The following is a 288,358-nucleotide window of genomic DNA, read 5'->3' as shown; positions in this document are numbered from 1 at the left end:
AGGACAGGCAGGGAGCCGGCAGTTGGAACTGTGGCTGCAGCTCAGAGGCTCCTGAGAGCTGGTGTGATAGCAGGACAGCTTGTCCCAGCCCTCACCCTGCCCTTCTCCAAGCTGTGGGCAGCAGTGGAGAGTTCCTGCAGAACTGTGTCTGGTGATTGCTGCCCAACTGGTGTCCTTGCCCATCCAGGTGACATCATCCCTTATGGTGCCACCCCTCCTTGGACAAACTTGGGAAAAGTGAGCATAGCTCAGCCTTTCTTTCCAAAACTCACCTAGTGAACCAGCAAAGTCATCTCCATTGCCAGCTGAAGCATCTTTGCCTGGGGTCAGCCTGCAGGAACCAGGCTGTGCTTGCAGAGCAGCCCTGCAGCAGAAAGCTGCCACCCACCACCAACACTCTGAGCATGGCAGAGCTTGGAGCCTCTGCTCTGTGCAACGTCATTCCTCCCAGTGTCACCAGCGAGAATCCTAGTAGATCCCCAATCCCTCTGCCCAGCAAGTGGCACCATGGATCCTTCCTCTCTCTTGCACGAGTTCACTCCAATAGCCACACATCCCTGACAGACCAGTACAGCCAGAAATGGGTGAAAGGTAGCCATTCTCACCTTTGCTAGGTCCTCAATCAGCTCTCCAGATTCCTGGTGTTGAATGTCCTTCACTGGGCAAGAAAAGAGGAGTGGGAGAAAGTGAGCAGTGATGCGTCTGCTGCTTGGGTGAGGGAGCAGTACATATGGACAGAGACCAGAGCAGAGGGACACTCATGACATGGCAGCAGCTCAACTTCTTCTCCAGGGTTTTGATGGATGGCCAAAAATGTTGTGGGTTTGCTTCGGGCTAATTTTCTCTCACCCCTACACAATTGCTATAAGTTGAGAGAAGGTTTACGCAGACAAAAGAGATCTGATTAGGGAGACTATATGAGGGCTTATTGCTAGTAAGATAAAAACTAAAGAACTATATGTACAAAAATTCTAATTAGGCAGAAATGCTGTGTATTTACAAAAATAGCCTCTCCCCTTGTATCAGTTCAGGAGGTGAAGTAGTCTCTTTTCCATTTCTGGAGCTACAGATTTTTTAAATAATTTTGCAGCACTCAAAAGTTCTTCTTCTATTATCTTTAGGGCGACAGCTACGGTTTGTCGCAGCTGGAACTGTTTCTCTTTTTCTCTATCTCTCTTTTATTGTCTCAGTTTAAATGAGACACAGGTGTTTTGCTGAGGATGAGTTATGAGGAAGACCCAAACTCATCCCTCTAAGCAATTGTAAATCCAAAATCAGGAGGCTCCAATTGAGGGGGGGAAAAAATGTGGAAAAAGGAAAAATAACAGCCCTTTATTAAAAGGTATATGTGTATTGGCAGAAACAACGAAAGAAAACAAGTAAAACAACCAAACAATATTCCTATACCCATAAATAATCCCCTTCAAAACAAACCAATAAACAAAGAAAAAAAAGGTAAACAGTTCAGTTTGTGCCCTTGGGTGCAATTCTAACCACAGTCAAGAGGGGGCGCTGTTGGATGACTGGAAATGCAGAGCCCGCAGTGTTCTGTGCTGGTCAGCAGGGAGCGCTGTGGGATCACTGGTCGTTGCCACATGAGGGAACACCCTTCAGGGTGTGCTGGAGAAACTGAAAATGGGCTTCCCTCCCCCCCCACACTGGGAAAGGAGAGAGAGAGGAGGCAGAGAAACAATTAAAAAAAAAGTCCCCAATGGGAACTCACTCTGTCCTGCTGGCTGAATCGTGCGGCACAGTCCTTCCCTCTCCCTTTGATGTGCACAAGAGCCGCCGCTAAGAAAGAAACAAATGGGAACAGGGGAAAGGGGAAACCTCCTGAAGAAGTTCCTCTCCGATGAAAATCCAAGCAGAATCTACAGCTGACAGCCAGGCTGAGAACAAAACCCACTCAGAACTCGCTCCCACTCTGACCCTGTTCCAGCTCTAGCAGCCACCTGAACTCCTCCCCATTTCCCAGGAGACAAGAGGAAAAAAGAGAAAGTAAAAAGGAGCTCCTCACTCTCCTGCAAAAGTAAGATTCTGAGGGCCATTAAATAGGAATGTGGCCTTACCAGCAGCTTCTTTTGTGTTTCTTAACTGCCCATTTAAACATCCCCTCCATGCAGTGGGCAGGGGGAAGGGATTAATTCCTGGTTAGTTTCTAAGAACCAGCAAAACCATGACATCAGTGTCAACCTCAGGGCTGGGCCTGCCCCCTCCTGGGCCAAGACCAGAGGCTGGGCGTTACCCAGGTCCTGTGGGCTCTTCCATGGACTGCAAGGGGACACTTATCTTACCATGGATCTTCACCACAGAGTCACAGGGTTTTGAGTCCATCTCTGTTTCTTGTGGGGTCCCTCCTCATGAGAGACAGTCCTTGATGGACATCTCTAATGTGAGTCTAACTTCAGGCAACAGTTCTTCCATTCTCTGCTGTCCCTTAAGGTCACAAATTCAGCTGCACCAGCACGGATCCCTCACTGGGATCACACAAATCCTACCCGAGCCAACTTGTTCCAGCATAGGTCTCTCCCTCCATGGGCCACAGGTCTCCAGCAGAATTCTGTTTCATCTAGGCCTGCCATGGAGTCACATCTACTTCATGCACTCTGCTTCGGTGTGGGCTCCTTCATGAGCTACAGAGAGGGGTTTTCTGCTCCCCAACAGTCTTCCACAAGTGGCAGTGGGTTTTAGTTTTCAGTCTCTTCCTCGCTGAAGGGAGAAAGAGAGAGAGGGGGGAGAAGTAGCCACTCCCTTCGAGCTTCTCTTCTCTCTCCTCCGGCTACCGACTTTGACCTTGGAGGCTCCATTATCTCTACATGGAATTCCTTCTACAGTATTTCTTGTTCAGGTAGTCTTCCTTTAGAGTTTTTTTCTCCACGCTGCTACATGTCTCAATCAGAGGGCCTTCCGTGCCACACCTGTTCCTGGGCCAGGGCCGTGGGAGGAGGGAGGCCTGGTCCCACTTGGGGCCTGTCTCTCTCCCTGCATGGCTCCTAATTTCATCTGCACAACAACCTTCTCTTCCATTTTCTTAAATATGTAATTGGCAGAGGCGTTACTAAAAGTTTTGATTGGCTTTGCTCCAGAAATCCACCTGGAAAAAACTATTTTCAGCCCCAGGGGGAGCTAGTCAGTAAACCCACGACACCACGCATCCTGGGGCTTATGCTAGGGTGTCTCTGGCCTGGCCCCAGGGCCAGGAGGCAAAGGTATCTGGGCTCTGAGGGATGTCCTGTAGCTTGGCAACCACCAGTTCCTCCTGGAGGAGGGAAAGGCTGCAAAAAGACAGCTTAAACATCATTGACCAGTACTGAAATTCAATGAAGGTTTTTTTCAGGTGTACATAGGTGAACATAGTGTAACTCCTTTATTAGAAACTCATGTCAATAGGCACCACCTGAAAGATCCTGGCTCCAGCTTCTTTGTTGTCTCTCTTCATGCCTTTTTATACATTGATCAGATCCCCTCTGAGCCTTCTTGTCTCCAGGCTAAACAGTAACAGCTTGCTAAGCCTTTCCTCAGGGGAGAGATGCTCCAGTCTCTTCTTCATCTTCATGGCCCTTTGCTGGACTCTCTCCAGAATGTGCATCTCTCCATTTGTACTGTGGAGTCCAGAACTAGATGCAATGTTCAAGGTGTGGCATCACCAGACAAACAGAGAGGAAGGATCAGCTTCCTCAACCAGCTGGCAAAACTCCTGGAGTAGTCCCAGACAGCACTCCCGGCAAGGGCACATGTTAGCTCATGATCAACTCAGTACCCACGGGGACCTCCAGGACTTTTTCTGCAAAGCTGTTCCCAAGCTGGGCAGCCACCTCATGAATTGATGCCTGAGATTGTCCCTTTTCATGAGCAGGACTTCGTGTTTCCCCTTGTAGAAATTCTTGGGGCTTGTGCCTTTGCAGGGCACAACCCTGGGGTGATACAGAGAACAACACCAAGTCGTGATTCAGGGCAGAAAGAGGGATTTGGGCTCCACTGTAGTAAGGCTGCACCAGGCAGTACAGGCTGGTAGGAGAGCAGAGCCCTGGGACATGGGGCAGAGGAGGCAGTGAGGAGAAGGCCAGATCTTGGGTGATGAGCAGTGGGGCACAGGCTGGCCCTGGAGACTCCCAACTGGAAACACCTGTCCTGGGACCATCTGCAGAGATGCAGGCCTGGAGCTGGGCAGCACGTCTTTGGGGTACAGCGAAATAGTACCTCGTACAAATAGCAGGACCTGTCAGCATTAACATCCCACCCCAACCAGCCAGGGGCTACATCACCACACCCCTTCTCCCACCACACTGACCCCATTGGGGCCAGCAGATGTGAGGAAACAGATGCTAGCCCCAGGAAAATGGGGACAAAGAATGGGTGGGGACTGCAATGCCAATGGCACTGTTAGTAACAGCAAGACTCTTTGCAGCTTTCATGCATTTTTCTTTGATAGCTATAGACTACTGAGAGCCTTCTGATTGTCTTGTAGGCCAGCTCATACCCCAGCTGATGGCCTGACCAGGATTTCAGCGTTGCCTGAGTTGTTCTTCTAGGGCTGTCAGCAACGTTGTATCTTGTTGGGCTGGGAAGATGCCTGGGAGCTGCCAGCCTTCCTCTTCAGGGCTCGCCATGGTCTCTTAGGTGAGTGGTCTCTGTCCCAGCTGGGAGCAGAGTCATCTGCCACAGCCTCCCCCAAATCCTCATGCAGCTCTTCCTGCTCCCCATTTCTAGGAATAGGGGCACTGCGGGTGCTGCTGGGACCCCTACAATGAGCAGCAGTTGAGGTGCTGGGGCGGGGGTGCTCCTCTTCGTCAGCTCCAGCAGAGCTGCCGGAGGGGCCTCGGCCACGTGTGGGAGACCCTCCTTGAGAGCTAGAGGGGCTGGGGGCAGCTCTTGGGCTGCCCTCCTGCTCCTCAGCAGTGTGGTCGTCCGCCAGGCCCAGCAGACGTTGAGCTTCCCTACTGCACTGTTGCACAGCAACATCAATAAGCTGTTGCACAAATGTGCCTTCATGGGTTTGGAGGAAGGGCTCCAGCAGTTGGACCAGGAATTCTCCATTCAGCCCAAAGAGGCCCAGGATGGACATAACAATGTCCTCCAATATGGATGCCTGTGCATGCTCGTTCCCAAAGATCAGCTGCAGCTCCTGACGCACCCAGGGCTGCAAGGACTGGAGGAGAGGTGGGTGGTCCCTGAAAACAATTGCCCAAGTGCGTGGTTCGAGGCCACCTGGAAGAGCCCTGGGCAGCTGGTTCTCTACAGGCTGTTGTGCTGGTGCTGCAGGTCTCTGAGCAGCTGGATATCCAGGAGCACCTCCTGCCTGGTAGCCAACAACTGATGGTGCTGCAGGTGGTGGGAGGACAAGTTCTTCAAAGTCGTCATCCGCCTGCACCGAGTGCATGATGGAGAGGATCCTCCTCTTGCAGAGGGGGCACTCAGGCTTTCTCTCAGCCCACCGCTGGATGCAGGGGTAGCAGAACTGGTGAAGGCACGGTAGCATGTAGCTGGGTTCCTCAGAGCTCTCCAGGCAGATGGGGCAGCGATTTTCCAGCTCCGTGGCCATGCTCTCCACTCGCTGCGCTGGGCTGGGTGAAGCTGGGGGTGTCCAGCCCTCTCACTGCCACTGCCACAGCTGACCCAAGGAATGGTGGAAGAAATGCCCAGGTTCCTCAAGGAAGAAACCCTCCCAGAGCCCCAGGGTGAGCTGTACCCACCCAGCTCAGCTCTGTGGCTGTGAGCCTGCCTCCTGGGTGCCCTGCCTGCCTGGCCAGGGCCAGGGAAAAATCTGTGTTGGGTCTGGTACTGAGAGCTGTAAGGAGCAATTCCCTGAGTACAGTGCCAGCACCAAAGGCATCGCTCACCACTCCAAACCTCACAAACTCACTCAGATGGGGTCCCAGGATGAGCTGGCTGGGTGAGGCTCAGTGCATGGTTATAAGCAGCATGGGATGCTGAGTCACAATCCATTGCTTGGAAATGTCACAGCCAATATCACAGGTGATATCATAGTGGGCCATCCTTACCTGCTGTGCTCTCCCTGGCAGTACTGTGGTCCCAGCACACATCTGAGGTTACCACAGAACACTGCCCCCTCCCCCATCTCTTCTCCTGTATTTCATAACTGAGGCCTCGTCCATGTGTTGCCAGGGCTCCATGAGGTGGCCTTTAACTAGGGGAGATGTTTCCAGGCACATGTGGCAAGAGGGTTCATTGGATAACACCTCGTGCCTCCCTGGCAGGCTGCAGCAAAGTCCCCTTTGGGCTCTCCCCTTGCCCCAGTACTGCTGGCTGACCCTTTGGGCTCCCCTGATTCCTCGTACTGGTAGTCACTTGTTTTGCTCTTTCTCCCAGAGACAGAAGGCTCAAGGGTGATACTCTCTGCTCACCATCCATTAGACCTCATCCAGGCACTGCATCCTCTTTGGGATGCCAGAGACTGGTTGACAAACCAGAGGAGCTCAGGAGAGAAAAGCAGGGATTTGAGGGCTGGGGCTGGTTTAGTATGGAGCACAAAAAATATGAGGGCACCTCAGAGCACACACTGGTGCCTCTGGGGAAGGCATCAAGGGGATGGCAACAGGAGCTTCTCAGCACTTCCTGGTGAGAGGGTGAGACAGTGGTATCTCCTGAAACTACAGAGGTTTAGGAATCAAAACACCTGTGAGATCATGAAGCACTGGAGTGGGGTGCTCAGAGAGGTTGTGAGAACCCTCATCCTGGAGATCTTCAGGATCTGAGTGCCCTAATCCAAAGCACAACTGCCACAAGGCCATGATGGGATGCTGGCTGAAGTCCTGGAAGAGAAAACATTGCCACTGGGAAATGTGGTAAAGATTTCCAGAGGTGCCACAGCTTTCAGAATGACATACACCTATATTCACCCACATCAGTGATTAATGTGTGCAAGTGGGTGTCTCAGCCTTGAGACTGTGGGCCTGATAAGAAAGTACATCTTGGCCAGACCACATGGCTGGAACGCATTCAAGGAGAAGAAACTGTTTTTAGGAGCCTTGTGACCATAAAAGGATAATTTGAGGGACGGGATGTTCCCCAAATGACCACCAGAGACTCTTAAGAGACCTCTACTCTAATGTAACTAAGTTCTGAGAAGTAATTTAAATATATAAAACAATTTGTGAGAATGCTCAGCATATATGCATGAATTTCAGAAAATATAGTCAATATGTATAAGTGACATAGGTATAAACTAGTGTTTTAGATGCCTGGGTGTACATGTGTTGGGAGGAGTGATCCCCCATACCTAATGCCGAAATAAAGTAATGCCTGCTTTCTAATTACAATTAGAATTACAATCTAATTGCAATGTGAGAGAGGTTTTTTTTCCTGAAGTTTTCAGTGACTGAGGAGTGAGCAGAAGTGCTGTTTGGGACTGCTGCGCCTGTGCAGCCCAGCCAAATGCCCCATGCCTTACACCACTTGGGAGCCAGAGCTCTCTGCTGAAGGTGGCTTGAGTGTGGACATAAATGCTGCCCCACAAAACCCCTTTGTGTTCCCACAAGGTGTCATTCCTTGTTAAAAAGTACCATACAGCTCTGGTAGGAGAAAGAGCCCGCAGCACAGGGGGTTCCATCCCCTGCCCAGCCACAGCTTTCTGGCAGAGCAGCAGCACCACCAGCCCCTTTCAACCCACTCTTCCTTGGTTTCACCTGAGAAGCCGTAAGTCTCTGTACATGAGCACAGAGAGCCACATTCCCAGGCTGGATCAACTTCTGCTGGCTGGCAGAGCCTGGCAATTTGGCTGCTTCCAAAAAGTAGTAAAGGCAGAGGTACAGACACACAAACAGAGGTCCTCTAGGACTATCCAGTAAATGTGCAAATATATGAGGGATGTTTGAAATCATTACAGTTCTTATGTCAGTAGTGCCTTCTCTGCTGGTTCTGTGAAATTCATTGGGCCATTTGCTGACCCCCAGCAGTCACACCCAGCTGCAGTCCCTGGTTGCTGTTCATTCCATCTCAAAGCACTGTTGCATGGGCTCCTGAGTTCCAGCTTTCAGGTTGGAGCATCAAGCCATGTTTTTCCTCCCAAACAGATGTTCTGTCTCTGTTTCAGTGTGCCTTGGAGCAACCACATATGCTAAGAAGTACAACTTAGAAAGCAGGAAATAAAAGGGTTGGAACTCTTCTGTGTAAGTAGGCTGCTCAAGTTTTCTGTTCTTTTAGTTTGAAGAAACAGTTGCATTTTCTCAGTGGAGGGTGATGTGTGGTTAGCTGAGCTTTGGGAGTGTTTTTTCTAAACTATGTGTGTTTGCAACCATTTCCAGATCCCCAACCTAGAAGAAAATTTGGTCACCCACTGAAATTTTTAAGACCCAAGGTTATGATATTAATAAGTGGGAAAAGTGGTGGTTGTAGATCCAAAGAAACTGCACACTGAATGCATCTCATCAAGCATTTCTTATGGATTCTCCCAACTTTCAGCCTGACATACACTGAGCATTTGCACTGGGACAATACCCAACCTCCCAGAAGTCGCAGTCTGAGTTTGGCCAGCTGCTCTCTCCACTGCATTTTGTAGGCTCATAAACTGACCAGTGGTGGTCCTGGGGCTAGGGAACTCCCAAAGCTTGGAAAGAACTTGTGTAGAGCTATACAAAAGTGCTAACATGGCTTCAAAACTAGACAGTTGGCAAAAGCCCAGATCTCTATTATTTTTATTTTTATTTGAGAAAGGAAATCACAGGTGATTTTTCCAGCCACCTGCTGTTAACCTCAGGAGAGAGAAGAAAACTGGTTTCAAAGAGAGAGGAGGGGGAAGGATGCTACCAAATTTGGCTTTCCTGTTTTTCTGAGGCCTGCCAGTCACCTGATCTCTTCGGCCTCTGCCTCATAGTGCCCATCTTTCATGGAACTTACCCATTTTGGCCCACTAGTTTCCTCCTACCACCACCTTCCAAGTTATCCCGCATTCTGTTTCAAATTTCTTGTTTCCTTTCCTTCTGACCATTGCAGTCCCATCCCTGTGGCTCACAGGTGAGCCCAGGGAAGCTCCCAGAGGTGACTCACAGGCCCCAGATGCTTCTTTGAGATGCCATAGCGAGGCAGCAACAGGTTGATGCGTGTGCAATAGGTTGGCACAGGGTACAAGTGCTTGGTGCATTGTTTGAGTTAGTCTTGAAACCTTTGAGCAACAGGTTTTGGAATACAAGGGGATATTGTGCTGCTTTGTGACAGAAGAACTCTCCGGGCTATTTTTGTGTTTACTGTCATCCTGTTGCTCTGCATAAATTCACAAAGCAACCTAGAGAGCTTGCTATTGTGATGTCAAGGGATTGTTGCTATGTCTTCACAGCGTCAGTGGTGCCTGGTGCACAGAAGGCGCAAGTGATCAGACCAACTCTTTGCTTGCACGTTGCAGGAGTATCCTCCTGCTCAAGGTGTTCTCAGTGAACAGGCGTGTCATTTATACTCTTGTTAGAGCACAGCACTTGCACAGCACTGCTAAAATGGCTGAGGAAATCGCTGCTGCAGTTTGCACTGTTTATTCTATGGGTTATTCTGGCTATTATTTGACCCATCTGGCACGTAAGTAGAGGTTTTTCGTGGGTGTAGCATAATCTGGCTTTTGTATTGCTGTGTTCTTTATGCTCTTCCTTAAGTGACTGAATTGACTGCAAAACAAAAACACCACTGAGATGCCACTAGTTTGGTAAAGTTCCTGTCAACAGCTTCAGCTGAAAAAGGGAGTATCTCAAGACAGCAGGGTGTGGATGGCATTTGAAATGTAACCGGCAGGGGTTCTGTTCCCTCCATGGGATAGTGTGTGGCAGTGGAGTCTGTCACTTCCTCAGTTTGCTGGTTTGATCAACACCTTGCAAAATGCAGACTGACACAGCTTCCCGAAGTCTTTCTAAAAATTGTACTCCTCTCTCCAGAATTGTGGGAAAGCTTCTTTTTTTTTAAGTTCCATCATTAAAGGATTTGACTCTCTCACTTGACACTTTACGGTGTGCTAAAATAGTGATTCCCTTGGCGATGAAGTGCGAACTCCAAAACAGTTTGTGTATGCTCCTGAACCCAGGACCTGTTTCTGTGCTGTTTCAGAGTACAACTGTCACAGCTAAGGTGGATTTGGGGGAAGATTTTCTGAACAAGTGTTTTCAGCAAGCTAATGGGAATTAGTGCAGCTGCTTTAGCCGTTGGGTGGAGCAGAAGCATTGACTGCTAAAGAAAAATCTGTATTTTCTTGACAAAGTTTCTATTGATTACCTGACCAAACATGGCAAAACTAGACACGGCCTAATACACTGTCCTGTTCTCTTGTTTGCTATGTGAAAGAACTTTTGCTCCTGGAGGGATGTTGTGAAAGGAAAATGCTCTCCTTTTGGCCTGACTTGTTCCATGGGATTCCCCACCTCAGGCAGTTTTCTAACATCTGGTTCATTTTCTCTTGCCCATTGCAGGTCACCTCACCTACGGATGGAGACAAGCCAATCCTTCGGTGAGTGAGAAAAAGAGCCTTTGACGTTCCTTGCATTTAAAAGAATTATGGTGCAAGCTATGAGCTTGGCCTGTAACAGTAGAGTATAGAGTGCCAGCTGAGCAGGCTGAAAGAAAGTCCACTGCAGTGTCTACAGCAGCAGCAGCTGGCTGTTTCTTATTTTCCATTTAGGGGCTTTTAAAAGAAAAAAGCCCAGTTCTGCAGACAGAAGGTTGCTTCCTGATTCTAGCCAGGGTGGAATATCTAATGCAGAACAATATGCAGTACCATCTAATTAGCCCATTTTAATTTAGTTTTAATGACTTAGAATCCAATTTCTATCAAATTTTATGTTTTCTCCTGAGTACAGCTGAGCATACAGTTGAATAGAAATCAGTTTATTAGTGAGAGGTAACTCCCTGTCTCTCTGGCTACTCTCTGTCCATAGAGCACAAACCAAACATCAGCACCTCGTCAGTCTCCTTCTGTTCCTGGAGAAGAGGCCAAAGAGGAGAAAGATCACAACAGCCCTACAGCTGTTGTTGCACCACAGCATGGACAACCTGAATCAGTAAGCAACAGATTTGGCTGGCACTGTCTTTGGTGCAAGGCACAGCTTCAAGTTTCTGAACAGACAGCACTTTCCATTCGTGGCTGAAGATGCTGAGAGCTGGAGTCCTGCAGTGACACAGCCATTCACTCCAGCCCCTGACAGCTGGAGAAAGGGCTTTGGACTTTCATGTCCAGGCATCAGTTTCCTGGGTTTCTGAAAGGGGCCATAAATCTCTCTTGGGATCAGAGAAGAGGTAGTATCTTGTCTTTAGGTGCTACGAGTTAGTAAGAGTGAGAGACATTGTGCCTTGTGTGCAGGCCCCCTGTCCCCAGAGGAGAGAGTGTTTTGAAGAAACAGCTCTCAGCCTTGCAGGATATGTAGGGGTCACTGCACCCTGGAGGGACCTGCCCCTCTGCACAGACCATCTAAGTAGCTAAATGAACAGCTCAGATAGATCAGGGTATAGAACTGGATATAAATAAGGTTATAAATGAAGAGTTAGTCCTGATCTCTCGAGTTCTTTTATGTCTGCAGAGCGCAAAACCAGCATTAGAACTTGTTCTGCCTCCCTCTGTTCCTGGAGAAGAGGCCAAAGAGGAGGAAGATGACAACGACCCTATAGCTGTTGTTGCACCACAGCCTGGACAACCTGAATCAGTAAGCACCAGTTTTGGTTGGCACTGTCTTTGGTTCTGCCTGTTTCTGACCAGACAGCACTTGCCGTTCGTGACACATAGGTGTCACTGTGCCGTGGAGGGCCTGCCCCTCTCCATAGGCTAAGTAGTTACAGGCACAATTAGACTACATGCTTAACTTTACCATGACCTGGGTTTGGTGAGAAGAATCCTACACTGCTCTGCAATGTAGAGAGAAGTTCTGTCTCTGAAGGGCTGCAACGTAGCTCCAAATGGTCACTCCCTAAGGCTTGAAATACTGAGGTGAACTCAGCTGAACAGATCCGAAAAGGGAAATGCTCCCTCATTCTATTCAGTCTTCCCTTCAGGAGAGGAGGAGAGAGACAGTTCATTGACTGATCTGGAGCAAATAGAGATGTTTCCCCCTCCAGAGATGGCAGTTTTTCTCCCCCAGAGGTGTTTTCCTCCTCTAGCCTTTTCCACCCCCAGAGCCCCCCTTTTACACCCTGAATTTTGGGCCATTCTGAGGGCTGGAACAATCCCATGCTGTACGTGGTGTTGAGTGACTTTGCTTATACATGTATTCCATAACTTGCTTTCCTTCATTTGCATCCTGAGGATGTGTAAGCTAATAAGTTAATGGGGCTCAGTGAGGGTGGGCAATTGAGAAATGCCCCACATTTCCTGTTAGCTGCCTAAGAGTTTGTGGGAGGTTCAGTTCCAGATGGACCATGTTTGTACTGCCCATCTCACTTAGGAATCTGTGCCTCCCCATGGGCAGATAAGGACCTAGGAGAGCAGCAGCACAGTGCCCATCAGACTTTGCCATACATTTGCCATAGAAATGTTGTATGGGAAGTTTAAACCTGCTTCTCTTCATTTCTGTGCAGGTCCTGCTAGAAGACCGTGGGAAGGTTGCTTTGTTAGAGATGCAGACTCAGGGAGAGCTGTTTCAAACCCAGCAGCAGCTGGAGCAGCAGGAGGAAGAGCAGAGAGAGAATGGGCAGGTAAACCTGACTAGATAGGCAACAGTGAATGGCAATAAGAGGATCATAAAACATAGGTCTTGGGCCTGCCTGAGGAAGTAAGAACTACCATGGGCACTGAAAGCACAGAGCCTTGTAATCTCCAGGGATCAACACCAGGAATGGAGGGTTACAATGGAAGCAGAGCTGCATGGAGAAGCAGAGAAAAGTGGCCGAAGGACTGGGATTTCGAGACCGAAAGAGGAAAAACCTGAGCCTGATGGCAGGTCCCAGTAACTTTCTCTCCATTTTTGTTTACAGAACATCAAGGCAAAACCACAAGCACAGCTGCCCGAAGCTTCGAGGAAGACTAAGGCAACTGAGAAGAGACATGAGGATGAAACAAAAAGCATCCAAGATGAAATGAATCTATTTCAGCAGGGGGAGGATCTGCAAAACGAGGTAAGGGAAACAGTGGCAGGAACTCCCGTACAGAGACTTTCTCTCCCCCTCTGCTTACAGAACAGCAGGGAAAAGCTGCAAGCGCAACTGCAGAGAGCTTGGAGTGATATCAAGGCCATGGAGGAACGGCACGAGGAGGAACTGAAAAATATCCAACAGGATGTGAGTCTCCTACAGCAGCAGCAGAAGACTCTACGAAAGCTGGTGAGTGAAATGGTGGTAGCCACTCCAGTCACCAAAGAGGTGTTCTCCTACCTTCTTGCCTTTCCATTGCAGAGCAGCAGCTGATGGGGGTAGTCACTCTGACTGCCTTCATGCTGTGGTCCCTCTTACAGCTGGTCCAAAGGAGACTTACTAGTCCACTGATTCTCAGCTGTCACCCTGGACAGCTGGGTTTATCCTTTGACCTCTTGCCCAGCAAGAATCCCAACTGATCTCTACTGGCCTGTTCCTGCTAACCTTATTTTTTGAGGTGTTTTTTCAGGTGAAGATGGCGATCCACATTTGGAAGAAGTCGTCTGTATCAGTTGGGAATCTGGTCATCTCATGTGCTTTCCCTTTCCTCACAGTCTATGATACAGCTGACAGTGAGAAACTGTAGTCTCTGACTGTTTGGTTCTGTTTGACTTGAGGTGGAAGAGTTGACATCTCATCTGGCAGAACCCAAATTGTCCCAGCAAGTGATTGGCAACAAAGGTCAGCAAGATCAGAGCAAGGTTTGGGAACGGCCAAGGCAGGAGGTGCTGGAGGTTGAGTACTTCCAGAAGATGGTGGAGGAAAAGAAGACTCAAGATGAGGAGGTAGAACATTAGAACAAGGAACTGCAAGTGTGTCTGCAGCACTTGGAGGGGGAAAAGAATTCTTGGGAGGAAGTGGAGCAGTCAGTGTTGCAGTCGTCTTTTAGAAAAACTGCAAAAATGGAATATGAAACTGTCCATTAACTCATATAGAACCAGCCTTTTATTTTTACCAATTCAGTTTGAGAAGTGGACATCATAAAAAATCCTGTTTAAGAGTCCTGGATGTGACCCACAGCATCTTCCTAAGGGCTATCATTTGAAATGTGATCTCAGGGCAATCTCTGCCAGCCACCTTTCTGACACAAACTTATCTCTTGTCCCAGATCTACACAGGCTCTGTCATTGAACCCACTGCTGCAGTAGCATGGTCTGAAGAAGCCTCCACTCCTGAGCCTGAAAGCTTGACAGCGAGCAATTCGCTCAGCTCAAGCCAGCTGGAAGCTTTTCTGCAAGATGTGGTAGAGAAGGCGTCCCTGAACATACTGAGTACGTCCTGTGTACCTCTTGTCTGATGGAGCAGTGTGTTGTGTGTGGGTCTCAGCATGAGCTGGGCCAAATGTTCCTCCTCGGTTTAGTGTCACAGGGGCATTTAGGACTCCCTATAGAAACTCTTCTTGTGCTTTGAGTCAGTGAGAGCACTGTGGGTGTTCCTGCTGCCTCTGAGGGCAGGTTGGACTGGTTTGCCTTTGGCCGAGCTTCTCTCTCTGCTAAAGGCAAAAGCAGGGAAATGTTCCCAGATGAACAGGCGAGTGACCTAGTGGAGTCCTGTGCGCTAGTGCCCAAACTGATCAGAATATTTGGCTTCCTAGATTCAAAGAAACGGATTGGATTCAGGTTTTGTGGGGTTTTTTTGGTTGGTTTGCTGGCTGAGCTTTTTTAGATTGGTTTGGATTTGGATTTTTTCATGGAGTTGGGTTTTCATTGTTCTCCATCCCAAAGGAGCTCTCCTACCCCAAGTATCTTATTGATGTGGGGTTTATGACTGTTATTACTATCACTGTTACTTCTACAGTTTGTTTTTATAAGAATGATACATTTTTGTCAGTGAGAACTCCTTTGAAAGAACATCAGATGACAACACGAATAAAGAGGAAAGATGCCCCCAAAGGAAAAAAACCCCGACTTTTATGATCCCTATTTTATTTATTACTTTTCTGCTTATAAGGATGTATCAAAGAGACACATCTGCGTGGTGTGAAAACTGCACTGCAGGCATTTCCCAGGAGCAAAATCCCTACAGCCCAGCTCCCTACAGCCCAGCTGCTGTGTATTCCTCAGATACATGGCACTCTGCCATGACTGGTTCCCAGACAGTTAAAACTATTAGAATCCTCATCATTGGCCCCAACTCCTGCACAGATCAGGCTTTAGGAAATACAGCAAGCCCTTTTTGATTCTGCAGTACAACCAATTCAATCTGCTTCTTGCATGTAATACTACCAGTGCTGTGTTCTTAGATAATCACTGGTTGGGTTCAGAGCAGAGCCCAGCTTACTCTGTGTCTACCATCACTTGCTGACACAAAAAGTGGATTGATCTGCACCTCCTTGGGTCTGATCTCAAAGCCAATAATGTTCTGTCTTGAATGGGGGCAACAGCTTGTAACAGGGCTCAGTCTGGTTGTGGCTTCTTCACAGTAGTTGACAGGGCTCATTCTTGGGCTTTACTGACCTGTTGTCACACCTGCCCTGCCACTGATGGCTGGTGTGACTGCAGGGGCTGGAGCTTTCCTCACAGAATGTTTATTACCTAGAAAAGAAAGGCTCTATTGTTCCAGCTCTCCTTAATGTTTATAGATGACAAACTTACTTGTCTTGGCACCTGTTCTCTTCTGATCTCTGCCTGCTCTGAATGTATCTCGATGTGCTTAGTTTCCTGTCAAGGTAACCCTTCAAAGGACTGTATAAAAATCAGTCTTTGTGCAGACCCTCTGTGCTGCGGAGCTGCCTGTCTTGTTGTTATTGTTGTCACCCAGCTGCCCACAAAGGGCTCAGAGCTCCAGACAGTGGGGCTGCATTTTGGACCTCCTGGAAGGCAGGATCTCCATTTTAAAATGAGCATCTTGCATTTTGTTTCTTTCAGGGAGAATGGTGAGCATGGGAGATCCTTTGCAGAAATACATTGAATTGGAAAATATTGGTAGTGGGTGAGTCCAACCACAGTTTCTTCTACAAAACCATGGGCCGGGTATTTTGCTAGTGCAACATCTATCAAGCGTGAAGTCAGGCAAGCTGCAAGCGTGTTCAGATTGTCCCCTCTGTCAGTATTGGTCAGAATTTAAACCTGTGATCATGAGGCACTGTCAAAGTCATCATGATGCTGCCAGTGTCTTGCCTGCAACAAGGAGCAGGATCTGGAAGATCTCCTGTCTCTCAAGTGTGTGGCATCTGTTGGCTTATTTTCTTAGCAGTAATCATTTTTGTATAATACGGCAATGCTTATGAAAGAAGAAGAAACTTTATGGCCTAAAAGAGCAATTTACCACCTGATAGCTGTCAGGTAACAGTTCTCAGTAACATTTCTTTCCAGTATTTTGCTGAAGGAAATATTTGGTGCTCAGGATTATAATCACAATAGAAACTGAAACCAGAAGAAGCTCTCTTATTTAGCCAAGGCAGTAAAACCCAAAGCTTCATGAATAGACCCAGTGTCGATGCACTTGAGAGGAAAATGCATCATCTACCTGATGACAGACCACTTGTGGATCCTGCAACTTTTAAGCATTTACAGTAGAGCTTTCCTCTATGGGCTGGCTTTCACTGCAAGGCCTAAACTGCTGCTCCTTTCTTCTAGGGCTTTTGGAGCTGTTTGTAAAGCACTTGACACTGCCACCGGAGGACAGGTAAGTGTCAACAAGCCCCACAGCTTCTGCAGCTCTCGAATGCTTTCTTCTCTGGTGTGAGCTGTGGCTGGAACTTTGGGTCACCGGTAGATCTTTGCTGCAAAGGCAAGAGAAGTGCAGATTAGTGACAGCCTGCAAAAAGCATTTGGGACAGACCTTGTCCTTCTCAACTGCCAGAAAGAACGGTATCTTTCAAAGAAGGATGCCCCAGCTTGGTCTTGATGCCTGAATATGCACCAATGAGGTGATGGCAACTGCTGTCATCCAGGCCCAATTTCTCTGAATCACAGGTTCAGACACAGATAGGATTTAGCTTTTTTTTCTTTCCTCATGTCTTTCATCTCTAAAGCACAATGCAAGACCTGATGAAGAAGAGCTCATGCTTGGGACACAGTTTTGTATTTCAGTCCTAGAGAAGCTGGTTGGCACACACAGACACACACACACAGATGACCAAGAAGAGGTTTATTGGGAGCAACAGCCTCTCCTAAGCAGTATCGCCCTGTTTAGGTCAATTGTCAGTGACACCCCATTACAGGGATCCTCGTAATAAGAATCAGACAAGGTGTTGTCTTAGACAATCTCACTGCTCTTTGGGACTTCAGATTCCTGAATTCTTGTTTCTGGCTGTCAGCAAATACATCTGAATCTTACTGGTAGTTCCTTATCCACCTGCAGTGCTGCACTTGGGAACTGCACTTAGAGAGAGGTCTGCAAGGGTTACCTTAAAAACCCTAAGCCCTGCTTATAGCCCGGGGCTTATCCATGGAGTACCATTGCACCTACCATCCTTCTTTTTAAACCCAGACAACAATTGCAAATGTAAACTGTGTTAAGGAATTTTCTTTAGAGTAGCAAAATCAACATTCATGAAGTTTGGCAGTGCTGGAATTGTATTTCTGGGGGTAATATTAATGGCCTGTTTTGGACGGCATTTTACCCACAGTGTACATGTTTACTTTGTTGTGCAATCCAGAATAGCAGCAACTGCTGAAATAATGATCAAACTGCACAGGACTGCCACAGGATTTCCAGCTTCCTTGATATATTTTCACAGGAACAAATTCACTTCCTGCTCGCAAAACATGTGTGAATGAGAATAGTGGTGACAAGCTAAGTCCATTTGAGAAGAATGTGTGTGCAGAGAGTGTGGTTGGAGCTTTGTGGCTGATAGCTGAGAGACTGTTTTTACCAAGTTGACAAGGCAGAACGTCCATGGCCACATGTCCTTAACTGGCACCCAAGCAGGTGGAGAAATAGCCGTTGTAATGTCAGTTCCCAATTACTCTGATGTCGAATCACAAGGCAGTTTGACAGAGCTGGGCTGTGGCATTCTAAAATCACTCGCTGCATGTTGGTGCCACTGACTTCTCAAGTTAATGATTTTCAATGTCATTTTAGGTGGCTATAAAGAAAATCAGTCTTCAAGAAACCAGCAAGGAACTAACTCTTAATGAAGTTGAGGTCATGAGGACAAATAGAAATTCCAACATTGTGAACTATTTAGACAGGTGAGTGGTTCTGTATGTTTGTTGACATACTGAGAGCATGCAAGGTGAAAAAAAAACATTTTGGTCACTGGCAGGAAATTGAGCTGTTAATTATTAATTAATTATTATTTATCTACTTATTTCTAACAGATGATGGGAGGGGATTGCGTTTTATCTGCATTAATCATTCTTGGCACACATAGTTCAAAAAGCTGGATCAGCCCTTTCTTACTAAATCAATAGCCCGTAAGCTCACTCTCTCCAACAGTTTTGCAGTTTTGGGGGTTGATTGTTTCCGAGGGTCCTAAGTGCTGATAAACCGTCATAGAAATTATTTCCCTTGGGCTTTTTCCACTCTTTCCCTTGCTGTGGGTGCCAGGAAGACGAGGTGCTTGTCTCCAGAAACACATAGTGTGGCAGTTCTTTCATCTGATTTGTTACTAAACTGCCTTTTTCCCTTGCTGACCATCTGAGACATCTCCTTTTTCACAGATGTGCTTTTCTCATTTAGACTGCACTGCTCACAAGCACTGTACACCCTAGAGAGAATTTTTACTCTGTCTTCATTTAAAAGGGGCCTGGAAACAAAAAACAACTGTCACCTTTTCCATAAAGCAGTTTAGCTGTGCACAGTCATTTCCATGGCCTTGTTGTGTTCTTTCAGCTACATTGTGGAGGAGGAACTCTGGCTGGTCATGGAGTATGTGGATGGAGGCACTTTATATGATGTTATCAGTGAGACATGCATGTCTGAAGGACAGATGGCAGCTGTCAGTCGGGAGGTAAGGGATCCTCATTGGGCTTCCAACAGATTGGACAGAACTGTCCTGCTAAACAGGTGGTAAGAACAGGAGTGATTTTCATGTTCGGAGCTGTGTTTCTGTGTTGCTGTTATGATGTGGAGAAGAAAGAGCAATTGAAGTGAACTGCCTGCCAGTGCCCTGCCCTCACTGTACTCTGTTCTTATACTCTTTCCAGTTGTTGTTGTGTTCTATCTCTTTTTTATTCTTATTTACTGCTCTCCACTTTGCCTCTGCAACATTTGCACAAAGCCTATCTGCACTGCATTTCTTGCCTGTAAAATCAAACATGCTGGTGGCAGAGTTTAAGGGCAAAGAGAAACAGAGACGAATTTCTCACAGTCCTCAGCTTAAAAATGTAGTATTGCACCCAAAGTGGTGTTTACTTCTGAAAAGTGACTAATGGGCTATTTCCAAGTCTGCTTGGAGGCCAGCAATAAAATCTTTGTCGTGCAGCCTCCCACCCAAAAGCGATCCACTTCATAGCAGAGGGAGGGGCTCAAACCCGTGTTTATCTGGATGGGAGAGCACATCCACTGCAGCAGCAGTCATTCTGTCTGGGTTTGCCTTGAACAACAGTTGCCATTTCTCTTTCAAAAGCTGATATGCCTTCATATTAAAAGAAATTAGAAAGCTCCTGCTCTACTGGTGTTGGATCAACAAACTCTTCCTCTTGTCAGAATCGTGTTCTGCCATTACTCACCCTTCCCCTGGAAAGGAAATCTTTTAAAGTGGTTTCCTTTCTAGTGTGATGAAACCAGATCACCGATTTTTACCCTCCTGTTTCTTTTTTCTCTCTCAGTGCCTGCAAGGACTGTATTTCCTTCACTCAAATGGGGTGATCCACAGAGACATAAAAAGTTCCAACATTCTCATCGGAACGGACGGATCTGTCAAGTTGGGTGGGTATCCTTGATCAGCTGAAGTGTTCCAGGGATGTGGGGCATGGGGCTGCTTTTGAGTGAGCACCAGTTCCCCAAAAGTGGTGCTTGTGGGAGAGCATGGACCCCTGCTGCAGCCTGAGAGCACAGCTGCACCTTGCAAGGTGCCAAGAGTGATGTTGGCTTGTGTGTGCCCCTTCCAGAGGGAGGGAGTTACAACCTAAAGCTTCTGGTGAATAAAAGAGACTACTGGGGGCAGTTTAAAAAATGTGTCAGTTTTTTTGAAGTGGCCAATTCCATATTTCCTTGGCTACAACCCTGAGGAAACACAACACGGTTGGTTTTCTGGATAGATTCAACAGGGCATTTTCACACTTAGAGTGGGGAATTCTTTTGTTTGTTTTCCTTATTTGAGCTGGCTTTCACAGTATTTGTTTTTCTCCTCAGCTGATTTTGGCCTCTCTGCTCAGCTCAGCCTTGAGCAGAGTTACCGGAACTCAGTGATTGGGACTTCTTGGTGGATGGCACCAGAAGTTGTGATAAGCAAACCGTATGGTCCCAAAGTGGATATATGGTCATTTGGCATCGTGGGACTGGAAATGGTGGAAGGAGAAGTTCCTTACCAGAACGAAACGTCTGTTCTGGTAAGGTGCAAATATTCACGGATACCAGTGTCTTTCTGATCTGTTCCATGTTCTGTCTGCCATAAGACAAAGTCTCATTTCCATCAACTTGAACTTGTTCCACCAAGACCCACTTCTAAAAATGTCCCTGGAGCACATCAGCATCTGCTGTAGTTTGGGTTACATCAGTGGGGAAACCTCAGAAGAAAAGTGGCATATAGCCATTTTGGTCTTCAGTGATGCTTGACATTTCTCATATGTTATTGAACTCACTTTGAGCTCTGTCTCTTAATGACAAGAAGTTTTCAGGGAAGAGTTTAGGAGTGTGGTCATTATCCTTTGAAATGCACATTGAACCTCCCCAGTTTCAGTTTTAAAAGAAAAAGAAACAACCAGCAAAGCAAACAACCAAGCATTTCTGCTTGCTTTGTCCTTTATTAACCACAGCACATCAATTTTCCTCAAAACTGGAGCATCTTTTCCAACTCATGTGGATGGTTGAAAGTTTCCAGCTTCTAAACCACATCTGTATTGTTGTGTCATGCGTCTGGTTGGCCTGGATAAGTTTAGGATCTCGTTTTCACAGATTGCAGCTAGAATTGTATGCCTTGGCGGTTTCTTGGTATGTTAAACAAATTGATGAGCTTATTGCCCCTTTGCAGCTTCTGTAAACACTGATTTCAAGCCTTACCACAGGCAAAGACTCCCCATTCTCAGGCAACACTTTGCTTTGGGTCTTAAGTTGTTCCAGCTCTTCTGTCTGAGAAGATGACCCTTAAAACATGACACAAGCATATGTGTCAACTAGTGTTGTCTTTCCAGAAAAGACGAAGAGAACCCCCAACCCAACGAGGTTTCTGAAACCGTGGTTTTGAGAGATGAACTGCATTCCCTTTCTTATCACTGGGAAGCTTACCCAAAAGTGGAAGATGATGGTGTAAAGGCAATAAAATCTGTTTTGCTTCTTGTCCAGTTTTGCTGCAACACTTGGTGGCCACATTTCTTTCATAGTCCAAGCCTGCCAAAACCTCCTGTTTGTTGCCTGTCAGTTTCTGGGATGGGCACATCATTAATTTAGTATCCAAATGAGTAGGGGGTTACCATAGGAATGGAATGACTCATTTTTCTGATTAGACCATGGAAAGGTTTTCTATTACTGCATAAGTGAAGCTCATCTGGAGTTCGGAGACTGCTGAGAAATACAGTTGTATGTGGCTCCTGTCTGCCCAAATAGGCCTTTCCATCACAATACCTCTGTGCAGGCAGATGTTGAACATCAGGTTCCAAATATTTGTTTATTTACCCAAGGAATAACTGATTGATTTCCTTGTTTTTCCTCCAGTTATTTTTTTTTTCTCAAGAAGAGAACCAAAAAATGATGGGTTTTGTTTTATGGTAGCTTAAGGGACCAGGGAGCAGGGCAGAGGTGTGTTTTAAGTTTAATCCCTGGAAATGGTATAGTTCGACAAAGTCCCTCTTTCAAATAGCTTGTGTCCATCCTCAGAGAAGCAAAACGTGCTTTTGCTGATGTAGTTCCTCCTAACCAGGTCAGCCAACGGGATTAGCTGTTGAGGCAAGACCCTTTGGATGTTGGAAAAGCTGTGGCTACATCACAGTTTGACTTTTTTGTTAGTATAGGAAATTCATCTCTAAGTCTCTGACAGGGAAGAAACTGCCACTGGAGACTAGAGCATAAACAGTGGGGTCTGGGAGAGCAGTTGAGGATATGAAAGAAACAGGTAGAATCTGGTGTTTCCTTTTCCTCTAGGCTCAGTACCTGATAGCCACCGGAGGGGCACCCAAGCTGAAGAAGCCCAAGCAAGTCTCCATTTGGCTGCGCGACTTTCTGACCTGCTGCTTGGAGACAGACCAGGACAGGCGCTGGTCTGCTGAGGAACTCCTGCAGGTACAGTGCGGAGCAACTGCAGGTGGAACGGCTGCCCCAGGGATGGATCCCTCATCCACTAAACTCCAAGGCATCAGATGGGTCCCTCTCATATTGATCTCCCAACTTAGTGCTTTTCAAATGAGAACTGTGAGGAATCCTGGACTGGTTTAGGTTGGAAGGGACCTGTAAAGGCCATATAGTCCAAGTGCCCTGCAGTGAGCAGAGACATCCTCAAGTGGATCAGGTTGCTCAGAGCCCTGTCTGACCTGACCTTCTACATTTCCAGGGATGGGGCACCTCCCAGCTCTCTGGGCAACCTGTGCTGATGTTTTGCCACACTTGCAGTAAACCATCTCTTATTTAGACCTAATCTGAACTGACACTCTTTTAATTTCAAAATATTACCCCATGTCCTATTGCAACTGTCCAGCTAAAAAATGGGTCCCCAACTTGAACTATTGAAAGGTGGCAATAGAGTCTCCCCAGGGCCTTCTATTCTCCAGGCTGAACCAGACCAATTCTCTCAGCCTTTCCTCAGAGGAGAGATTTTCTACCCTCTGATCACTTCTATGGCCCAGTTTTTGTACTCTTGGGAGTACATTGAGTTTTACCTGGTGGCAAAAGGGCTGAAGTAGAATGATGCTGGGTCCAGTGGCTTGAAATGGTGGTGGAGGAAACAGTCAGTCAGGTGGGGTTTGTTGATTTGGCCGAGGGAAGGAACAGGGTATGGGGGGCTCACTCTGAGCCTCCGAGGTACCCTGGCTTGTCCCTCCTGGCACACACTTAGAGGTTTTGGCCACCCAAACAGGGACAGCTGAGCAGGACTTGTCCCAGCCCCAGCTGCTACCTGGCATGGTCAAGCAGACGAGAACCTCTGCAGGGCTACTGCCAGGTCTTGCGGCAGATTGGGAGCTGCAGGACATGACAATGGGCTGTCCCTGCTGGGAAAGAAGGTGCCAGGCAGCACAGGAGGGGCAGGAGATGGAAAGAGAGACACTGCTCTCTCTGTGAAAATTAGAACAGCTCGTGTCTTTAAAAAAGAGGAACGTATATGAGCCCTTGGAGTTTCCTGAAAAAAACAAACCCTTAGGACAGAAAGTAGCATTCCTAGAGTGCCAGCAGGGATAAAAATCCCAGCAAGCTGAAGACGGTTGGATAAATTCATGAGGGAGCCTGTGATGGCAAGTCCTACCTCACCATGAAGATGAAGGTGCAAATGGGTCCCTCAGTTGTATTTCTGGGAACCAGAGGAGTCCTGCTGGAGTCTGTGAGTTTTCAGAGTCATGATTCACTGCCTTTTTTGTCTTTTTTTTTTTCCTTTCGGCAGCATCCATTTGTAGAATCAGCCAAGCCTGCCTCCAGCCTGGTGCCCCTTATCACTGCGGTGAAGAAGTGGAAGGAAGAGACAAGCCTTCAGTGACCAGTCCAGGACCATTTTCTTCAGTGGCAGCTCTGAGCAGGACTCAGAATAAAAACTCCATGAAAACTCAACTCATTTGGAATTTTCCCTTCCTTCTCACGTTGTGAATAATCTCGACATTTACTTGTCATTTCTAAAAGGTGTCAAGAGTGAAAGTCATATTTATTAGTTCTTTTGTGTTGTATGGGATTGGGAAAGGGTCTCCTTCCTTTATCAGCTCCACATTGCACTGCCTTTGGAATAAATAATAATGGCCAGTCTTCACGAGCGAAGATCCGGGGAAGGTCTTTACACCTTCCAGCCTGGGCATTGGATTTTTTAGGTGAGACACAGTGTGCGCGGAACTGAGCCCACCCTTTAATCCTAAGGTTCATCTGCCGGGGCCAAGCGAGCTTGGACGGTGGCAGTGAGGTCCTTAGGACGTAGGTGGGTTGCCTTTAAGGGCTAACGAGCTCCACCTGCCCGGGAGTGGCCCTGACCGGGAATCGAACCCGGGCCTCGGCAGTGACAGCACCGCACCCTTAACCACTAGACCACCAGGGGCTCCACCTTTGGAATACAACCCTTAAAAATCTGCCTGCTGTTCTGTTCCCTTGTCCTTGAGGGTAGTTTCCCAGCGGGTCCTGGGGAAGGACAGAGCTCCAGAGTAAATCCTTGAAGAGCTGAAATTTTGCTTTCCTGAAGTTCAGGGTCATGACTTTACTCTGCCTGACCCGTACCCCTCAGGACCGTGAACTGATCCAATGTGGGATCACTGCAGCCCAGGCTGCCTCCAGCCTTGGCATCCCTGACTAGCTCACTGTGTTGGTGACCAACAGATCCAGTATTGCATCTCCTCTGGCTGGGTTATTGCCTGGCCTGAGAAGTTATCCCCCATGCATTCCAGGAGTCTCCGGGATTTCCTACAATTTGCTGTGCTACTTTCCCAGCAGATACTGGGGCGGTTGAAGCCCCACAACAAGCCTGCAAGCCAGCTGGAGCAGCAAGGTGTTGTCAAAAGGCTCCCTTGGTCAGGTAGCCTGGAACAGACACCAACCACAAGGTTCCCTTTGTTGTCTCAGTCTCTGACTCTTACCCACAGGCCTTGACCTGCTTGTGGCTTTTCTTCAGAGACAGCTCTTCACGCTGTATCCAATTCTAATCATCTCTGCTTTGTCTGTGACCACTTGTGAGGTGACCAACCTCATCAAGCAATGGATCAATGTTATCTCTGATCCTCCTCCTGCTGCTTTTTGCTATGGGTGTATTTCAAAAAGCTCTTTTTATTGTCCTCTGCAAGTACTACCCAGCTTCAGCTCCATCTGAGTTTTGGCCACACGAATTTTCTCCCTACAGTGGAAAACACAGTCTCTGTAGTCTTCTAATGTTGCCTGGCCTTGCTTCCAACAACAATACATGTTATTTTTCCATCCAAGTTACGCAAGTCCAGTCAGCCTTCCATTCGGCACCTGGCACACTGGAATTACCAGCTCCTGTGCTCTTAAGAAATGGCTCTTAAGTTTACAGCTGAAACAGTGCAGAACTAAGTTGGTCTAGAAAAATACTGCACCTACCATCTAGGGAAACAGGAACACCAAGGAGCAAAGGTCCTTATCAGAGAAGCCTGCTGATGTCTGCACTTCAACCGAGCAAGCACATTTTCCATGTGCTGAGAGACCAAGAGCTAAGAAGCAAACCTTAAACTATTTTGAACACAGTATTTCAGTAAGAGGCACTTCACAAGCATTCTCTAGAAAGCTCCTGACAAGCAATGCAGAAAAACACCTCACTTAAGAGGCTGGAAAGTGAGAAGCAAGTTAAACACTTTAGCAAGTTAAAAAAGATCATGGACATAAGCCACCCCAGGGCTGGGAGCTGGATCCTAAGCCCAGTCCTGAGCTCACCTTTTTACTTAGAAAACCCGTTTTCATATCCCTCATTTCTTGCAGGTAAATAGTGTTCCATAAGACTAATGCCTACATAAAATTTTATTATTTAAAGCCTTTAATAGCTAGCATATCCTGGTTGCCTGGTCTGATACTGTCTGCTTTCCATTGCAAATAAAAGGTATGTTGGATATAGAGCAGTAGCCTAGTACAGGAATTGCTTACCATAATTCCCTACTTTTCATAGGGATAGGCCACTTCATTTGCAACTACTAATACAACTAGTTTGGTTTAGATCAGTCTTAAGTGGACAAGAGCTCATGTGCTAGCCAACTGCATCACCTAGCTTCACTCCGAAGAATCTTCAGAGCCCTGTTTTTCCTGACATCAGTACTTATATTCCTTCAAGGTGAATGCTTCTATCACTCCTACTCACCTGGTGGCTCACCAATGATACTATAAATAATTCAAACACTTTTGATATATTCAGAGTTAAAGAAATTTCTCACCTTAAAAAACAGTATCAGTGTTCACAAGTGTGTAACAGAACTTACTTTGCCCTTCCATTACTCTACCTAACACAGACTAGTGTGACCTTTTAGCCCATGGATACTTCCTGTAACTCTTGGGTGACATTAACCGGGCATAACCTGTTGTTTTGATTCATTATGGTGTGGAGCAACATTAATTAAAACAAACCTCAGGAGATACGAGCACCACCACTTACTGTTACTGTGCCTGAGAAGTTAAAAGTTCCCTTTTCCAACCATATTTCCCATTCTAAGGGTGTTTTAAAACAGGCTGCCTGTGATCTCTGACTTCAACCAAAATTGCACTGACTTTGAAATGAGAACTGGCACATTCCCACTAAGTTTCAAGTCTGACAAAAGCATGCTTTCTGCAGTTTTTAAACTCAAGTACTGGAAAGGGAAGCAACACAGCAGACTCTGTAAACACCTGCATAAAGGCATTGTGGTGTGGTTTTTAATCATTTTCTGACCCCATCTAGCTTCACTGTTCTGAAGAGGAGTGAGAGCAGAATCAAGAAGCCTTACCTAAGCCTCAGACTAAAGAGTAATATGAATGTGGCTACTGCAACCCTCTGATGAGCAATCTGGGCCATAGTCCTTTGCAACAAATTTGCCCAGTGCCCCTGAAGACAGAAAGCTCAGTGAAATTCACACATGAAATCTAAGCACATGACCAGTTCCAGCCAACCTATGTAGGCAGCCAGAAAAATAAGCTAGGAAAAAACAAAGGGCCTCCTGGGAACTTCACAGCCTGTTTTGTAAGGTGTCCTACGTCCCTTCTTCTCTGTGTCTCCTAGACTGGTACTTCTGACCCAGTCTTTGCCCTAGAATAAAAGGTACATCCCTCTTTTATAGAAAAGCTGTGGACAGAGCACCATATTTCTCTTACAGCAATGACACCTCATTTTGTATGGTTCTAGGGCACGTTAGAACTCAGCAGTGGCCAAGCCACTGAAACGCTGCCCTTGCTAAGTCACATGACAGAGTCCTTCATTACTAACTGCACTTAAACTAATACAGAAACCATGAATAGGAAAAGAGTTCCTTAGTCTGAAAGGAGCTATGAAAACAATCAAAAAGGGAAGGTTTGTGCCCTTATTTTGACAGGATACACTATGAAAGTCAAAGCAAGCTTACTGGTCCAAAGAATTTGTACCCTTTTCTGCATCGCTTGCTTTTAAGATTTATCAAAATGTGTTCCAAGAGCAGAAGATATTAAATTTCTTTTTCATGTGTCACACAATCTCACTCTTAGTTTCTGTCCAGTGTCCACAACATTCTCATACAGGAGCAATTTTGGCAATTGTGTTTTGTTCCCTATTCCTTGATCTTATTTGATTGCTGCCAGGCTTCATCAGACATCCCCTACGGATAAAGCAAAGTAGTGCATTATATAAGAGGCTTGGGCTACAACCTTTGCTCACACCCCAGCAGCACCAAATGCAGTATGACCACTGCCAAGAACTGGTGACCAAATCTGTACCAGCCTTGCACTACAGTATATTAACAAGTAAGGAGAAGCAAAATAAACCAAGACAACAGTGGTATGGAAGAAAAATAAACAACTTGGAAGAAAGCATGAAGACTACAACAAACGATCAAGAAAGTTGTACTGGAAATTATTTTTTTATTGTTTTTTTAAAGAAATACAAATCTTCTAACAGTGCTAAGTTAGTGAACAATTAGAGTACCACTTGGCTGCAGGCCTCTGAAATGTTTCAGCTGGTGAAAGTATGAGTCACCTCTTTAAGAAGAAAAATAATTGAAACTGGAAACATCACTGGACCTATCCAATCTCAAAAGTCTTGTGCTCCTTTCTCTTCTCTATTTAAATTTAAATTAATTAAATTAAAATAATTTATATTAATTGTAAAAAATAATTAAATAAAAATAAATTAAAACTTAACATTTTCCTGCTGCCTAGTTGTTTGTATGAATATATCCTGCTCTCACTCACTGGGTGTATAGAAGTTCAACAAACACTTACAGAACTTTGCAATGTATTTGGAGATATCCTCACAGTATGGTTGTTTTAAACAAACTGCAAAATTGATTAACATTACACTTACATTTTACTGGGTTGAGAAAATTTTACTGTAACCTCCATATTTAAACTGTCTCCTGTGCTATTTTAAACCCATAAACAACCTTAATGGGGTCCATTGTTTCAAACTTTGTTTTGAACTTAAACATGTTTTTAACTATCACCTGCACACTACTGCAAAAAAAAAAATTTTAGTCAAAAACAGGCTGGTGAATAGCATTACATTTTTTAAGACAAGGAAACACTGAAACCAACCAATTCTCTCTTATTTTTCCACTTCTAGCTTCAGGAGCTTGTTGTGCCACTTTCTTCCTCACATTTGTACTGCAGACACACTGCTGGTTCTAATGGTTAGGGCTGATGTTTCAACAACCTAAACCAGCTGAAAAAAATCAAAAGGAACAGAATATTTAGTACTAAGTGCACCTGTTTTTCTATAAGCTACAAAGGTACAGTACTGTAAAGAAACACTGTAAATTGACAGCTTTTCCTCTACCACAAAACTAGCAAGCAACACATGAAATAACCACCTCCATCACATTTCTTGACATGATCAATTCAGTTTTTTTCCTGTCAAAGGAATACGGTCCCAAAGCTGCAACAACTGCTCCCCAACTTGTGGTTCGAGTTCCTGGAAATGAACAGGAAATTAGAGAAGTTACTCGCACTGCTACTACTGAACACACAGAAACTATTTACTACGAAATTATTATACAAGGTTGCTGGCAATTGCTTTCAAACTTCCTAAAGGAGCTTGTTCTTTTTGCTATCAAGACATACACCAGGAACTCCCAGCACCGCAGGGTTTTTTACTGGGGCTCAGCAGAGACAGAAACTTTCATTCACACTGTCTTACATGCTGTTTGCGGTGTTTTATTCACAGTAAGATGTCCATATACAAGAACAGATGCACCCTACACTTTGTACCTTCCACAGGTCACTCACTAACTAACTAAAGATCTTTATTTCCCATGTCATTTCAGTTTAATTCCATCAAGTGTGGTAGAGAATGTCAAAAGGCAGGTCACAGGAAATACAGTGGTTCTTGGTGGAATTATAGACATTAATATAATATTTTAACACTGCTGAGACTCTTTAGGTCTTAAGAGCCACTTAGAAGAGAAGCACTGTCAATTCCAACATGTGCTACATTCCTTTCCTTGTTTACTTATAGCATTCTCCCTTTACAACTGGAAAGGTTTTGAAAAAGTAGTGGGAAGATGATACAAAGAGTTTAGCTCTTGAATCATCAAGGAGGTGTTTGGGAAGAGACAGCGAGAACACAGAAACTGCCACAGAGAACTCTTGTGCCAGTTCTTTGGCTTTTTGTAATTGCATTTAGATTTAACAAATTGCAGAACTGTCCTGAGCTTTATTCTGCCTCAGAACTCTAGACTCTCTTCAAGCTTTACAGAAAACTCCAAGTCATAACTTATGAACACTTATTTGGGTGTGACAGACTATCTTGGGGAATGCATCTGCATCGAAGTAGGCACATATCTCCAGAACCAAAATGACCAACTAAAAAAAACAGCTTCTTTTTGGAAGTATCCACCTTTAAATCTTTTCTTTTTAAACATGTATGAAGAAAGAAACTTTTCATTTTATCAGACCATCTCCACTGCCTCAACAATAGTTCTGCATTAGCAGAAGGTAAAATGCACGCCAATGAAATGATTCAGATTAACACAAAGTGAGCACAGTTGAGATAAATGTCAAGGCTGAATAAGCTAAAAAACAATACACAGTTCTACCAAGTACAGATTTTAGAAGAGAGTAACATTACCTGACCATCTCTGCTTATTTGTACTTTCTTACTGTCATTCCAAGGGTTGAGCAAATGGTGTGCAAACTGAAAAGGAATGCTTTCTTTTCTGATCCACTCCACCTTAAAAACACCTCCGAAACCAGCAGATCCCCAGTCCTGACTTTTCTCACACCCAATCGCCGAACCCATTCTAGCAAAACCCTGCAACAAAAAATTGAAGTATGAAAGAACAGACATAATGAATTCAATAAATGACTGAAATTCACATGGAACTTTCAAATTAGTTTCATAGTGATTCACATGCTCTCCCTCCATGAAGCTGGGTCTTCTAAAATGTTTACATACAGAAGGTTAGAAGTATCTGTCTCCCAGTCAGTTTCTCACCATTACTTTTAAAGGTTTTTTAAGCTTCGTAACAGAGATTGAAGAGGTCTCGTAAAATCATTTGAAGCACAAGGAACCAAGATGAATGTTCCACTACAGAACAGTCCATTAGCTATTCCTTGCTGGTTGTAGATATTTTTTGCAGAAATCCATTTGCTCCTTCCCATGTTCCCTCTACATTAACAAACATTCACACAGAATTGAGTGAGTGTTGCTGTTCTTCAAAGAAGGAAGTCAAAGCTGTTTTGATTTCCTTCTTCAATGGAGCAGAACAAAATTCCAAGACAAGTAATTGAAAGAAAATGAAAGAAATCCCAATCCAAGATTGCACCTAACTTATTTAAGGACACTTTTAAGTAACTTTTAAGAATAGTTTATATATAAGGAAGTAAGTTGAACTGAGTTTGGCTGAGTTTGGCTGCCTCTACAACACAGCTAACCTGCAACTTTGCATTACCAGGCCAAGCCTTTGACTTCAAACTGGCCACAAATTTGACAAGAAGTTATTGACAAATAACTCGCTAAACCTGAAGTCAAGATACAGCTCTGGAACAATCATGGCCAGCTTCCTAACATTTACAAATGACACTTCAGGCAAAAATAAATTTTAAAATTTGAAATAAAGGCATTTCTTGGCTTTAGAAAGCTACGACCTGACTGTAACTGCTTGTTCATTCACAATATTTATTTTGGTATGCAAAGAGTAGCAATTCCCTGCTTTGTTACAGGTTTTTTTTTGGGGGGGGGGATTGTTTGTTTTAAAGGATTAGTGGGTATAAACATTATTCTGACTCATGATGCTTGGAGGCAATTCAGTCAGCCTTTGAGGGACAAACTGAATTAATTAAAAAGGTATATTTCAGAGAAGAAAGAAGTACTCTTTCTTCAGCAACCAGAGAGATTTAAACACTGCTCTACTTATCAGAAGGTCAGAGGTCATAAGCAAAAATCCTCCACACTACACACAGTAATTTGCTGCACTCTCCCAAACCATCAACCACAGCTAATATTTAGTATTAGCTTAGGACTCACCTGAAAGCATCCAGACCCTTGAACAGAAAATATTAAGTAAACCACGTTGCTCTCCCAAAAGGCTCCGTTCAGTTTTCGTTCATTACTTGGTGTAGTGGACCATATACCCTTCTGCTGAGAAATATCAATGTTTTGCAAGTTGCTACTTTTCATTATAAAGTAGCGAACTGGCATGTTTTGTCTTGGCGAAGGAGATTTGGAACCCTGGAAAAATTAAACTAAATTAATACAATAAAATAAACCAGGCTTTAGTTCTAAAGTTTTACACATATGAAGACAGAATCCCTTGACTGCACTCCTCCCCTAGATTCTACAAGAGACATAGGATCTATTAAGTGGTCCTGTCTGAATTGGCTTCAAAATGTATTTCACATCTCTTTGTCATTTTTTTAAGCACTTTTCAAAATAGTAATTCAGCCGTGAGGGGCAACAAACAAGTAGGGTAGTACAGGCCTAAACAGTCTAGTGATTAATTACAATTCATAGAGTCAGACACACTTTCAGATGACACGAAATTACCCATCCTAGACTGCAGCCTACAGCACACTACTTGAATTTCCAACTTCAAGAAACATGCTTTCAGCCCTTCACACTGGTTGCATTTCAAAGCTGAAAGACTTAAGAGGAATTACTAAATCCTCCAAGAGTCCATGGAGTTTCCTCTCAATGATCTGTTTAATATTACTGCAGTTTACTATTCAAGTATACAGGGAGAATTATGCCAATAACCTTACTAAAAATATGTGCTTTGTTAAAATAAGGATCATTAAAAAAACCCACACAATCCTAATAAGGCAGATAACACAAAGCTTAAAAAGAATCAGTATCAAGTTATTACATAATTACATTTTTTTATCAGTATTATGCTATTACATAAACAGAGGAAGGTAGAATCCAAAAACTTCAGAAACGCATGTAAAATATACTAACTCAGATGGAAAAACAATAATAAACCTTCACTGTTTATTAGAACAACTTTTTAAAAAATAATTTGATTTTTTCTATTTTATCTAAGCAGTCTGCAAAGAGTAATATTTTTCTGTATTCAACTAGTGTAACAAGGATATTTAGTCTAGTTTTTATGTTCCAGCAGGAAGTATTATGCAGCTGTCATAAATGAAAAGCTAAGTTAGGTTCTTAATTAATCAATAAAATACCTGATAGTTGGAGAAAGATATCAGAAAGAAATTCTATTAGTTTTGAAGAGCAGGGTAACATGTTCATGAGAACTCTACCTTTCCAGATATTGGAGAAGAAGGACTAGCACAAGGGCTGGGATAGCTGCTGCTGTCTGCAGGCTTCACTGACGACTGAGCTGACCTGTCGTCTGAAGATCGTTTGGAGTGCAAAATGTCTTTCTCTTTGTACTTCTTTGGCTGGTGAAGTGTGGGAGGTGTAGGTTTCACTGAAACTCTAAAAAGTAAAGGTAGATACAGGGCATACCACGAGATTCACAAGTGGTCCTAGAACAATTTGCATCTACATATCAGCCTACTACATGACCACACATACTACAGTAATTCCAAAACCCACTAAACAGTAACTAAAAAACCCATACTGTTCATGTATTGCTTTTGAATGCTACGGTTAAACCTCTTCTGCTACTTCTCAAAGATCACAATTCATGAATGCTGTTCCTGAGTGCTCTCTCAAACAGCAGGCACATATATGTGAAATAATTTTCAGTGAAAAATCACAACTACAACACAGCACAGGACAGTATCAAACCTTTCAACTCTATTTCTACTGTTTCTACCTTCCTATTACTAACAGAAATTCAAGTGATGCTTTTATAGATAAATACATTGCAACCTACAGTCTATAGAAGACCATCTTACTTTTCAGCATTAGAGGAGTCAGAGAATTCAGTTTCTGCTGAGCCTTTTTTGCTGTTGGTTGACCTCCATGCAGATGCCAGAGGAAGCTCTTCACAAGTCACAGGCCTTGGTCTCTGACCAATTCCTGAAGGCTGCTGCAAACCTGAAGACTGTTCCTCAGCACTCAAAACAGCTGTAATTGCTCTTACAGTTGTTTCATCAACTTGAGACCATGGTTTAGAAGGAGCTCGCATGCGACGCAGGAATAAACTGTGCCACTTCTGTCTGAGCTGCAAGAGCATTCCAGCGGCCTGCAAAGAACGTCAATTCTGTTAAGAGACTAATAAAAGTTAGACCAGACAGGTAATGAAACTCTAAGTCTCTCCTATCAGGCAGCATCTGGTATTCTAATGGGAACAAACTGAAAGGCAAGACTAAGGTCTTGGGGAGAGGGAGTAATCTCACATTTAAACTAAGCTGTTAAGCTACTTTTCTTTCCTGGGATGCAAGGTAAGTTTTGAAACATTTCATTTAGCTCTGTACTAAACTTAACACTGTAAGTGCAAAACCCACAAAATTTTTTTTCTCACTCTAAAATTTTATCTTTTTAAAATAACCCTAATCTTTTCATGCTTTATGCCCTTCCTCTCAATTCAGGCTGTATTCATGCACACCTCATTCATACCTGAGGGAAAAGAGCTCTGTGTGATGTATTTTTCTTACAGAGACTTCTGCTCAAATGAGATTACTAAATCTAGAAGACTCAAGTCTAATTCCCATTTCATCATAAATGCTTCCATCATAATAGAATTTTAAAAATCACGCTTCTGGACACGTCTACAAGAGACAGTATTGTTATTAGTCCTGCAAAGTCCAAGTGTTTCATAACCCATAAACTACTCTACCTCCTGCCACAGCTCCTGAATGACCTAGAGACTTCTGTTTCAAAGAGCTAGGCAACTATTTCAGCTATGTAATTAATTCTTATTTTTCTCTTGGCTTATAGGTGCAAGAATTGGGAGTTATGGGTGGTAGGTTATGAAACCTCACAACTTAGATGGTGAATACGTGAACTCATGCAATAGACTACTCTGGGCAAACGGGGATTGAGCCCCAATTTATTTCTTGACAAGCTCATGAAGTAAAGGTTAAATCACAGAGCACCTTGTTCAAGACACCCAAATGGACAGCCACTCTTACAGGAAATTCTTGGTTAATCAAATGTCACAAAAATCTTCTTAGGTTGGTATGACATAAATATCCTTCTACATGAAATGAGCACAGCAGTGATACAATACTTACTTCAGGGTCCAGTTTGAGATGGAGCCATTCATCCAGCTTCAGTAGTGCCAAGTTAGCAATTGTTTTGTCCTCCATCTCACTATCACTGCTGTCATTAGATACCCCACCCCCTGAATTAAATATAAAAGTGCATTAACATTTCTATACTATTTCCACTTACTTACTTACAAAAAACTGAGCACTACTGTATTACCAGCAATAAACTATTTTTCCTTCTAAAATTTACTTTAAAATGTAAACATGTGTAGAACCATTTTTTATTTTCTGCAAATACACCCCAGTGAAAAGTCTCTTCTCCAGTCAGCAGAACTCAAGCAGCCAGACCTGCTGAGGGCTCTACTTTGTAAACACCTGTACTGATGGGATCTGTCTCCACTCATGTACCTTCATCAGTGAAACTGTTTGTAAAAACACACATGGCTCTCTTTCCTAGTAAAACAGTAGATTTAAAGACCAATTAAGAAAAAATAAATTACATATATATATGGCTATTTACTAGGAACTCTTATTTTCTTGAAAGTGTAATTCAATCAGCATGAACACTATTTTAAGATTAACAGAAGTAACTTGGACTCTGATACAAACTATGAGAACTGGCAGCAGGATAGATAATTTTTGCTTCTATTCCTATAGCACTCGATTTAAATACAAAAAAAAAAGAAATTTCTAGATATTCTTTATTCCTTATAGTTAACACTATAGCTAATTGACATTAAAAGTTATCAATAGAAAATTATCTTGAAAATGCATGTGTCAGCTGGAAGCAATATGACTATTTACCACATTGATTGGTTCTAAATTACTCTGGTTTAAAGTCTCAAATAAACTAGTCTGCAGAAAAAAAACATATATACTACACTTTTCAGTACTAGTATTATCATTAGACATTTTGGTTGTATTCTTTATTTCCCTACAAATTCTACTTTAACTTCTGAGACTCCAGAACTGTGTCAGTGTAATTTATGGATATGAACCTATACGGATTCCCAAAAGTGAGACATTTGTTACAAAGCCTATAAACTATTCTTGAACAGCTGCAAGAACTGTAACTCTGTTTTTTTCAGAATTAACCAATATATATAATAAATACTCTAGAAAAATAAGCTTTCTGCATCATATACCAATGGAAACATTCCAACTCCAGATTCCAGTGTACCTCGGAAGGATGATGATGCCTGCAAGGCATTACTTGGCAACCTAGCTGGTCCACAGAAGAGTGACACAGTGACAGGTGTTACAACAGAGCAGCATCTGATGTTTGCTATCTTGTGAGCTCTCGTCACTTCATCATATATAAGCCAGTCTGTCGGGAGTGCCTGAATGGCTGCAGCTTGTCCATTGGCTAGGGGAATCTATGCAAGAACAGATAACAATAGCCTATTTTACCCTCTATGTCTAATTTAAATTAACGTATTTGGTTTTTTATCCAGAGAAGCTGTGGATGTCTCAACCCTGGAAGTGTCAAGGCCAGGTTGTATGGGGCTTGGAGCATCCTGGTCTAGTGGAAGGTGTCTCTGCCCATGGCAAGGGGTTTCGAATTAGACGATCTTTGAGGTCCCTTCTAACTCAAACCATTCTATGATTCTATATCTGTGTAGAAATAATATTTTATATAAACACACACAAATAAAAAAGCATGAGAGAATTCAAGCAGACTCACAAATTTTCCTACCACCATGAAATGAAATATTTTGCTTTAAAAAAGGATCTTTATAAAAGAAATGTTTAAGAGCAGAACTTCTTCCTGCTATTACAAGCAGGGATCATTACATCTTGAAACTAGTTTTATAACTAGGGGGTTTTATTTTACCATTTTGTCTTGTTCCATCAAGAGGAAGGACTAATTGAAACAATGGAAAAATAAACAAACTTCCCTTTATCCTAACTACTGGCAGAAAAAATATTTTCTAAAAGTGCAGTTGTAATGCACATGCTGCACATGCACTGACAACTATGACGAGACATTTCTAAAGCATTTGATAATAGTGCTCTTTTTCGTGAACTATAAATTCAAAGTGATTGTACCTTTTTATACTGAGGCTGACTAAGAACAGAAGTAGGATGAAATCGCACTTTCTTCTCCTTTGGTTCAGTCAAAACCAGGCTTTCTCTGTCTACATGAACAAGATTGGGATACATCCCGGCCACCAAGGCAGCTTTAATTACAGCCCAGTTCTCAGAGTTAGTATTAACATCTCTAATATCAGCTCCTCCTCTGGCTCTAACAAAACCTGAAGAAAGAAAAGGACAAAAGTGTGCCATGTTTGCTTGTATTTAATATTTACCATTTCGCCTCTCACAAGGAATTTGAAAATAAATTGAAAGGAACTGCAAACTGATGCATTTTTCACCACTGCCAACCTTAACAGCACCCAGGAGAAACCACGGGGGATTTTATACTAACATAGAATACAATTAACTTTGTACAATACAAAGACACTTCCCATGGAAATAATTTTCTAAAATGTAAAAATCCAAGGAAATGAATCTCACACTGAAAGCCACTGGCATGTGGAACAACTATCGTTCTTTCAGTTATATCAGCTGTTCCCCAGCCACACTTTCTCACATTCACCACACCCTGCATGAAGGTGTACTGGTCTGTTTCAAATTAAGTAAGGAAAACTACATCAGTGAGCACCATTCGCGTTACAATTTCTTTACTCTTGACTTCAAAACTATGTCAAAATTTTTTCCAAGCTATTTACCTGAGGCTCTGAGTTGGCCAAGCAACTGTGTTCTCATTCCTACGATGATTTCCATCGTGGCTTGAGACAGGAAGTTCTTTTCACAAAAGGCTCTCTCCCAGCCATCACTGCGTGCCTTCTGCCATGCCTGAAAAGAATATTTTTTTATATTTGCATACTAATTAGATTAGTTAAAATTTTAAAATGCATTTTTTAAAAAATTACATTTATGTCAATAAAATGAAGGCAAAAGCCATTCTGAAAGTATACGTATCAAACCAGATTTTTTCTGTTTACGTATTACATTCTCTTTACCCATTCCCTACACTAATATATAGTCAGCATTATCTGAAGTTATATTTTAAGACCATTATGTTAGTTTAAAGATCACTTAGTAGTTAGTATTAAGATCACTATTTTAAGTCATCAGCGTAGCGGGATATAAAGAGACACATTGTTGGAACATTCAGAATTAAACAAGATTTGAAAATATCAACAAAAGATATGACAAAAGGTGTTCTTTCACAAATTTATGAGTACAGTATACAGGAGTTTATTCTCAAAGGACTTAATCATAGTCCATCATACATCCAACTTGACTGGGACATCCTCTGCTTGCATGGGTGATCTATTGTGATTATTACTCTTTCTGAAATGAAGTAATACCTGGAAAGCCCTGAGAAGGGCCATGTGGTCGCTGAAGGTCCCTGCAGCAAAGCGTTTCCTGCAGAGCATGGCTGCACGCTTCTGAGAGGCCAGAGTGGGCAGCACAAAAGGGTCCTGACAGGCCAGAGCACAGGCAATGGTAAGAACAGGGTCCAGGCACTTCAAAACAACTGCATACAACACCATTTTACCAAGGTGTGGCTCTACTGGTAATTCAGTGAGATGATAACCAAGTTCAGTGAGATCTTCCCAAGGGTCCATGGCATCTATTGTCTGTTTAAAAGACAAAAAAACATAAAAAAGGAGAAGGGGACAAAATTAATTTACAATGAAAGCAGAAAGGATGTGAATACTGGACATTAACTAGAACTGCTCCCAAGCAATAAAAAAGCAAGTCAAACTTGAAAGTTTGAGGCCAGATTTTAAAACATTCTCTTCTGTTAACATGGAAAAACACATTCCCACACACAAAATAAAAACACACAATAAACAAAATTTCAAAACATTCTTCAGTAACTAAGCAACAGTTGCAGTACAAACCTAAGTCAGTAAAATATGTTGCCAAATCACAAACAGGGAATCAAATACAATTCCTATCTAAATCTATTCCTTTTCTCTGACCTTAAGCATGTGCACAGCACTTCTCACAACTACAGCAGGTGGAGGATCAGGAGCTTTCATAAGGAAGTCTACAATTGGACAATTAAGTGGAGCCAGCAGTTTTGTGTATAAACAAATCTCCTGAAAGTTAAAAAGCAGAATAAAAAAAGGTCATTAAGATTTGGAGGAAAACAAACCAAGCACACACTTTTAAAAAATGAATAGTATGGTTTGATGAAAATACATTTTTTTTAAGTTATAATTTCTAACTCAACATGCACCTGAAGTGGCATTCTTAGAAGCTCTGGAGTCTGAAATTCCAACATCTTCTGAAATCGGAGCCTGCTGAAGAGACGAAAACAGACTCCAGGTTGACAGCGCCCAGCCCTTCAAAGTAAAATAAGAGAAGTTGTAAAAATTAGCATTTTGTTTTAAAAATAAAACCAACCAGCCAAAAACCAACACACACACATAAATATAGGTTGGAAAAGTAGTAAGCAGTTCTATGAAAAAGATGATGTTAAGTGGAGTCCCACACAAGGTGAGAGTTTTCCAATACGTGGATTGTTTTTTGATAGTATGGAAACTTATTGTAATTTTAACCCAACAAAAACAAGGCCTATCTAAGTAAAGTGAGGTAGGTTTTTTCTGCTAACCTAAGACCAATCCAAATCTAAACTCTCCTTTGCTATAAGGAACATTGTAAACTTTATGTCTTACTCTTCACATCCCCTAAACAGTTAGAAGATTGAACAGCTGGTGAGTGAAGGGACAGAGACAGCAAATGCTCACATTCACGCTATAATTACCTACAGCTTAATGCCAATACCATGTCACTAAACAGGCATTTGTTTCTACTTTATAAATAAACTTCTCAGCCCTCACCCACAGTGTTGGGAAGAACATGATCATGACCAATAGTTTGGAGAAGGGGAATAAGAAATCACTGCTTCATGTCTCTTCTAATAAAGGAATGATGGGGCATCAATTACAAACTAGCAGAGGGCAGTTCTCTGCCCACAGACAAGTTGTGAAACACTATTGTACACTGTGGCTGCTGGTGCTACACGGGAGAAATAGGAAGTAGATAAAGTTCATGGAATGAAAACAACTTAGACGTAATCTAAGTTTTGGGAAATTCCTGAGCATCACTTCTCTACAGCTTGGGAAATGACTCCAAGAAAATAATTTTTCTGTAGAGAATGAGTGTTGGCCATTGTCCAACACAATACTGAACCAGGTTATAAACGTTACCCAGTGTGGCTACTATTATATTGTGTACTTTATTTTCAACATACAGGACAGTGGATATCTGTAAGATAAAAACTGGTATGAAGCATTTATTACCTGCCTTTTCTCTGGATAGCACTGGCTTTCGAAATCCATGCTGTTTTTAGCATTGCAACATGACTCAGTGCATCAAAAGACCTCTATAAAAGCAAAGTAAGGAACGTAAAACCAAGACTGAATAGGGTACATGTAATAAAAGTTACTAGTGATTTACATTATCAACAGAAGCTTTCTAGAAAATATAAAATTATAATAATAAGCATCATCAGCTTCTGGCATAAAGGTATGTTCTGAAGTTCTTAGTTTCAAGTAAACTTCTGATTCTATTTACTTCACAGTATCTTTATATGACACAGTTTTCTAAATTAAAGTTTTCTAGTCAATAGATAATTCTCAGATACAGATTGTGGTTTGAGTTATCACAAACCAAGCAAAAACATATTATTACACTCAAAAAAGTTTTCTTCTTTGTCTCACTTGGAAATTACATCTTTATTTTTCTACATTCGATGCAAAATTATAGAAAAAGTTATATGCAGAACTTCAGAAATTTGGTGTATAGGTATATCCTATGAAATCCAATTTTCAAAGCCATATACAAGGTCTTAAACTGCCTCATTATTTTCTCTCACTCTTCTTGAACAAGTAATTTGGAAACGGGCATTCAACACATCAAAACCAATGCTTAAAATCCTCATGGATTAAACCTGGGCTTCATACAACAGCAGGACAAAGGGAATTCCCAGTGTTCTCTAAGCCTCAGGAAGATGGAGATGTGAAGTGATGGACTTGTTTTAAAATTCAAACAGAAATACTAAATTAAAAAAAAAAAAAAAAAAAGGCAATATAGCAATTTACAGTCACTTTTACAGGGTTTTAAACAGCTATTGACAGTATTTGTCATAAAACAAATGGATGTCAAAACTTCTCAGTGAGCTTTGTTTCTTGACCTGCACTAGCTCTCAGCCTACTGTAAAAAATCAGTTCTTCAATATGTACCTATTATGTATTTTAGAACAACACTAGGAAGTTTACTTCCCAAAGAAAGTTTAAGGCAATCATACCTCTTTCACCTTGCCTGAGTCAATAACAAATACAACATCATTGACTGTTATGCTGGTTTCTGCAATATTAGTAGAAAGAATCTGCAATAAAATGAAAAAAATTCAGAAGTATAGTAGCTGTAAAACCAAAGACAAAACAGATCACTCTCAACATCTGACAAAGTCCTCTGATACTTGCTATTTTGCGGATGCCAGAAGGTGGACTTTCAAGCACTTTCTTCTGATCCAAAGTCTGCACACTTGAATGAAGCATGAAAACTTGGTATCTAATGCAAGACAAAGACCACATTTTAAGGAACTTTAAAAGAAGCAATAAAAACCTCAACACAGCCACATAAAGTAAAGGTTCTACCTGTGAGCATTATCAGCAAACCTCCTGTCATCAAAAACAATACGATCCCTCAGACTCACTATCTCATCATATCCAGGAAGAAATATTAAAATTGCTCCTAAAAAAGAAATGGGTTTGCAGAGTTAAACAGAAAATTCACTTCAGATATATGTCAGTGCCATGTAGATTAGCACCTCAAAGGTTTTAATTATTTGGGATTTCTTTCATTAGAAGCTGAATGCACAGTAGTTCTTTGGGAGTGAGTGTATATACCTACCTGCATCACAACCATGGCAGATGTTATAAAGTAAGTGCATAATCAGATCCAGATCCACTTTTTCATCATCAAAACTGTGATGATAAGCTGACAACAGCTCTCTGTCCTCTGCACTAAGGTCATTACCACTCATTTGGACCAGGGAACTTTCATCCAGATTTCCAAACCCAAATGAAGCACTAAAAGAGAAAAACATACAGACTGGAGTCAAGGTTGTTTCCTTTGGGTTTGCATTCAGGCATCAGCTCTAACTTAGGTCAAGACCAACATGACCACTCATCTCAAATTTTAATATTAAAGTGCAGCAGAACAGCATATGTACAATACTATTATTGTTCACTAATTGAAGTGTACTCCAACAAAACATGCAACTTCAATTTTTAGCGTTAACTTGAATCTTCTTATACTTCACTGAAACATAGCCACAAGCAAATGTGACAGAACTCGAAGTACTTGTTTATCTGCTAAAGGAAAAATATATAAAAGACATGCATTTTCCAAAGATTTCCCTCTATCAGAAACTACACTGAGAGAAATTGTAATAATATGGATCTCTACAAAACAATAACAAAACTGTGATAACTTTAAGTTAAACAAAAAACAATTTTTAAATGACCTAGTGTACACGTTACTCCTATAAAGTTTCTTTAATATGGCTACTGCGTATCAACAATATACATGTAAAAATACAAAACAGATTTGTTTCCAAAACAAGTATATGAAATTAAAATGGTACCTGGTATAGAATCAACATCTCTGCGTATTAATTAAGTTACTATGATCACATCCTGCCCACCATGATAGGAATGTCCATATCAAGGCGATAAAAGCTAGTACTCCTATGGCACTATAACTGTATTTATCTTAGGAGTTGTGCAAACATAATCACTATGATTCTGAGTACAAACAAACATCTTTTTTTTTCTTTTTTAATAATTGTGTTTTTTAAATATTCCTATTCTTAAAAAAAAAAACTTGCTATTTAGGCTAGATTTTAAGGAAGACAAAACATGAATTTCTCTTCAACACATTATACAACTCTTTCAGCAAAGCAGTTATAGCTTACCTGTAGGATTCCAACAGGTCAACAACCTCTGTCTGTCCAAAGCGCCTAGCCCAGTCAACAGCCATCCTAAAAGAGTTGCAGAAAAACCCTTGCTGGATTTCTCACTTCAAAAGATGCACATGAATAGCATATTATATTAGGAGACAACTGATACCATATTTTTGTATCAATTTCTGTATTGTAATCAATGCTGTTATTGCTGGATCCACAACTTCCTGTTTTGAAGTGCATATATAGGTGTAACAGCCTTTCCAATTTTAAATAACTGCAGTTCTTTACCACAAAACAATGCCAGTTTTAAACAGAAGTACATGCAAACATGCTCAATGAAATGAGGAGAAAGAATGTGCCATTCCTTCAAAAAGCACACATCAGTGCACACAGATCAGCCATGCCTTTCTGCAGTGCCTTTAAGTTATCCCAGGCATTTTTCAACAAAATGTGGGAAAATATTGGGCTATTTCATGTTTTACAGAAGGTTCCCTCCTCACAATGCAGTTCACTGTTTCACTTTTTAAACTGCATTCCTTCTCCAGCCTTGCAAGTGATAGTGCCAAATATGAGACCACTGGAATCCTAATTCTTATCTTTCCACAGTACAGTTCTTTACTAATACTTCCCCATTTATATGAAGACACAATCCATGGCCACAAAACTAGCGTATTTATGGGTTCACAAATATTTTTACATGATCAATCCAACATATATACAGACATAACACAAAGATCTTCTGATTTAGATAACTTTCTGAAAATAAGAATCACCAAATATTTGGGGTCCAATTCAATCAACACAGTGAAAAAGATCACAGTTTTTCTTCTAAACCATGTCTTAAATCAGACACATAAAAACCAAGTGTATAGCCCATAATGGAGACCATGTAATTAAGAATTCAATTTAGAATTTACAGAAAACAATGCAACGAACAGAAGTCAGAAGCTCACTAATAGGCTGTCAAAACCTATTCATGCTTTTGGTAAATTAGAAAATTCTACGACATCTAAACTAATTTTTTTTCTCGCGTCTGTATTGACAAATAAATCTATCTTTTGGTTTATCTGTTTGTTATTACCAGCCATTGGATGATTTGCAGTGGATACTTGCTCCCATACTGATCAGCTGTTCCACTTGACTCAAAAAGCCTCTCCCTGAAGCAATCATTAGAGCAGTCGCACTGGTTTCACTATGCCTGTAATCAACTGAGAAGTAAAAAAAAAACCAATCAGCAAACCCAACAGAAATGTTATTTTTTCATCTAAATGTAGTACAAATACTATCTTTAACATTCAGCCCAAAGAGAATTTATTTCCTCGCTTCATCCCTGCAGTGTGTGTGTATTAAACACTATTTTAGAAACGTAACTTTTATCAATCCTTCAAAACAAGTACAGCAACAAATCACTAAATGATTCATTAATTCTGCCAGCCCTATTCATTTTTTTCAATAGGCATCAGAATGCAAAGGTGTCAACATTTGAACTTGCAGACAAAAGCAGGCACAGAAATTGAAATAAATTCGTGGTTGCTTTTTTCTGATGTAATTAAGGTGAGAAACCTACCGCTGACGTTTTCAGTTAAAATGAGATGAAACACCTGAGCAAAGGAGTCAATATCTTTGTGCAACCAGATGTCAGAAAGACAAGAATCCATTTCTTTTACTAGCCACGGTTCAAGGCAATTCACATCTTTTTCAGTCTGAAGATAAGAAACAGCATTGAAAGATTAATCTCTTCCAAAAGCTGTCTTTATTCCCCTGTATCACCCACAAAGAATTTGAATGGTTAGTTTTCCAAGTAACAATCAGGAATTCAGCACTCAGACATCAATGAAAGCATTTATTTTATCCCATGCAAGTACTTCAGGTTAAGTGTCAGCTGAGCCACTTGAGTTGAGGAAAAGTTATGTACTACCATTATAACTGAAAAGCAAACTTCAGCTAGAGTAGTTAATTCTAATAAAATACTCTTTAAAATATGTTAATATCCTCTGTAATATCTCTACAAATAAAATTAATATCTTTAATAGTAGTATCTTTAAAAACCAGATTATAAATGGTTAGTAATGTAACACAGATGCAAAAACTACTTCAATAAAAGGAAAAACTTACCAGTTGATTAAAAACTGTGTCACCACCATCATCCAACACATGATACTCTTCAGTTGCCCTTGGGACAGATTTTTGTCTCTGAGGTTTCAGTTTGCCAGTATTTTCCTGAGCAGAACACCACTCGGTGAGAGTGTTTTTCTGTTTCTCTTCTAGAATACATAAAGTATTTAGGAAAAAATGTGAATGTCCTTGTAATTACCCCTTTTTTTTCTGTTAAATAAACAGTTCTATCAGGTAACAGCTTTACCTATCCTACCTCTTTGAGAAAGCTGCTACCAATTCCACGAGTAATGGTACACACAGAGCACCACTGCAAGCATACAGTGTAAGCCTAACACTCTAAGCCTCCAGTATTCCAATATACTGCATTCAAATAAGCTTCCTAAGTTACTATCTTCTACACAATCTCAGCCCAGATTTTTCTTCAGAAGTGAAATACCAAGGAGAAGTTATACAACTCCTCCATGCAACAATTGATTTTTTTGGGGGTGGAATTTTTTTTTTAATAGGAATTTTAACAGAAAACCATCCTATTACCTGTTCAATCAATGAGACTCATTTCCAACCCTTATAAGTCTCCTTACCTTGCTGCTTCTCTTTTTTGTACTTGACCATCTCTTTATTTGTATACCCAGTGCTTCGTAAAATGTCCTCCAGAAACATCTCTTTAACTTCAAAAGGTCTTTCTTGGACTGAAAGTATAATTAGATTAATTTAATTAATATGATTAAATTTCATTTATTTAATATAATTAAATAAAATATTAGAAATTTCTTAGATTCATTTACAATACTAATTTTAAAAAATCCTTTTCATAGACACAAAATGTGGATTAAACATTATTAGGGCCTCATTTAAGGAAAAATCTTATAAGAGTATCCTCACTGAAGCTTATTTTCTTAAAATTATTGGGCCACAAACATTTCAAAAGGGAAATGTCAGCTGAATACCTTGTTTCTCATTAACCTCTCCAATTCCACTAGGTCTTATAGCAAGAGATGCTCATTAGATTGATAGTTATTACCTGTAATTTTATCAAAATCAGTAAAAGAAAATAACCATTTTTATCTAAGGTTTCAGAATATTCACTACTAAAGCCTGCCACCTGGATTACAAAACACAAGAGCAATTAATAGGCTTTAGTGCAAAATTCCACAGACTGTTATCTTTGTATTGAACTACTTTCATAAGAGGTATATGAGGAGATGGAGTTCTCTCAATTTCCTCAACTAATTCAGTCAAATTTGGTTTTCTTTACAGAATATTTCCTGACAAATGAGACATCCCAATGGCCTTTAGCTCTTAATAATTTATCCTGATTTCTTTTTCATCATGACTGTTTTCTAGACCTTATTTGTGGACATTAAAGAATGCTTTTCATGTGAAGAATTAAAATCTCTAGATTTTAATTTCTTGTCCCTTAGCAGACATGCCACAGTTGAATTTAGACTCAGGACTCTACTTCACAAAGAACAAGCCACAATTCACATACTTTTAAAAGCTGTCATGGAGGAATTCTTCCAACACTGATCACACAACTCAGTGTCCTACACGAATCCACAACTAAAAAATGGTGGTTTCTGTGGTCAGGATTTTTTCAGTTACATTGCTGAAGAAGAACCAAACCTTTTTCATTATATTAACAGCCAAATTATTCTAAACACTCTTCTTTTAATTTTTATATTCTCAAAAAATGGAAAAATAATCAATTGTAATTAGCGCATTAAGTTTAGTATAACAGTGTAACTACTGGAGAGACTGCCATCAGAATTTCCAAAACAAACACACTGGTCTAAAAGAATAGGAAGCGGCAAAAAGAGTAAACTGAAAGCCACACAACAATTACAACTGAGGCTTCCCCTTGCAAAACAAAAATTTGGAAAACACTGAAATCATGCGTAATTTCCAGATTCCTGCCTCCAAAAAGCTTCAAGCCTTATTTTACTGGGCAGAAACTTAGAACTGGGAACTAAACACTTCTATCTACAAAAAGAAGAAATATTTCTTTCTCACATTCACTAAAATAATGATTTGTAGACAAGACTCCAAAAAAGTGATCCCACCCATCTCCTAAAACTTAATATTCTTTAAAAATGGCTGACATGAGTCAGTCTATTTGATTGACAAATAAAGGACTTCTCCTAAAGTTTCTTTTCAAAACACATTATATTTGGACATCATTGTTGAAAAAGGAAGAGGACTGCAAGGTGCTAAGGAGGTGACCCACGCAGAAAACCTGCAAGTCAGGAGAGTGGGAAAGTGAAAACAAACCCACAAAAAAACCCACATCTCCCACACACTCTACCTATACTAACGATCAGTTAAATGAAATTAAAACAGCAATAATGATAATTTTTCTTTGCATCTGAATGTAACCTAACTGCAGGTTTCTGACTCTGAACATAAATTAACAGAAATTGCACATCTTTCCTGAATATTTATCTAGATGAACTGCTAGGACTTTCCTTTAAAATCAAGAACCATGTCATTAAAAATGGAACCCCAATTTGCCTAGGACTGTATTTCTGAAGTGAACACATACAGTTATCTGTGTTTTATCCAGTAATCACTAACAATGTCTATGAGGCCTGAAGAACTAGAACCTACTGGAATATATTAATATATAACACACTGTTGTAGATCCTAGGGCCTATGTCACCACAGAGACCAGCACTTTAGCAACCTTTTCCTGCTTCTTGAATTGAACATGAAGGGGGGCAGGACACACCTCCATTTATAGAACTCAATGATGAGAGTACTTCTTCTCTCTGAATTAAGTGGAAATAGTTAAGAAATAAGGAAAATGAAATACACAAAGAACAAGTATTGCTGTAACTCTCAGTGTATTCATCATGTGGCTTTACTCAGACTAGTCTGCTACAGTTTAGTAAGATCTATGAGTCTTAGGGCAGGTCTACTTGGATTTAAGAGTTAAGATATATACTTACTGTGTATGACGGGACAACTTCCAAAATACCTAATAAAAAGATTTGCATCTAGAGCAGCACTAGAAATAATTAATCTTAAGCTATTCTGGTTTTGCAATACATCTCTCAGTTTTATTAACAAGAAGTCACTGAATCTATCCCTCTCATGTACTTCATCCTATAACAAAAGGGAAAAAAAAACAACCAAAACCAACAGATAAACATCACATATTCAAGAACGTAGCTTCTGACAAACAGGAACTTCTTTAAAAAAACTAACATACATAATTAGTGTGACATTACAGAGGCACAAAAATGTGTAGGTCTAGTCTAACTAAGGATTTTTTTAAAAAAAGGAAAAGTGTATTTCAAAAGCTTTTATAAAGGTATCAGAGCAGAGCACACAGCAATGCACAAGTCAAATACACCTTAACTTCAGAGGTCAAAATGAATGCCAGAAACGTACCTAATTCTTGTATTTGAACCTCACTGTCAAGAATATGCCATAAACCACAAATCCTACAAATATTATTTTAATGAATTCTCATTTCACAACTAATGAGCATTTAAAGAAATATATGATAACACACAGAAAAAAAAGATAGCCTGCTTAGATAGTCATGCAAAAAGCTTATCATCAATTAAGGCACATGATAATCATCTTTGTCATTCTTCTGTTTCCTTTTATATTATGAAACAGGGACTCAAATGCAAGATCTGTAAAGTTGGGAATGTATGAGTCATTCTCATGGGATTTTTTCACTTCGATAAAAAAGAAGGCATGTAAAATTACCATGATTTTTCTGTCTTCAGCAGTGGAGAATTTAATACTGTGGTAAACATTCTGATTCCACTGACTTACCAAGTTCCACAATAGGAATATTCACACAGTCATAAAGGAGTACACTTCTAGCAGATAATCTGCTAGAAAATAGACTGCACATTACCTTGAAACCATATGGCAAAAAAATGGACTGCAAACCTGGTATTGCTAAAAAAAATACACGACAACAGAAATTTGGACATGCTCACATTGAACCACATCTATATAAGCCTCCCTCAGGCTTTTCTGTTGACAGAGGAAGTGCAAAAAAATTTAGATGTCTGTCATCCCAAACCACATCGTAATTCCACAATTAATTATTGGCATGAACCTAAATAAGATACTTTTACAGGAGGAAACAAAACACACAAAAAAGCGCCAAAACATGCATGCTACAATAAAGAATCAGTAAGTCCTTGAAACCAATTCAGATTCTACCACACAAGAACACCTAAGATGCTCAAAAAATTGATAGAAAAATGAGGACCTCATCTTCCAATAAGCAAGTAACATATACTGCTCCACCCCACATGGAAGACAGTAGGGTCCTTACCACAATAACATGTGTCACAGTTGACAAGGTGCTGTCTCCTGCCATCAGCGTGCGAAGCAGCATGTCATTAGTGCAAAACGTTACCAGTGTCTTTGGAGAAACCCTATGAACAGTTCAGAAAGACAACTCAGGTTTTCTGCACCACTTAAAGGTTGCTAGCTTTCCACAGCTTGAAAACTGAAGGGCTGAAGAGCTGTTCACCTAAGAGGAATTACAAATCTCTCACCAAAGAATTCATGCAGACCACTCATTTATAAACTATGCCTATTCCAAGACATTTCCTAAGGATTCTCCAAAACTTCAGACAATGGATTAATTGAAAAACTGAAATTCAAATTTTAATAAACAAATAAGTAAAACAGAACCTTAAAAACTTCTCCACGTCTTTCCATTTACTAGAAAATCAAATGTGAACTGCTTTGGAAAAACCGATTCCAGTTTTTCAACACACACTTGGATATAACCAAGCCTACATGTGGTGGTCTGACGCCAGCTGGATGCAACCAAAGACACTCTACCCTCATCTCCTCAGCTGGGCAGGGGAGAGAAAATACAGTGAAAGACTCACGGGGTCAAGACAAGGACAAGGAGACACCAGTAACCAACTGCGGTCATGGGCAAAAAGGACTCAGCTTCGGAAAATTAGTTTAGTTTATAACCAATTAAATCAGAACAGAATAATGAGAAATAGAACCAAATCTTACAACACCTTCCCCCCATCTCTTCTTTCTTCACAAGCCTTCTTCACTCCCAGTTTGCTCTGCCTCCTGTCCCCAAAAGACACAAGAGCACAGGGAATGGGGGCTGCATTCAGTTCATCACATGCTGTCTCTGCTGCTCCTTCCTCCTCATGGGGAGGTCTCACACTCTTTGCCTGTGCCAGCATGGGATCCCTCCCATGGAAGATAGTCCTCCATGAGCCCTTCACCCATGGTAGTTAGCTGTGCCAGTAAAACCAGCAATTGTCACTAATTTCTCCAGTACTGCAATCCTAAAGGAATTGAAAACTTCCTTTGTGCTGTACTCAACAGCTCTTTTCTGGAAGACATGAGCTCAGTGGATGTCATTCCATACTTCTTGCCTTTCTTTCCAGGTTTGGAATTAATCCCTCCTTTCGAAAATTCTCCTACAGACTGAATTCATACATATTAAATTCAAGGAACTCATACTAGACAGGAATGCTCTACTTTCTCCTTACATCTCTACCCTTCTCTCTTCTTCAACAGCCTCTGAGAAATAGTCATTACTAACAGTTAATAAAACTTTAAAAATTAGACTTCTGTGTTACTGTAAACACCTCTGAACACCTCCACTCCAGATTTTTTTTTTTTTGCTCAGAATGGAAATAATGTCTTATTTCCCTTTTAGTCTTTCTCTAGAGAGTAAATTTATTGATTCTTCTTAAGCTGGATTTTCCACGCTGCTTCCAGTAATTCTTCCATTTTAATCTGATTTACACTTTGCTTTCATCTGCCAGCACAGTACTTCCACTCAGTAATCATTCACCTCATTTGCAATTTATCTTTAGTAGCTCTTTTAAGCCCTTAATAGCCTTGTGAGATTTCATATGCATATTCAAACTCATAACTTGGTTTTACTGCTGAAGTGCACTAATTTTCACTGGTTATGTATTATCGTCACCCATGTAAACCACATAACCAGCTATTTTTTTTTACCTTCTGCCATGTTCTTCTCACTCATATCCCAGCTGCTGCTCCTTCCTGAAAATCCCACTAGATACACAGTTCAAAGAATGTAAAACCCTAAACAATCTTCAGTCTTCAATCTATTCCCGCTCTGCTTTAAGAACAAATTCATCAGGTGACATAGAAATCTCTGTTATATCACTTCATGCTTTAAACACAAGAGCTGAAAGAGTAAATTTAACCCAAACTAGATTGGTAAACAATGCTCAACATCATCACTCACTTTCCAATTTTGTTGGTTTTCTGTTTATGTCCCTGTGTTTGTCTTCATACCTACCTTCAAAACTTGCAGAACTTGTGGATTCTCATGTTAGAAATAGAGGGTGTGAAAAAGAGCAGAAACAAAGAGGAAAGTGTAGACCTGATTTGAAAATAAGATAAGGATCTAGACACACACACTCTCCCTAGAAGAATCAGTGGAAAGCATTTGCAATTCAATTCTATAAGACAAATTACTACACAAAACTGCGAAATATAGGAACAAAACTGTCCTTTTCATTCTTCATTCATTACCTGCAATAACACGTCCCACCTATACTTTACACATGTAGATTTTACTAGGTTGTATCCCAAATATACTGTAGTTTAAATCTATACAAGGCTTACAATACCAACGCAAGATCAACTAAGAGATACCCTTTGTACCTGCTCTCCAGTCGGATCTGATAACCAATTGTCTGGCCAATCTTTTCTCTTCTTTCTGCTGCCACTCTTTCAGCTGCAGCAACAGCTGCCAAACGTCTTGGCTGAGTGCAAAATACACGACACGGGGTTCCATTTTTGTAACAGTCATCAAGAATAAACTGAGGGATCTGTAAAGAAGCGGTTCAAATTTATTTTTTAGTTTGAGAAAGTCATAGCTTTTTTACCATGGTGAAACAATTTAACTGCACCTCAGTATTACACAGGTTGCAAAGGGATTCACAACAGGATTATCACTGCAAATGTACCTGAAAGGGTAGAAAGGTAGTAAAAATAAATTTCTGATTTTAAGTACAATCTTTTAAAAAAAAAAAACAAACAAGTTGAAGCATCTTTCTCCTTCTTCAGAGTAATATATAAAACAGGCCCTGCAGGTAATCTTTCATTTTAACACAAAAATATACTACTTGGATACTAAGAATAGAACTAGCTTCAGAAGAAAAAGAAGTATACAAAACTCACAGCCACTATCACTTCAATTTTTTGTATTATTTTAATGAAAAAATGATATCTATCAGAAAATTGTTCAGAACCATTTATGTTTTTAGCATGTATCTGCTGGCTTAGTATTTAAAAAGAAAGTGAATTGAAACACAAGATTTTTGATTATATAGGAAAACAAAACTTTAAAACTAGCATAAAGAAATCCCTTATTGCAAATATTACAAAATTGGCATTAATTTCGTATAAATACTGTTATCTTTTTTATTTCATTAAAGAAACATACTTGAGTAGTTTTTCCTGATCCAGTCTCTCCAATAATCAAAACAATTTTATTGTCCTTTATTATTTTGACAATTTCCTCCTGTTTTTCAAAAACTGGTAATGACTGCCTGAAGGAATCAAACTCTGATTCCCCTCTTTTCACTGGAACCTGGGGGATACCATCATTAAGTCGTCCACTTGTCTTGTTCACTTCTTTGTTGTCTGTGAAGAGAATGGAAGGTGACTAAAACTCTGCTTAAAAATTCTACTTAAAAATTAACATTCCTGACTTCATATGCATTCCTGTGGGTAAAGTGTCAAACCCATTACACATCCAGAAGTCATATTCATAGCAAAATGTCCTGTGATGGCGCTTGAAATAAATATTTTTCAAATGAGTTACTGCATTCATAAATATTTTGAACAAAAAATGGACCTTCCCAAAGCATTTCTTCAAGTCAAAAAGGTTTCAAAAACCAAAAAGAGAAACTCAACCATGGAAAAGCAGCCTGGCATATTTTCTTAGCTGTTTTATCTGCATACACATTCACATCTGCAGTTTGCCTACAAATATCCACTACAGAATTAAACCTTTAAACTATTCTAAGCATGTCTTCTGACAAAAACTTTACTGTGATTCATATATCTTATTTCACATCCTCCCTGGTCTTTCATGACCTCCTTTCAGTCAGTCTTACATAACCTAGTAATCTAGTCCAAGATTAGTCTTCAATCACACCAGTGAATCATGCTGTACCTAGAGCACTGTGTGATGTATTAGAAAGCAATGCGTAAGTAGCCAAAGAACCTGCACATCTTCTGAGGAGGCTACTTCAAATTCAGCATCACAAATGCTATTCCGCAACTCCTTGACAATTATTTTCCAAAATAATGAAAAGCTTACTGTAAAACTCAATTATACACATTTAACGTGATTAACAGATTCATATAGTAAATTGCAAGCTTTGTCTTACCAAGACAAACGCAGACCAATACATTATGAGAACCAAAAATGCATTAGAGAAAGATAAATTTTACACTGTTCATTAGTTTATGCCTGACATTCCTAAGGAATTGTATTTCAGTACATTTATTATACCTCCCCTCCATTCAATAAACAATCCTATCAAAGAACTGAAACAACTGGAGAAATAGCAAAGGAAGCACTTAAAGCATCAGAAATCAGAAACATTCAATGAAACACATGAAGGTTTGCACGGAGAAACAAAACTCTTACACTCAAAACTGTTAAACCAATAAAGTTGTTTGAAGCATTGTTTAAAAAAACCCAAACAACCAACACATATCAGAAGTCTGTCTTCCCGTGAACTCTTCTCTATTCTAGAAATCAAAAAGTCTGGACAGTAGTCCCTTAGGGACCAAATCTATTTTATAAGATGAAGAAACATAAAATAAAATTTTTGTTTTATCAAGAACATGAATTTCTATATGCGAAACAAACAACCCCATTTTCTCATAAGGATATTCTGACACAGAGTCACAGTAACACCTGACTCTTCAACCTCACGGCATGGAACTTGTAAGAACCTACATTTCAGAAATGTATTTCCAAAAAGATTTGGCTCAAAGAATCTAAATTAACACAGTACAAGCTAGACATCACAAAGTGGGTGATATGACTGCCCAAGTTCCTCACACCACCAGTTATAAAAGACCTCATTTTAACCATTAAAAGAAAATTAAGGTGTTTGTTTAGAGAGAAGGGTGTCAGGACAAGCAAGAAGACAGAACAGAAAGGTATTTGTTTAGTACTTGGGTTGTAAGTTGTTTTTTCAAGTGCTGTTGATTGACAAGTCTGTATCAGAAAACACACAGACCATACCAGATTCAACAGCACATGCGTTTCCTCGCTCTGTCTTTGGCAGAAGTTCCGTGCGTTCTTTATTCGTGACAGGAAAACTCTGAATTAAACTCCGAACTGCCTGTTTTGTACGGAGAGCCAAGTCACAAGTCATTATTGCATGTGTTAGTTCTGATACATCCTTCTTCCTTACAGTCAGGTATCGATTTGCTCCTTTTCTGGGAGGAGAAAAAAAATAAAAAAGTATTTTATTAATAAACAACCTAGCCTAGGTTAATTCTTATCTGTCAAGGTATGAGGCTCTATGCAAAACCTTTGGAAAAAACAGAGCAGATCATGGTGAGAAGACTTTTTTATGGAATTACGAAATCCACAACACAGTATAGACACAAGCTATCCAAATTAGCAAGTCAGAAGTTTTTCTAAGTAGGAAAGCACAAAGATACTTATTTTTATGCTGACTTTTAAAACATTTTCCTCTAGTAGTATTCCATGCAACAATGCAGAGCTTGCTGGAAACACGGATCATTTTAACACTAGTCATGAAATTCCGTAAATGTGCACCAAAAAAAAAAAAAAAATTGCTACTCCAACTTACCCTTTACTTTTAGATACCAGTCCAAGAGACTGACAGAGCTGGTGAACAAATGCTCTTTCAGTACTAGTGAAACTAGAAGGAAATTCCATCTCTAGAATAATTAAAAAAAAAAAAAAAATAAAAATGCATCAGGCAGTATTGTTGACATATTATCTTGATGTTACGGAATCAGAGGACCGTGAGGGTTAGAAGAGATCTCTAGAGATCACACGGTCCAACCCTCTTGCCAAAGCGGGGTCACCTGGAGCACATGACACAGGAACATGTCCAGATAGGTGCAGAACGTCTCCAGAAAGACATTCGGCCCTTTCTGCTACCCTCAGTGGAAAGAGCTTCTCCCTCGTGTTGAGACAGAATTCCTTGTTTTACTTTACGGCTACTGCTTCTTGCTGGGCACCACTTAGAAGAGTCTAGGACCATCCTCTTGGCACCCGCCTTTGAGATATTTACATGTATTAATGAGATCCCCTGACAGTTTTCTCTTTTCCAGACTAAACAGGCACAGCTCCCACATCTGTCTTTCCATGAGATGCTCCAAACCCCTCATCATCTTTGTTGCCCTCCACTGGACCCTCTGCAGGAGCTCCTGGTCCCTCTTGGTACTGCAGAGTGCAGAACTGGACGGAATGCTCCAGACGTGCTTCCCCAGGCCCGAGAACCGGGGCAGGGTCCCCTCCCTCCCTGGAACTCCTGGCAGTGCCCTTCCCGAAGCCGCGCCACGTGTTCCCGGGCCGGGCTGTGCAGCGCACCCGCCTCCTCCCCGCTGCGGAACCGCTCCAGGGCGAGCTGCACCGCCATCTCCACCTCCTCGTCCACGCGGACGTCCCTCAGACCCTCGCCCCGGGCCCGCACCGCGCCCGCCGCCGCAGCCGAGGCCCCCGCGGCCCCGCCGAGCTGTCGCCGCGGCACCCTCCTGTGTCGCGACATGGCCGCGACACCGCCCGCGGTTCCAACACAGCCTGGAGGCGACAAGTCGGGGGGAGTGGGCGGTTCTCCCTCGGTCGGGAGGACACGGCGGAGGCGGGGCGTGCGGGGGGTCACCTACAGCCGGAATCGCCTCCTACACGGAAGGAGCTTCCCTTTCTCCCACCCCTGAGCTCCTTTAGGCTGTTAGAGGGTGAACGGTCGTCACTTCGAAAGTGGCGCTTGGTATCTGTTTGGTCATAAATTATTGTGATTTAATTGAATTACATAAAACCTAGGTGTGGCAAAGTTTATCGCAGCCCTCAGCCTCTTCACTCTAAAGTATTACTTGCCCCCGAGTTTGTAAAATGCGGTAATTTTTCCAGCTGGCACTCCCAAAGGAAAGGTGTTCAGACGTCTGTTACCATGCGGGATCTATGGGTGTCTTGGGTGTTCTTTAGGTCAGTAAATAACCCTTTGGCTGAAAACCTTTGGGATCACCTCTTTCTGACCTTTTGTTCAGTGCTGAGGACGTGAGAAAAAACAACCCAAAACTTGGGCATGACACAGGACTCACTATTGAAGGTTGCTACTTTGGAAACATCATTCAAGTCAGAAGGAGAATACCTGGAAGAAGAACAAACTACTCAATTGTGAACTTGAGAATATTAAATAGAAGATAGATATCACTGATATAGCTGCCTGACAAATACCTCTTAAGAGTCTTCTACTAAAACTGTGTCCAAAGCTCACTTCAGCATAGTTCCACCCTGAGAAGTGGCACTGGAGCTGAAGGATTGCTCTTGTTCTATGGTTACTCTTAAATTTTCTGATTTCTAGTCCATTCCTATCCATTTTCAACCAAAGTACCTAATGCTACTTCCTTCTAGTTGCTTATGTGACATTCAGTACTGTCACCTCAGAGAACATCACAGTTATTATTAAAAATTAAAAAAGATAGCGGAACAAGATGAGGATTTCTCTTCATTTCCTTCATTGACAGTAATAAATGACAGCTCATAATTAATTTGAAAGAGTCACATCAGTCATCTTTAATCATGAACCCAGATCTGTTACCAGTTTCTGTCTCTTGACAGCATCGTCTTACCTTCCTACAGAAAAAAACCCATGTGATTATGAAAAATGATTGCTCAGGTCCAATTCTGATCTCAGTTTGCAATCTTGTGTGTACAGCAGTGCACAGAGATAACAACTAGTTACTAGGTTAAGTCTCATCTATAGGGCTAAGAGTGCAATCAAGCCTGAGTGCATCCAGCATAACAGAGGTCTTAATACATGGCTTGTTTCTTTCACTGCTTTGTTGACTCCCTGATGCTATAAAGGGTGAAAAACCAGGAAAGCGTAGTACTCAAATAGAAGGACATGAGTCTGAGCACACAGTGAAGATATGCAGAAAGAATCATTTTTATATACTGCTGCTGGAAAGTAAAGCTGAATTCTTTACATTAATTACAGCTAGTGTAACTATTGGTAGCAATACACTAAGCATTAATCTGTCTCCAGGAGTTTAAACCAGGTACTCATTAGTGAAATACAGGGAAGCCTGACTCAGTAAACTAAACTGTTTGAATTTAACATGTTGTAAACATGAATGGAATGCAGGCACACTGAGCACTATTTAAGCTATCCGTCTGCTATACATTTGCACATTAAATACACCTAAAATCTCTTCAAACAGACAATCATTCTTCCTAAACTGCTGATACAGACAAGAGGAGTCACCATTCAGATAGATTTTCACCCAGTTTAGCATTCTGTTTCCAGCTCAGGCCCATATTAGACATAGGAGTACAAAAAGGACATACTACAGTTCATTCCGGAAAACATATATACGAATACTTTTTGTCTCTTCTTTCTTAAACATGGAAGTTTATATTCTTGGTACCTATTCTGTTAGTAAAAATTACTATCTCTGGATTTTCTTAGAATTAACAACCTCTAAGTCTCTAAAAAATCCTTTTTCATGATTAGTCTCAGAAAAACCTTTTGGCTAAGGTTTACTCAAAGCAAATAATTCTGGGCCTAATTTTTTTCCATTTAAGTTATTTCCTGCTATCACCATGTGTCCAAATGCCTATATATTTTTTTATGACAAGCATTAAAAGGCAACAGAGTTTTATGCAAATATATATATGCATGTTCAAATACAATTAGGCATTCTTATTTTACGCTCCCCAGAAGCACTTTTATTATGTGGTAGGTTTTGCTGAATTCTCTTTACTCTGCAGAATGTTTTCTCTCTTGCAAATACTTTAGCATTCCACAAAAAATTACATTAGTAAGAGAAGAAGAATTGCAAAGGAAGTTTATGGAACAACATTATCTATTATGTACTAGCTGTGTTAGATTGTGTCAGATTTAGCTGCAAAATACTCTTCTTTGGGTTTTGTTTGGGGTTTTTTTAAGATTTTTAGTGTTTTAAGACTTGTTAGCTCTTGAAATATGATGCAAGGATCACTGGTGAGCTTAAAGATCAGGTTAATGAAAGAGCACAAGATGTATTTCTATTTTCTAAGTCCTTCCTTAAATAATTTTGACCCTTTTGAACTGTTTAAACCAAAAATGAAGGAGGAGGTGAAAGATTCAGATGCCAAATTTCTTAAAGTTTAATGAAAATTGGCAGCAGAGTAGAAGATAGAAATCCTATTCCTATTCTACTGCATAGAAAGGCTGTAGCATGAGCTTACAGTCCTTATTATGTAAAGGAAAGGTTTAAAAAATGCTACATGTCAAGAATAAGTTTTAATCAAAGTTTGTATCTTACTAACTCTAGAAAATCCAATTCAAACACCTCTTTTAGGGATTTATTGAACCAATTCTATTATTCATCCCAGTCTTTTACAAGTGATGCTAATTTTTTTCCCTGACATCATTCACTGCCAAAACATTTCCTTACTGAGGGTTTCAGGACGAGAGCAATAAGAGGCCTCTCTCGGAGAGAGTGTGTATTGTCTGTAGAGACGCCTCACTGACCTTATTGGCGATTTGTACGTTACCTTAAATAACATCCCTGTAACAACTGTAATTCAAAATTACTTTCGATATGGCACAAACCTTGCATGCTTAATAATTTACCCCAGAAATCTACCACAACAATAGCAAAATGTGAGCAGTATTATACATTGGTCTCTTTGTTATAATCCCAGGGAACTTGGAAACTCTATAAATACTGATGTTGAAGGTTCCACAGATCTCCAATTTACTCTGTCATGGTAGAATGACCTCTCCCAGTTTCCATTTAGAGGAGACCAGAAGCTGGGCTGTTGAATTTCCCGGGTAAAACTGCAACCCTTCAGTGGAGTCCAAGGCATCCAGAGAGTTCAGCAATATATCTGGAATGAGGGCTGGGAAGGACACGATTCCCAACAGAGTCAAATATTCCATAGTTCTTCTCATAACTATCTCCATTTTTCCTCACTCCTAAAATGAGAAACTGTCCTTTCAAAGGTAAGCAAATTACAGAGGGCAGGAGGGAGGGTGGAACAGTTCTACACTAAGTGAAGTCTGCACAAGACTTACATTTGTAACTGGAGCTTGAAATCATAAGTTTGTGATATGAAGAAGACCTAAAGGAAGTAATGTAAGAAGGGTAATACAGTGACTTCAGAAATCAGAATTTTGATAAGAATTTAACTAGCAATTTCCTGGCTAAAATTTCCCAACCAGCACGGGTTTAGGAAGGGCAGGTCCTGTCTGACCAACCTGATCTCCTTTTATGATCAGGGGACCTGCCTGGTGGATGAGGGGAAGGCTGTGGGTGTGTCTGTCTGGACTCCAGCAAAGCCTTTGACACCATCTCCCACAGCATACTCCTGGAAAAGCTGGCAGCCCATGGCTTGGACAGGGGCACTCTATGCTGGGTTAAGAGCTGGCTGGAGGGCCGGGCCCAGAGAGTGCTGGTGAATGGGACTGCATCCAGCTGGCGGCCGGTCACCAGTGGTGTCCCCCAGGGATCAGTGTTGGGTCCAGTCCTGTTTAATATATTTATTGATGATCTGGATGAGGGGATTGAATCCATCTGCAAATATGTAGATGGCACCAAGCTGGGGGGGAGTATTGATCTGGAAAGCAGGAGGGCTCTTCAAAGGGACCTGGACAAGCTAGAGAAATGGTCTGATTCCAACGGGATGAAGTTCAACAAGGCCAAGTGCCAGGCCCTGCCCTTTGGCCACAACAACCCCCTGCAGCGCTACAGGCTGGGCACAGACAGAGTGGCTGGAAAGCAGCCAGGCAGAAAGGGACCTGGGAGTCTGGATTGAAGCTGAACATGAGCCCTCAGTGTGCCCAGGTGGCCAAGAAGGCCAATGGCATCCTGGCCTGGATCAGGATCCTCCTGTGGCCAGCAGGAGCAGGGAAGTGATTCTTCCCCTGTACTCAGCACTGGTGAGACCATACCTGGAGTGCTGTGTCCAGTTCTGGGCCCCTCAGTTCAGGAAGGATATTGAGGTGCTGGAGCAGGTCCGGAGAAGAGCAACCAGGCTGGGAAAGTGACTCAAGCTTAAGTCCTATGAGGAGAGGCTGAGGGAGCTGGGGCTGTTTAGCTTGGAGAAAAGAAGGCTCAGGGGAGACCTTATCACTCTCTACAACTATCTGGAAGGAGATTGTAGCCATGTAGGAGTCGGTCTCTTCTCCTAGGCAACCAGCAGTAGGATAAGAGGGCATTGTCTTAAGCTCTGCCAGGGGATGTTTAGGTTGAATATTAGGAAGAAATTTTTTACAGAGAGAGTAATCAGACGTTGGAATGGGCTGTCCAGGGAAGTGGTGGATTCACTGTCCCTGGAGATTTTTAAGATGAGGCTGGATGTGGCACTTAGTGCCATGGTCTAGTAACCAGGCAGTGTTGGATCAAGGGTTGGACTTGATGATCTTGGCAGTCTTTTCCAACCCAATTGATTGTATGATTCTAAACCATGGTTCTGTTGGTAGCAGATGCACTTTCTTCTGTATTATGATATTTTAAGAAATAGTAATTTAAACTGACATTATGTAACTCTTACTTTCAATTTTATTACAGAGATGGTCTTTATATGAAGCTTACTAAAATAAAGAATAATCTCTCCTTTGATACCACCAGGCATTGCTTTTGATCCTTGTGTAGTCAAAATCTTCAATCTGAACACCTAAGCAGTGGTAGCAATTAGAATAGCTCTTTCCACCACTTATCTTAAAGCAAGTTGATAAAGTGGTGTTTGGTCAAAGGTTGAAGTCAATGATCTTGGAGGTCTTTTCCAACCTTAATGATTCTATGATTCTATGAAAAAAAATCTTGTGCTCATAAAATAGGTGTGCAAAACTTCCACATAAATTGATATTTCCACAAAACTTAAAATAAAATAAAATAAAGCAAAATAGTTAAATGGTTGCATTTTACTAATTGCTTTAATCCCAAACTGTTTTCTATAATAATTGTAATGTGTTCCTAATGACTGACATTTACTGCTTTCTTGGACTTTGGCAGAAATAGCATGGTGCTAATGACACCAGAGTCATGGCTTCAATCCCCATATGAGCCATTCATGCAAGAGTTGGACTCAGTCATCCTTGTGGGTCCCTTCCAACTCAGAAGATTCTGTGTTTCTGTTTTATATCAGAGAATACAGCAAATACAGCCAATAAAGATAACAGTGCATCAAACACAGGAATTCAGGGATTTTGAAAAATCAGGTCTAGTATACCATACTTGGCACAACCTCCAATTGTTACTGCTATGTTCTTATTTTTCTGTTGTGACTCTATGCTTCTCTGAGTAATTGGTAACTCTTAATGTTCCCTGTCTATAACTGTGGCCTATGTGCTGACATGTATTAAAAAAAAGATGAAGCTACTTCTTCCTCTTGCCCCATTTCTATGTTTATTGGCCGAGGCAAAGGCAAAATGTTACTGTCCCATCACTAGCCCTTGACAGTAATCTGGGGCCTAACTAGCAAGTACAGCTAAAAATGGTACTTAGAAAATTGGTTAAATCAGCTAAATAGCCTTCTAGACTGCACCATTTTTGTATGAGAGTATGAGCAATACTGCCTGCTCCTGACACATGGTAATGTGGTCAGCATAACTCACACAATCTTACAGCCATTCTCTGTGCCTGAGGGGGTCACAGATTCCTTCCTTTTCCCTTTTTTATCAGGCCCTGAAGGTCCTGTGCACCAAGTAGGACAATCCAAATGGATTTCTTTTTCCCCTCCCTATGGGCCTCAAGGTTCCTTGGTGTCTTCCTTGCTGGTCTTGAAGGTCACCAGCCCAGTGGTGGTGACAGGGAAGTGTAACAGCACCCGGAACAGTGTCCATAAAATCAAGAAGTAACAAGTCCTAAGTGGGGAACTTGGATGGGAGCTGCTGCTGGACCCCAGACTCTCTGGCCAGGGACATCTTCACAACACTCTGCTTCCTCTGAGCACTAAGTGTCGTGGTTTTGACCTTGGCTGGATTTTAAGCACATATTGAACACTGCTTTCCTCCCTCCTCCCTACCCTGCTCTTCTCAGAGGAGAGGGAAAAAAAAGAGAATTCCTGAGTAGAGATCATCGTCATCACGGCTAGGTTTCGCGAACGAAGATTTCAGAAGGGCTCTACCCACGCTTGCTACAAGCGTGCTGATGGCTAAAAAGGCCAATGCGAGATAGACAAGTCCGGTTGCAGAAGGCACAGCAGAAAGACTCCCCAGGTGATACAGACGAGACGCGATTCTTTCTGCGCTGTCTTTTCTCCTCGAGAGTGATCCTGCGTGTGTTCTCAAAAGCAGCAGCAGCGTTATAGATGGTGTGTCTCCAGGCCTCCCGACTGGAGGCCAGGGTAGACCAATGGTGGTGATCAATATGGCCAAGGCTGAGGGATTGTTTCAGGCAGTCCTTGTATCTCCTCTTTGGGGCTCCTCTCTTGCGGCAGCCAGTGGCAAGTTCCCCATAGAGCACGATCTTAGGGAGGCGGTAGTCCTGCATCCTGGAGACGTGCCCTGCCCAGCACAGCTGTATTCTCAGCAGCATGGCCTCAATGCTCGTGACTGCTGCCTGTTCAAGGACAGACGTGTTGGTCACATAGTCAGTCCAGTGGATGTTTAGGATTGTACGGAGGCAGCGCTGATGGAAGCGTTCTGGGAGACGCAAGTGGTGCCGGTAAATGACCCATGATTCAGATCCGTATAAAAGAGTGGACAGTACAATGGCTCTGTAAACACTGATCTTTGTACTTTTCTTCAGGTGTTTGTTTTGCCACACTCTTTTATGGAGTTTACCAAAAGCTCTGTATGCCTTTGCTAACCTGTTGTCTATTTCTGCATCAATCTTACCGTCTGAGGAGATGATTCTTCCCAGGTAATTAAACTGCTGGACTGATTTGATCTCTGTTTCACCGATGGTGATATGGGGATGATGGAAGACTTCCTAAGTTGTGCTGTTGGGAACGAGGTGAACTGCCTTCAGACCTTCGTGACGCTGTCATTGTCACCTTGTACAAGAGGAAGGGAGAAAAATCAGACTGAGTAGAGATAAGAACAGGGAGACTTGCTTAGTAATTAATTTTCATAGGCAAACAGGCTCAAAGTGAATAGAACTTAAATTTATTGCTAACAAACTTAAACTAAAAGGTAAATTTATTGCTAACAAAATAAGAATTAAAGAGTAAAAGAATAAAGCAGTCCTAAAACACAACACTTTCCTTCTACTCCCCCCTTCCCTCAGCTGCACAGGGAGATGAGACAAGGAGGAAAGTCATAGCCAGCGGCTGCTTCTCCCACTGTTAAAATCCATCTCTTAGATAGGAACTCTTTCCAATTCACTGTCCTGGGGGGCCACTTTTCCATCAGGCGCAGAGATGTCTCTCCCTCTGCACTCTGATGGTCTCCATGGACTGCAAGGGGACAACTTGCTTCACCGTAGTCATTCACCATGGTTACAGTGGGTAATGGCTTTGAGTCCTTCCCCTGTTTCCTGTGGGGTCCCTCCCCACAGGAGACAGTCTTTGGTAGACCTCTCTGGTGTCGTTCCATCCCTCAGGCCACAATTCTTCCAAAATCTGCTGTCCCTTGGGTCATGAATGAGCTGCATCAGCGTAGATCCCCCACAAGGCCACAAGTCTTAACTGAGACAACTTGCTCCAGTGTAGGTTTACCATGGGACACAGGTTTCCAGCAAAACTCCATTTCATCTTAGACCTCCCACAGGGTTACAACCTCTTCATGCAGTCTTCTGCTCTGCTGTGGACTCCTTCATGAGTTGCGGAGGAGGATCTACGCTCCCCAGCAGTCTTCAATAGGCGGCAGGGGTCTCAGCTTTCAGTCTTTCCCCTGCTGGAGGGGGACAGGGATGCCTTCCCAGGCCTCTTCCTCCCCAGTCCTGCTACACTGACCTTGGAGTCTACATTGTTATCTCGTGTTCTCTTCTACTTTCCTCTGAGCTGGAATTTCTTCTGCGTAACAAACCTTCTCTTCCTGTCTTCTTAAATGTTATCACAGAAGCGAATATCATTAGCTAGTAATAAGAAGTCCATCCTGAAGCTGGCTATCATTGGCTTTTTCATAGAAGAGCAAAAGCTTCTAGTAACTTCTAATCAAAATCATCGCTATGGCCCCCGTTACCAAAAATTCAGCCACTTTAACCCATGACATTAAGTTATTTGTATTCTATGGTTTTAGAGTCTAGATTTTCATTGCAATACTGATACAGTGAACCATGTACTGGGATATGACCCAGTACATATCTGCAAAGAGTCCAGGTGATTAAAAATTATAAGTCAAATTGTATTATAAATTCTCTGTTATGCTGCTTATAGATTGTAATAGGTTGACTCTCCTTGTAAAATTCTGTGCCATTCTAATAAACTCTATTCTATGCCAATCGCAGCAGAAAATAAAGCTTTAATTGTAACTGTGATGTAATGCCATCATCACTCTGTCAATATCCCTAAGAGAACTTGTCTGTCCCCTCAGTGTTGGGTGACAATGTGTCAGTGAGTTTACAGTGAAATGTCTGTTACCCAAGAACCTCACAGAGCAACAGGGAACCCTTAAGAAAGCGTATTTGGCACAAATGGAGAACGGCTGGATACAGGATGTAGGAAATGGGAAGGGATGGTATTCTAGGCAAATTGGACTCCTGATACTGAGAAAGTTCTGCATTGCACACCCTGGCTACTTTGCTCAAAGGAGTGTTGCCAAATGAAAATTTCCTGCTCGAAAACTTAATCTACTGCTTGTTTTGTTTCTTGGTTTTGAAGGAGGTTAAGTTGAAAGTGCTATGGTTGAAAGCTATGTAGCAGGAAATTTTTCTCTTCTCGGTCAATTGATTTTGGTCATTTAGCATCTTTTTATGTAGACTCACTTAAACTCTTTCCTTCTGCAAAACTGTCTATGGTCAAATTTTGAGCAGTGTACAATGGTTTTCTTTTTCTATTGTTCTGCACCAAACTTGACATAGACTTGACTTTCAGAGATCACATAAACTTAAATCTCCTGTTGATTTGATGGAAAGTCTTAGAAGTCCAACATCTCTGCAAATGAGCTGTCTCCTACCCACCGGGAATATAAATTTTGGTATATAAATGTTGGAGAATAAGTGCAGCCAATACTACTACAGCATTGTTAGTAATATTTGCATTGTCTATCTGGTATATATTTAGATTTGCGTTTGGAAATTGGGCCATTTTAGAAAAGTTTATATTGTCAAATATAGTTTAATATTGAAAAAATTACAGATTCATTTAACTTAAAAGATGAACAAACAAAAAGCCAACAGACTGAGAGTTAAAATCCACGGTTTTAAATAGAAAACCTACAAGTTCTCTGCTTTTGAAAAATATCAAGCCTATTTTCTGAGATCTTCTTTTTACAGCACTATGGAGGTCTCACTCCTTGCCCTCCTTTCTTGTTCTGTCTTCATAACTTTCTAGGCACCACATACCCCTCCCAGAAGGGATAGTGAGGATGCACTTCAGAAAGAATTGTACTTTCTGCTGCACGGCAGGTTCTGTGTTTTAGATGATTTTTTGCCATCTGAAATTCACATTTTTGGCTGCAGGAATGAACTGCTACATAATTCGTAGCAGGTACAGGAATGTGGGGAACTACAGCTTAGAGTGTTGCTTTCCACCTGATGTGATATATCTTTTTTAAAAATTAGATGGGGATCATGACACAAGCCAGCAAGCTCAGTTGGTTTTACTGTCTAGGACACCATACCACAGCCAGGATATCTGTCCCTATCAGGTAGGAGGAACTGGTATGAAAGATTTGTTTTTAAGGTAAGTCAGAAACCACTGTACCAGGTTTTCTTGGGACTTACCTTGAAGATGCTAAAAATTAACTGCAACTGATCTCCAGAAGCAGAAAAGATAGCATGAAAAACTTAAGGTATAAACAACCAACTCAAAAAGATCATTAACAATGAGGAGGGAGAATGTAAGGAATGGATGAATTCCTGATCTGAAAAGAAAGCTACTGCACGAAGCATATGGATAAGATGAGAACAAAAGATTAAGCACCAGCTGGGATATTTATCTAGATTAGAAAAGGAGTGATTAAAAAAAAGATAAGAACTGGTTAACTGTGAGGCTTTGCAGACAGCATCAGGATGGAGGAAGGTCGTTCTTGGAGATCCTTATTGCTGTGTTTTGAATCTAACCTTGCTATATTGGTAATGGTGGCTTTGCCAGGAAACACAGTTTTAGGGCTCTATATAGAATCACACAATCATTGAATATCTCGAGCTGAAAGGGACCCATAAGAATACATTGAGTCCAACTCCCTGTGGTAAAGAATTTTAATTCTTAATAAGAAGCAGTGAGTGCTACATTTGCAGAATGCATGCAAGAATTCTTGTGTGATGTTGAAAAGCAAGTCTATGGGATCTGTCTGAAGAAAATGGTCTTGTGACTGCACAGTTCATCCAATCTTCAATGTAAACAAACAGGTGCAGTAAACAACTGGTATCACACATGAGCAACATCCTGCAGAGGACTGAGAAAGAGCACTTGCTAAGACTAGGAGTAAGACCACTGTAGGTCACAAGATGGAACATCTGAAAGGACAGTTACAGTGTTACCTGTTCTCATTGCCTAGAAAGAGCATGGAAATGTGTTGGCTCCATATCCCAGTGCCCTGGTCATCCAACAAGAACTAATACGAGCAACCTAATTTGGAAGACTGCAGACTGAGAGAATGCAAGAGTGAGCATATATGCATGCTTGCACTTGCAAGTAGTTTTAGTTAATAAATTTTAGTTAATAAATTTTGCCTTGTAATGACTTACTTAATCAAGGTGCAATAAATATTTACAAGTAGAACTATTGTCATCAGTTACTATACTTGAAAGAGACTGTGGAACAAGAGAAGTAAGATAACTTTCCTGACTTTATATATTCATGAGTCACTGTCAGCAGCAAGGAAGATCAAGATGTTTTGTGGGATGAACTAGATGTCTTCAAAGACTTGAGTAACAGAAGAAGGATAATATCTGATACTATGAGAGACATGCATGTCCTTAATAACAAGGGTTTTTTTTCAAATACAGAAATAGGTTAGGAAAAAACTTACTTGACCCAATTAATCACAAGGTGATGATGTAAGAAACAAAATGCTACTGTAAACATAAATCCTATTCTAGACTATTTCAGAATACTGATTTCCAGTAGCCATAAAATTGTCATTGGTGCTGCTGGTGCATCAGTTCTTTTCACAGGATTTTTTTTTTTAAAAAAAAGACTGATTAAAACTTAATTATGTATTGAGAAGGGTGGCAAGGGTACTAAAGGAAATGAAAAAGCCATAGCATACACGTGAGATAATTTTTTTTTTTTTTTTATCTGGACACATGAAGACTGAAAAGAAAGTGACTTTTCTCTAAATGTGAAGGAGACAGGAACAAGCCATGAACATATGAAGCAGAAAAACAAATGTGGTCGTTGCAGGTGGAATTCGATCAGTAGAAAAGATCTGGATGGAAATAAATCCCAGAATGCTCCCACCTGAACAACACCCCATCAAACAGCCTCAAGTGCAACAGAGCTACAGAAGACGTTGGGGTTTGTTGGTTTCTCTGGGCTTGGCTTCCACAGACCAGCCAGGGCACAGCCAAAGCGGGCAGCAGCGCTCCCAAAGCCGAGAGCCGGCCTGCCCAGCCACAGGAGAGAACAAGCGACCCTCGGGACGAGTTTGGATGGCCCTGACTGGGACGGCAGCTGGCCCCGGTTTGGCGAGACTGTGAGTCGCGGCTCCAGATCGCGGCCGGGCGGGGGACAGGACGATGCCATGGACAGGCGGGGAAGCCTCCGTCGCCCCCTCCCCACTCCGGGGGTCTCCGCTCCGGGCCGCGGCCGCAGCGATCCGGCCCCGCGGAGCCCCCGCCCCGCTTTGTGCTGCTGCTCGCACTTTGCAGGCGCGGCGGGTCTGGGAATCCTGAGCGCCTGAGGCAGCCTCGCCTCCTCCTCCTCCTCCTCCTCCTCCTCCTTCTTCTCCACCTCCTCCTCCTCCGGAGTCGGGCGCATGATGGCGGCAGCCGCCGTAGCGGAGGTGAGCAGCGCCGGCAGCGGCAGCAGCGATACCTCCAGCACGGGAGAGGAGGAGAGGATGAGGCGTCTCTTCCAGACTTGCGACGGCGATGGGGATGGCTTCATCAGCAGGTAGCGACAGCGGGAAGCGGCTCTCTGCCGGTACGGAGCCGTCCCGTCCTTTTCCCCCGTCCCCGTCCTCCATCGTCTCAACTTCTCGGCGAGTTGGAGCAGTTGCGGGAGCGCAGCCCCGCCGGACCCCCTGCGCCCCGCGGCTCCATCGATGCGCGGCATCGGAGCGGGGGGCTCGGGAGCGGGGCTCCTACCAGGGCGTCGGCACCCAGAGCTTTTCGGGACGGTGGGCAAAGACCGCCCAGAGGACTTCCACGTCCACCGGGTCTGAAAAGCGACACCTCCTAACCCGGGTGTCCTTTATTACCTTATGCCGGGGGCAGGTGTTTTTTCCAAGCAAACTCGCGAAGCTGGTCATAGGTAATCTGGCAGAAAACTCGTACTTCGTCTCTCGGGTCGTCTAATTTTGTTGATACGTTTTTATCAATATACGTGTTATACAATTTCATTTAAATTCCTCTGTTGGTCCCCATTGCGTTTGACGAGTGTCACCCACACTGACCGATTTAGGAAGGAGTGAGCTTGTACATCCCGTAATGGAATGTTTACACATCTGGAAGCACCGACAGTGTGTTTTGATCAGGAGTAGGTTTTGTGGGAATTGTATTTCTGAGGCCAGTCCTCTGCTCTCATGCTGTTCTTTGAAAAATGCTGAGCTTCCAAAAACGTTATTTGCCAGAGGTGGGGGAAACCTGTTTTTTCAAAATGAAACGTATACTAGTTGCAATTAGTAACTGCCTCTACAGAACTTAGTGAAGGAATTTCTAAGTCTGTCATCTAATCTATAACCTAAAAATATGACCCTGCAGAAAGGCTAAGTAAACTTGAATCCCCACTACCATCTCTTTGGAGCCAGAAAGTTGTTGAAAATCTGTAATAACTGGCAGTCACTTTGAAAATAAAGTTTGAGGGCTGTGATATTTCTTATCTAAACAGCTCCCTGAACACTCTGCCCCCCCTCCCCCCCCAGTCTAATGATTATTTTGACAGTTGTGGTTTTGAAATATAAACTTTGAAAATGTATACTTTCCGACCAGTGTGCTAAGACTGCTTCTTTTCATTTGTTTACAGTCTTCATGGAATTCATTCTGATGTCTGAAAACTTAGGATGTTAACTTAAAATGTACAGTCCCACTCACTGATCTGTGCTGTGATGCTTTTCTGCAATGTAAACTCAATGGACATCTGTATATTTATAATTTAAAGACCTTACTGAGGGAATGTTAATGTTTTAGTGTTTCATATGGGCAGTTGAGAGATACTGCTATGACACAAGCCACTCATTTGTGATCAACTTTTCCACATTTCCTAAGTTTTGTTCCACATTTGTATTCTGTATATTTCAAAATGGGTGTTTCAGTGTGTTACTTTAACTTTGCTGTTTGAAAACTTTGAAAATCTGGGAAATGTGACTAGGGACATTGGATTTCAGCAGGAAATGGAAGTAAGGCCCAGAGGATAGTGGTTGAAAGTCCATCAGGAGATGGTGGGTTTGTTGTTAAAGGTTGCAAATACTTTGCTTGAAGGGAGTTGTGCCTCCAAGGTAGAACTGGTATGGCTTTTATCAGAGAACATTGTGTTATAAATTACCGTCTTCCTTTAAATCTCCATATGTGTGAGAAAGTAGCAAATTAATATTTAACAAATTATCTTGAGGGAGTAGAGTACTTTTCTTTCCTTCATTAGATAGTCTGGATAATCAGTTGTGTAAATGGATGCCTTTCTTGCTTTGCATAGTGACTCAATTTCCCCTATAATCTGTGTTATGGTAATGGTTTATGCAGGAGGAGACTTGCCCAGTGGTTTTGGATGTATTTATAGTATGTACCACCACAGACATAGCATAGCCTCCCTGTTAAAAGTGTAGCTACTGGGGTTTTGTTCTTATTTAGAGCCCTAATGTTTGGGTAGTTGCACCTATTTTAATGCAACAAATTAAAGACAAGAAAGTTACAGCTGCTTTTACGCTAATCTTGCCATTCTGTGCATACTGTTTGTCTCGCTTATGCTGTTTGTTTGTTTGGGGGTTCTTTGTCTCATACAGGTCAGTTGCTTGATTTTCCTGTTCCTTGTTGCCCTTCTTTCTTTGACTTTCCTTTGCTAATCCTTGAGGGCAACTATTTCTTTTGCCTTCCTTGTAGCCCCAGTAGAGGTGGTAGACTGACTTTTGCCTGTTACTTTGTTTTTTACAGCAGGTTAAACATAGCAATAAATGCCTGGGCATCTGTATAAAGAGCTGAAAACACAGAAGCCAGCACTGTAAAATCAGCTGTTTCCGTGTGGACTAGAACTGATCTGTAGCCTCTTACTAGCTTGAGCCTCTTTCGGAACTTACTTATTTTCAATGCAATGGAATTGCAAAAATTTGCAGCTTTGCAGCTGTTACTGAGCATAAATTGTCATATCATCAAAAATTAGTATTCCTTCTCTTCTGCTTGCAGGGTTAAAGCTTGGTCAGTTATTTCTTTGCATAACACATGCAGCAGTTTTTTCCTAAGATTTCTTTCTTTCTGACTCCAGAGCTGTTATGGAAAAAGAGATCCTTATACTTGCAGCAAAGGCAGGCATTTTGTATGCGTTTTTATTTAGTTCGTATTGCATGGGGAAAAGAGATATTTGCATTCCTAATGAAGTAACATGGTGTCTCAGCTGTGGAAATGCTTTATTGTGCATAAAACTGTAATAAAGCTTTTCACATAATGACAGGGAAGTAAAGGCACAGATGGAGAGGAGGAGCATGCCCTGAGACACTGATTAATTTTCAGGCCCTAAATAGTTAGGATAATATCAAAACAATAAAATCATAATTTAGCATGTACCATTGGTGGTTATAACCCAGAAGATGCTGAACCATGGGATATGAAATGCTAAGTATTGCATTTACATGTGCATAGTGAAATTTTACAGGATTTAGCTAGAAAAAAGTACTAAGAAAACACAAGAGTTTTAATTTGTCAGTTTGTACTGAAATGGTTCTTTCTTTTGGGGCTAGTATTTGTTACTTAATTATTTTAATGTCTTGCAAATGTTTGGCATTCTTCTGATGCTTCCACAACAAGAAGTAACTTCTCAAAAGCCAGCCAACTAACCAAATGAAAAATCCATTCCCGCTCAAAAAAACCCAACTGCAAAGCAGTCCATGGTTAAGACTAGAATGCTTGAAATCATCTGGATGAGCCTTGCTAAGAGCAAAAAGCCTTAAACACTCTTTACAGCAGAAATTTGGGTTTTTTGCATCTGCAACTGGATTGTGGTGTTACTAACAAAAAGCACTTAACTGAAAAAAAACCCACCCAGTAATTGTTTTTCATTGTTTTGGGTTTTATTCTGTTTGCTTTGGAAATTCTCAGAATCTGGTGTTACAGTTATAAATATTTTCAGCTTCAGAGGGTTGGTGGACTGGGGAGGACACCTGTGCTTTTGTTGGGGTTTTTTTGTGATGCTTGCATATGTGGCCTTGGATGATGCTGAGTTTTTATGGGTGACAGGCTAGATTAATGTCTTCTTCAGAAACTTAATTACCTTGTAGCTTTATTATATGTGGATTGTACTGCAATTCTATTCAGGACATAATGAATATCATCCTTACTGCAGAAGTCACTAAATCCAGATAATTCTATTCTAACGCTGCAAAGTCTAAATAAAGAAACTTTGAATCTGCAGGAAATACTTTTGCTTCAAAATATGAAGGTATGAACTATGGAAATAATGGGTGAAAAAAATGAAATTCATTATTAAGTTACAAATATGCTAGTTTTCAATGTCTTACAGAAAATGTGTGGTAAAAGTAGAGTAAGTTGTTAAAGAACACATAAACTTACTAACTGTGTATTGAGCATGTACAACCTGTTAAAAGGACATGCTGAGTGACTGAGCCTTCACTAGGCCTTCACAGAAGCATTTAAAAGGAACTTCTTGGAATTGATTTGTTGCTTTGGGAGCTCAAAACCTTTATAAGGACAAGCTGATACTTTCCTTTTTAATGAGCTGTGGTAGTAAGGCATTCCCAGATTTCCTGGGAGTACATTTTGGCATCCCCCTCAATGTTGCTGCATGGAGTGGTTGGAGAAAATACAGTGTTTTCAAAAGAGAAATTATGTATCTATTCATTGTGTCTTCTAAGGGAGGAGATTTGTGTTTCTATGTTCTCTGGTACTCTTTTCCTGAGTGGTTACCATTTCATTTAAACTTTTTTTTTTTTTTTTTTTTGAGGTGCTTGATTTTGCTAATATGCTTGAACTTCTATGCTTAACATAAAAAAACAAAAACAAAACCAAAAACCAACCAACCAAAAAAAAAAAAAAACCACAAAAGAAAACTTAAGCACAAAATGACCTGTTAAACGGAAGAGCAAAATTAAAATGGGTTGTCTGTGACCAGCGAAGTTACCAATGGTTGTAAAAGAAGCGTTTACCTCACAGAATAAGCACTTAGGAGCCATGCAAATATGTTCACTCAGGATCTTTGAAAACTTACTTTGGGCATGAGTTAATATTCTGCATGTAGATGCTTCCTAGCAAGACTTTGCTTAGCCTTTGGCCTTACTCTGGCTCTTCTTATAGCTGGGCTATTCTTACAGAGCTAGAAAAGTTCTTAGACCCCCAGTACAGGATTTTTTTCTCAACTTGAGGTCTGGACTATTGGCTCTATGCTTTCTTTAACCCTACTCAGTTTTAGAAATTCCACCAGAAAACCCAAACCAAAACAAATAAAAAACCCCACAAAACCTAGAACTAAAACAACAACCAAAAAACTCACACCAATCAACCATGTAAAAAGAGCCCCCACTTTGGTACAGCAGACTTTGTCCTTGCATTTGTTTTTCAGTTTGTCTTAAAAACAGTTTCAGGTCCCCCATTCTGTTTCTAGGCTTAATTTTATTTTCCATCTATCTCCATTTGGAGGTTGTCATGGAGTTTGTGATCCATGTAACTGAAGGAGTTCTTTTATAGGGATACAGCATGATATTTACTGTATGCCAAGTAGGATGGTGACTGGAAGCACTGTGCTGTTTTTCAAATTATTGTAGTCTGTTGTCTCTGTTTCTCCTGAGACTTGCCTTAGTCAATGACTAATTCCACAGTTGTATAGAATTTTGCGGGCCTTAGTCTAACTTAATCTTCCACAGGTCGTCTCAGAGCATCATAACCAAAAAAGGAATAAGTTATGGGGAAAATCAGGAGGGCGGATGTAGATGAAAAGCCAGAGAGACACCTTGCATGATTAGTTTGTTCTGAAATAAAAATATCCCTTTGTTAAATATTGTGTCTAGAAAGCATACCAAAGATCAACATTCATTAAAGGATTATTTATTTTCCAAGTCTGTATTTGTTACAGCTAATACACAGAGGAATATATTCAAACTTGCATTTTCTGAACCTAACATACTTTTAAATGAGTTAGTGATCCAGTTCTTATGTAAATATTAGACTCCTGAAGGATATTTTAGTTGGAACTGTTAATATTTGAAGTTAGTAAAGTTACTTGATGTGTTTTCTATAGATTGCATTTTTCTTTCCTCATTGGCATTAATAATCTGGTATATGTACTTAAGTATATATCTCATGCTTGTTGTTACATACATGTTGTTACTCTTTCTTAGTTAGGAACTTGTTGTCCAGGGAGTTTGTAATGTGGAAAAACTGAGCAAACGGTGAGTCAGTCAAGAATATAAATATTAAACTTTTTGATCCCTTTGAAAGTTACCACCCAGCTGACTGCCAGGTGTTGTATTTCTTATCTTTATTAATTTTTTATTAAATTTTATTAAGTTCTTAATTAATTTGTGTTAATTGTTTATTGGGGCTGTTGCAAATACTATGTTCTTTGAGTTATTACTGTAAGAGAATTCAACCTCTCTTTAAAGTCAGTACTTTCCCTTTTGTAGCCCTAGAGGGGAAAAGAAGTTAAATTGGACTTTTTTTTGCCTTGTGTTTTCTTGAGTTTCTTTGTGGCAAATCTGAAAGATTGTAACTTTACTACTACACTCCATTACTCACCTCTCAAGTGTGACTGGGGGGCAGGGGCCTTCATAGGATGCTTTGGTACCTGGCTTTTCTAGCATATCCATAGCCCTAGGTTTATAACATGGACACCACAGATGGCTGTTCTAGCAGTATGATTGGACTACAGTAAATATTTGATTTTGTCTTATTCATGTGTGATTGCATCTTCTGGTTATGGCAGACAAGGCAGTTAGCATCCTCCTTAACCACTGTGGGTTAGCTCCTGTTGCTAAGGAGCAGCTTTCTGTATGTTTTCAGAAATAATTTGCCCAAACCTGTTCTTTGAAATTAATGGATGGGTTGACTGTTTTGGGAGGCACTTGGATGAAAGAAGAGTTCCAGCAGTGAGTGCTTAATTTATTTGTATTTATTGTTTGAGGATGTCACACACGAGTATTTCGCTGGTAGTTGTGGATGGATTCCAAAATTATTTTTTAAATGTCTTTGATTTTGGCTGCTGGGGTAGGGTAGTGAGTACTTGAAATTGATTCAAGCAACAGGTGATACATGTTTTGATAGGGAGTATAGGACTCTCACAAAATACTTGCCTTTCTTGCAAATGTGCAGCCCTAAGCAAAGTACCTGCACTCCTTATGCAATGAACTGTGAAAAGTTAAGTGAAGGGTTTCATGGGGGTTTTTAAGTCAACCTGTGCTGCCAGATAAGTTCCTCTGCTCTGTGTGGTACTGAAGTTTTGCTGTGTCTGCTCTAGAATTCGTTCAAAGAGTCACCCCAGCTGAACACTAACTCAGTGAGAAATATTTCTTTCCATCATGGTCAATTGATAGTTGTGACTTGTTCTATGGCTCTGCGACTTTCAGTGTTGGCACGAGATGATGGAAGGGGGTAAGAAACTTGAGCTTGGCATTTACTTGTGATCCCTCTGGTTATGTGTGCTTGATTTTTAAATGCGGTTCACCCAAAGAAGAAATCTTTCAACTAAGAAATCTCTCTAAAAGTTAATTCATGGACATAAAAATGGCATTGTTATCAGAAGTGTAAAAGCACAACAGAGGTTTTATTTAGACTCCTGATATCTCAGCTGGTAAATGAAAGATATTAACAAGGCTAGTGTTGCGCTTAATTGGGTGCTGACCAAAGGATGGGCTTCAAATGGCATCTGGAGGAAAAGTTATGGTGTGGATACATGGATTTTCAAATCCACCTTATTTTTTCTGTGAATGTTCACATGCATCTTTTAGAATAAATAGTACATATGTGGAATTCACCATAGCAGAGTGACTGTTTGTATGCATTGACCTTCTGTGTTAATTAACATCACTGTAATGATCTGTAATGATTAATTGTAATCAGCATGTTCAATGTCTCCTTTCGTCTGAGAGTTTTTCTGCAGCAGTACTTTCTTGTATTTAATAGAACCAAACAGTATTTATGTAGTATTAGAAGTTATCCAATTAAATTCCTTAGGTAATTTTTAAGGGTAAATCAGGTAACAGACACCTCTGAAAGAAAACTGTGCTCCTGGTAGTTCCTAACCCTGTGTCAGTCTGTGGGTTGAATTGATAGATACTGTGTATCAGCGGTATTTGAGACTATTGAGCAGCACAAAAGAAAGCACAGACTGGCAGAGATTCTATTGACAAGTTCTGCTTCCCTGTTAGTAAATGGACCTTTGTTTGCCTGCATCAGTTCTGTCTCCTGAGAGCTTTAGCCAAAACCAGACACACTGTTCTCATAGGTCATGAGGTGCAGTTTGCGTTAACAGTTCGGTGAAGGCAATCAGAGTACAAAATTAGGGCTACTTCTAATGAGTAGAATGTGCCTTTTTTGTGCCATCTATAAAATACATTTCCATTCTGGAAGTTCCTACCACAGACTGGCAGTTTTATCCATATCTCGTATGAAATGGGGGACACATTCCCCTCCTCCCATCCCTCACCCCCACCCCGGGGTGGGAAGTATTGACTGTGGAAGGAACTTTCCCCCTGCTTTCCCAGAGGAAGGAGTGGTGGTGTAGGCTGCATGCTTAGAATAGTACTGTGAGAGGTAGCCAAGGCAGGACAGAGCTGTGAAGTAAAAGCTTAGCCTGTTGAATTATGAATAAAAAATACAGGGTTTAGGGGCTGTTTGGCTGTTAACCTTGTCTTTTTCCTGCTGCTGCTCAGCATAGTGGAACTGGGTCAAGTTGCAAGTTAATTATGAACAGGCACTGTAATATGCAAAGCAGAAAATGAGACTAGCAGGGAGTTTGAAGTGTAACATAAAATTGTCCCACAGTATGGAAAAAGTAACAGCAAAAAACAGAAAAGAGGGAACCAAGTGAACTGTTGGTGACTGATACTCAGCAGTGTGACATGTTTTCTCTTTTCAGTTTGTTGGTTTTTTTCTACACTGAAAATAACAAGTATAGTGAAATGGTTCCTGCAAATAGGACTTGTAACAAATACTTTGGAAGGGAGGGAGAAGAAAGAAACTAGAGAGTACTTAGGTTTGTTTTAATAAGTTGTACTGGAAAATCTTAATGTTAAGATTCCTAAAGATGACTTCAGAACTCTTTTGCTATTTTTCTTCCTTGAGCTCTTTTAAAAGATAGAAGTAACAGAAAATGGGGAAAAGATAAAATATGCTTCTTTTCTATAAAAATGTGGTGAAATTGGAATCAGTCTACAGACAACTGGCTGAATGTGGACTTGTTAAGAAAAAGCTATGTCAAACCCATTTAACGTTTCTTAGATCTAGTGAGAGAAGTTGGTGGTAGAAGTGCAACAAGGTATGCCTTCTGTCTTGTCTTTATTAAAGCTTACAATGTTGTTTTATGACACTTGTAGGCAAGCCAAGGAAATAGAGTAAGGGAGAGAATTTGGTTTGAGGCTTTTTTCAAGCTATGCTTGGAGATCATTAGATACCAAGGCTTTGTTTTCCAAATAAAATACTGTATCAAATTGAAATCAGAAGAATGGTTTGGACCAGATCAGTATTATTAAAAAATAATGATGTGGATCACATGATAATGAGTTAACTTTCTTAAATTTGAGATGACACTAAGCTAAGGAAAATTGGAGACATGCTGGGGGATAAGAGGCACAATTGGTGCTGACAGATGAAGATATTGCTTGAAAAAAATCAAGTGAGATAAAGTGGGAATACATAGATGATAGCACATTCGGTGGTGCAAATACAGGATGAATGATTGAAGAAAGTCTTCTGAGATTTATAGTGGGTGTCAAGTTAAATTTGAATTAACAGAGCCATGCTGTTGTAGAACAGGACTTATGCTTTCAACTTTTTGTCAGCTTTTCAGTGTGTGTTTTAAACTGGTGTCTAGTTTTGTGTGTCATCATCCATCAGGCTTGTGGACCATTTAAAGAAAGACAAGAGCAGCTCACTGAAGATGATTAGAGGTGCAGAAAGTGGGGTTCTCTACTCAAATGGAGGTGGAACATCTGATGATAGGTTTTAAATATGTAGGGGCTATTTTTCTTATCCACTGTGATGGCAGAAAACAGACTCTTAACTCCCTTTCTGAAGTAACAATCTGAATTGTAGTTGGGCAATTTTAAATTAGGAAACTTTCAGGAGAGAACAGTAAAGCACTAGGACAGAGCACAAATGGTCATTATGGCATTCTTAAAAAAAACAACTTAGACACCCATCCATGAAGGATGACACAGGTATGTTTTTTCGTGTCATTGAGTACAGTATTGGATAATTTTCCTTTGCAGTCCTCTCCATGATTTTATTATGTGCTGTATTTCTGTGGGGTGACATTTAATCACATAATGCTTGTTCAGTTGACCTACATGATTCTGAAAATGGACTTCTGCACTACTCTTCTTCAGATTTAAAATTCAACTAAAACTTAATTGATTTTCCTTCATCTTTCCATTCAGTTTCCCAGAAGAGACTCCTACCACCTTCCTTCCTTCTAAACTATTTCCTAAAGCTTTTCTGACTCTACTTCTCTTTGATCTGTAATAGCAGCTGCACCCTGTTTTTCGACTATGCCATACTGGGAGAATAGATAATATCTGAGGTTGTAGGAATAGCTTTCCTTGAGAGTAGTTGGAAGCAGTAAAGTGTTCCTTGTGCAGAAGTTAATAATTTCTGTACTTTAAAAATGCTAGCATGGTGTGGCCAGTGCTACATTCCTGTGTTCTCTCCTTTCTTATCCAGGCTAATTTCTCCCTGTGAATGTGGCCACCTCATTTAGTTCTGCGGCACTTCTCTTGTTTTGTGTTTGTGCAGTTTTTTTGAGTCTGATATATTTTCTACTCTGGTAGGACTTGATTGCCTGTCTTCCTCTGTTTAAGAGGTTATCTGCAGAGTTTTACAGTCTGTCTCTTGTGCTTGCAGGATAATCAAGCAAATGTGCAAATCCTATATAGTGCCACATAGACTTCAAGTATACAGAACTCACTGGTTATGGAATAAATACCTCTTTGTGGAGCTGTAGTCTGGTTCAGTGACCTTTTTCTTCCCATTTGCTTTTAACATCATGCTTACGCTTTGCTTTCATTCCCTCATATTTGAGGGCAAAAATAGAAAAAAAATCCTGTAAAACTAGCAAGTGTCAATCAGTGCTCTTATGTCTTCTCAGGTTTTCATGTAGTGTGAAAAAACATGTAGCGTCAGTTCCCTTCCTGTTCACAATGAGATGTTAAAACTGAAGCCTCAGTGTGAGTTTTCCAATCCCAGTATAAACAGTATTGCTGCTCAGCATTTTAACAAGTGTGTCCAGCTAATGTTCCTGTTCTGCATCCTGTCCTGCATCATGTTATTCATGTTTTGCCAAAGACATCAGTCTGTTGAAATCAGTAGTTGAAAATGGCTCGTTTACAGCTTTTGCCTTGTGCTGACAATATATTTGATGCACAGAATATAGGGAGTATTGGGACAGCCGTAAGGAAATTGAACTTTAGATAAAAAAAGAACAATTATTCTAAAAAAGTGTTTGTGAGTGTAGATTACACTACAAAGTACTCTACTACTGGGAAGTAAAACCAAAGATAATACTCTTGAACCAAAATGCATTTTGTTTGTCAGTGTTTTGACTATTCTAAATACACACATAAGAAATTAATTGTTTACGCGTCAGTTTATCAGTCTTTCTATGTATGAACAGTAGTGGTGATCATGAATGCAATTTACTAAACTGAAATTAGAACTGAGGGCCTTCTTCACTAACAGTAACTGTCAGGCAGATGTACTGTTGCAGGAAGCTTGTAGCTCTTAATTTTTTGCTCTTTCTTCAGGACATTCAGGTAGCAGTAGGTGGAAAAGTCCAGCACTTCTGAAGTTGTCGTGAATATTACTTCAGCAGATTTACCTTCAGTCTTGCCCTACCACTTCCTTTGAAAGGTAATGTGGAAATGATGAATTAGTCTTGTCAGGATGATCTACACCTGACATAGTAACAGCTTCCATATTGTTAAACCATCAAAATTCGTAATAATTGAGGGAATTTGTATGTGAAACAGTCTGAAGATGTAACTGTTCAGACTGTGATAACAGTTATTAAATCTTATGTTTCTGAGTCTAAACTGACTAGAGGAATGGATTTCTCTTTTTATGGTCTTTGCTGGTTCTAGAAATTATTTCTTCAGAAAAGCATGCCAAGTAAGAACTACTGTGGATGATTGTTCCCTTTCCTAGTCTACCAGACTGCTCTATCTAGTCACATTTCCTGAACTGTTTTTTTTTTTTCTGTTTTGTAAAGTCAAAACGTCTCTTAGGCCCTAGGTGGAATGCAAAACTACATAAATTCATCTATTTAGCACCACATGTAGGTGAGAATTGTTTTAATCATGTTTTACAGACAGCAGTGGAAATAGTCATTTAGTCCAGTAACCTTCAAAAGTGATCTCTATAGCTGGGTGCTTACCTCAAGATGCTTTGTTTACCAAAGATCATAACGTAATACATGGGGCTTCCATAAGACACACTTGTCTGTGGTTTGTGCATTCTCTGTATATCAGATGGTTTCGGAATTATTGTTACCTCTGTTCGTACAGATTGAGAAATATGCATTTTGTACAGCCTGCCTCATGCAGTGCTTGGAACCCCTTATCAAACCACTTCTTTCCCTATCTAAGATTCTCGTAGAAGTTACTCGGAGCAAAAGGTAGCCTTTTGGAAGGCTTTGTGAGCCTTTTGGAAGGTTCTGACTGAAGATGAACATAGTTCTGGGATGATTTCCAGGATTGTTTGCCTGGGGTTGTTCATAGAAAAGACAAAGCTAAAGGGCTGATGTGATTCTGTGATTTAAACAGTCAAGGGTTTGACTTGCTGTGAGAGTCAGAGCAGATGGAGTAGTGGGTGCTCTGGAGATTGGTGGCTACACCAGAGACCTAAGTTAAACACTCTCCTACTGAGGATAAAAATGATCTATATGGAGTGATTTCAGTCCATATTTTAGATCATCAACTTCTTATTGCCTCTGAGTGCTCCATTAGACAAGCAGTCAGTTTTAGGTTAGTCCTTTTCAAATAAGATTCCTGTTTATTTACAGTATTGATCTAGAAGTGACTCATAACACAACTGCATGGAACAGGTTTTCTAACATTTTTTATTTACTGCACTGGCTCCTAGGAAACTTGGCTGCATCTTTAATTTTGACTTCTCTCTTCAGAAGTATTTGTGCATCTATACTGAAAGTTGCATAGGCAAAGATTCAATGTCTCCCAGCAAAATACCAATACTTTTTAATAGCCAAAAATTTAAGTACTTCTAAGTAAAATATACAGTTTCTTTTGGTACTGGAATCATCCTTACCAAATTTCCTTTATAAATTTGGTAGAATATTAGAGGGAAAAAAACCAGGAAAGTTTCTCCACTGGTTCTGTTCAGTCTCAGAGCCAACACTTTGAAGGTACTGTGCAGCATCCTTATGCTTACGTAGGCGGTTCCTTGTGCTTTACCAAAGCAATAATCAGAACAAGGTAAAAGTAAGTACAGCAGGGAATATGGAATAAAGAAAAAGACTATATTATTGTTTTGTTGTGTAGCAGAAATTTCAGTCATTTTAGTTTTGCTTTTTCATTTATACAAAAAAACCCAACCAAGCACCAACCAACTGTTCTTTGTAATTACAGGTTGCATGGTGTGCTCTGAGGAAATAAAATCTATTTTCAGTAGTGCTTGTAGTCCTCAGTTACTCGAGTAGTTTCAATTTTACTGGGTTTTGAAATTCATTGCGTCTTTTCTTATGCTGCTGTATGTGCCGTTGTACTTTAAGGGTTGGACTTGATGATGTTAGAGGTCCTTTCCAACCCATCTGATTCTATGATTCTGTGATTCTGTGTTGCTTCAGGCAATGTCCTCAGGCTGCAAATGCTACAAATGATAGTCAGTTTGTATTTGTGTAACAGGAGAGAAAAATTCCACCTTTAGACTGTCAGGAACCGGATACAGATTTGGACATGTCCTTCTGGGCTGTATTGAGATGGAGGCTTACAGTTGTCAAGAGCAGGGTAGTGTAATGTGCCACAGCCTCCTACCATCCCAGGAAAAGGATAGTTCTTCTGGGGCCTGGGCAGCAAACCTGTGTCCTGGAATGCCCTGGCAGAATCACTCTGCACTGCTTCTCCTGAAACTTGTTTCAACATTAGCACATGGAGTCCCTCCATCTGCACAGCTCTATCTGATCTGTGGCAATAGAACGCATAAAGACATTGCTTAGTTTTATTTGTCATTACCTGTGTAAAAACCTAAATGCACTGTCATTCTTATTTTCCTTTGCAATACCCTCGTGAGATTGTATTGTTGCTTTAATTTTTAAAAATGGGGAACTAAGCCATGAAGATTATTTATTCATTGATCAGATTCAAAGCTAAGAGCAAAACTCTGACCAAAAAATTAACTGAAAGTAGTAATAGCTTATATTTGACTTATGTAATGTAAATTAGTTCTCCTATAATAAAGTTTCTTCTGATAAGTAGAAATTTTGTTACTTAGTTTTTTTTTTGTGGGGCTTGTTCATTGGTTTTTCTAAAATACATGGTCATAATGTAAATTTTAGTGTCATGCTCCAGTTTTACTGTAACTCTGACAAAGATTTTTTTTCAGCAGCTCTGGAATTTCTGCATGGAAGAGACTTACAGAGTTCCACATAATTTGCAACTTCTTTCTGTAGAATAGATGGACCTTGATTATGATAATATGTGACTTCAGTGAAACTGTTCATGCAAGAACTCCAAATATTTCACTATATCATGTTTTCATAGAAACCTTCTGAATTATGCTCTGATATTAGTAATGAAATAATGATACTACTAAATATGCTAATAATTGACATAACATTGACATTTCCTTCACCTTCCTCCTACAGAAAGATTTTGTGCAACATAAAAATAAGGAATATGTTTTTAAGATTCTTAAAAGAAACCAGAACACAGAAACATATTATTTGTGGTATAAATCGGTGTGGTAGTGTTATGCAACCTAATTCAAAAAACATTTCAGAAAAGGATGGCAGGAAAGAAACAGTTACATGCGGGAGTGGCGAAGTAGTAGTAATTTTTAAAAATTTTTCAAATCAGAGAGAATAGGGCACCAAGAAGGTTTTGATAGTGTAGAGTAGCTGTTGCTTCAGATCTGAATTGGTTTGCTCACATTTCATTTAGAATTCACTTAGTTGTAATTTGATAAGTAGTATCTGTCATCATTCATTTGTTGGAGAAGTTGTTTCAAGATCTCTTCCCATTCCTCTTCCTCTCTACAGTGAGCTAGGGCTAGCTGGGAGAGGAACAGGAGAAAAAAAAGTGTGAAAGAAGGTCTTTTGAGTCTCTATTTTGGTGGCTCAGTCTCTCTGAATAGCAGCAGAATGAGGCAGTCTATGAACTTCGTCTCCTGTTTATGTTAACTGAGCATCTGGGAAGGGCAGAAGATATCTGTATAGTCAGGAAGATTCTTTGATCTTGCAGAGCTCTGTTTGCCTAAGAACAGCAATGAGGTTTTTAGTGGTTTACATTTTGAAGAAAAAGACAGTATCACTGTCTGAGGGGTTGATTTAATCTCTGATGAAGCGACTGAGGAATTTCACTGAACTACAGACCTGCCACTGTTAAAGAATGTCAGGTGTTAGACTGTCTAATAATGCACTTACCTCCAGATCCAATTAAAACCTTCTTTCCTTTTCCATGAGTAGACTTGTTAATAGTTATTCACCTTTGTTTATTTAGTTATCAACTTCTAATTCGTGACCATATTTTTACCAACTGTTACTTTCAAAGTACTTTATTGTACCTCAGCTTTGAAAAAGAAAAAAAGGCAAAGTGGTGAGGAATAAATCCTTCAGAGTATTTTTTGACGATACTAGTGTTACACTGCAAATTAAGTCTAAGGTATGTTCTTAAGGTTCTTGTCTATGTTGTCTTCACATAAAATAAAAATTGGCATTGGTCATAGTGTTGCTGGCTTTTTTTTTTTTTTTGGCTACATTAGTATGTTTATGATTATTTGCATGCATCTCTCCTAAAAGCACAGTGTCTAAATTTGTCAGTGTATCATATGCTGAAAGTATCTTCCATGTTCATTTGGTTTCAGCTGTATTTTGGCCACTTGATTCAGTGCAAGAATATTTTTCATAGTACTGTCTTTTGTCCCCCCTTCTGTGAGTTTCATTAAATAACTGGACCAAGTAAGAATGTTTAGAAGAAAGGTTTGGCAATAGTTAATTGAAAGAGTATTTCTTTTTTCTGTTACGTTCTCTGGGTTTTTTATATGTTTTGCATCTTTAGCTTACTGCTGTTCGGTGGCAAAAGAAATTTTCTTGGCCCGTCCTCAGTAAAATGAAAATTTAAGTAACCATTCATCTAGTCAGATGATAATGACACAAATTCTTATTATGTCACCTTTTCAGAAGACACTGTGAAGATCAACAGCAGGAATCAGGTCTCCTGTGTGTCGGTCTCTAATAGTAGAAATGTTAATAGTGCCAGGAAAATAGAGGTTAAACATTGAAAAAAAAATGTTCCTTTCTTTTCTATAACCCTTCTGTATTGTAATTTATTGCCAACCTCACAGTTTTGTTGTTGGATTAACATTATAAAAAAAATTGACTCATTGATTTTAAATGTATGTGCACTAATGCATATCCTGATAAGAGAGAGTTAATATTCCTTTTCTTCTAAACTAATTATTGGGGGTTTTTTGTCTTCTCTTTTCCCACTTTTCCAATTTCCCCGCCCCCATTTTCCCCTCAAAATATCTTTAGGAATGACTTGCTGATGGTGTGCCGCCAGTTGAATATGGAGGCGTCTGTTGCGGAGATCATGCACCAGCTGGGAGCAGATGAAAATGGAAAAGTTTCCTTCCAGGATTTTAGTCAATGCCGCATGGAACTGGTACGGGAAATCAAGAAGGAGGAAGTGGAGCTTTCTGTGAAATCAGATGACTCTTGTAAAAAGAAGAAGTTAAGGGATAAAATAGCTTCCTGGCCAACTAGCAGCAATAACAGTTTAGGTAGGTATGACTTTTAAATGTCCTGTTGGTGAAATTTAACAAAAGATAAATTCCAGAGGGGTTGTTACCAATTTTACTGCATCAGGGTTGCCCCTAAAGGGCTTTGTGAATATGCCTTGGTATAATTTCATCATATGCTAGAGTGGTGTTATAACTGGTGCAGTCTTGTCATCAGTATATAGACTAGAATGTTTGCAGAGCATCCTCTTCTAAAAATGCTAATTACTAAAGAGAAGAGACTTCCTTGAAAGGACAAGAGCTGTAGAGCACAGCTGGTAACTGAATATCCAGTGAGCTCTGTGTTGTCAGTAAAGCCCAGACAGATACATAGGGTAAAACTATGAAAAATGAGGACAGAAATACTCTTAGTCTCTTGTCTTCCAGACTGTAAGAATGAATGTTTCTTGGATGCTTTAAAAATAGTTCCACTTAGTTGGAGATCTGAATGCTGGAAGAGCCTTATGATTTAGAAAATAAAAAATTTTTGTCCTTTTGTCCTTTCCTTTTGTCCTCCCTTCATCCAGTAAAAGAAAAATAAAAAAAAAAAAACAGAACAAAAAACAAACAAACAAAAGGAACATCAACAAACCCCAAACCAAAGCAACCAACCAACCAAAAAAAAAAACCCAAATCCCAAATGCTATTCCATCTACAGGAACATGTGATGTAGGAAGGGATTGTCCATGTCATTGAGTCCAGTCCTTGATAGCACTATGCTCAGTCCATATTAGATCAGAAATGTCAACACCTACAGAATGCTTCCTTTCACACTGTAACAAATGCAAGAGACTGGAGGACACAGCTTCTGTAGTCAAAAATCCCAAAATAAGAAGTATTGTGGAAAAAGGTGGGGATGCTGTCAGTTCCCTACCTCCCTACAGCAGCTGCATACTAGCTAAACATGACTACTCTCTAATGATCCAGATGTGGAAGTGACCTACATCCATGCTTCAGTAGAAGGCCATCAGCCTCTGATTGTGTTTAGTTAGAGCTGTGTCTCCTCAACCTTTTGTTTAGACCATTTGAGCCTAGATTTTTTAAAATACTTTTTTAGCGAGAAAGCTTTCATTAGTCATCCCAATAGCTTTTCTTTGCATGTGTCCTAAATCAAGCTTGGAATATTTTTTATTGTCAGATATACTTCATACATCAGGAGAATTTGCTTATATTTATTTTAGCTCTTCATGTAACTTACGTGTTGTCAGAGTCCAGTTCTCTCTGAGCAGGTTGTTTTGGATAGTCCAGATGTGGAAGGTACAATGTTTAACAGCAGATTTATTTATTTATTTGAAGATAGTTGATGTCACATGGGACTTCTGATTTAGGAGCATGACCCGAAAAACACTGAAAACACAATACAAATACAGGTTATACATAGCAGAAGACAGCAATTGCAATGCACAGTTCCATCACAGTATCAGTGTGGTTCCCAGTGTCTGATATGGTCACCATCACAACACAATGTCCCTGGCCTTGCCAGGAAGATATGTGTGAATTGACGCTGGCTCAACCCCATTGCTCTCTTTGAAAATCTTTTGTTAGTTGATTATGTTTTCATAGTCTTTACTTTGGGATGAGCCATATGTATGTATACCCCACATTGGCCTGGCTAACCCAGGGAGAGGTTCACACTCTTAATGAACTCAGGGAGAAACATGCTAGCAGTTGATTCTCTCAGCTGTTGAGAGCTGTTTATCTAAAGCAAAACCCACTCTCAGGTCCTCTTGATACCGAGATCAAGTCATCTTTGCAACAGCTGTGATCAGTCCCAGTCTGCATTCTTCTCTGATCTTCCTGTGCCCAGCACTCTGGCCCTTCTCCTCTGACCCTTCTTCCATGGAAGGACTTCACTGATCAGTCGCACCTGTCTATTTTGTCAGTCTCGTAAAAAGTAAAACTGGGCATGTGTTGATTTTGTGGGGGTTTTTTTAGGGGGGTGGTTGGACTATTTATTTATTTACTCTGGGGAGGTGGGTTTAGCATGTTCTGTCTTCTAGTAACTGCACATGTTTTTGACTGGTCGTTTCAGGCATTCAAATTTTCCTTGGTTTCTTTGTATCCTTGGTGAACTCCCTGTCTTCTTGATTTTCAGATGTACTGTTCTACTTCCTCATCATCTCACACTCCTTGGCGCATCTTTTTGTCTTCTCTGCATAGCAAATCTGTTTCATAGCTCTGCTTATTTTCCAGTTCATCTTTTATGGTTTCATAGTAATTTTGTCATAGGAGTATTCTGTTGTTAACATTTCCTCTGTTTATCTTTCTCCCATATATATTTTTTTAATTGCAAGACTATTAAGTCTGTAGTTTCTACTCCCATTTCTCCATCAGTGTCTGTACTGAAATCTTCATAACCCCGGTGCTCAATTGCATTGCATTTCCAGCCTGTGAATGTCTTTCCAGAGCTGTATCAGACAATAGTTCATAACCAAGATTGTCCCTAATATATATATATATAGAGAGAGAGAGAGATTGAATTAAGGATGTTGTGTGTTCCCTGGCTCACAGTTATCTTCTGCCTCTCTTGCTGGTTTTTAAAATGATGCAACAATTGTATATTTCAAAACAGAGAAGTTTTTCTGCCCTCAGATGGCTATAGTAAGATATACAAAGTTTCCCTGCTTGCCGACCAGATTTCTGGCAACTTGTGTTTTAAAATCTCCTTTCTTAAACAAATCAGCCCTATAATAATGGTTTGTAATAATCAAGGGTGAAAGACGACTCCTAAGCTTTGTCAGAGAAAGGTCTGTGTTCAAGTCTCAAAATGTATCTCACAAAGAAATCTTTTTAACTGCTGCCCAAATGTATCTCACAAATAAATCTTAACTGCTGCCCAAAAGTATTCATAGATGAATATTCAAGTTTATTAATGCATAAAATTCAGACCCTGTTTTTTTCCTGTTTTCCATTTTTTCCCAATTTCTTTTAGTTGTATGGGAATAATTTAATGCATTTTTAAAGTTGGTGATTGAATTAATTTTTCTTTTTCTTTTTTTTCCCCCACAAAAGTTAAGTCCATAAGATCTTTGAATTACCTGCCTCATTATTTTGCTCTGTGCTGATCAAACCTGACTACTTTACTGCACTGTACTTCTAAACCTATAGGGAATTCATGGATTTTATCCTTGTCTTGCCTTGACTCTTGCAGATCTGTAAGATTTTTAGTAATTAGAGAATATAGGAAAGTGCTCCCCCAGAAAACGGAATGAATGGGAGGAAATAATAGCAATAAGTGTTTTGAATGCAACTGCTTTTTATTTCGTTGCAAAAGAAAATCGTTGTGGCAGCATGGTCCAAAATATTCTACAGATAATTTTTTCAAAGAGGCAAGAAAACACCACTGTAATAGATTTCTATGATGTCATCTCTGCCTATAGTATGAACATAATGACAGTTGAGAAATTACACTTGCAGTCAAGCTTCAGTTATGATCTGTATATGCTTCCATGCCTTTCATGTCTTTGGGAGCTCACATATGTACTCATTAGTGATCAAAGAGTGAATTGTATTATATTTACTGTTTGTTATTGCTTTCTAAGCATTGCTTTAAGACAGGAGGCATCATCAAGTACAATGAACTTGGTAGATGTTCTTTTTTGGTGTTATCTTGTTTTTTTTCTCTCTGGGTCAAAGAACATTGTTTTTAATAAACTTTATTTTCCAAGACAGTTTGCAGGAGTTTTTTTCAATACTAATTTCTACATAATATGTCAACTGCTGATAACCCTTGAAATGGTTATCATGAACTAACCCTTGAAACATGGTTATTGTGTACCCATGTGGGATGCATAAATGACAAAATTTCAAGACTCATTTGACTGTTACTGAGTAGCAGGAGTCCTGATGATCTGAAGCAAAGGAATCCAGCCCCTGACATGCATGTTTTTACACTCTGAGTTTGTATATAATTGTGGAAAGATTACCAGTCAAGCAGCATTTTGTACTGCCTTTTCTTGTAACTGTTCACAATTTCTTAATAAAAAGTGCAAGAACTTCTGTATAAATAAAGTATTATCTTTGCTGCCTATAGTTTTTGCATTTCATTATACAGAAAATAACTGTGAAAAAAGGTCCTAAGAAGTAATTGCATCTACTTGACTATTAAACTTCATCTCACCCATCTTTTTTTATCATTGATAAGATTATTCTAATAATTTTGCACAAATTTCCCCACCAAATCTTCATGTGTTTCCAGGTGGGATGCAGAAGTAAGGAAATTGATTGGCCATTTTGATCAAGATACAGGATTCAGGTTTAATAATACTCAGTCATATATGTGCTCAGTAAGCTAAACCTGCATCAGTATCTCCCATCTTGACAGGTAAATGAGTGTATAGATCTGAAAGTTTAATCTTTTATTCAAATGCGCAGAAGGGACATTTTTCAAGTTATTATAATGATACTTTTTGATGCTTATATATAACTCAAAGGTATTATAATGTGTTATAGTTCTTACCCTACTCCTTTAATGATTTAAAGGAGGAAGTTTCCTGAACAGTTATGGCTTGTGTCAGCTCTTTCAATGTTATGTAGTTTTGTATGTTTTATATAAAAGTTGGAGTTAGAATTATTTATATTATATGTTGGATGGATTTGTCTAGCTCTTTACAGGCGTTTAGCAAATTGCCATTTTTTTCTTCATGATAAAGAACAGGCTATTTCTAGTACCCACTGAGTTGGAGGAAGAACAAGAAATGGTACTGTTAGTAAATTCTTTCTTTAGACAAGTAAATGCTGTCCTGTAAGTGCATGTACTTATTGATCTGACTTCATATTCTAGATAAACAGTTACGAATCCGAGAGTCCATTAGCAATTTTTGACTGTAGGTTGGTAGTAAGTAATTAATTCATAGCCAACTCCCCTTTCTTTACTGAAAGTAAGTCCCTTGAAAATTTGATATGATAATTTATTTGCATAGTGGATCAAGCATGAGAATTAATCAAAGGAACGATAGGAATCCAGCCTCAAATTAAGCTTGTGTGTAAACATGAGAGGCAGACCACTGGGGCTGAAAAATCATTACTTTTGCATTACATAATCATGTTTGATCTTATTGCAAATAAAATGCTTTGGAGAAACTGAGGCAGTGATTACATTTATTTATACCATATTTAATTAAAAACTACAGACCTCATATGGACTCAAAGGCATGCTGCAGATTTTGAGATTTATGAGCAAAATTTCACCCTTAGATACATTTGACTAGAAAAGCTGTGAATATCTGCTAGGCCAAATTTAACTACCAACGAAACTGCTGTTAACTATAAGTGATTTAGTTTATTACTTCTGAATATTATTTTGATACCACTGTCTTTGTGCAAAGCAGCAGAATATAGGTAATTATTTTTAAAATTTTTTCTTTTCTTTTTTTTTTTTTTTTTTTTAGAAACATAGAGTGTTAAGGTTTATGAGCATCATTAGAAGTGAACCTGAATTTCCAGGGATTTGTAATTGACAGCTGATGAATCTTACTAAAATCACAATGTGTTGTATATATTAAACACTAATGAATCTACAAAGGATAGAACTCATCCCTGCAGGGATCTCTGGTGGCTAACAGGACAATAAACTTGGTTGAAGCTTTCTCATGGTGTGAATATTTGTAAAATGTAAGAACAGCTAATCTGTATTAGAACAGAGTTTATTCTCAAGTGGTATTCTGTCTGCTAGCATGTTGAGAACCAAATGGTTAGAGAAGATAGCAGGGATTAAGTGATCATGTGATGATGCTTCCATATTAAATATCAGTCCAGGGACTTTGAACTAGAGATAGTTGCATTTGCTCACATGTGCATGGCCTCCCTTCCTCTACTACTGTCTTACAGAACTGAGTCTGTACTAATGGAGTCTGCACTAACATGTCAAAGTCTTTAAAATTCTTCATGTCCTGCAGCTGGGAGTAGCGCAGTTTCCCCTTTAGTTGTATGGGAAACAAACTCTTTGATTTATAGAAGTTTCCTGATCACCTCCTTCCATGTGTGTTTGGGTTTTTTTCTCTTTTCTCTTTTTTTAATCTGGTGTGTCTAGTCAAGGTTGAGCATTGCATTGCATTATCTTTCTCAACAGGAGCACCTACAGAGTCTGTCATCTCTGTGCCTTCCGCAGAAATTACAGGAATTTAGTCTATTTGACACTTTGACACCACTACCAAAAGTCCTTGAAATTACCAAATAGCTTAAAACATTGGGAGGGAAGGGGGAAGACAGACAGGCCAGTGGGCAGAGAGTGCCTACGGGGAAAATGTAGGAAGCTGCCTTTGATAGCTGCTGCTACCAGGAGTCAGTAGAACTGTTAGCCCAGACTGTGGCTTTAGACCACACAGCTCTACAGAGCACCACAGCTCAGGCTTGTTTCTGTTCATGCTTCTTAGTCAGCTCCAGTGGTGAAAGACAGAGCTGTGGTTTGGGTTTGCTACATGGTGGGGAGCTGGATTACAGCATCAGTTCCTCAGTTAAGTCTCAGTTTATGATTTCTACACAAATTCTGACAAGGTTGAGAAACCAAAAGGCTGCAGCTGGGATTTCATAGAGGACATACTTTGTTTGGCTCGAGATGAGCACTGTCATACATCCTAGGCTTTAGCTTTTGTACAACAGGGGTTGTCAGTGCACTTTTGCTTAGCCTCTGCTGACTCATGTGGTGATGTGCTCTTCACCTGCCTGCTTCTAATATCACCAGTGTAGCTCTGATATGCTATGTTCATGAAACAACAGCAAAATGACAGTGACAGTCAACGAACTCAGAATGTTTTGTTTGTTTGCATTGTGGATGATAATCGGGGAGGTAGCTGACTGTTCACTTGCAAATTCCCATATAAAGAATGCCAACTTTTTTCAAAAGTACAGTGTACTGTTTGTACTTGAAAAGTATGTTGGAAAGTCATCTAGCTTCTGTATGACTTCAGGTTTTATTTGCTCTTTTTCCTGTTACTATATACACCCCTTTTTACTAGAGATCGTTAATTTTCAGGGGAAAAGAAAGAATGCTTTTCTCCTGTACTGTAAACTTCAAATGAAATATTAGATCGAGTTCCTGACTACAGTGCAGTCATTAGCCAGCAGTGTTCTGGCAAAATTTAGTTTGGTGATGAAACAGCACTGGGTTCTAGGAGACCTTGGTTTCTAGACTGTTGAGAAGCCATTCCCATCATTCATTTCTTAAATATGAATAGAGGAAATGGAAATGGTTGTCATGTCTCAACAATAATATTAAATCATTTCAGATTCAAAGACAGGTGCATAAAGATGTCATGGACAGTGTGTTTTTATTTTGTTTTGTGTGTCACTCCCGGGCAGGTGGGGCTCGTTAGCCCTTAAAGGCAACCCACCTACGTCCTAAGGACCTCGCTGCCACCGTCCAAGCTCGCTTGGCCCCGGCAGATGAACCTTAGGATTAAAGGGTGGGCTCAGTTCCGCGCACACTGTGTCTCACCTAAAAAATCCAATGCGCAGGCTGGAAGGTGGAAAGACCTTCCCCGGATCTTCGCTCGCGAAGACTGGCCATTATTAATGCCAGTCTGCTGGCAATTACTGAAACCATGATAGTTTACACATATGCATTTCTACAGTAGTTGAAATAAATCTGAAGAAGGTCAATTAACTGAAATTCCCCAAACATTTGTTATTATATGTGGTTTGGACTACTGGTTTTACAAACTCAGCTTCTTCATCTGCAAAGCTGGGTTGCATAACTGGGAAATTGTAATAAGAGAAACTTTTTCCTTAATTAAATATGTCAGTAAATGTTTTACTTTCTCAAGACTTTGTGAGTCTATGCTATAAACTCTGATTGTCTTCTTCATGGTTTTGTTTATGGCAAGCTTATTCTTGTATCTGTCCTAATTTTCCTATAGACATTAAATTTATTTTTCTCAAGATCTCATGTAGTTTTTATACTTGGTAAAAATTTGCTTAGAAAAATATGTTATGGAGTGTAAAAAATTAAAACCCAAAAGCCTAGAAAAACCTGACATCTTAGCATTACTCTGGTAAGTAAAAGTGCTGGTTATGCTTCAGTCTGTTCTGATTTCTCTAAAGGTACGTTTAACTCTTTCTCAAATTTATGCTATAATTATACTCCGTAGTGTCAGGCAGCACAATATTCCAGAACTCCTGAATCCTGAATGTACCAATATTGAGAATACCTCAATGAACCTGAAAGACAGTTGAGCTTGTCTGATGATTTCCATAACATGCCATTAGAAAATAGAAATGTTACAACTTGCAGTTCAGGGGCAGAGGGGAGACGAAATGTGAGTTGACAGCATTCTTTTAGAGCAGAAATGATTGATGTGGTTCAATTTTCCTCTTAGATATAATTTCATAAAACAGATTTCTCCTGTAAGTTGCCTTAGTTAGTCGGGGTGGGGTACAGCTGTGGTTTGCTTCTCTTAGAGCTTGTTATTTTCAGTTCCAAACCTAATGAGAAAGGACTGAAATAACATAGCCTAACATTGTGTTTTCTATGCAGTGTTCATCAAGCGAGATAAGGGTATGGTGGGAGGAACAATACCTAGATAGAGATCCCATAGAGATTCCTTATTTTCCATAACTGCTTCTCCCAAAGCAGTTACTTCCTTCTAGGTCACTGGACAGGTGTTGCAAAAAGTTCTAATGAAAACTTTCTCTAGGACTGAATACTAAGTTGAGAATCCATTTTAAAAATGTGCCTCTGTAAACTTTTTTTTCCCCTCCAAATAAAGAAAAGCTGGTTTATTCTGAATTCTCCTAGAAATTGTAATGCATGTTTAACAGACAGCTTTCTGTATTTAATAAACATTCTAACCCACAGGTGCATGTGAGGATCGGTTATTGTTATTATCATCATCACTCTGTTGCCATGCCATCATTCATATTGTTTTATCATCTGATACAAAATAATAAACAGGCTTTAAACTGTGATTGCTGTTAAATAAGAATTAGTTACTCTAGCTATCAGGCTGCTAGCTAATAGCCATGGACAGTAAAGCCAGAGCCTTTGGTCTTTAATTCCTGTATGGGTGTTTTATAGAAAACAATGAAAATAGTTGACATAAGTTCCAAATATGATAATTTTCCCTTCTATAGTCAGGTTGACTTAGTATAAAAGCAGATCCCTCTGTGGAGAAAAACATCTTTCCAGTTGCTTTGATTTATTGTACTTCATATGTTGCTTGATCAATCACAGCTCTCTTCAACTTCCACCTTTTTTTTAAAGTGTATTTGGTATTCGTAATGTTTGCATCACCTTGCAAGACTTGAATTGTCTAAACATCCAAGGACTTACTCTCCATTCTTCTTTGCTTCCTGAACCACTCCCATTTTTTATAGCTAGACTTACTGTATGAGGTCTTACTCAGCTGACTCAGCTTTCTCATGGTGTGAATATTTGTAAAATGTAAGAACAGCTAATATGTGTTAGACAATTATATGGTCTTATATTACTTGGCTGAAACAAAGCTAATTTTTTTGTTTGTTTCTTTGTGTTTTGATAGTGATGGTAATAATTTTGTTTCATTTCATACAGAAGTTTTAAGTTTCATATTATTCATAGAACTGCAGATGAACAGGGAAAAGCTACCATGGGATATAAGTAGTTCTGTAAAGACCAATCTTGAACACAGATTTATTAACTTTAGATTCCTAGTTATCAGCTATTAGCTGTGTGCCATCATATCTAATATTCCTTATTTCTGTTTACTCTTGTAAAGACAAGAATTGTGTGGTAATCACAGCAAGATACAAGAGTTGTCTGTTCATGCCTGACTGAATTTTCAGTTTCCAGTAAGATCTCAGTTCTGACAACTCCAGAGTTTCCCTGCAAAGCTGAGACTTGAAAGGTGTGTGATCCAGGACAGCATCTTAACAGCCAGTGTTTTGGACTTTGTTGGAAACACAGTAGGCAAATTTAGGGATTGTGCTTAAGCCCAAAATAAAGGGAAATGCCTTCCTTGGTAAAAGTCATCTCTTCTTCCTTTTTTACTGTGTATGTTTTAAATTAGGGGTAAAGAGATGAACTTTAAAGAAAACCTGTGTTGAAGACGGTCACAATACAGTAATAAAAACCCAGTTCCACTGTGACTGACAGGTGACTTCTGTGCCAGCTGAGTGTTTTAAGTGCTTCCAATCTGATAGCAGATGATGCAATCTATGGGAGCCACTTGGCTCTTCAACAAAGTGGTTGTTAATTGTATAAATGTGAAAGCTCTTTCGCAGAACAATGTTTTTTCAGTAATAGAAATGTGGTGCATGTACTCTGTTGAAATATGTGTCATATTTAGCTCTGTAAATAGAGGGATATCTATATGATATAACCAGCTCTCTTAATTCTGCGGCTATGCTTGCCCAGATAGGGTTGTTTCCTGTGTTCTTATCAAGCCTGTGAAGTGATGGAACTGATTCTCTGCCTCCCATGGAAGCCTGAGACATTTCTGTTGCTTCAGCTCTGTGGGCTGCTGATCTTTTTGCTCTGCTATAGCCACATGAGGGCAGAGATACCTAAAGTTGTGCATAGACATAGTGCACTTCCCATTGTGTAAAATATTGCTGGTACCAGCATCTCATCTCAAGTCTGCTGGAGCTTCTGCAGCATGTAGCTGGATGCAGTACAGTGGTGCATGCTCTTGGTGTAAAAGTAATTTGATTAGTCTTTAATTGCTACTTGTGGTAAGGAATCATGGTAATTATATTAGTATAAAATGTAATTATTTTTTGTTGTGTGTTATTTTCTACTTACATGTTTCAAGACTAGTATATTTGCATTATAGTAAGGCAGGGAAACCTAAGTTGGTTTTTCATGCATAACAGCTTTACAGGGTGTTAAGGTGTTGACCTGAACCTGTAGATCAGTTGCTGCCTTGATTCCCTTCTAGCTAGTTTTCTGATTGTAATTTTACATCTTTAACTTTCTTGGTGAGGAGGAGACATTCTCCTAATAGTTCATTATATAGTTTATTGTTTCTCCCTGGTTACGTAGTGGATAAATAATGACCACTCAGTTAGGATGCTGGGTAATATTTGAGAGAGAAAACTAGCTCCTAAAAGGGAAAAGCTTTCAAAATAATAGGATGGCATTATAGACAACTGCTCACGGTTTGATGATTGCATGTTGGATTTAGAGTTTTGATGTAGTCTGTAGCTCTGGATTCTGTTCTGACTTTTCTATTAACTTATGTGTGTATGCTTGAACAAGTCACTTATTTGTTTTTAATCTTCATTATGCTATATATGAAAATTTACAGTACTGCCCAGGGTTATTAAATAATCTAGTGTCTACTGTGGAATATTTTGCCATAGGAAGTGATTGAATCTAAAACTTAACAAGATTTTAAAAGGACTGTTGTATGAGAATCTGAAGCACCCAGGGATGAAATAATAACTGACAAGAACATTTCCTTCTATTTGTTTTATGGTTTAAACCCATCTCTGGCTGTAGGGAATTGGAAAGATTATACATGCAGGGGCAGCAACCCTACAGCTTCGTAGTACAAAGTTTCTTGTAGCATTCATTGTTTGTCACTAGCTTAATGATCATATTCTTGCATCCATTTATAATCAAACACCTTCTGATTGATGTGTCTGAAACTTGAACTGAAACAAGCAATCCTGAGTTAATAAGAAAGGCAATGCTAACATTAAAAGTGATGAACTGTACAGCTAAAAGATTCAATTACTGTGTTGGTATTCGGTAAACAAAAAGAGGTGAATTTTCCTCTTTTGCTCTTTGATCAGTGCTGTCTTTCAGTTGGACATAGTAACTGATACTCATTCAGTGGTCCTTCGCTGTTGTGAGTTATACTGGTTTTGCACTGTAATAAATAATATGGGCAAGTGCTTTCATTTTTCCTTCTGGATCTTGTAAATTAGTAAATCATCTGTGCATTGGAAATCTTCATTTCTTTTTTTTCTGATATGATCAGCATGTGCAAGATGGGCAGTAATGGTGATGGAGCTGTTTGCTTTTTTAACTTCTGAAACAAGTAGGGTTATTCCTGTGTTGACAGTGTATTTTCTCAATACAAAAAGGGCATCAAACTATGGGAGCCTGTCCAGAGGAGGGAGACCAAGATGGTGAGAGATCTCAAGGGCAAGACTTAGAAGGAGCAGCTGAGGTCACTGGGTTTGTTGAGCTTGGAGAAGAGAAGGATGAGTGTGACACTGTAACAGTCTACAGCTTCCTCAGAGGGTGCAGTGACTAGGGAGGTGCTCATCTCCTTTCTCTGGTGATGAGTGACAGGACACGAGAAAAGGGAATGAACCTGTATCAGGGGAAGTTCAGATTGGATGCTAGGGTAAAGTTCCTCACTGAGGTAGTGGTGGGTCATTGGAACAGACTCCTCAGGGAAGTGGTCACAGCACCAATCCTGGGAGAATTCAAGGAACATCTGGATGTTGATCTTAGTCATGTGGTTTATTCTTAGGTAGTCCTCTGAGGAGCTGGGACTTGAACTCAATGAACCTTATGGGTCCCTTCCTGCTTGAGATATTCTGTGATTCTGTATGTTCTTTATACACAGTTCATACTAGAATGTTTTTCCATTTCTTCATTTTAGGTGCCTTATCAGGAGCCAGAGAAAGCTGGGAATATGATTCAGGAGCAAGAGACCTTCAGAGTCCAGACCTCCATAGTCATTTTACACTGCAAAAGGTGTTGGAATATGGTGGAAGCAATGTGACTCAACAGGCTGCTCTGCAAAGACTTCTAGCTCAGGCCTCAAATTTTAGCAACTCTGTTGGAGGAAGCTACTTAGAACTTGCCAACACTGTAAGTGCATTTTGCCCTCTGCTTTTAAGTTTTGTCGAATTTTTTTTTTCAAAAGCAGCGTATTAATCCCAGCCTTTAAGCCCTCATGGAAACAGTACTACACTGTTGTTGCCTTTTATTTACCAGAAAACTAATGTGATTTTAGCACTTAGTAGGTGTATAATATTTCCAAACCTTGTATAATTGAGTTACATCAACAAAGGTAGGAATCTGTGAGGGACCAAACTGAAGTTCTTGATTTATACAATTTTAACAGAAGAAGATTTGTGTCTAAAAACTTCCTACCAATTAATTTTAAGTATAGTGTCAGATTGCTCAGAGGTGTTGTACAGCAAAATCCATCCCAGGTTATTTCGTTACTGTCTACTAAATTGTTTGGTAATTGTTTTAAACTTTTGGTGTGCTAGCAATGCACTTTTTTATTTCTACAGGCAAGTGCTATTCTTCATTTTAAAAAGGACATAGCTGTTTCTTCTGTTTTGTCTGGGATAGGGTGAATTTTCTTCACAGTGGCTAGTAAGGGGCTGTGTTTTGGATGATGCTGTTGAAGGAGTAAGACATTATTTTTTGCTTTCCCATCAGTGTATTGCTATCAAGTTTGCATTTTAATTTTAGCGCAGGCTTCTTACAAAAGACCACCCATTTTGTAGCATGTTTCCGACTTATGTTGCATAGGAGTCTTAGGGGAGAAGTAAAAGATACTAAAATGAAAGAGAAAAAATTCTACTTTTAAAAATGACTCTTCATTGGCATGCTTCACTCTGATGAAATAGACTCCTATTAAGAGTATCATAAGATAATTCAAGCTGTAAGAGAACCTTGGGAGGTCATCTAGTCCAGCATCCTAGATGGAAGTGATTGCTGACAACAGAGGAAAATCAATGCCTTTAAGACACATTAATTGAAAAGAAAATGGTGGAAAATATCTTAAAAATGTTTCAAAAAGCGTTCTTAGTTTTATCTAAGTTCCTGAACATGAACTTATATAGGATCTTAAGTTTCCATACACAGAGTAAAAATAAAAAGACATTAAAAATTAACCAAGGGAGAAAACAGTTTAGGAAAGTTGACAGTTTCCTAAATGTTCTCATCATCAAGGCAAGAAAAGTCATCTACTAATAGGTGGATGATGATGGTTCAGAAATGATGATATAAGACATAAGTGTGCAATATGACTAGGAACGCGCAGCGTGATGGCTACTACATTGTTACGACATGTAGGAATCTTAAAAATGAAAATGCTGAAGGCTCAGAAGAAATAAAGATCCCCAGGTTTTATGGCTTTCTTTTTGTTCCCATCTCTAAATTCCTTCTATGCTTATTATCATGAAAGATGCCTGATATTTGTTTTAACCAGCCATTTGTTATACTTCTGCTTTAAAGTATTCCTTCTATGCTTTTTGAAATCATAGTAGAATCAGCAGTCTCTCATTTATATGTAGATGAATACAATAACATCTTCGTTTGACTCCTGCGGAGCATTGGTGTCATGGGTCATATGTAAATTTTTGCTTTGGCTTTATTAAAATGGAGAGAGAAAGGAATGGGAGGAAATGGAGAAAATTATTTACTTTGGGTTTCAGTATTTACATTTGTTCATCTTTCCACAATTTTAATACTATGGGGCATGCTTCCTGCAGCTAAATTTAGACTCTTTAGCAAGATAAACACAGCCTTCACAGAGCTGTGATTTTAATATAGGTACTTCCTTCTTTGTTTCTTTTTCAGGTTGTTTTACCAACCTGCATTTGTCACAATAACAAGCAAAGCCTCTCCCTTGCATTCATTCTCAGAAATGACAGATCTCATCTTTCCCATTTTTATTTAATTAATTTATTTAAATAATCAAGCATCAGTTCTTGTTACTTAATGTCCTGATTTTCTTTCTGGATGCCTTCTTTTAGCCTTTTTTTGATTTTAAACTGTGCAGTCAGGCTAAAGACATCCTTGTGGTGATTATGTACCTCTACAGCATAAATTATACTCCTCAGTCAAGACAGAGGGTCTCCATCCTGCCCTTAACATTTAGGCTTTCCATTTGCAAAAGCTAAATACATATCAGTCCGTTGTCACTTTGCTTAATTTTATATAGGAATGTTTTTAAAATGCTTTTTTTTTTTTTAATGTATGTTTAAATCCTGTCAACATACAGCTCTACAGAGTTTTATGACAACATAATACCTGCTCTGAAGCATTATTCCTCATCACAGGAGCAATACAATTTTTTTAAAAGTGCTGTTTGAAATTTAGCCATTTATACTCATTGCTTGTATTTTTATCATCTGTCCATCTTGCATCATTTTTATATCTTTTGGTTTATTAATGCATGTTCAGATTCAGCTTTTGGTTTACTGGAATAATTTATTCTGTAGTCTCTATAGGATTTTTAACTTTTTCAGCCTTGTCCAGATTTTTATATTTAAATATTAGGAACATATTCCTCTTTATAGCTCTTTCTCTTGGTACCAATATTTATGACAAAAGTATTAAGCTTTAACATGACCTGACACCACTTACTGATGATGTACCTATTTGTGCCAATAGGAATCCGTGTGTGTGTGTGTGTCTGTGTGTTGAGGAGTTGTAAATAATTAAAATCTTCTTCATGGATGGAATTCAAGCATTTCAAAGGATTTTTTGTACATGTGGATATTTGGATTGTTGACTTTTGTATGTACTTGAATCTTCAAAGTTGGACAAGGATCACCAGTGTGGAGTCATACAACTGTAGTGAAACAGCTGATCTGTGTCAAGTCAGATCTGTTCACTTCCCAGACAACCAGGGGATCTTGATTGGTATCCTACAGTGCCATAAGGAGGGATAGCATTCTGTTCTAAGAGACGAAATATTGCTGTTCTCTGAAAACATTGGATGGGCCTTATCTCAGTATGATAGGCATATTTCACATTAGAATTCCAATGAAGCTTAATAAGCAGAAGCAATAAGATAGATATATTTAATTCCTTTTTCTTATTCTCATTGCATGTAGTTAAAATAGACTTGATTTTTTAGAAGGTGTACATATAAATGGTAATACACTGCCATATGCTTAATGTTGATTTCTGTTGCCTAAATTCAGTGTTGTTTTAAGATGAGTTTATTTGTTGTCACAAGCAGCTACTTTTACATAAACAGAACCCATTGGGTCTGCTTCATTTGCCATGATGATATTATCTCAGACCTCTGTTCTTTTAGCTGGAAATATCTCTGGTTTGCTGAGAAGGTCTCTGCACCAAGATTTGACATTTCTAAAATGTGGCCCCAAGTATGTTGGTATGTGGGTTTTTTAACTATCCAGTCTCTGGTCTGATGGGATCCAGGATCCTTAATCCCTGGTTTTGCCTTCCAAAGAGCCTCTTTTTGACTTCCACCTTTGTTGACAGAGCTTTTTTAGTTGGAAACATTTAGAAAGATTTGATGAGAATGGAGTTGACTTGCATAGCTGTATTTTTGTCAACAGAGTGGTAGAATTTCATTATGACCACAGTTTAAAAGGTTGTGTTGCTGTTTCTGCCTCAAAGCAGCCACAGATGTAGTTGTTCATGGTCAGAGAGAAGGGCTTATTCATAGCGTTGCCTGCATTACTTCCTGCAGCATCTTGTTGGTCTGGCCAGCGACAAAGAGTGCATAATCCCAGTTTATCCTGTGCAGGGCTGTCAATGCAAGATGGATGTGTCCAGTTTAGAGGGCAGATTGCTCCACCTGCCATATTTGCACTTCTCTCAAGAAAAGCTGGGTTTGGAATGTCTCCGTCAAGAACAACTTCCTCATGAGGGGAAGAGAGGGGGCAGATGTTGCGGGTCGAGGCGGGACACGACACAAAACCCTTATGGATCCAGAGGCTGGAACACTTTATTGCATGATGTCTGCTGCTTTTATACACTTTTTAGGCTGCACATGTCAACTCTCCACTGGTTCTCACATACATAAATATTCTTCCATTGGCCACTAACGGTGTTATATAACTCTGCTTACTGCGCATGTCATGAAACACATTTTGCTGTGCTCAGCACATTTTACCGTAAAACCATATTGTTACAATTTCCGGGTCCGTGCGTAACTCTCCCCTGAACAAAGGTTCCTACTTAGCTTTAACTCTTCCCGAATCCCCCAGGCCAGCTGGGGGAGAACCACTACAGGCAGACACTGATTTCTTCTCTGTGGTGGCCAATGACAGGACCTGAGGCAAGGGCCTGAAGTTGTGTCAGGGGAGGTTTAGGTTGGATGGTGGGAAAAGGTTCTTCCCTTAGAGTGTAGTTGGATACTGAAACAGATTCCCCAGAGAAGTGGTCAGGGCACCAAGTCTGAGAGAGTTAAAAAAGCATTTAGATGATACTTTCAGGCACATGGTATGACTCTTGGGGATGGTCCTGTGCAGTGCCACGAGCTGGGCTCAATGATCCTTGTGGGTCCCTTCTAACTTGGCATATTCTGTGATTCTGTGAACAAAACAGAAAGCTAATACAGAAATATTCTTAATGCATCTTCTTGAAACTGCTCTGGTATATGCTCTTCCTCAGCTGTTCCTGTTTGATTTGTATGTGTTTGTACCTCATCGAGAGGTACTGAAGACTTCATTGGGCTTGAGAATAGACTGCTCATGCATCTGTGTGAAAGGATATGCTTTACATACAGCAGAATTAAGACAACTAAACCTGATTTAGTTCTGACTATGAAGTCTCTGTGTCAAATGCAGGTACCACCTCTGTTGGGTACACAACCAAAACTCTGTAAAATACTGAGTTGAACTGGAAGTATGCATTACAAGTCAACATGTAGTTGTATTAGCATTTGTTTCTCAGTACGATCACTAGCAGATGCAAACTTACTGTCTTTGTCTCAGGAAGCATCATGTTATCCAAAAATAGATATTCTTACTGCAAAACCTCTTCATTAGTCAGACTCAGTGAATATTTGCATTGCTAATTTTTCCTACTGAAGAGTATTGAGCTGCAAGTTATGACAGACAGAAGCACTGTTTGGAAAAGGCTACTCTTTTTAGTTGACATAGTTTATACTGAGTGATAGTTCCAAAAGTTGCTATTGCATTTTTCAGGGACAGGTGGCATTTCACTTCCCACCTTGATCTGCTCCTTGATCAGACAAATCTAATTTGCTGTGGCCTATTTATATTAATAGCTTTTGTGTATAAAAGAGCACACTTACTATTAGCATTGTGTTTACATTTATGTCAGACTGAAATACAGCTGGTTCTGGATAACTGCTTGAAACAGTTTCCAGTGGGCTGTTTCATTCTAACTCACAATAAGCATTTGTGTGGTCTGAGGTGCATGTAAATGTAAATTTAGTGATTTACATGTAAATTCCATACTTCTGTCATGTTATTGAGCATAGAATAATTTCTTGTAGTGCCTTAATAAAATGTAGTTAGTATCTTAGCAAGAGAGTATCTCAGAGGTGCTTGGTATGTGGTCTATATTCACACATGACATTCTGTGATCAAATTCAAAGTGCTAAATTTAATCTCTTTGTCCAAATAATGTGTCAATTATTCAGCTGTTTCCCACCTTACCTCCTAGGCTGAGTGTTAGACAGCCAGCTGATGTCTTTTGCTGTGTGACTGATAGAGAATCTGCCTTTGTAACTAAAAGCCTTTCCTTACAAAGTCTGAAATGATTCAATTATCCACTGATAAAGGATGGCTGGTTGTTCATCTTATGTAGATAAGTTTTTATTTGGCAAAAGTCACTGTAATATTAGTTTGTATAGAGAGGAAAAATTATATTGCTTAAAAATCCCATACCATTCACTTTCCCCAAAAGTTGTACACTTCATATATGCACTGTGATTTTTTTAAACTACATTTTTGGCTCATTTTAACTAAACGAGTAAATGTAGATTTTAAAATCAATTCCTTAAAAACAGGAAGGATTGTCTGATTGCCAAAGAAAGCAAAACTACTTTTGTAGAGGATGGGAGAGAAAGGGCTTCCTAGAGATTTGTGGCAGTCCAGGCATTTTCTTACAGCTATTCTAAATATGAACCATTTTCTCTGTTGCTAATGTATAGGCATCAGCTGTAAATTAAATGTGAGTTCTATGGAAATCACACAGGTATTTCTTTTGGGAAATGACCTGTTAAGGAAAAGTATCAAGGAAGTCTGAAGACAGAACTGTACTGTTAAAAGGTAATTCCGTGGTTGTTTTGTAGGCTACTTTGGTTTGGTGTCCCTATTAATGAGAATCTACTGTAAAATTTTTCATTTAATTTCTGAAGCTTTTATGGTTTTGGAACTCATTAATATTAGTATGTCGTTTTCTAGCAAAGCCTGTCCCATTTTCTTCTCCCCCTCTCTTCAAATCTACACTGCTTTTAAATTATTTGTTCCTTGGTTTGGGAAGCTCTGCTCCTTCAGCTGCTCTACCCCTTTCCTTATAGACAGGGAAATGGGGCCCCAATAACAAATATTACTATGAAAATGTAGCCTAGTCATGCTTTCAGTTGGAACCCTAGTAGAGAGAAAGGCCTAAAGTTGAAGATTGGAGTGGTATGGACAATTGAGCCCACTATAAAAGCTTTGTGCCCAAGATAACCTTGCCTTTTGTGAACGTGCTTCCAAACTAGATATTGTTTCCATTCTGCCAGGCTAAAAATAGAATACAAGAATTCCATTACAGCAAGAACTGATTATTGGAATATAGATTCAGGAGGTTTGGCTTGTCAGAAAGCAGGCAGAAGAGCAATTTTGTCTGACAAGCATTTTTTATGTCTGGGGACGTGGGAAGCTGTTTGCTCCTTGTCTTTGATCTCAAGCCAGCATTGTAATGGACCTTGTTTGTCTGAAGCAGATATCAGCTATAATAGGATTATGCATTTTGTTTATACAAACCTGGCTTTGATAGCCCTCTAAAACAGTGCTCAGTTATTAATTTTTCTCTTAAAATGGACTGTGTGGATTAGATCTGTCAGGGGTCATCTATTTTATATGAAATATAATTTTTCAGTCTTTTGAATTTACTGTATTGTGGCAGACACAGAAGTGAGCAAATGGTAAATTATGATTTTTTTTTTTTTTAAAGTCCGTTACTATTTCCATCTGCAGATGATCACAGCACAGTGTGATGGGTGTCAGCACAGGTCACATTTGTTCAGGCAGCCTGTTAATAGATCTTTTTGACTAAGGCTTTTAACTGGATCTTTTATATGACATATGACAAGCATATGACAAAGTTGAAGTGCATGGAGTGATGGGGTTTGACCTAATTCTGTGTTTGTAATTGGATTATGTGAACTGTCATGTGGCAGTGTGGTACTATAGGAAAGGGGGTCTTAACAAATGTGTGGAAGTAGAAGTTTTGAAGGTCTTACAGTCAAAGTTTCAAAACTTCTAATTTAACTTAGTTGCAAGTTGCAACTTCTGGCTCCACGACAGGTACTCAGATGTTTTTGCAAGTGTTCAGGTGCTTTTACTTTCCCAAACTTTTTTTTTTTCCCAGCTGTCTGAAATGAAGAACGATTCACCTGGTACATTTAGCTGTCACCATTGCACTCAGCTGTACAGAATATAGTAGTAATATTATTATCTCGGCATTGGCAAGTTGAGTCTGAGGGCCAGGATTAGTATGTTGAAGCAACATTAATGTCACGGATTCTGGTGTGCCAGAAAGGTGTAGCTTTTGTCACAGGATTTTCTTTCTTACCATCTGTTCTGCCTGTTCTCTTGAATGTGAACTGTTGACTTGACGCAGTTAGCAGCACCGAGCTTCTGTGAATCCTCATTTATTGAAAAGACAAGATGACTTATTCCCCCATTCCTTATACACACATTACACCCTTATGTTTTGGTTTCATGAAATATAGGAATTTTGATAATAAAGTGAAAATCTTAACTACAGTGCAGAGTTGAAAATGGACCCCAAGTGCTTTTGCAGTTCAGTGCTAGGTTAGTTATAATGGAGTATGCAACTGTTATCCTGCCAACCAAGTCAGGCAAAGCAGGGTTCCCATGTCAGTGCCATGGTTAAATCATCAAGGGGTTCCAATTACTTGGAATTGTTTCTCTGCTGCTCTCAGGCCTCGCACAGTGACCTGAGGCAGCGCAGGATGCTGTCACTGTTCAAACACCCCATTCCTCTTTGTGTTGTGGTGGTTTTTAAAATGACTCTATGGTTGTCAGCACAGCTGTTTTGAGAAAATGAGAGTTGGGTACTTCTGCACAGGTCATGCACTTACTGTTTCTGCTTTTTGTGAAGAACTGTTTCTTCATGATTGCTTCATTTTGGGCTAGAAAACCACATTGTCACTTCTCAGCTGGAAGACAGTTTATGATAGTAGCTATGTTGCAGTGTATCGGTAAACTCCACTTTTCATCCTGCTAGAAAGCAATCAAAGTAAACTTTGTGTTTCAGGAAGGACAGTGTCCGTTCTGTGGAGGGTTCATAGTGAAACAAGAACCCGACTGATGTACCCAAGTGAGGTTTGTGCCTCCAAGCTAAATATCCATCTGTAATTTCCTACACTGAGTTTTGTATTAGTTTACCTGCTTGTAACTATAATTTTAGGAAAGTGGAGAAATAGGCATTGAATCTTTCTACCCTGTTAATTTTTAAAGAGATTGTAAATGCATATCATTGCTTGAATCTAATTTTTACTTAACTATTGATTGTCTGATACGCGTTACAGAAAAGGAGGGGAAGGTCTTTGTTTCTGTAGAAACTACATGGGTGTCAGATGTTTTTTTTCATAATGATGAAGTATCCTGTGCCAGGATTCTGAATTGTGAAGGCAGAACAAATAAGATTTTTTTTTTCTTAGACATGGGTTTGTTTATTTGATTTGGTTTGGTTGCTTGATAGACCCTTATCAGAGAGTAAACACTAGAAATATTGAGCAAGTAATTTCTTAACTTAATAAAGTATGGGACTATCCAGAAGAGGCCTGAGATTTTAGTTCTGTGATTACATTTCATGAATCTGAAGTAAGAGTAAGTGGCTTGAGAAAAATGTCTTGGGTTGTAGAACTAAACAAACCATATAAGAAAGTCAGAGATGATAAATGCTGAAGCAGGGTTGTTCACTGTCCCTTAAAATGTAAAAGGGAACCGAGAGATATGAAGGCTGAAGTAGGGGTGAGGCCAAGGTAAAACAGTCTTGAAGATTATGGTGGGAAGCTTAAATGTAGGAAGATGTACAGGAAAAATGTCACTGGAGAGATTTAAAAGGTATATGACAAAGCAGTTAGAAGAGGGGAAATGAATTTTATAGACCAGGTGCAGGGTTAGAATAGAGAGTTTGGATTTTATGTTTTGCTATCCAGAGAGAGGAAAAAACCCCTACAAATACCAGATCTTTAGAAAAATTAAGAAGTAGTAGTATTTACTGGATAGTAAATAGTTAGGGAGTTGAGAAGTGATCTGTAGACTAACTTGCTGATCTTCATAAACAGCCACTAAACTATGCAGTCAAGAAATATATCAAATTAATGAACTGTAGATTAAGGCTGTAGGAATTCAGTTATAACAATCATAAATTTCTTTGATAATAAAATAGATCTGGCTGAAAACCAGGGGGTTTGATTCACCAAAATTTTTCAATATATTTTTTCAGCTCATGTCACTTCTGAAGTAATTTTAGTTATAATATCTGCCAGAATGAAAGCTGACCAAATGCCATAAATGCTCAGTGAAGCTGATGTAGTGTTTTAAATGTAATGATTTAAATGTTCAGGCCAGCTGAAGACTGACTACACACAGATGTCTTGGTACAGTTCAAGGACTGCACTTCAAGAGCTGAATGTTTGCAGAGGCACAGTCATAACTATGGAGTGGGGACTGGAACTGGAAATGAGAGTGTATGAAGGACAAGATACAGAACAGAGTGTAGAAGTAAGGGGAGAATGTAAATGAGGAAACCTCACTATTAGAGATTGGGAAAAATAAGAGAGACTTAGCAGGGGAATCCTGGCAAATCTTTCTTGTATAAGAAATTTTTTAAGGAGATTCATTTCACAACTGATAAATATAAGGGAATATAAGTTGGCTACCAAGATTGTAGGGACTGGAAGTGAAATGAACAAATTTACCTTGTGGTTAATAAATAGAGGAATGTATGACTGAACTGAGGGAATGCTGGACTGTGAAGAGAAGGTAAGCAGAAGTCTGATGGCATGAATTGTAGTTTACACAATGGCATTCTTGGGGATTTCAAGCAAGGAGCAAATAGACAGTGATGATATTACGAGGCTGCAGTACAAAGAGAGCATAGAAATGGCTGTTGTCTCTCCCTGTCCTCACAGACAAGTCTCCAACATGAATAACAGGCACACATTGACTCCCTCATTCTTCTCCTGTCCTCATATGGTGCTGATGCTCTGTGGGGTCAGAGGGAATCAAAATAAATATGATAGGCTTGGATGAAGTGACAGGAAATGAAAGTGTCTGACAGGTTGGTGAGTGGCTTCATGGCTTGAAACACTGGAGGATGGAAAAAAGGAACAAATGTGAACTCCCGAGGAGACTGCTTGGGTCAAGGATACGACTTTTTAAGTGGATTAAATAGTTGAGGAAGGGTGAACAGGTGAGAGTAGCTGATTAAAGTGCTGTTTGGAAATTGTATTATTCTAGACATGTTATCTGTTTAAGACTAATCGAGATGGTTTGATTGAAGGAAAGAGGAAATTTTTGCTTCTATTTTCTTCAAAGAAAATACTTCATTTTTCAGTGTAAGGTTACTTGCAATTGTTTCAGATGAGTTGGATTTTTTTTCTCTCAATCTAGGTGCATAACCTTCACTAGCATTAATGAGAACAGTTTGTGTCATGAACCTGCCATTCCTTTTAGCCTTTCCCTTTTAAATCATAGTGCATTAGTGCTATTGAATAAAGAATTTTCTGGAAACATTATCTAACTACTGTATTGAATTTCTGCTTCCAAGTTTAGCCCTCATGTTAACCTTCTGAGTACTACTTTTTTGTGCATGGAAACGTACTACACCAGTGTATTTTGTGCAAGAATGAGAAGAAAATAAAATTGTACTCAAACTCTTTGTAGTAGATTTGCAATACTTGAAGGTGTAATTTATTTGTGTGCAGGATTGTGCAGGGTGCTGTTTTAGCTATGGAGATGATATTGAAACAAACAAATAGGAACTAAATGCTCAGTGGACTTTAATTAGTTGCATTTCAATTATAGAGCTAATTAACCAGAACCAACCAAGAAGGGCTTATTTCATACATCCTGGAATTGTGATCAGCTAATCCTGCATGTTGCATACAGAGTGAAGCTGCTTCTCAGAAAGTGGCACACATTATGATGAAGAATATATGACACATACATATTTAATAGATAATTGCTTTTATGCTGTAGTTTTCACTTTGCGGCTGTTAAATCAAGGAAGGAATATTCATGTGTGCCAAGTGTCACACCTGCTCCACTAACTGTAAGCAAATAGACTGTTGTAGTTATTAAGACATATTATGAGGGAGCAGCCTTGTAAAATAACTACTAAATAACTACTAAATAACTACTAAATAACTGCTAATGTTTTCCATATTCTGTGACAGTTTCAAAAGTAAGGTGAGAAGGGCAACAGAGTTGTGTATTGTCCTGAAAGAATCCTTTTAGACCAGGTGATAGAGAAATCTTACTAAATGATTATTCAGATACAATCAAAAAAGTAGAAACCCCTGGTGATTCTTGGACACGTGCCAATGATTTTTTCACTACAATGTAATAAGAGTAAACAATTGGAATAGAGTGGCCATAAGATTATTAGAACAACAATCAGCAAACTGGCAACACTAATGGTTGTTGCTGCATTATTCTGAGATTATCCTGGGAAGAGTCAGTGCAAATGTGCTTACCTACAAGCAGTATGTGCATCATGAGTGCTTTAGAGGTACAAAAGGCAGTAATGGATCAGAATGCACTGGGATGGAGTGGAAGCCCAGGCCAGCATCACTGTCTTGAGAGAAAGCATTTGGTGGATGTTGTTCCTGAAAAGCCTCTGTGACAGAAAGGTTTGTCCAGCTGCTTATTACCTCCTTTTTGTGTATGCTGTAGTACACACTGAGGCATCCACTGAGACCACGTCATCTTGGACTAGGAAATGTACATTTGCAGGTTAAGAGATTTCTCTTCCCATTCCCAGGCTGACCCTCTCCCTGCCTGTAGAGGCTAAAAGAGAAGACAGGAAAAAGGCTGAGAGCAAGGAAACATTGCTATCCTAGGCAAGGAGCTGTCAGGCAGAGAATGAACTGTACGCTGCCAAACAAAACAGAGAGGGACTGAATCCAAAAGGCACCTCTTTCACTGGGTCACAGGGTGCTCTGCTAATTTCCTGGCAATGCAGAATTGGCATACTTGAGGTTTTCCTTTGTTTTCTTTGAAATCTGCCTTTGGCACAAGCCAATGGGAAAATATACTTTGGCTTCAACAAAGTTCTTACTACCCTGCTATTGTATTAGGTCTCTTGCATGTATTTGAAAATGGTAAAACAGCCTGCAGACAGCTGGTCAGGTCTATCTGGGAATTTAATTTTGTGATGTAATGTTTTCATTCGGTTAGTAAATGGACTTGGAGAAATCCTAGATGAAAATGACATTTCACAGAAGAGCAAGTTCTACATCTTCAGGTGCTCAGACTATGTTCTTGATGCTACTATTTTAAAAATGTGATATATGAGTAAGTATTTGAGAATTGTTACATTTAATCTTAGCTAGCCCTCCACAGTAGTTTATAAGGATTCTGAAATAAGCATTGCCAGTTTTTATGGGTTGGTTAACAGTTGATGCTTTCCAACTGAGAAATGTGTAATCCTGTACCACTCAGTGCAAGCATGCAGACTGCAGTGGGAGTCAGGTGGGGTTAAAGTAAAATAATTTTTCATCAGAGTTTGGTTTAACCATTTCACTCTTTGGCACATGGATTACAATTAATTTTTAAATTTTAAATAAACTTTGTTCTGAAAGTACTTGCATGTATCTCCCATGTTCTTACACACATCTGAAGCTGTGAATTCTGTAAAGAGTAGAAAAAAGGTGGAAAAAAATCCTGTGCACTATATGTGTAGAGTTTACAGTGGATCTAGTTCAGATCCCGAAGTGTCCTGCATGATCATGCTTGGGATGCATCTGTGGTACCATGTGCTCTGTCTGATCTGTCGGATGGCTGAAATGTCCCAGTCTGACAGAAATGGACAAACAATGGTGAGTGAAGAAAACAAGTCATAACTTTTAATTTCTGAATGGCTGTTCACAGTTGGCTGGGAAGTATATGGCAGTATAGGGATATAGTATGGGAAATGCAGTGTATTGAAGCCATGATTAATATGGACTTTCCTTTAGAAAACGGAAACCTTAGAACTTTATTCTTAGTAATGCCGAGGCTTATCCCGTAGTTGGTGAACCTGTGATATATGTAACAGAATTGGACAAAGACCAGAGCAGATCAGATTATAAAGGGGAAAATAAAGTTGATAGGAGTAGTGATGCAAAAAACCACAAAAAACTCTCATCCCCCTGTTTGTGAAGACATAATTTTGAAAAGATAAAACATTTTTAGATTTATTTTATTGGTTGCAGGAATTTTTGAACTGAAGTTGTGGGGGATTTTCCTCATCTATGAGGACACATCATCTGTGAGTTCACTCATCAACAGTGAACTAAGTGACTATACAGTACCTTTATGGTACCTGTTAATAATATATCAATGCTGTGAATATGCTGTTCCATACCGCAGTTTGTAGTTTGGAGGAGTCTGCATCTTCCTGGCCTCCTACCCACTGGAGATGAAGAGCACAGTTCGTCCCAGCATCACCACCCACCTACCAGCAGAGAGCAGTGCAGCCCGTCGCTGGGATTTGAGGGGCCATAACTGGAAACATGTTGGAAACAAAGCAGATTAGTGAAGAGGAATATACACAGAAGCACTGAACGTAGAGACAGAACTGAATGTAAAGGTGGTACAGGGACTCAAAGAGGAAAATAATGAAGAATGGAGGCGATGCAAGGTGGGCGTGTAAAGAGTAAGGGAAAGCCCAGGATGCAGACTAGCTAAAGCAAACTTGAGACCTGGAGGATGAAAGTAAAATATCTTGTAAAGAGATTGTGGCATTCCCGTTACCCCCTGAGCCAGAGCAGTGTTGCAGTTCCTGATACTGGGCATGGAGGAAGGACAGGGACCCAGAAAGTGCTACCACTTTGTACTATCACAGAGCAATATCCGTGTGTTTATCTTGCTTCTTAATGCACTTTCTGTATTGTCACTGGAATGAATTATCCCTATGTCTGCACACTGATACTAATCCATGATTAACAGAGGAGAAAGAAATAATCACAATATAATTTTTCAAAATGCGGTATTTGGAGTGCATTGTTTCCCATGCAGATGGGTTTTTTTAGCAGGGTGTAAGAACTCTGCTACAGCTCATATAGCATTTATTTCTTATATTTCTTATATTTCAGGGTTTTTTCTGAACTAATTTGACACTTTAATAATACATTCTATTAATATGATAAATTTCAGCTGCAGAGTAGGGTATTTCCTACTTCTAACTCCAAAAGTACATAATAATCCAGCATCACAAAGTGTGTGGGGCTCCCCCTGTATTTTAGGGGATGGAGGAAAGGGGATAGGATATCATCAGTTCTTGCAATGGGTGCAGCATGTCCACAAATCCAGCTTGTTAAGGATTTTTCTAGATTTGTAGTTGAATGTTGAAAGCAAATGCTTTTTTCTCCCTTCTAGCAGTATCTCCTGGACCATTTGTAAAATGTCAGTCTGTTATGTAAAATCTGCAGCATTCTAATGGTGCTTTCAGGCTTACTGTGACCTTTTGAAATCATTACAACTCCCACCCCCTAAAGACCCCAGTTTTCCTTACTTAATTGCACACAGGAATAGGGAAATAGGAATCCAATTTATTGTTATCCAGGTGGTATTTCCTGTTACTTAGCTTTATAGTTTTCTGTATAGTAATTAGTATGCAGAAAGCTGAAGAGATGCCTGTAGTTCCAAAATGAACTCTCTGTAGCTCTCTCCCTCCCACTTGCACTCTCCTTTTAGTACCGCCCCTTCCATGCACCCTTTAGCCAGCAGCCAGACAGCTGTGTTTGATCATAAACCACTTAAACTCCAGGCTTACTGGCAGGGGAAACTTTAGCGTGAAGTGCAGCATCGGTTTCTCTCAGAGAGGGGAGCTTTCTTCTCTTTTCCTTTCTCCCTCCGTGAACACTGAAGACTGTAGCAGCGCTCCTTTTTTTTTTTAATTTCTCTGTGGACTTGTGAGAAGCTCATCACATTTTTCTGAGTATGTTTAACAGCATTGGGAGATACCCTTCAACAGAGTTGTGGAAAAGAGCAGAATAAAATAGACAGCAGAGATGAAGCACGCCTTGCAGATGGACTAAGACAGCCCTGAGGTCCTGGTAAGCAGTTTCTTCCCGGCATTTTCTGAGTACTTCACAGTATTAACAAGTCTCTCACAGCAATGGATTGTCTGTGAAGTCAAAGCCAGTTTGGATCTTTTAGAAGATCTTGCATCGTTAACTTAAACTCTCAATGTGGAGTAAAAATGGCTGTCTAGAGCAAAATGTGTCAGACGGAAAAATTTTGGAGGAGAAAGTATTGAACCAGTTGAACAAAGCTTTGAAGCATTGAAATCTGCAGAAATCGTCAAGCCTTAAGAAGTCTAATCATGAATTCTGGAGTTGCTATGAAATATGGAAATGACTCCCCTGCAGAGCTGAGTGAGGTAAGCAGTTTCAGTGCCCTTCTTTATGCTTTAAAAAGAAATGCTCTCCTTTTGGGCTTTCAGTCTGTGAGCAATGAAATTAAAAATTAATAGAGTGTGTATCTTCCTATAACGTGCTGTGCCAGTCAGGAAATGACCTGAACTTTTTTGCTGCTTTGGTCTGAGTAAGTGGTGAAAGGCAAATGATTGCGACCATGTAGAGACATTTTTCCTGTTACCCTGCAGCAGTGATTGCCTTGCCTCTGAGAGCTGTGTTTATACCCAACATTCATCTTTGCAGTAGGTGAAATAGGGAGATCTCAGTTGAGATTAAGCAGATAATTTAGGAGGGAAGCGGGGTGAGTCGAAAATGACAAATATTTTTTGGTAAGACATTGGCAGAAGTTGTGTTTGCTTGTATTTAGCCAAGGTGATATTGTTTCTTTAGGTTAGATGAATTAGATTACTTTCCTTCCTTGCCTAAAAGAAAACAAGTCATGGGAAACTTTCTGCTTTTCCACTGGAAACCATAGTAAGCTCTTATTTCTCACAGTTGTGGGTATGTTTTTTGTGTGAAATGACTGTGTGTTTTTAATAAATTTGAAATTAAAGCCATATCAGACATTATGCAAATGCTTAATAAATATTTTAAAAGTGGCATATTCTGTCAGTTACTGAAATGTCTTAGATGTAATCCTTATGGGCTTTACTGAGAACTGCTAATTTAGTTATTCTATAAATCCCAAGCTTTTGATTAAGGTCATCTTGTAGGAAATTGAATCTCCAGTCTGTCTTGTCCCAGTTTAAGTGAAATGCTTCTGTTTCCCTTTTAACCCCTTTCTTTGATATACCTTTTTCTGGGACATATCCTTTATATGTTTGGGGGTTTAGGAATAATAGATAGGATAAGATTGCCAGAATGCAAGAGTTAACAATTTCTGGAGTTAATTGTATAGAGAAAGGAGACACTGAGGTATAGAATGGAAAATAAATCTGTAGGCTAATGAGGGAGACAACAGTGTAGGGGGAAGCACAGTAAATATGTGAGAGCTAAGGAAGTGCAGTACCCTGCCATACAAGAGGATGGTAGGTTTGTAACTGGGAAGTTCTGGAGAAAGAAATTTCATATGTATTTCTTCTTTAAGTGAAAGGAATTCAATTTTATTATTTCTATGTTACTTTTTCAAATTGTTGCTTAGAAATTCAGTATTTGTGATACAGCATAAATGGGGTTCATAAACTCAGCATAAAAACCTGGGTCACTTTTGGCTGGAGTTTGTGGCTGTGGAGATATTGATGGCCTGGTGATCTCTGATTTCTATCCCCTCAGCATTTAATTTTCAAGACTTTGCTAGATCACATAGATCGTGGGGTGTCTCAAAGAACTGACACTTGAGTCAATATTTGGAACAGGAAGTATTTACTGGTAGCATTGCTACCGTGAAATTACCTATTCGTGTTTACTTCACACATCCATCAAGTAGGACTTTTGTTTTAAGAAATACCTTTTTGCCTTTTTCTTCCAATGTTTTAACACAGGAAATACTGAAAAAAGTGTGACTATGTTTTTTTGTTGTGTTGTTTTTTTCCCCAACAAAAGCTTACTTTAATACTTGGTTTACATTTGTACTCTAATGCTACAGGTGAGTTAGAAATAGGCTCCTTTCTGACTGCAGATGTACCAGGGAAGATCTTACACTCCGAACTTTCCCCAGGCGCTTAGCATCATTCCTTTGCTGCTCACCTTCATCTTTTTGCAGTTTGAGCTGCTTATGTTAGCGAGCCTTAGCCTGAGCCACCCAAAAAAAGGCTGGGTCAACTTCAGCATTGATCTTGGATAAAACAATGTGTTTTCAGTGAAACATGGAGGCTTTACACAAAGTGTCATATTCCACCTCTCAGAGAGAAGAAGATGCAGGAGTACTCTGAGATGCAGTTGGCTGCTCACCCCAATCATTATTTTCACAACCAACTCCCTGTAATTTTTACACCTGGTTTTTATGCTCCTTGTCCTTTTGCTGACTGGTATATTGCGGTGTTTGCTGAAAGTGAAGGTAGAAATGCCTGGGTAAAGGCTGTACCTGTGGTTGATATATCTGTGTTTCTCACCTTTTCAGCATGCTCTTCTTTTTCTTCCTTTCTGGCTATATCTTCTGTATGCCATGTTTATTTTTGATTAATGGAAGATAGTAGCATTTTGTTAATTTAAATGATGGAAAAAGTGTGGAATTGGCTACAATAGGAATTTGATTAAATAAGTGCTGTCTTAATGTGTTTTCATTCGCACATCTCTCTCTAAGGTCAGTTCAGATTTTCACATTACTGTGGGCTGCTACCACTGTACATATCTGAATGGCAATTACAGTAACAGACCAAGAAACACTATGGTTCATATTTTTCACTGTGGAATTTGGTGTAGGTGCCTTGATCTCTTTATCTCAATGTGTAGACCGCTAGGAATGAAACTATTGTTATTTTTATGTTTATGTTATTTTTATGTTATTTTATGTTTATTAAAATAAACAGGAAAGCTACAAAGCCCTGAAGATATAGTAAATGTATTCTTGACAGGATGCATTAGAAAAAATAGAAAATTAAATTATTGAAACTCATTCCATTTGTATTGAAACTTTCAACTTGAGATTTACATCTCTCTTTAGGAAATGAGCAAGAGTTAAGGCATATCTTCCTTCCCAAGACACAGTGTGATTGTAGAAACTTGTATGTGGTTGATAACTGCTGTTCCTAAATTCTTGTCTGAGTAAACAGAGATCTTGATAGTCTTTATTTACTCCCCTGCCCCTGTCCAAAGGTCATGCAGAAAGCAGGGAAAAAAAAAAATCTGATTTCTGTTGTTTCACTCAGACCTCCACAAAACTCATGCTCTGTGGTTCCACAACTCCACAATTCAAAGTGTTGCTTATTGATACATGTGCCCAGTACATGTTACTCCATTTATTCTGCTCTTCTTTCCCTTCAGGCTTCTCTTTCTTCTGTCCAAAAAAAGAAAGATTAGCTAATCTGCTGTTTGTATAGGAGATTCAGTGTGTTGCAACTCCATAGAGAAGTAGAAGAAACATTGTTTTTACATAGCAAGGTGGGGGTTAAGTTTGGTGGTTTGTTTGGGGATTTTTATATATAAAATGCATTAAGACAGGCAAATCTGTAAAATCTAGAATTTGCAGATGACTGTTGCTGTAGTCCATGAGAATGTACAACAGCCTTTGGTAAATAGGTAATGTTGTGGCCAAAAAAGCCCAGTTTTACTATTACGAAATGGGCCTTCACCTGTCACTATTTTGGCTTAACATGATTCACAGAGCTTGCCTTTAAAGCTTGATTGAGGATGGAACTTCTATGCATAACGTAATACCCAAATTAGGAAAGTGCTCCTTAGATCCCTTCAATGTTTTACACATAGAATTCTGAAAACCTTTAATGTAATCCTAAGGCATATTTTTAAAGCCAACTTCATGAATGTTACTGAAAACGTGCAGTTTCAGAGCCCAGAACTGTGGACTATTTTGTAGATCCTTAAAAATGAAACTTTATATCAGAATATATATGCTTTATACATATTAATTTGGTTATTCTGCTGAAAGAGGTGTTCATCTAGAAGGAATTGGATTGTCTAATCTGTATTTTCTTCCAAATTGAAAGACATAACCTGTCTTTAAACTCCAGCATTCTGAGGATGTATCCCTTACATACTAGCTTTGTTCTTATATGCTCCCCTTGCCATTCATACTGGAGATGGTGTGCTGAAGTAGGGAGATCTGTGGTCTGACCTAGTACACCTGTTGGACTAAATGTGGCCATCAGTTATGCCTATGCCTAGTTCTGGGATAGTTAAAATTAGTAGTGCGGGAACGTGAAGGAAATCCAAGTTCTGAGCCTAATGATATTTTTCTCAATTATATACTTAAGGACTAAATTGTATCCTTGGCTTAAAAGCCAAGTTATATCCTTGGATATAATTTTCATTAAAGTGAGCCTTGTGAATTTGCTGGTAGTAAGACTGTGCCTAAGAGATTTTGTAATGGTATTATAGTATTGCAATACATTCAGCATTTTAGGTGCAGCTGATTTATATAATGTTATTGTTCATTGTCTTCTTTTAGCACTTGCTGCACGAGATGATGGTGTATAACTTCTGGAAAGGTTGTATTATTTTCTGCACAGTAAAATTAAAAGATGGCATCCTGCTTTAGGTGCATACTTTATGCCGTCTGCTTCTTTTTGTTTGGAGGTCAAGTGTTTAGGGTACTGATGTCCTGGCTCACAGCATTAGATACAGTTGCATATTCTTTAGCTCTTTACATTTACTGGAATAAACAGAGGGACTATTTGTTGTGGAGAAATTAGTAACTTATTTGTTTGTTTTTTTTAACAATAGGATGTTTAAAATTTTGGGGAGGGGAAGGAAAGATAGGCTTCAAAGCTTATATTTGTGTAGGAAGCAGAATAGTGAGTTCATAAGAAGGATTTCAATAAAATCTTCCATAAAAATTATTATAGGTATCTGATAATACCAGATGTGAAGAAGAGAGAACCAAGGTGTAAATTGTGACTTTTTAGTAGTTTTACAGCAGGACAATATTGCACTTTCTTTTAAGATTTTGTGTTATTTTAAGATTTGTGTTCCACTGCTGCTCTACTTAGAAAACACATTCTGATGAAAAATATTGTAGAAGAATTACAGAAATAAAAGAGGCTGCATGGCTTGAAGGTAGATACATGAGTCCAGTGAGTAAGTCTGAGGGAGCTGTGGGGAAAGGTGGGTAACCAGCAGAAAAGTAGGGTATCAGGCAAAGCCTTGCTGGCAGAGGAAGAATTCAGCACTAGCCATCCCCACCCTGAGGTACTTTCCTGTATGTGTGTCTGTTCTTTTGGAACAAGCACCAACTTGTGCTGTCCTTGTATGTACGTGTGAGGAAAGAGCACTGATGGAATGGGAAAGAGCTTTTTGTTATGTTCAAGGCTGGGATTAAATCTCAAACATTTGCTTTATCATCCTGGGTTTGGTAGTCTTTTCACTAAGAACACCAGTGAGTAAATGTCACCTTAATATTGTGACTGCTTCTTGAATGGTGTCTGGCCATGCAACAAATGTGGCAGTATATTTCTAATACCTCTTGTGAGAAGATAAACACCATACTCTACTGCAATTCCGTCTCTGATACGGGGCATAGCCTTGGCTGTCAATATCAAAGGTGTATGCAAGCTGTAGCGTAGAAGGCTCTACTGCATTTTATCAACAGAGACGGTATTATTTCCCCAGTCAGGAGATGTTTTGGGAAGCGTGATAAATCCTCATTTTTAATCCTTTAAAATACTGCAGCCTTGCAATAGAGAAGAGTGAAATATGGTTATCAAACACCAAATGTGGCATATTTTAAAATTGCTTTAATCTTGAAAAGGTTGCATATCTGATTTCTTTGGTAAAACCAGACAAACTAAAAAAGTGGACAGTGTTTGTGAACTGCTGAAGTCTTAGAGAAGTGAGCACAGCAACCCAGTATGCTTAAATCAAAGTATCTCAAGGAGAAACTTTCTTAAATGAAGTCTAGTGGAGAGCTGGATAAAACTTCCTTCTGGAGGTGACAATAACACGCCTTACAGTTCTCAGCTTTCTTGCATCAGATATGCTGAGGCAAAGTGTGAACTTTCTCTTCTTTCCTGGTTCAAATGGGCTTTATGAAGTACTAGTCACTCTTTCAAACCTGACATTTTCCCAAGCAGTCATGAGTCATTAGATGTGAAATATAATTACAGAATTTAGAGAGTCTGAGTGTGTCTCAGTTACATTGATGCATCTATACTAACTTGAAGAAAATATTTCCGTGGAAAACTTCAATGGAAGTGCTCCTGGATGGTCACCATCAAGTCTGAATGCAACTTTTAGATTGGATACACTTCTGCTCCATTTGCTAGATCTGCTTTGGATTATTTATCTTTTTGAAAAATACCACATTTTTATAGTTTATGTTGAAATAATATGTTAAATTATGTATGTGAAAGCATACTTTGAAAGGGGAAGGTCAGCTTTTCTGGATTCTGTTGGACATCTGCCATTTTTTAATAGGCAGATTTGCTGGTACTTTATCAGTTATCAGTGAGCTGTACTACTGATTTAAGAATATGGGATAGAACATGCACATGAATCCATGGTCAAGCTGAGGGTGTTCTGGCATGATCAACGCATGTAATTTACAGTGTGCATGGTATTCCCAGTGTAAAGAACATAGTGACTTCAAATAAAATTTTTTTTCTGGATTTGTGTGAGCTGCTTATCAGGCACAGAGTGTGTTCCAGGCTTCGATATTATTAAATTGAAGCACTATAAAAAGGTTAGTCAAAATGCCCAGACACTGTCAGTACTGATAATGCTTTTCTGCAGCCTCCTAATGAAAAAAAGACAAAGATTATGTAACTTAGCTGCCTGATATTTTAATATTCCTTGCTCCTTAAAAATCACCTTTGAAAAATGCCTTATGGGATGAAAATCAGTCAGGACAAATGTGTGCTGTGAAAGTACCATTAACAATGTATTGGATTGCTTAATTGCTCTTAGAGACTTAGTGGTTTTATTCATAGATAAAAAACTTATGTTAGAAAAGTAAAATGTGTTTTTGTCTTTGATCAGGCTTGGACATACCAGAACGTGTGTGGAAACAATTACAAGATTCTCCTTTCAGAAGTTTATTTTTGTGTGTTTCTCTACAATCCAGGGTTTTGTAGTCTGTAAAGGAAACATAAACAAAAGCTTCTGAAAGAAGAATCCATAGATTGCAGGGTTAATGTTTGCAAAGACAGAAGTTTCTATTTTACATGTACATGTGAAAAGAGGACACAAATTGGGTTGGACACCTATGGTGGGGTGTCGTCACATTTTTTGTTCTGAGCTCTGAGTACTTTGATGTATGATTGAAAAGGAAATGTGTTCATGTCACTTCTTGGTATTTTCCTTATGTGTAAGTTTTATTGTCTTTATGACATTGCATGGTACCTCTTATTGCAGGTTTTACTTGTGATGGGAATTTCTGCTTCCTAAATAGCATGGAAAAGCTTAATTGAAGCTTTCTATTACATGTAGTAATAATATACCAACTTATGTGCTCTCAAGGGGTATGTGATGATCCCTGATTTCAAAGACTGTGATAGAAGGATGGAGATTTGGTGTGGGGATCTGATGCTGATAAAGATAGCATTTTGACACTGGTGGCAGTCTTCATTACTCAATTCAAAGTCAGAATTTCCCATGTAAATGAACTGTTTATAGGAATTATGTATATTTTCTGAAGATGTGGATTTTTATTATCTTTAATGAATAAAAATATTCATTAAGACTCTGCAAATTTGCTTATATATTCCCACTGTGTTGCAATTATACATGAACATTTGTCACTGGAATTAAAATATTGACAGAAATCTTTTCAGCCCTGCCAAATCTAAAGATATACTAAAAGAAATGTTTCTTTTCAGTATGCTTAGATTTACCCCACCTATGTATAAAAAGAATGCTTCATTTTAGTACCTGGTTGTTTGCAGTATTATTGGTTGCATGCTGAATTTCGCAAATTACAACCAATTCTCTATGGAGAATTTTGGAAATAGTGCAGAAGCTGGATTTTATTGCAGATTATGAGGATATTACTAGAATATAATACATCACAAAGCAGAAATTTGCATCAGGATTATGGCCATCTGCTGATAACTGAAATGCAATCCTGTTTTAAAAATAGGCCATTTATACATTTTAAAATGTGAGGCTATTTCAGTGTATCCTAGTTTTGTAACAGCACCTCTAATTTCTGATCTGCCAGAGCAACTTCTTGAAATGTTTCCAAAAAAGTAATTTGCTTGGTCACAGTAATAGAATTATGATTGTCAACACAGAACTGTGATTCATGGTTGTAATGACAGAGAAATATAGGATGGTTAGTGTGCTATGTGATAAGTCAAAAACTATTTCACTGGTGACTCCATGTCCTTCTGAAATGTCTTTAAAGAGGTTTGGCTGAAGCTGGTGTAAAACAACATAAGTGTCTATCCTGAGAAGTCTGTCCTTTGCAGACTATAAACCCAAATGTCATCATGGCTAGGCTTCACGAACGAAGATTTGAGAAGGGCTCTACCCACGCTTGCTACAAGAGCGCTGATGGCTAAAAAGGCCAATGCGAGATAGACAGGAATTCAGGGATTTTGAAAAATCAGGTCTAGTATGCCATACTTGGCACAACCTCCAATTGTTACTGCTATGTTCTTATTTTTCTGTTGTGACTCTATGCTTGTCTGAGTAACTAGGTAATTGGTAACTCTTAATGTTCCCTGTCTATAACTGTGGCCTATGTGCTGACATGTATTAAAAAAAAGATGAAGCTACTACTTCCTCTTGCCCCATTTCTATGTTTATTGGCCGAGGCAAAGGCAAAATGTTACTGTCCCATCACTAGCCCTTGACAGTAATCTGGGGCCTAACTAGCAAGTACAGCTAAAAATGGTACTTAGAAAACTGGTTAAATCAGCTAAATAGCCTTCCAGACTGCACCATTTTTGTACGAGAGTATGAGCAATAGTGCCTGCTCCTGACACATGGTAATGTGGTCAGCATAACTCACACAATCTTACAGCCATTCTCTGTGCCTGAGGGGGTCACAGATTCCTTCCTTTTCCCTTTTTTATCAGGCCCTGAAGGTCCTGTGCACCAAGTAGGACAATCCAAACGGATTTCTTTTTCCCCCTCCCTATGGGCCTCAAGGTTCCTTGGTGTCTTCCTTGCTGGTCTTGAAGGTCACCAGCCCAGTGGTGGTGACAGGGAAGTGTAACAGCACCCGGAACAGTGTCCATAAAATCAAGAAGTAACAAGTCCTAAGTGGGGAACTTGGATGGGAGCTGCTGCTGGACCCCAGACTCTCTGGCCAGGGACATCTTCACAACACTCTGCTTCCTCTGAGCACTAATGTCATGGTTTTGACCTTGGCCGGATTTTAAGCACATATTGAACACTGCTTTCCTCCCTCCTCCCTACCCTGCTCTTCTCAGAGGAGAGGGAAAAAAAAGAGAATTCCTGAGTAGAGATCATCGTCATCATGGCTAGCTTTCGCGAACGAAGATTTCAGAAGGGCTCTATCTACGCTTGCTACAAGCGCACTGATGGCTAAAAAGGCCAATGCGAGATAGACAAGTCCGGTTGCAGAAGGCACAGCAGAAAGACTCCCCAGGTGATATCAGACGAGACGCGATTCTTTCTGCGTTGTCTTTTCTCCCCGAGAGTGATCCTGCGTGTGTTCTCAAAAGCAGCAGCAGCGTTATAGATGGTGTGTCTCCAGGCCAGGGTAGACCAATGGTGGTGATCAATATGGCCAAGGCTGAGGGATTGTTTCAGGCAGTCCTTGTATCTCCTCTTCGGGGCTCCTCTCTTGCGGCAGCCAGTGGCAAGTTCCCCATAGAGCACGATCTTAGGGAGGCAGCAGTCCTGCATCCTGGAGACGTGCCCTGCCCAGCGCAGCTGTGTTCTCAGCAGCATGGCCTCAATGCTCGTGACTGCTGCCTGTTCAAGGACAGACGTGTTGGTCACATAGTCAGTCCAGTGGATGTTTAGGATTGTATGGAGGCAGCGCTGATGGAAGCGTTCTAAGAGACGCAAGTGGTGCAGGTAAATGACCCATGATTCAGATCCATATAAAAGAGTAGACAGTACAATGGCTCTGTAAACACTGATCTTAGTACTTTTCTTCAAGTGTTTGTTTTGCCACACTCTTTTATGGAGTTTACCGAAAGCTCTGTATGCCTTTACTAACCTGTTGTCTATTTCTGCATCAATCTTACCATCTGAGGAGATGATGCTTCCCAGGTAATGAAACTGCTGGACTGATTTGAGTTCTGTTTCACCAATGGTGATATGGGGATGATGGGAGACTTCCTGAGGTGCAGGCTGATATAAAACTTCTGTCTTCTTCAAGCTGACTTCCAGTCCAAAAAGCTCAGCAGCCTCTGCAAAGCAGGATGTTAAACGCTGCAGAGCTACTTCTGTGTGGGCGACGAGGGCAGCATCATCAGCGTAAAGCAGCTCACGGATAAGATAATTTAAGGTCTTAGTGTGGGCCTTCAGTTACCTTAGGTTGAACAGGTTCCCATCGGTACGATATCGAATGTAGACACTGTTTTCATCATCGAGGTCTGCCGTGGCCCTTTGGAGCACCATGCTGAAGAAGACTGTGAATAAAGTTGGTGCGAGAACGCAGCCTTGCTTCACACCATTGGCTATTGGAAACGGCTTAGAAAGTGCATCGCCATATCTGACTTGACTGCACTGGTCCTCATCAAGTGAGATGATCATTTTGAGGAACTTGGGAGGACATCCTAAACGTTCCAAAATCTGCCACAGACCTTTTCTGCTCACAGTGTCAAAAGCCTTGGTGAGATCAACAAAGGTAACACAGAGTCCTTTGTTCTGTTCCCAACACTTCTCTTGCAGTTGTCTGAGAACAAATACCAGGTCTGTGGTACCTCTGTTGGTTCGGAAACCACATTGGCTTTCAGGTAGAAGATCTTCTGCTATGGTGGGTATTAATCTGTTCAAAAGAATTCTTGCAAGGGTTTTACCAGCAGTGGAGAGCAGAGTAATACCTCGGTAATTTGAGCAGTCTGATTTATCTCCTTTCCTCATGTACAAAGTGACGATGACACCGTCACAAAGGTATCTCTCAGGAGTTGCCTTCATGATTAAAAACTCTATTGCCTCTAAACTCGAAAATCTGCCAACTGCTCATTCTGATCGCATTATCTCCCTACGCCTCCCACTACACAACAAGCAACATACTGTTCTCTTTAGTACATATGCCCCAACCCTCCAAGCTGACCCTGCTGAAAAAGATGAATTCTACAACGACCTACACCACCTTATCCAAAAGGTTCCTGCAGATGATAAGATCATTATCCTTGGTGATTTCAACACCAGAGTAGGAAAGAACTCTGAAGCCTGGAAAGGAGTACTGGGCGAGCATGGTGTTGGGAACTGCAATGATAATGGTCGCCTTCTGCTAGAGTTCTGTGCTGAGCAGCAGCTTACCATCACCAACACTATCTTTCAGCAGAAAGATAGTCTGAAGACAACCTGGATGCATCCTAGGTCCAAGCACTGGCACCTCATTGGTCCGACAGAGAGATATCTGTGATGTCTGTCACACCCGCGTGATGCCAAGTGCAGAATGCCAAACAGATCATCACCTTGTGCACTGTAAACTTAACCTCCACCTTAAGTCCAAACCTAAAAAGGGTGGCATTCCTAGAAGGAGACTTCAAGTTAACAGTCTTCAAACAGCTACAGTGAGGGACAGTTTTCAGGCAAATCTTCAATCCAGGCTCGAAGTTCATTCCACAGATCCCTCTCCTGAAGCGCTTTGGCAACTTATTAAAAATAGCATTCTGCAGTCCTCTGAAGAATCCTTAGGGTTCTCCTTCAAGAAAAATAAGGACTGGTTTGATGAAAACAATCACGAGATCCAGGAATTGTTGAGTAAGAAGAGAACTGCTCACCAAGCCCACCTTGCTCAGCCGTCTTGTCATATAAGAGAAGCAGCCTTTCGACTCACATGCAGCAAGCTACAACAGAAACTTTGTGACATCCAGAACAAGTGGTGGACCAATCTAGCGGAAAAAATCCAATTATGCGCAGATACAGGTGACTACAGGGGATTCTGTGAGGCTCTGAAAACAGCCTATGGTCCTACACGCCAGGTTCAAAGTCCTTTACTCAGTGCAGATGGCCAAATGCTTCTCACAGACAAAGTTTCCATCTTGAATCGATGGTCTGAACACTTTCAGACTCTCTTCAGTACTAGCCGTGTAGTTCAAGACTCAGCAATGCAGTTCATTTCACAACAACCCGTGAAAACTGAACTGGATACTGCCCCCACCATGGGAGAAACTCTTAAAGCAATACAGCAGGTGAAAACTGGCAAGGCAGCTGGGCTTGATGGAATCCCACCTGAAATCTGGAAGCACGGTGGCCAAGCACTCCATGCTAAGTTTCACGAATTTGTGGTGCTCTGTTGGGAATGAGGTGAACTGCCTTCAAACCCAAATGTACCGTTTGCTTGAAAAGATATGTTATCTGACCTTCATCTATAATAGGCTGTGATAATCCTAGCCCAGAACTGTGCTCTTTTGCTTCCTATCCTTCAGGGGGCTGAATGCATCTAGTTTGATAATCTTTTAAACTTTGCATTCTATCTAAATTCCACACCTTGCTTACCCTTAAGCTATTAGGTAGGAGAATCTGGTTTGCTGTTAACTGTGGTTGGGACTCACAGTGCCATTCCACAAGGAGCAAATCAGCTGTAAAATCCTTCCTTTGCCTAGATTTGTGTGCTTGAGATGAGTTCTGCAGCCACGTGCAGAAATTAAGGTGATTATTGTCATTTGCAGGAAAGACCAGGTACCCACTTTAGAATGGTGTACTAAGGACTGTCTTTTGCTGTTCTACATGCTTTACCTTTTTTTTTTCTTTTTTACATTAGACATGAAACATTTTTGTTTTACATTACATCTGCATGAAGTCAGTTCATTTTTCCACCCAAGAATCTTTTTTCCTTTTTTTTATGCAAAGCACAGTACAGTTTAATTTTTTCAAGTTACCAATGCTGATGTTGAATGATTTACTGGCTGAGGTGGTTCTTTTTATTTAAACTGATTTACAGATGTCCGTGGTTCTTTTTGTTTAAACTCATGGTGGTCTACATGTTCATCAGCTGTTTCTTTCTTTTTGTATATTGTAATCTTATTCCTGTAGGAACAGATGACTCCCTTATCCCTCCTACAAGTCAATGTTCTGCCAGGTATAACTCACCTCATGGAAGGTCTGGCCCATGCTAAAACAAGCATGCAATTTCTTTCAATGAAATATGTAACTAAATTAAATCTTTGAGGGAAAAATTTCTCTCTACCTGAAGCATGTAGTGGCTGCTATATGTAAAGGACAAAAATTGCTAATAATTTTCCAGTTAGGTTTTTCTTATATCCTATGAGATGCTGGATTAGAGAATGGATTGAATCTCTTTAACTCTCCTCTTCCACTGATGTGTATCTTTTTTATGTGTATCTTTAGGTGAAGTAGAAAAAAGTATATTGATTCATAAGAGTCAAGTCATGATGGCATGGAGATCTATATTAATTTAGTTACTTGGTGAGAGTGATCTGCAAAACACAAAACTTTTTTTCCTGCTTTTTATAATTTGTAGATTCTGTCTCACACCCTGCAGGTCTGAATACCTATAAATACCCATAATTATCTTATTTTGTGAAACTCCATGGGGTTCAATTTCAATACCTACCCCTTCTGCAATGGAAATAAATGTGCTAATTGCTTTTCATGAAGGTAGGTTTTCTCCTTTCCTGTGAGAATTTCTTTACCTTCCTGTATTTCTGTACTATGTGTTAAGCTGAAATGCTTTTTATAGCTTATTTGAGCAGTTTTAAACATAATAACTGATGCCAATGAGGTATAGGTAAGTGTCACATCTCATTCAGAATGTTACATAATCATATTCTTCAGTAATGAGATTTCAGTTCCCATTATAGAATCACAGAGTGATGGAGGGTGCAGGAATCTCTGGTTGTCATCTGGTCTGAGCCCCTGCTCAAGTGGGGTCACCTAGAGCTAGGTGCCCAAAACTGTAAAAAGCCCAGATGGTTTTTGAATATCTCTAAGGATGGAGACTCCCCGCACCCCCCCCCTCCCGAGTAATCTGTGCCAGTGATTGGACACCCTCAGAGGGAAAGTGTTTCCTGATGTTCAGGAGGAACCTCCTGTGTTTCAGTGTGTGCCCATTGCCCCTAGTCCTGTCACTGGGCACCACTGGAAAGAGCCTGGTTGTGTTCTGTTTGCACCCTCCCTTCAGGCATTTATGCTCACTGACGAGATGCCCCTGAGCCTTCTCTTCTCCCAAGGGAACAGCTCCAGCTTTCTCAGCCTTTCTTCATAGGAGGGGTGCTTGAGGCCATTCATCATCTTGGTATCCCTTTGCCAGATTCTCTCACCAGTATGTCCATGTCTGTTTTGTAATGGGGAGCCCAGAACTGGACCCAACACTCCACTTGTGGCATCATCAGTTCTGAGAACAGAAGGATCACCTCTCTTGATCTTCTGTCAATACCTTGCCTAATCCAGCCCAGAATACCATTCACCTTCTTTGCATCAAGAGCATGTTGCTGGCTCATGTTCAGTTTGGTGTCTGCCAGCTTTCTTAGGCCTCTTTGCCTTCAGAACCTTATTCCATGGGACTTTCCAAGGGGATATTTGAGTCAAGTCTACAGCTGTGATCATAGTTTTTAACCTTCTTTCTCCTCTCTAGATCGTAAACTTCACCATCTTGTTGACATAAGAGTGATAAAATAATACTTCTATAAGTGCATGAACTGTTGTGCCTTTGGAGACGATTAGGAGTACGGTACATATTGGAACCAAAAAGAAAAAAAAAATTACAAAGCCTACCAGGGCTTCACTTTTTGTGAATAAACAAAATATTTGCTTGCAGAACATTTATTGAGTTAATTCTGTCAGAAACTTCCCTGTCTTGGCGTGGAAAGACAGAGTAGTATCCTACCATGATTAATCCTTTACAAGGAATTAATACATTTCAGAAGTTGTTACTTTATTTAAATGTTTAATTTAATTCTACTGAATGGTATTATCAGAATTTAGTAGATTCTGCTAAAAAAAAAAAAAAAAAAAGGCAAAATACTACAAAGCATGACCTTTCCCAGTTTAAAAAAAAAAAGGAAAAAGTCGTTCCACTGTTCCTCTTCATGCCCTTTCTGCTAGTTTTTAGAGTAAGTTAGAGTGGCTTTTTGTGGAAGAATTTTTCCTTCCAAGAGAACAAAGGAAGAATTTTGCAGTTTTAGTTCTTGCCAGATGTTGACATTATGTATGTTATGTCTCATATAATGCTGCCTTCATAAGGATCTGAAAAAAGCAGTACTACAGAAATAAATCACAGTAGGAAAGTTTAAATTTAGATTTTGGGTTTTTTGAAATAGAGTAATGTGGGAGTTGCTAGTGATAATGAGTTTGCTCTTTGTCCAGAATCCGGCTCAGTTTGTTCACTTAAATCATCTTTGAAGCTAAACTTAGATTTCATAGACACATTCATAGTAAACTCAATCTAAGAAGAATGTGAATAATTCCTAGTGTGGGTATAAGTATTCTGGTTGTTTAGTACCACATTATATCAAGTTCCCTGAGGATGATAGACCTATCTGACCTATCTACGTGTCACTGTCATTGACTAACAGGACACAGTTTCTGGGAAGAAGGAAATTTTGTGATTAAGATTCATAGTGATTAAGGTCCATATACACTCTGGTTCATTCACAGTTTATAAGCACAGTTCCCAATGGATTAAAAAAAAAAAAAAAATCGTCTCCTTTGCCATGAAAGGACTGTCTCTTAATGCCCCTGTTCTATCACAGTTTTGTGAACACTGTTCGGAGCTTGGTACAATCAGGTGGAAGTACTCTACAGTGTGGGAAAAGCTGGGAACAGGAATTACCATCCATTGGGACAGGAGGGAGTGAGAAGCTGGAAGATGTCTAGTGGAAATAAACCTCAGACTTATGATAAGAAATTACATGAGTTTCTCGTTTGTGAACATTTGACATTATTGCTGATTCATGATTTCAGAGGGGTGTCATTCTGACAGCTGAATGAGTGTTCTTTTTTGAATCTAGAGAAGATTTTACTGAGAAATTAAAATGATGAATTTATGTGGTCTTTTGGAGTCAATGAAGTAATTCACAGTCCAAATACAGTTCAGTTTTTCAGTATTTTCTAGGTTATGTTTTCCTATCAAACTGTGCTGTGTCTAAGGCTGCACTGTTTATTTGTCTGAATGGGAATTGTGAACAGTTGGTAGCCTTAAATTATCTATCTAACTTATCCTGGAATGGTTAAAGGACCATGCTGACAAGATTTACTGAGTATTATTTATTTAGATGAAGTGTAATACCCTGTCTTTTGTACAGAAAACATAAATAGAACAATTGACAAGTAAGCTTTGTGTTGAATTTGAAATGCTGGTAATATACAGTACCATTGCCATGACACTGATGCTTTGTACTTTATAGTGCATTTCATTTAAGGAGCTGAAATAAACTGTGCACCATTATCGATGCAATTCTGTCATTGTAGTATATAATAACTTACATTTCAATTTATTAATTACATTATATTACCATGCTTTATCAGAAATCTTGTTAGTCAAATTGATAACTCAGTTGCAGTTTCCTGGCTTGGTCTTGCAGAGAGGAATGTGTCTTGTTGGGGCATGGTTATGTAATTATACTTTTAAAACTTTTTCTAGAAAAAAAATGGTTTGTAGAGGATTTTAATTGTTGGCTGAGTTTGGACAGTTTTACTTTTTAAGAATGACAGTGTTGTAGCTTTATTGTATATTTGATGGCATTGCTTGAAGAGACAATGTGATCTAGTAACTTTGAGAAAATAGATTTTTAAACAAGTGACCTTAACATAGACGATTTTTAGACCATGGGGTCTCCTATTTTTATATTTAAAGATAAATGGTTAGCCAAATTGCTGACAGTCCTTTTTCTCTTGCTCATAATAGTTGTATTTAGAGCCTCAAGACTCAATCAGCAGATGTTTATTGAGTTTTAGAGTTTGCCTCTGGGTAAGCTTTTCTTCTTCTTTGTTTTCTGTGCCCACAGCTCATTCTCTTCTGTTCTTAGAGCTTTACTAAATGCAGTGTGTGTCCTCAGCTTTCATTAGCCCTTTCTTTCTGCCCTCTTGCAGTTGCTAATTTATTGTTGCTGCCCTTCATCCCTTTGCTTTTCACATGTGCCAGTCTAGCTCTTTTCTGTCTTTTTGTTTATGTTGCACACGAAGACTGTGCACAGTTCTCCGGAGTTCTCACTGGTAGGCTTCAGTAAAGGAGGGAATTCCACCTCTTATAGGACTGACTGTATGAGGCTGCAAGTGCTTGGAGAAAGGGATTAATTCTGTTGGCACCGAATTAATTCTGCCCCATGATTAATTAGCGTGATGTTGTAGCAAATGAACAGTCACAGTAAACCAGTGTAATAACTAGGGCTGGCACAGACAAAGGGAGGGTGATCCCAGGTCAAGCCATAATGCAGTGCTGTGCTTTGACACAAAACCACTCGTGTGGTGTACCCATAGATTTAGAGTTCCTGAGGATTCCACAGTACTTAAAAACCTAACGATAGAAGTAAGATTTATAGGGAACTTATGGTTAAGTTTTTGCCTTAGGGGTTGCGCTATATTGCTGTAGAATACTCTGTAAAATCAAGCTTCCTTGGCAGAATTTGACATTGTGAGGAGAGGTTTTCCTGGAGAACTCTCAAGTGCTGATGGCCAAGCTGACTTTTGCTGAAATCCCAGTGTGTCATATTACTACTTTGCAAGTAGCTGTTTCTTTAGATTTTAGGTTGGATTATTCCTGGTCATAAGCAGCAATAGACTGTATGAGGGTACTTTTACCTTTTCTCTGTGAGCCCTCTGTGAACAATCTCCTGAAATACCCTCCTCTTCAGTAACTTTTTTTTTTTGTTGTGGCATTTGAAAACTGTCTAAATGTAGTTAGTTCTGGTTGTTCTAAGATATAGTAATAGTAATTTGCAAATGTCATACATCCAGGAGTTTCCTTGCCCCAGTGTCACTGTTTCTTCTTCTTACCTATAGCCAGAGTTTTATGGCAGCTCAAAAGAGAAAAATATTTTGATACTCCTTTTTCCTTACAAGAGAATAAATGGCTTTGAAGCTTAACTTAGTTCTGCTTAGTCTAGTGGTCTACTAACCTCTCTTTGGCATTTTAAGAGAAATTACAAGAAACAACTGATCTAGATAAACTGAGACCACTGTGACCAGAGTTAAGGTATGGACATTTTGGGGTTGCTACGCTCATTAGTGGTATTAACCCAAGTGTTTTGCTTTCAGTGCTGCTGCATTTCATGCATTATATTTTCTGTGCAGAAACATAAGAACCTTGCAACACCCTAATTCGCAAATCTAATGAGTGGTAAACAATTTATGATTATAATTGGTTATGATTATGGAGTCATTGCAATATAATAATGTAATTGTTCAATATAAATTAAAATCTTCTTCATTTAGGGATTTTTTTTTTAAGCCTTACAAAAACATTGCTTCTCATTTGGCTGAAATAAAATGAGCACTGAAGTAAAAAGGTATTGCAAAGGACAGAGAGTAAGTTAGTGATAAGTGAATTTGGAGGGATAGGCTGCATAGAATATGTCTAGTCACATATGCCAGGGGAAGGGAGAGCTTAGGGATGAATGGAAGGAGTGACCTGGGGGCAGAGACATGGGAATCTGCAAAGGCTGCAAGGCTGTGGCCTTGTAGCTGGGTCCCAAGCAGTTCTGCGCAGCTGCAGTTGCTAGAAGACTTCGAGAGAGATCTCTTCTTCTGAGCCTTCCTTGTAGCTCTTTTGCATCTCTCTCCACCCTCTGTAGGCCTCTTCTGGTCCACCCCCGACACAGTTCTTTTGTAGGTCATGTTCCAAGAAACATTTTTTTGCAAGCCTGACAATATTTTCAAATTTTGATTGAAACATATCAATATAAAACTCAGTGAACATAAAAATAATAATACCATCATTTTTGTTCACTTTTTTTGGTGACCCTGTTTTTTTGTCAAAGTGATTTAAAAAAAAAAAGTAAACTGCAGTCCTAGAACACCTAGAAACTGCAATTTCTACAGGACTGTTGAGATGGTTCAGTTTGATTTTAGAAGATAGAATATTTCTATCTGAGACTGAGTGACATGAAAAAAGTAATTAATGTTTTTGCTTGATCAATAGTTGCTGCCAAAAAAATATTGATTATCTTAGTAGTAGACTAATGAAGATCACATAATTTTATGTTAGCTGACTAGATGAGGCTTTGCAATCATTTTTCCTCGAATCATTTTATCTTTCTTCCTCCATTTATCATTTTCATTTGAATCCTTAGACTTTTCCTGGATTCATGTTGCTAAATTTGAAAGGAAAGTTGTTTCTTGTGTATTAGAACCTTACCCTTACCTATTTTTTTTCCAACCAAACAAGGCAGTGCCAATACTAGCATTTTTTTTAAGTTCCCTGTCATACCAATATTACCTACAAAGTAAGTTATCAGATTCATTAGAACAAGCAGACCCACAGTGGCTTCTGCTTTGATGATAAATACCCTGAATCTACTGTGCTGACATTGAAGTAAGGAACTCTAATAAGCAATGGCTGAATGTTACATTACAGTGAACTTTCAGCTGGGTGCAGAGCTGCTGTTTAGCAACACAGTACGTTCAGCTTCAGGGGCCCTGTAGAGTGGAGAAGGAAGAGGAGAAAGAAGGAGAGGAAGGAAACAGAAGGAAAAACTTATACTCATCCTTAGGAGCTGCTCAGAATATTCTGACGTTCATTTTTTACCAGCAAGCTTCATACGAGATCAGGTAATGCCTGAACTACCTTATTTTTGTGTCTGATCATCTGTTGTCTGTGCTCCAGTGATTGGTATGAAAGTACAAGCTGGTATAAATGAAGTTATCATTCCCACACATGGTCTTAGCAAGTTTTTATAAGCAAGTTGAAGTTACCAGTACGAAATGAATTTTTACTTTTATTAAAAAGCTCAGTGCAGATTTTAATACAGCAATTTCCAAGTTTTTTGTGGAGGAATGAGAATTGAACTAGTGCCCTTTGATCCTGCTGAAAAGTTTTTATGAGTGCTGTAAAGAGCATTTTTAACTATTCCAGAACATACGTGTTTGTACTGTGGGAAAAAAAAAATAAAAGTGGTCTGATTTTCCCCTTCATTAAAGTTTGTGAACTGATTGGTGATGGGTGAATTCTATACACAGAGGGAAAAAAAAATTAAATTGCTTTAGGAAAAGCAAAATCAGTATATTAAAGCTGAATATAAGTAAAAGATAAGTGCTTTCCTTTTGGGTCACAGATGCAATGTATATGATCTATTACAGAGCTTTATCTTGGGGTAGCTGCAGAACATGAGCAGAAACACATGGGAATTTAACATCCTTGAGCCTCTAAAGCTGCAATCTAGTCATTGTTGTTTGTGGCATGCAGCTTTTGAGAATTACAGCAGGACTATTTGGACCTTTTTAACATGTAAGATTCTTGGCGTGAATTCCAGTTGAGGTGAGGCAGAAAGCCATTAGAGACACCAGAAATTTCAAGTGGCTGGTTGTTTTAAAAGGAGGAGCAATAACTGCATGTAGTGTATTTGTCCCAGGAGGAGAGGAAACTTGGTGATCCCTCCCATCCCATGCTTAATTTAATGATAGTAAAGATATTCTTTTTATTTGTGTCTATTTATTTACCTTTACATGATTGTTCTGAGAATTAGTTAGTGATTGCACAGTATTCTAAAAACACAAAATACCATGTATCTACTATATATTACTCACCCCTTTAAAACTTCAGAGGTAGTGGAAAAAAAGACGGCTGTTTTTCATTTAAGTTAGAAGGAGATAATCTGTAAGAAAAGTATTTGCTGATGGACAGAACCAGACATTGCTTGGATTTTTTTTTTCCTTAAGCTAAATTATTTGCAGGATCATGTTTTGGGAAATGAGGCTGACACATTCTGTTCTGTAAGTATCTGGATTTCATTTTTTCCTTCTTTGCACAATTGACTGGAATTTCCAGAATCTGGCTGTTTGTTTCTTATAAACTGTTGGTCAGTAATATTCTAACTCTGTCTTCACCCTTTGTAGTCTAAATGGACTGTTATACTATCTCTTCTAACTCTTGCAATATTTTATTTTAGAACTCTATCAGACTCACTGAAATGTTCCTCCCTCCTCTGTTTCCTCCTGGCTCTATTTTTGAATATATGAGAAAGAGAGATTTTTTTTTGAGCAAAGCCATGCAGTATTTCTGTTGCTGTTGCACCGATATTTTTTTTTTTGTTAACAGTCTCATATAAAAAATTTTTCCCATGTTTTTCTTCATGTTTCCCTATTGCTGTGAGCTCTGCTTTCTCTGACTGTGTTCCAGAAAAAAGGATGTTGTTTCTCCAAAGGATTACTTAGATTATATATACAACATAAAACCTGGCAATCTCAAGGTCTATTTCTTTATATCAAAATATTGATCTTTGTTAGACTAAGTGCACAAGAGAATATGTCTGAGAGTCTTACAGCCACCATGAAAGTAGACAGGAATGATTTTTTTTAAAAGGCCCCTCCTTGCTTTCTACCAGATATCATTTGGTCCTAATTGAAGACTGATCACTTCACCTGTTAAATTATTATGCTGCTTTATTGTGATAGTACTAGTAATAATAATATTAATAATAACAATCTGAAAGGAAGTGCTTGGGCAGCTGTCAGATATTTTGAGAACTTTTCCTTCTGTGAATCATGGAACAAACTTACTGAAAATCCAGACTGCCCAGCATTTCAAAGTAATGTTCTGCCTGGCATCTTCTGGACAGGACATAGCTGTCAACAAAGCAAGAGAGATGGCAGTGATTAGACCAAGTCCTTATCCTTGCTATGATGTGTAGCTAACAATAAAGGATATGGGAAATTAACGTGCACATATTAATGCATTCCATTTGTGTGGCATGTCTTTAAAGCAGATATACAGGAGAGTTTTCACTCCTATCGTAAATCTTAGCAGATTTTTTATTTTCCTCTAGAAGAATTAGCTCTTTCATAAACCCAGTCTTTCTGTGTGTCTCTCTGATAGAAAATACATTGTTTGATAATAGTGTACTTTTGTACCTTTAGCTGATGTTCTTGGGATGACAGTCTTTAACTCCAGGGCACATGATCTAACATCTCTCCTTGGCACTTGATTCTCTGGAAAAGTTTGTTATATTAATGTCTGCTTAATCTCAAATCAATTAAGAATTTATTTTGCTTTGAATGTTGTCCAGGTTTTATCTGTGCCTCATGGTTACACCATGCTTTCTTGACTACAGCAAGTTCACTATGTTGATTAAGCAAAGATTTAAGAGAGCTACTCTCCCTTGATGACTCACCCACAAAGAATAACAAAAGGGTGTGACACAAGAATAAAGTATTCTTCAACAGACAGTGATTCGTCTTGATGGAGATGAAAACTGTGGATGAAATAAAACAAGCATGTCATGCTCATTTCATAAAAACTATAATCTTCATGGCTTTCAGGGGTCTGTGCAAGTCATGAGGAATCATAATTTGCACAACCACTTCTTTTTGGTCTTATTGATTGTATCTCTTAAGAGCCACAATTATGCAATGCAATTAATCATCAAGGGAGTTTGCATTTATAGTATATATTCAAAGGAAACTTTTTTTTTAATTCCAGATTTTGACCAAGTACAGTAATAAATGCTTTATTTAAAGGGAATCTGTCACCCTGAAACTTATTCCTATTTTAATTTATTTTATCTTATTTTATCTTATTTTATTTTCTTTTTTTTTTTTAGTTGAGAGGAGTAGAAGAGACTATGTCAATTCTCTTACCAGCATTGTGATTTCATGGCCACTCTGGTTTTTGCTTTCTTCAAGGTGATTTTCTTTCCACCAGTCAATAAGAGAATCGATTAGTGTATCATAAGCTTTATAAAATAGGTAAATATAAAATAAACAGAGCTAAGTATTTTCCTTAAATTATGATTAACTTTGATAAGTCCCATGTGACCTCATTATTTTATTTTTTCTTTAATTTAAGGAATTTCTGAACTTTCTCAGCATTCAGATTACTGATTCTTTTTTATGACATACTATATTCACTAGTTAGCTGAAACTTCAATTTCAAATCCACTACATGAAAGATCTTGACAGGAAAGCTCCTGCCCCCCTTGCTGCAGCTGTCTGAGAGGCTGCTGTTCACCAGCTGCCTGTACCACCTCTCTTGGCAGCTGCTGTTCCAACAGGTGTCTTTGCTTTCATTCCAGCTCCTTTTCTTTTAAATCCCTCTTCATGAGAACTACTGTCCTCCACTTTAGTGACCTGTGGAGAACCCAGGTAGGACATAGAGGAGTGTTTAGGCTCTCTGCTGGTGGGAATTCTTCTGCCAGTAATATCTGACAAGTTAGTTTCCTGGGATGCCCCATGGAAAATACAATGATTCCTATTCTTTCTTAAAACCAGCCTCTCTGATCTCTCATAAAGTCCCAACCGAGTCTTAGACTTGTGCTCTTTCTGAAATGATCCTCGTGTGCTCTTTCTTCTGTGCTGTCCCTTCCTATAGCCTGGCAGAGAGTTTACAATGCATGCTTCTGCTCTCCTTTGCTTTCTTTTCTTCCTTCTTTCCAGAACAGTAGGAATCCTCCAGTACCTGTGTTCAATGCACTGTTTTCCTACAGTGCCCCTTAGCTGTATAGGCCATGGATACCTGGATGTATAGACCACCAGTTGTCCCCGTTGATGTCAGCTGTAGTGAGCTCTTGCCACACTGCACAAAGCTCTTCTGCATTTGAAAAGAGTGGTCAGTGACGCCTGAGTAGCTGCCTGATGTCAGAGACTGACGCTGGTATTCTTTGTTTTAAAAGAGTAGTATCCTGCCACTGCCTGCATTGAAATTAGGAGGAATCTTTCTCTGCAGAATGGAACACACTTCCAGTCACATTTTCTGAATACCACTACAGCAGCTGATATTGATGCCATGACAGATTCGCTGAACAAAAGTAATCTTTAGAAATGTAGCTGGTATGTTAGTGAGTACGAGAAAACACTTTATGTGTATAATTAAAAAAACCAACACCAAAGCGAGAAACAATCTTTGGATTTTTTCAAGAAATAAATTTTGAATATTTATATGGATTTCTGTGTCTGTATGTGTATTTGTAAATACCTTCATGTGAGACATTAAGCAGTACTTGTTTAATTCCTGTACTGATAATTGTACTGCAATATATCTACTTAACAGTGTATTATATTGGTATTCCTTGCTATGAGCTTGAGTCTTGAGAAGTGTCCATTTCTCTCCTCCTTTGAAGTGCCTATTTGATCATCTGTTTTAAGAATGATTTTCCCTGTAGTCAGTGGTATAACTGATTTATCTGACAAGAGATACAATGACAAAACTTTCTCCGAATCATCTCATCCATTTTAATTTGTTGGTCAAGTTTGTGTGTAATGTTCAAACTTGACAGTGGAGAAAAACACATTGATACCCTAGGAGGAACCCCTTCAAAGCAGCATAAATGTGTTTCTGCGACAAAATCAACCCCTCCCCCTGCACCTTCTCCTGCCCTTTTCCTTTCCCCTGCCCTTTTCCCTTCCCTGTAAATTGTGCTAGATTTTCTGGAAACATTTTCACAGAGACTGTGTATTCTGTGAAAGCCTAGTCTGTGCCAAATGCAAATCTCTTTTGCTCTTTGAAGTTTTAAGTTTACAATACCTCTCTCACCTGGTCAAGTATGTGATGGAAGCTTGATAATATGTTTGAGGAAACTGATTACAAGCAGACTGCCAAAGTAGCAAAAAACAAGGTACTTTTTATTCTCCCTTTCAGTACCTATTAGTTTGCCCAGCACCTTAACATGAGAACAGAAAACCTTCTTTAAATGAAGAATGAAATAGATACCTTAGGGAGTGTTATGCATGACTGACGTAACTCTTATTATTCCCAAACTGGCTACTTTTTACACATAACTTTTCGTCACTTGTTTTAGAATCCATCTCATGTCACGTGGCACGTGGGTTATCACAGTTTCCACAAATCAGAAAAGAAAATTCTGTCATTCATTTGAATTTTTTGGGTTATTTTTTTTAACAGCCAACCTCTGTTGGTAGCAGAAGAAGGAGCAGTAGAGTATTCCCAGTGGTTTTACTTCTTCATGGCACCCTTCATGCCACTTGCACCTCTTGCATCCTAAGAATTCCTGTGCAATACGAGGCAGGGAGTTTGTGAATGAGACTACACACCAGACCAGATAGTGCAAGTCATGGGGTTTGTGGCCTTACTCTGGAAAGTATAACCCTGTTTGGATCTTTCTCTGCAGAATTAAATATTAACACAAAGTGCCATGACTTCAAATGTACTTAGTACTTTAATGCAAGCAAGCAGTGTTACAGATTGAAGTCCTCAACCTCATCTGTTGCATGTCTCAACCAGGTGGATTTTTTGCCCGTATGTTAACTCACAGATATTTTCTTGTGTCAGTCTACTCTTGCCACCAGAAATGTATCAGGTCTATTTAAATAAACAAAAAGGAACACTATTAAATAAAATACAGATAATAGAGGTCGCAAAATTTTTGTAGAGAAATAATTTCTAAAATGTATGAAACTACCTGCTTTAAATAAACTTAAGTTTATTTTACCAACATTTAATAAATAATGTTATTGTTTGGTTGGGGGTTTTTTAAACACAGCAAAGGCTTCAGTTATTTACATTTTTTCCAATAGAAAAAGTTGAGTCTGTAACTTTTTATTTACTTACTTTTTACAGTCCAAACATTCCCTTTGCAAGTATGCAGCATTTCTGAAAATAAGTTCTGCTAGACTCCAGTGGATTTATTTCAGACTGCCCTGATGTGGTTACAACATCCGCCAGTCAGAAGCGAGATGCTTATTGCACTGAACTAATCCCTGTCTACTGCAGCTTCCCGAGGTTTAGAAGTTAATGGCATGAATACCTTAATTCTTTTCAGAGTAGTGTTAATATTTTCACTTTCTGAAAGCAACAGGAGGATCAGAATCTCATTGCATTCAAACACAACTTTGAGAATGTCTTCTGAGTAATAGTCAGCCTGCTAATAACTTATTAACATTATTCTGTAGCTTACTCTTTTGAAAAAAACAAAACAACAAATAAAAAACATATGTGGAAAAAATATATTGCAGGGATTGTTTTTCCCTTATGTGTTTTGCCACAAGCTCATCATGAAGATTGGGAATTCATGAAAAGCTGTTTGCTGATCTTGGAAATATCCTCACAGGAGTTAAATACTATGCTTCTTGAACACTTTGAGTATCCTCTCCAATAAAAAAAAAAAAGTCTTAAGGTCTGAATTCCCCCTTTTTTTCATGGACTTAGTATTTTTTACCACTGGTATTTTCTGGAGATACTTTCCTTTTATGTTTATGTTTAGCTGAAGCATCCAGACATAATTTAAAAAACCCCAAAAAAAACAAACAAAAAAACCCACCCCCCCCCTTCATTTTAAAAAGCAAGGGGGGAGCATAGGTTAAAAGCAGTGTAGAATGAAAATTAAAACTACTTCCAATAAGTGCAGAGTGTTATCTCTTTTTGGTTGGTTTTTTTTTTTTTTGGTGGGGGGTTAATATTTTCTGTTATTTGTATTTTTCTGCTAGTAAAATGCCACTGAATATTAAAAAGGAATACAGGAGAAGACACTGTGAACTTCTGTATGTGATCACATGAAGCTTACAAGAAAGCTTATAGATTTCTGTCACTCTTGTTTGGGTTTGTTTGGGTATTTTTAATCCGTTGCCTAAGGAATGCATCAGATTAGTTTAATCAGAAAAAAGGGGAATAAAGGAAGGGCAGGACAGATGAATTGAACCTTTTAAATCTTTAAAACTGAGTTTAAGGTTGTGTACAGTTTGTAAAGCTGAACTTTGAAGTACTTTGTCTTCCAGTTCAAGCTTCCATTCATACAGTCAAGGATATCTGACCTTCAACCAGGGCCTTGCAAACAAGACTGATGTGACCTGTACTAGCAGGTAACAAGGCTACTTGTGTGTTACTTGTGACTGTGATTTGATGTGCACCTAGAGCAGCAGTAAGACCTATAGCACTTCTAAGGAAAAATAATTTGTAATTGGAGGGAGGAGAGGACAAAAGTGAGATGAATACACTGTCATGTCTAAATGGGCTTCGTTGTTAATAATGTGCCTGAGCCTGCCACTGATGGAGCAGCAAAAGAGTAGGAAAGACATGTAAGTATTTTATTTTTTATCTATTTTTATCTATTTAGTACATAGACTAACTAGAAGTCTAGCACAATAGTGAAAGAGAATATACTTCATGTTTGAAAAATAGAAGTATAGCAAAAAGGGGGAAAAGGCATTCCTGTTAGAAGTCTGCTTACAAAAGGACCTGTGCTCACAGAGTTGTAGTTAGTGCCTTATCTACAGATTATATAGTTGCATTGACTATTCTTATACATTATCCTCTACTGCTTGGTTTGAACAAGAGATAGACTTACTTACCATGTGTGGTTCTCCTACCCTATCCTTCAGGATTTTGATTACAAAATTACACACCCACAACCCGTCTATTATGGCTCATCTCCCCATCCCCACTGAAGAACTCCCAAACCTCATATGAATGAGCTGGTTTGCTGCTGTGATTTTTAGGTATTTAGGCTGTGAAGTAAATTGCACATCCCTTTGAAGTACCTGTACCTCAGCTGTCAAGTGTGCTTCAAATGCCCAACAAGCACTAGCAGGGTCCTTCCACACAGGAATCACTAGATGCTGTAGTACTGCCTATTGTAATTTGAAATAAGTGTGGTATTCCTTTACAGATGAGTTTTTTTGAAAGGAAAATGGTTAGACTCTTTGAAAACACCAATCTGTATCTCTGGAGGCAGAATCCAAGATCTGTCTCTCTAATGCTGTGCAAGACTGTAGTCCTATCTGAAATGAGCTTTCTTCATCTATATCTTTTCAGTTTAGAAAATAAGTTTCCTTGTGACACTTAAGAGAGGTACTGGTACAGTCCAGTGTTAAACTCCACATATAAACAAAGAGGAAAGCTGTTGTTAAGTATGTGCTCTACTTTTCTCCATGTAGCAATTAATATCTACCAATTTATAAATAGCCAGGATGTGAATTTGGTGGGCTGAAATACCTAAAGTTAGAGGGCAAAATACACTTTTAAAGTATGTGTCTAAGAAAGTAATGAAAAACTGTAAGTCAGATTATCTCCTTTTCCTAATGTATTTCCTTAGAAATCAAACCTATCCCAACACTTACCAGGAGAGATGATCCTTTCAGGCTTCCCTCAGTCCTCCCAAATCTGGGGGGTTTTGTTTGTCCACATGAAGGATATTTTAACTTTTGAACCATTAGATGGTTCCGAATTATACTAATTCATATCTGAGGTGGCCACCCTTATACTGGTCCAAGTTTTTATCTCCTTTCACAGGTGGTAGTGGTAAATGTAACTGTTTGAATTTCTTGTAATTTTTAAACATCTATGTCAATTTCTTCAATACTGTGCAAAGAGGGAAAGTAATATGGTACATCTTTGCTGTATTTCATTCTTCAATTTCTTTTTTTTTTGAGTCCATCTCGAGTGTTTTGACCTCAGAGCTCTGCTGACTAGGGCCTGCTCATTTAAAGAATAAACACAGCAGTCTTGTTTTTCCATAGCCTCCTGTGCATGTGGTGCATGAACTGGTTATTGGTTATCCATTGTGTGCTAGCCTGGCTTCAGTGTACCTGGGGTATCTGAAGCTAGAAATGTGCCAGTGGCGGCAGCAGCGCCAGCAGCAATTTTAGTTCTGAATAGTGCCAAGTTACTTTTTTTTAACCATCCTTCCAGATGACTTAGGTGAACAACAACTTCAGCAATATACCCACCCAAGACATATCACCATTATCTAAAGGGAGAACTGTCATACTCTGGGGCTGCCACGGACAGTAATTTTTGGAAAAAAAAACTTAAGAAAGTAGTGGCATCTGAAAAAAAAAGATGGTGAGATTTAATGTTGACATGAAAAAAAATTGCATGTTCTATTATCTAGAATGCTGTAATTACTTAACACCCTTGTGAGGAAAGGAAGTGGAATTATTGCCATATTATATGTGAGAAAACAGTAAGGGCTGTTATACAGTTGTGTGTCAGCCAGTGCACTGCTGTATTTGAACAGCTGTAATTACACTGGTAGAATTCACTAAGTGAGATTCTCCTCTGAGTAGAAACATCTCCTTTTCTAGTCTGAGGTGTACTGCTTTGGAAGCAATTTAAACTGACCTAAAAAAAGGCAAATCAACCTCAAGTTTCTGGCTAAATACGTAAGGCCAAAGACAGAGCTGAGTTATACTCAGTAACTGTGGTATCTTAAACATTTCTCTCATCCTGTGTACCATTCCTGGCTAAACAAGCCTTGAACAGGTTAGTAACGGGCTTGTGTCACTGTTTGTTCAGCTTATTAATAGTGTCACTGTTTGTTCTGCTTGTTAATACTGTTAATATTGTGTTACTGTTTCCTTGTGTCTTCTCTTTTCTCCCTGTATCATTTAATATATACTGTAGATTTTTTTGCTTGTACTAGATGGCTGCTTTTGCTAAAGAGTTCATATGTACAACAATGCAACAGCAGGGATAAAACAGTCATTGGAAGTTCTTTAAAAAAACCCAACCACAAAAAAACCAACCAAACAAAAACACATCCTCAAATCTACAGAATATATAGCTAAAGATGATATGTTCTCTTGGCCTATATAGTGGAATGATTTTCCCACTGTAAAATTATGCTGCCTGTAACTCCAGATTGTAAGTTCTCTTCTTGAGGAAGACTGCTGGTTCAATGCCTTCTCTTATCTTCTTATTGCAAGACTATTAAAGACCTCTCCAATATCGTCCAGATATAAAAATGTACCACAACCACACAAAAATGCAGAGAAAAGAGCACTTGCCTTGTGAAAGAGAACTCTTTATAAAAAGAGTTGAAAGAAAAGCTTCAACTTTCCTGCCTTCCTGTGAGGAGAAGAGGCCACTTCGTTCATTTTCCTATGACGAGTTTTTTGTTTAAAGGGTAGAACAATGGCTGATAACTGAGATTTTGCTTTTGTGAATCAAACTGTGTGTCCTTCATTGTTTTGTTGAGGCAGGAGGCTGAAAACCATTTTTGACATGTTTACATTATTTTAAGGAGAAGATTGTCTTACGACACCTTGAATTAACCAGTGCGGCTGTTCTCCCATTTTAGCATTCAAATACTTTGTGTTTTATTGTAAAACAAGTTTAGAAGAGAGCAAGAATGTTTGCTTTTGAGGGTTTAACACACCTAAAATTAGATTTGGCTATAATGTGATGAGCATTTGTGCATGTCACTGATTTTGTAGAATCATAGAATCATTGAGGCTGGAAAAGACTTTTAAGAATTGAGTCCAACCATATACCCAGCACTGCCAAGCCCACCACTAAATCATGTCAGTAAGTGCCACGTCTACATATCCTTTAAATATCTCCAGGGATGGTGACTTCACCACTTCCCTGGGCAACCTGTTTCAGTGCTTTGCAACCCTTTTGATGAAGAATTTTTTCCTAATATCTAGTCTAAATCTTCTCTGCTGCACCTTGAGGCTGCTTCCTCTTATCCTGTTTCTTGTTCTCTGGGAGCAGAGGCCAACCCCCGCCTGGCTCCAGGCTCCTGTCAGGTAGTTGTAGAAACCAAGAAGGTCCCCCTTGAGCCTCCTTTTCTCCAGACTAAACACCCCCAGCTCCTTCAGCTGTTCCTCATCAGACTTGTGCTCCAGACCCCTCGAACCCAGCTCTATTGCCTTTCTCTGGACACAGTCCAGCACCTCAGTGTCTTTCTGGTCTTGAGGGGCCCAATATTGAACACAGCACTCAAGGTGTGGCCTCACCCATACACAGCACAGGGGACCAGTCACTGCCCTGCTCCTGCTGACCACACTATAGCTGATCCAAGCCAGGTTGCCATTGACCTTCTTGGCCACCTGTGCACACGCTATCTCATGTTAATACTATCTCGTGTTCAGCTGCTGTTGACCAGCATCCCCAGGTCCTTTTCTGCTGTAGCCTTCCAGCCACACTTCCCCCAGTTTGTAGCACTGCAGGGGGTTGTTGTGACTGAAGTGTAGGACTCAGCATCGGCCTTGTTGAACCTGATACTGTTGGCCTCAGCCCATCAATGCAGCCTGTCCAGATCCCTCTGCAGAGCCATCCTGCCCTCCAGCAGATCAACACTCCCATCCAGCTTGGTGTCTGCAAACTGACTGAGAATGCCCTGGATCCTCTCATCTGAATCATCAATAAGGATATATAAAAAACAGGACTGGCCAGCACTGAACCCTGGGGAACCCCACTAGTGACTGATTGCCAGCTGGATGTAACTCCATTCCTCACCACTCTCTGGGTCTGGCCATCCAGCCAATTTTTTGCCCAGCAAAGTGCACCCATCTAAGACATGAGCAGCCAGTTTCTCCAGGAGAATGCTGTAGAAAACAGTGTCAAAGGCTTTACTGCAGGTGGATAATAACCACAGCCTTCCCTTCATCCACTAAGAGGGTCACCTTGCCAAAGAGGGAGATCAGGATAGTCAAGCAGGACCTGCCTTTCATAAACCCATGCTTGTTTATTTTCATAGATGCTAATCCCATGTTTCTAAAGTAAGCATATTTATTTATTTTTGCTCTGTGGTCCAAGCTCTGATCTAAGACATTGGATCTTTCATTATTCTGAAAGTTATCAACATGTGTGCAAAAGCAAGAGTGCAATTCTAATCTTTATTCTGCTTACTACTGCTTAAAAAAAATACCGTCAAAATTGGAAAATCCTAACACTGAAACTTTAGAAATTGTCATTCTGAGGAAAGCTTTCTGGACTAAGAAAATATAAATAACTACTGCTGCCCATAGGGAAATTGCCTGTGTTTGAGGAAATATAACTTCATATGTTTCTAGTTTATTTTTGTATCATTGTTCAAGTGCAAACTCTGGCATTGATAAAAGAATATGATGTTATTGATATACTGATTCTGTTGTTGTTGTTGTTGTTGGAGTTTTTTTGTTTGTTTTTTGCCTATCACTGCTCAGGGTGCACACAAACATATGTTCCCTTAACTCATGGTAATCACATGCAATGATTTCAGCAGAATTTTTATTTCTTGATAATTAATTTGATACTTTTTATTTCTTCTGCTATTAATCTAGCCATTAGCACTGATGATAATCAGCACGAAGAAGAGGAAATACTGAAAGAAACTTCTATTTTCCTAGCTCTTGTGATTTTGCTGCTGTTGCTCAAGGGTGTAATTCAGATACAGGGCAAAAGCAATAAGATTTCCATTAAATTTAACAAGAATTTTTCAGGTTTTTCTTTATTCCTCCTTAGGACAGATGTGGCACATGCCACATTTTTTCTGGTTTGTCTCTACATCTTTTCTTCAGCTTTCTTGAATCAGTATACTTCATGAGAAAGGGGAGAGGTCATTGAGAGAAATGACTTTCTCAAATTACCTACTGCTCATATGTGGCTGAGTTTGTATGTATATTATAGTTTTTGCTTTGTCTCAATTACAGGTCTCAATATTGACTGTTTTATTCAGCCTCTTATCTCCTGTTTTGATATCGTAGTCTTTAGTAAAATGACCCTAATGCTGTCGTATTTATAGACCTTAAACCTCAGTTTATGTACCTTTCCAGTAATCCAGAGACCTAAAGCCATTTCACTCTGGCAAGTATTCTGTTCTTTCCTCTCCTCTCTTGAGGAAGACACTGGCTCTTTCTGTAAGAAAAAAATCTTACCAAAAATAATTTTTAATCATTTTGCAAATAGTACACTGTGAGACCTGTAAATAAATGTTGGAGGTTGTTTAATAAAATCTATTTATGCAAATACAACTACCAAAAACTGTTTCTCATCTTTAGTTCAGCTGCTCACAATGATAAAATACATTGTGTTTTGTAGAAGACAATGTTTTTATCGAACGGCTGCAAAGTCAGTGACAAATACTCTTTGAGAATGAGGTGAAGATGGAGCACTGGCCACCGCAGATAGCGGGACAGGTCTGTAGGATGGAGAGAAGCCGTACTACCAAGGGAGTTTCTCGACCTGTGTAACTGCCTGCTGCAGTCTTTAAGGCTGTAGCAAATAACTGGACCGAGGATTCAACAGTGCCTCTGTATGGAAGCTGGATTACAGATAATGGGGAATATTAGGTTTCTGGCCTAGTATTCAGGCCACATTCAGATTTGGAGTTGCTGTGTTCTCAACCACAGCTCCCATAAGGGCTTGTAGGTCCTTGGGAATCCAGCCTGAGGTGAGGCTGAAAGTGGCTTCTGCTCATCCCCTACTTGCAAATAAGACAGAAAACCCAGCAAATAGCTGATAGAGCTAATTAGTAGTGATAATGAATGGTTAATCAAAGAAGGAACATACTTTTTGTATGATACCTTCTCCATTAAAATACTGCTATTTTCAGGCACAGTGCTACAATTCACCAAGCAGCTGTGGAGGGTAAATTGGAGCAAATTGAAGACACCTCTTTTTGCTCTACTAAGAATAAACATGGTTATGTTGAGGTACGTAGATATTTATCCATTGTCATATAGCTTCTGTTTTAGCACTGAACATACTTTGCTCTTGCCTTCTGTCAGTCACTGATCTTATTTTCAACCATTGATTCTTAGATGTAAAGTAACCTGCTATGTAGGGGAAATTGAGTGCAGGTTCCTACGTTATTCTTAATGGAATGGGCTGGAAGATAAGACTGTCTTTTAGCTTCAAATGTGGTATGTACTTATGTGTGTATGCATCATCAAAGCTTTTTTTCATGTCTGCTTTCCCTGTCTGAAATAGGAAGTCATAAAATGTAATGAGAAATTGAGAAATGTAGAAAGTATGAAAAAAATCTGTGATGGACTATATACAGCTTCTATAGAAATGCTGCATGTTGGTACTAAATAACAAACTATGCTGTCAGAAATACCTAACTTAGTTACAAATTACTGCAAAGTGTATTTTCAGGACACTTGTCTGGAATAACTTTTACAGATAATGGGAACTATTTCTGGGAATATTTCTCATAAAGGAACCTCTTGGGCCAAAGGGAACCTAAGGCTGAAAAAACCAAAAACCCCAAACATTTAAGAAGATGTTTTTGTTTATGCATATAGGTTGGGTGTTTAGAAAGGTTTCTAAGAAACAAAGGTTTACTTAAAAGTAAATTAAAACCTTGTTATGGGTGAAGTATTGAAAGTACGGTTCAAGTATAGTTTAAAGTCATTCTGAAAGTAAGAAGTGTTAGGAATCAAAGTTAGTAGTAGTCCTGAGGACCTCACTTATATCCAAGCTACTGATACATATTTAAGCGGGGGAAAGTGGCTAGGAGGTGTTGTTGTTGTTGTTATTTCCTTTGGAAGGGTTTTAAAAATCTTTTATTATAAGGATCTTTTTGCATAAAACTTCTTTCTTCCTCTCACATGGCCTATATTCCTTCCATAATTTCCACATGTCACATTTGACCCTCTTTATGATACCTTTCTGTGAAATCACAGAACTTGCATTCTCTTGCATAGGTAATGAGTTGGTGCATATAGGTGTCAGTTCGGTGTAGTATGCAGAGATGTTTTGTAGGATTTTCTTCATGACTTGCTGTAATGAACTTTTTTCTTTATTGATTAAGTTTCAGTAAAACTTTTTGGTTTTTTTCTAATTCCCCGTTTTAGCATCTCAGTGTAGCATTAGTTGGTTATTATGCCACACTGCCTTGCTTAATTACCTTGAAATGGCTTGCTTACCTCTTATTTTAGTTTGCCCACTAATAGAAATATGACTGTAAAAATGAGTAGTTAATGTCCCAGTGTTAGGCACTTTATAAGCTGCAAATGTTGTGCAGTTGGCCTTTGTTAATGAGCAATAAGGAACATGATATTCATATGGCAAGGGAATTGTCAGGTTTTGGAAATTTCAAGAGTAACAGAAAACACAAAACTGCTCAAAAGAATGAGAAGTTTGCTCTCATAACTTTCTTGGACTTTGGTGAGCACTCTAGATTTCTCCTGGTAGGGGACTTATTTTCCAGATTCTGTTTTCACATTTGATTGGAACATGCAGTGTCCAGACATTATTTTCAAAAACCAGTACATAAAATGCATTTTGCAGAATAAACTAATTTTGGTGAACTGTATTTAAGTACCATTTCAGGTTTAATATGGTAAAGATGTTGCCAAAATAAGTAAATAATGCCAGCTTTTCTAAAACTTTATTTTTTTTCATGGACACATAGTGAAGAACTGCATTTAAAAAATCAGTGGATGACAGGGGTTAGATATACAATCCAACTATAATCCATGGGGCTTTTTAATTACATGGGGATATACTGGAGTCAAACCTCCTTGAAAAGGAAGTCTACCTGAGTGCCATTTGAAATTACCTGATTGGATGCTTTATTGCTATTGCAGTTTTAGCCATGTTAATTTTATATGAGACTGGGGACTAATTTGGAAACTGCTGTAGCCACCTTGAGTTTGCCAGATTAATTGAAGAATTAGGTATTTGTATTTGTTGGTACGAAGGAGAATATGGCAGCATGCTGAAGACCACAGCTTTTCATGCCTGGATGCCTTTTTAAATGTTGTCAATTTTAGAGGGCGTCATAAGTTTTTGTGTGTGTGATTTATGTGGCAGATAAAAGGAATGTACAACTATAGCTTATTAAGCCACTTAAAATGAATGAGGAGTTTGCCTTTTAACATTTCAAATTTGAACAGGCTTTGCAAAACGTAGTGCCGATTAGAGAGTTGTTCAGCACAGAAGAGACCAGGCACTAGTGCAAATAGAGTTGACATGTGGTGTAGTCAGAGATAGCTTAGGCATTTTAAGACATGCTGACCGGGTTAAATAATCTCAAAGCAAATTTAGACCAGAACATGTACTAGAACTTACCTGATTACCTGATTAAACTCCACTTCTGAATCACAGCCTCCCAAGCTGTTTCTTTCAGAGTTACCAACAAGTTGGCAGTGAAAGACTGTACTACACTGTTTAAAGTTTCACAGCTGTCAAGAAAATTTGCGTGCATTTGAGCAGGATTTCCTTCTGGAAATCAGACTAACAAGAAAGTAGCAAAAGTAGTTAAATGATCTGTTTCCTAACAGACTTAGCTGCACAGAAGGAATGTAATAAGTAAAAGGTCATATCCTGTAAACACTCTCATTTCTCACTTGCCAATAGTTAACAAAATGTAACCAGATATGGCATGCAACTTTATTAGTAGATTTCAAATGTGACTACATAAAAGTTGGTAGCATATTGCTGCCTTTGCATCATTTTGAGATATTGTCTGTTGCTTTATTCTGGAAAGACATGTGCCAAGAGAAGTGGATAAATAGATAAATGGAAAGAAAGACATTCACATTTATGATGTCTTATTCTGCTGGCCATTGATGAAGTTGATCCTTCTGCTTCTGTTCTCACTTGAGAGCAGTTATTTAGTGTTAGTGGTTCATTGCTGCTGTCACGGGATAGAAACTCTCTTACTGACACAGTGTTCATGGGCTGTTTAAACTTCTGCTGTGCTACACACATGAAGAAAATGTGACTTTTTCATTTTTTTGTAGTGATAATTTGTCTAGGTCTTATATGTTAACTAGAGATTTAGCTTTCAGTTAGCCCACTTTGGGCTGAATCTTGACTGGAGTGTAAATAGCACTGATTCACAGAGATGTTAAATGGCTTACCTGTCCATGCTAATCAGGTCTCACAGTTTAGCTGAAATCCTTTCTTTCTTACAGAAACGGTACTAATCTCATCAGGGCATGACATACATGGAGAGCAACCGAAATGTTCCTGATGGCAGGAGCAGTAGTCCTGGGGGCCTGGTTCGCTGACTGTGAATGAAAGCCATTCCACTTTGTCAATACCTTTGTTTGTGCTGTTGAGCTACTCTGCAGAAAGCCCTGTGCTGAATTTTTTCTTTACCTCTTTAGATTAGATGTCCTCTTTATAGCCCTGATTTCTTTGATGATGGAAAGAAACAGTACCATTCCTGGCATAGCAGTTAACATTTTTCTTCTGTAGGCACAAACCTCCCTCTCCTGTAATGTTCAATGGGTGGTTTCATCCAATACCATCACTGAAGTGGTAACTGAGACTTCAGCTGGATGGAAACACCTCTGCTGCTCATCTTCCCTCTCTTTGTTCCCACAATATTTTCTGCACTCTCTCAGATGCAGGCCATTTAAAACCAAGCTGCCCATTCTTCCTTCACATGTTGCATTCTTGGCTGATTTGATGTATGAAACCTCTATGATGATGTGATCACAGGTTCAACTCCTTAGATATCCTAATTTTGTCCTCTGTGTTTTGCAGTCTCTGGTAATCACTCTGCATTCCTCCATGGGAAAATCCTCCTTTTAAAATATTTTTTTTTCTCATTTCCTTAGTGTATACTACTAAACTTACGTGCTGTTTAGTTACCTAAATCCCAAAGATATCTTAGTAAAACCTCAGTGTATATGCTTAAAGTGTTCTCCTTGCTGATGGATCACTGATATCACACCTACCTTTTTCTGCTGTACTGTGTTGGATTTCCACTTCATTTTCCTAAAGAACTTATCCCGATCTGTTTTCCTCTCCCTCTGTGCTCTTCCAGATTCCTTTTCTTTTCAACCAATACTTTCCTAGAGTTTGTTGACTTCAGTGAAAACAACACTGAATCTGAGGGGAAATGAGGTAAAAGAAATTGTTTTTGCCTGCTCAGGCAGCAGCCAACAAGCTGGCATACAAGTCAAACAGTGGGGAGGTGGAATACTCCAGGCAGAAAGCAGGGGTAGGGCTGGCACTTTCCTGTCCTGAGAGGAGAGTTTCTCTTTCAGTAATGGCTGCTCTGCCTCTGGAAGCTTATGCTCTTCTGCTCTTCAAGGTACTGTGTCCTATTTGGGCTGAATCAATTGGCTGCACACACTGTGAGGATTTGGAAACAAACTTGTGGGGGTGGGACCATGTTGAAATGGAATATCTTTGATAAGGAAAATAAGCTTTTGGAAGTTGTAAAATCTGAATTGATAAGTGAGAAGATAATTTCTTAAGCCATAAGTAAGGACTAGTAGAGTGGATAACTGGCACCATGTTCTCTAAGGCTGCCTTCCTCATGAAGATGAACTTCACTGAGAGCAGCAATGTCGATGTTGAGTTGTGACAGTTCATGGGCAATTAGAGCAGAGCAACGCTGAGGACGTCCACTGTTCGCAATATCAAGCATGGTTCTGATGTTCCAGCATGACTCTACTGGTCAGGTAAACCCAGATATGAAAGGCATCTCTCAGGAGTTGGCTTCATGATTAAAAACTCTATTGCCTCTAAACTCAAAAATCTGCCAACAGGTCATTCTGATCGTAGTATCTCCCTACGCCTCCCACTACACAACAAGCAACATGCTGTTCTCTTTAGTATATATGCCCCAACCCTCCAAGCTGACCCTGCTGAAAAAGATAAATTCTACAACGACCTACACCACCTTATCCAAAAGGTTCCTGCAGATGATAAGATCATTATCCTTGGTGATTTCAACGCCAGAGTAGGAAAGAACTCTGAAGCCTGGAAAGGAGTACTGGGCGAGCATGGTGTTGGGAACTGCAATGATAATGGTCGCCTTCTGCTAGAGTTCTGTGCTGAACAGCAGCTTACCATTACCAACACTATCTTTCAGCAGAAAGATAGTCTGAAGACAACCTGGATGCATCCTAGGTCCAAGCACTGGCACCTCATTGGTCCGACAGAGAGATATCCGCGATGTCTGTCACACCCGCGTGATGCCAAGTGCAGAATGTCAAATGGATCATCACCTTGTGTGCTGTAAACTTAACCTCCACCTTAAGTTCAAACCTAAAAAGAGTGGCATTCCTAGAAGGAGACTTCAAGTTAACAGTCTTCAAACAGCTACAGTGAGGGACAGTTTTCAGGCAAATCTTCAATCCAGGCTCGAAGTTCATTCCACAGATCCCTCTCCTGAAGCGCTTTGGCAACTTATTAAAAATAGCATTCTGCAGTCCTCTGAAGAATCCTTAGAGTTCTCCTTCAAGAAAAATAAGGACTGGTTTGATGAAAACAATCATGAGATCCAGGAATTGAGAGTAAGAAGAGAACTACTCACCAAGCCCACCTTGCTCAGCCGTCTTGTCATATAAGAGAAGCAGCCTTTCGACTCGCATGCAGCAAGCTACAACAGAAACTTTGTGACATCCAGAACAAGTGGTGGACCAATCTAGTGGAAAAAATCCAATTATGCGCAGATACTGGTGACTACAGGGGATTCTATGAGGCTCTGAAAACAGCCTACGGTCCTACACACCAGGTTCAAAGTCCTTTACTCGGTGCAGATGGCCAAATGCTTCTCACAGATAAAGTTTCCATCTTGAATCGATGGTCTGAACACTTTCAGACTCTCTTCAGTACTAGCCATGTAGTTCAAGACTCAGCAATGCAGTTCATTTCACAACAACCCATGAAAACTGAACTGGATACTGCCCCCACCATGGGAGAAACTCTTAAAACAATAAAGCAGGTGAAAATTGGCAAGGCAGCTGGGCTTGATGGAATCCCACCTGAAATCTGGAAGCACTGTGGCCAAGCACTCCATGCTAAGTTTCATGAATTTGTGGTGCTCTGTTGGGAACAAGGTGAACTGCCTTCAGACCTTCGTGACGGTGTCATCGTCACTTTGTACAAGAGGAAAGGAGATAAGTCAGCTCAATTCTGCTCAAATTACCGAGGTATTACTCTGCTCTCCATTGATAGTAAAATCCTTGCAAGAATTCTTTTGAACAGATTAATACCCGCCATAGCAGAAGATCTTCTGCCTGAAAGCCAATGTGGTTTCTGAGCCAACAGAGGTACCACAGACATGGTATTTGTTCTCAGACAACTGCAAGAGAAGTGTAGGGAACAGAACAAAGGACTCTGTTACCTTTGTTGATCTCACCAAGGCTTTTGATACTGTGAGCAGGAAAGGTCTGTGGCAGATTTTGGAACGTTTAGGATGTCCTCCCAAGTTCCTCAAAATGATCACCTCGCTTCATGAGGACCAGTGCAGTCAAGTCAGATATGGCGATGCACTTTCTGAGCCGTTTCCAATAGCCAATGGTGTGAAGCAAGGCTGTTCTTGCACCAACTTTATTCACAGTCTTCTTCAGCATGATGCTCCAAAGGGCCACAGCAGACCTTGATGATGAAAATGGTGTCTACATTCGATATCGTACCGATGGGAGCCTGTTCAACCTAAGGCAACTGAAGGCCCACACTAAGACCTTAAATTATCTTGTCCGTGAGCTGCTTTACGCTGATGATGCTGCCCTCGTTGCCCACACAGAAGTAGCTCTGCAGCGTCTAACATCCTGCTTTGCAGAGGCTGCTGAGCTGTTTGGACTGGAAGTCAGCTTGAAGAAGACAGAAGTTTTATACCAGCCTGCACCTCAGGAAGTCTCCCATCATCCCCATATCACCATTGGTGAAACAGAGACTCAAATCAGTCCAGCAGTTTAATTACCTGGGAAGCATCATCTCCTCAGACGGTAAGATTGATGCAGAAATAGACAACAGGTTAGCAAAGGCATACAGAGCTTTCGGTAAACTCCATAAAAGAGTGTGGCAAAACAAACACCTGAAGAAAAGTACAAAGATCAGTGTTTACAGAGCCATTGTACTGTCTACTCTTTTATATGGATCTGAATCATGGGTCATTTACAGGCACCACTTGCGTCTCCCAGAACGCTTCCATCAGCGCTGCCTCCGTACAATCCTAAACATCCACTGGACTGACTGTGTGACCAACACTTCTGTCCTTGAACAGTCACGAGCATTGAGGCCATGCTGCTGAGAACACAGCTGCGCTGGGCAGGGCACGTCTCCAGGATGCAGGACTACCGCCTCCCTAAGGTTGTGCTGTATGGGGAACTTGCCACTGTGGAGATGCACCATCTATAATGCTGCTGCTTCTTTTGAGAACACAAACAGGATCAATCTCGAGGAGAAAACACAACGCAGAAAGAATCGCGTCTCGTTTGTATCACCTGGGGAGTCTTTCTGCTGTGCCTTCTGCAACCGGACTTGTCTGTCTCGCATTGGACTTTTTAGCCATCAGCGTGCTTGTAGCAAGCGTGGGTAGAGCCCTTTCAAATCTTCGTTTGCAAAGCCTAGCCATGGTGAAGTAAGGGCTAAACCTATTTGACATCAGATCAGAAGTCAGACTACTGCATGTTCTGTGTTTCAGGTAGTAGCTGAGCATAGATGCTCATTCAGAAGAAAGACAATGAGATACAGATGTGCCCGCCAACTATGTTCAGTAGGGTACTTTCTGAGCTGGAGTTGGTTTGGGGATAGGTCATTCTGCTGAATGGTTTTTGAAGGATTTTTCTTGCATTAATTTAAGTGTTAGTTCTTTGAATCCATGTAAACTGCAAATATCAACTACGTGGTAGGATGGTGGTCCCAAAGAGTGGTGGCATATTGTGTGAAGACATCTTTTTCTTTGTATTGAACCTGGTATCCACTTTTTTTCAGTGTCCCTAATTTATTTTTGTACTATGAGACAATAAAGAGTCATTCCTTGATTTCTTTTCCTTAGCGGTCAGGATTTCCTTACCAGTCAGCTCTTTATTATAGTCATTACTTTTCTTGATGCAGCCTTAGATTGTCCTTGCCATTCATCTTTGTTTTATTTTTTGCTCATTACTGTCTTTGCATACCTGATTTAGCCATCATTTAATAGCCTCACCCTCAGAATAGCACACTGGGATTTCTGTTTGTTCAGTTTTTTTCCCAGAAACATTTTAAAAACCTATTTTCGTAATATTTCTTCCTTGTGTTACTTTACAATTAAAGGTAGTTTTTCTTGTCTTAGCATGCGATTTGTCCACATTAATTCTTCATTCTTGAAGTGGGCCTGGCTGAGATAGAGGTATAGCACCTCATATTGTGTTGTCTTTTAGATTTTTAACCAAGGCAGTGCAGATAACATACTAATATTTTAGCTGTTGATGAACAGTGCTTGCAGAGGGTCAAGGGTTTTTCTGTTCCTCACTCTGCCCACGCCTAGTGAATTGATTAGGGTGGGGGGAGGAGTTACAGCACCTCATATTGTGGGTACAGATAAGGACTGTTTAGTAAGTGAAGAAGTGGAAGAGAGAAATAAAAGTAAACAAGTGATGTAAAGGCATTTGCTTACCACCTCCCACAAGTAGACCAATGCCTAACCACTCTAAAGAATTTAAAAATGTGATGCATACTGGATACATATTAATCTGAGGAGCTGCTTTTACCATCAGTAATGATTTTATCAGACACTTCTGGGAACATTGTAAATGAGAACTGCATACCAATAAAAGAGCGATAGGGGTTAATTTTGCCAAAGAGCTTTAGAAAAATAATTTACTTTCCAAACTTCAGATGTAAGGTTGTTCAGGTGGAGAATAGTAATAGGAGGGCAGCATGATTCTGTAAACATTAGTTTATTAAAATATTCTGAGGTAAGGTTAATATGACTTCTTATTGAATGTGTTCAGCAGCTAGGATATGTTTAAGTGTTTATTGCATGTGCAAACAAATCTACCTTGCAGGGATGGAAGTGCTGAAATAATTCTGGGGAAAGTTTTGACACAACATGAGAGGAAAATCAGCAGGAAAATGTCTCTGGAACAGTAAGTGTACTCATGCGACAGTGTAAAACGGAATACCTTTGTGACATTTTTGAGAAATTGACTCTAAATTGGGGCTACTTGTAATGGAAAAATCTTTTTGCAGTAATAGTTTTGGATGACAAATTAATGACTTTGATTTAGGTTTAAATTTAGACTAGAATCCATTTCCTCTGTGGTGCTTGTACAACAGGAGTATAACTGATCTCAAAAGGGTACAGAAATTCTCAGGATCGTAAGTGAATAAGCAGTGTAAGAATAACATTTGATACTGAAAAATGCAAGTGTAAAATTTACTTAATTACTACTTTATTATCTCACACCTGAGCAGACAATGTGATTTGCTCTTATATCTATGCATATAGTAGATATATATCTGCACATAGAGTATGTGAACCTCTTGGGGGAGAGTTGAAGGCATTTTTAAAAGGCGTTATTTTGAGCTTTCAGTCATGCTCTCAGAGTGAGCTTTTGTGGCTGAGACTGTCCAGCTGCTGTTGCTGCCTTTCTGAGGTTGCTGTTCTCTGTAATAGGTCCGGCTCAGCTGGACATCAATTGAACTTCTCAGCCACATTGTTTGCATTGTTATAGAGTGATGCAGCCAGAAGCCACAAATGATTCACACTGGTGGCCATGGCTGTGAACTGCAATGGCTCAGGAAGAGGTTTGTACTCTAGAGATAATAGGAGAAGTCAGCTGGGTGGAAGAACTGCTTTAGCTGCATCACCTAAGTCTTCCTGGGAATGTGAGTCAGTGCCTGTGGCCATGCCTCCTGCCCTCCTTTTGCAGTTCAGAAAGGATACAGCTGCAGTTTTTGTTACAACAAAAAATGGTTTTGTATTTCATTATAGATTCCTAATGGAGAGGAGACAAGGTTGTTTTCACAACAGCTGAGCTAAACCCCTGCAATCATCTGCTATAATCCACATTACCTTATTTATGCGGTGATAAATAAAAACTTCAATGTGAGAGTTGTTATATGCCAAGATTTCTGAACACCAAAGTACTTCCTTTTTGTGGTTAAGGTGGTGATACTGATGTCCACAAAACCTTGCTTTTTCGACCATTGATCTATTTAGAACTATTTCTCTATCTGAAATGCAGAAAGTGCTGTGATGTCATGGATAGATGAAGTCAGTATAACTTAATAGTGTTAAAAAAAATTAGTACTTGGAGAAATACTTGGATAACTTTTTACAACTACATCAGTGACCTATGATCAGAACATTCTGAGGGAAATTTCTCCCTCAAGCCATATTGCCTGTTGGCCCATAAAACCATGTCTCTGCTTAAGAACTACATGCTTTCACATGTTCTCTCTCTGTATTTTTATATCAAAATTTAAAAGCTGAAAACAGTATTTCTGCATAAAACATTTATGTTACCAATGTTTTCCCCAGAGGATTAATGTGTTTGAAGAAAACAAGTATAACAGTTTTCTTTAGTTTATACCCTTATAGGTATTACATACTTATGAGTTGACCATGTCCCTGATAAATGCTGAAAATGTTCTTCAAGAAGCTGTGGTGGATTGAGTTTGATGTTGAACAGGGATTAGAAGTGTCTCCTGATACAGAAACCTGAAATACTGTGTCCCTGAATATGATGGGTGTCAGTTTGGAAGTTGCCAAAAAACATACCTACACATAAGTAACATAAGAAAAGCCCTCATATTTTGTTAAGGGTTTTCTCTTCACAGTTTTGTATCGCTGTTAAATATCTAGACCATATGTGTAACTCAAAAAGAAAACCCGGATTGTAAAAGGCAGATGGAGGTCTTGTTCCGGGTCTTGAGAAAATACTTCTGCTTTTAAGACTTGACTGGTGGTTTTGTTAGTGATAAGTGAAGCAGAATTGAATATAGTAGGTAACTTATTAGTCATAAAGCAACAGGGGAAAAAAAAAAAAGAAAAGAGAAAACCAGTTTGGCTGTTGTTACCTGAGGAGGCAAAGGAGAAGGTGTGCAGTGTTGAAAGGTGCAGTTATAACACTGTGGGTTTTCTAACTCTGAATGTGCTTTAGCTGTTCTGCCTCTACATTCCAAGCAATTTGTAGCACTGCAGCTCTTCCAAGCAGTTGTGTGCAATGACAGGGAAGATAAGTACAATATGCAAAAGCCTTCTGTGTAATGCTTGATCTGCTGATTACTACTGCACCTGAAAGGACAGGAGGGATAATTAACTTGAAGATAGATTTCTGAGGTAGGCCACTTTGGTTATTTTCTTTTGCTTTGATTTCTGATAAATACTGAAGGAGTCAATGCTAGCAGAGAACATGTATAGGTTGCAATCAGCAGCAAATGTTTTTTTCTGCAGTTTTCTCATTATTTGAATACTCATTAATGGGTATTAGAAATGTATTAAATTTAAAATAAAGATTAAAAAAAATCTTGTAGATTTATAAAATATAACAGTTAAATTAATTCATTGGGAAATCATGTCTTCTAAAGAAGGGAAGAGTTTAAAACAATTATAAATATATTTTTCTGTATATGGGCTCAGGCTCTCAAACAAAATGGTTAAAATAATCATATAAGAGTTCACACATGTATAAAACCAAATGTAAGGAAGAATATGAAAACCTGAAATAGTTTTATCCTGTCAATCTAATAGGTTTTGTCTCTGCAACAAAAAACCATAGAAGTACAAGTCTTTGTACTTACAAAGCATACCTGCAACATAAAATTTATTATAATTGTTTGTTTTGAAATACTTATTTGTACTGAAAAGGTATCTCACAATGCCAAAACCAATTAGAATTTGAATAAATGTTTTGCTTGGCTGTTTCTTTTGGTGTTACAACTGTGAGATACCTTGCTGTCACAAGGTTTGTGGAAGCCCACGGAATTCCTGCCAGAGAAGTACCTTGGATCACCCCCACGTATCCATTCCAAGGCAGACTGCAGGCCCTTGAGCTAAATCAGCGCACTAGGTGCTATTTGCTGTCTGGAGAGCTGCTGGCTTGATGATTTTGACTGTTGGTGCTAATTTTTGGGTGTTGCATCCAGTGCATGTGCTCCACAAGGCACTGGATAGATTATGAGTCAACTGGAGAATGAGCTAGTGGGGCTGCTTTGTGCCACTGGTAAGGGGCTGCTCTGTCAGCACAGCCACAGGGTGGTAACGTGGGGCATTAGTCTCTGTATCCAGAGGAGGATATCCCCCTGTCTTCTGGAAAGTGTGTTTGGGAGGTGCAGAATCTGCCTGATGCAGCATGCTTCAAATTAGCATTGTAGGTGAATGTTTCAAAATGGATCTGGCAGAACCAGTGTTGATGAGTTACCATATCAAACTTGTCACAGAGGCAGGTAATTGCTAGGTGGGGTTATATAGCCTGTGTGTTATGCAGGAGGTCAGATTAGATCATCACTGTTTCTCCTGGTTTTAAATTCTGTGACTCTAAATGCAACCAGTTGTTCCATGCAATCACTGTCCATACTTGTTTATCACCGACACACCCAAATCGTCTTACATCCGTATGTGGTTCACACTGCAATAGAGCTGCCTGTGTTCCAGGGCATGAAGAGCTTTCCAATAAGTCAATGTGGTAAGGAAAATGGAACTTTAAAAATTATATATGGAATTGGGTCAGGGGGAAGGAAGAAAATATTGGAATTTCATATTAGAAATCCAGGTATTCCTGACTAACTTAAGCTAAATTGCTGGAACCAGTTTTAAACTGAGGTAGTACTTCAGATTTGGAAACAGGAATAATAAAAACACAGTGCAGAACTGTGTGTTATACAGAATTATTACGTATTGTGTATGCTATGTATTGCATGTATTATAACATACAACATATTGTTGCTATTCTATATTACTGTGTTCTTAATGCAGAATTACGGACAAAGTAGATGAGTCAGCTTGAAGTGAACTACAGCTGCTTGAAAGCCTTTTCTGTGATGTTAGTTATGTTAGTCTGTTTCCATCATTGGGATTTTGGAGTACAGGATTGGCCAAAAGATTGATTCAATCAAGTGTAATTTGGCATTCTTGAAATAATGCATTTTTGCAGTTCAGGAATGTGTAAGCAGCCCTATATTTGTCATGGGAAACCTTCATCCTCCCTTTATTTTTACAAGTGCTACTTACAGGCATGAATTTGCCTGTGCATGCAACTTTAGGCCAAATCTGAAGGCCAGAGTAGGAAAAGTTTAACCCTGTTTGCATGAAAATTACGTGGAGATTGATAAAAGACCAACCTCTCAGACAGTTTGCATGCACAAAATATGTAAAAGCTGTTACATAATTGTGCAAAAAAAAATATCATATATATCAATATATACAAATATATATAAATACAAAAAAGAAACTGTTGAAAAATATTATTTTCTTTTTAGTTTACATAAATATGAGTTACTTTCTAGTTCTGAGATTGAAATCTGTAGCTCAGATTGAAATCTGTTGGTTAATGTTACTGCAGTGCTGTCTGCCATGTTTGTGCCATAGAAAGCCCTCCTCTCCTTGTGTTTATTGCTCCCCAAAAACAATTGATTTGCCAGACACATTGCTTTTTGAAGAAGGCAGGGAAGACATGATTTTCAAAGAAGGACAAGACTGGGATGGATGTCAGAGCAGTGCTCCCACTTTAATAAGGTCTCAGTCAGCATCACTCTATGGACTTCCTGCCCTGCTTCAACTTATCTGTCTGTTAGAATACTTAGTTTTATTTGGAGCAATTGAAATGGTAGAGTTGCTGTGGGTAGAGTGATTGTCATGTAATATTAATTAGTTTGCTGGTAAGTACAGATTCCCCTCCTTTCTTTGCAGTGTCTGGGATAGGATGATGAGTCTGTGGAGTGTTTTCCTTAGTCAAACAAATACTTAATTTGAGATGTATAGAAGTCTTCCTCAATAAAGTTTATTAAAAAATTACTGCAAAGGCTTATTTTTAATAGAAAAATTAATACATTCTGCATTTATTGTTATCTTTTATATATGTTCCAAGCATTTTTTAAATGTCTTTCTGACAGATGGTCTGCATAGCTCTTCTCTGGAATCAGCTATGCCCATTAAAAGAGGGAACATAAATAGGTCAGATGAAGCTGCTAACTGTAATAATGTAATTCAGGAGCACTTGGCGTAACGCTGGCTTTTGGCACAACAGCACATCTTTCCGATTATTGTCTGAGAACTGTGTTGTAACCGATCCACAGAAAATTCGCGTATAGAGCTGTTGCTCTTACTGTATTTTTATCTGATGGCTTTTGCTGTTTTTTTGTTTTGTTTTGTTTTGTTTTTTTGGTATGGTTTAGCTATATATTTGGGTTGGTTTAGCTGGATATTAATTTAGTTTCTCTGAAACAGAAATACAGGTTTAAAAAGTAATTATTAAAAAATGCTTTTTAAAATCCAGTTTGCCTGTCAAAGAATAGGAAGAACGTTTAAAGACTGAAAGTAAACAAGAAGACTTGCTACAGAGGCTATTTTTGAGCTTACCATTTTTGTAAGGTGCCCAGGGATTACTGTGGTGCTACTATTTTACTTATTTGTTAGCTGTAAACAGACACATTTTGGGTATGTGAGAAGGTGGTTATAGCTACTCACAGCTTTTAGGGTTGTTATTACTGGTTGGCAGGATGCCAACCTGTGTCTCATGTCAAATGTTTTCCAAACGTGAGTGCTTCAGAGGCTGGTCTGCCATAACCCACACACTTGTGTGTTCGTTGGCTTTGGATGCTTCTTTGCAATATCAATGTGAACTTTTGACCATTTCCCTTTAGAAGTTCCTTCTGATCGTAGGAGAATTGGTTGTTCCTGGTGGTGCAAACCAGAAGCACCTACTTCAGTTCTGATTCTTTCAAAACACCTTTATTAAAGTGCTTTCATGATGTCAACAGGCTGTTCAGGACCTTGTTTCTTTGAGGATGCAATTAAACGAGGAGATCAGGGAGTGTTTTTCACTTTAGGTAGTAGGAAGAGTTTAAGCACCATTATTCAGCTGGTTTGTTTATTATTTATTTATAGCACAAAAGGGGGTAAAAAACCAGAAGGTAGCTTTTGAGCATGCGTCTGAAGCAAATCCTGAGAAGTTGCACATCATCTAAACCATTAAAATACCACAGTTTGATGGTGGAACCATAAGAGCTCTTCAGGGTTACAGAGGAATGCTGCTTTCAGCTATGAGGAAGGGAATTGGAAGCACAACTTGGCATGCATCACAAATGCACAACTCAGTATGGCACTTGGGGCAGGGTCTGAATCATCTTTGTAACAGAGCAATTACAAAGAAATTATGAAGAATAGGCTAGAATGACTATCAGTGTCACTCACCTGGTGATGAGGTTATGAGCTCCAAACCACTCTATCAAAGGAAACTCCATGTCACTCAAGACGGCTAACAGCCATTATTTATGGAAGTATTGTCAAATAATTCAGTTTTGTTCACACATGTGGCTTATCCTGAATGAACAAAATTCTTTTTTTACAGTATTCAGTCAAAATTCCAAATTACTTCTTATAACAGGAACATAGAATCATAGAATCATAGAATCAGATGGGTTGGAAAGGACCTCTGAGACCATTGAGTCCAACCCTTGGTCCACTACCACCACAGTTACTAGACCATGGCACTCAGTGCCACATCCAGTCTCTTCTTAAACACCTCCAGGGACGGAGAATCTACCACCTCCCTGGGCAGCCCATTCCAGTGTCTGATTACCCTCTCTGTAAAGAATTTCTTCCTCACATCTAACCTAAACCTCCCCTGGCAGAGCTTGAGACCATGTCCTCTTGTCTTACTGATGGTTGCCCGGGAAAAGAGGCCAATCTCCACCTGGCTTCAATCTCCTCTCAGGTAGTTGTAGAGAGTTATAAGGTCTCCCCTGAGCCTCCTCTTCTCCAGGCTAAATAAACCCAGCTCCCTCAGCCTCTCCTCATAGGGCTTGTGTTTGAGTCCCTTCACCAGCCTGGTTGCTCTTCTCTGGACATGTATCTATACAAAAGTATCCATGTAGTCCAGTGTTTAACTCTGTATGTGTGCGTATATGTATTTAAAGAATTCAGTTTTCAGTAAAATAGGGGTGGGGGGGTTGACCGAAATTTGTAATTTTGGACCGAAATTTGTCATTCATTTTCAAGCCAAAGTTGTGATGAAATTTTTCATCCAGCCACACAGTGCAATTAATGCAGATTTTTGGTGATGATTTGTGCACAAGATGGGCATTGTCATGCAAATTCTTGACTCTGTTATAGTGGCTTCCTTCCATAAGAAAGTGCTTTTTAATGGTTTTGTACTAAACCATAGTGAAAAAGACAAAAAGGCATGCAAGGAGCAGTCACAAATAACATGTTCACTTTCAAATATAAAGGATCATATGCAACGTACTTAAGTTGGCTGTGTTGTTAGGATCTGCAACCCAGAACTGTGTTTGCAACGGATTTTAGTATGGTGACATTTGTAAGCCTACTATTGAGAATGATATATGTTCATTTTATTGGTCTTCTATTGCTAAGCTTTAGGATCCTCTTGTATATGTCATGTTTTCATGGTTTCTTATTTTTGCACTAACTGTGATGACAACTACAGATTTAGGTTTAAGAACTCAAATACTTCACAGAAAAGGAGAGCATCTTCCTGTGGACTTTTACATATCTTATAGTATGGTCTGGATGCCCTTTGAATTAAGAGTCTCGTGTTTTAATTTGACTTATTAAATAACATAAATATCAGTTTTGTCAAACTGATATTTAGCACTGCAAAAGGTGCATGTTTTTAGACTGAAATAACAGTTTCCCTTTCTGCTCTGTTTCTAACCTGTGACTTCTAACTTTACGTTGAACTGTAGAGTATTTTGTTCTCTGTTGTTGCATATGCATGCTTATTATAGTAGGTTTGTTACTTGGAAATTTACAACAAATATTAGCACCTGAAAATAAATCTTTTGCTAGTCTGGAAATGTGATATGCAACGGGAACATTCCCCAGTCTCCAGATAAGGTCTGCAAAGTACCATTGAGACGTGAAGTAATCTGTGGTTTGGGTCATCCTGAAAGCTCTTATTGATGGGTCTCAGTGGAAAAGTCCTGCTGTCACATGTTCATCATGCACTGATTGAGAGCAGAGGGATCGACTCAGAGAGAAGGCTGGAGCTGGGATATTTCTTATGCTGAAAAGACTGAGGGTGTGAAAGGAGCTGATGCTTCATTAAGCTGCACTGATTAAAAATGGTAGCTCCTGTTAGACATAAGATGCTCTGTTCACTGCTAATGGGACAAGTAAGCAGTTTATTAAGGTAAGGGCATTGTTCTTCAGAAGCCTATATGAGAAGCTTTGTTTATTGTCTGGGGAGGGGGTCTAAAATGCAATTTGTTGCTTTGTTATCTGGAAAAAGAAATTGGCTGCTCTGTAAGATAGCCTTGTCAGAGAAACAACTGGAATGCAGAAATGGCTTTGAACTCAGGATGGATTTGTTTTTGCTTCCCAGGCAGTCAGCATCAGTGTTTTTAACAAAAAGGAGGAGGCTGATTACCAGAAGGTTTCCTGTTCATGTGGATAAGCTTCCATAAAGAAACAGGAAAACAGAAATTCTCACAATTAATCAGTATTCTGCTGCATTTTGTGACATTCTTTATAAATTGTAAATGAAGGAGAAATAGGTGTCTGCAGAAAACAGAGGCTGTGTGGAAGGTACTTGTGGAAGGAGAAAAGAATGTCCCACAGAAAGCAGACTTATGCAAAATGCCTCTCTAGTATTGCACTTTGGTGCTTTTATGTACTTGATGAGACATGTGTTCATGGGTGTTCTAGCTGGTCCCTCCAGGGGATGCAGGGTAGCCTGAGATTTATAGATAAAGATGGAGGGGGTAGAAGCCAACTTTGCTGCTCTTTGGGGAGCACAGCACTTACTCAGTCTGTCCTTGAAGGACTAGTTGTTGGACTGGCCGGTCCTCTCTTCCAGGACATGTAGCTCTTGCCCCGTCCTCTCCCAAGTATGTGTACATGCACACACACATTCCTAAACAAGAAGGGCTTTCCAGAGGAAGTACAGTTACTGAAACAACAACTAGCTGCACGTAGGATTTTTCAGGAGAGGGTTTTAGGTAGGGGAAGAGCTCTGCAGGGCTGGCCAGGGGCCCCCGCGGGTGAGGCTGGCAGGGCGCCCATCGCCCACCCGTCTCCTGTTCCCGTTGGGGACAGCAAAACACCCGCAGCCAGAAATACCACTCGGGGTTAAAGAAAGGTCGGCTCTAGGTGAGTTTATTGGTTTGTTTTCCCTCTGAAAGCGAGATGGAGGAGTCGCTGTGTCCCATGAAGAATACAGAGGCACCTTTGCTCCCGCCGGCCTGTGTTTCCCCCCTCTCCGGCTCCCCTAGCTTTTTTTTGTGGGGGGTGTAGACGGCGTGTTACACTCGCATCGCGTCTTTCCTGACTTGCGGCTTTTCCTTTGTGGCACCGGGGACCTGGGCCCGGCCGGGGGGAAGGGCGAGGCGCGGAAGGAAGCGGGGAGGGGAAGTTGAGAAGGGAGCCCGGGGAGGCTCCGTGTCCTGTGGGAAGTGGGAGCGCGGGCAGCCCTGGGCACCGGCGGGACTCGCTGCAACGCGAGGATGAGAGACCCAGGTAAGGCAGCAGGGAAGCAGAGGGATAGTGACTCTAGTCACTAGTGACTACTAGTGTGTAGTTCTTATGCCCCCGCCATTTTCTGCGACTAAACCTTTTTTCCCCCTGCTTTATAACGGGACAGGTACCGCGGGGAACTCAAACAGGTGCCAGATGTGAACAAAGCATAATTTTTTTAAAACCTAAGTTGCAGGAGAAGAGCGTTGGGCTTTGAATAATAAGTGATTCCCCTGCATGTTTAACCTCTGCAAGATCTTAACTGGGAGGAGCAATAACTTAACACGACTGCGGGGTTTTTTTCTTACGCTGTAAATACCTTTATGTTTATATGAACATGTGAATAGTAAATAGTTGCCTTACTGATTATCTCAAGGTTGGGAGCAGTCTTACAGATCATCAACCCTCTGTCTCAGTTGTGCGCTGAGATTGCCACCCTGTATGTCAGAGGCAGATGTAGGTAACATGGAGAGGAAATGCTGGTGGCGCTGGGTCATAATTAAGCAGCCTCGATATAAATGTTTCAGACACGTGAGATCTTGGGAATGGGAACTCCAGCCAAGGAATAATGAGATCACATACTGGATGTACAGGTGAGGTGAATTACGTGACTGAGCTGACCACTGGAACTTTTAAAACTGAGAAAGAACTTGGCTTACTAGAAAGGATAAATCAATGAAGGATCTAGAGAGTTACAGGGAAACTTTGCACAATAAACCAAACAAAACATGATGTCATAGTGAATCCATTCTTTCCTTTGATCTGAAAGCCTCGACACAGCTTTTAACTGCCTCCGTCCCCACAACTAATGAAAGAGGAAACAATTGGAAAGCTTATTTTATACAAAATGTTCAGAATATTTTTCAGTAATTATGTAGTAAAAATGAGTGCAGCATATTGAACTCCTTGACTGAAAATGTCTTATTTTTAAAGTAATAATTTAACAAATTCTACCTGAACTTTTGTTGAAGTACAGTGCAAACGTGGTATGAACAACCTTTTAAAAAGGCTTTTAACCATATTTTACTGAGTATAAAGAAATTATGCCATTGTATTTTGATCTGCATAATAATTACATTGTCAAGTGGAAACATGGCAGGGGTCAACTGCAAGAACAGACCTGCTTTCGTTTATCAGTCCTTTTAATTCACATCAGTACACTTATTGTAATGCCAAATACAGATTGGTTATGAATGGTGTTTTGATGTGAACCTACCTGGCAGTACAGAAGAGCTAGAGACAAATAAATAATACAAGATAATACTTTATTACAATAACCATGAGCTTTTAGACCACACATCTGAATACACTTCATTTGGGAGAAACAACCTCTGCACATTCTTATCTAGAGCATTAACTCTTTTGGACCAGACAGCATAGGTGTTTTTTGTGTTTGGCAGGGGCTGTGTGAAATGTTCCATCACCACAAGTAGCGGTAATGAAGTTTTCTGACAAAAAATGTATAATTTTCTTTTTCAATAAACATTTCCTCCTTATCCTCAGTCACTGCATAACACTATTGTTACAGTCTTAACCAGCTTCTGCATCTTTGCATAGATTAGATTCTTTTACTAGAAAACAAAGCAAACCTCACCAGTCTGCTCCTGTGCGTGTTAGTACAGGTAAGCCACAGCAGCCTGTAATGCATTTGCTTTATTTCCATCTTATGAAAAACAGTACAAAGGGCAGTGGTGAAGAATCATGGAGCCCTCTCTAACTTAGTGCTACTGTGACAGCCACAGAGTTCTTGAACGTTGGACCATATATGTGAAGAGGAGTAATTGTACACACTTTGCTCAAACAGATGAAGTTCTTGCTACCAAATGCACAATAAAGAAGGTAGAAATGGGCAGTCCATTTCACTCTTAATTTCAATGAGTGTGTTGGGGAGTAAGGAACATGCCCATACTACATCCAGGATTAATTCTGAACCTCAGTTTCCACTTTGGTTTGGCCAGTGCTTCTGAAGAGTGCTGCAAACACTACCTCTGTTTTGCAAGATAGATGTACTTGCTCAGGAGGCTGAGACAAGGCCAAAAAGATTTAGTGTAGGATCCTCTTCTCTATTTATGTCCCCGTGGCTTAACTGTTTTCCTGTTGTTGAGGAAGTCAGAAGGGAACTGTGTTCCAAAACATGCTCTTGGGAAATCAGAACAATCTTTTCTATTTCAAAGATAACTATGCTTTAAAAAAAAAAAAAAAAAATGGCCTTGTTCTTAAATTTGATGGTTTTTTAGTAGTTACAATAAGAGAAAGATACACAGCAGTGGTTTCTTTCACTGTACATTTCTTTGACGTCATCTAAGTAACCTGCAGACAACTCTTTGTTTTATATCTAGCTTAGTGTTTTATTGGTGCAAGCCTTTTGGAGTGTCTGAACTTGTTTGTTTGGGGTTTTCTTACCACTTCCTTTTGGAAGTGCGTGGGCTGGTTTATGTTAGTTCTGTATTCATCCTGTAGGAATGAGTATAAATGAAAACTTCACACCTAAAGAAAGAGACACCACCTGTCTTTTTGTTTCCTCCTGTTAAAGGAGGGTTTTTCCAAACTCTTAAGTATGGGAGGTATGAAGGGTACAGTGCCCTTTACTACTCTGGTCTCAGAGAAGTCACACTCACCATTTACCACTCCATATATTATTAAGTCAGTTCTCCACCTTACATTAGAACTTCAAACGCATTATTCACTTCCTACATTTCTATGTCAAGGGCAGCTGTTGCACAGATGGGGCTCAGGTGTTCTTGTTTTTACCACTATGTTGTCTAATCCTCCTCAATATTAGAAGATTATGTGGTACAAGTTACCTCAACCCAATTACAATAGGGAATAAGGAATAGTTTTAATCTTCCCTGCAAAGTATTTCATTAAGTACGTGAATTTAACTGTCCACTTTTCCTCTCAAATGCAGGATTTTAATCAATGCTAACAACAACATCTCAGATACATCTCTTTTCCAATCCAATGTGGTAAATCCTTTATTTCCAGACATATTATTGTCGCTATTATAGACCTCCCTTTCTGTCCCTTTTTTCATTGTGTAACACTACAGCAAAGTGAACAATAAGAACTGGCATGAACAGGCTAAATCCTCACCCAGTCTGTGACTCAGGGAATAAATTTCACCTCTGTATAGACAGGATAGTGTGAGAAGCATAAGCGATAATCTGGAGGCCAAGAGTGGGAGATCACAACCCAGCAGCAGATTTGCTCATTTCTTACTAGGGTCCTTATTCTGCTTTTTAGAATTTGGATTTATTATTTACACATTATTATTATTTACATATATTTTGCATTAGTTTTCACATTTAGTTTTAGGGATATCTGTCACAGTCCTGTTCACTTGTGATCACTTTTTCGTCTCCTCTAGAAGATGGCTTCAGTAATTCAAAAAACAGGCAAAACTGAACCTCTGTAGAACTCTCTAAACCTGAATAAAACGCATATGAAGACAGTGTAAAAATATTTACCATAGAGACAGTGGAGATGTTTTGAGAGATAGTGCAGACTAGGATGTGAAGAAAACAGAGCACTTTTTCGTGCTGTTTTAGGTATCCTGGAGGAATTATGGGAACAGTCAGAATGACAAAAGCACAAAGCAGGTCTTTAATAATAGAGAAAGCTACTGGAGAGGAAGAAACTAAAAGTCTCAGGCAGAATCTCACTGTGAAGCAAGCAGAGTTAGCCCTTCTGTCTTGCTGATGAGTCTTGCCAAAAGGAGGTGCTAGATTTCCCACTCCGGGGAGACTGAGTTCAGGCAAAGAGAGATTATTGCTTTCCTTGTGAGTGACAAGGACAGAAGGCACAAGTTAGGCAGTGCTGTGTGTAGTAGATCAAAACGTAATGCAGGTAGGAAGTAGAACTGTGAGAGTATGTGAAGGTGCAGTTGCACACTGAAGAGATGGTGATAACAAGGAAGTCAGCTTAAGCTGTGACCCGTTGAGTTTCATAGTGACTCATGAAGGATGGTCATGAGGACTGAGAAAATAGGTGTTTCCTTGTACTGTCTTAGCTGAGGGAAGTTTAATCAGTTTTCACTTTGATAGAAGGAATGTTTTGGATGGGGTGAAACTGATTTCAGGTGAGTTCTGAGAAACTACAGTGCTTGTGACCCCAGTGTAAGTCATTTTCCTTTCTGCCTGTTACAGAATGCGGAACAGGTTGATATTTGATGATTTTACAATTCACTTCTCTCTGAAATTAATTGTGCATTAGCAAGATCTGCAAAGACAAACCTCTTTGTTGCTCAGTTGGATTACAGCCAGCATAAAAACAGTGAAGCCAGAATCACTTAATTGGAAGTGAACTCCCTCATTTTTTTAAAAGCTACTTTTAGACGATTGTTGAAGTTTCCTCCTCTGGTGTAGAGTATTTTTCAGTGTTTTGCTGAGTTGTATAACAACTCACTTAGGTTTTGGAAAGTTCATTTTAACGTGCTTGATTATCACATCTTTTCAGTTCTTAAATTTAGGTAGATTTTTTTAAAAACAATTATTAGACTTCATTGCTTTCTTCTTTGTCCTCTTTGTTGTTGTAATCGCATACTACATTGAAATTAGTCTTTTGAGCGTATTTGAAAGAAGGGAGAGGATCATGGTACTCTAAGTGGCACTGATTCTCTCACCTGGGAACATGCTGGCACTTTCAGTCTTGTAGAACAGTGGGTGTGTTGACCACCTCTGGGAGCAAAGTCCCCCTCTGGTCACTCAGTCACTGCCCCAAAGCGGGATAGGGGGAAGGATCAGAAGGGCAGGTGTTCAGAGAGTCTTCTCTTGTGAGCCAGAAATAAGGCCAGCCTAACGCAAGGTTAGAAGAATGCCAATCAAAACTGTACTAGCCTATCCGATTTATGGATTTATGTGCCTTCCTGTGGCATTGCATATTTATGACTAGTATGACTCTTACAAAGAATTCAGGCTCAATTCTTTTATTCTTGCATCTTAGAGATGCATTGAAGAGAAGCTCTTAGTTTATGCACAAGAGGTAGTAGTACGGTAGTGAAGATCTGTTGGTATAAATGTAGTTGTGCTGATGAGTTTTCCTTGTGCTACATGTAAGTTGTATTTTTTAAGGCTTTTAAGGAAAGACTAATTCTTTATTTTGGCTTTATCTTGGGCTTTTTCTTTCCTTTTTTTTTTTCCTCTTTTTTCATTTTTAAGATATGCTTTTATGTTATAAAGACAGGAGGTTAAGAGGACTAAAAAGAGGACAGGTTTAAAGGTTTCACAGAACTCTAGTGGTGCAGAGATTATTTGCTCAGCTGTTGCAGTTAGTGCAGGATTTCTCTCTATTCTAGTCCTAAGACAAGTGCTCAGTGTACCTTATATATAACTTTGTTTACTACTACTCTGTAGTATTTCAGAACCTTTTCCAACTCCTCAATGTGCCTTAAAAAGTGGAAACTCAAACTTGTCTCTTGGGAGATTGTTAAACTGAACAATGTCATTCAGTCAAGAAAAAACCCAACATAATATACTTTCTTTATTCTCCTGTATCTAAATTACTGTGACCCAAAATGCATTTCCACATTGGGTCCATACCTGGAATTTGCTGGTCACGCTCCTTACCACTTACCGAGATTATTCATCTCAATTTCATCTACCTCACAGATGTGGAAATCTGTTGTGGTGAAAATAGCATTTGAGAGTAGGTAGATTGACACACAAAACAATCTGGTCAGTGGCTCTGTGCTTCTCATTGTACTTTTCAGAATTTCCTTCAGCATACCATTCTCTGTTTGGTATTCCATTTCTCAGGACTGAATGGATCATTCCAGGTGGCTTCTTACCTGAGCTGCAGGCCAGCCCTCTTCTTGACTGCCTAACAAGACCCCTTTCATAAAGACCCCATTCTTTTTCCTGCTGCTTCGTTTTCCCTCTGTGCCTCCCTCAGGGCCCTGCTGCACATTAACTCATATTATCTGACCTTCTACCAAATTCATGTTAATTTCCAAAAATCTTTGTAAGTCTTTTGTACTGTATCTCACTCTTCACTGATGTTTCCAGCACCACCATTTTTACACTTATTTGCAGAAGTCATTCGTTCAATGTTAGTTCCCTTTTATAGGTATTGAAGAAGTTGAATAAGATGAGCCTCACCAGGTAGTGCCTCTGCCCAGCTTAGTACCATTTTGGTTTATTTTGTTATGACCTTGTGCATATCTGAGTTAATTAAATTGGAAATGAGTTTTCCTGAGGCTCTTCAAGCATTTGCTTAAATGTAGTGTATTCTGTAGTTACCACATCTAGGACTTTTTTGTTTGGGTGTTTGACTGAGGGGTTTTGTTTTGAGTTTTTTGACAGAATTGAAGTGAAGGCACTTCCTGCTGTAGCCTTATTGCATTTCTATAATGGTCCTTGGGAAGACCTTTATTACTTTCAAGTTTTTTAACCTCTTAGCAAATGAGCGTTATTGGTGAAGCTGTTTAGCTAACAAATAAAAGCCATTGTATTTTTAAATCCATTGTGCCTTATATTGTAGATCCATTATTTTTTACACTCATTATAATTGTGCATCCAATTTGGGCCCTGCCAGTACCATAAAGGTGAAGGACTCCAGGGGAGGGACTGCCAACACGATCAGGGTCTGGCGCACTTGCTGTGGGAGAAGAGGCTGTGGGATCAGGGCTGGTTCAGTCTGAAGAAAGGATGCCTGCAGGCTGATGTAATAGAACCCCTGTGTGCCTGTGGAGTGGTTATCACAGTGGGGGGCTCAAGCTCTTGCTGTTTTGAACAGTGGGAGGGTGCATAAACAATCTGCATAAGTTGAAATAAGAGTTAACTGAATATATGGGAAAAAAAATTCCTTGTGAGGACATTCAAGAAGAGAACTGGGTACTCAGAGCTGCTGTGCAGACCCCATCTGTGGAGGTTCTCAAGACACAGCTATGCAAAAAGTCTTGAGCAACCTTGACTCTGATGTGAGGAGGAGGCTGGGCCAAAGACCAAACATCCAACGTGAATCATTTCACAGTTCTGGACCATTCATCAGCCTTATACCACTCCTTATTCTTCAGATATACCACTCCTGATCCCTTATGTCTCAGGGTTTGTTTTCCTGTTTAAATAACAATAACTGTATTGAATTAGCTCTAATTTCTTTAAAATCTTTTAAAATCCAGGTTGCATTTCCAAACATACCTCTTATGTAGTTTGTCAGATGTATCTTTATCAATTGATACTTCTCTTTGTAAAGAACTAATTTTGTCATCTTTGAAAATGAGGGTGAGAATTCTGTTTGTCAGCTGGTCTGGTGTTTTCCATAATGTTTGACAGCAGAGCACATTACTATGATTAATTTATAAAAGAAAACAGGGTGTTCTGAAATGACTGCAGGGCATGGTTTCCATGAAATTTGAACAAGTTGGAACTAAAATAAGCTATATCTAATATTTCAATTCCCATCTGAGGTCCTGCTTTCTTAACTATAAATAATGTACAGCCCCCTTTTACACAAACTTCTGGACACAAGTGCTTAGTGTAGTGTATATATCTTTGTTCTTCTTAGTTTACTTTCTCCTGTGTCTTATAGCTGCTGCATTAAAATATTTTAAGGTATGGGATGATGATCACCAAAGTCTTTTTTATTGATTTCTTTTGTAGGGATGGCTGTAAAAGCTTTTCTTGTTTCTCTGTTCAGTGAAGACAGATTGAAATATCTTGACTTTAGTGCCTACTACACAATTTCCCAAAACAGTGTTGCTAAATTTTAATGTCTGCAGTGGGGAAAAGCATAATTTTCCATATTCATTGCAGCACAACAATAAAAGCTTTTCTTTCATCCCCTCTGTGGTTTTGCCTCAGAGAGATAAAATCACTGGTGCATTTGTGGTTTTGTGTGAATGAAATGTCTCTTCTCAATTACTATTTCAAAACAAGCTTGCTAATTCCCATTGTCCTAATCTAAAAAAAACCGAAGCTACAATGTGTAAGGCCTGCTGGGATTTCAGAGGGCTGGGACATTTCCATCTGCATATATTCTGCCTGTGGCTGAGGAGTGGGTTCAGCAGATGGAGTGGTTGATTCTCACAGTTTCCATAATTTTTTGTTGGTAGTTCAAATCTGTCCATTGATAGTCACATAGCTAAGGATGTAAAACAAAACTAATTTTCCCTTAGCTGATTGTGCTGCATTTGTATCTCAAGCAGTATATACTTAAGGGATGTGGACAAAACGCTGAAACTGTAAAGTTGGTAACACTGCAAAAATGTGCATGGGTTGTGCAGAAAGATGTTTATGTTTAAATGTAATGCTCTTGCTTAGAGCCATCTGGTTTATACTGTCCTTGAATTCTTTTCCAGATCTCTGTCTTGTTTGCTCAGTTTGTAATGTGATGAAACATTTGCTATTAATTAGAAAAACCCTTACTTAAGAAAAGCAGCTAACTCAAATCTCAGGAAACTCAAGTATATTAGTTCAGAGTAGGATTATCTAATTCACAGCACCATTTCCAGACCAAGTCCACTCAGTCTACCATCGCAACATTTGGGAAAAGTTGGGGGTGACTACAGGGAAAGAATACGTAGTCCCTACAACTGTATGTGTCCCTAGGTACACACTCTGCTAAGGAAGCTATTGGCTGCTGTTACTACATCCTCATGTGACAAGGAAGGGAAGGCAGAACTGATTATTTCAGAGTATGGCTGGTGGGTAGCACTGAATTACACAGGTAGCTCTCTGAGCTTCAAGTAGAAGTACCTGTAAGAGGGCTGTAAAATAGGTGATACGAACCTTTCCCTGCTACCAGAGACTTCAGACCACTGCGACTCAGAAAAAAACTTGGCTGGTCACAATACATAAGTATTCCTTCTCTATTTTCCAACAGCAGGTCAAACTGGCATTTATTCTCCTCCAAGCATGGAAAAGGGGGAAGGATTAGAGAGATAAGGGCTTCTGTGGTATCCCACACATCACACTCTTGTAGACTTACTCTTGAACCTTATGCTTTTGCTAGGCAGTGGAACTGACCTCAGCAAAAAGTCTTAACCAGGTTAATACAAGTCCAATTTTGACCCAGAGCACCTTGAGGAGATTGTGTAATGTTCTGCTGGTGCAGGGGGACTGTTTCAGTCTTGTTGTGTGTATATAAATGGGACTTCAATGGAGGTTTTTCAGTGTGCACAAACTGTGCATGATCAGAGCTCAGAGAAGCAGATCATATATTTCTCTGGTTCTCTGCTGTTGAGCCAGGGCAAATGGGAACTCTTGGTAACAGGATTAAAGAGCAGTACAAATTGCATTTACAGAAATACTCTACTGGACTTATTTGAGAAGATATATGTGAGAATCTCATATGGTTGGTGCACACAAACTCAGGAAACATTTCTTCCCTTCCTGCTGCTCACTTCCCTTCCTTCAAGAAACGCCTACGCTTAAATTTGACTGGAGGTAGATATATGGTATGTTAGGGACATGAAAAATTACACTAAAATTTGCATATCCTAGGCAGCTAAGCCACACTGTGCATGCAATTATATGTTTGTGATTACAATTTAATTGAAGTGAGAAGGCAACAGTAGGACTGAGACTTTGTTTTATCTCCACTGTGGAAGTTTTATGGAAGATGTTTTTTATAAACTTTCTGTCTCAGTCTAGGCCTTAGTAATAGCTCTTTCAAATTGTGTCCTAAGAGAGGTTAACACCTTTTTACTCTAGAATATATAGTGTATATCAGTATGGGGTTTTTTAGATTGGAACAGGCTTTCAAATACATTGTCTGATTCTGGAATCTTAGAACAAGACAAGAAAATAAATTACTTTCCCTCATTTTCTGGATCAAATCCAGTTTTATTTTTTCCTCTTTGTTTAATGGACATTTGGATTCCTGCTGATTAGATTGCTTTACAGTGATGTTAGCACAGCCAAATTGGCAAGAAGATAACCCATTGTGTGAGTCAAGAAAGAGCAAATTCATAGTGGCATCTGGAGCTCTTTTACTCTCCCAGTTGAGACTACAAGAGTATTTTGCAGAGTACTTTGAGATACACTCAGTGACTGAAATTGAACTGTGTCTGAATAACTGGAGATCATAGTGCAAGGATTCTTCCTTCAGAAGAAAACTGTTAACTTGCTTTTAGTTTGTTACCCAGCCTTAACTCCCTCCGAAATTTCAACATCTGCATGGCTAGAAGAGTCCCAAGTACAGTCTTAGGTTTACTTAGGGGAATTGAATAAACACTTAAACATATGTTACAGATTCAGTTGTGGGATGCCAAGGATTTGCTCTGTGAGCCCCAGGTTTTGTAGTGAGATTCCCTCCAATATGGAAGTAACAGGGCCTCTGGTGAGATTAGAGGAAGAGTAAATGAAATAGTGATGGGAAAAGCCTGTCGCTAGGACAGCAAGTCTTCTGCCAAGCACAGAACACTATTCTGTGACTGTTCCCAGGAGTCTGGGGAGAGCAGGAAGAGGGACATGTGCATTTGGCTGATGAGGGTTCCATTTGCAGGCACTGGGGGGGTTGCTTCTTATGCCCAGGTAGCCATCTCCAGCTTTGCTGCCTGTCCTTCACTCAGTGCTGTGCAACGTTTCAAGCTTGGCTATTTGTAGTTAATATTTTGTGTAAAATGCAGTCTGGGTCTATCTAATGACAACTTCAACTTCTGAGACTTGGATGAGGTGCCTGAGGCATAGCTATGTGTGGAAGGTAGCCATCAGTACCTTTTTGTGTAGGTTCTTGGAACAGACAAAATACTTTGTTACTTGACTGAGACAGCTGGGGAGTATGGTGGGAGGAGGAGGAACAAGCACCTTCCTATTGCACTGTAAAAATAACCTTGTGAAAACAGTATAATTAATGTTAGTTTTCTGTGACTATTACTTATTTTAAAAAGCTGATTTATCTCAACAGGATTTTAAAAGTTTATTTTTCAGTATAAATTCCCAAGTATTCTGGCACGTTTAGGAGTTAGGTGCATTTCAGCTAAGTAAAATCATAAAGTACTCCACTATGTTAAGATTAAAAAAAAAAAAAAAAAAAAAAAAAGGGAAAATAACAGGTTACTTTGTAAAGTTGCTGATTTTTTTTTTTTTTCAGCAATAACACATTTTAAACTTGACCCTTGCTGCTGTAAATCTGACCCGTGTCACAAAGTCTTTTTTAAAAATATCTGTTTATCGACTTCAATTTCTGGAAAGAGTCTTTGAGCTTTTATGTTCTTTGGGGCTTACATATCTGTGGCAGCTGAGTGTGCTGCTGCACACTCAGCATTACAGCTGAAAGAGGCAAAAATGGTAACTGCAAACAGAGACGGTATTAATTGCTCCCTGCACTTAGTTAAATAGCTGCATCGATGCATAACAGCAGGAGGGAGAGGGTTAATGAGGGGCTAATTCCATCTTCGTAGGGACCACAGGGCTGAATGGAAACAGCTGCTGCACTTCAGGCTCTAGGCTGCACAGGGAGTTGCTGTGTTCAGCAGCTTTGGTGAGGAGAGGGAGCAGAAAAGAAAAGACAGAGAAGAAAGAACAAAAAGAAGTGTCCTATGTCTGGACCCCTGTAAGAGGAGAAATCATAACAGGCAGAAGGGAAGGAAGAGAGAGTTCAGGCTGGAATTGCAGACTGGAGGAGGGGATGCAGCCACCTGCATGCCCTTGACCTCTCTCTCTGAATGTCAAGGCTTACAATTCAGTCAACACAGTTTAGGGTAGGTGTAGCTTGGATTTAAAACAGCACAGCTGTGTAAATTGTAAATGCATCCTTAGCTGAGCTAGTGGACTCGGTACGAAAGTGGGGAATGTTGCTTGGGATGGAGGCTGGATATATATGGCATTGGTTCACCAGAACTGCATGCTTCTGATGGTGTTTGTCAAAACATGAATGAAAATAGGAGCTTGATTCACTGAGTTGAGCAACTCAAGAATCAAGTTATCCACAGCCCTGTAGAATATGAATAGTTTGGGTTATTGTCATCTCTGGTACTTGCTGTGATGTCATTGCTTGACCATTGCCTTCTTTCACTTGTTACACCTGTTGTGTGCACAGACATGTCTTCTGTTCCTACTCACATAGCAGCATTCACACATTTTGAACTAAAGCTTGCTCCTGTAGTTGAGGGGACTCATTAAATCCCCAGAAATACTTTAGCTAAGACAGAGCCTAGCTGCTCCATAGAGAGGAAGCTGCTAATGCCCTTCCCGCTAGTTTCTCCTGAAGGCAGGTGTTTTTTCCTGCTGTTGATACAGTTATCTGAATTGGGGGTGGCAGGGAGTGCAACCAGCTTTGAACTTCTCATCACAGAGAGCTGTGGAATATACCCAGGAGATACACTTGAGAACATAAAGATTGCTTATATACAGGCTAGATTGACCCAAATGTTAATATAGTGGAGGCCAGTGGTGTAATACATGCACAGATTTAGGTTGCTGACAGCAAAATTCAGCTGTGCGGCCAAGCACTGTCCCTCCCGCAGGGCTGTAAAGTGTCAGGCACCAGAAATGTAAAACCAGAGCGCTCCAAAGAAAAGGCAAAAGTGAAAGAGCTTCTCTTGTTAAATAGATTAGGGCATGTCATCCTCAGATGATAAGGAAGAAAAAGGGGCATATGGTTTGAGAGAGCATTATAAATTCACAAGTGCTACAAAGAAGATCAAAAGGGACAAAAGTTGTTCCTGAGGTGCAGAACATGCAAAGCAATACCAGGGAAACTTTACAAATGTGTACACAGTTCTTACGCTTTTTCTTCAATTTCCGTGATTTGCCACTCTCAGAGGCAGGATGCTGGACTGTCAGCTTGTTGTCTAGTCTGGTACAGCAGTTCTTTAGTATTCTCTTTGAACCAGGAACCTGAGTTTAGGATGGTAAAAATGTGATTTTTTTTTTCACCAATGTTTCTTCAGTTATATTGGAAGTTGTTACTGTTTAATTGTTAAAATTACATTAATGATAACATATCTTGATATTTCAAGATTTTGGAGCTCAGAGAAACAACTTTTGAGAAAGTAAATTAAATTAAATGGAAAAAAATAATGCAGCTATGTAACTCTTCACCTGAACTATGAAGTATCATGTTATACAGATGGTGAAGACATGGAAAATGAAAAAAGTAAATTCCACTTTCGTTCCATCAGATTATGTAAGTAATATGCTGCATGCTATGTAAAGATTCAAGCAAGAATGCTGTACAAATAAGGTACAAGTTTTATGAAGAATTAACACAGGATAGCTTTAACTTCAGAATCAGCAAATGCTTTAGCCTGTGTTATGTGCAGGGGTGAAAAATAAGCCATGTGTTAAATGGATTAATGCAGTGTTGATCCTTTTCTGTCAGGACAATTAACGTGAGTAAAATATTTGCCCTACTTTGAACAGATAAGGAGGTACTGTATTGTGTTCCTCTCAAGATTAATGTTTCTATATTGGCAGCAGTGAGCACAAGATTTATTTGTTGAACCTTATATAGATTTACTGCTGTACTAGTTACTGCTTTAAAGCTCTTTATGAACCATGCTGACAGCAAGTCTTTTTGTGTGTGACTATGTTAGTGAAAGTGGTCATAAGAAGGATGCAGAGACATTGTTAAGTGTTAAGTGGAACATGTGACACATACAGTGCCTATAAATTATAAATTTTTTCTTGTCATGACCCCTGATTTTCTTCTATATATGTGCATACAGGGGCATGCATTTGTATGATATAAACATAAAAAATGCAGAAGTTGCTGTACAAGCAACTTCCTGTGCTGTCCTGACTTCCTTAGAGAATTAGTAATGTTTTTTTCTGTTATTATTTGATGATTTAAAGCAAAGAAAATTACACTCAAGGAGAGAATGATAATCTCAAGGGACATGCACTTTCCATGGAACCATGCTCTGGACTCATAAATATCTACACAACTACTGTTTATTCAATAAGACTCCATGGGTAAAATACAGGGTTGAGTTTGGAATTCAGAGTCCAAGATAAGAAGGGAACCTTCCTTGGGCTTGGTAGAGACAGGCAGATAATGGTGGAAATACTATGTAAATTAGTTTCAGAATGTTAGAGCAATTGCAATTTTTTTAATTTGACTGAGGCTTTCAACTTTGATACTTATAAGCTTCTGTAATTTTATTAAGTGCAGTTAATTTTTTGAGCATGTGAATACACAAATGAAGATTTACTGTGCAGTAGAAACATCTGAATCTTCACTTTTATTCTTTTTCAGAAAAATTGTCAGGGAAAGGTCATGTAAAATGAATAGTCTAAACCAAAACACGTAGTAATCCAGTTGGAAAATGGCTTTTTCATTCACAGAAGTTTTTGACATTTTAAAAAAATTGTCATACAGTTTTTCCTGATGGACAAGAGAATATTTTTTACATCAGTTGAAGAAGAAAGCAGAGGCATCCTCACTTGAACAAGAACTAAAGTTTATCTGTCAAGCCGCTGCATCTGAACTTCAAAGAAAAAAAAAAATGAGGTCATTGTGGTAGGAGATATTTTGAGAAACACATTTAATCTTGTACTAGGATTTTCCAGGCACCTTTGTCTTCTATGAGTTGTGTAGACCAAGTTGTAAACTGGGCAAAAATTCTAAACATTGCATTAATGAACATTTTGAGTAGCTTCTGGTTTGTAATTGCTGTCTGTTTGTACCTTTGAATTAATTTTGATGCCGTCTTTACAAATTGTCATCACCACTTGACTTAAATGTTCTAGTCGGTGTTTGTCATGCTACAGATCCTTGATTCTCTGCAAATTTTACAGCTACTTGCTTTTATAATTGGAGAAGGCTGCTAGATAAATTGCTGAAAAGGTACAAAGCTAGTTGAACAAAATACCTGATGCTACAGACAGAGATACCATGTTGGGTTATTAGTATAGTGCAAAACAAAAGAAAATATTTCTTATGAACTGAATAATACATCCAGGTTAATGAAACACTAAAAGATTTAATCACATAAGTTCCTATTCATTTGGCAGATTGAGGTCTGCCAGCTGTTCAGACTTACCTGTGCTGGTGCAATTGATAGTAAACATATATCAGTGTTTATTTTCACCTTTTCAGTTCGTGCACTGGAGATTCCATTGCTTAAAACGTAAACCATATAAGTAATTAGAAGAGAAAAATGCATTCATGCAATTGAGTTCCTTTCAAAAATTCTGCCTCCTGAATGGTATATCTCTATGCTGCTTCCTTTTAAAGGTAGTTGCCACCAGAAAAGGATTTGAGGCATCATTCAAAAATCTTGCATAAGGTTTTCTGATGACTAGCATCAAACATGAACATTCAAATTACTGGTAACAACTGGAGGACAAAAGATGGTGGAAAGCATTCTCAGTTTCTCAGTTCTGCAACTCACTGCTCTGGTCTCAGAGAAAAAACCCAAAACAGTGTTTTTTGCTAATGCAAATATTTTTTTAATGCTTTTCCAGGCAGAAGAAGAGGTTTTAAGTGCAATTATCAATAAGAGATTTAATTCAAAAGAGTTATGCCGTAGAGAACAAGAGCTTACTTCGATAGGCCTGTGAACTGTTTTTAGAAGGAGGGAGTTAGGATAGAATGTAATAACTGTGCTTAAGAGTTTTCTTTATTCAACATACTTTCAGTGAGAAAGAAACTGTAACATACTCACTCCTTTGTAACATACTTACTGTTAAAGCTGATTCATACCAAGCCTTATCAGGACTGTATTTTGCAACAGTGATTGTTTTCTAGTCAATTCATTGGAATTATGATTTCAGTAATAACGTCCAGTGCAGTGGAAAACCTCAACAGGAAATAATGCACAGTCTCCTGCAGTTTGCCATCCATTTGCAAAGCTTTCAGGAAAATTAATCAGCTTTTTCCCTGGTGTCTTGACCAGGTAACAAGAAAGAGGAGGCAATAAAAGATGTAGGACTTGTGGTTGGAAATGTTAGAATGTACTGGGTGTTTCTCATGAGAGAAATACTCAAAGATAACTTACACAAAGGTTTATGGCATGAAGCTTGAGGGAAATTGTGGAAGCTTCCTGCAGCAACTTAAGTTACAGCAGCATAGGTAATTTTTCTGCCTAGGGTTTTGTATTAGAATCATAGAATCATAGAATCATAGAATAGATTGGGTTGGAAAAGACCTCCAAGATCATCAAGTCCAACCCCTGATCCAACTCTAATTACTATATCATGGCACTAAGGGCCATGTCCAATCTCTTTTTAAAAACTTCCAGGGATGGTGAATCCACCACCTCTCTGGGCAGGCCATTCCAATGCCTGATCACCCTCTCTGTAAAGAATTTCTTCCTAACATCTAACCTAAACTTCCCCTGGCAGAGCTTGAGCCCATGTCCCCTTGTCCTGTTGTTGGTTGCCTGGGAGAAGAGACCAACCCCCACCTGGCTATAACTTCCCTTCAGGTAGTTGAAGAGAGTGATGAGGTCACCTCTAAGCCTTCTCTTCTCTAGACTAAACAATCCCAGCTCCCTCAGCCTCTCCTCATAGGACTTGTGCTCAAGTCCCTTCACCAGCCTGGTTGCTCTTCTCTGGACCCGCTCCAGCACCTCAATATCTTTCCTGAACTGAGGGGCCCAGAGCTGAACACAATACTCAAGGTGCGGCCTCACCAACGCAGAGTACAGGGGAAGGATCACTTCCCTGCTCCTGCTGGCCACACTGTTCTTGATCCAGGCCAGGATGCCATTGGCCTTCTTGGCCACCTGGGCACACTGCTGGCTCATGTTCAGCTTCCTGTCAATCAGCACCCCCAGGTCCCTTTCCACCTGGCTGCTCTCCAGCCACTCTGTCCCCAGCCTGTAGCGCTGCAGGGGCTGTTGTGGCCAAAGTGCAGGACCCGGCACTTGGCCTTGTTGAACTTCATTCCATTGGAGTCAGCCCAACTCTCCAGCCTATCCAGGTCCCTCTGCAGAGCCCTCCTGCCTTCTGGTAGGTTGACACTCCCTCCCAACTTGGTGTCATCAGCAAATTTGCTGATGATGGACTCAATCCCCTCATCTAGGTCATCGATAAAGATGTTAAACAGGACTGGGCCCAGCACTGATCCCTGGGGGACACCACTGGTGACCGGCCCCCAGCTGGATGCAGCCCCGTTCCCCAGCACTCTTTGGGCCCGGCCCTCCAACCAGTTCCTAACCCAGCATAGAGTGCCCCTATCCATGCCATGGGCTGCCAGCTTTTCCAGGAGTATATTATGGGAGACAGTGTCAAAGGCTTTGCTGAAGTCCAGATAGACCACATCATAATTCATATTAGAATTGAAGAAATTATTTGAAGAAATTGCCTGTCCTTGGAGAACCTGTGCATCCCTTTTTTAACTGCTTGGCAGGTTAAGATTAGGAGGCACGAGAACTGACTTCTGCCTAAAGTGGTAAGTGTGACGTTGGAGACAGTTGCTTGTACTAAGAATTGACCTTCTGTACTGAGACAATGACCTGGGAATGCAGCATGGACAAGTCTGAGATTTACAGCCAGGAGTGTAAAGGTTAGCAATACCTAAGCCGTGTAAAACTTGAGTGTTGTAGAAACATTCTAAACCCCACTACTTCACTGTAAGCTGGGGGGTGGTCACTGGAGACTACAACTCCTCCACCTGTTCACACTGGAGAACCTTTAACTGGTGGTTGCAATTAGGGATAGAGGGGGTCCTGGGAGGAGTGGTGATGGGAATACATTTGAAGAGAGTATGGCTGGTGGCCTGAGATTAAAGGGGCAGGGAGAGGGATGCGGAGGTCTGAGAGATGCAGGAGTCAAGCGATTAAGAACTGAATTTAATGTATTTTGTTAAGCACGCACATGCTCATACAGAGAACTGTAATTGTGGCAGCAATCTGCCACAACTAGCAGTGCTAAAGTTGATTGGCTGCTTTTAAAAATCATTTTAGAGATATAGTTTTGGAAGTTACATAGTGGACATTCTAATATAAAGCTCTTTAGGGTGTGAGCTGCTAAGGAAAGCTGGGTGATGTTTTCTTTCTGTGAATTTCAAACAATTGGACAAATACGTTCCAGAGGTTTTGGTGGGGGTTTTGCCCTTTTTTTCTTTTTTTTTTTTTTCCCCTGTTGCTGAGGCATCTGATTGGCTTGTGGTGGAAACAAAGTGCTGGATGTGTGGATCATTGATTTGACATGGCAATACAGATTTTGTTTCCCTAAATTTATGGTGATAGCATATCATGTCTAGAGACAGAGGTCCTAAGTTCAGCTTTATTGCTATTCCACAGTCTTGTCATTAGAAATCAGAAATGATTTTCTGTTTCAGAAGTGTTGGTAAGAACAAAAGAACCACAGGATGCTTTAGTAAATGATGATTACGTTAGCATAGTCAGTAGTATCTTAATTTTTGAGTGGTTCTTGAATAACGATTTCTGTTTTGAAAGGTCTGGATTGTTGTCAGAAGAAGCTGAAGTTGAAGGAGCAAGTTAGGGTTATACAGAAAATGGTGAGGCTCTTGGAAAACAAGTCACTGTGCACGAGCTTACACTGTCTGGGATGTATACAGTGGCCCTGTACTGTGGGTCACCTTAGTGCTAAATGCAGAGGATTGAATGAGGTTCATTCTTGGGATTAGTTTTCTACTCCTTTCTTTCCTGAGGGGCAAAAGGTGTGCCCACCACCTCAGCAAGCTGGAAAGGAACATAGGAAAGAAATTTGGCATTCTGAGATTTTCAAGGGAAAAGGACAGCACTGAACCTTACTGTTTTTCTCCTAGGTTAATTTTCTTCAGTCTTGTTGGGCAAAGGGGGAGATAGAAAAAAATAGATCTGTTTCCTCTTTCTACCAATTGACTGATATAGACATAATTTTTCTGACTTAAATTGAGAGTGACTGTAGGGAGAGTAGGAACGCTAAATAAGTTCACTGAAGTGGGGATAAAATCCTTCTAAATAGGGACATATCAAACCCCTCCTAGCTCATAATTGCATAATAATTTAATTTTTTATTTTTAATGAAAGAAAGGTTGTGGTCCAAGACAGTGTGATGAGACTGAGTTGAAGTGAAGACAGTATTTTGTCCTAAGCTTGGTGTCTCACAACCTCATTTTCATACATTCATAGCATTGCTGTTACTTTGCTCCCTCACTGGGAGTGGAAGTAGCGATAGGTTCCTCCTCTGGAAGGTGAAAACAAGGCTGACTGTTCTTGCACAGTGTCAAGTGTCAGTTTAAAGGCTGTTGGTGAGAATGTGTGGGCTGCCCTCCAGTGCTACAGTCAAGGTTCATAAGAATCCCAAAGGAGTGAACTTTCTAATGTATAGTTCTTTTGTGCAATCTCCAGATTCAGATATTTTTCTCTTTTGGTTACATTTAGGTGTCAGTATTGGGCTTCTCTTCTCATGTCACCTAAAATTTTGGTTTCCATGATATTGTAAACATCTGTTGTAATAGAAGCAGGGCCATTAGTCTAGGCCTCAGGCACTCTCAGAAGTACCATTAGCACCAGGATCCATTCATCAAGTGTGAATCGGCAGATTAATTTTTCCATAACTGCATCTTTTTTTTCCTTATTTTTCTTTTATTTTCTAATGTGTTCTAAAACTGATCCTGCTCACTGAAATGACATTAGTTTACCCGTTCCATGTAATTTTTTTAACAATCTTTAGTGTATTTTCTTTATGCAACAGTTTTTACTGAGATTAAGTTTGGGTTTGGGTTTGTTTTAAGAAATAGGTTGAAATATTCACAAGTGTCTTCAAATGAGAATTATTTGTGATCTTAGTCTAGCCTCTAGTGAGTCAACTTATGTGTATCTGCTCTGGAAAACACAGCCACAGGAAAGACAAGGGGTTAAATAAGAATAAGATCTGATCTCTAATGATTTCACAGCACTTGTAGAGATGCAAATGCAGACAAGGAAAATTGAGCTATTGTTCTTAATATTTCTCTCTTCTATAAACAAAACCTTTGTTTTCAGATACTGTCTTTGTGTCAGCTACCATTTGTAAATACTTTACATTTCAAAACTAATTCATAACACATATTCATTTATGCTTGTATAGAGACAACCAAAGCATTTTGTTCTGTTAAGTATGGCATCTTAAATTTGTTTCCCAGAGAAGCTGTAGAATCTCCAACCTTGAAAGTACTCAATCCAGCTGGAGCTGGTGGGTTGGGTAAGGGCTTGGACGAATGACCTCCAGTGGTCCCTGTCAGCCTCAACCATTCTGTGATTTTGCAGATTTAGAGTCTTCACTATTCAGTGCATTTTGGAAAGGCCTGGTATCTGTGTTAATGAAACTCAAACCAAATGTGGAAACGTTTAAGCAACGCGTAATTGTGCATGTGTGTATTTGCACTGAAACAAATAACTGCATGTGTATAAGATGTTTTTGTAACTGACATAATAAAAACACTTTGTACTGAACTCACAAATGAGGGTGTCCAGAGCTTCTACAATAAGCATTTAAAACTGCAGGGTTCACATCCAAGTACCTTTTAAAGTTATGTTTTCTGTCTTGAAGCCAGAGGGTTTTTCCTATAACAGTGGCAATACTGTATGTGAAGAAGCTGTTGCCAAATGATCTAGTCTCTCTGCTGTCATGAAGCTGCTTTCATGTCAGTATGTGAAAGCACCTATGGTTTTGCTGGCTTCCAGTATTGGAGAGGTAAAATTGATATCAAAATAGGACTCACTTGCTGATTCATTATAAATGAAATATGAAAAATAACTTTTAAGTGACCCGCCCAATAAAATATCAGAGCGAGGGACTAAAACTGGATGAAGGACTAGAAGCAGGGTTTGTGTTTCAGTCTAAGTCTTGGCAGCAGAGCGATATTTGCTGTGTTGCTTGGTCTGGTCAAGGTCACTTTTGTTTTCTTACCCGTTATAACTTGAAGCTGCTTCTTTACCACTACAAAGAAAGACTTCAGTATTACTGGCTAGTTTTCCTCCAGGACTTTTCAGTTGTAATTGTCAATACTGAGTGTTGTCGTTTGGTGCAACGATGAATGAAATATTTAAGGATGGGAAGAGAGTGTGAACAAGTTAAAAGTGTAGGATTCTTGTAAGAACTGTTCTTGTTTTCTAAGTTGCGTAGCTAATCTAATTTCAATGTTATTAGTCATCCTAACCTGATAGATATTACCAAATGCTATCAGTTAAATGTAGAACGTATCTTTCATCAAAAGGATCTACTGCAGAAAGAAAAACAGTTCACGTTCTTCATGTGTGGGTTCAGTAGATTAGAATCGTTGAAACTCACTGGCGTGGGACTGAGCAGAACTGCAGAGAGTAGCTCAAGGTGGAGTAAGCTTTAGTTGCAAAATAAAACCAAATCCTCTGCGTGGAGTCGTTCCCTTCACCAAACTGATAATCTCTATATGTCTAAAGGCATCAAAACTTGATACACCATACTCTTTAATACCAATCTTAGTCAGCATTTACTGCAAGGTTTTATAGCACAAGATTCAATCTACCTCCTAATAAACTAATGTTAGAACTAGTCTACATCTTTCAAGCTGAATTATTCTTCACTGTATAAATCCTTATAAAGGATATGGTGAAGGAATGGATGTGCTGTCTGGAGAGAAAAAATCCATGTTAAAAATATTTATTTGCATGTGGTTTCCTTTTAGACTTTGTTCTGCTTAAGTTCCTATCAACTACTACAGAAATCCAGTGATACTGTAGCTGCTATATAACACTGTCTCTTCTCTGAAATGCTACTGCTGCATAGCTTGTGAATTAGTTAATTTGTTTCTTTCCTTTTTGTCTTCCAGCTTCATTTAGCAGCCCTGGCTTCATTAAAGGGAGACATAGTGGAGCTTAATAAACGTCTACAACAAACAGAAAAGGAACGTGATCTGTTGGAAAAGAAACTGGCAAAAGCACAGGTGAGCAATAGTAGTTCAAGGTTCTGAAGATGGTCCTTGGTTTTGTGTAGCTGTTGTTTCTCAGAGAGGAATATAATATGTGGGGAGAGGATAAAATACTTAACAATGTCACAAGTGAAAAGAATTTTAAGACTGCAAGACATATAGTTGCCATGGGTTGTAAGTTTTATGTGTTGATGACATTCTTCAAAAAAACCCCCTAAAAATAATTGGATTAGTTTTAGTTTGAAGCCAATATAAACAACAGCTGCTTTGAAATATTTTAGAATATAAGAGTTGCAGCATATCCACAGTGGATTAGGTAACTGGTTGCGGAGCCTTCCACTTCTGGGTCAGATGTAAACACAGCACAAATTAACACTGATAAAAGTTACTGCCAGTTGTCAGTGCTTTGGTGTTACATGAGAAATTATTTGTGATCTCAGTCTAACCTCTAGTAAGTCAACTTAGTCTATCTGTTCTGGAAAACACAGCCATATGAAAGCCAAGGGATTAAATAAGAATAAGATCTGATCTCTAATGATTTCACAGCACTTGTAGAGATGCAAATGCAGACAAGGAAAATTGAGCTATTGTTCTTAATATTTCTCTCTTCTATAAACAAAACCTTTGTTTTCAGATACTGTCTTTGTGTCAGCTACCATTTGTAAATACTTTACATTTCAAAACTAATTCATAACACATATTCATTTATGCTTGTATAGAGACAACCAAAGCATTTTGTTCTGTTAAGTATGGCATCTTAAATTTGTTTCCCAGAGAAGCTGTAGAATCTCCAACCTTGAAAGTACTCGATCCAGCTGGAGCTGGTGGGTTGGGTAAGGGCTTGGACGAATGACCTCCAGTGGTCCCTGTCAGCCTCAACCATTCTGTGATTTTGCAGATTTAGAGTCTTCACTATTCAGTGCATTTTGGAAAGGCCTGGTATCTGTGTTAATGAAACTCAAACCAAATGTGGAAACGTTTAAGCAGTCATGATATTTAGGCTTTTACTTTAGTCCTCTCTTATGTTGGCCTTTGCCTGCATTCCCTAATGGTTTTTTTCAGCTACCTTAAAGGTTTATGGGCTTGTAAGTGATACTGTTATTGCAGACCATCAATGCAACATCCAGAAATAAAAACCACTTTCATGTTTTTATTCCCCTCAATATGTGAGCTATAGCCAAACTGAAAGTTAACGTGGTTTATCAGCTATAATCCTGAGAGCCTTTTTTAATTTCTGTGGCATTCTTCAGATAGAATCCTCCTTCTGTCTTACAATTTGATATGAGGCTGCACTGTCATTAAACTGTCAGAATGATTCACTGTATCCAAATGATCCACATCATTCTGCATGATCACTCTGACTTTATTACTATTTATATGTGCTAACCACAGGTTTTTGTCAGTGTTTTACTTTTATTTTCCAAATCTTTGTTTAAAAACACATGTACTATCTCTCAGCTAGTGAAGAGCGCCTTGTAGGTGCTCCTGTTCAGTACTGAATCCACATTGATGGCAACTGGGATTAAGGATCAATCCTTAATCCCAATTAATATGTTCTCTGTTAGCACAAGATTGCTTGGTGTTTTCTTTGATGGGGTATCAATTATGCATATGTATATAGACTCAATTTTTCATGCTGAAGGTTGTTACATGAGCTTGAGACATGTGCTTATGAACACAATCCTAGTGACGTCTGCCACCTTTCACAAAATTGAAATATGTGGAAGCTAGGTTGCTAGCTATATGTCAGATAAAAAATTACCTTTTAATGAGAAATTTCTATAAAGTTTTAATGTTTTGTCTCTTTTCAGTTTATTTTTTTTTAAATGCCCTCAACTGGATAGAATTTTTTTAGAGCGTGTATTAAATAAAATACAATCTCCTTTACGGAATAAACCATTAAAGAAACACAACTCATATATTCAATGTGTTGGCTGTGTTTAAGTACTGAGACTGACAGTGGTGAAAATACTGCATCTTTTCTTCTTTTTCTAACTGCATCACTTCCAAGTAGGTATGCTACTTAACATAATTTTTTAAATTTTTCATCCCACTCCATAGAGATTCCTTCAAATTCATATTGTATCATACAATTTTTTCCCCTACAGCCTCTGTCTACTGTGAATCAGAGGTTCAGAAGGCATAGATTAAATAGGAGGTATTTGAGTTTCTGCATAACCATACTCAGATGTTAGTGGGTCAGTATTAAATCTCTATTCTGCATCTGGATTATACTTACAAGGGCAGCACATGTTCCATTTCAGCTGGCATGGTAAATGCTCTCTGGAAAAAAATAGCTCTTAAATCGCATTTTTGGTAATACCTTTCCCATCATTTCATGAGGCATGTGAAGCATTTTGAAGAAAGGATTAATGATTTACAGAGTGGATCTGATTTGGGGAACCACAATTCAAGTAATCAATGACAAATAATGAAGAAAGACAGTTGGATAGCCTGGGCTTAAAATTTTGTAAAGTGATGTAATTGATTATGGGTGGTTGTAGCATGCTTGCTTCCAAATCTGCAGTCTGTAGAGGCTTGCTGTAATGTTTCTCTACATGCCTCTATTATTTTAGTAACACAGCAGATCTCTTTGTCTCTTGCATTTTTGTCAGTGTACACTTTGGCAACAGGGTGATCTATTAAATGAAATTTTCTATGAAGCACCGGTCATTCTCAACTAATGTCTTCTTCCAAAAATCTTTCAGTGGTTAATGAGAATTGTAGTGCTTTCTGATAGCTCAGCCTGGCATGGTGTCCTGGCTTTGATAGTGATAAACAGGGGATGTCTGAATGGAGAGCATAAGAAATGCATAGAGTTGTCCTCCTTCACACTCCCCCACCTTTCTGCCAGCATCTGTGAGTAGGAGGCTACATCACATTTTGTAGTCCTTTATGGTCTATCCTCTGTGGACTTGTATAATCTACTTTCTAGTCCATCTACGTTCTTGGTATTTCCTACATCTTGTGACATTGAACTCTGCAGTTTTGGGATAGAACATGGGATTTAATAACATGGTAAACATTTCAGTGAATATACCAAGGATAGTCAATTCACTTACTACATCTTTCTTATAATTTCATCTCCTTTCACAAGGTACTCCTACTCTCTCATTCTTTGTTCTCAGTTGTAATTTTAAGTTTTTGAATAGCTCTAGCACAGGGTAACAAAGACTGTGCTGTACCATTCTGGACCCTATATCACACAGTAGAATGTCCCATTACTGCAGTGATAATTCTTTACCATCCTCTTCGTTGTTCAGAATATAGGGAGGGACAGCAGAATTTCAATATAAGAATTAAAGCAACACTGTAGGTATATAAGAACATAAGCAACAGTCTCTGCAGACATGTAAGAACATGTGAACTTCACAGGAAGGCTTCAGCTCTCATGTAACAGAGTAACTTGAAATAGAAGTGAGTGGTGTTCAGATGAACAGTGAAATTACTTGTTCTGTGATGTCCTTATCTGACGTGGATTAATTCTGTGAACATCTATTCGCCTTGCACATCAAGTATGCACAAAATATATGAAAAACAATTAATTCTGACTATGCATGTTGTCATGATTGAGGATTTAGCACCATAGACTTATGTTTACACCTAAATTCAGATTAATAGATTGCCACTTTTAAATCTGCCACTCCTCTTAAATTAAAGTACAGTGTTAGTTGAGCAAAGATTTTTAGTTCCTGTAATCCTGTTAGACAGGTTTATCACTGTAACTTGTTCAAGTAATGACTTGTATTCTGGTGAACAACACCATAGCCAGTGTTTGTCTCTGCAGAGCCTGAGGCACTTGGGCATCTCTTAATGAGTGCTGCTGCTGGTGGTTCTTTTTTTTTGTCCTCTGACTGAACACTGCAAATTTAACATAAGGGTGAACATAATTTAATGCATTGTTAGTGTTTCTTCACTAGGAATTTTGTACATTAATAGGCAGAAGAATCACATGTTGAGACAATAAGCTTGAGTTGAATTATTTTCTCTTACCATGCTTCTCCCTCATAATTTTCTTGCTCTTGTGGTTTTTTTCTCACCATCAAGGGTTCAGACAATGGTGTTTCCATCCACTGTTAATTTATATTGTACACCTTGGAAAGAAATAAAAACTGGTGGCAGATTATTGTGTTCTGAGACTCAAAGAACAAAGAAACTAAGGAGGGTGATGAATAGTTGCAATATCCCAGAGAAAGACTTCAGCAGTTGGTACCAAAAGATGCATTTGTTTCTTTTTCATTTTGAACTTTGAGATGAATGTTCTGTAATAAAGAACAATCCTGTATAAATAAAAGAATTTTCCATGGCTGCATTTTGGGATCCATACTGAACTATGTTCATTGTTCAGATGCTTTTGCCTTTTTTCAGTTGAGGCTTGTCATGGATGACCAGAACTTTGGAGATGTAATTCTGTGCCCACCTCCAAGACAGAGCCGTTCTTAGTTAGCATCATGGCCTATCTTTCACAGAGATTTCTTTTCAACTCTTTTCAGTTGCTTTTGCCTAAGATAATTCAAGAGCGCTTTAAAAAATCAAATGTGAAGGTGTTGTCTTATATTACCAGACTACTGGTTGTTCACAAAGTACATCTGTCACTAAATGATGGTTGTCCTGAAAAATGTTGGCTGAGAAATGGCTGGAAAAAACAGAAAGCAAGTCTGGTAATGTGTCTGAGATCCATTAGCGAGAGTCCGTATATCTTCAGTCAAGATAAACAAATTCTGCTTTTCAGTGCGTAGCTTAGAGAGACAAAAATTGTTGTGATAGGGTTTTTATTTATTGCCAGAAAACAGTTATTATACACTCCATCTGAAATGATCTCTTTGGTTTAAAAGGAAAAAAAAAACCCTGGTGGATATAACTGATGGATCTGGTTAATGCTTAGGTACCATTTGTGGGCCTATGTGTGTCATAGGAAATTTAGAATTTTATTTATTACCCCTAAATCTGCTCTAAAGCTTTTGTGAAATGTTTTCTCTGTGTTACTTCTGCACTCTGAAGGCCGTGGTAGTTCTTCAGACAGATATGATGTTAAAAACCAAAAATGTGAGAAATAAATTGTGGAATGTTTCTACAATAAAGTCACTATAATATACATCTCTAAGGATATCAGTTGCCAACATAAAGTCTTAGAAATTAGGTGAATATTTTCAGTCTTCTAAACTGTGTCCCTTCACTCTCCTTTTCAGTGTGGTGACATGGTCCGTTTCTCTTAGTATAGGCAAAAGTGCTTTTGACTGCAGCTGGAGTAAGAAACTATTTTGTTGTAGTCTATGGAAGGGTCCTTTAGTGTCTGGGCTACTTTTCAGTGTACACACTCATTGTGGTGGTTTTAATCTAGGCCTTCCTTGGTTACCAATTTGTAACCAAGGAAGAGCTAGTGTTCCCAGTATTCCATACGATTTTTACGTAAATCGGGGTATAAATAAGAAGGGAGGAGAGATCTTCGCTCTCTTCTCTTCCGGTGGGGTTCAGGAACAGTGGGTCCTTGCGTTGGTCTCGCTTATCTAAGGCTGAGGCCTGCAGTGACCGCTGGCCTGACACGTGGAGGATAACAGAGTGCTGGTCGTGTGTGCCAATCCTGCTTTTTATTAAGGGACGTGGTGGGACTTGTTTTACTAGTTACTTTACTAATTCTTGGGTTTGATTGCATATATCCGCTCGATGTCCCTTTTTATTCCCTTTGGTTCCCCTTTCCCCTTTCCCTATCCCTTTGGGGGGTGTTGGAATTCCTTTTTGCTGTGTACATAACATCTTAACTGTAATATACATCAAATATATATTTTTTTTTATATAACTAGCTGAATTTTCAAGTTCTTCAATTTGCATAGTTTTTTTTTTCCTTTGCTCTAGGGGAAGAAGAAAGGGGAAAGGGGGTGGGGGGAGGCTGCTGCTGGGGTTTGAGCATTTGGCAAGGAGCCAAGTCTGAACCATCACACTCATGAAACCTAAAAATTGTGGAACACAGTGTATTTAAAATTTAAAATAAAAATGTTATTGAAGGTCAGTGTAAATCTTAGTTTTCAAAATAATGTCAAAAAATATGAGAACAAACTATGAAAATTCTGCCACACCTGCTAGTTTGAGTATGTCTTATTTATGATACAAATGGTTTAGGGAGTTAACTCTCTATGGAGTGTTTACTTGATTTGAAAAAAAGCTTTTGATGCAGCAGTGTTGGAGGACCTCCAATATTATTATGAACTGTAATCTTTAGAAATGCTACTAGGATTTTACGTTGCAGATCTTCAGTTAAGGACTGTAGGTTTTATACCATCGATTGTGAATTTTCTTTTTTTGACAGCATAGTACATATGCTGTCAAGCCATTGGGTGGTTGCAGGGAGGCTTGAATGAAGGGAGGCATTAGAAGGAAAAAGTTAGTCTTACTCTTTCCAGCCACTACCAAGCATAACTTTAGTCAGCCTGCACTGCTGATTTGTAGTTGCAGTAGATTGTAATTGTTTGCTGTAATTGAAATAGAGTGTTTGATGGTTAGAAGTGTAAGCCAAAGAGGCTAGATTTAAAATTCGATGGGAAAGAAGGATGATTTTGTGATATGTATAAAAAACAAGCAGCCTGTTAATTGTTCTAATCATAAACATTTTATTGTAGAGTACTAACATAATAAAATATATATCTTTAAAGTTTAATTAAAACCAAATACTTGTACTTGAAAAGAACTTGTAACCTTATAACCTCAAAGTGTAATTACTTTTCTATATTTCACACTTAATGATGTGGGTTTTGCCATAGGAATTGTTCTAATTCGGAGCACATTGGGAAGATCCTTGAAGATTCACAGTGTGCCATGAATCTCTTGGATTCAAAGATCAATATTTGTAGATATTTTAAGTTACAAATGGCGTTTTTTATTCAAGCAGGAGGGGCAACTTGTGCCCTTTAGAAAACAAATAATAAAAGTACACAGCATATTCTGTCAATTCCTAAAATCTTGTAATTACGTACCTTTATGTACCTGTCAATATTTTGTCTCTCTCGTTTTTGCTTGCTAAGAATGAGTAAGAAAACCACAATGCTATGCACTTTTGCCTTGTATCTGATCTCCATACAGTTATCCATAACACCCTTTCTGTTCCTGGTTTCTCTGCTTTAGTGTGAGCAATCCCACCTGATGAGAGAGCACGAAGATGTGCAGGAGCGAACAACGCTGCGCTACGAGGAACGAATCACTGAGCTGCACAGTATCATTGCTGAACTGAACAAGAAAATTGATCGACTACAGGGAACAACAATAAGGTACAGCAGCTCCCTGGAAATCCTGGGCCAATGCAAGACAAGTGCAAAACATGGCATGAATTACACTCTAAATATAATTTGATGGCAACTTTAGGGAGCTAGTCTTGTCGTGACTGGTGCTGAACAGCTGCCCATAAGCAAGGTGTGTGTTCTGCAGAGTATCATCCCAAGACCTAGAAGTGCTACATTCTCTCTGGCAAAATAACCCTTCGCAAAACCTAACAAGCACTGCAAAAAACTGCATTGTGCTATGTAAATACTCCTTTAGCATCATGTGCCAGGGAACCATGTAAGTGACAGCAATGGTGTATAAAGGAAGACGAAGCCACCCAATCTGATGCTCTGCTTTTAACTTTGTTTTGTGGCCTCCTGTAGATCACCTAAGTGAAATCATTTGTGGTGAGCATTATGGTTGAAATAGATTTCAGTAGGTGTTTCACCTGCTTATACTGGTACTTTTGACAAAACACAATGGTACAAATCACATTGTTGCTTGTCTTTGGAGCAGCAAGGCTTGGGGTATTACACTGGGTCATTACATGTTACTGTCTTAAAATAAACTGTGTATTAGACTACATGGAAACATTTTTCCTCACTTGTTATTACCCATTTTTCTTAACATAGAGAAGCTGGACTAGAATGCGGAAGGAGATTCTTATAGTTTAGCTAGTGAGGATGCAACTAAACAACTAGAATCTATGAATTTTCTAGAGAACAGGAATTAGATTTCAAATTAGATTTGGTGACTTTGTGGGTAACATTGGCATGATGCTCTAGCCATGTAGCAAATTTTCAGTTTTCCTTACCTATTAGCTGCAATTTTTAGTAATGTGCTTTATTTTTCCTTCCTTTTAAGTGTTTCTGCTAGCACAAGGCAATGTAGTTACAACTACTCACTTAAACTTTCTTGAAAATATTTGTATGCAAAAAGAAGGTTTGGTGTACCATAAATAAGAGGAAATATCAACACACACACACACATATATATATATATACCACTTCAAAAGCAGTGGTAGAATCACATTATGTTCATGTTATTTAAGAAGATAAATACTGTTGCCTATGAGATGATTATAACTAGTGACGATCATGATGAGATTTTTCAGGTATTTTCTATGCCAGTAGTACTTCTCTGAAGAAAAATCCTCCTGACTCTCTTGTTCATTCATGCTTCATACCTTTGCAAATTTTCCATTTGTCCTGTTTCAAGTTGCCTTTCTTTTCAACACGATAGTGTCCATCCTGCCCTCCTCTCTGGTAAAGCTCTACCAGTTGAATAGATGTAAAGCAAAATCTGAGAATCATGAGACCTGCCTTTACTTTTTTTTTTTTCTTGAATGACAGATGAACTCCATGACATTTAAGAAAAATATTAGAAAGAATTCATAAAAATGGTTTGTTTGGGATCCCTGTGCCAAAGTAAATGCCAAGTAGTGTTCAATTACAAAATATTGGAATCAGGTGGATACTCTGAATGTTTAACCACATCCATAAATGAGTCAGCTGTGGCATCCACAGGAAAGTGAGGTGTAAGAACCAAGTCTGATGGGAAGCATATGTTGCTTCTCATGAAAAGTGCAGTTTTTCTGCCCCTTCGGGGAGGTTTAGGCCTTTAAAGGCATCAGAAGAATACTACTGCAAATCACTGTCGTGCTCCTCCACTTTTGATTCAATCATATGAGAGTTCGTTTTGCTCAGACAGCTAGAATGCCTCATCTGGTTTTATTTGTTCTGGTTTTAGTGATAAGAACAAGAATGTTTGTTGTCAGTGGATTTTTTACTTCCTTTAATGATGGGAATAGCTTGTTTTCTTTGGCAGGCCAATAATTTGGTGTCTGGGGAACAGAAGAGTAATACTACCCCTAAAAATTGCAACCAAGTAGATACTGAAGGAATTCCATACAGTCTGTAAAGACAACTGAAAGAAGGAAAGCTGATACTTCCTGCTGTGACTTTCTGTAAATCCACACTGGGCTCCACATGTGGATCTTGAGAAACTGCTCAGTCCCACAGAGCAGGGATGGTGTAATTGCTGTCTTTGCTGGAGCAGGTGTGACTCACAGCGCTCCACCCTTGGCTCTGGGGACTGTTGAGTCCGGCAGCTGGAACAAAACAATCCTAAGAGAAAACATTCTGGGAGCACGGCCCTGTAGAGCCTTGGCATTTATGCTTTCCTGTAAACCAGAGCACAGGAGGAATTTTAGTTTTGATTTCTCTCTTTGACACCTGCAAATAAAACTGAGCAGAGGCTTTACTTGCGCTAATTGGGCTGTCTTTCTGGAAACAGTTTTCTTGAGTTTAATTGCATAACAGATAAGTGTTTCCTCAATGCTAACACAGTTTGACTGTTCACTTTTTTTTTCATGTATAGGTTTTAGGGTGTAAAAATAAACTAGTGTGTAACTTGATGTACTGCGGCTTTATAGTTCCTTCCAAACTCCACAAGTATTCTAGAAACAATTGGAAGAAAACAGAATTTCGTAGAGGGTATTTGACTATCCTCTTTAAGTTTTATTATCTTTAAATTTGTAGCTATTTGTCTAAGTAGTACTCTTAGAAAGTAGGGCAGAAAGTAATCAGCTACCATGTTGGAATCTGAATAAGGTATTGCAACGGTTTGAGGAGGAGTTTTGGCTGGCTGTATAAGCTAGTTAATATTCTCCATTCATTTTTCTGTGGTTTTTTGGTGTGGAAGTTGGGGGGTTCTTTGCCTTTGCAGTATCAGTTTAGAAGTGAAATTTGCGCATGAGGTTTAGTATTCCAGCTCTGGAATTGTAGACTTGTTTGGGTTGGAAGGGACCCTAAAGATCATCTAGTTCCAGCCCCTGCCATGGGCAGGGACACCTTTCACTAGACCAGATTGCTCAGAGCCCCATCCAGCCTGGCCTTGAACCCTTCCAAGGATGGAGCTTCCACAGCTTCTCTGAGCAAGAAGAAAGCTTAAGTCACATGTTAGTGCGTATGTGTTTTCCCAGGTATATCTGACCTGCCGAACTTAATAATGTTAATCTTACAGCAATATTCTAAAAGTTTACAGGATTTTTCTAGGTTTGCTAGCTATTTCATGGGTACAGCAAGTTCCACATGTGTGTCCCCATGAAATTGGTGGCAGCTCTTGCACTAGATTCTTCCTGCATTCCCTTAGAAAAATGAGTTCACCATGGTTGAGCAAGCCAGCACTCATCTGCAATTGTCTGATCTCCCTGCTGCTGTTGCTGCTTTGGACAGCAGAAAAGGCGAAATAGTGATTTGATACTAAGGCTAAAAATTGAGTTGCTGATACTCATATGCGAGTAGACCAGCCTTATGTTGCCAAGGTTCTCTGTCCTTCGACAAGATGTATGTCACTCCTGTTTTCTCTCAAAGTGTGTACAACCTAGAAGGCAGCAAAACCAATCAAATGGATCTTCCCAATTATAGAGTCATATTGTCAATACTTGGACATAAAGGATGCACCAATTAACTCTTAAGCACAGAGAGGATTTATAAATTATACAGTGGTGTACTAAAATGGACTTACATCTACATTAAAGATTAATATTTCTGACTTCAGAAGTTTTTAGTCTTGACTTAGATTCATTCAAACTTCATCTTTTTTCTTAATCCTATTTTTGTCTGTCAGAATCATCTGTAACTTCATATAAGACTGACAGTTTTTCTTAGATATTAAATAAAGGCTTGGGAAAAGGAAAAAGAGAGAGATCTAACTCCTTTTAGTTCTAAACCAGTCGCTGTTTGGGTACATTTCTGCAACTCTAAAAATAGACTATAACAATACAGGTAGAAATATACTCTGTTCAACATTGGTACCTGCTAAGAATTATTTGAAACAATTGACAAGAAGAAGCTTGTAACCCATTGCTGGAAAACCACTGGTTCAGACTTACAACTTTTAATCTGAAATATGTTTAGAAAGTAGGTTATGTTGGAGTTAATGAAGAAGAAGGAGAGTGAATAGACAACAGCATCAAACTAAATAATGCATGGCACTTACTGTCACATTTACATAGTGACCTGCAGGTCTAATTCTAGCTTCTAAATATGTGCTAGGTGGAAGCTAGCACACTTTGGATTCAATTCAAATGGCAGTGTGGATGTGATAATGTTGGCTTCAACATACAATGCCCAGCTCTACCTACCCTCGGCGATTAATTCCCATGTTGTCTCAGGTGAACTAGTTCAGAGTGTCTGTACACAGGGTGCAGTGAATATCTGAGTTGCAGTGCACATGCACTTGTAGTATTTTCTATCTGAGGGTCTTAGAGAGCTTTAAAAGTACTTATTTAAGTAAAGTGTGTGTTGAAAAACCGCTGGCACCTAAAGTGTGAAGCCATGCACCCTTTGTAGCTGTGAAGAGAACATGGTCCTTGTCAGCACTGTGGAAGTACTCATCTTTGGTGTGAAAGGATGCTGAAAATTGTGCATTTTGCTCACTATTTGAAGACATTTTCCTCAGTATCTGTGCAGCACTTGTGATCCTTGGGTGCACCTGAACGCGAAGAAAGCAATTAGTGCAGAAGTACCTGAAAACCACACTGTTTTTTCTCTAACATTGATCCCAAATCACTCTGTGCTAGAATGGCTTGATCTGGTTTTAACTGCCTCCACCTCACCATGACATTCCAGCAAGTGGAAACTATCAAGGCCCGTAGCAGAACAAGTACCTACTTACCTACTTTCTCTATCCAGGCTGTCAATAATGGCAGAATGAGAAAGTTGTAATGCCTCCACCTCCTGCAGTCAGTTGCCAAGCACCTTGCATCTCCAGTGCCTCTGGAGGACTCTTCTCTTTTGGAGAAAGGTGGAAAGCAATATCTTTTGTCACTGTCAGCATTAGTTTCAAAGGCAGAATTTATATTTTGAGGTATCACTGCCCTCGAATTCCCCTTGTTTTTACCCTCAGTCTATTCCCACTGGGACTGGTGGTGGAGTGACTGATCTAGCTGTCACTTTAACAGAAATGGATTTCTGAACTTCCTGGTCAGATCCTAGAAGAATTAGTTCATATAGAAAATGATTTCTCACCTGAGTCATCAGAAGGGGGTGAGTTCTGCCACATGACATACTTTTCAACTGTTCCAACATACTGAGGGTGCTTAAACTGAAAAACAAGAACTAGTGCTAGCTACATTATGCTGTGTTTTAAACAGAAAATTTATGCAAGAAGAGCCCAATAAGAGTGGTGTGTGCCATTGTTTTAGGGTCAGTATAGCCTTTTGTCCAATTAGAGGTAATTTAGATTTTAAAAATGTAGGACTGTTTGTTTTTGTCCAAAGCTAATTACTACTGGTTTGTTTTGAGGCTAATAATAAACTAGTTCATGGAACATTAACTCACTGTTTCAATTCCTGCTATTCATGATTGAGTTCTCACACTGTCTGAAACAAATATTGCGTGGTAACTCAAAGACCTTTCTTTAATCTAAATCTCTGTTAACTGTCTGACCTGCATTTTGTTTAGTAGTGGTCACTAAGTGCTTCTGATAAAGTCACACTTTCTCTGCACTGAAGCAAATGTAAGAGGTAGAAGAGCATGGTAGTTCATGTAGAAAATACATCTCAGTACCTTGGGAAACCCTGCTTGGCAAGCAAACTAAAATTCCCTTTTTTTGAGTTTTTGAGATGGGTTCATAAGTTGTCAGCTCTGCAACTCTGAGAGCAGACTTCACTTCTGTTATTGATCCCTGTGTGCAGGGGCCATCTTCTCTGCTGTTTTGCCTGAAAAATGCAGACGCAACTCCAGGCTGAATCCTGCAAGAAATACTCATCACCATACCTGCAGTGTATGTGGCATATTCACAGCAAACTTAGCATTACAGATACTCCTCTCAGATGCAGATCCACAGACAGGTCTTTGCTATTTCTGTTTCCAAATGCAGTTTTATTCTCCCACTTTTCTGCTGAATCTGCTGCAAAATTAATCACTGCATGTGATTCAGTGTGAAACAAAATGATAGCTGTTTGTCTACTTTCAGAAAGGTTCTGCACCTGGATAAACTGGTGTTTTTCTCATGTTTAAAAGATACTTTAATGTAAAAACAGTCACTATGAAAGTAAAAGAAAAATAATTCAGAGTCAAATCAACAAGAAAAAATATTTACAAATGTTCTCAGGAAAAGCTATTATTCATTTACTTATCTTCTCCCCCAGTGCTTTGAACTCTTTGTGTGGAGACAGGAGGGAAAAGTCTTAATTTTTTAAGCTCATTAGCTTTAGCTAAAGTATTCTGTGTCCTCAATGATTTTAGTTGAACCAGCTTGACAAATTAGTTAAAACCTAGATAACTGAGGCTTTTTGTTTTCCGCTAACTCCAGCAGTTCAGTGCAATACTCACTTATGTGTTATCTCTTTTGAGAAGAGAAAATTAAAAACTCCCTGTCTCTAAGAGCATTTTGATACACATATGCAGATATGTACACGTGCATGCTTGCTTTGCACACAAGCTGATGACATCCTTGAACTGAGAAAGAGACCAAAAGCAGTTATTTCTAATCCACTTTGGGATCAAAGCTACTTGTGCTGATCCGTGTGAATTATCAGTTGGGGAACTGCTGCAGAGCACTGTATGTCCTTGCACACATCTTTGCTAGCACTCAGTTCCACCCATCGTTTCCTTCTACAGTGGTCTGGAGTAATAATGAACTTGGGAATAAAGAAATGGAAACCAGGCACTGGCTGCTGCAAGTGGGTGTTATGGGCATAGCACAGTTGCTTTGCAGCGAAGGGTATAAATCTTCTCTACTGACTGAACAAAACTTCTGTGGATTGTATCCTGTGGCTCAGCTGACAGGACTGAAATAAACGTCACAGAAGATACTTCCTCAGAGGATTTTATTTCTGCCTTTGCTCTGTCTCCCAGGGAGGAGGATGAGTACTCAGAGCTGCGGTCAGAGCTCAGCCAGAGCCAGCAGGAGGTTAATGACGACTCGCGCAGCGCGGACCAGAATTCTGTTTCGGTACCAGAGAATCAGTCCACCATGGTCACTGCAGATATGGGTGAGTTGTGCTTCCTAGTGTAGACATAATGCCTTTTCACAGCAGAAAGGTAACATATAGCCTTTGAAATGCAGATGCAAACATTTGATGAGGAAATAAATTAATCTGGGATGTGCTAATCATAACTAGTGCTGAACTTCTACACGACTTGTATGTGAAGTAACCTCTGTGGCGTGGTGATAGAATCATTAAGGTTGGGAGAAGACCTCAAAGATCATCAAGTCCAACCCAGCACCACCACCATGTTCACCATTAAATCATGTCCTCAAGTGCCATATCCACACAGTTTTTGAACACTTCCAGGGATGGTGATTCCACACCTTCCCTAGGCAGTCTGTTCCCTCTCCGTGAAAACGTTTTTCCTAATATCTAATCTAAACATGCCCTGGTCCAGCTTGAGGCTGTTTCCTCTCGTCCTATCACTTGTTACTTGGGAAAAGAGATCAACCGCCACCTCACTAAAGCCTCTTTTTGGGGAGTGAGAAGATCCCTCCTGAGACTTCTTTTCTCCAGGAAAAACCACCTCAGCTGTTCCTCATCAGACTCATGCTCCAGACCCTTCCCCAGCTCTGTTACCTTTCCAGCACCTCAATGTCCTTCTTGTAGTGAGGGGTCCATAATGGGACACAGGACTTGAAGTGTGGCCTCACCCATGCCCAATACACTTCCCTGGTCCTGCTGGCCACACTGGCTGTGTAGAATACCTATGGAGTTAAAATGGAATATTGTTCATGAGAGCTCATGTAGTTTTAGGAATACAAAAGGGATGAAAGATATTCATGTACCTTACATGTCATAGAATCATAGAATCATAGAATAGATTGGGTTGGAAAAGACCTCCAAGATCATCAAGTCCAACCCCTGATCCAACTCTAATTACTATATCATGGCACTAAGGGCCATGTCCAATCTCTTTTTAAAAACTTCCAGGGATGGTGAATCCACCACCTCTCTGGGCAGGCCGTTCCAATGCCTGATCACCCTTTCTGTAAAGAATTTCTTCTTAACACCTAACCTAAACTTCCCCTGGCAGAGCTTGAGCCCATGTCCCCTTGTCCTGTTGTTGGTTGCCTGGGAGAAGAGACCAACCCCCACCTGGCTATAACTTCCCTGTGAAGTAGTCTAACTTTAGAAAAGAATTGCAGACAGATTAAAAGTTAGGGGAAAAAGCCTAATGGAACTCTTTTAAAGCCTAATTATAGAGGATGTCCACATTTTTTGAAAACTGAGGGTCTTGTTAAAGCATGGATAGGCATAGCTTGCCGAAATTGATTTAGACAAGGATGCATCTGACACAAGCCATTCAAACAAAGTGCAAGGAGGGAGGACCTCCAGACAATCTGCAACTCATTTTTTTCTGGTTAAGAACTAAGAAGGCAAGCGCCTTTCCTTCAGAATTTTGTCTATTTTGTCATTCAAGTGTAATTACTGATTAACTGAAGAACCTCCACATATGAAATAATTTCTCCATACATTTTGCAGTGTAGGCATGAGCAGATCTTAGACCTCCAGCGTGATGTTTTAAGTGTTTGGGCACAATTGATGAGAACTGTAGCTGTAGACTAGCAGAAGTCTGGTGTGATCCTCGCTATTCAGAACTCTATTCAGAATACTATTTCTATTTTCTGTATCATATTGTTTATAAATGTAAGACCAGCCACTGTATTTCAATGTATTTATTTTCTAGAAACATAGATAGAATAGGATGTTCTATAACAGTATCTATGTAATTGTGAGATGTCTGACTTACAGAATTCAAAGTATTAACAAAATATTGGATGGAGTCAAGATATTTTAGTAGAGGTTTTTATATTCTTAAAAAATTATTTTGTTTTTACTTTCAAAAGTTAATGTTTACTGTTATGTTCCTACTTGAACAGATTGTGATATGAGGACCTTTATTTCCCTTTAATTTTATTTTGACCAAAAGAGCGAAACTAATCCACTTTTCAGCATGTATTTTCATGGGGTGGAACTGAACCAGGATTTTTGTACATTAACGGCAAGTTATCTGTTTAAGTTTCGACCAGCAGTGGGAAACAAGGCAATAAAATGAAATATAGTGTAGAAGCCCAGAAGATAAGAGGCTGATGTGTATATCTCAAAACATGAATGGCCAGATAGATGTGGAGCCAACCAAGGATTATTGATAATAACAGCCAAGGATTGTTGGTAATAATGCACCACAAGACGAACAGGATGTGGCTGGAGAAGGGGCATGTGTGGAGGAGTGAGCAGCACTTTTCTGGGACAAATGTTCTTGGTCAGCTCCTGTAGAGATAAGTACAACACGGTACACATCAAGTGCAGGAATGAGAATGAAAAGTGAGCATGGACTGTAGGGAGGGATCAAGACCACCCAAAAGCACCAAAGCCTCCAACCCATTTCCAGAAATGTCTGAAAGAACTGGCTGCACATGCTAACTGATTTGCATAGAAAGCAAGAAACTGATCTCCAGAGCAGGGGAAATTTATTTATAATTTATCTATAAACAGGTATCCCCACAAAGCTCCAGTATGCTTGCTCTACATCCATGCCAAGTGTGTAATCTACTAATAAAATTTTATGAGCTTTCATGGACTCTGACTTTTGTCATTCCTTTGACCACAAGCATCTACAAAACTTGGGTACTCCCTTCCCCTTAAGGGTGGACGTACATATAGCAATAGACAAAATACGAATGCCAGCTGTAGGGATTCTTGCATTTCTTCCGTGTTTTCCTTATATACATAGACTGTCTTTTCTTGGGGTCTGTTTCCATATTCCTGAGAAAATAAATTATGCATACACGCACACACACATATACAAATAAGTATATTTTTTATCTTTCTAGATATAAAGATTAGGTGTATAAAGATTAAAAAATCATGATATAATAACCATGTGCGTGACTTGCTTACTGCCCTAATGGAGTAAGCATCAGTGACTTAGTAAAGCCAGTAATACCTCATGACACACTAATGCATGTGGATATGCTACTCTATTGCTACAGGCAATAAAACACCTAGAGCTAGAACTATGAATGCTCTCCAGTACATCTTCCAGATCTTGTGATTTGGTTTCTGTCAGAAATGGGTTCCTCACATGACAAACCATTATTTTATAGGGAAAATGTGATTGTAGTAACAAAACCCAGCACACAAGATCTTCTGAAGGTTGCTTAAATGTGCAAAATGTTTGTTCCAGAAGATGCTATGGAAACTTTAATTTACTAATTAAAGTGAAAAACCAGAGGTTTTTACAAGTAAGCATCCTGCTTGCTGTATGCTGCTTATAAGGGAGTGTTGTTATCATTTATAAAGGGCTTTTTTGGTATTATTATAGCAGATGGGTGGCTGCTAGACAGGAACTAGTGAATATGACTTCCAGTGAAGTTTTGTATGTTGTCCCTTCACATTTTTCATGCAATGCTGTGACATCATTCTAAACTCTTTGTTTTGTTCAGCAATAGGTTTGTGTTTCACAGGGTCATAGAATCATAGAATATGCCGAGTTAGGGACCCCTCAGGGTCATCGAGTCCAACTCCTGGCTCTGCACAGGACCATCCCCAAGAGTCACATCACTGCTTTAATCCCCTGTAAGAACCGCAGCTATGAGGCCATCATGGAATTCTGACCATCGTAAAACACTTGCAGCAGTAATACAGAAATAACTCTTGGCAGCAAAAATGCATTTAGTAGGATGTTTTTAGTAGGACATGGGAGCTGTGGGTGCACTGCCATCTCATAGTGCACCACTTGTGTGCTGTGCTGTGGGTAGCTATTGCAAACTCTAACCTAGAAAGCCAGAAATACTAAATAGCACATCTGAGAGAGAGCACAAGGGTGAATTCTACCACACGTAGGAAGTGCCACTGTCTGTCACCAGAGGAGAGCCTAAGAAAAAATGAAAATAATTTATGAAAATAATTTATGAAAATAATTTATGGAGTGAGCCAGCAAGGTGCAGAGACCTACTTGTTTTCAAAAAATGGAGGATGCTATGGCAGTGCCTAAGGCCCTAGAAGAGGTAGCCTAAAGTCAAGAAAGAAAGTGATTATCTGCTGCATTTTATAATTAAAATAACGTTGTATAAACTTCTAATATGGTTGTAGTATGGAGCATAACAAAAAATAAGCTGTGGTGTTATGATCCCTGAATATTCTGCAGTGCAGAAGTAGGAGTAGCTACTAAAATAAGGCATAGATTCTTAGGTAGTGGGTAGGGATTGTTTCCGTAAACAGCAGGGGTTTTTTAAGTCAGGCAGTCTCTAAGTATAACCACAAAAATTCCTCTGAAAAGCATTGTCATAACATCAATAAATGTACCAGACAGAAAAAACCAGTTGAATTTAGAGAGAGAAACCCATGAGGGTAACAAATTCAGGATAATTGGCCTTGAATGGTCAAAAGAATAATATAAAGAAATGTCTTACAGTATAAGGATATGATGTCTTAAAATGTTCTTCAGACAAGAGGAGTATTTGAAGGAAGAATAAGGACTTTAGACAAGCAGAGGGACTGTTTAGTTAGGTGGGAGGTAACTCATGATTTCATTTGGTGTGGTTATGGTATTTAAGCCTATCAATTGATGAGAAAAAAGTGGCAGAGTGTGAGGACATTCCTTGAACATTATCAGTCCTGGCTATTCTGCAAGAGGCACTTCTTGGGTGAGAGTTTGTTTTTTCACTGAGTCACTAATTGTTGAGATATTTGTTTTGTTTTGTCTTGTTTTCTTTTAGATAACTGTAGTGACTTGAATTCAGAACTGCAAAGAGTGCTGACAGGTCTGGAAAATGTTGTCTGCGGGCGGAAGAAAAGCAGCTGCAGTTTATCAGTAGCAGAAGTGGACAGACACATTGAACAACTCACTACTGCCAGTGAACATTGTGATTTAGCCATTAAGGTAATGGTAGCATTAGGCTTTAAATGCAGTGTCGCCTGACACACCTGATCACTTCTGTAGTAATAACACTTCACTTCTAAAGGTGCCAGAGTATTTCATGTGAATCAACTCGAGTTCACGTTTTTGGGTAAGTAGTAATACACTTGTTTTACACTGAGTTCTCCAAGGCTTGGGAGGAGCTACTAATATACTTTTGATCTCAAATCAGAAATGTATTTGTCTTATGCTCATTTCAGAGATAAGAGAAATGGAGACAGCACTTAGTTTACTTTCTTAGGCAAGTTTGCTTATCCAGCAAACAGGTTGTCACTTGCCCAAGGTGCTTCAGCTGATCATTGACTGGTAACTGAAAACACAGTGCGTACACCTAAGTTGTCACTTGGCTGTCTTAAAATGTAAAACCAATTTAACACGAGGCATGTGTGGTGTGTTAGTTCAAATGAGACAAGTCAGACTCAGAAACAAGTAATTGAGCTGATACCTGTGTGTCTTGCTTGTATTGTACATGTAACAGAACAAGAAGAGGGTTACCTGCTGGCACATGTAACAAAGGGATTGCAATTCAGAACCTGAAAGTGAGCAGGACGAAGAGTATCTTATATACAGGGAAAGACCTGAAAAGGTTTCTTTGTGATAAATGGAAAGGTGTCAATGATTCATTTATAGAAGAAAAAAATAGATGACAGTTTGCTCTGGGATGGACTGCTGCCATTTTAGATGGCTTTGACAGCCCTTTGGCATACTGCTGGGAAAAGTTCCCTCTGTCCCTGGTGGTGCCTGAGGAATATAATCAAATTTAAAAAGAATAATGTTGAAAATAGTAATTTGAAGAAGGTGTGTATATTTGAGAGAGAGAGAGGGAGACAGACTGACTTCTAGTCTCTTGGCATCAGTATTAAAGCAGTTTACTTGAGTGTCTCAGAGGATTAGGATCAATACTTTGAATGTTACCAAGTAGTATTTGAAGTTTTAGGATTAACTGTTTTCAGAAGTCAGTATTAACCAAGAGAGAGACTGTGGATCCTGTAAAAAAGGTAGAGATCAGTCTCAGGTATCAGAGGTATCTGATGTGAGATGAGATCAAGACTTCTGCAGGAGTTGGATTCAACAAAGTGTCAAAATATCTGCCAAAAGCTCAATTCTCAAGCTTTTTATTTTCATCCCTTTTTTTAATGTTGATTCACATTAACTACTGTCATACTTTTGTAATGATAACTAACTATCAGTAGTTTCTTCCTGGTCCAAAACACAAGCCTTTTTATCTTCGTGTGATCTGTACATGCATAGCCATTTTGGGGGGAATGCTTTTCCCCACTGCCTGTGCTTGAGTTTGACAAGTGATAGCATGCAAAGGTTATTAACCTTTCAGGAAGATGGGAATCTCTGTGACATGCTCGATTATGCACTAGGGAAGTGTGTCACTAATGTGTTTAATATAGCAAAACCTACGTGCCAAGCCCCTCTCTACCATTCCACCCATGGCTGCAGGTCATTTCTCTTTTCCTGCTTCCTCAGACAAAGAACTGAGAGATTTTTAAAATGGATGGAATCATGAATGGAAACCTGAAGTATTCTGCCTTTTGATTTGACTGTTGGCTTTTTTCTTCACCAATGGACTAATGAATCTGAATGTGTTGAATCCTTCTGCTTTGATGGTTAAATGTCACTGGCACTGGTTTCTTTCTAATGCTGTTGGTGGTAAATTGTTCTTTTGTTTATTTTATACAAATCACATGACCCTAGCTAAATCAATAGTTTCTGTCACACAAAAAGCTGAAAAGACTTTGAAATGGGATTTATCATTAAATTCTGGTAGGAATAAATTCTACCATTGAGTTATACCATGTGAAGGAGTACTTCTTTTACTTCTTTCAGACCTGATAATCAGTGATTTCATCTGATATCATATCTGTAACACAACACTGCTTGTAAAGAAATTGTAAAGGAATTAAGGCAGAGATTACTGATGGCGGTGTCAGAGACAAAACTGGAATTACCATGATAGGGCATCCTGCCCTGTGCTCAGAACACTGCATTGTAATTCAATCCTATATCTGTGAAATTATACCTGAATTTATCTGCTGTGCAGCAGATAAAACTGCTGTGTGATACTGGTCTGAAAAAAATAAGCAACACTTAGATATATCCATATAAACAGATATATACAAGTACATTTATGTTTTATTTACCATGGTGGATGGTAGCATATTGGTCATCAGACTGGAGAATTGTTATAATAGTTTAGTCAGCAAAAGGATACTTATCATTGCAAAATGAAGGAGCACAGAAGGAAGCAGCGTGGTCCCTTGGTTTTGTTTAGGATTATAGGGCAGCCCCTAGTATGACTCTCAGACCCTGATGCTGTCAGTGCCTGAACTTTGCACTTGCGTGGGCATGTGGTAGCACTGGAGCTGTGAAAAACAGCACCAGTTTCTCTGTCTGGAGATACCTCTGTGGTGTTAAACCACTGCTGCTGCTTCCTCGTGGCAATCCTTTCTCTTTTGGTGTTGCTACAGGGTTATCACCCCCAGTAGTGCTCTGAGGAGGAGAAGAGGCTTGGAAAAGGGAGGGGTTGGAAAAACAGCAGCGCTCAGGAGCATGGGGAATAAGGAGGTAGCAGCAGAACTTTGTGTTAAAGGTGTGAAAACACAGCAGGGAAAATTCAAAAGGGGTGTAGGGGGATGAAGGGACAGGAGAAGACAGCAACAAAGAGGCACTGTAAAATAAATCGAAAGAGATCTCTCCTGCCATTGCAGAGCTTTTACTTCATGTTGTAAGATTAACTGCCCTGTGCTTATTCAGAACTTAAACTTCATTGTCATACTGTGTTGAAATAATTTACGTTGTCATAATTTGAGACCTATAGGTCCAAGTGAAGCTAATGTAAGGGAGAGCTGCAGCCTCTTTCATCTTAGATTTTGCAAGGCACTGCTCTTTTAGAAAAGTAATTTCAACTTAATACCAAATGTGTAAGTAGAATTGTGGTGTAGATGCTCTGTCAATAAAGTTTTATAATTATGACTCTAAATGTATTTCAGTTTTATAGAAGAGAGACATGAAATATGATTTAAAAGGATAAACTGAGCTTGACTGTTAAAGTTTTGTCGCTGCTTCCTCTAGAGGCATTTCAAACTAGTTGTTAAAAGTATGTTTTTGCTTTTATATGAGTGTCTTTTCCTTCTCAGTAAGGAGTCTTGCTGTAGCCAAGATTTATTCTTTAAGGTTATTGCTTGATAAGCATAAGTAACCAACTTGTCATTTTAATGGACAAATAATAAGATTTGATACCTCAAAGTCAAGACATTGCTGAAAACGCTGGGAAGATTTCTTGAAGAAATAAAAAAAGGGGGAATTGTGTTTCTAACTTGGTTTGTCATTTTCATCTGTACTCTAGTTGGTTCTTTTAGTCCCTCCTGATTTAAGGAAATAAACAAGACAGTAATTTTTGTTATATTTAAAATCCTAAAACATACTGAATTGGAAGGGATCAATTAGAATATAGAAGTTAAGTACTTTTGAATAAAACAACTAAATAGACTATTTTTTAACCTTGGTGCATGAGTTATCTTCCATATTATACATAAAAGTATATAGGCTTTAACCATAGCTTGGTTTTGGATTATCCAATGAAATGAAACTTTCTGCATTGCTAGTTACATCATATATTCCTTTTATTTTCCATATTTCTTCCCATGATTTTAATGCATACTGTTTTCAGAGAGATTCAAAAGCTTATATGTGACATTTGGAGTGTTTCTGCCATTTGAACACAGGCACGCCATACACTGTGTACTAAATTCAGAACTGCATGTTGTTCCCTGACACATTGAGTGTTAAGCTGTGTTTCAGTATGTTGAATGACCAGTCTGACAGTAAGTTTAGCCATGGCAGTATTCTTTTGCTGGTGATGGGCAAATGTAGTTTAGTTTCACCCACTGGAAGTTACTGAATGTCCCCAGTACTGATTGGTACCTACAAGGCACTGAGCAACAAGGTGGGTCGGGAAGTGGTGAATGGCACTGTATGTCCAATAGAAACCTAGCACTTTTGCAGGCACTAGAAAGGCTGTAACATCTTCTGGTATAATGGAAGCCTAGCCAAGGCCAGAGATCTTTTTTTTGTATTGCTGTCACATCAAGGAAAGAACAAACTCAGGGACATGGGAAAGAAGAGTCCTCTTTTTATCCCCTCCCACTCTTTTCTTTGCCCTTTTGTGATGTTGATCTAGAACTGAGAAAGGCCCCATGTAATGCACATTCACATGCTGCTACTTTCTGCCTGTTACTTAGCAGGGAAACAGTAAGTACAGGACTCTCCCGTGACAAGAAATCATTAATTTGTTATGAAGTGTTCCATGATGAAACTACTGGGATTGCTGTCATTCACATTTGACATATATTTTATTTGCATATATCTGTCTGCTTCAGTGTTTGTCAGTACAAAATATTTTAATAAAATAGTCAAAGAAAATAATAATTTTGTTTTATATTGATTAGCAAACAAAAGAAGCAAACTAATGATGTTGTGGGGCTGCACGTGTACATATAAGAATATAGAGTTACATCCTGTTACACACTTCTGTCCTGTGTACCCATTAGTCCTGCTCACTTATCTTTGCTTCTTTCTTGTTTTTGATGACTTTATTTTTGCAGACTGTAGAAGAGATTGAGGGTGTACTGGGACGTGACCTTTACCCAAATCTGTCAGAGGAGAGGTCTCGATGGGAGAAGGAGCTCGCTGGCCTTCGAGAAGAGAATGAAAGCCTCACGGCCATGCTGTGCAGCAAAGAGGAGGAGCTCAACAGGACCAAGGCCACCATGAATGCTGTCCGTGAAGAGAGGGACAGGCTGCGCAGAAGGGTAAGGCTGCTGCAGAGATGAAGGCTTCTTGTTCCTCCGAGTCTGTGTGATTATGTCACCAGAACAAGCCTCTCTTTAATCTCACTTCCTCTACTGGCTGTAGGGCTTTTTGTTTTTAAAGCTGGGTTGTACAAATGACAAAACTGGGACAAAACTGAACATATTTGGAAAAGAGTGTGTGATAAACAGCCAGTGTGTACAAAAACCTGATGTCAGAAAACGTCTGTTAACAGAAAACCTGATATTCATCTTCAAGGAAGCATATGTAACTTGGCTATAGAGAAAGCAGATGTTCATTTAGTGAATTTTCCTGTGAGGCTTTTTTTTCCCCTGTAAACAACAAATATTTCTTTGGTTTTGATGGGAATTCAATTTGTGATTAGGAAAAAGAAAAAGAGCAGGACTCCTGTCAGTGGGTAATAATTCTCATACTGAACAATGAGTAGTCCCAGCCATGTCCTGCTTCCCTGTCTACATTTTATGATGATGTAAGGTCAGAGAAAGGCCGTGTGCTTTGTGTGGATTCCAAAGCAAAAAAAAAACCAACCAAATAAACAAAAAACCCCCCCAAAAAACAAAGATGAAAGGTCCAAGAAAATGTGACATCAATCTCTGTTACTTTTAAAATTTGTTAACTTTGTTAAATCTGCAGTTTAGGCTAGATATGAAGTACTTTTTTTTTTAAAACAGGCAGTTTCAAGTTTGTGTTCAATCTGAACGACAGTTCAGACCACTGTAACTTGGTGAAATAATTACAAGTGTTGTTCTTTACCTGTTAGCAGCAGACCTTTTTGCTGTTCTAAAACATTGTTCTGCAGTGACTGTATAATTTTATTATAGATCTGCATTGTGTGAGATTTCCAATCTTTAGATATCAAGCCACAAATAACCTTTTCAAAACTCTCTAGCCTCTCCCAACACTAAAAAAGGTATGTGTGATGAGGCAAAAATAGTAATCTCCTATCGTATAAAACAAAACCATTTCAACTTTTCCTTTGTAATTTTTTTTTTTTTATTATACACCATAACTTGTTTTCAGTCCTTAACTTTTTGGACTGTTTTTATAGTGACACTTATTTTAAGCAGTAGCAGTACTACCCCTTGAGCTACAGCAGTAGCATTTATACACTGGGTGAATTATTGCCAAATTGAGGGGGTGGACATGACAACACAAGTGGGCAGAGAATAAAAGTATATCCTTGTGAAGTTTGCTTACACAAATGCAGACATTGATACTACAGAATATACAGATCAATTTTGGGATATCAAACAAGAAAAAAATAGGTGGCCTTGAGCTTACAAAAAGAAATTTGTAGAAATACGGAATTCAAGTTAAGGTGCTTGAAAGGTTGGTAACAAGAATTTCTGCTGACAGCCAAAAGCTCCTCAGTTCATAAAAAGAAAAGGGGACAGAGTTGACATTTGTAGCCTCAGGGATCAGCGTGGCTGAGCCATTGACACATGGTGGCAAATTCAGTCCTATGATTTACCAGAGAAGTTTTTTCAGTAGAGGTGGGAAAGGCTGTATAAAGAGTGGTGAGATCTGATCTGGAATGTTTTATGTAGTTCTTATCTCTTATGCATGAAAAGGCACAGTTTAAATTGCCAAAAAAAGATGGTGAAGATGGTGAGAGAAATGGGCAGTGTACTTGGAGAAGGGACTTAAAAGAGATTGTCCTGTTCAGCTTGGCAAAACAAAATCTTAATTTGGTTTCTTTTAACAAGTTCTGGAGAAGGCAACTAAGTATGGGAGGAATGGCTCTCCAAACTTATGGACGAAACTGGAGCAAGAACAGATTAATACAAACCACTTGTGGCTATATTAGCCCAGAAACTGGACTATGAGGTGTCTAAGAGAAAAGAGGATTGTGGTTCTGAAGAAACAGTAACAAGTAAGGCTACTGATTACTTTCAGAATGGAGCCTCAAAATATTAAAGTTATGTTTGTATAATGAAACGTATGGCTATTCAGGGATACCTATCAAAACCAGGATAGTTACTTCAGGATTGTATCCAAAGTAAAGGGAGAAAAGAGCTAGACTTAGCATGTCTGCACAAATCTGTTACATTTTGACCCTGCAGAGGATAAGTCATGAACTGTTCAGTAGAGACTGTGAACTATCTTTGGTGTAGCAAGCCAATTTAAATGTTCATTCTTCTTTAATTAAGGAAATTCTTCTTGGACAGATTGGATAGATGTCCTACCCGGTAGATGAGGCAGTAATGTTGGATTACCACAGAGCCTTAATATTTGGGCACAGGTGGCAGGGTTGTGTGTGGGTTTTTTCAGTTGTTTTCATTTAGTTTGCAACTACTGAAATATGGTATTTAATATCATTCTGAATGTGCAGAACCACTGCTTTATTGCCCCCACCAGAGAATTTTGCTCATGGCATATGACCCTGTCTGCACACTACGTAAATGTTGCACTGGAAACCATATTTGCATTTTTAATGTAGATTTTTGTCCATAGTGGCAACAAAATAAATGTTTTCTTTGACCTATTAAATATTTTCTGTATGCTACCTGAACTCAAGAATCGCTTCAGATTATTTCCCTGGAGAGGGGAAAAGGAGATCCAGCTAAAATTTAGTTATTGTTCTTCTCAAATTAAATTGGGTGAAGTGAACAAGCTTGAAGTTGACCAGATCAATAGGTCTGTTCCCTCAGACCAATGCCTGTAATCAAGCAGAGTGCTTTCAATACGGTTTTCTCAGGCTTGTTGGAGATTTAATTTAATTAGGTATTTACTGCCCTCAGTTAACAGATTGAGCTGCTCTCTGGAACAGTGGCTAAGAAACAACATACATTTGGAGTTTGTTTCACATGGGTCATTAGTAAATGAGGTAATTGCATATTTCTGTAGGTTGTCTGCAGTGTAGCAGCTAATTTCATAATGCAGAGGTTTATTTTACCTCTGTATTATATTGCTACATTAAAAATAAAAGCTGTTTAGGTCTGGGCCAGTCAATGCCCTAGAAATTGCTTACACACAGCTGATCATAATCCTGAATCCAGTAATACAGATAAGGTACTGGGGAACTTCTGTACCAGTTCATGGGATTAATATTATTATTACATGAGAATAAGGTTATAATCAGGTCAGCACTATTTTCAACTGCTTTATGGAGTAACAGGCTTAAATAGTAGAAGAGAAAGTAATATTTGTGTTTCTATACAAAAACCCTTTTATCCATCTGGGCATTCAGCACTGATACAGCATATAAACTCCATCATGCCTGCAAAGTAAGAATTGTGGGTTTTTTAATTACTGCCCATGAAAGTTGCCGGATAAGTAGTACCTCAGCACAGTCCTAAGCAGCTGGTTGGCATAAGAGGCAGTGGGTGTGGGAACCGTTCAGGCTTCCCTGAGGCTGTTCTGAAGAACTAAGTCTGAAGTCAGAGCAATTCCAACTCTGGAAGTCTGTTAAGACTATTCTCTGCATAAGTCATATGTCAACTTATTCAGTTAATCAAATGCTTTTAGTTGTGAGAGTTGTTCTATAGCTCTAAACTCAACTGAATTCACCAAACTGACCAGAACAAAACCAGACTTCATAAACTATCTTCAACTAAGAGCTTAATGAAAACATAATCTGTAGAAGAGTAGAAAAGAGGCATTTTTTGTGTGATCCCTCCAGCTGCCCACATTGCTTGTGCTCCAGAAAACTTCATTTTAGCATGAGGGCTCTCCCAAAATATGCGGGTTTTATGAGCAGTTGAAACCTACCCATACCACAGCAGGAGTCAAATCCTCGGGCTTACAGGCATTCTTGAGCCCACACTGTTCTCGGATGACAAAAAGCTGGCACAAGCTGTTGGACTGTCCTTGTTTTGTTATCATTCCTGTTGGGATCAGAAGGTATTGTTCCAGAGTGCTAGAGAACACTGATATTTTATGGGCCTTTAGAGATTATTATCTGCTTTCATATCTTTAAGTGCTCCTGGAACTGTTCTGTCTCCTTGTCTCTTGGTGAGCACCAGAAACTTGAGGTAGCAGCCAAAAGCTGTTTCCATTCTCTGCCTCCTTTAGTTGCTTGGTATTTGCTTATGCAGCACTATCTCCACCTAGGTGTTAATGAAGTAGAGCTTTCTCCTGTTTGCAAGCTTGTATGCAAATGTTCAGTGTTTAATCTGAAATTAAATGAGAGAATACCTGAGATATGCTTTCTGCCCTCACCTGTGTTTGTTTCTGATGTGTGCTAGCCTGGATCAGAATGTGTGAGTTGTGCTCAGAGCTTTTAGGGAATTCACCCTTCGTCTCCCGTGTCACATCTTACCACATCCTTGGTTTTTATTTCCTTTATAGAGTTGCAGCACCCAGATCTTTCTGCATGAGGGACTGTTGGTTTGAAAAGCAGAGGAGTGCTTCTGTGTGTATAAGTAGCATTCCTGTTCTCCTGCAGCTTGTTGTGTCTGTGTCACTCACTCCCTTTCTCCATTTCTCAAAATAATTGTTCAAACAGCAGATTGATCTTCAGATCTGCCAGAGGGGTAGTGCCACTAGTGACAGTTAAGTTCTTATACATTTCTTGAAAGCAGACATCTCTGCAGAGGACACGGATTCTGCAAGTGCGTCCTTTCAGCTGATGACTGCAGGTCTAAGCTCATCCAGCTCCACAGAGTTCCTTGAGGAGGTGGCCCTTATAAATACCAGGAAAGACTTCTATACCATACTCAGTCAACCACAAGAGACAATCTGCCGGAACTTAGACCTTGCTTGTTCTGGTGCTCATGATATAAGAGAGACTGAAAATTAGCTGGCTGAAAATAATCACCACTAGGCCTAAATGAAAGATTGCTGCTCAGGCTTGACTCTTCCTCAGAACCAATTAAGGTGAGTGAGGGGTGGGTCAGGCTCGTTAGCAAGTGCTGGGGGAGGCTATATAAGAACCTCCAGGAGAACTACTCGGCCATTGCTGCTCAGGCTTGACTCTTCCTCAGAACCAATTAAGGTGAGTGAGGGGGTGGGTCAGGCTCGTTAGCAAGTGCTGGGGGAGGCTATATAAGAACCTCCAGGAGAACTACTCGGCCATTGCTGCTCAGGCTTGACTCTTCCTCAGAACCAATTAAGGTGAGTGAGGGGTGGGTCAGGCTCGTTAGCAAGTGCTGGGGGAGGCTATATAAGAACCTCCAGGAGAACTACTCGGCCATTTGCTGCTCAGGCTTGACTCTTCCTCAGAACCAATTAAGAGTGAGTGAGGGTGGGTCAGGCTCGTTAGCAAGTGCTGGGGAGGCTATATAAGAACCTCCAGGAGCGTGAGCGGTTCGCCCACGCACTCCACACAGAAGTAGACTAACAGGGTGTGGCACAACAATTTCAAGGCATTTCAGCCTGCAGGGCACAACCAGCTCCCTTTTCTTGTAGGTGAGTGTGCTTTTTAAAGCTAACAATGGTTTCCAGAAAACAAAACTGTTACTGCTGTTAATACTAGGAGGTGTTTGCTCAGACACCCTCGAAGAAGGATGCAGCCACCCAGGTCTCTGGGTGTGCTGAGTGTCTGAGCCTGGCATTGGTACCGGAGGATGGTGTAGGAGGTAGCTGTGTACGATGCGAGCAGGTGAGTGATTTGCTGTGCCTTGTAGCAGAACTTAAGGAAGAGGTAGAGAGATTAAGGTGCATTAGGAGAGTGAAAAGGAAATTGACTGGTGGAGTCAAACCCTTTTAAACCCTAAGGAAGTCCAACAGGAGATGGCAAAGCCCTGCCTCTCCTGCCATAAGACAGATGGAGCAGACCAAAATGATGGGGGGGAATGGAAACAGGTCCCTAATGGGAGAGGTAGAAGAATTCTTTCTAGACCCCCATCACCCCTCAGGGTGCCCTTGAAGAATAGATACGAGACTCTGGACCCAGACAGTCAGGTAGAGGACAGCCAAGATGATCCTCTAGAGAGCCTCCTTGTTCGGCCCTGTCCAAAAGACGGATTACAACCACAGGTATAAAAAAAAGAAGGGTAATTGTAGTCGGTGACTCCCTTTGAGGGGAACTGAGGGCCCTATATGTCGCCCAGACCCATCCCAGAGAGAAGTATGCTGCCTTCCTGGGGCCAGGTGAGGGATATTAGTAGGAGACTTCCTGAGTTAATTCAGCCCTCAGACTATTATCCTCTGGTGATAGTCCAGGCTGGCAGTGAGGACATTAATCGACGAAGTGCCAAGATAATTAAAAAAGACTTTAAAGCACTGGGTCGGTCAGTTCAGGGGACAGGAGCACAGGTGATATTTGCTCTCAGTTCCTGTACCATCTGGGATGGATGAGGAGTTAAATAAAGAGAGGAGTAAAAAGCCCAACTCCTCAACAGATGGCTAAAGAATTGGTGCCACCATCAAAATTTTGGTTTCTTTGACCATGGAGCAAACCCATGGTACCTTAGTCTCTAAAATCAGATGGGATTCATCTTTCTAGGAAGAATAAGAGGACTGTAGCCCATAAGTTAGCGAGGCTGATTAGGAGGGCTTTAAACTAGGTTTGAAGGGGGAAGGGGTTGAAACCGGCTCTCCAGTGATCAGCCTAAGGATGGAAAGCCTGAGTTAAGAATTAAATCAACAGCCCACCTGAAGTGCATGTACACTAATGCACGCAGCATGGGCAACAAACAAGAGGAGCTGGAAGCCATCGTGCAGCAGGAAGGCTATGATGTAGTCGCCATCACAGAAACATGGTGGGATGACTCGCATGTCTGGAGTGCTGCTATGGAAGGCTATAAGCTCTTCAGGAAGAACAGGCAGGGGAGGAGAGGTGGAGGGGTGGCTTTATATGTTAGAGACTCTCTGGACCCTGTTGAACTTGAGGTCAGCAACGATAAGGTTGAGTGCCTGTGGACCAGAATCAGGGGGAAGACCAACAAGACTGACATCATCATGGGTGTCTGTTACAGACCGCCCTACCAGGATGATGAAGAGGATGAATTATTCTACAAGCAGCTGGCGGATGTCTCAAAATTGTCAGCCCTTGTCCTTGTAGGTGACTTTAACCTGCCAGATATCTGCTGGGAGCTCAATACTGCAGAGAAGAGACAGTCTAAGAATTTCCTGGAGTGTATAGAGGACAATTTCCTTCATCAACTGGTAAATGAACCTACCAGGGGTAAGGCCCCGCTAGACCTGCTGTTTACAAACAGAGAGGAGCTGGTGGGAGATATAGTGGTTGAAGGCCGCCTAGGAAATAGTGATCATGAAATAATAGAATTTTCAATACTCAGAGATTCAAGGAGAAACAACAATAAAACCTCTACGCTGGACTTCCGGAGAGCAGATTTTGACCTATTGAGAAGTCTAGTCCAGAGCATACCCTGGGAAACAACCCTTGAAAACAAGGGAGTCCAGGAGGGATGGATGTGCTTCAAACAGGAAGTTTTGAGTGCACAGGAACAGGCCATACCGGTGTGCCGAAAGGCAAGCCAGTGGGGAAGACAACCAGCCTGGTTAAACAGGGAGATTCTGAAGCAAATCAGGGATAAAAAGAGAGTTTATCGACTATGGAAGAGAGGGCTTGCTACTTACGAAGAATTCAGGAAGACAGCTAGATCATGCAGAAAGAAAATCAGGGATACAAAAGCTGCAATTTGAAGTTAAATTGGCCACTTCTGTTAGGGATAACAAAAAGTCCTTCTATAAATACATTAATAACAAAAGGAGGGGCAAAGAAAACCTCCATTCTTTGATGGACTCGGAGGGAAACATAGTTAATAGAGATGAGGAGAAGGCTGAGGTACTTAACACCTACTTTGCCTCAGTTTTTACCAATAAGACAGGTGGCCCTCAAGGCAACTGGCCTCTGGAGCTGGTAGACAGAGAGAGGAAACCAAATAGCCCCCCTGTATTCCAGGAGGAAATAGTTAGTGACTTACTGAGCCACCTGGATCCTCACAAGTCTATGGGACCAGATGGGATCCATCCTAGGGTGATGAGGGAGCTGGCAGAAGAGCTTGCCAAGCCGCTCTCCATTATCTTCCAACAGTCCTGGCTCACTGGGGAGGTCCCACATGATTGGAAGTTGGCAAATATCACCCCAATCCATAAAAAGGCTGCAAGGCTGACCCTGGTAACTACAGGCCTGTCAGCCTGACCTCGGTGCCTGGCAGAGTTATGGAACAGATCATCCTGAGTGCAATCACACAGCAGCTACAGGATGGACAAGGGATCAGACCCAGCCAGCACGGGTTTAGGAGAGGCAGATCCTGTTTGACCAACCTGATCTCCTTTTATGATCAGGTGACTCACCTGGTAGATGAGGGGAAGGCTGTGGATGTGTCTATCTGGACTTCAGCAAAGCCTTTGACACTGTCTCCCATAATATACTCCTGGAAAAGCTGGCAGCCCATGGCTTGGACAGGGGCACTCTGTGCTGGGTTAAGAACTGGCTGGAGGGCCGGGCCCAGAGAGTGCTGGTGAACGGGGCTGCATCCAGCTGGCAGCCGGTCACCAGTGGTGTCCCCCAGGGGTCAGTGCTGGGCCCAGTCCTGTTTAACATCTTTATCGATGATCTAGATGAGGGGATTGAGTCCATCATCAGCAAATTTGCTGATGACACCAAGTTGGGAGGGAGTGTCAACCTACCAGAAGGCAGGAGGGCTCTGCAGAGGGACCTGGACAGACTGGAGAGATGGGCTGACTCCAACGGGATGAAGTTCAACAAGGCCAAGTGCCGGGTCCTGCACTTTGGCCACAACAACCCCTGCAGCGCTACAGGCTGGGGACAGAGTGGCTGGAGAGCAGCCAGGTGGAAAGGGACCTGGGGGTGCTGGATTGACAGGAAGCTGAACATGAGCCAGCAGTGTGCCCAGGTGGCCAAGAAGGCCAATGGCATCCTGGCCTGCATGAAGAACAGTGTGGCCAGCAGGAGCAGGGAAGTGATCCTTCCCCTGTACTCTGCGTTGGTGAGGCCGCACCTTGAGTATTGTGTTCAGCTCTGGGCCCCTCAGTTCAGGAAGGATATTGAGGTGCTGGAGCGGGTCCAGAGAAGAGCAACCAGGCTGGTGAAGGGACTTGAGCACAAGTCCTATGAGGAGAGGCTGAGGGAGCTGGGGTTGTTTAGTCTAGAGAAGAGAAGGCTTAGAGGTGACCTCATCACTCTCTTCAACTACCTGAAGGGAAGTTATAGCCAGGTGGGGGTTGGTCTCTTCTCCCAGGCAACCAACAACAGGACAAGGGGACATGGGCTCAAGCTCTGCCAGGGGAAGTTTAGGTTAGATGTTAGGAAGAAATTCTTTACAGAGAGGGTGATCAGGCATTGGAACGGCCTGCCCAGAGAGGTGGTGGATTCACCATCCCTGGAAGTTTTTAAAAAGAGATTGGACATGGCCCTTAGTGCCATGATATAGTAATTAGAGTTGGATCAGGGGTTGGACTTGATGATCTTGGAGGTCTTTTCCAACCCAATCTGTTCTATGATTCTATGATTCTATGATTAGGGGTGCTTTTGGCTGGGAAGGGCCATCACCACTCACAACAGCTTGAATTGTTACACTGATGTTTTGTTTGACATCTTTCCCTCCACGGATTTTCAGTATGCGTGAGTAATTTAGAAAGTGGGGAGAGGTTCATGTCCTGTAGTTTGTTGTACTTCGTCTTTCTCCTCCATATAACAGGGAAAAAAAATGAAGTAGTATTAAAATGCTGGGGGGGAATAGTGCTATTACTTGAAGGGTTCAAAGATCCTGCATGATGAAAGAGGTCACAAGTAGGGTAGAAGGAAAAGAATCACAGGCATGTCATTTGAAACTGGCTTAGAAACAAAAGGAGCAGGTGTCCTTTGAATGTGGAAATCAGTGACAAAAGCAGGCAGTTTGTAGCTCTGGTTTTTTATTTAGGATATGTTAATCAATCATGTAGTTGTGAGTATGCATGTGTAAAATACAAAGACTGAAAACATGTTCTTAGATTCATGATTACAGATAATGACAATATTTCACTGAAGTATTTTTCTATAACCATGATGCATTTCTGCAAATATGTCTGTGATGCCTGTTAATAACTTATGAAGTCTTTCATAAATCCAGCATTGCTGGAATGTGTCAGCCCCTTTTCTTGTTTACCCTTGCTGTCCTTTTATTTAGTTCTTAAGGTATGCACAAGAATTATGCTTAATTTTCCCCTATTTTCTACTCCAGTTCTCATCATTCAAAGGGAAAAAAAAGTTAAAAACACAACTAAGCAATTGGTTCAGTGCTAAACATCAAATATTGATAAATAAAATTTCCAGTTACTTACATCTTCATAATAACTTGAGAACATCTGTTTGCACCTGACTTCTCTTGGTTGCTAGGCTGTCCTTTGGTCTGAAGTATAATGACTCTGTTGCCTTGTGTCTCAATTAATGCCCCTGCTCCTACTCTTTCTAAGTTTCCAGGACTTCTTTACTTCTGTAATTCCTTGGACTTGCTCCAGCTGTTTAGAAGATATTTGCCTTTTCCATTTTTTAATTCTGAATTTCACAGATGTTTCCATGGATTTCTCCTTTTCCTCTCCATTCTCTACTCCTTTTTTTTCTTTGATCATATAATTAGATCTGTCTGTCTGTCACTTTCCATCTCAATTTAGAGCTTTGAGAGTCAATGGCAATTTCCATACTTTAAACTAATATAATGCAAGGACTCCAGAAATTTTTCTTTAAATCCTTCCTTGTTATTCCTCCCTGACTCACAAATCCACACTTTTCCTGTCTTTCAGAGGAACTTCTTTGGGTTTGTTTCTATACTTGTCTTTACCCATTGGATTTTGCTAATTTTGCCATCTATTTCATGTAAGATATTCCCTTTTCTCATTTTCAAGTGTTCATTATGCTCGTGTGCAGTACTGCAGGTACCTTCATTCTACTAATTAGCATAATCTTCAGAATAATTACTATCATATTGGTAATGACACTAAAGAGTGTTAGAAGTATGGAGTATGGAGGATCAGACAATTTTTAATCATGCTTTTAAAACTAGTATTTTCATAACTCATGTGTTCACCAATCCAGTGAAGAGATTGGCTCTTCTGAACTCTGGGGTTTTTTGGTGTTTGTTTGTTTTTTTTTTAATCCTGTTCTTTGGTATTTTTTTATTTTTCCTTTAGAATTGCTATGAGTGTGGAAAAGTACTTTCTAAGGAGATGCTGCATCTATTTACAGGGGAGGTTCTAGTGACCAGAAATAGTTATTTAAGGTGTCTCTGGGCAGTGTGGTGGGTGGGCAATACAATCATGAGACTCTGGCTTGGTGAATGTGTGAATTCTGAGATTCGTGATTTCACAGGTCAATCTTGCCTTGTTATTCCGCTCAGAATTTCTATCCAGTACTTAGCATTGCTAAAGTTAGTGCAGTTATTTATAGCAATCAATTCAGCATGTAATTTCAGAAATAGGGGCCTGAATAAACACGTCAAGAAGTATAGATGAGCAGGCAGCTTCTTTAAGCTGTGGTTGCTTCTATGATACGATATTGAAGCAGCGAGTTGCATAGATGAATGACTGTGCTGTGCTCTGAGTTCTCTTTTAGAAATGCTTTCCTGAGAAATCTTTGCATGTTGCCTTAGCTGTGTTCATTTTTCTTCCTGTTATTACTGTTTTACAGATGCTTAAGAATAACTGGCTTTGTAATGATGGCCAATAGTTGCTGCTCACTAATAAAACGTAGACTAAAGGAAATCTATCTGCATTAAATTTTTGTACAATACTGTCTTTACACAAGTTAGTTTTAAAGTTCAGAGTCTATGAACACAACATTTAAACAACTTCAACACACTCTTTCCTGATTGCACTTTAATTTAGAATGTTATTTACTTTTGGACTGAAATTGTTCAGGACTAGCTTCTGGGCATAGGTGAATATTGTAGCAATTTTTAAATCAGATATTGAGATAAGAATCTGATTTTACAAAGAATACATCTGTAGTGGTCTTTCTTTTTTTTTTTGGCTTATAAACAGTGCTGTAGCTTAAGCACTTGTGGAATTTAGTTTGGAACAGCCTGGGTTAAAAGAAATAGTTATAAATAGTAATTTCAATTTAATGAAGTTTTGGGGTTGCTTTTTCTATTTTTTTTCCCCCAGTGTTAATGCCACAGTACAAATCCTATCTGCACTGACATTCCATATCTGCAAGCAAAAATGTGCATGCATGGTTTATTTCAGCTTTATGCATATCAGCAGGCTGAAATGATTGGTTTGCATCAGTAGAACACTTCTGTCCTTAAGGTTTGCATTAGTGCAGCTGTACCCACGTTGAAATTATATATGTCTGTGTGAACAAAGGAGGCCTCAGCTGCAAATATGTAGAAGACACCTGCTATAAATATGCACTTTATACACTGCTCAGTTATATTCATGATATAACTGCAGCTAAGATTTATAATTCTGGGTCAAGCACCCATATCCATTTTTCAGCAAGTTACTTTAAACACTGGGGATTTGTTCTTAGGTTTTGTGTACTTCATTTGTTTGCATTCATATTGTTCAAGGTGTAGCACTCCTCCAAAACTGAATAGGGAACTTATGAGTGAAGTTAGGCTTTGTGTGCTCGTGCTTTTGTTCTTGCCACCTACAGCTTTTTATTAGCAGCATACAGTTCTTGCATTGTTAGGTAAAACACACAGGTTTTTTTCTTTTTCTTATTTTTTTTTAATTTGCAAATACCTAGAGTTTCTTTTGACAGTAAGTACTCAGGCAGTCTAACCTTCAGTTTGCATACAACAGAGGGAGAGAGGCAGGGATACTCTTGAGGGAGTAGAAGCAGAGGGTAGGGGATTGTAGGAGGTATGAGATACTGGTTTGGTGACTCGAGAGTGTTCCAACTTTAACTCTTTCCTCACTGCAGTAGGTTGTAGAGATCTGTTTATGTTGTGCAGAGAATACACAACTGCTGATGCTTCAAGCAGAGTTGAAGCATGTGCACCATGTGCACTTACAGCTGAAGAAAGCCCAAGCTTTAAGGGCACTTTCATATTTTTTGAGGGATTTTTGCTTCCTTAATAATTTCTTTGTATAAATGTATTGTATTTAGTATAAAATTCCACCTTGTTTTACACAGTAGGAATCAAAGTTGCATTTCATTCTATGTCCAGGGGGATACATCAAATGGTCTGAACTTTTATTTTATTTGTTTAACGTTGAAATTTCACCAGTTCTGTTTTGCAGAGGAACTGTTCCATCAAAATCAGCACAGAAACCTGCATATTGAAGGAAAACTCTGTTTTCAGGGGAATTTCCTCTTCAGATAGTTTCCTGCCCCTTCTTTCATCTCACGCTCTGTTTTTGAGATTTGTGGGAAAAATGAGCTCTGTCACTTTACTTTGTGGCATAATTGTTGTGTTAAGCAGACCATTTATTCTTTGTCTGTTAAGAATTATTCCAATGTAAACACTATAATCTTTAGCTCAGCTATAGTTTGGCTCCTGCAGACATTTCTTTTTTTTTTTTCCCCAACCTTCCAGTACTGAAAATCTTTTGACATCAGTTCTGCAAGTATCTGATGTGTTCTGAGGACCATGCAATGTTTGCAGTGTGTGTTTACAAAGAGCTTCTGCAGGCTGTTGGTTGGGTACTTTGCTGGGGTTCTTTTGTACATTATTCATTATATGGTAGCTTTACTTAACTGTACTTTTTAAAGCGTGATTAATGTTTGAATGTCTTTAACCTTTAAATATGACAAGGTCGTCCTCTGATTTATTGATGTCAAGAGGGGTTTTTTCAACTGGAGTTTTCCATTACCAGCAGGATTGTCATTGGATTTGTTTAGGCATCATTATCTTAGGCTGGAGCATTAGTTTTGCCCCAGAGAGAATAATTTCTATACATACAGTACAGCTGTACTGAAGGGGTTATATAAAACAAGCTGAAACTTTGAATAACTGCTTTACAGTATTATATTTGCGTATTTCCACATTGCAAATAGTTTTAAAAAACTGAAAACAATAGAATTTTAAAATAACATCCACTCATCTGCTCCTCACATGAAAACTTCACAACCACCACGGTACAAAAATATAACTTCTTTGCTGAAGTCAGGAGCAATTAAACTTGGTTACACAATGAGAAAAATCTTCAAACTATTTAAAACATATACGTGGGAGAATAAGAATGCTGAGTTTTTCTGTAGGTTCGGGAGCTGCAGACACGTTTGCAGAGTGTGCAGGCAACGGGCCCGTCCAGCCCCAGCCGTCTCACTTCTGCCAATCGACCCATCAACCCCAGCACGGGAGAGCTGAGCACCAGCAGCAGCAGCAATGACATTCCCATTGCCAAGGTGAGCTCTTGTGTGTTTCAGTAATCCTTCTCATTATCTGGGGAAAGCAGGCCTCGTTTTACTCTGTGCAGGATTAACTGGGAGGTGTCTAGAATGCCCACAAGGTTTTCTAAGCCGGTCCGTGAACTTGAACTCTGGGAAGGAATTAAGTGTTAATGATTGTAGTTCTCTCAGTTACACCACAGGGTTGATTTTATAGTAGTTTACTTCAGTTTTACAAGTGTTGCTAGAGCACAGATGTGTTTTGTGTAAACTTCATGAACTTTATTGCCATGTAACCCATGCAACATTCTGACTTACAGATTGCTGAAAGAGTGAAGCTGTCGAAAACAAGATCAGAGTCTTCATCATCTGACAGACCTGTCTTAGGATCAGAAATCAGCAGCATAGGGGTAAGGACTAATAATTATGTGCATTCATGATACCTTCTGAAGATGACCTGTGTTCCAATAAAAGCAGCATTGCTTTCTTAATAAATTAATATATGGACTAACTGAAAATACTTTAAAAGTTATTTAGAACTATTTCAACAATATTTCAACAAAGAATATTTCACCCAGTATTAAGATCTCATTTTCTCATAACTGGTGTCTAGAAATTGTTCTCTGAGAGATTTCAAGAGGAAAATTTTGGAGTAATTTCCTCCAAAATATTTTTCAAGATGACTCTCCAGTTGCATTTCACAACTTTCAATATTGAACTGGGTTCTGCTTTGAAATGCCAATGTAAATCAATAACGCTGCTGTTGCTGTGTGTTAATATTTGATTTACTGAAGAACTTGACTCTAGCCTTTTGTTAAGCTTTCAAGAACATAAATAACTTGCATAGCAGGCTTTTTAAATGTATGATGAAATAGTGGCCTTCACCTTTGGTTAGTAGAATTTTAAAACAAAATGGCTTCTAAAAGTGGAATCTTGTAAATATTCTATTCAATGTAAAATTCATAACAAAACCTGAATAATGAATGCCTTGAAGAGAGCGCATGTGAGCAAATGCAGTTCTCAATGCAGAGTGCTTTTGGGAGAAATCCAGTGGTTATCTATTCACAATAATCTATTAACTGCCCTGTGCAGGTGTCTAGTACTGTGGCTGAACATTTGGCACATTCCCTCCAAGACTGCTCAAACATCCAGGAAATCTTCCAGACTCTCTATTCACATGGATCTGCTATCTCTGAAAGTAAAATTCGAGAGTTTGAAGTGGAGACAGAGAGATTAAATAGGTAAGGTGGAAAGTTAGGTAATGCTCACATGTGTTGCCTTCTCTTAGCTTTGTTAAAGTTACTACATTTTTATCCTTTTTGAACATTTCTTAGTTCAATCCAGGCTCAACAGTGGCAGTTGCAGATAAACGTAGAATGTAGGTGCTGAAGAGAAAATTGAAACATATGCAAAGGATTCTTTCCATGAGTAGGACAGTTTGGTTGTTTGTTATTAGATCAGCACAGCACCTTCACCTGTGACAGTTTGTACTGTAGAGTGTCCTTCTCTGTGGGTAACCAAATAGTCATGGCATCTTTTTTTCATAAGATTCATCATTGATAGACATAGGGATTCCCATAACATAGTTTCCATCATTCTGGAATTAGCGTGCTTTGTTTTGTCCTGAAGAAACAGAATACTTGCATTAACTGTATCCATAAATGTATTCGTGTGGTGGTGTGGCATATATACCAGTAAATAGATTTCTGTCTGCAGAAGAATGATTGCAGCTTTCTGGTTTTCTTAAAATATTGCTAGTGTTATCATTCAATATGCTCTATCAAAACCAGTGCTTCATGTCTTTTTTTGGCACATAAAAGTCAAAACTGTGGATCAGAAACTTGAGAATCGTGTCTCAGCGTGTTTCAGTCCAAGTTCTTGCTTCCCCACAGATAGCTCAAATTTAGTCTGATCAGTACAATATCTCTTTTATTTATAGCTCATGTTTTTGTAGTGTTGCAAAATGTGATCTTTGTTTCCTTCTTATTTTTTTCTCTTTCTGTACACTGCACGATTGTGCTTTGACAGCATGTATACTTACAGAAGGTGTCAAAAGAAGATACAGAAAGTGAAGCATCTGAGAATCAGGACTTTATTCTGATCACTGAATAAAGGGTATACTAGCCATTCTCATTCTTCTTTATTAGGAAGACAGTGGTTTTAGAGTCCAGGATGGCACTGATTTCTTCATTTTTTGAAATTTTTTGCCTGTTTTTGGCATATGTCCACCTTTTACATTTAGGCACAGTACAGATGTGTAGTGCAGTTATCAGCACAGAGAATAAACAGTAATTATATTCTGAAGCTTCATTTTCATGTTCAGAGTTAACCTTATTGAGAAGAGTATTACTATGTAGCTTTTGTTCGACTGTTGCCAGAACATTTGGAGATTACATTGCCTCACTGAAACCTCATTCATGGTTTGGAAGTTCCCTTTCTAATCACAACCAAACCATGACTTCAGGTGGTTATTCTGGATTTTCCAGAGAAAGGAGGCATTTATGCAACTGTGTGATCCCTATACACCTCCCCAATTGCACTAGTGAATATGCCACTTGAAACAAGAAGCAAATGTGGCAGCAGGAAGTGAGGACTTGAGGCAGAAGAATTGAGCAAAAGGTTAATATGAAACTGTCCTATGCAGTCTTTTACCCTAACAAAATAGGGTATAACTTTCTGCTTGCTGCTGTTGCACAGGGTTGTGATTATGCTTTATGGGAAGGTGAGAAGAAGAAGAGGCTGTACTAAGAGAAATTTCTGTCCTCTTGGCTCTTGATAAAGGGATACAGAACTGATAGAGTTTGCCATCTTCCTTTAAAAAAAAAAAAAAAAAAAGGAAATCTGTATACCAAATGATTTTTGTTGTTTTAAATTATGGTTGTTCCAGAATTTTCAGAGCAATGACTGCAAGTTAAGCTTGACGGTTGCAAATTACTTCTTTTTCTACAGCCGTATTGAACACTTGAAATCCCAGAATGACTTACTGACAATAACACTGGAAGAGTGCAAGAGCAATGCTGAGAGGATGAGCATGCTTGTTGGGAAGTACGAGTCCAATGCCACGGCCCTCAGGCTGGCATTGCAGTACAGGTATGTGCCTACACAGAGGGTATCTCAGAAAAAGAGGGAGCCAAGGCGAAACTTAACAGAAGCTTTTGAGAGTGAAGTTGTTAGTGTGCCATAGTAATACTGTCTTTGTTTCTTCCTGAAAAAAAGTCCCTTTGGTTAAACTACTTGTCAGACTACTGAACTGAAGTTACTGATACACTGTATTTCAAGTCTAGTTCTCCAGCATCTAAAACAAATATACAGATTTGTCTCTTCATTTTTAAATACTGAATTAACATTTGAATTAGGGATTGTGTGTAGGCTCAGACTATCTCTGCTGAATATGGTCTTAAGATACAGGTTCTCTGTATTAGGCACCTTTCACCAAACCAGTGGGCCAAACTGTGTTGTGGGCCAAAGTATTGTACTTCACATAATTCAGAATGACTTTGTATTGCATCAGTTGGAATTGTTGATTAATTAAATGCTTAGTATTTGGTAATAAGTATCTAAATTTGCTTCAAACTGTATGTAAAAGGTGGTGTCATTTAACACCTTCAGTTACAACTAATTTGAAACAAGCAGTTCTTGTCCTAAGACAAATTGTGTGCCTTTGAAAAAATGTGTTTTCTTACCATCTGCCTTGAGCAAATTACAAGGAGATGTAAATTGGAAGTGGGTGTACTAGTATATGTTTTTTAACAAAAACTATTAGAATGCAACATGAATGAGTGACTGACTCACAACTGTAGTTGGAAACTGTTTTGTTGTAAGAAAGAAAAATCTTACAGCCAGGACAGATCAAGAAGTATTTTTCATTTATCTTCTTTACTTCTTACTACAGTCTGTGTACTGCAATTATTTTGTAAAGTATAGAATACTGTATTTTGTATAATTTCTCAAAGGGATCCTGTTGATCACCATTTGTATTGGTGTTTCAAACACGCTTCTAGAACTTCCTTCACATCAGGTCATTCTCTTCCCTTTTATCTTGTTACAGTACTTGAGGTCAACTGGCACTGTCAAAAGGAAGGAGAGAATGTTGAATGGCTGTGATAGAAGATATATGTATTATGTTATCTAATATCCCTGCTGTAGGACAAGTAATAGGGAATCATACATTCTTCTTTTGTTGTTGTTGTTGTTGCTGTTGCTCTTGCGAGTATTCTTCCCCTCTAAATTACAGGTGATATTTTGTGTTATTTTTGTTTTCTGTGATTTGTTTTCTCTTTCAGTGAACAGTGCATAGAGGCATATGAACTGCTGTTGGCACTGGCAGAAAGTGAGCAGAGTCTCATTCTTGGGCAGTTCAGAGCTGCAGGTGTTGGTTCTGTTGGTAAGATATCAATGAATCACTTTATTTAAATTTTTTTTTTGCATTTCAGTTAGCGTTACAGTTGGTTGCAATGATGACTCATCTCATGACCCATTACTTAAGAATGCTCTCTGTTTTTTTCTTGTTTTTAACTAATTAAATTATTTTACACCCTCCAAAAACAAGGGGAAAGGAAAAGAGAGCAATTTAAATTCACCAGCGGATGTTATCACAAGGGGATGCCTAGCAGGGGTGAGTCTGCTACAGGCATGCAACTGTACAGAATGGAATAATTAAACAATACTTGTGACCATACGTGGCTTAGGGCCACACAGCTGTGGTAACTGCAAGTGCCGATTATGTTTGAACCAGTAAGACTGACCCCCAAGAAACTGAGTATGGTTCATGAAAAAATAGGATTAAGACAATACCATGGTAGCAGTGAGTAATTACAAATAAAAAATAAAAAAGCTATAATTTTTCACCCCCCCCCCCAATTTTACCCTTGCTCTGAAATTTTTAAATGTTCTATCTTCTGTTTTACTCTGCTGCCAGGGATATTGGCCCATATGTTCTGGATTTCTCTTATTTTGTGGTTAGTTAATCTTGTGGCTAAGTGTTGTTTTTTAATATGCTGCTTGCTAAGAAATGGAACAAGCCACAATCATAGGTACAGTACAGTTCAGAAGTGTGTGGAGCTTGACATTGCTGTTGGCTGCACTTTTCTGATAGAAAGACGTGTTTACATGATGAAAATTAAATCTGAATGTCATAGTCCCATTCCTTCCATTGATAGGAGAAAGCAGCCACAACAATCTTAAAGCAGTTATAGTGGTTTTGAGTCTAGGCCTTCCTTGGTGGCCAGGTTGTAACCAAGGAACCAAGGCCATGTTCCCAGTATTCCATATGATTTTTACGTAAGCAAGAGTATAAATAAGAAGACAGAGGAAGCTCATCTGACATGCATTTTATGAAAGACTGTAGTTTAGTTTTTGTGTAGGTGTATGTCTACAGCTCTTAATTATGGTATTACCAGTTACAGCCCTGAGAAAGAAACAGTGCAAATTTCCCATTACATAACACAGCTTGGAGGAAGTTGTGTATGGTTTTTGTACCTTTACTTCACCATGAAATTTGATTAACACACCTAGATAAAATAACAGATTTTTGGTTTGAAGATCAGTCAACATCTGTGGAGTGGAAAATTCATGGGAGTTGCATCGCTTAGATCTGAGCATATCCAACTGCTCTTAACATTCACCCTTCCTTTCTTCCTCATTAATGTTCTTTCCAGTGCAGGCACTTCACTTAGCAAGTGTGAAGTATGGATGAACATATGGACAAACAAGGATGAAATGAAAATCTGACATAGAGCGAAGTGGTTTTTTTTTTTTTTAATCTCTAACATATTTGGATTCTGTTTGGTAAAATATGAATATATTGTAGCTTTAATTTATAAATATGTTTGTAAATTTTCTGTGTCATACTTTAATGACTTGACTGCAGCTGGAGGACTGTAGGAGTAGTGACAGTGGTGGTTTCAGTCCTACTTCTACTAAAGGGATGTCTTACCAGCTGCACAGATGGAAATTATAACAAATTAGTAAACACCAGTGCTAGTTTTCTTTTGGCTTAATATGCATGGCTGTAAACACTGAAAGGCTGCTTTTAGGCAGTAAGACCATTCTTCCAGCTGGCAAGGTAACCTGTACGAAGGTATTCTGACAAACCATTAGGCTTGAGGTCAAGGTGCTTTTGAGAAGAAGCCCTGGAAATAACCACACTGTGGAACAGCACTGGACTGATTGGAGTGAGAGTTACCATTTAGCCTGAGGCTTTTTCAGTGTGTTAATAATTTGAGCATCTGAGCCTAATCTTAGTGCATAGTGCACACCCTTACAAACAGACAAGCTGGCTAAAATAATACATCATTTAAGACATGTACAGGGAACAGCAAATAGCTGGAGCTTGTGACTCGGACAGAGGTGCATTCCAGCTTGGTAGCCCACTTACCACAGAAGTGAATTTGGTTTTACCTCATATACTGGTAATGTATTTTCATAGTTTTTGTATAAACTGAGAGTGTGTAGAATTCTTATTTTAACTTCTATCACCTTCCCCAAAGCTCTGTAACAGACTTTTTGCTTGAAAACTAGGGGACCAGACAGGTGATGAAAACATCACACAGATGCTTAAGAGAGCTCATGACTGCAGGAAGACAGCTGAGAATGCAGCAAAAGCCTTGCTGATGAAACTAGATGGGAGCTGCGGAGGAGCCTATGCAGTCACTGGCTGCAGCGTGCAGCCCTGGGAGAGCCTCTCATCCAACAGCCACACAAGGTAACTGCAGCTCCTCTGCTCTCCTAGTCCCCAAGTGTTTGATTTCAGACCAGAAGTTATGTTGTATTGTGTTTGCTGATCTTCCTCCCTCACCTCAGTCCCTCAGTTTCTGTGCTTTGATTTGTAAGTCACCATGCCTCAGTGATCTGATTATCTTTAGACTTTGAGCAACTCCAGACAAGAAGGGTTTTGTGTAAATTTGTTGCAAGTGGATGACTCTGGACTTTGATCTTCGTCATAAAGGTCAAAACCATTATGTTTGTTTTACTTCACTGACTTTGTGGCTGTTTGATTGGAATTCAAATCAGGTACTTCTTACTCGTATCTATTGTATGCAGACAGCACGGACATACAGAGAACCAGAGACCTAAAGTATGCTTCCACTGGCATTCTGGAGTGCTCAAGAATTGTTGTTTTTAAATGTTGCAAGTTTACCCATTTTGTTTTAAACCATTTCCTCTTCCTTCTCATTACCCTTTGCCCTCCCTCCAAATTATTCCTTCGCGTGCTGTTCTTTTCACACGTGGAGTGGAACAGACAGAGTGAGTCCCTCTTGGAAACTGAATGTTGCAGTTCCTCTGAAGACCTATAAAATAATGAAACTTGGATGAGCTATTATTGCAGAAGTGTTCCGGTTCAAATATATCTGCCAGCAGCTTCATTTTAAGTTTTTGCCTGCCAGTGGTGTAATTGTACTCTGTGTGCCTGTGTATGGATACAAATTTGGCAAGCATCCTGGATAAATATAGATGAACATTTTTCCTTTTAAGCGTTATTTTGGTTTCTTAGATTCACTCTAAAACTTCATTTTAATTCAGTTTTTGAGCCAATTCTTTATTCAAATGCTGTCATTTTTTTGACACTTCAGAAGTTTATTTTAGTACTATATCATTTCCTTTTCTATCTGATGCCTCCTCCAAAGATTCTAATTTCCTGCCATATGACTAGCATGGAATAGCTAAAAAGTGAGCAAAAGGTAATCTGAGGGAACAGGGTCCTAATGTGAGGTAAATTTTAATGTTTTATTCAGAGAAGTTTTGTGGTGCACTTTCAGTCCAAGAAGGCTGTATCTTTATGTAGGATTTACTAGCCTTGGAAAGAAATTACAAAAAGCTGCTCCAAGTGCTTGACTTGCCATGTTTTCTGCCATATCTACACCTGTATGTGAATGTGGTGTATGTGGCTACATGTAGTAACACCTCTACCTAAGCTGAGCTTGTTTTCCCTTCTGTTGTTTGAAAGGGCCATTTTTGGTTGTCCATAACTACCTCGGTGTTTTTCTTCCTTATGACATATCTTGCATGTAGTCAAAGCATAATTTTTTTTTTTTTTCTTGAAAAACAGTGTAGATAGTTTCTGGTATTGACAGGAGAGAATTATGGGCAAGAAGGGGTTGTTCCTCTTCTAGTGTTTGCTCTCTTAGTCTTTCACTGCCAGTGTTTGGTAGGAATATGGTCTCTATAGTCCTTGCTTTCTTTAACATAATTTTTGGGGGTTTGAGGGGGAGGATAAGAGAGGGATATATCTGTATTTGTGTCTATGCACATTGTTCACCATGAACATTTGGTAGCCAGCTGGCACTGCGTGTATATTTACATGTCACATGTGGACTGAGGAGTTAAAGTTTCATCAGAGTATGTTTACAGTGGCATAGGATTTCAAATTTCATCACTATAAATTATGTCTTGAAATGTAAAAATGTGAGTGTAAATGTTCATGTGCACAAGAGAGACATTTTAGCTTGAGCCATTATCATTGTAGGCTATTTTTTTCTGGCATGGAGCAGGGTACTGTACTGAATAAGGTAACTCTTATTATCTGGTTTGATATATGTAGAACATAACACAGAAAAGCTTCTGTTACTCACCCAAAGGGTACACAGAAGTTAGGAATTTGTCATATGGGCACCCTGAACTCATCATCACTTATACGTTGTTGTCCCTCTTCCCTCCTGCCATACCAAATGTAATTTTGTCTTGGCCTAAACATACATGTATCAGTGATAATATTTTTGAAACTTCAGCTTCTCCAAAAAATACAAATCCTCTTTCCTTCTGTCCAGATCTCTGTCAGTAAATACTCTATCTCAAGTTTAAAGAATTGAAGATTTTGTCTTTAAATTTCCTCTCCTTGTCATTCTGGATCCTTATTGTTTCTCTCCAGGCTTTTTGGAGTTATCCTGCCTGTGACACCAGCCCTCTCAACTTATTCATGTGTGCTCTCTTGTCACTCAGCTCTCTGTTACTCCAGACAGACATCTGTTGTCACAGACCTCCAGCGCTCCGTGGTTCTTTGATGCTCGTGGTTTCCATTTCCTTTACATTTTTATTACAGTGCAATCTAAGCAGAGATAGCAAAGCAGACTGTGGATTTCTAGCTGTTTCTGGAGGCTTAATGATTTTATTTGTCTTAAAGAACTCTACCCATGTTTTTCACTCAGAGCATGGTTGGGCCCTGGAACAGACTCCCCAGGGCAGTGATCAGAGTACCAAACCTGACAGAGTTTAAGAAGTGTTTAGACAATACTATCAGGCACATGGTGTGATTCTTGGGGTTGTTGTGTGCAGGGCTAAGTGTTGGACTTTGATGATCCTTGTGGGTCTCTTCCAGCTCAGGATATTCTGTGATTCAATGAATTTCTGTAAGACTGGGGAGTTGAACAAGCTGGCATCACCAGTGAGTGCTGTGTGAACCACCATTTGGGGACCACTGTACTGAAATGAAAATATCTTTACAATACGTGATTCAAACATACTTTGAATCTGCAAAACCGATTTTTTACCATGGCTGTTTTGTTGCCAGAGTGTTGCAGGCTTTTAGTTACCGATATGTGTTTCTACCTTTTCCCTTTGAAACCAACTGAAGAAGTAGTGGGATGTTGAAAACTATCCTTTGTTGAGAATTGTGACAAATGAGTAGTTCTTCTTGTTGTTGGAAATCCTGTAGACTATGGATTTACAGTGAAATTGTTGACCCATATTGAGCTTTGAAATTTCAAATGAGATTCTGAATGTCAAATGAGTGAACACATTACTGAGAACAAACATTTGGTGAGCCACTGGTGGCAAGTGGTTAAAGACTGTAAAAGGGAGCAACTGAAATGAAAATAAATTATATGCAATGAAAGAGCATCTCAATTCATTAGACCGGCAGCAGCACTACAATAACGTTGCCAATTCAGTTTTTGAAAATAGAAATCAGTTTGCAGTGTAGTTGGAAGTCGTAATTATTTTAAATGGACAGAAGATAACTATAGATCATATATTGCCAACAAGGTTTAACTGATTGCACCTTTAAAAGGAATCAAAAAAGGAGTCCAGTTGTAACACTGACTGAAAAAGATGTATTTTATTCTCTGCTACGCTTGCAAGCCCAAGCTTACAACTGGATTCAGGGAGGGAGAAGTCTGGTCTCTTATATGCAGAGGCAGTTCTTTTCAGGATTATGCAGTGTCACAGAATGTCTGCACTCACTCAGCTGTAGGAATATATCACTCATCAGAATTATCTCAGATTTCAGATAAGACACTAACAGACAAGATTATCTTGGCTGAAGAGTGCAAATAAGTTCTTTAGAAATATCCAAAGAGATATCTCAGTGTTATCTGTTCAACACTCGATTGCTGCACTGAAGCAGTCTCAGAAGGAAGCAGGGTAGTTTACCAAAGGTTATAATTCTAGCCAAGTAGACTTGCTTGCCATTTGCCTGGTTGAAATATTTGTTGGTTTCTCAGGTAGTTAATATCTTTTGGCATTGTGCTGTTCCAGATCTCAAGAACGTATATACTGTGTACCGAGTGCTTTCTTTAAAGTGTTAGGTTGTGTGCAGGCATTCAAGCAATTTCGTTATCTTTAGTGTTATCTTAGTTCTGTCAAATTTTGTATTATCCACTCAATTGCTGAATTGCTTATTTATTTATTGACTTGATTTTTAACAGATAAAATGATGTTCATATAGGGATTTGTGGACAAATTTTTGTAGTGCACAGAAATTACTCACAGACAAGCACTGTTGAAAGCTTGCATTTTATACACACAGACACATGCCAGCAAATAAGACTGCACATTATGCTATACCAGCCCACATATTTTCCATAAATTGTATATGAGAATTAATTTGACATCATCTAGGCATGACATCATTGCAAAAGACTTGAGGGATGAAGCAAGTGTGAAGAGTATTTCTCTTTGCTTGTTCTGAATACAATAGCAGTGAGAGTGAGCAGATTGATGTTGTATTCCCTCCAGCTGTGATGAAATTGTGATCCTTTCTCAGTCCTTACCTACACACTGGAGAAATGAGAAACTGCACATCTTTTGCAACAGTTTCCTGTGGTTTTTGGATGGATGTATTATCCTATAAATGTTTTCTTTTGTCCTGATTGCTGTCAGAAGGAGAGTAATATCTGAAATTCAGGATGATATGCATACCAGCTATCATCCCTTAAGCAGAGCAGCAGTGGACTAACATTGTGGCTGTGGAGAGCTGTGTGGTGGGGCTTTAGGGGGAACAAACCCTGGAAGAGCTGCCATGGGAGATCAGAAACACTACAGTGTTGTTTCTGTCCCTCATCGTGCAGCCTCTTTTTACAACAGCCCACAGTGGGCTTTGTGCCCAGCTGCTCCCAGTCTTCTGGGTGGGGGCTTGCTGCTAAATGCTGTGGGGGAGAGGGAGGGTTCTAACCTCTTTGTGTGCTGGCTGAGACAAGTTCCTCGCTAAGCTCCCCTCAACTTCTTAAAAAAAAAAAAAAAGAAAAAAGGAAACAAAAATTAAAAGAAGAAGAGCAGCTTGCTAGCAATTCACCAGAGGAGCCAACTCGGCTGCAGACAGGCAGGCAGGCAGGCAGGCAGGCAGCCAGGACTGAAGTAAAAGCAGCCTGAGTATCCCTGGCAACAGCCCAGACTGCTTTCCTCAGGTTGGACTGCACTCCCCTAAAATATATGTGCATAGCTGTGGGTCTTTAAGGGCCAAAATCTGTGACTATCCAGTGAGTATGAGGTCAAGTTCAACATAACAATAGACTTCCAGCATTTTTCTGCTCAGGTTTCATCCTCAGCAGGAGAGTTAGGTTTTCTATCCTTTGCAAGCAAAAACTGAGGTGAGGTCTTTGTGCTCTGAGATTTGAAGCCTATGTAGACTTTAAAAGCTGTCCTTACTCCAGCAACAGCTGTTTTACATTTAATCCAGAAAAGCTGTGCAATTGCTGTCTTTTGGTGCTGAGGAAACTTGCAACATGACTTCAGTACAGAATTACCTATTTTTCACATTGTCTATCCTCTTAATTTTTATATCAATATCTACTTCAGTAAGATATCCTCAGGTTCAGTAAAGCAGGTAGGTAAAGAGCACTTTTAGCTTCACCGCTAATGGAAATGGATGAAAACAAAAGCAAAGACCAATCTACAGTTGTGGCAGGCACCTCTTATCCCTCAGAAAAGGAAGGAATAATGTGAAATTGACAGAGGACTATAATAAAGAGCTGTAATGTGATATTTCATGAGAGGGAAGGATTTTGAGAAATCTTTTTAGACCTGCCAATTCTCCATCTTCTCCAAGGCTGTGCTTGGAATTTGTGGGAAGATTGGCAATTATTTGAAGCACTTTAAAAACAATGTGGCATTAGCTGAAGTACAACCAAAAGAGAAAAATCAAGACTATCTTGATAGGCTTCCCCCTTTTTCACATTCACAGTATTTTAGGACGTCACCCTGGATCTCACAGCATGTGGTGGGTGGGACTTTTTTTCATAGTACAAAAATGTTGAACAGCAGTGCAATTTGATACAGAAAGTGATTTATTCCCCTGCTAATAACTGAGATCATCTAGCATTCCAGACAGGCACGGTTAATGGATGACTTATCCCTCACCCGGCAGCTGATTACAGGACCTCAGGAGACAGCAGGCAGCTTTGAGTGAAACAACATGGCATTTTATTTTCCTTTTAGTGTTATTGCAGCTATATTCAGCCCTGGAATGCTACAGCTGTATCAGTCTCAGCCTCCTGCAGCACTGGCATGCACGTAGGTGGGTGGGCAGCACTGAGCCACCACTGCTCTAATTCTTAGCACCATTATCCTCCCTTTCCACAATCTCTGTGTAAACATCTGTGGGGCAGAGTAATGTGCCGACATTTTTTTGGTGCCTGTAGACAGGAGAGGATTCACCAAGTCTTTTATTATGACTTTTTATTAAAAGTCCTGCTAACTGTGGGTTGGCTTTAAAATCCTCCAACCCTGAAGGAAAGCCAGTATACTGAGGAGTACACCTTAAAATAAACTGAAAGATGCTATCTCCTGGCATCTGCCAGTGGAATTTTGCTCAGGTTGATTCCTGAAAGTATCCATTAAAATATCTGAGGAGATAACTGACCATCAGCAGAGGTAAATCAGGTCTGGGCTGATTCTTTTTTTTTTAGCAGATGTTTCTTCCCAAAGAAGATGAAGACTCATTATCAGAGCACCAGAGAGAAACTTGCTGTGCTAGGTTATTGCTAAGAAATCTTAAGAAGCTTTTTTTTTTTTTTTTTTAAATTTTAAAAAGGGCTTTTTCCAGAAGACACTGCTTCAGAAAAAGTAATTCGGTTCCACATCACTAAATATCTGGCTTTGCAGAGAAGTTGTCGCATGATTCAATTTTCTCATGCAGCTTAGAGAATTAATTTCTGTTTTGAATTTGTCACACCCCTTTGCATCTTCTGAACATTGCAATGTCCAGTCCATGCTACTATGTGTGTCCTTTCTGTGAACTTTTAAGTAAGACTGAGATGTTTTGGTGAAGTACTGGGAGAGTATTTGATGTAAAAATTGAGATTTTGTTCCAAATGTTGTTTTTTCTAATACCATGCTCTCTCTTTCCAGTACTACCAGCTCAACTGCAAGCAGCTGCGATACAGAATTTACAAAGGAGGATGAGCAGCGGCTGAAGGATTACATCCAGCAGTTGAAAAATGACAGGGCAGCAGTGAAACTGACAATGCTGGAGCTGGAAAGCATCCACATTGATCCCCTTAGTTATGACGTTAAGCCGCGTGGAGACAGCCAGAGGCTAGACCTGGAAAATGCAGTCCTGATGCAGGAACTTATGGCAATGAAGGTATTTTACTTGTAACCAAGAGGCTAAATGCATTGCTGACAACGCCTCTGTGCTCCAGAACATGCTCAGACACACATGGGACGCTTGGATAGAGATCACTGGGAAATAAAGGGTTACTTTGTTGAAACACAAAATCTGGACTAAAAATCTGGTAGTCACAAAGTGACAGAAGGTAGTGCATTAGCAGTGATGAGCTATGTGTGTTTTAAATTAGGCAGGAACTTCTTCTGTGGATCAAAACTTAGAATGCTCTTCTTGGCAAACCAGATGCTCCGTTGGAGAGGTATGGCAGCTGAGTTACTCAGGGGTGACCAAAAGCATGATACAGCACTTCCCAAGAGACAGTTGATTACTTCACTTACAAGTGTGCACTTCACTTGCAAATGTGCATCATGAATATTTGTGAACTGAAGCAGAACAAATTCACCTCCCTTTAATACAGCTGTGGGAGGAAGAATGGTCTGTCAGAAGGTGTTACCCTTAATGCTCTCTGACAGTTGGTCATAAGTCCTGATCTGTTCTAGGCACTGTGTTGCAATCTGTAGCTCAAAGTCTGAGCAAAGAGTAGGATGTGTAATCACTGCAGTTACAGGGTTTTGGAGAAAGCTCTGGTTTATATGTCCAATTCTAAACATGTGATCTAGAAAAACTGACTTTTGTTGACCAGGAATAGAGCTGGTATCATTTTATGTCTGTCTTCTGCATTGACTTTGAGAGATGAACTAAAACATAGGAACATATCAAAGGCAATACAAGTAAGCAATTCTGTATGTATGCATTCAGAACTTGTCTGGTTTGGATAAGTTTAAAGAAGTTTAATTTCTGCATTTTAGCAAGTAATATTTTAGTCAAGTAATGGCAGACATGTCAGGTGATGTTATCAAGTGGGACAGCAAATCCTAATATTTTCATAAACTTCTAAAGCTATAGATTTTTATTCTTAGTGGTGCTGCCTTTCCATGATAACAAATACAATTTTGCAATAATGCATTCATTATTTGCAGTTCAGAAGAAAGATTACTTGTTACCTGTCGGAGATTTAAAGTTATGTTACTTGTTTGAATATGTCGTGGCCACAGGAAAGATATTCCCCATAACTAAAACATGCAAGATGTACTGGAAGCCACGTAGATAATTAGATGTGTATTGCAGATATCACACTTCCTTCTCATCTTCTGTGTCCAGATCTTCCCTGAAATCTACTTGTACACCATTCTTACCTCTATCTTTAAACTGGTTGGTGAAGGCAAACTGCAGAGCTATCCCTTGTGATTAGTGGCCTTGCAATCCCTGACTGGCAGAAACACCAGCAGTTGCATATCATAATTTCTGGTACAGTTTGGAGTGCTGGTAATCCTTTTGTTCACTCAACAATCTTCTGCCTTGTTTTTGACATATTGCATCCATTCATAACTTTTGGTTGGACCTATCACACTGGGTTTTCACTGCAGGAATTGCCCCTGGTAGAAGAAATCTTTCTTCTTGGTTGTGTGCATTGCAAACAGAATAGATACACGTTTAAAATAGGTGGCTGAAGTCACCTTCAGTCTTTTCCAGTACAGAGAAACTGACAGTACTGTTATTCATTGTAATTTCTTGTACTTTGCTGGAATACACAATGCAGGAACACCTTAGGATTCTGAAAGAGACGTTGTGAGAACTCAAGTTTGTCAAAGCTTGGAATGCATTTGTTGGTTCATGATCTTCTGCTCAGAAATTGAAAACTCCTGCCTTTCTTCTCTGCATAAAGCATTGAAAAGGCACAGCTACACTCTGTGTGCTTTGGTTGCCAGAGAATGTGTTACCTTTTTAGCATCCATGATTGTTGCTCAGGTCTACATTACACCTCGCTCATATGTTTAGCAAAATATAACATAGTTGAACCTAAAGTCAGGACTCATGGATGTATTGGCTTTCTGAGTACGTTTTTTGTGTCTGTTATTTGAAATATCTACCTCATACAGAATAGCATATGCATCTGCGTACTTCTGAGACAAATGGAGGATTTAAATTTCCTTACGGTATTTCATTTAACTTGAAGCAGATGGACTCATCCGTGCTGCAGAAGACTTCATTGTGTATCAGCTTTTAATTTTTTCCCTCCCTTGCATTCTTAGCAAGGATGATACAGCTGGACTGAGCTACTCAATAATTTTGTGCACTGCTGGGTCTTAAGGTCTGTGCTGTCTTCCCAAAACTTCTGTCTGTATTGGAATCTCTTCTGCATCTTTTGGCACCTTCCATTTATGACTCCTGGTAAAAACTGATCTCTACATCAGTCTGAAAATGCCTTTACACCAGTAGTTCTTCATTATTGATTAAAAAGATAGTTTGAGGGTGGTTTCTCTGTTGCCGTGTTTATTTTTTTTTTACTGGTCCAGAGCGTAAGACACAGTGGTCTGCCAGTACTTCTGTAAAATCCAATTCTTTGCTTCAAGCAATAATTAACCATGTTTCCAAATATATTGTCGTCTGTGGTTTGTCATCATTCAGTGGTCTTGCTTTGAGGTCAGTTGTTGTCACGCCCCAGTTAGCAAGGAGATTACTTCTGATGGCTGTAAATAATTCTTGGTTTACAGCATTTCTGCATTTCAAAGGACTTAATCTAGATAAGAAGTCTCAGCTTTCTACACTGGTTATTTTTGCTCCTTTGTGTACAGGTGTTGATAATGTTGCTCATAAAGTGCTTTGAGACTACAGTCTCTTTGTGGAAAATGTTAAGAATCCCGGATCCCGTTATTCACCTTTGTTACAGCAGTTCACACCCTTATAGATTTATATAGTAAAATGCAGTTAACTAGAGCATGACATTTATCTGCTCTGATGTTTGTTTTACCTCTGAAGGCTGGCAGATGCCACTTTGGGTACTGTGATCGTCCTAGGGTCCTGACTTTTTATGACTTTCAGAGCTTCTTGCCACGTTAGAGTTCTTTGCTGTTTTATTCTTCTGACATGACCACATCCGATACAAATGTGGATTTTGAAAGTTCCATGGTGTTTCTGATTATATTGAGTCAAAAGTTTTTAAATTTCATTCAAATTTTCACCCAAATTCAGGATTACAATATGACCACAAATACAAAATATTCCTCAATATTCAATTAATTAGTCCTGAAATAACTGCTATAGTTGAAGCTTGTGAATTTACATGGATTATTTAAGTGTTCTGCAGTCATCTGGAAGAGTGACCACTTGCTACCTGCTCCTTCATGGTTTCATTTTGTAAATGCTGCTCATGCTTTAGGCACACACTCTGAAGAATCAGGTGTGTTAAACTGCAAGATGTTTCACAGCAACCTGTAATTAGAAGAAAAGGGGTATAGTAAATATACAAAGGTGGCATTTTAACTTAAATTAAATTTAGATGCTATCTTTAGAAAACATATTTTCATGGGAAAAATTGCTGCATGTGTGAAGACTAACTCTCTAACTAAACCTGAACTCCTTGAATTTTCCCATATAAGAGATGGCTGTTGCCACCCTGCCTCACAGATTGTATATGTCTATACCACTGTCCTCAACTGCCTGCAGTTTTAATTTTTAACTTCAACTTTTCCTTCCTGTTCCTTCCCCGCAAGCCTCTGTAAGACACTGGCTGACAGTTTTTCCACTTTTCCCCTGCTTTTTCCTCTGCTTTGTCTTTGCTTCTCTACTTCCAAGTCACATTGTTTTGAGATGACAAAACAAAACATATGGGAAGTGCACGATATGTCTTCTGGAACAGAATGCAAACTGGTGAATTCATATATGATGATTTAAACTTACTGTCTTCATAAACAAAGGAGTTAACCGTTGATCCTCAAATTTATTTTGAGCTTGAATATGTTAAAATTAAAATAACTTCAAATAGCTTAAAATAAGTTAAAAATTCTAGGAGGTGAGAAATATCAGTTCCACAGATTCATTGTTGTAGTGGTTAAATTCACTTTTTTATTTTAGGAAATAGATGTCTCTCATTTTACGCTGAATTTGCCTAGTTTCAGCTTCCAGCCAGGGAACATCTGTCATAACCCTCATCCCATATAGATAGCCCTCTATCAAGAGTATCTTTTATTCATGTAAGTGTCAAAATACTCTGTTCAAATTACTTCTTAGCCTTCACTAAGCTGGCTAAGTAGATTAATGGTATTAGAAATAGAGGCTTAAGAAACTAAATTCATACACTTGAGTATATCAGACCATCCAGTTCAACTCCTGTAACTAAATATCCCTATCATTATTTATCAGTATTATTTATGTATTTACTGTTGACAAAGGAAATAAATGGTAAGTTTACCTAACAATTAAATTTGTATAAACCACATTGAATGAAACTGGTTGTGCTTCTAGCCTTCAGTTCACAACAAGTAGATGAATAAATCAATGACTTTAAAGCTCATACAGACCTTTCCAAGCCCCAGGGTTTTTAAGGTATGGATTTTATTTTTTACATTGTTGGTGATTCTGAATAAGCTGATGGTTGTAACTGTGATACACCTGTGTGCACTGCTTACACTTAATCCAGGAGGCAAATTTTTGGTGGCGGTGTAGATTCTCTGCTACATGAAAAGTTAGTCTAAATTTGTGTTTGTATAACCTTGGTTAATAATGGCTAAAATACAAAGAGGATTATTTTTGAAGGATAAGGTAAGATACCTCTGATATTTTTTTTATTAGAATATTTTTTGTTTGTTTTAAAAAAAATAGAAATAATGGCTTGTTCCTAGGCTGGCCACAGAACAAGAAACTTCTATTTTTCAGAAGTGTTTACACAGTGAACAAGTCTAGAACTGAATGGTAATACAGAAAACATCTGCATTAACTTAGTAGTCATCCATGAGGAGACCTAGGACAAGGCAGTGAGAACATGATTCTAGGTTGGGGTCTTTTTTTGGTTTTGGCAGTCTTCTGTTTGTTTGATGGTGTTGTTTAGCACATAATGTAAATTATATTTTAGTCCTATCTCTTTAAAGCTTTTGTGGATACTAGGTTTTTCTCAGTTCAGAAAATAACTAGGCATTTTTTAGAAGAAACTTTTGTGAAGTGTTTTTAAACACAAAGATCCTTATGGTTCAGGATATCCATCAGCTGCTTTACATGGGAGGCTGGGAGCATGTGCTGAAAGAAGGGTCATTACACTCATGCCCTGCTCTTAAGCTTCTCCCCAGCCACTGTCACAGAGATGTTAAAACAGAAGTCTGTCCCCAAATAGCAGTTGTTGTGTTACAGTAGGTGACAGCCCTGTCATGAACATCAAAGTGGCAGAAGAATTGCACACAAGAATGAGCTCTCAGAATTGAGCATCTCTCTGTGAAGTACCAGAGTCCATCCCCTGTGGATCATATTTATGGAAGAATATAATTGAGTGCAATTTTGTCAAACTCAAGTTGTGTGTATATTTGGGTATTCTGGCTATCTAGAGAAGAGAAATTAAAAATGGACATCTGATGGTGCCCTTTTTGACTTAACTCATTCTACCACAGAGGCTGGTATTACAGAGTTGGGAATATGTGACCTGTGTGTGCTGTCCTAGTCCCTCAAACCCCTTCCACTCTAATGAGACAAATTTTTATGTATCAATAAGAAACTGAAATATGGAATTTAGGGAGGTTTTTGACAGGAAAGTAATGCACTCCTGGTTTTAAGACAGTGATTTCTGAAGGGCAAAGTGGAACCCAAGAAATTTCAGCACCTGTGGCTATTCTCTCAGATCCTTGATAGTCCTTGATAACACCACACTAGCTGCTATGAGCTTATTTCTGAGGCTGATACAGAGGTGGCACAGCTCGTCATACTCAGACTCAAGATGTACTAGTCTTTTGACAAATATGCTTGGTCATGTGGGTGCTGATAGTGTTCTCCATGCAAAGAACACTAGGTTATAGGAGTGGATGAAAGTTGTGTTTAACCTCTTCTTCTCTTAGGTATGTAGTCCCATGAATCAGCATGCTGATAATGTTTCTTCAACAGGAGGAGATGGCAGAGCTCAAGGCACGGCTTTACCTGTTAGAGAAGGAAAAGAAGGCATTGGAATTGAAACTGAGCACTCGAGAGGCCCAGGAGCAGGCCTACCTCGTCCACATTGAACACTTGAAGTCTGAAGTGGAGGAACAAAAAGAGCAGAGAATGAGGTCTCTTAGCTCAACCAGCAGTGGAAGCAAAGACAAGCTGGGCAAGGTCAGGAGTCAAGCTGAGTTTCCAAAGTCGTAAACATGATTAATTATATCACTCCCCTCCCTGTAGCAGTCTTTAGCATGTTAATCATTCTTTTTTTGTCTATATGTAGATCTTTTCTCTCTTCTCCCGTTGTTAAGGGATTCCTTCCCTGCTGTGACTTACAAGGACTTTGCAGAATTGCTGTTAAGCCTGGGCTAAAATAAGGTTGTTTTGAGGATTACCACAAGCCCAGTCTTGCCAACATACAAGTTGCTGTGGTTGAATGTGTGGCTTGCCTGTTGCAAGGAAACAGTGGAAGGAAAGGAGTCTAAGCAAAATGCCATCTTCCCCTAAACATAGAATTTGAAAACAATAGCTCTCATTCCTTTGAAGCAGTTAGAGCATTGTAATGGCAGTCTCTTTGGCCAAGTCAATGTGTAATAATTTGAGAATGAAGGCTTTTCTCCCCTTAGCATAATGCAAAATAAACAGATTTCTGCATTTACTGTATTAATTTGCATTAAGAAATAGACACCTGGAAAAACCATAGTCCTCTTATTTTAGTGCTGTGTCCCCAGATAACCCTCTGTAATGTGTTCAAAAACAAAATCCAGAGCTAGTGTATAACTGTCTTTCTTACTTGTTTCTGTCAATGCATCATCTGAATTTTTTGATCCCAGCAGTTCTATTTCAAGTGTGATATTGAAAGAAATACAGGGAAATCACCAGCAGTTTTGCACACTAGGAGAATTGGTGAGCTGTGGTGGTTTAGGAAACACTTAGGGGGATTTGTGAAGTGTTAATCCGTTTAGTTAATTTCTTGCTATGTTGATACACTGCCACTTGCTGTAATATTGTTTATTTCACATTCATTTTACAAATAGCTGTTAACTAAGTGGTTTTCAGAATTTCCAGTTAAGATGGTAAGTAGTTTCGAACTAGATGGCCTTTCCTCATTTCTCAGGAATGCAGTGATGGCACCGCAGCACCGTTAACTCTTGCTGAGCTGAGACCATACACCGAGAGTGAACTGACTGCTGAGCTGACAAACGCACTCAGAAGGTAAGCAGCTTCCCTCACTACAGATACCACTTGTCCTGTAGGCCCTGGGCAAGGCTTACTTCTGAGCCTTTGCTGTTTTCTTTGGCTGCTGAAAGTCTTCACATGGTGCTCAGCTCCATTCTCCTTGGGGTTTTCTAAAATTCAGTTGAATTTTAGAAAGTAAACCCTCAAAATGGCTGTAGTCATTGTTTTCAGCCAAGAAATAATGACTTTTCTTGTGTACGTACAGAAAACCTTTAGTGAAGATCTGCAGTCTGATCTTTGGTTAAGAAGGTTGGTCACAGGTTAGAACTTGGGAAGGAGTTACAGGAGTGGGAATTACAGGCATTTTGATGACTCAGATGCTCCATTTTCCTCCTGAGTACAAAAGTGGAGCCACAGTTCAATTACAAATGACATTGTGTGAAGCATTAGCTTTCCAACAGGAGAGAAAATTGATGTCTTGACAAACTGCTTTTATCAACAGCCAGGTTTTAAGCCTAAGCTTTCAGTACAGTTATACATTAGCTAGATATTTGTTTGTGCAGCAGTTTTTGCTGCACCAGCTATGTGGTAAACTTCATGACAAAGACATTCACTGTTTCAATAGTTTTTTCAGTATTTGTTCCACCTTTTCCAAGGAATAACTGTCTAATATCTAATCTGGTTCTTACATTTAGAACCTGTTCAAAACACTACTAAGGATTTAGGCTGGGAAGAGTGTGTTTTGCTTTCCTGGTGTTTGCACCCTCTTTAATGGTGGCATGTCCTTTCAGGCAGCTGATGTTTAATTCCCGAGGTGCTTTCTTCATAGGTGCAGTTCGTAGAGTGCCTATGGTCTCTTAAGCCTGGAAGGCATTATGTAAAAATGTAAGATCATTACCACTGGAGAATCAATGCATTTCATATCATTTGCTTAGCAGTCTGGCAGTTGCTGAGTACTTAGTTTTCATGATGCAGGGAACGAAATTCCACAGTTAAAATAATCCAAACTGTCATTTGCGTGTAGGTGGATAAACTCATGAAAAAAGTAATTTACATAAACATCTCATAGAGCCTTTGGCCTCCCCCACACCCCCACTTTGCAGCCCTGGTATGAGCTACTCCACCAGCATTTTCTGTCTTCACTCAAGATGGGGCTTTTTCTTGCTCTTGTTACTTGCTCCTGGATTTCTAGAAGATGTCAATGACCTTAGTTAGCAGAGGCATGAGTACAGTCATGAAATGTGGTTTGCTGACAACACAGAGAAAACAACTTTGCTTTATCTACTGGGCCTTAACTTGATTAGCATGGGTTTCCAGCCAGGGGCCTCGCAAGTACAGTTTGTCAGGCAGAAATGGGGAAGAAAAATAATCGGATTAAACTGTACATAAATTGTGAAGACTCTCAGTGTAATGGAAGTATAACTGTACTAAATGCGATTGCTGCTGCCAGTGGGGCTCAAGCAGTTCCCTCAAGCTCTGTGGACAGAGTTTTTTTCTCCCTAATCAGTGTGCCAACCCAGATCAGGCTGAATGCTCAGTCCTCCTCACCCTGAAGCTTTCTCTCAAGATCTGTCTAGCACCTGGGGAAAGCTTACTGCACCCTGTTTAGCCACAGCTGTCCTAAAATAAGGAGTTCTTAACTGCTCTTCTGGGTAAGTGGACCCTCAAATATAACAATGAAATTTACTGCAAGTACTAGTACAGTGCAGAGTGGTCTGAGGTGGTTGTGATATCTTTAGGAATTAAGCAAACTTAACTCCATGCACTTAGCATGTGCCAATCCCTCAGTGCTCTTCCTGCCTGCATGGGAAAACAAGTCCTGACACTATGTGTGAACAAGGAGAGATCTTACTGACTACCCTGAGTACCCTCCTCACCTGCCAAAGAAGTAGGACCAGAATACAAAATAAAAATATTTTGCCCAGTGTCTGTGTTTGCCAGGGGACAGAAGGGGGTTACGAAACAAGTGCATATCACTCTCTGTGGTTTAGAGGCAGTGTTGAAATGCCAATGTTCATGAGTGTTTCAGTGCTGGTTACAATTTGAGCACACATCCAGCATTTCTCTTGTTTCTCCAAGTAGTAGACACTGGTATAGGGAACAGCAAATGCAAGGATAGAGGCATTAATGGACCTGCTTTTGAGTCTTTGTGTTTGTCAGAGCATGTAATATCAATCAGCAGCCCTGCTTCCTGTCCCCTCCTCATCCTGTCTTTACAGAGACTAAAGCCCTGGCAGCTCTCCCCTCTGCAGCTTTCTCATTCTGTCCTCTGTTGCTGCTACATCGTCAGGTTCTTCTCCGTTAATTGAAGCAGAGTGAAATGCAAATAAAACAGCAGGACATAGTTAAGTTTTGGGTTTTGATGTAGTTTGAAAACATTTATTTGTTCATAGTCTGCAAATGGCCATGCAGCAGAACAATCTCATCCACAGAGATAGGCTGGCTTCTCTCTGCACATGTGGATTTTTCTGCAAATTTGGAATCCAAAAGCATGTTGTGAAGCTGATCAAGTTTTCATTGGTAGTACCCATCACCAGAAATTCAAGGCAGGAGCAGTTCTTCATCTACTGTTCCATAATGTATTTGTTCTAGTACAACTCAGGGTTTCCCACAGTAGCCTTCAGCATGAAAACCCATCTTACCAGCTTTTCACAGAAATCACTTTTCTTTTTCATGATAGCTGGGCTAACTAGTAGAAATATAAATTATCTGCAAGTTCTGAGCTGTAAAAATTACATCTAGGTTAATAAATTTCTGGTATTGCAGTCTGAGCTCACTAATTTAGAGCCTGTTCCAGCCAAACATAAATACTTTCTGCCAGAGTCTTTAACAGTTTTATTTTCCCCTCTCTCTTTTCTTGGTGGAATGATGGAGTGGTTCAGTTAGACATGAAGCCTCTTTTTTCTTGAGTTTGACACATCAATAAACAAGCTTGTTGGCAGGAAATACTTTATTCTTGTGAGGGCAAAAATGTGTTCCCAGTAGCCTCATGGCCTGGCACTGACACCCTTGATGATTGTACCAGAAGCCAGTTTTATGAGAGGGTCTGGTTGAATACCGAAAATCAGACACACGACACAGTCTCTTAGGGAGATCTTAAAACATTATTTTCCTTGCTGTTATATTCTGCTCTGCTGTGGCAGGGCAGGGAGAGCTGTGTATGACTGATGTGAGCTTGTAACTTAGTAGGCACATACCAGGGTTTGCACTAATGCAGGTGAATGCATTAGAGGTGGCAGAAAGGATTAGAGAGGCAGGAAGAATTCCACCTTGCTTTAGCAGGGTGGTGATAATGGTGATGTAACTAATTTTTTCTTCCGGTAAATTCTTGCATTCTGTGAAAAATGGCCAAATCGGCAAGACTGAAACTTCTCCCTCTCCCTAGGCCTTGCTAGAAATGCTTTGTCAGTTGAGGTCCTCCTGCAGTCTCTCCTTGTATTTCCAATTGCTAATATCTTTTCTGTCTCTGTAGGGTTGTATTTTGTTTATGTATTTAGAGAATCACTTATAAGCATTAAAATGATTGGCCAGGACGGATCTGGCAGTACTAGGTAAGGGCCATGGCAGGCAAAACACTTTGTAACTAAACTGACTGTTCAGACCTGAGCTGCATCATCATTTGGCACAAAGTTACCATCTTCGATGACTGTACCGGGTTACATGAATTGTGTCAGTCTAGACGCATTTCAGTATCTCCCTCACAAAAGAGTGACTTTCCATCTGGCAAGACAACAAAGCAGCTATGTATTTACCATGTCTGATGACTTTTAAACTGAGAGAGAACATATTGAGTGATGCTACTAATAGGGAAGTTGCCATGGGGAGGGAGAAGGAGTTGTAATCAGTCAGACTGGCAAACAGTTCTTTTGCTCTTAATAAAAAGAGCATTTTGCACAGAGCTGTGGTCCTGCATCTCTTGAAGTGGGAGCTACAGGTACCTCTAGTAGGACACAAAGCATTCATGCTATTGCAATAACTTCTATGTATCTGTTGAGACACAGGAATACTCATAGCAGTCTTAGGTCCTTATGTTTGTCTGAAGATTGCAATTTTGTTTTATGCCAAACTTCTTTTCAGAGAGGAACCATTTCAAGAGAAAGCTGGGCCAAGGCATGGCAGTGGCTATTTCCTGACACAGTGTCAGTGAGAGATAGATCAAGCCACCATCCTTTACTTTAACTTCCATAAACTTCATGTGATGGCATCTCAGCTTGGTATGTTTTCAAGGGCCAGCCTTAGTTTCATGATAGCAAGATCCAGAAGTCTGTGGAAGCCTAGTTGAAATTCAGGCCTGTCTTGACCATCGGTCAGGCTGTGTCTGAAGTAAAGTGGAAGTACAGTGGAAGTAAAAATACCAAAAACACATCATATTGTAATGATCCAGATTTAAAATTACTCTTAAGACTTTTACTGATTTGTAAAATCCTCTTTTTCTTTGACCAAAGTACAGGACGGACATAGTGGATAAAAGAGGGGAGAGGGAGGCAGAGTTTGTTGTTGCACAGCTACTGATGCATCCTCAGTTTCTTTTTGTCAGTTACATTTGCTTATTTCTGTCCTTTAATTATCATATCCATTAAATGAAAAGATAAGCAACTCTGAGATATATGAAAGCCAGACACTGGCATGGATTGCAGTCATTGCAAGTTTCAGAGATATCTTTTTTGTGACTGTGTTGTATCCTTCTGTGGTTTTCCTTTGCTGCCTGAGGGGTTCAGGAGATACGACCTCTGCAAATCCCTCTGGAGAGTCCCACTGGGAGAAGCCTTCTCACAAGAAGGGAAGTGTTTCATGGTGGTATAAGATGCTTCCTCAGAAGCACCTCGAGTAGGTTTTTTTACATGCACCACAGCCAGCCATAATTTTTCTCTACTTTTGACATGGAATAAGTAGTTCTCGTTACCACTATGTGGTTATCTGAACTGCTGAGCTGCTGTGCACTTGGATATAATCATCACAGGGAGTTCCAAGTAGCTCCAGGTCTGGAGAGCTTCCAGGCTGGGCTGGCAAAGCTGGGTGGGAGGTTTGAGCAGTGAGTGTGGCAGGCATGCTGCTGTCTCCCTGCAGGGCTGTTCTCCCTTTCTGCTGCCAGTCTGCTGTTTCCAGGACCTCACCTGGCCTGTCTCTCCACGCAGGTGGTATAACACATGCGTGTGGTACTGTCTGGTTTTGGAGATCTGCTCTAAGCATCTGACTTAGAGGGAAAAAAAAAAAAAAAAAAGGCAGTACAATATTTTATACCAGCAAAGTGTTTTCTTAAAGCACTGTTCATCTTCTCTGTGATCAGAAAAAGCTCCATTTGCACAGGTAGCAGTCAGCACAGTTGTTCTCAAGCCTAGTGAATCCCGAGGAGATGAGACAGGAAGGCATGGCATTTGAAGAGAATGATTTTAATACCTTCCTGGCATTTGTGAGGCATTGCTTTGTTGCCTCTTTATAAAAGTTATATGTTAGTTCTTTTCCTTAGCAGACCAACCCAGACCAGTGAGGCAAGAATGCGTTTGAATTAGCTTGGGAATTCTGCATACCAGACTGATGTAGAATGTTAGTTTAAACTGCTGATGAAAAGAGAATTTATCTGCATTCCTTTTAAATGTCCAGCTGTTATCTCCTGAGAGGAGAGGAGTCAAATGCCTAGAAAAAACAATCATGTGTCACCCTGTTCAACTGGAAAAGTCAGTGAGGGATCATGCCAGGCTCACAACAGGAGGGTATGAGGAAAGGGAGTTAGGAGCAAAGTGTGGGATTGAAGGTGTGTGCCTCCCCTTCCAAGCAGGGACCACGAAGATCGCTTGGGACCACCACGCAGGAGGTGCCTCTCCTACCTCCCCAAGCCCCAGGTGCCTGGGGTAAGCCCCACCTGTGTGGATGCTTTCTCCCAGGAAACCTCTGGCCTCTGTCCCAGTGGACTGGCTGCTCGGCTGCTGCTGGTGCTGCTGCCTCAGGGTTTTGTGTCTGCAGAGCTCAGGGGCAGGTGCTGAGCTGAAGCCAATGGTGCCACTCCGGCAGCTGAGCCAGGATTTGAAGAGATCTGCTTGTGGCAGGCAGTGCACCCTGATTAGTAAAAGGATGGCCCCAGGGATGGCAGGGCTCCTCTGCCCGGCTGTGGGAAACTTTCTCACCTCTTGATTTGGAGAGAGCTCATTGTTCCTCTTTTGCTTCAGATTTGGCAGGAGCTGTGGTGCTCCTGACCCCAGGGCAGGGGGGATGGTAGCTGGTGCTTTCACAAGAAGGGGAGTTAGTTGGGTACACTCCAAGGCAGGCACAGAAAAATCAACTTTTTGCATGCCAGAGAAGAGCAGCTTCCTGTTTGCAGCAGTGGGGAATTTTCAATGAAATGAGTAAGGGCAGGAAAATCTGGGGAGACTTCTAGCATGTGAAACCTGAACATGTCTGGAAATGCCCAGACAGGAGGGAAAATATAAGGTGTTTGTGACCTTGCTTACATTGCTGTGTCCCAAACACGGTGTGCCAAACACCGTGTCACTGTGTGGAGGCCAAACTGACAGAAACTGCAGAAATGTGCCCAATGTTACATAGTTTCCTTTACGGCTCTGGCAGAATTCCCCACCCTTTGCAGTGGTAACCTTGAAACCAAAAAACACCAGTTATCCCCTTCCTATTCAGTCATCCTTTAAGTCTGAAATAAAAAACCCTTGAAAACCACTTAGCAACTGCCCACTGAGTGTTTTGATTGTGAAAATACAAAACAAAAGTCTTTATTACCAGCATATTATGTGTTTCACTGAAAATACTGTTTTAGCGGATGTTGGCATAGGCTGTAAGCCTCTGAATACACTCATTCTGAGCTTTTCCCTGGAAAGGGAGCAGTCAGGGATTTCCCTAGCTGACTTCTCAAGTGCCCCGCAGCAGAGAGCCCTTGTGTTGGAAGTGAGCCCATTCCCTCTTCTGGGAATACCTGCTCATTGCCTCTGTGCACCCAAGGTGTCATGGCTGTGTTTTCTGTGGCTCCAGCTGCAGTAGCCACTTGGAGGAGGAGCTCTTGGGAGCAAAATCTGTGCTGACTTGTGCAGTCCCACAGATGTGTGAGTTTGGGGCTCACAGAAATTGTTTTCTCAGAAAAAATAGTTTCTTCTCCTTCCCTCTTCCCATCAAAATACACATATAAATGCTTTTTTGGGATCCATACAAGTCCATACTACAGCCCTGGAGCACAATTGCAGTGTGAATTTGGTGTGTAAGCTTCCATGTGAGTTTGGATTCTCGACTCTGGAAGACCGGCAGCAGAAATCTGTGCCACAGCCATATGATGATCCTTGTTGTAGGATGTTCATATGGTTGTCACTTCAAATGCAGTTCCTTCTCTGGTTTGCAGCTTTGACATCTCATAGTGGAAAAATGCTGCATGTGACTATGACTATTGTTTTAAAATATTCTGCCATATTAAGCCTGCAGTGCCTGATTTTTCAAATCCTGCTAATTTAAAGGAGCAATCAGGACAGTGAAGTGGTGCTAGAAATTCCATAAGACAGCTAACCCTGTTCTGTATTAAAGGAATACAAATAGCAGCTCAGCATTCATTATCAGTCCAGTTCACTGTGTAACCAAGCAATCAGTTTTGAAGAGAAATAAGGACAGTCTGACCAGACTGAGGTAACTAGTGATAGAAATGGAGGGAAGTGGGAGGAGTTAGCATTGTGAGGCATGGAATTTTAAGGAAGGGGTAGAGAATTCGCTGGTCAGCTCTGAGGTCTCTGATATGCTACTAAAAGAGAAGGTGCAGCACTATGGGGAAAACCTGACATATTTTTTGCATGTAATAGTCATTAGCCAGGTGTTTGTGCATCTGCATTTCCAAGACTAAAACAAGATACTGTACCTTTACCGTTGCTGCTGCGTCTGTCTCCTCAGGTATTACTTGTACTATGAAATGTCTCTTGAAGTAAAGATATTTAGATAGGCATTTTCAAAATCAGGAACAGAAGGTGTAAGTGTAGATCCCTGTGGGTTGGGGTTTTTGAAGATTTTTGGGATATTTCAGCATGTGCAATCAAAATCCAGTTGTTTTCCATGAGATTAAGGTTGAATTGGAACTAGCTTGTGCTGTTTTCACTGACTTCAAAGCCAAAGGAATACATGTGTTTTACATGTGTAAATGTAAGTTTGAGTCATCTATAGGTTTGAAGTATTACCCACTGTTACCTATTTAGCTAGATGGTTCAGATCTAGCATCTGAAAGTTAAGTAGCTTGTGGAGGCCCCGGGTGCTGGCTCTGTGTCTTTGACAAGCAGCAAGATAAGGACGTTATAGACCAAAAGTAAAGAAATACAGCTTGATGTTTAGCTAGGTTCAGACTGAACAGCGCTGACTGAAAGGTATGAGTGCAAGACAGACAAAAGGTGATATAATTGTTTTATCAGGTAACAGTCACCATAGCAAGCAAACTTCACCATGCATGACAGGCTCCTCAAAGTCTTTCCACTGTGTTTCTTTTCCACGCAGCTTTTGTTACAACAGATGTATCAAAGACTTTAGTGGCAGTGAACTATGGCTCTGTAGGGTTTTTTCCCAAGTGTGCAGTGTTTTCACAGACATACCTTTTCTTGCACATAATGTTAAGTCAACCTCGTGTGGTTTTTAGATTTCTCTGCCCACCCAAATGCTGTGCATGTTTATTTTGTTGGCCTCACTGTTCATGCCAGGTTGATGTGCTGAGCATGGTGTTACTGACCTTCCCAGAGCCTCTGGCTGTGGCCCTGGAGCAGGCAAGCACCAAATTTACCCTACTCTGTTCTTCATATCAGTAGTGCCATGCCACAAACACATTAGGTCTGACCTCTGCCAAGTCTGATGTTTTCTTGTTTATGTTCTGTTGCAAGTAAAAAATGGATTTTTGTTCCTGTTTTCTTTGCAGAACACAGACTTTGACCATAGACTGTGCTGACTGCTAAGATAGTATATAAAAAATGAAATTTGTATTTGAGGTGGATGGCATGAGCTTTTAACTGCTGGGGAAAAAGATTGTGTTATTTGAAAACACAGAGCATGTTCCTTTCAATGAAAGGACGTACAAAGAATACTGATGATTTTTCATCAACAAGGGCCCTCTTATGTCCTTCTCAATTTTGCCGGTAAACCAGCGTCTGAGTCTGTTGGGATAAACTGTTAACTTGGAATATTTCCCCGTCTGACTTTGTGAAAGCCCTTCTGTAGCCGCTGAAGCCAGGCACTCTCCTTGTCTCTGGCGATAAAAGGCTGCCATGGCCAGGCCACCCTCGGAACTGCAGCCTGCTGAGCTGGGATTCGAGGAGCATCTGTGTGGTTTCTTCAGAGCTGGGGAGGCTTTTAGGGTGTTCATTCCCAGTGGGCTTGTGTGGGAGACAGCGGTCGTCTTGTTATTGAGATGAAACCCAGCATACTCACCTTAGCACTGCAGCAAAAACAGGAGGAAGAGGCCAGTCACTGCAAAGTGGTTCTGGGCAGCAAAGGGCAGGCAAATGTCTACATTCAAACACATAAAGTTCATGAGTGTAAGATTTGATACTGCAAAATCTGTGTCCCAGTTGAGCCCAGCTCCATGTCATTCTTAAAAACTTTTTTTTTTCCCCCTCCCAAATCTGATGGTTTTCTTCTCTGGGCTATCTGCTGTGAGGATGGGTCATGGGAAAGGCTCCTGGGTCTCCACAACAGCATAGTGACAGTGTCCTGTAGGAGTGGGGCAGCCTTCAGCTTTGAGCAGGGAGCTTCCCAGGGAGAAGCACCTGCCTCATGCTACATGCTTACCTGTGCTAGGAAATGCTTTTTAAAGCCAGTTTAATCCCCAAGCTGTAATGCTTGTTCCTCCCCAGAATTTCTGTTTCATTCATTTTTTTTCTTTTCCTTATAGAGATACTTGTCATGTAAAAATACTATAAGGTACCTTGTTTCCATTTTGGCACACTTCATATAATTAGCTTCTGGTTCATAGTTACCAATTAAGTGGTAGTAACTATACCAGGATTTTAAGCCTCACTACTCTGGCTTGTTTGAAAGAAAGAAGAGTCCTTCATAGAATAAAATGCTCTTTCTTCTTCTGTATTTCTTGTGCTTGCCTTTTCTGTCTGGACTCCCATCTCCTGTTCTTAACTTTCTCTCACTGCTGCATGGACTGGACTTGCTGGCTCTATAAAAAATAGTTACTGTAATACAGGCTGTATTTATATTTATACTCAAATATGAATTACTTGAGTAAATTTGAGGCAGTAACTGAAATCAGTGGAATTGCTCAGAGGGTGGTGAAACACAGGTTGCCTGGAGACCTGGTAGGTGCCCCATCCCTGGAAACATTCAAGGGCAGGTCAGATGAGGCTCTGAGCAACCTGAGGAACCTGATCTACTTGACAATGTCCCTACTAGATGTCAGGCTAGATGACCTTTAGAAGTCCCCTCCAACCCAAACCATTCTGTGGTTCTCTGTGTAAAAAGAAATTTGTTTAGTAAAGTATTTTTAATAGCAATGTTGGTATGCTATTTTTAATTAAAATTTGTCATGATGTTTGAGTGCCTTTGGTAGTTTTCTATGCTATCTCATTCAAGACACAGTAGGTGGCATGTTCCAGGTATTCTTAAACTTTTATTTATGTATCTTTGTGCTTATTTCTTCGTGTGATTTAATGCATACAGAGAAGTTTGTTTGCTTTTTTTTCCATTGTACCTCTGATCATATAGTTTACTATGGTGACTGTTATAAATATCAGTGTTTGGGAAAGTTTATTGTAAGAACTACCTCCTGTATTATCCAAGTAGTAATAAGGGAAATATTTTCAGCCTGTCAACCCAGCACAGGACAAGTGTTCATGCACTTACAAGCTGAAGTGTTATTTCTGTTTTGAACATAGTTTCTTTTTTTCCTGATCCAGGGAGAAGAAATTGAAGGCTAGAGTGCAGGAGTTAGTGAGTGCTTTGGAGAGGCTCACAAAGAGCAGTGAGATCAGACATCAGCAGTCTGCAGAATTTGTTAATGACCTTAAAAGGGCAAACAGGTAAAGGACCTACCAGCAGATGGATGTGCCATTGATTTTTTTTTTTTCTTTCTGTGTTCTGGTAATGAACTGTAATATTCCCCTTACCTTAATGAGAAGTTTCTGGATCCTTGTACTCACACACATGGAGTCTTTAAGGCTCTAGTTAGAGATGTGGGAGTTATTCAACCTCCCATGTAGGCCACTGACAACTACATAGTTAAGAACAGAGGTAGGGAAATAGGTTAATCTTAACTGAGTTACTAGTAAATGCACTTACAGAAACAAACAAAACTCAGATTTATGAATTTGTTACCTTGTTTTAAACTTCTCCGTTTTCTTCGGCTCCACTCTCTTCATTAGTAAACTCTCTTGGATAATCACAGTTAAACTGTATTGCTCACTCAGGGCATTTTACTGGCCCTGTGCTTGGATGGATTAGGAATAAGGTGGACTGCAGCTGCCTTCCTGCAAGGAACCTATCACTCACAATGCAGTTTTTCTTTTAAATTAAACCTGAAAGCCTTTGTGGTGAAAAGTAACATCCTCCTCAAGCTTTCCTACTTAGTCAGGGTGGAGGCACAGAACCTACCCAGCAGCCGATAAATTAGCAAAGGATGCCATCCTCTGAATGTAAGTGTGATTTTTTAAAATGGAAAATGCAAAATCAGTCCTGGATTTTCTAAAAAGATTCTGGCCATGCAATGTTCTTATAAATCATTACATGTTTAATGTTGTGGTATCCTGACTCACAAACAGTACTCAGCAACCTCTATCTGCCTCTTTGAACCATGTTTAAACATATTTCCTTTACCAGTGTAGTGGTAGAGGTATGTGCTTTCCCCAGAAAAGACATGGACGTTAGCATTGATCTGGATTTGAATCAATAAGGTTTGGAGCTAATCCATTTTAAAGCAGTGGTAAATTTTAGGAAGATTATAAGTACCCAAACTTTGGAATTCTCTGAAGGTGGGGCTTTGGGGTGGATTTTTTGTAACACTTGCTACGAACAAGGCTTTTTGAATTACCTTGTACTGACTTGTGTTTTTAACAGCAACTTGGTAGCAGCTTATGAAAAAGCAAAGAAAAAGCATCAAAATAAGCTGAAGAAACTGGAATCGCAAATGATGGCCATGGTGGAGAGACATGAAACACAAGTGAGGATGCTCAAACAAAGAATAGCTTTACTGGAAGAAGAGAACTCCAGACCACACACCAATGAAACTTCACTTTAAATGCATCTCTTTAAAGGATGCTTAGTGCCATTTCAACTTTCTTTCTTTTGAAGGCTGACTTCTAGGGAGCTTCAAACGCTAAAAGCTCTGACTGTCAATGCTGACACACTTAAAGCACCTTCTCTGGGATCCCAGAGAGGTGTCATGGGGATAATAAAAATGTTAACCTTAAGAACTGTTTCATAATGTAAAATGGCAGTGCCTGAATTATCATACTATAATTATGTACATTGTCTGTGTCGTTATGTCTATATTCATACAGCTTCTCTTCCATTTTATATACGTCCCATGGGTGACAGTCTCACATAGCAAAATAATTAATTTTGAGAGGTTTTCATTTTGGTTGCTTGGAGATCATTTAAGAGTTTTCCCAGTCCCTGAGCTCCCTCTGCACACAAGTCTATATTGTACCCTCAAGAAAGACTTGCTGTTGTGGTTAAATCAACCAAATGGGCAGCTGCAGAGAGGCGGGATGACAGGCTGCCTTGCTTTTTTGCACCCTATTTGCAATACTGCTGCTCACAGTGCAGATCAGGTAGGAAAATTCCTGTTGATTTGGAAAAATACCAAGAAACTGTAGTTGCATCTCTGAGAACCATGATGATGGTCTATTTATTACAGTTTGTAAGAGGGCTAAAGGCTGTGAGTTTCACCACTCCATGTAGATGGTCTGAGCCAAGGGTGGGTAAGAAATTATAGGAGACCTCCTGGTATTTATATTGCATGGTGTTTGCAACTACTTTGTGGAAGAATTGTTTTTTCTTGCTAATACATTATAGCCAAGGTTTTCTCTAAGAAGCTGGGCCATTTTTGTCACATGTATAGTGCTTATTGTGGCTTACTGTGATCAAGAGGTAGAATGTCTTTTTTTAATACTTTTTTTGACCAAAAAAAGGTACTTATTAAGAATGTACCTGTTTAATATTGAATACATAGGCACAAAACTATAAATGTGTAGATGTATGGATATCCTGTCACAAACAGAATGTGAATGGTGAAGTCTTACAGCTTCTTAGGTTAGTTTTTGTTACTGCTAACGTTCTTCTTTCGTTTAAGTCACATCATATTACTGTATTATCAAACTGACTGAATTGCAAATGATGCCCTATTATGTTAATGAACATTAAGCAAATCATGGGGATAAGGTTGATTTCTGTTGAGGTCAAAATACAGGAGTCTACCATAGGACCTGTAATGTTCAGAATCTTCTTATTTTTGACAGAGTACGTAAAAGAGCTTCCATGTGTGTTTTAACATGCCAAACTGGAGTCCATTCACTGTGCTAGCCTGCTACTATGTTACACCTCTGCTTTGCTTTTTTTTCAGGCTTATTTCCTAGGGAATCTGATTTCAGGAGTCATTCATCCTTTTTGCTTTACGTGTTGAGTTGCACCTCCAGCTTTACAAGTGTATTTAGAATGATGATAACTTCTCTCACTTATTCCTCCCATTTCTAGTACTAAGGAAATAGTTTTAGATGACTTTAACTGTTTTTGTCTACTGTTGGGTTAGGCCAGGCAGACAAAATATGGGAATTTGTATTCAGAGTATGGCATCCTGGTTGCATCTGAAACTGTGGCAGTTGGTGTTCATCTCTTTCTACTGTAGCTGCTGTTGTCTTCTTTCCTTAAAATAGTCATTCCTACTTCTCCAGAGCCTGATACTTCATCTACAAAGCCAGCATGATTGATTGCAACAGCAAGTTAATGCTGATTTCAAAATTCTTAGTAACATCCTGGGATTGGTTTTGATCAGTCCTCTTTCTCAAGATAATTGAACTTAATTTACAATGGGAATGGAAGTTTTCGCAAACCAGTCTGTTGAGGGAGGAGGCACTTTGATTTCTGCTGCCTTTATGGTTTTGCTTAGCTGCTTTCTATGGCATTTCCCTTTTTCGGCCAAGTTTCTCACCAACAGGAATGTGAGGTTTTGCCATAAGCTTCAGTTGTAGCTGAGCACACTTGTTTCAGAAGAAATGCAAAGGAAAATATCCACTGTGTACTGTGGCAAAAACGCAGTTCTGGCATCTGAAACATCCATCTGATTTGAGGTCATCTCAAAATGTCCATGTGAAATACCATTCAATGAAGAGGCCTAGAAACAACTACACTGGATTGCCTCTTAGGCTCTTATTTGGAAGGGACTTTAAAAGATCATCTTCTTCCAACCACCCTGCTGTGGGCAGGGAGACCTCCCTCAACACTAGGTTGCTTCAAGCCCCATTCAAACTGACCTTGAACACTTCCAGGGATGGAACATCTGCAGCTTCTCTGGGCAACCTGTTCCAGTGCCTCAGCACACTCACAGTAAAGAATTTATTCCCTAAAAAAATTTCTATGTACCACTTGAATTTAAATCCGTCTTTAAACTGTAGGTACAAATTAAGAAAGAATAAAAACACAGTAACACAGAATGGTTGGAAGGGACCACTGGTGGGGTCATCTGGTCCAACCTCCCTGCTCAAGCCAGGTTTCCTGGAGCAGGTTACTCAGCATTGCATCCAGATGATTCTGGAATATCTCTACTGAGGGAGACTCTGCAACCTCTCTGCTCAACCTGCTCCAGTGCTCAGTAACCCCCTCAGGAAAGAATTTGTTCCTCCTATTCAGGATCAATTTCTACTTGTTGCCTCTTGTCTCATTGCTTGGCACCCCCAAGCAGAGCCTGATCCATCCTCTGACACCTCCAACACCCACTGACACTGATGAGGTTCCCTCTCAGTCCTGCCCTCTCAGGGCTGAACAGGCACCTGGGTTTAGAGGCATAAAAAGCTGCAACCGTCCCTCAGTGCTTTTTTCAGTCCTCAGGATTTGCTGATGCCATTTCACTGTGTTTACTGTGTATCTTCCCTGCCAAACTGTGCTCTGAAAGTGCTTTAGAATGAATTATAAATCATCAGTAAATGTAAGCCATTTTCATCCCAGAGGGTTTGTAGATGAAAAAGAATCACTGATATCACACAGCCTCAGCAGCAGCCACAGTTTGCCAGAGCACCAGTTTAGTTTGCCCAGGCAAGCAGCTACTGATTGATTTGTTGGCATGCTGGAAAAGATCAGCAGGTAAGTAATAAAAGGTTTAGTGTAGTGTGAAAACTCTTCAATATTAATAATTTGCTGTAGTTCCAATGTAGCCATTACAATGGCACCAAGCCTGAGAAAAAAAGCCAAAAAACTTAACAACTCTGTTCATGCAACTCTGAAATACCAGCACACAAGATACATGAGTGTGCAATGCACCTTGAGTCACAGCAACTAAACTTTTAATGCTGCAGAAATAATACATTGGTAAACCAAGAAATATAGGTGGTTCTTGCCAACAAAACCTAAGTCCATTAATGACTTTTTGCTTTTCTAAGTACCCAGAGTGCACGAAACTTTGTATTTCAGTGTGTTCAGAAAAAAAAAATTTACTTTTTTTTTCTAATTATATGTGTAAGTCTTCACCAGCTTGAATGTACTGTTAGCTATTGCAAAGCACATGTGACTAAGTTTGCATTCATGTCAGTATTGTTCTACTGGTTTTATTAGGATTTTTTTCCTCCTTTTAATATTGCACCATACATTGTAACTTTATAAATTTTTCACCATACTGAATTAGCTTTAAATGTGTTGCTACTTTTTAGTTTCCTAGCAGCTGTAAAATAGCTATTTTGTGTTTATTTGATATAGAATTGTAAAAAACTGCATTTATTTATACAGAGGCATTTATAATACTTATTTTACAAATGTTCTTATATTCTGAATAAATTTCTAATGCTGTTTCTTTGCCTTTGGAGATGTTTTACCATAACTTGTCATCTTATTGTTGAATGAGGCTGCCTACAAGTATTTTAGACACAGAGGTACCTCATCTCCAAGGTAAGTTACTGAGGGAGATGTGGTGTGCCATTGTCAGGAAAGTTCCCGTTACAGAGCCATGAAAAGTTGGTGACATATTAGTACTTTCCCCAAACCCTCTACAGCTTCAATGAACACTTTATAGAAACAAAAGGGCACATGTGAAACTGTTTCCACACATCCAGTTCTTTTAATAACAAGTTATATAGACCAAAAAAAAAAAACCCAAAACCTCCATCTTTCATAAGTACTCTAAAAGCACTAACTGAAATTCACACACTTCCTTTCTCCAGTACATCCAACACCTTTTTAATTTCTTTTTCTTTCCGTTGTGTTGAATGGGCTCCTCGTCCACATTTGCAACTGACCTTAAAAAATAATACTTCTTTTCCTGGTATTATGTATAATCACTGCTGCTGACTGGCTTAAGACAACACCTAAATCTTTCTGCAGTGAAAGAATAACCTGTACCAGCAGCACAGGTTTTACGTTTCACAATGACCCGCAGTCCTTATATTCATACTTCAATACGTTTATTTATAAAGTGATTTAATTTTACAGAGAAAATATAGAAGAAAATGTCAACTTAGTCATAGTCTCTTAAATGGTGTGCTTCAGTTTTTGAATCAATTCATAACAAAATCACAATCATTAGTACAGCAGATGTTACAGGTAAGTTACAGATTTTACTTAATACAATTGAAGGGTTGACTAATGCAAACTTTCTTCAAAAGAACATAATGGAAATTTAATAAAATCTGTAATGATTTTAACCCTTTCTGTACATACTTTCTACTTAATTGGCACTGATGTGCCATTTACATACAAGTGAGGAAAACAGATCAAGTTCTTGAGTTTTAAACAGAGGAGGAAGACATAACCCTTCATGCATGAGCCATATAATAAAACACTGGCTCCCTGTTTTCTGCCAGGCTTGCAATGCTGCCCTGAAAAATGTTACTTTTTGGAAACAATACCCAAGTCAGCCGGGATCCTGCATTATTACGCCAGAAGTAATGGACAAGCCCCCACCTTCTTCTGTAGAGTCTTGTTTCACTTTTTATTTTTAAAAGTGCCTTGCAAATGCAGCTAAACGGCTCCTTAGAGATGAAGCACAACTTCCACATACTGCAGTGCCTTGCAGACATCCTTACTGAAGGATCCTGTTGCAAGTATAGGCATGAGAAGTATTTGCTGAGAGCTCTTGATCATGCAGTTTTGCATACTTTTTCTGCAAACAAAACTATGTACCCAACCAGTAAGATGGTTAATTTCTATAGTTTAGTAATTTTGATCAAACATGCTTAAAAAAAATTGCCAAGTTTTTTTTCTCACAGCAGGAAGTGTGCTGTAGAGAACTGTGTTTGCAGGATCTGTATTCTTAAAAAGCTACAAATGCCTTTTTTAAAAATGATTAATGCTCCATGAGCTGTAATCATTTTCTTAAAGACACTGAACTGTAACCCATACTGGAAACAAGCCAGTTCTTCTGATCAACAGTATAAATGCTTAAAAATGACAAAATACTCCGTTTTCAGTAAAATTCTTAGGCCTATTCAAATTTAAGCATTCTGTATTCTGTGAAATGTTAATAATTACTTAAAGGGAAGCTTTCTTTTTTTTTTTCCTGCAAGAACTGAAGGAGGACTTGAAGACACTTTGACTTCCCAGAAGCATCCCAGAGCTTAAAGATAAGGGCTTCTGTAAAGCTGTATCTGTATAAAAAGTTAAATCTCACTTAACATTTTCAATGAAAATACAAGTTTAAACCCAAGCATTTAATTTTAAAGTACTACTTCTGATCTGGAATTTCCCATGATCTTGAATATTGCCATTGTAATTGTTACCTACGTAGTCTTCCTTTTAAGTTCATAATCTACATGAGAAAATGAAATTCACACACAGCACAAATCCTACTGTATCTATCAGTGCTTACATACAAGATTAAGAACAGTGCAAATACTATCATTTAGCCTACTTTCATTCTTGAACTACACTATTGCTATAAATGCATACGAACAAAAACCCATTATGGAAGAATAGTGACATTTCCAAGTCTAATTTACTGTAAAAGCACCTTCAGTTTGTAGAAATTTACCATATCTTAAATAATTTTTGTTGTTTCAAAAGCTAAAATACTGTAATAACAAAAACAATCTGAAATTATGAAGTCATGTATAAGCACCAGATTATTTAACATTTACAGTGCAAGAATTAAAATTGGTTTATTTACAGAAATTAAATCATCAAGGAGACTATTCTACCAATTCTCAATAACTATGAGCTTCCTAGCATATTTAAGAGTATAACCTCCTAACTTAAAACATGAAGGCACCTGACTTTACATCTGGAAGAAAAACCTGTTGCTCAGAATTTATAAAAAAAAAAAAAAAACAGGTATCTGAGGATTAAGCAGCCCACTGACCCCAGATCTGGGTAGCCAGTCACCCATGGAGCAGCAGTGCTGTCTTACACCACAGGATATCAGAGCTTGGATTTTTAATGTAGACTCTTGCTCTTCACACCACAATGACATGAGTGCAAAAGCATATCTACTACAGAAAGTAAAGGCTGGAAAAAATAACTTATTTGAAACTACAATCTGAGACCAAGTATGTTAGAAATAGTCAGACCCAAAGCCTGCCTTATTTTCAAAAGGAACGGTTACATCTGTAATGGCCACAGGTAGATCAAGGTAAAACACAGTGTATTGTTCTCAAATCACCAAATTAATTCAGGAAGGTTGGAGCACAGCACAGAAGCCTGGAACAGAGACTAGGCCCAAAATTTTATTAGAAACTATATGGAAATTTGGTCTAAAGAATTTACATTGTGTTAAAAAAAAATACTTTGATTGTGCAATAAATAAAGCTATTTCCCCTCTTCTTCCCATAACCACTGCTGCCAGACTTCAAACCATGTAAGACACAGCTACTTCCAAAAGCTGGATGATGGATGTACATCAAGGAGTTGAAGTTAGTAGCACTTCAGCACAGAACATATGTCACTCAAATGGGCAGGACACTCTTCAGTCTGAGGTCAAAGTACAGAGCATTCTGTGAAGGAGAGATGGTCAAAACCTCATACTAAAGCAGGAAGTTCATGTAGTACTAGGAAACTGCAAAGTAATACTAGATTCCCAGCACCGCACATTGGTAGGTTTGTTTGTTAAAAGTTTGTTTATTCCACAAGTTCTTTAGTTTCAAGAACACTGACTGACCATTCATAATCTTAATAACCCCTTACACGCAAGCATTCTCAAACTGACTTAATCTGTTTTTCAAGTATCTTGATACCAGCTCTTGAGTCTGACATGCAAACAGTTACTTGTTTCTCTGTGTCTGGCTCCCATAAAGTAAAAACTCACAGAACTAAAGCCTAGATCTCACTTGCTATTTCTTCACTGTTTTACGGAAGATAATGTAAACAGTACTTCTAAACTTAGAAATACGATTATAAAAGGATGGTGAAATAATACAAAGTAAACAAAATGTTCACAGTGCAGGGCATGGTGGAACCCACGGGGTAGATCACATACCTCCACACTTACATTTTAGAAACCTTACTGAGAAAGCAGAAAGAAACTACTAAAAGAAACGGTACCCTTATACAAAGAAGTAAGTTATTGCATATTTATCACATTTATTTGCAACTCACATTAAGGCTAGATTTACTAAAATCATGACATGTATAAGCCCCACTTTGGGTTGCTTAACGAAGCAACCAGAGTCTCTTATTGTGAACCAACCTTTCACTCAGAATAAAAAAATGACACAGTAAACAGAGGGCAGCCAGCATCTCCTACTCATAGGACATGCTTCCATTATTTTGAAGACTTCCTCTTGTCTGGGACAGAACTTCCCAAACACAACAGGTGCTCCAAGTTCACTGTTTCATCAACATCCCCATTATTTCACAGAGCATTAAATGAATTATAACTAATTTATCTGAAAACTCAACTTATTTATAAGAAGATTTCCACAGCCTGATATTTAATTATGCCATAGGAGAGTCCTGTCAACTCCACAGGCAGTAGCAGCCTCAGGATACGAATACAAACTTCTGCCTCACCATGAGTAAAGGCACTTTTGCTGGGAAATCAACTAAAGAAGCACTAAAGGAGTAACTAAAGATCAGTTTTCACCTGAAGCTGAATAACATAACCTCCTCCAGCATTATCGCACCTTCTCAATTACTGTTCTATATCATTTACTGTTTTGAATGGCCTTTGGATACTTTAAAACAAAACAAACCAAACAAAACACAAATGTGAGTCAAAGCTAGATTGAGCTATTTCACAATTTGGTCTTGAAAAACAAGGCCCTCAGAATTCTTGTCCTCTAGAAGGAGGAAATGCTGTAGTCCCTTTCTCCTATTGACTGGCACAGAAGTTGAGCTCAAACATGGCCAAAATTATTACAGCATTAGAGTTCCAAATCACCTGGTGCCAGGGCAGGTGAATAAACCAGGAGAAAGTTCTAAAGCTATTTCTGAGGAAAAGCACTAGGTAACAGATCAGGTAGGGTAGATGAAGTAGGGTGGTTGAAGGAAGACCAGGATTTTGGTTTTGGATGATGCATGAGTTGCATAAAAACTCAGTGCATGAGCACACACTACAAGGGTGTAGTTCATTCAATCTATGAAGTTACCAATAAATCACCTCTATTCTAGAGAAAAGTCCATTCTTAAATCTGGGACATGCTTGCTATGACAAGCTGCTGTGACAGATTATTTCAGTGCATTTCTATCAATTGCAAAGCACGTGCTCAAAACCCACTAACTTGAAGGTGATGTTAACAGTTCATCACCTCAACTCTCACTGTTTTTTCGTTCCTCCCCTCCACTCCCACCCCATCTTTGATGTTTTTCCCAAGAAAGCACTGTAGCTGAAATCGACTGAGGCCAGATCATTTAAATGCTAACTGCAAGTGCAATTCAATACTACTGGATATATACAGAGCAGATACACTACACAAGAGATCTGAGGACAACAGCACAGAATACAATACTGAACACCCTTGAAATAGTTATTGGAAGCCTGATTAAGCTGTTCAGTGTCACACAATGCCTCTATTATCCATGCACCTGCCTTCCTCCTCAGCAAGATCTACAGAGGCTTATTTACATCCAGTATAAATTCTACACAAGTAACCTCTCACAGACAAAGTTTCAGCTTTTCTTCTTTTGAAAGCAGTCGCAACTAGGGTAACACAGAACTTTGTAACTTCTTCTCACACAGTTGAGGACAGTGCACAAGAGCTGGACACTTTGAAGGGCTAACTTCTACCCAGTTTGTGTATGATTACTGAAGACCAAGGAAGAGTAGGTACAAGAAGTCAACATGTTATAGATTTGACTCCAAGTACTAGTTACTGCCAGCCAACAGAAACTATCAGAGTAAAGGAGAGAAGGTATTTTGAGCAAGCAATCAATACAGAGAAATGATGACAGGCTGAGGCTAGGTTTGAAATGTGCAACTTGGTTTCAAAATCACTAGGACAGAGGAGTCCTCTGAGAATTAGTTTCATTGCCACTGCATAATATTGCAATTTACTACAAAATAATGACTAAAGTCCAATAATTTACATCTGAGCAGTTAAGAGTTCAGCAAGCTGGTATACTCGAACAGTTAAAAAAAAAGTCAATGACATTCTACAAAACACACAGAAACTTAAAATAAAAAAATTAAAAGAAAACCACCAAAAATGAAACACAAGTTAAATGAATGCCCTCTAATGCACAGCTAGGAACACATGAACTGAACATTGGAAAGGTACTTTTGTGGACAAAGGCTATACTGCATTTAAAGTGCAACACTTGACTATGCCACTCCCATACTGCAAAGAGAACAAACCCTTCCAAACCACCAGTCAGTCCCTGCATTGCATTTAAAAACAAATGAACAAAACAAAACAAAAAAACTCCTGAGAAAGAGTAAGGCTGGATAAGAAACCCCCTCAGTTGCAACAGGCAAGTCTGATTTATTCCCATTAGTTTGCTGTCAGAGGTCAAAACTTTTCATTATGGCATCATGGTCAAACTTGAAACTCAAGAAAGCTCTTGATGAAAAAGCAAATTTGTAATGGCCATTGCATGCCATAGAATGTCCCTCTATGTGTTCTGGCAGTGGGTCTTCACTGGAGCAACAGATCTCATATGCTGCTTCTGCTTAAAGAGAAAAAAACATGAAACAAATTTTAAACAGGTAGGTAGTTATCAATAAACATGTCAATAACAATACAAAGCCATACCTCAAACTAATATTCAAACAATATTTATATCAAAACCTGCATCTTTGGTTAAAAACAGAAGATGATAACTCAAACAACATTTACAAGATATATAGTGGCTAGAATAAGTCTTAAAAGTCACTGCAAGCGAAGAACACCTTCACTGGCCAGTTTTACCCACATAATAGTGTTCACAAGTAATTTTTTAATAAGGAGGAAAGAAATATGACACTATTTTCTGAGCAGTAAGTAAAGAACTGTGTGCACTCTCCCGCAGCTTATTACTAGCAGGACTGAAAGCCTTAAACCAACACTCAATTACCAGCATTGCATTGATTCAGATGCTATTTTCCTAAGCCAGCTTTCAGTTAATTTTACTTGTGGTATAATCAGATAGTCTTAATAATTAAGGAGACGAACTGCAAAATCAACATGAAACACTGTATTTTTCATTTCAAAACCAAACCAAAACAAAAACAACAACAACCACTTGCCTGTGTCAAAGTTATCTTGTAGTCTTCTTGGATTAAGCTTTTTTTCACATTTCTGGTTAAGAGAACAACCACACATTACTCACTCGATAAAGATACAGCATTCTATTCTTAGGGGTATAGTTTAAACATCAGCTAAAAGGCAAACTGGTTATATTTGCTTTGACACACCTCCTTGTGTGTGAATTATTTTACTTTTAACTCAGCATGAATTCTGTCATGTTACTTTAGCATGCATGTTTCAACATTACAAGTCTTTCAGAAGCATGAAACCTTTTTAACAGCCAACAAACCATTTTTAAAATGTAGGCCTTTGGGGGAAAATTTTGAGTGCTTTCTAACTGTTTTAAGATGAAAGGGTTTTGCACATGATGTTGTGCACACGCACAAGTCCACTCTTCAACTGGCTTGTCTCCAAAAAAGCTAGGGCAATGTATTTGCAAACATGATGCTACTGCCAACTAAATTAACATGCTCTAGAGACACAAACTTAGAACTTCCCTCTCCAGGAAAGAGTTGTTTTAGCCCCAGATATGCTGCTGTAAGTACACAAATACAGGAAAAAAAAACATGGCCCTTTGCACTCTGTGTGAATGAAAAGTTCCCTGACCTCAAATTGTATCAGAACATTATCATTGGGACACAAAATATTTAAAATTTAAAAGACTGACAATCATGAAAATGCAAATGAACTAGAAATGCAAAGTATTTAGAAAAGTAAAGAGCCTACCAAGTAACTACAGAGTATTAACAATTCCACTTGTTTCCATGAAGATCCTACAGGTTACCGTGGTCGTTTTTCAATATCCATACAAATATGTATGGGCAGTAAATTCTTTGACTTTTCATTCTTCTACTCTCAGACTCAAACACAATTACTCATTTCTTGCTACAGTGAGAATTTTACAGGGTAAGAGTTTACAGTTTCTGTATGTTTACGTGAATAACAGGGAAAGAGCGATAACCACAAGCCAGAATGGGAATAATTTAGCTTACAGCCTGTAAATAAGAAAAACTAAAGCCTGAACAAGCCAGATAGGCTGCATGGAGAGTTGGGGCTCACTGCTGCACAAGACACAACAAAGTAGAACTGAAAAGCCATAAAAAACAGGACATCAAAAACATATTCTATTAAAATAAGGAAGTACAGCTCAGTGAGCCTCCTCCTAGCCAGTAGAACTGTGGGAAAAAATACAGTTAGTAAGGGAAAGGGGAAAGTAACAAGCCAAGGATACCATACTGGAATTTACAAACTGCTGTAGTTCTACTCTATGATTAAAAAATTATATGAGATTCTGGCAAGCATGCATCTGCATGCAAGCCAAGCATGCATCTCAACATTTTTGCTAGAGAGAGGGGAAATAATAAGCATATGCATTACTCCTTTCTATGTAAGTGTTGCACAGCAAAAACCCAAGATGCTTACAATACATTATACATGAATAATTAAGACATGTACTACACTGAGTTATTACTATACACTACAGTAGGCATGACAGGAACCTAGAAAGCTGCAGGATTGTGTACTGAAAACAGCTAAAATTACTTCCAAATGTAAACTTTGAAATTTAGTATGCCTGTCTACAGATGTATATGCACACAAGGTAAGAAATGTCATATACCTACAAATACGTATCAAATACTCAGATCAAATACACTTTTGATAGATATGCACTCTATTTTCTTCCAGTAGGACATTGCCCTGGAGGTCTGTGAGGCATTACTGGTATTAACAAGACAACTACTGCACATTTCTTACCAAGGTATGGTTTTGCTTAACTGCTTGACTGTGGACTCCATTTGTTCGCTTCTTTTGGCTGGAAGTGTCTTGATATTGCTTTCTACCATTGTTCCTCAAGCTCTGATTCTGCCATTAAGTCCAAAATGAAGAGAGAAAAGGGTTTAAATGGCACCATTGAATGTCTTTGCACTGACACTTCATAATTACTAGCTACAACTTCCCTCCAAATAACTTCAAAACATGTAAAGAGTTTCTTTTGTAGACAAACTGAAGCACAATGAAATTAACCAAACATACACTCAAGTTACAGAGTCATCACTCAGTCTCTCTTGCACTATTAAGAGAATTATTAGACAATAAATTTAGTTCAGTGAGTTCCCATGCAACCATATGTACTAGGGGTACCCAAAATATTTCAAAACAGTGCACATAAGACACAAAAAAAGCAAGTACTAATTACTATCTATACCTGAAACAACACAACTAGTACCTGATACCCACCACCTCTAATGTGAGACAAATCTGAGAATTTCTAAGAGTATCTCCCCATCCTATGTTTCCGTTTTTGCATTCCGTAGTGATAAAATTCACTATGTTCATCCTAGAGAGGAACCCTTATGAACAAAGACATCTGTTTTAAATAGTCCAGATGCATGTTTGCCTAAGAAACAACCTACCTTTATTTTCAGAACTTCAGACACCTCAGGATTGTTATATGGCTTCTGTGGCTGTTTTGGTTTGTGGGTACACTGCTCTCCTGAAAAGCCATCTGTAAGCACCTGCTGACTACAGCGAAGTTTGGATCTAGTACAGGAGAACAAAGAGTTTACAACACAACTTCACACGCACTCATAGCAGAAGACAAATATAAAAGAATTTTCTGCTTTTTGAGAACAATCTGGAAGACAAGCTTAAGTAACCTAGTATGGAAACTCTACTAATGCTCAGTGCACTTACCCAACTTTATTTTGCCTGCTGGTAGAAAACCTGTGTTCTCCAAAGACAATAGGCCAGGTCCACATTAGCATTTGTCCTGCTGTTCTCGGTATTGGTGCTGACCTGACATAAATTACTGGAGCTTTCTCTTGGGGACTAGAGGTTTTAAAGTTTGCTCTACCACTTTTCCCTCAGCTGAATCTAAAGCCAGCAGCACTTGCTTCTCTTCTGATGCCCACAGGCTTTGTCTAGATAGCTACTTCTGACAGTACTTTACAGTCCTAGTTTAGAGAGTCCTATTTTTCCTCTGTGGAAGTGCCAAAAGCATTGAACTTCAAACAGCGAAACTTGGTTTAGCTTCTAGCTTCTGGGTTTTTTTGATTCCCATAAAGAAGACTCAAGCAATTACCTCAGTTTTGACACCTGTGCATCACAACATTAATTAAAGTTCTCATCCTATTAACAGACCTAGGACATAAGCCTGCATTTTATTGTTTTTATTAACCCATTCTATTACAGGAACATGAATTCTCGGAAGAAAGGACAAGCAGCTCAGTATGACCAATGCTTTATAGGAAGGATATAGAGGTGTTAAACTGACCTGGTTCTTACCTAGCTTTTTCCAAGTTGGGCTTACAGGGTGTGCTCCCTGCAGATGAAAAACCATTGTCACTATCCGAGGAATCTCCATTCCTTCGGGAAATCCATTCCCTCAATGGTCTGTGAGCAAGAAGTACAACAAGATCTACTTACTAAAACAAATTCAAAGAATTAAAGTTGTCTGAAAGACCCTGACCTAGCACTTGCTTCATTTCAAACATACCTGATGAAGGGAATTGCCATAAAAAATTTGTTAGGTGCCAAACCCAGCTTGGACTTCGGGGTCATGTCATTTCTGTGGCACGGTAATTTGTCAATGGAAAACCACTCAATATTCTAGAAAAAGAAGAAAAAAAATAAAAATACATGCTATTGTAGCCTTACAGAATGTTACAAATGTGTATCAGCCACAACTATTTCCCTTAATTACAAAATTACCACAGAAGACTTAAATTAATGGGCTACAACAGCATTTTCCACAAAAGGTTAATTAACAATGGGGTCATTCTTCTGACTGCCAGTAAAGAGTAGCAGATGTTACACCACACACTCATTGCAAGACATCACACCTAAATTATGAAAGGCATTAATCAGCAACTAAATTCTGTGTAAGAGAATTTAGAACATTCTTACTATTTTTACTTAAAATGCCATCAATCCTAGAACACCTACCAGTGCAAAAATTATCAGAAAAAAAGGTATTTACTTTGGGAGTAAGTTTCAGGTTTTGTTATAAAAGAAAAATGCATGGGTAAAGGATAGCATCTGTGTTACAGTTTATACACTACAGTTTTAACTATTAAAACTGTATACTTTGCACAATGGGGAAGGAAATCAGAAATTCTGGCTACAGCAAAAGTCAGAAAGTCTGACTACAGTCTGACTTACAATAGAAGAACCCACAAGGGACTTCCTATTGCAGAATTTAACCCCAAAACCCCAGGTCCAGATAAGATGCATGTTATAAAAGTACGTTACAATCTGAACAAGTTTTCTGTGTGTTTCTACAGGGAATACAAAAACAACATGCCCAGTTGTATTAGATCAGGTGAAGACAACACTTCAAAACTCCGTCTTTACAAGAACTCTTCATCATTTCCACACAGATGATCACTGTTCCACAAAGGGTGATATTTACTTTATTTTTTGAAAAACCCTCACATTTCATCTTACTTTGTTTTTGAAAAACAGGTCTCTGTGCAAGAAATTAATTTCTGTCCAGTTAACTGCAAGTACCTTTTCGTCTAAAAAGATGGATGCCCAGTGGCATCATCTACATGGAATTGTAGGGAGAGCTGTTTTAAACTGAATTGCCATACAAGAAAAATATTCCAACTTCAAAAGTTATAGATATTGGACCAAAATTTCCAACAAATCTACTACCTGAGCCTTTGCCTTTTCCTTTCACAATACCTTTTAAAGGCCTTAAGGTACACAAACCATCCAAAACAGTTCTCGTTTTTTGTCGCCTTACCAACCTCCTCCTAAAATATACTCCTCCTTAAATATGGACAGTATTAGCTATGAAAGAGAAAACACAATTCTTATTTTCTCTTTCTCATATGTAGGCTTTTGCATATCACCAACTAATAATTACACCTTGAGAACATATAGTTATATATGCAACTGTAAGCAGGAATAACATGAAATGATTAACACATATACCACGTACAAGAAAAGAAGGGGAGAATTATAGTTTGACAGCATGCTCTGATGCTGTTCTCATGATGAATGGAGATGTCAGACAGATGGTCAGGTATCAGTCTTTGCAGTTAAACTGCAAGAAGTTGTCATGACCCGACAGTGCACAGATGCCACTGACATCTAATATTCTAGGTATTCATTGTGCTTGGCAGTTTAATTACTTTACAGGCTGTTGGCTTTAAAAATCAAGTTCCATGAGGTTCCTACAGATTAAAACAAGACAACACATACCCGAATTTCCCTTCTAGTTTTGGGGTTGAATTTTGTGTTCTTGGGAACTCCTGGAATGATGTACAGCCGTGCTAATTGATCATTAATTCGCAGCTCAATGTAGTCTTCTTTGCAGATATAATCTTTTATGTCAAAGCCAGTTTCTTCAAATACCTGAGAAGCATACAAATGAAATTAGTGTGTGTGTATTCAGAATTCCACACTCTATTATCATAAGGGAAGGAATGACTGTTTTTCGCATATATCCATGAAATTTGCTGGAAAAAACAAGCCTTTGCACAAACATGTGCGCTCAAAAATAGAAAAAATATGTAAGATCTTATGTGCTTCATATTTCTCTAAGACAGTAGACTTGGAATGAAAGTTGAAACAACTGTATTACATCTTCACATAGCAATTTATTAATACTCATGGGGAGTTCTCTAGCTACTACTCCATGCTGCTGGATGCATGGAAATCTTATTCACAGCAAAAACTAGTATTTGGGAAGTAAAGACACCTTCAAATTCTATCTAGGTTTACTTGCACCTCGATTTTTCCTCTTTTTCACAGTCCTTCTGCTTTAAGAACCTTTTACCCCCAGTATATAATCCTGCATGGTCAGCTCCTCTAAAGGAAGGGAAAAAAAAAAAAAAAAGAAAAGAATGTGTCTAGTAATCACCAGATTACTAGAAAGACAATATTTTGAAATAACATCTTGTTTTATGGCCTTGCAGTGAAGGATCATAGATTCACAGAATAGTTTCAAGGGGCCTTAAAAGATCACCTAGTCCAACCTCCTGCCTCAGGCAGGCACATTTTTCAGATCATATTGCTCAAAGTCTTACTTAAAATAGTTACTTTGGACAACATTTATAATACAAAAAGAATAATTTCAAACACACCTGACAGCTTAAATCAGATTATGTCTCTAAGCTTTCTAAGAAAATACTCATTTTTAGAAACTTTCTTGTCTTCAAAATCTCCACAGGACATACAACTACTCAGAAATCATGCAGGATCGATACCACTATGCAAAATGTTTCTACCCAGACAGTGGAATATGCATGTGAACACGCACTCATAGAATTGGGTATTACATCCAGGGCTGCTAAGCCCCACTGTCAACAGACCAGAGGCAGAAGTCCTCAGTTAAACTTTTAAAAAACTAGGTTTAGAATTAAAAATATAACAGGAACTTCAGTAAAACCTCTTCTCAATCCCCATCCAGATAACTCCATATGAATAGCAGACAATACTCAAAATATGTTATGCAAAATTCCAATTTAAATACTGGTATCAGCAAAATGTTTCTAAGGTCCATTTTTGACAATGCAAAGAAAAGTAAGGACAAATAAGAAAAATACAAGAAGCATTCAATACAAAGCAAATAACTGATCAGTTACTCTTCAAATTAGCACTCCCTTCCCCTCTTACATAAAAACAAAAAGCAAGCCATCTTCCCATCTAAGTACATGAAGAACACCAAAATTTTGAGGAAAAACAAACAAAAAAACCTACCACACACTGTTTCAATTAAGACAGACTTTTCCTCTATACTTACTCTTACTTCCAACATCAATATTTTCCCTTCCTAAATGATATTTGTAGATGATATAAGTGAATTCATTGAAAAACTTCTTTTAACAAGAGAATCATCTATTTAGTATGGTTTAGTTCTCGTCAACTTTTGAAATACTACTGAAATGTGTAGGCACTGCGAAGTGAAGACCTTTTCAATCAGATCTCACACAGGTGCAGGTTATGGTTTTAGATACGTGCTGACTTCGTTGAAAGTAGTTAAAAGATTTACTTCAGATATTACAGACATCCCTATTCCTGGCCACACATAAGCCTTGAAGAATATGTGAGTTTATCCACAGGGACAATCTAACTTGATGGAAGGAAGGTCACAGGTGCAACAATGCTGTTCACCAGTGACATCTAAATCAATTTTTCAAATTAAAAATACCATCAAAAGATTTTTTTTCCAGTATAACTGCACCCATTTTATTGGTTTTGCTAGCGTAACTTGAAGTAAAGAGGAAGACATACTTTGTGTCACTCCTTCCTGAAGCAGTTATGCCTAGTCCCTCTTTGACACATATATTTAGAACAAGAAAAATCCGTAATTTCCTAGATACTGATTCAGTCCAACTGTGAAGAACACTAAATGCATAATAATATTTTCCCTCACCTTAATGCTCTCTCTCAAAAACTCTGGATGTATTATGACAAATAAACACTGAGTTTGTACCAGTAATATTCTTTTACAGGGCATTTTTAATATGCAGTTTCACTACATATCTAGGTCTCCAGGAGTAATAAGTACCACAGATTATTTTATTTTTCAGATTTTACTTGCCACATACATTGATTCTTGTTCCTGCATCACTGAAAAATAGAAATGCAAAGTTCTTCACAATTTTTACATAAAATTCTACAATATCCAACTTAACTCCTTATCCTCTTTATGCAGCCCAGTGTAGACAGGCTAATTTCCCATCCTTTTACCTTTTTACAGTTATGGTAATCCTTGAAATTTATATTCCAAAAGCCAAGAAGGACGTAAGATTCCCCCAGCAACACAAATAATACTTAGAAGTAAATTCACAGCTCAGCAGAGAATCTTAAAAACAGTACTCAATTCATTTAGCACATTAGTGAAAACCAATTTGAAACACAAAACCTCAACCCTGATTATCAGTCTGGAACTCAGAAAAGCACCAAAAAGTACAGCAGAAGATGACTGCAGAAATATTTATTTACCTGATTGCAATAAAGGATTCCTAAGTAAAATGTTTTCTCATCTAACACACATATCCTGATCTCAGTAAGATTTCACTTCTTTAGCTCAAATTTAAAGGAATTATATATATCTTACCTCTCTAGCAGCACAGTCATGAGGAGCCTCTTCTTTATTTACTTTGCCTTTTGGAAATCCCCAGCCAGACTTTGCTAAATAGCCCTGAACCAAAAGAACCTACAAAATACAAGGGAATGCAACTGTCAAACACACAGTTGTTCTCAGCAATTTCTCTAAAACGTTTTCCCTCCACCGCCCTCTGGTTCTCCAAAATAATACTTTAGCCTGAGAAAATGAACTCATTGGGTTCGTTGTGTTTTAGCATGAACTGAGAAAATTTTTTTATGGGATTCTGAAACTCAGAATTAAAAAAAACTGATAAGGAACGCCAGCAGAAGTGTGTTTACTGTCTCACATATTGTATTTCTGTACACAGTTAACAGTGTCAAGTAACTGTCAGATCTTTGCAAAACTGACAATGAATCTAAATTTCTCCAGAAGAAAAATGCAAACAACCAAAAAAATTACTTCTGCCAGCATATGCCACCCTTCCCTCTAGTACCTCACAACCATTTCCAGACTCACATTTTCAAGTGTCTCATCAAGAATAATTGCACCATAGGTTGGTACTCCCATTTTGTATTCTTTCCACTCATCTAAAACCTTTTGTACATCTTCACCTTGAGGCAGTAAAAAAGGGCAGTGATTGAAGAGTACAGCAAGATGCTAAGGAAGATAAATGTAAGCATCCGGTTCCAAATCACACAAAGACTCAAAACTTAGAATAAACACATTCCCTCCCCTAAGTGCTTTTAAGATATATTCTCTTGGAAGTAAAAAAAAAGTTATGAATAATTCAGTACTAAACATGGTCAGAAAACATCAAGTAATTTGGCAATTCCAATGCAAGTCAAAATAGATAGATAGATAGATAGATAGATAGATAGATAGATAGATAGATAGATAGATAAAAGGAGAAGAGATGACACAAGGATGCTTGTTTAAAGGACAGTCTCCTCTAATTTAAAAAAATTAGTATCCACACAACAGTTATTTTGAATATATATTATTCTTAAGCACATTTTCTTCATTTTTAAGTGAGCAAGACAGACAAAAATCTTGTGCTTGAAATAAGTGGGGATAATTTTTTCCCACAATCATTTGTTAGGATTATGTACAGAATCTGTACTTCAGTATTTACTATGCAAAAAAAAAAAATTTGTAATGGCATCAAATTATAGAAATCTGAATTCTAATACACTTCACCAAAACTCATGCAGAGAAAACATGAACAATGTTTATATTAAACTCTAAAATGTTGAGAGCAAATCTACAAGTCCTTAATAGAAGTATTAATGTTACATATTATATATGTGATTACTACTATAAAAATATTATAATACTGACAACAAAGGAGAGTATTTAGAAATATGACACTGCAGTAGAATTAATATTTCTGGCAAATGTGAGCTAGAAAGAGGCAGATGTAAGGAACACATAACATCCATACACTGTGTTTTTTCTGCACTGCTTATAGTGCAAAAATTAGTAGAAGAATTTTGTTGGTCTGAAAAATATGTTAATAATTAAAAACCTGCATAAAATTATTTAAAAATAACTGCATAATATGACCATATTTTTACAGTTTGTTGTCAAAATAAAAGCTTCAGTGTTTCAAAGTAAATCTATACTATCAAACAGAAAAGTAAATTGTGTAGTGAAACCATACATATTATCCTGAAGTCAAAAGCAATACTGCAAAACCCATATGAAAAACATATGCAAAAACATTAAAACTAAAGCCCTTGCTGGATGAAAGCCACAAACTTTTCTATAATTTCTAAATAGTGTACATTCCAGCAGCCACTGCAAGCAATGAAAAAGCAGGGGACGACCATATGAATTCAGTAAAGATGCATCCTCTCCCCTATGAAAAGAAACTTCCAAAAAATACAAACCACTGCCCATGGGGAAGCACATACCACCTTCAGCTACATTAACATCTGTGTTACAATTTACTTGAAAATCAATTAAACTAAGGAGTTCAATTTGAAGAGCTCCAACAGCTCATTATTGAAAAACTACCTAGCATGCCAAAGTGCAACTATGAGGAAAAATCCTCAAAGATCAGAAACTGGTTCTCTAGCAGTCTGAGAAATATCTCTTCTGGGTGCCACAAAATTATGGAAGCAATGAACAGATGAGATTACATACCTAGTAATACTAACTTTCAATCACTAACACATGAACTGATGATTTTCTTCTATGAAATATTGTTAACAACATTCAGTTCGCACTTTACCACTGAGACAGAAAACAATCACAGTAGTAAAAAGGATATCAGCTTTAGCAAAGTCTCTTATCCCACACTGAGGTAATCCTGGTGTGTTTTGCATGTAGAAATCCAAATAAAACCAGTGGGCCAGTTCAATCTGAAAACACACTCTGATTGCATTGTCTCTCTCTTCACTTGGAATGTGCAAAATGAATCGGCTGCCAGAAAAGAAAGAAGAGTAAGATTAGCCAAATCTATTGATTTAAATGAAACTAACAACAAAAACACATTGCAATAGTAGAATTCCTGATCCATTAGCAGATACCAACAGACCAACAAATCGTCCTGTGGTTCCACAGGGACAGCAAAATGTTTTCACAAAGTAAAACACAACTTTTGAAGTCAAGAAGGAAGACGGATTATGATGTTCATTCAGAAATATCAATTACAATAAACTAAGTAAATTAACTGTTGTGAAACCAAAGAGGGTGAGGACAACCTGCATAAATGCCCCTACTACAGAAATGAAAGCACTTTTACAAGTCCAGTAAAGAACATCTGCAAACTCTGATAAGAGATTTCAACACATTTTTTTCAGAACAGAAGTTTTACTAATTTATTTAGATTTTAAAATTCAATACAATCCTACTAATTTCCTCAGTCTGAAACAGAACACGGACAATTGGTTTCTTTTTCAAGTCACGTTATGCTTTACCCCAGACACTCACAAATACAGTACCAGAAACATAAGTTTAAGTAGCACTGTGTGATAGCTTATTTTACTTAAGCAGAAGAAACTTCAATTGTTTGTTTATTTGTATCGAAACTACAACCCTCTTTTTAGAAATTGAAGGTCATACACCCCATTGAACTTAAATCATCTGACAGAGAACTTTTACATTCAACTCCTGAGTGCCACCAGCTAATTTCCAGAAGTGCGTATCATTGCTAGAGCTTGAAATATTTAAGACATCTTTACTTAAAACCTGACAGGTATAAATTGTTACAGGATGTCAAAATTTGCACTGTGGTCAAAGAGGCAGAAGGTCACTCGTGCAGGCACACACGCTGTCTCCACTTCTGTTTTCTTAAGTGTGTGCCTGTATATTTTTTTATTCTGATTTCCCCCTACTGAGATAAAGTTGCTGGAAAGAACATTCCCATACCCCCTTATCAGTCAGTGGCCAAGTTTGGTTCTCACCACCGCCTCCCTCATGGGTTTGTGTCCTTGGATTTCTCAACCTCCTTACTATCCCATTTTCACACTATAAAAGGTCCTTGAACAGACAGCATTAAAGAACATTATAGGCCTGAAAGACCCTGCGTGAACCTCACAAAGTTCAACGAGGCCAAGTGCAAGGTCCTGCAGCTGGGTCAGGACAATCCCAAGCAAAAATACAGCCTGGATGGAAAGAAGCTCTGGGAAAAAGGACTTAGGGGCGTTGGTAAGTGAGAATCTGGACCTGAGCTGGCCATGTGTGCTCACAGACAGTTCTTTGGATCAAAAGCAGAATAGGTAGCAGGCTGAGAGAGGGAACTCTCTCCCTCTACTCTGCTCTTTTGAGACCCCACCTGCAGTGCTGTGTCCAGCTCTGTGGTCCCAACACAGGGAGGATGGGGACCTGCTGGAGTGAGTCCAGAGAAGAACTGTGAAGATGATGAGAGGAATGGGACACTTTTCCTAAAAAGACAGGCTGAGAGAGTTGGGGTTGTTCAATCTGGAGAGGCGAAGGTTCTAGGGAGACATTATAGCACCTTCTAGTACCTAAAGGGGTAGAAGGCTAGAAGGCTATAAGAAATATGGAGAGGGGCTTTGTAAAAAGGTATAGAGTGACAGGATGAAAGGGAGTGGCTTTAAAGAGGTCAGGTTCAAACATTATGAAAAAATTCTTTACTATGAGGGTAGTGAGATACTGGAACAGGTTGTTCAGAGAAGTTTGGGATGTCCCATTCCTGGAAGTGTTCAAGGCCAGGTTGGAAAGAGCCCTGAGCAACCTGATCTGGAAGGTGTCCCTGCTCACAACAGGGAGCTTGGGACTAGATCATCTCTAAGGTCCCTTTCAACCCAAACCAGTCTGTGATTCTTTCTTACAAAAATAACCTTATTCACTTCAACAACCGTATTTTCTCACTTCCCAATTTTCAATTGGCAATACCATCCCCAACTGCTCATTTCTTTTGAAGGCTCCATTTTGAGTGCTGAGAAAACACCCTCACATGCAAGGCTTCTGTACAGAAAATTTTTAAAAAAATGTAAAAAAATTTAAAAAAAAATGTAAAAAAATGTAAAAAAAAAAAAAGTAAAAAAATGTAAAAAAGTCTATTTTAACTCACACTACTGCAGTTGGACTTAAATCTAAAGATTCAACATATAGCAGTACCAAAGAGGAATAAGAACATGCCAAGCATTAGGCTTAGAGGAACAAGAGCAAAGCCAATTAAAATACTACTTATTAATCAAAAAGTTAACTTTTAAGTTATGTAGAGTGACTGAGTGGTAACAACAGGCATCTCCAGATTGTACTGGTTGCAGGTGCCCAGGTGCTGGTGAGGCACACACTCAGGGACACAGCTGAAGGCAGCAGCCAGGATGCTGGAACTGTACTTAGGAAAGGACAAAAGTGCCAGACAGGCAAAGGAAGGAAGAAAAAGAGCATGAAACAGCAGTGCAAACACTGAAGTTGGAGAAGAAGGAGGGAGAGGAGGTGTTCCATGGCGGTAACTGATAAGCAACATTCCTGTCTCATCCTAAGTCACAAGCTTTCTACCCTATTTTCTCCCTCATCTTACTGAAGAGGGGGAGTGAATGGCTGAGTGTACCTCTGGCTACTAAGCAAGATTAAACAACCACAGTCCTGAAATCATATGACAGGGCAACAGCACTTGTTTATAAGAGAAAGTATCAAGAGGCCCCAAAACCTAAATTAAGTCTCTGCACCTCCACTTCTTTATTCAGCAAAAAACAACTCAGCAGCAATAAGACAACGTGACATAAAAATTACAGGGGTACTTGTGATGTGTTATTTAACAATACTCAGTAACTGAGTAGGAAAAATTGCTTGGCTCTTTCTGCCAAAATTTCCACTAATATCATATACAGAGAATGTGGGAAATTACAGCTATTTTTATAACTCATTTCTAGCCAACCACTTGACTACACTCATACAATTATAAGACAAAACACCATTTCAAAGCTAGAAGATGACAGCAGCTCAAAGAAACACAGTAAGACAGTGGGACTGACCCTATCACAATGTAAGATCCAAATACCCTATTATACTAGTGACACTAAGAGGCTGTATTAGCCTTGTAAACATTGTAATTCCCCTCTGGATTTTCTGAAAAGTCTCAAACGCCACTTCATAGTGGGAGGGATCTAAAAGGCACGTTCCATTTCTGTGCAAGGAACCCAAAGAAGACACAATGAAAACACAAACATGGTTCAGAGGTCAGAGAGAGAATTTAAAGAAAGAATTAGAGAATTTAGGATTTACTTGCATATCACAAACTCTGACTCCTGCATTAGACACGTGGAAAACAACACAGACCAGAGCAGTTCTACCTTCCTGTGGTATTCTTGCTCCTAAACATTTTCACTCATTTGAAATCAGTAATTACAGTAAGTGGACTATCCTTTGTCTCTAGTAACCTTTCCCTCTTGTATGTAAATACTTCAGGAAGGGTCCCTTTGATGATTTCGTGCCAAATACCAGATCCAGTCTGGGGCATCACATTCTTGGGGATGACGGATAAATTAAAAGTCTGAAAGGCCAGTCCACAAACGATCAGAGCTTAAGACCACAAGAGGGTGGTCTTTCTGAGAAAAGAGAACGCACGATTTATGAAAATTCATACGCAAAGCCCTGAGAACAAGAAAAGGTGACTGTTCCACCCTGAAAGTACCGACAAGCGGGAGAGGGCAATTCCAGACCGATGGGTATCCCTTTTCCTCCGCGGGCACATCCCATTCCAGCAGAGGTAAACCAGCTGGAGGGACTCCCTGCCAGTGATTCCAAACGGATCCCGGAGCGGCGGGTGCCCCCCATTCCATGCCCACCGCGTCACCCCAAAACCCGCTCCCGGTTCCGCTTCACCCGCGCAGCTTCGCCTCCCCCGCCCCGGCACCGCAGCAATACCCCGCAGACACTGTTCTGCCACTTCCCCCGCACTGCCGGCTCCCTGCCCGCCGCTCGGTCCGGGGGTGCCGCGGGCAGCCTTCCCGCCCTCCCAGGACAGATCCCCTCGGGAAGGCGGAGCCTGGGGCACGGGGGTAGCGGGGTGAGCCCCTTCCTTCCGCTTCCCGGCCGCCGGGGGACGGCCAGAGACGCCTCTTCCAGCGGCTCGCCCCGCACCCCCGCGGCGCTCCGAGCATCCCGGGTATCCCAAACATCCCGGGCCCCCCGCCCCGCCGGGGGAGCCGCCCGGGGAAAGGCGTCCACCGTGTCCTCCAGCAACAGCGGCTCCACAAGCCCCGGGAGCGCCCCCCGCGCGCGCGACCGCACCTGCATAGGTCGTCCAGGACGCTGCTGGGGATGTCGGCCCGTTTGGTCTCCATGGGGGATCGCGGCTCATCCCGAAGCGGCGGAGCCCGGAACGCAGGACGCGGCGGGGGCGGGGCCGCGCGGGGAGGGGGGGAGGACGGAGAACGACAGCGGCCCCGGCCAATCACCGCGCGGCACCGGCGGAGCGGCGGCCAATGGGACGGAGCGCTCGGGGCTGACCCAAGCGCTCAGGTGATCGCGGGCGGCCAATGGGCACCCCGGGGGGGCGGGGCCGCCGCGTGCTCGCCGGTTGCGCTGCGAGCGGGGGACGCGAAACAGAGGAGTGGGAATAGAAGGGTATGGAATACAGGGATAGAGGGATAGGGGATAGCGAATAGCAGATAGGGAATAGAGAGATAGGGGATAGAGGGGTAGCGATAGCAGCTAGGGAATAGAGGGATAGGGGAGAGAGGAATAGGGAATAGAAGGGTAGGAGATAGCGGATTAGGGAATACAGGGATAGAGAGCAGCAGGATAGGGGGAGGCATAGGGAACAGAGGGGTAGGGGATAGAAGGATAGTGGATAGAGGGATGGGGATAGTGGCATAGGGGACAGAGGGATAGGGAATAAAGGGATAGGGCATAGAGGACTAGGGAATAAAGGAATAACAGATAGAGGGATAGGAGATAGCAGGTTAGGGAATACAGTGATAGGGAGTAGCAGGATAGGGGACAGAAGGATAGCGGGATAGGAAATAGAGGGCTAGGGAATGGAGGGATAGGGCATAGAGGGATAGAGAATAGAAGGGTATGGAATAGAAGGTTAGGGAACAGCGGGATAGGGAACTACAGGATAAGGGATAGTGGAACATGGGACATGGTCGAGGTCGAGGATCCTCCCCTTCTACTCAGCCCCAGTGAGGCACATCTGGAGTGCTGTGTCCAGTTCTGGTCTCCAGGACCAGAGGGTCTAGGAACTCCTGGAGAGGGTCCAGTGGAGGATAACAAAGATGATGAGGGATCTGGAGCTTCTCTCTGATGAGGAGAAATGCAGGAGATGGGGCTGTTTAACCTGGAGAGGGGAAGACTGAGAGGGGCTCTCATTAATGCATATAAATATCTCAAATGCGGATGTCAGAGGACAGTGCCAGGCTCTCTTCTTTGGTGCCCAGAGACAGGATGAGGTGCAAAGGATGTAAGCTAAACCACAAGAATTCCACCTCAACATGAGGGAGAACTTCTTTACATTGAGGGTGGCAGAGCATGGAGCGGGCTGCCCAGGGAGTGCCTGGAGTCCCCCTCTCTGGAGACATTCCAAACCCACCTGGACACGTCTCTGTGTCACCTGCTCCACGTGGTCCTGCCTTGGCAGGGGCTTGGAGTGGGTTATTCCAAGAGGTCCCTTCCACCCCTCACGATCCTCTGATTCTGTGAAACAAAACGGGTTCCGGGTGGCATTCCCGGAGAAGCCTCCCTGCCGGCAGAGGGTATCACTGCTCTCTCCGCGGCGGCTGCCGCTGCCACTGCACCCTCTGATTCCAATTAAAAGCGGGTATTTAGTGCGTTCCTCCTCCTGTGCTTTTCCCCGCCCCTTCGTCGCCCAAGTGCCTGAGCTCCCTCTGACGGTTGTTCCCTCATCGGGCTCGGGAAGAGAATAAGGGAAATGAGAAAAGTCATGGATTGAGATAAAGATTAAATTGTCTACCAAGTTATTACTAGTGCCCATTAAACCGTAGGGAAAGCAAAATCTATGCACACAGGAAAGCAAACCAAGGAATTAATTCACTGCTTCCTGTGACCAGGCAGGTGTTCAGCCACCCCGAGGAAAGCAGGGCTCCATCACGCATAACAGTGGCTTGGGAACACAAATCCTACCACTCGGAATGTCCCTCCACTTACTTCTTCTCACCACAGCTTTATATGCTGATCGTAATCATTCCATGGTGTGGAATATTATCAACACTGTTTTCAGAACAAATCCAAAACACAGCTCCATGGTAGCTAAAGAAAATTAATTCCATCCCAGCCAAAACCAGCACATAAAGATACCAGCCCAAGTTACACTGAAGGCACAGAAAGTATGTATATTCACAACACATTTACTAACTGTTGGGTACAGAAAGTGAGAAATTTATTCTTTGCCTCCTTTTCAAAGCTATAACAAAGGACAAGAGACTCCATAATAGCTCCAGAAGTACAAGGTAAGGGCATTCAACCACGTATAGAAGGAGCAATACTGTAAGAAGACTTCAGAGCCCAATCTTAGTAAAAACAGCACATTTACATCTATTGGTGCTCTCCTCTCCAAAGTCTACTCCATGGTATTTGACAGTGACTTGTGCTCCACCACCTTTATTGCTGTGATACTGGAGGTGATGTGTGGATCACTGAAGAAGTACTTTGGCAGAGGAAAGTAAGTCTACCATTAGCAGAACTGTTCATATGGCTAGACAGAAGGACAGAGGGAAGGGTCTGAGTGCAAACTGATAAATCCCATTGCTCAGGGATCTAGAGAGTTCAGTTTTTACCAGAAAGGGTAGACATAGGAATTTCTGTAAAAGTTACATGATCTACACTCTTTCAGTTAGCAGAGTACTCTTCCTACTACTGTTTTTCCCTGCTCTGCTGCATTCCCACCCTGCTGCTGCCGTCCCATGTGGATTTGGTACCCAGAGCTCCTACAACTAACAAAGAGGGGAAAAGAAAGTGGTTTAGAAAATGCACTTTGACATCTCATGTTGTCTATGGTACTTTTAGCCCATCCCTGGTGTCTGGAAAATACCCAACCTGATACAATGAAGAACTAAATGTATGAAATGTTACCCAAGTTGTGAAACAGTCTTGGATAATAAGCTGCTTAACATAACAGAAATATATTAACTGAAGAACATAGTGAAAGTTTGTAAATAGTGCTGCAAGCCCCCAGCACAAGACAGTGAGAAGAGACACATTTGAACATTTCTACTTGCTCCATTTTGGATACATTGCTGAAAAATGTGTTCATAAGCAAGATTTGGAATGGTGTATCATTGGGGTTTCATTTTTTTGTTGTCACTTAGAACCTTGTTGTACACTTTCTAATTTCTTTGCTAAACTAACACACGCTCCTTTCACCCACTAGCTCACACAAAGCAGGTTGAGTTAAAGCTGACACATTCAGGTTATAATATTTCCCCAAAGATAAATCTACACTTAGGTCCCTCCAGGGAACTTGCACACACTGATGTATTGAAAGCGAAGTTGGCAATACCTCTTGTCAAGCTCCAAGGGCAATTAGGATGGTAGGAAGGCCAGGCAGAGCATCGAGAAGCCTACCCAGTACCCACATCACCTCATAGCTCCAAGTAATGTGCAGAATCACCCCATGATGCAGTCAAACTGGTTTTTAATCACTGCTTATCAGCCAACCTTGGCACTCAGGAAGGCAACAATAAGATATTTGGAAAATAATTTGTGTTTTCTGTTTGCACTAGGCAAGGAGAGAAGGCAGCAGAAAATAAGAAAGGGTCAGTTGTGCACATTCTGAAAGGAATCTTAGAAGAGGAGTGAGATTGCACAAGAAAAGCAAGAGTTGAGGGTGGAGAAAGTTTTGCTTGGAGAAGCTGTCCAAAGTGGAGGATAGAATTGCATTGAATAGGAGGACACTCTCAGATGCCAAGAACTAACAAAATCCAGAACTCAATAAACATTTATTTGCAGCTTATGTTAACTACAATAAAGGCAGAGCCTGGAGAATCTGTAATCAAGAGACTGTAGACTTCAGCTTGCCTAAGTCATCAGTAAAAGGCTTTAATGCCTCAGCCCTTCAATAGACAGATTCTACAGTAAAATCTCCAACAAAGGATAACTAAGCAGGGAAGTGGACTGAAAAGCACTAACTTCCATAAGCAATGTGAGCTTAGCAGCCCCAGTTCCTGCAAATTGGTATTTTGGGTAAAATTTGCATACAAGGAGACAACTACTCGCTTTGCTCTGTGTGTTACATGGGAAAAGAGGTAAGTGGAAGAGCTGACAGACCTATATTCCAGGAGATGTTGGATATGCTATATAACCATTATTATATAACTCATGCTGAGAAACATAAATAGTTAAAATATTTTGAAGCAAGGTTTCGGTCACAATAAATTGCTCACACAAAGTTAATGTAAATTTAGGCTTAAATCCATGTTTATCTCAGTTCCCTGACTGTTGAGGAGAAAGAACCACAAAGATCTGAAAATAATCTGGCAGGGTTTTTATTAAATGAGAAGCACCACAGAAAGGGCCACATGTGTGGTGATGCACAAGACATTACAATAATTAACAAGACGCATTCAGTAGAAGATTTGGAAGAAGTATGGTACCTAAACCCTGGAGAGGTTGGAAAGAAGATAGGAAAGACATAGAAAAAAGATAAGTCAGTGATCACATGGTTAGTTTATGTGTAGAGAGCAATGATGGGCCTGTACTAATAATCTGTATTAGGCTTTTCCTAACAATGCATTACTTTACTCAAATAATTTCTTCTTTAAGACTTTGCAGGTGATCATTAATTTAACAGCAGTGATGTGTATACTGTTGTGTACATACAAGTATGCAGTAAAGCACAGTACATGCTGTAAGTCGAGACAAGGCTTACTTAAGGCAACACTGAACTCAAACAGGCTTAACCAGCTGATCCAAGTAACACACACATCCTTTGGGTGTGATCACCAAGCAGATGGTTGGAGGAAGTCCAACTCCGGGGCCACCAGCATAGGAAGGATGGGGACCTGCTGGAATGAGCCCAGAGGACCACGAGGGCAGAGGCTCAAACATCTTTCCTATGGAGATGGACTGAGCAAATTGGGGCAGTTCAGCATGGAGAAGAGAAGGCTCCAGGGAGGCCTTATAGCACCTTCCAAGAGCGGGCTACAGGAAAGATGGGAAAAGACTTTTTGCAAAGGAATGTAATGGCAGGACAAGGGGGAATGGTTTCAAACTGAGAGTAGGTTTAGATTAGACATTAGGAAAAAATTCTTTGCTGTGAGGGTGGAGAGGCACTGGAACAGGTTGACCAGACAAGCTGTAGAGGCCCCGTCCCCAGAAGCGTCCAAGGTCAGGCTGGGTAGGTCTTTGAGCAACCTGGTCTGCCGGAAGATGTCCCTGCCCATGACAGGGGGGTTGAAACTGATTGATCTTTAGGTCCCTTCCAACCTAAACCATTCTATGAGTCTAAAAAGTATACACCTGTGCTAAAGGCAGA

General features: G+C 39.7%; 4 protein-coding genes across 7 annotated transcripts; 2 read left to right on the top strand and 2 right to left on the bottom strand.

Moving 5' to 3' along the window:
- The first annotated feature begins 11,080 nt into the window (after window positions 1-11,080).
- On the top strand, window positions 11,081-23,779 carry LOC126647498 (serine/threonine-protein kinase PAK 3-like). Its single transcript, XM_050329798.1, has 14 exons — window positions 11,081-11,095; window positions 11,508-11,630; window positions 12,499-12,615; window positions 12,895-13,239; window positions 13,668-13,835; window positions 14,159-14,321; window positions 15,918-15,981; window positions 16,629-16,677; window positions 18,079-18,188; window positions 18,832-18,949; window positions 19,770-19,869; window positions 20,296-20,492; window positions 22,240-22,377; window positions 23,687-23,779. The coding sequence occupies exons 1-14, from the start codon at window positions 11,081-11,083 to the stop codon at window positions 23,777-23,779; spliced, it is 1,800 nt and encodes a 599-aa protein (XP_050185755.1).
- Window positions 23,780-28,096: 4,317 nt separating this feature from the next.
- YTHDC2 (YTH N6-methyladenosine RNA binding protein C2) lies at window positions 28,097-55,371 on the bottom strand. The gene is made up of 30 exons (XM_050328341.1): window positions 55,194-55,371; window positions 54,445-54,535; window positions 53,868-54,064; window positions 52,047-52,246; window positions 51,263-51,429; window positions 48,912-49,014; window positions 47,557-47,713; window positions 45,193-45,300; window positions 44,609-44,757; window positions 44,061-44,196; window positions 43,575-43,701; window positions 42,503-42,568; window positions 41,437-41,615; window positions 41,181-41,277; window positions 41,007-41,094; window positions 40,829-40,909; window positions 39,822-39,904; window positions 38,756-38,861; window positions 38,496-38,615; window positions 37,875-38,147; window positions 37,230-37,356; window positions 36,547-36,752; window positions 35,678-35,873; window positions 34,522-34,631; window positions 33,241-33,530; window positions 32,638-32,815; window positions 31,403-31,606; window positions 30,005-30,187; window positions 28,749-28,849; window positions 28,097-28,600 (listed from the first exon to the last, which is right to left on the bottom strand). The coding sequence occupies exons 1-29, from the start codon at window positions 55,369-55,371 to the stop codon at window positions 28,772-28,774; spliced, it is 4,278 nt and encodes a 1,425-aa protein (XP_050184298.1). The 3' UTR covers window positions 28,097-28,600; window positions 28,749-28,771.
- Window positions 55,372-67,839: 12,468 nt separating this feature from the next.
- Window positions 67,840-261,582, top strand: MCC (MCC regulator of WNT signaling pathway). 3 transcript variants are annotated; one of them, XM_050328372.1, is made up of 19 exons: window positions 67,840-67,976; window positions 84,156-84,403; window positions 96,934-97,145; window positions 186,372-186,485; window positions 193,587-193,729; window positions 200,588-200,724; window positions 205,446-205,609; window positions 210,262-210,468; window positions 224,544-224,690; window positions 224,993-225,082; window positions 225,765-225,913; window positions 227,622-227,762; window positions 228,956-229,056; window positions 231,192-231,375; window positions 238,233-238,467; window positions 244,417-244,623; window positions 245,567-245,664; window positions 256,488-256,610; window positions 257,644-261,582. In XM_050328372.1, the coding sequence occupies exons 1-19, from the start codon at window positions 67,840-67,842 to the stop codon at window positions 257,822-257,824; spliced, it is 3,018 nt and encodes a 1,005-aa protein (XP_050184329.1). In that variant the 3' UTR covers window positions 257,825-261,582. The 3 variants fall into 3 exon arrangements, with proteins under 3 accessions (XP_050184329.1, XP_050184330.1, XP_050184331.1); XM_050328373.1 differs by lacking the exon at window positions 84,156-84,403 and having other exon boundaries at window positions 67,940-67,976; XM_050328374.1 differs by lacking the exons at window positions 67,840-67,976; window positions 84,156-84,403; window positions 96,934-97,145 and adding an exon at window positions 112,235-112,856.
- A 254-nt stretch (window positions 261,583-261,836) lies between these two features.
- On the bottom strand, window positions 261,837-283,266 carry DCP2 (decapping mRNA 2). 2 transcript variants are annotated; one of them, XM_050328424.1, is made up of 11 exons: window positions 283,156-283,266; window positions 278,720-278,871; window positions 276,964-277,091; window positions 276,457-276,555; window positions 273,594-273,746; window positions 271,882-271,994; window positions 271,671-271,778; window positions 270,800-270,926; window positions 270,141-270,248; window positions 268,385-268,436; window positions 261,837-267,828 (listed from the first exon to the last, which is right to left on the bottom strand). In XM_050328424.1, the coding sequence occupies exons 1-11, from the start codon at window positions 283,206-283,208 to the stop codon at window positions 267,662-267,664; spliced, it is 1,260 nt and encodes a 419-aa protein (XP_050184381.1). In that variant the 5' UTR covers window positions 283,209-283,266; the 3' UTR covers window positions 261,837-267,661. The 2 variants fall into 2 exon arrangements, with proteins under 2 accessions (XP_050184381.1, XP_050184382.1); XM_050328425.1 differs by having other exon boundaries at window positions 261,837-267,825.
- Window positions 283,267-288,358: the final 5,092 nt, after the last annotated feature.

This window comes from Myiozetetes cayanensis, unplaced genomic scaffold (genome assembly GCF_022539395.1).
Source record: "Myiozetetes cayanensis isolate MyiCay16 unplaced genomic scaffold, myiCay2020 scf4, whole genome shotgun sequence".
Classification (NCBI taxonomy): Eukaryota; Metazoa; Chordata; class Aves; order Passeriformes; family Tyrannidae; genus Myiozetetes; species Myiozetetes cayanensis.
This window is presented reverse-complemented; position numbering and strand designations above follow the sequence as displayed.

Bases quoted from the DNA above. Each gene is read 5' to 3' on its own strand.
- LOC126647498 (XM_050329798.1), top strand. The intron at 13,836-14,158 runs GTAGAACATTAG...CTCTTGTCCCAG, and splicing joins AGAAGACTCAAGATGAGGAG to ATCTACACAGGCTCTGTCAT. The intron at 22,378-23,686 runs GTACAGTGCGGA...TCCTTTCGGCAG, and splicing joins CTGCTGAGGAACTCCTGCAG to CATCCATTTGTAGAATCAGC.
- YTHDC2 (XM_050328341.1), bottom strand. From the start codon at position 55,371: ATGTCGCGACACAGGAGGGTGCCGCGGCGACAGCTCGGCGGGGCCGCG. The intron at 33,531-34,521 runs GTAAGTATTGTA...CGTTCTTTGCAG, and splicing joins ATCTCAAACTGGACCCTGAA to GCCGCTGGAATGCTCTTGCA. The intron at 28,850-30,004 runs GTAATGTTACTC...GTTCATTTCCAG, and splicing joins AAATAAGCAGAGATGGTCAG to GAACTCGAACCACAAGTTGG.
- MCC (XM_050328372.1), top strand. From the start codon at position 67,840: ATGATGGCGGCAGCCGCCGTAGCGGAGGTGAGCAGCGCCGGCAGCGGC. The intron at 210,469-224,543 runs GTAAGGCTGCTG...GTTTTTCTGTAG, and splicing joins GGGACAGGCTGCGCAGAAGG to GTTCGGGAGCTGCAGACACG. The intron at 227,763-228,955 runs GTATGTGCCTAC...TTTCTCTTTCAG, and splicing joins AGGCTGGCATTGCAGTACAG to TGAACAGTGCATAGAGGCAT.
- DCP2 (XM_050328424.1), bottom strand. From the start codon at position 283,208: ATGGAGACCAAACGGGCCGACATCCCCAGCAGCGTCCTGGACGACCTA. The intron at 278,872-283,155 runs GTGCGGTCGCGC...CTTTTCTGGCAG, and splicing joins GTCCTGGACGACCTATGCAG to CCGATTCATTTTGCACATTC. The intron at 268,437-270,140 runs GTAAGAAATGTG...TCTCTTAACCAG, and splicing joins TTAAGCAAAACCATACCTTG to AAATGTGAAAAAAAGCTTAA.